The sequence below is a fragment of the Sminthopsis crassicaudata genome, chromosome 4, assembly GCF_048593235.1.
Source record: "Sminthopsis crassicaudata isolate SCR6 chromosome 4, ASM4859323v1, whole genome shotgun sequence".
Taxonomy (NCBI): domain Eukaryota; kingdom Metazoa; phylum Chordata; class Mammalia; order Dasyuromorphia; family Dasyuridae; genus Sminthopsis; species Sminthopsis crassicaudata.
In genome coordinates, this window is record NC_133620.1 from 433,080,412 (window position 1) to 433,368,769 (window position 288,358).

Sequence of the window (288,358 nt, forward strand, 5' to 3'; positions counted from 1 at the left end):
GCCAGAAGAACTTTTTAATTAATTTAACATTTATTCTAATCAATGCATTTTCTATTTTAGAAAGAAAAATATCTAAACTGGCAGAATAATCTGCCCTTGGCAATCTCTTCATAATATAAAACATTTGGAAGTAATATTTATAAGATTCTTGAGCACAAGAAAATATTAAAATGATAAAGCATCATTATACCACTCAAGGTTGGGTAAAAGTTAATCTTTTGTTTCATCAATCCAGAAAATTTGTCACAATTTTTGGGTCTGCTCTTTTAAGAATCAATTTCTTAAAAACCACTCAAGGCTTATTTGACCTTTCCCCTCAGGCACTCTTCCCACTCCCATTTACTCAAGTTGTAAAAGAAAACATCAGAGATCTTCTGTCTTTAATCAATACCCTAATCCCTTTAGGAAATGGAGAAGGGAGCTGCTAGTTACTCTAATCCTTTAAAGGGACTAGGGAAGCAATGATCTTAAATAGACTTAAATCTGGTTATCACCCTTAATCCATTTGGACTTTAGTTTTCATTCTTAACCTTTTTCTGTACTTTTCTAAAACTAAGTAGCTAGTCCAAAATGAAAAGAGGAAAAGATGTTTTGATTATTGTTATTATTATTATTATAGCTTTTTATTGACAAAACATATGCATGGGTAATTTTTCAACATTGACCATTGCAAAAATTTCTGTTCCAACTTTTCCCCTCCTTCACTCCATCCCCTCCCCTAGATGGCAGGTAATCTAATACCTAATAAATATGTTTAAATATACATTAAATACAATATGTGTATACATATTTATATAGTTATCTTGCTACACAAGAAAAATCGGATTTAGAAAGAAGATAAAAATAACCTGGAAAGAAAAACAAAAATGCAAGCAAACAATAACAGAAAGAGTAGAAATGCTATGTTGTGATCCACACTCATTGAGGAAAAATAGGAGGTAGTGACCAAACCTTCTACACCTCCAAGAGGAAACAATCCAGCTCCTTTGGGCTGAGGAGGAAATGTTCTTAGTCAAACAAATTCCAAAACTTTCTTCTATAACTCTTCCATGCAGTGGATTCTTTCTGCAGGCTAAATCCTGGGCAGGTAGAAGTGTGTGTGAAGCAGGTGGAAAAAGAAGTAGGAACTTTAGACAGATCCCTCTCAGTCTTCTGTTTACCTTTCTTGTACCCAGCTCCATCTCATCCCATCCCCAAAGTAGAAACCTCAATTCAAAAAGCCTTACCCACTAAAATAATATCAGTTCACTCATGTCTAACTCTTCATGACTCCTGTAATACCTCTTTGCAGAGGTATTACAGTGCTTTGTTATTCCTTCTCCAGTTCATTTTGCAGATGAGGAAACTGAGGTAAACAGGGTCAAACAACTAGTAAGTTCTAAGAAGGTGCTTAAGCTCAGGAAGATGAGTTTTCCTGACTTCAGACCCAGCACTCTAACCAATGTACCTACCACTTAGCTGCCCTAGACCAACATATAGCATATGTAAAGTTCTATAAGGTTAGCACAAAGTGCTTTACAAGTATGGTCTCATTTTATTCTCACAGCAACCCTGAGATAGATGTTATTATTATCTCCATTTCACAAATGAGGAAACTGAGGCATACAGGAATTAAGTGACTTGTCCAGGTTCACAGAACTCATTTGAGGCTAAATTTGAATCCAAGACTTCCTGACTCTAGATCTAGTGTTCTATCCACTACACCACTTAGCTGCCTACAAAATGAAGCTAGTTGTAATTATTATTATATATTATAATTTAACATTATAATTATAATGACCATTATTGGCCCTGTTAAAGTGATTTAACTTTTCTATTTTGGTTTCCTCAGCTTTTAGATGAAGAATAATTTAGATGAGAATAACAGTACCAATCTCACATGATAAAATGAGTAAAATAAAAATTTTATAACCTTAAAAACTAGGTAAACATTATAATTATTATTTATAACTTAAATTCTATCTTTCTCCATTTCTTCATCTATAAAATGTGAAAATAATATTATTTTCCTCTCAGGATTGTATGAGGATCAAATGAGCTATAACATATATAACATATATAACACTTTGAAAACCTTAAAGTACTATATAAATGCTAGCTATTATTATTGTTAATAATAATTATTATGATATAGTCAGATGTTGCTGCTGGGTCAAGTGATTGGTACATAATAATGGCGATTTTATTCAAACACAGGTTGAACTAGATGTCCACTGAGGTCCCTTTCAACTCTAAAATTCTGAGATTCTATGAATTTATCTGTCAATCTACAAGCATTTATTAAGCATGCCAGGCACTGTGCTAAGCTCTGGGGATACATAATAAATAAGTGAATGAATGAATAAATGAATGAATAATTAATTAATTATAATAAATTTTTAAAAACTGTCCCCTCCCTGGAGAAGCTTACATATGAATGGAGCAGACAACATATAAAGAAATTTGTGCATACAAGATATAGAATACATAGAAAGCAGCCTTAAAAGGAAAGGAATATCAAAGCTACAAATGAACTGAGACTGGCAAGAAAGACTGCTGCTGCTCTGTCATATCTTTGGGACTCCATTTGTGTTTTTCTTGACAAAGATACTAGAGGGATTTGACATTTCTTTCTGTCATATCTGACTCTCTGGGACTCCATTTGGTTTTTCTTGTCAAAAATACTAGAGGGATTTGACATTCCCTTCTCCAGCTCATTTTATAGATGAGAAAACTGAGGAAAACAGGGTTAAGTGACTTGTCTAGGGTCACATAGCTAATAAGAAGCTGAGGCCAAATTTGAACTCAGAAAGATGAGTCTTCTTGACTTCAAGCTCAGCAGACAAGCAATATGGAAATGTTTTGTATGATTACACACGTCTAACCTATATGAAATTGTTTGCTATTTTAGGGAAGGGGGAGGTAAAGTCCCCTAGCTGCCTGGCAAGAAAGGTTGAGGATAACAAAAAGGGGTAGAAGGTTTGGGGTTATTTGCTTTTTTGTTTTTTTTTTCCTTAACTATATACCATTAAATTCTACTGAGTACATTCAACTGAACAAAAAAGATGTAGAGGAAAATAACTGAAAATTCCTGTGCCCTAGAACATGAATTAGATTACTTCTGTTTAGCTCCAGAGGGCAGAACCCAGACCAATGTTTGGAAGCTGCATAAAGAAAACATTTTTGTTGATTCAAGGAAGCACTTACCGATGGTAAACAGATTGCTTCAGAAGATGAAGTTTACCATGCTCATTTGTGGTCCTTAATCAAAGGAAGGATGGCTACTGCATAAGAATTTTGTGGAGGAATTTCTGATCAGGTATGGGCAAGGTTACCATAGTCTCTCACACCCTTTCCATCTCTGAGATTCTATGATTCATGATCCAAGCCATATTTATACTTAATCCATTTGATTTTTCTTGTGTGGATAGTTAGGCTTCTTTCTTCTGGATGGCCATGGATCTCAAAGAGGAAGTTTTTTAGTGTTTTGATGTCTGATCTAAGCAATACAGTATTTTTCACAAACACATCTAGAGAATAGGATATCCCTCACTCTTTTGATCTTTGCCCCCATGATAGCTGAGGTTTTCAAAGCCCCATGTGCTTAAATACCCTGAAAAGAAGGCTACATAAGTATAATTATCCCCATTTTACAGGTGAGGAAACTGAAGCTGAGTGATTAGCTAACTTGCCCAAGTTTACAAAGCTAAAAATTTGTGACCTGATGCTAAGTGCAATGTTTTTTGCCTTATGATAAGTTTTCTCTCTTAAATTTTTTTTCAAGATTTACATATGCAACATACATGTAAAAAAAAAAAAAACAACTTAAGTGGATGCCCATCAGTTGGAGAATGGCTGAATAAGTTAAGGTTTATGACTGTTATGGAATATTATTGTTCTGTAAGAAAGGACCAACAGGATGATTTCAGGGAGGCCTGGAGAGACTTACATGAACTGATGCTAAGTGAAATGAGCAGAACCAGGAGATCATTATACATGGCAACAGCAAGACTGTATGATGGTCAATTCTGATGGACGCGACTCTTTATAACAATGAGATGACTGATGCCCAGAGAGAGTACTGTGGGAACTGAGTGGGGATCACAACATAGCACTTTCACACTTTTTGTTGTTGTTGGCTTGCATTTTGTTTTCTTACTCCTTTTCTTTCCTTTTTGATCTGATTTTTCTTGAACAGCATGATAAATGTGGAAACATGTATAGAGAAAAATCATACATATTTAATATATATTAGATTGCCTAGGGGAAAGGGGGAGAAGAAAGGAGGGAGAAAATTTTGGAACATGAGCTTTTGTAAAGGTGAATATTGAAAATTATCATATATTTTGAAAATAAAAAGCTATTATTTAAAAATATTTTTCCTGATTACATGTAAAAATAAGTTTTAACATTCATATTTTAAAATTTTTAAATTCCAAAATTTCTCCTCCCTCCTTTATCTCCCCCTTCCCTAAAACAGCAAACAATTTCATATAGATGTGATCATAGAAAATATTTCCATATTGGTTAGTTGGGTGCTTGATTGTCGTCCTTCATTCTTAAAGAGGACCAAAATGACATCACTATGTTGGGGTCAGCATACACTGTGTCCAACGGTGGCTGACCAGACCAAGTCCAGCTCAGAAAGCTCTACCACAGATCAGGCACAAATAGTCTATATGAACATTTGAAGTAAAGATGTCTCTAAATTTGCACATCTCACATTCCTTTTGATTTACAACAATTATGCTTTGCTTATAGAGCACGATTCTTTCTTTGATGTCAACATGCCATGCTAAGCAGTTCTTTGCCAGCATCTCCTGTGTCGCACAATCAATTCCAAAGTTCTTCAGAGAGACCTTCAAAGCATCCTTGTACCACTTCTTGCCTTGTTGTATAAGTTCTCTGAAAAACTCTTTTAGACAAATGTATGATTGGCATTTGAACAATCCATCAGAGCTGGGCTCTCTGCAGTAGAGTTTGAATGGTTGAGCAGTCAGCTCAAGAAAGAATCTCAGTGTTCAGTACCTTATCTTGCCAGGTGACATTCAGAATCTTCCTAAGACAATTCAAGTAAAAGCAGTTTTGTTTCCTGGCATGTTGTTGGTATACAGTTGATATAACAATGAGATCGGCACAATGGCTTTATATACCTTCAGTTTGGGAGACAGTCTAATACCTCTTCCCTCCCACACTTTCTTTCAGAGCTCACAAATGCTGAGCTGGTTCCAGCAATGTATATGTCTACCTTGTCATGTATGTGTACCTTCCTGGAAAATAGACTGCCAAGAAAGTGAACTCATACACAGAATTCAATATTTCTCCATTTGCTATAACCAATGATTCCACATATAGATGGTGTAATACTGCTGGTGAAGGACCTGTGTTTTCTTGATGTTAATTGTTGAACCAAATATTTCCAAAGACACAGACCAAAAGAAAAAAATAAATTTTAAAAAAAGTTTAAAAAATAGTAGGCTTTGCAATAAACTGGGAAAATATTTTTCATGTTCAAAGGTTCTGATAAAGGCCTCATTTCTAAAATACATAGAGAATTGACTCAAATTTATAAGAATTCAAGCCCTTCTCCAATTGATAAATGGTTAAAGGATATGAACAGATAATTTTCAGATGACGAAATTGAAACTATTTCCAGTCATATTAAAAGGTGTTCTAAATCACTATTGGTCAGAGAAATGCAAAATTAAGACAACTCTGAGATACCACTACACACCTGTCAGATTGGCTAAAATGACAAGAAAAGAAAACTGGGACACTGATACATTATTAGTGGAACTGTAAACAGACCCAGGCATTCTGGAGAGCAATTTGGAACTATGCTCAGAAAGTTATCAAACTGTATATACCCTTTGACCCAGCATTGTTTCTATTGGGCAAGCTTTAATTAAAAAAAAAAAAAATTGTAGGCTGTGATCTGCATATCAGGTCTTTCTCTGGATATGGACAGCATTTTTCATCAGGAATCCTTTAGAATTGCCTTGGATTTTTATATTGCTGAGCACAGCTAAGCCATTCACAGTTGACCAGCATACAATATTGCTGTTATTTTGTACAATATTCTCCTGATTCTGCTCACTTCACTTTGCATTTAGTTTAAGTTTTCTCTCTTACCTATCCTTTTTGAGCCAACTCAGATTCCTCTACAATGATCCCTATAACTAATTGATCTTTCTGTTTTATATTTTCCTATAACACTTCTTGTCTATACCACAGATTTTAAATCCTCTCAGATAAATCCTCACCCACCCAGAAGTGTTTAGGTGATGTTAGCTGTCTCCTAATATACTAATGCATGTAACAATGATAGTCATAGTAACAACTAAATTCAATAAAGGTGAACTGAGGCATATAATTGTTAGGATTACTAAGTGAGAACTGAGGTTGTCTGGACAGTGACAAGGTGAGAATTCAGGTTTTCTGGACAATTACAAGGTGAGAACTCAGGTTGACTTGATAGAAGGAGCAAGCCCATTGGCTGAAGTGGTTCTTCCCAGAAGCCCTTGCATTATCCCACGCCCATTCTCTGGGAGGATAAAGAGGACAGCACTCCAGGAAGAGAAGAAGACTCTCTGCATTACATCAGGCCTGACGGGGCTCTCTGCAGGAAGGGAAGTCACTTCTAAGGACAAGAGTTAACAGCAACTGCCTGGAGACAACGGTTCACTACAGGAAGAAGAATCTGTCTTAAAGATTTGAGTAGACACAGCAGATCTCTTCCCAGAGAGCGATCCAGCAGCTTCTAGAGACGACAGCTCGCTACATATAATCCAAACAAAATCAGTTTATTAACAGTGACATGTGTAATTGTAAACAAGTAAGTCAGATCTGTCACCTCAGTAAAGTCCAATGACCCCAATGAGAAGAAGGGAATAATCTTCTTTATTCACACATAGAAAAGAAAGGGCTCTAGGAACATCACAATTGGCTATACTAAGAAAAGTGAGTTGGCGTTTGGATTGACTAAAATGTCTTTCTCTGAAAATTTAAGGAATTTTAATTGCTTTATAGAACTCATATGCCTCTTGTAATCTTAGTCAAGAGATTAGTACTCCCGGGGTTACTGTCCCCTTTGGGGAATATAAAATTTCCCCTAATTGCACGAGGACAAGCAAGGAGAGACAATATGTCTTTTGGGGATAGCACCAGGTTAATCTGTTTGGGGTTTATAGGCAACAAGCAGAAGTCCCAGAGGTTAATGGTATGAAGGATAACAACTTTCCTTTAATTATATCTTTAAAATAACTCTGAGGGACAATTGCAATTCTGAATAAGTTGAGTTTAGACTGATATTAACTCAATTATAAAATCAATATAGCATATAATCAGTTACATTTTATAATTATATACATATACATATATCACTATAATATAATGAATGATTATAAAATCAATATAGTAGAAATCAGAGGTAATATTAAAGTTCTATTAACATTGGAAAAGTCCCAAATAATCTAAAAGGGGATCAACATAATGAATCTACCTTCCTAGGTCCCTGGATTAAAAGGTTATTTCTACTATATCTGGGGGATATTGATTCATTTTAGGTTACAAATATCTCATATTTATTGAATTAAGCATATACTTAAATTCAAATGAAAATCACTACTTTTGTATTTTCTTATACCTATTGCTGAAATAGTCTCTCTCTCTCTCTCTCTCTCTCTCTCTCTCTCTCTCTCTCTCTCTCTCTCTCTCTCTCTCTCTCTCTTTCTCTCTCTCTCTCTCCCAAATTCACTCTCACTCTTGCATACACATTCTCTTTCTCTTTTCCCACCTCCATTCAAATCATTCTCCTCACCCTCTAGCCATACCTGTATTCATCACAGAAACTACATTATAAGTAGCCAAAATTTTTCAATTATATAAAGAAGAATAAATGCTAGAAATGAAAGAACAGAAAACAAAGGGAGTAGGGATACTTCCTTATTTGTAATGTGCTGTATCTCAGTCACATTTGGTAAATAAGAGCAGTCAGTTCCACTGCAAAGCAGTGGGTTCCTTGCCCTTTATGAGATGGAAAAAGAATTCAGAATGAGAGAAGTTGCACAGATTATGGATAATTAGAGGGAGATAGAGTTTCAAGAAATGCCTTATCTCATTAACTCTTGTCTCACAAACAATTCCTTACAATCAAAAGACTAAAGCTGGGAAGAAAATCATTTGGAGAATCCAGCATCTACTTATGTGGTTCATCGAATACAGAATGGACTCTCCAACTAAGAATTCAGGTACTCTTTTCTGGCCCCTCTTTTTTTCTTTCAATTCTCTGAGAAACATTCACAAAAACTATACTTAAAGTTTCCTCCCCATTTCAAATATCACTAATTTATAGCCTTTTAGATTAATATTTGCTTAAAAATTTCATATCTTGTGGCTACAGAAAGTCAACCCAACATTTCTCTCTAAATGAATGGTTATATATAGTCACCATACCAATAAAAAGTGAATGCAGAGACCAATAGATAACTTATTTTTCAAAGTAGGCTTTATTAAAGGATGTAGAATAGTCAGTCAAGGGACAACGTGGTGGGAAAGGATGTTAAAATGTAACTTCACATGTTACATACATATCTACAGCAAGTAGTGAATCCTTGTCAACAATTTTGTTTAGAATCATGGTACCTGTGTCAGAGTAAGTTATTAGTGATACAATCTGAAGCTGAGTCATCTTATTTACAAAGAGAGATTTATGAGCATTCTTGCTCTTATTTTTAAAGTTTCAGAAGTGCTAATTCCCAGGTTATGATTATGGTTGAAACTATGGGCCAATTTTTTTTTCTGATCTCATGATTGGCTTTCTGTACAAATAAGTTTGGTACTCATAGAACATTCTCAAAAGTTTAGTTACAGTTGTCTATTATCTGGATGGAAAGTTTGTACTGAAGAGTTTCTCATAAGTAGCATAGGGATGATATGCATTCGATAACCTTCAAAGGCAGCTGTTATCTCAAGGCAAGCAGCTTAACCAATGCACTTGCTAATAATTTTCCTGTAGTAAGCTGTAGTAAAATATTTATAGCAGCTCTTTTTGTGGTGGCAAAAAAAAATTGTAAATTGAGAGAATGTCCATCAGCTAGGGAATGGCTCAACGAATTATAGTACATGTTGTGATGAAAGGCTATTGTCCTGCAAGAAATGATGAGTGGGAGGGCTTGAGAAAAACTCAGAAAAATCTATATGAATTGATACAATGTGAAATGAGCAGATCCAGGAGAATATTTTACAAAGTAATAGCAAGATTATAATTATGGTCAACTGTGAAAATTTTAGCTTCTCTGATCAAGACAATGATCCAAGATAATTTCAAAGGACTTATGATGAAAAAATGCTAATTCCAGAGAAAAAAACTATTGAACTCTGAGTGAGTGTAGATTGAGACATACTTTTTTAAACTTTTTTTTTGTTTATGTGTGTGTGTTTTTCTTTTGCAACATGGCTAACATGGAAATAGGCTTTACATGCCTTCATATATATAATTGATATCATTGCATTCCTTCTCAAGGAATGAGGGAGGGTCAAGCAGGAGGGAGAGAATTTGCAATTAAAAACTTTTAGAAATTAATGTTAAACATTTTTACATATAAGTGAGAAAGAGTTAACAAAATAAAACACTTTTTTAAAAAAAGAAGCTTATGGTAAGATTTCTTGCAAAAATTACAAAGAGGGGACTATTGGACCTTTAGCATGTAATCCATGTAATTCCATGCAGTTATATCTCATTATAATAAACCAATTTAATAATTTAATGATAGTAATAAGCTACATTTAAAAGAAATATTTCTTCCCTTAATAAAGGAAATCTTAAAAAAAACATGAGTGTTTGCTGACTGTTTCTGAATACAGTAAATAAGAAATGAATCCAATTCTACATAAGAACCAGTTTGTCACTTATCCTTACTTTTACAGATGGAAATTCATATATCAATAGCACTTTAAATTGTGAAGCAAGTTATAAATCCATATAAGGCACTAGACAATAAAAAGGTCATCCAGAACATTGTACTTCTATAATGATTCCATGGGGGGTGGGGAATATGTATTGTGTTGTATTCAATGTTGGGGATTTTCCTTGTTATCTCTTGATAAAATGGAGATATCAATGGAGCACAGATTGTCTGTTTTTATGCTTTACTCTCATCACAAGAACAATCTAACTTCTTTTTTGATAATGCAGTTCTCCAATGATATCCTTTACACTGCTCTTGCATACTTCCTTATTTGTAATGTGCTGTATCTCAGTCAGATGGATCATGTACCTCTTCATTGCTTTTTTAGTGCTCAACATTAATCTTTGAGTTTGTAGTCTTCTTTGGTTCACAATTATGCAACACCATCAGAAAAATATTGGTATTAGTCTAAAATAAAATGAAATTCAGAAGATACAAATAAGGTAATTTTATTATTATTTTATTAATTTCCACATATACTATTTAAAAACAAATTATATGTGACAGAAATTTAATAAAAAACAAAATTAAAAACACTTTGTTTCGAAAAAAGTTTAGAGTCATCAAAGGAACCTTGCCAGTTCCCAAAGGCAGCACAGCCTTTCTTCCTCTTGTTTTACTTTATTTCAGTGCCTATTAAATGTATACAGTAGTGAATGAATCATACAGATTGTGCATACAGTTGTAATTTATAATCTTGACCATCTTTACTGAAACTTTTTGGTCCTAGGAACCTTTTATACTCCTATAATTGATTGTGGATCCCCTCCCAAAGAACTTTTGCTTATGTAGGTTATTTATATTTATTTATTAACACTTTAATCACAGTAGAAATTAAAAGGTCTTGTATTATTATAAAATTATTGTTTTGACCTCAGAGATCCTGTCCTCAATCTGAAAGGGCCTCAACGACCACCAATGATCCCTGACTATACGTTGAGAATTTCTGGTCTAGACAATAGACACGTGGAGGACTTCACTATCTTTAGGGAATTCTTTCCAATCTGGTCTTTGATGAACATAAATCTTCTTTCTTTTATACCTTGTTTTATATTAATGATTACAATGTTTTAAAAAATTGAAAGATTATCTATGTTGTTAGACAACTAGGTGGCACAGTGGCTAGAACACCAGACCTAGAGTCAGGAAAACCTTAGTTCAAATCCTGTCTCAGATAACTACTGAGTGACCCACTCTAGTAAGTTACTTAATTTTTGTCTGTCTTAGCTTCCTCATTTGTCAAGTGAGAATAAAAACAGCACCTACCTCCTTCTAAGATTGTTGTGGATCAAATGAAATCATTTGTAATGTGTTTGGTAAACCTTAAGCTATATGTGTGTGTGTGCTTGTTTAACATATATAATATAAATAATACTTATTTAATATACAATATATTATGTCACACATATTATATGTAATATAAATAATATCCATATAATATACAATGTTATATGTCACATACAATATAGTCTATATAACAAATATATAAAGTTGTAAATAGCTATTATTGTCATCATTATTATATTTTTGAGATATTTTGAATAACTTTGACATATCCTTTGGATAGTGAAAGTGAAAAGCTATTTAAGGTAGCATTTTGTTCTACTGAATAGAGCTTTCAATATGCAATATATGTAATAAATAATTAGGACAGTGACACCTTGTGTGAATATTCTATGTCTTTCAGCCAATTGTGTGATAGGAAAGATATAAACTAAAGCAGTTAAGTGACTCAGTGGATAAAGTGCTTGGACTGTATATAGATGAAAAAGTAGGCAATATAGTTGATAGCTATTGACATTAACTCAGTTGTTTTAGGTAGAAATATGATCTAAGATATTTTTCCAAGCCTTTCATGTTTTCCCATCCTTTAGTCAGTCCCTCAATGATCCCAAAATTGTGTCATTTCTAACATGAACACTCTCTGTGCATACTTGATCCAATCTATCTTTTTTTCCTTTCTTTGTTTACTTTGGTGCCATTTTACATTTATATGAGCAAATGCAGAACTTGATGTTAGTGTTCAAATGTGGTGGCTCCAATATCACTGATATTGAAATTAATTTGTAATAAAAATTCTTTTGAATCTTTTCCATTCTTTGTCTAATTGTTGTTCTCCAACCAGTTTCTTTTTTTTTTTCTTTCTTTCTTTCTTTTTTTCTTCTGAGGCAATTGGGATTAAGTGACTACTTACCCAGGGTCACACAGATAGGAAATATTAAGTATTCTGGTCCTCTTGACTTCAGGGCTGGTGCTCTATCCACTGTGCCACCTAGCTGCCTCTCCATCTAATTTCATCTTTAAATGACTGGGAGAAGGCTTTGCTTAGTTGGGTCTCTTTCCAAGCTTTCTTCAAACTGGTTTTATCTTTCACTACTCTTCATTTTATGAAATGATATTGTTTATAATCTTCTCCATTCACCTCAATAAGATTTTTCAACTGAGTAGCAAACTGTAATTTGGTGCTGTCCTATGTCTCCCCTTGCCAAGTAAGCCAAGCGTTTGCTGCATTTATTTGTAGGATCTTTTGATTAGGACAATAATGACCAAATTATAGCAACATAGATTTAGAGGTTCAAGGGACCTCAGAAGACATCTAGTCTGATCACTTCATGCAATAATTAAAGAAAGTTAGGACTAGGAAGATTATGACTTGCCCAAGGTCATAAAGATAAATAAACATCAGAAGTAGGATTTGAACCCTCTGACTTCAGACAGTATGAAATTCTTAACAAATGGTAAATTCATTAAAGTTGATGACCTTTCATTTACCCAATTAATATATTTTTGCATCATAAACTTGTTTGAATAGTCATACTACAGCTATTTTATTTGCACACCACATAATTTTCTTATTTTTAGTCTTTTTTTCTAGCTTTGCATTAATTTAGTTATTTATTCTAGCAAGCTAGCAGTCTGACTATACATAAACAGATTAAAGAATGACACTCATATCAGTAACAAGTCATCTTCTATCCCATAAAATATAATTAATTTGATTTTCTTAGTAATTTTATTCAGTGTTGCTTATCACATCCAATCTCATGTGATTCTTCTCTCAAAGAAAGCCTTGAAGATATACACGTGAGAGGCTTCTATGGAATCAATACTTTTCTCCATCTTTTCTTCTCTTTATGTTATTTTCAGTTTATGGAATAAAACAAGTATTTCCATGACATAGTATAATAAAAAAGGTGATTGCACATGTAATGGCAAATCTACCATGCATTAATATCATTTTTCTTTCTGGACCATTTTTTCCAAGGGACAGGATTTGGCAAAAGTCTTAGTACAATTTTAATCTACTAATGTTTGAAACTGTACTAAGACCTATGTTTTTTCATTATTTATACTTATGAAAGATATAATGAATAAAAAACTGTTCTTGAAACCAAAAAAAAACACCTGAGTTCAAGTTTCAGCTCTGACATCTACTGGTTGTGTGATCCTGAGTAAGTCACTTAACCTCTAAATTCTTTTTATTTTTTATTTTATTTTATTTTTTATTTTTTTTATTCATTTTTCCAAATTATCCCCTCCCTCCCTCCACTCCCTCCCCCCGATGGCAGGTAATCCCATACATTTTACATGTGTTACAATATAACCTAGATATAATATATGTGTGTAAATACCTTTTTCTTGTTGCACATTAATTATTAGCTTCCGAATAACCTCTAAATTCTTTAGAAAACTCTTTAAGATTCTAATTTGTATGAAAATTGCCCACCTGCAATGATCAAGAGAGTTACCTCACCTGTGAGTTCCCTATAATATATAACAATGAAATTCTCACTTATAGTTAAAGTCATCTGGTACCAAACCACATCTTGATTTCATTTGCAGGATTTTATAAAATTGTTAGGCTCTCTCAACCTCTCCGTCTTCTATAACATATTGCAACATACACAGCAATTATTTCCATTATTTGTCTCTTTCCAAATACCTTTGAGAAGCAAAATATGGCAGAATGGGAAGAGAGATGGCTTTGGTGCTAGGAAGACTTGAATTAAGTCCCACCTTTTAATACTTACTGGTTATACAAACCTAGGCAAATTAATCAACTTCTCAGTGCTCTAGGGCTCAACTCCATTGAGTTGTGTCAGTCACATCCAACTCTCCATGTTCCCATTTCATATTTTCTTGGCAAAGATAATGGAGTGGTTGGCCATTTTCTTTTCATTTTACAGATAAGGAAACTGAGGCAAACAAGGTAAGCATCTAATCCAGGGTTACACAGTAAGTAAGCTGTAAGCTGGATTCTCCTTTGCTCCACCTCATTGCCCAGATGAGGTGTTATCTTGCCTTAATAAAGGGAGTCTCCTCATCTGGGAGCTCCTTTCCCAGCACCTATTTATCATAAGCATTATGATACAAGATAACCAAATTTCCTGTGAAACGATATTTCTGGCTACTTTGAATAAACAATAAAAAAAAAAAAACTCTGCTTGTTTCTTTATTTGCCTCTCCAAGAAGAACCTGTAAATCATCCTTCCATGTAACTATGTAATTAGTACATTCTTCTGTCTCCTGGTTCCATCGATAGGGAGAATGTCATGATTAATAGGATTTAGTTTATATTCATTTGGGAAGTGTTTAACTAAAATACCATCTATAGTTGGTCTAAAGATAGAACCCATTCTCTTTTCTCAAAAACTTACCCTTCTTCCAAAATTATTTTTCTCTCTCAAGGATATCACCAGGGTCTTCTTGCAGGAGTGAATGTTGAAGGCTGTCTTTGCATGTATTTGGAAAAATAAAATACTACTGAGAACAAAGACAAAAAAATTACTTTTGAAGAAACCTTGTTCTGTTGTTCAGTCTCCAAAATTTATATACGAGAAAAGGGAGACTAGAAAATGGAACTCATTGATGGCCATATTCCCAATAAGTGGCAGACACAGGGAGAGAATCCAGGTCTTGTTATATCATGTTTTTGGGGGGATTTTCTGTATGCTGTTGTTTCGTTGATCCCTGTAGGACAAACTCCTGGGATCTGGGAGACACTATTTGCCTGCAATGAAATAGAACCAGATACACAATAATGCCATTTTCACTTAGACAGAACCTTTCCAAATTGTGTCACCACCTCTCAGCATCCACCAGAGGGAGCCCGTGTCTACCATAAAACAACGGTCTTCCATGGGTTATTTCCATATGCGTTTAGTTGGCAACTTTCCCATCACCACCCACTCTGGCCCTGAGTTATTTGTCCCATCAAAGATTTAGTATAAATTGTAACCCAGTGATTTTTTTTTTGGAACTGAAAATAATCTGCACAGCTCTTGTCCCTGCATATTTTTTAGTTCCCTCTAGTAGTTATATATCCCAGTCCACTACATATTCCCAAGAGAAACTAAAAAAAAAAAATCTCTAAGAAAATTTAAATTACAATTTAGAGATTTTAAAGAGGAGAAACTGATGTTCAGAAATGGGTGACTTGCCCCACGTCACAGAAACAGTAAGTGACAGAGCTGGAATTTAAAGCCAAGATTCTTTCCATTGAATCACATTTCTTTCTTTGAAGAAGCAGTGTGGTTCATTGGAAAGAGCAGTCACTGGTCAAGATAGGTGAAATCTGCATCTCATCTCTCTGACTCTGGACAAATTGTGTAATAGTCCGGGCCTCTGCTTCCTCACTTACACAGAACATCTCTAAAATCTTAGAGTGGTTTTAAGCTATTCTAGCTTATTTCTTTATATATTTAAATATATATTTTTTCTATATAAATTTGTTCAAATATTTATATATTTAAATCTGTATTAATTGATTTAAGCCTTAATTTAAACATATTTATTTTTATATTTAAATATTTCCATGCATTTAAACACATTTTGTTTATAAATACACTTAGTATATGTTTAAATATGAGCATATATTTAAATATATTTACATATTTTAAATATCCTTCTATTTAGATATATTGTAATTTTGTATTATTATCTCTTAGTGTATGTATATATATTTAAATATTTATATGCATTTCAATGTTCATATATTTAAATATATTTGTGAACATGCTTATTTATATTTAAATATATTTATAAGCTTATTTGTATATTTTAATATTTAAATATGCACTTAACGTATTTCATATATTTTTAAATATGCTTATTTATATTTTTAAATATATTTGTTTATAATAACAGCTAAGTGGCACAGTGCATAGAGCACAAGGCTGGCATAAAACAATCTTCCTGAGTTCAACTATGATCTTGGACACCAACCATATGACCCCTGGGCAAGTCACTTAGCCCTCCTTGCCTCAGTTCCCTGATCTGTAAAATGAACTAAAATAGAAAATGGCAAACCATTCTGCCAAGAAAACCTCAAATGGAGGTTCCAAAGGGTCAGACATGACAGAAATGATTGACCAACAACAATAATAAACAATCAGAGCCTAAGACTGCACTAAGATTTTGAGGATATTCTGTATATAATATGCGCTTTAGGCTCACTCTCCCAACTTGCACTAATTCTAATAGTTTGGATCCCTAGAGGGTGATAATAAATGCTGACTGATTGACAAGCTGCTACTGCTTCCCTTGGGGTTGTAGGAATAAATATGAGGGTTGGGAATCCTTCATAAACCTTCATCCAACATATTCTTCTGAATATAATTTAACCAATTAACCTAATTGGATTTTACTAAGGGATATTTATTGAGAGGGTGGAGCAAGCATCAAACTATAACATCCCCTGAATCTGGGCTCTATTCTCCCCTGTACACACCCATTCGGTCCCCACATAAAACAAACTTAAGGCTACAAAGCGGTTCATTCATCTACCAATCTGGGCATGGGGCCTTAGGAGTCCTTTTCCTCCTTCTCAGCTTCCTCACCAAATTCACTTATGGGTGTGGCACAGTTAACAAACAAGTGGCTCCTTGTTCACGGGATCCACTGAAGTCAATTCACTGTTGGCCAATAGGTTGTTACTCAGGACTGGCTCCTGACCAGACTTGGCTGCTACTTCTCTTCTAGCTCTAGTGGCTAAGAAAACCTTTGGTGGTTGTTCCACTCTTCTGAAACCCATAAAGTCACAATCTAGTGCACTCCTCCATCTCTGACCTTAATTCGCTTAAAATGGCTTAAAGAATAAACATGAAGAGACAAAAGAAATAGAAGCCCTGGGGCTACAAAGACAAATGTGGGAAGGAGGAGAGGAGGGAGGAAATCCCTAGTCTCAAGGAGCTTACATTCTATTTTAATAAATAACATGCTCATGGATAAGTAATTATAAAAATAGAGAAAGTAAATACAAAGTCTTTTCTGGGTTGGGGAGGTAGCAGCAGGAAATAGTAGCAAGTAGGAAGTTCAACCTACACTTCTTATGTTCTTAATAAAGGGAAGACTGAGTAGAAGATAGAGGTCAATGACCTTCTTCTATCTGGAGGCTTAAGGTATTTCTTCTTCCTCATTCAAAAATTTCCCAATGAGGAAAAAGCAGGAAATCATCCTCACAAACCTTTTGTGTACATGCTTCATTCCATCTCAGCAGCCAATTAAAAAGTTTTTCATCACCACTCAGCTGATAGGAAATAGAGGATGTACATGTACATGTACCTGTACATGCTGAGAAGTAAAAAAGGAAAGGGCCTCTCTATTACATTTCCAGAATACTCACCCAAAATTCCATGTGTGTTCATATCAGTCCTATATATCATTCATGCTCTGAAAACCTGGTCCTTATTGCACATAAAATGGGACTGATAATATTTGTGCTTCCTAGCTCACAGGTTGGTTAGGAGGGAATCCCAAAGCCTTATATAAATAGGAGCTTCCCAGTACCTGTTAAGTGACTCTCCTCAATGCTATCCTGGGCTCCAGATTACTTTCCCATCTGGTTCTCAGTTGTCAGCTAATTCCAGATAGAGTCATAGGATTACAAGTATTTAGAACTTGATGGGAATGTTGAGATTATGTTGTCCCATGATGAAAAAAACAGAGGCCCAAAATGAAATGACTTTTCCAAAACCACCCAGTATCCTTAACTCATAATTAATGTTCTACTAGACCATATCAGGGAGATAAGACACAAGGATTCAATCTGATTCTGAGAGTAGGGGCTGTTGGGCCATCTATCAGATGTGACAAACCAAAGTATTCCCTCTAGCTCAGAACAAATCCCTAAAGAAAGATGAAGAGGTCAACAAACCTGGATGTGGAGGCATGGGATTTACATAGATTCAAATATTTTTAATATTTAATATTTGTTAATAATAATTAAATTAATATTTAATTAACCAATTGCTTGAGTATATTATATAGGACAAAATTCTTCCCATCTGTAGGTCTTAGCTTCTTTATACAATAAATGAGGAGTTTCAGTTAGGTGATCTCAAAGGAGCTTTCCAACATTCTAGGATCAATGACTCTCTAAGATTGTGGTAGCTCCATTTCCCTGTTCTATCACTATATTCCCCCAGACATCACACATAAGCAGGACATAGACTAGAGGTCTGATTTGGGAACTGTAGTACTATGGACAATTCCCTTGGCCTATCCCTATCTTGATTTCTTCATCTGTAAAATAAGAAAAATAAAAGTTAAATAGGCAACCATTCTAGGGACAGGCAAGATGACAGTGCTGAAGCAGCTGTTCACAAGCCTTCCTCAGGCCCTTGTTGATTTCCATGTATATCAGTCTCATCATTTAGTCCAAAACCCTAAGCACATCATTACCATAATTTTATTACAAAGTAGAAAATGATCCTGTCACCCTCCCCAGTTAACTTCCCATGCAGATCCTGTTCCAGGATATAAGGAAGTGATACTGGTAACCCAAGATTGCCAAGAAAAGGGGGAAGGCCTAAGGGAGGGAATACAGATATATTAGTGTCTCCTATGTGCCAGGCACTGTGCTAAGATAATATCTACAGAGTTGGAGTCTAGCTCCAGTGAATACTGGGAGTGTGAATGAATATCCAAGGCCACGTGGAAGATATATTTTGCAATCTCCATTTATTAATCTGAGTGCCAGTGTTTATATACCTTTTAGGCTAGTGTTACAATATTACTAGCTACCTTCAGGTGACATCATATACCTTCCACAGTTATTACACAATCCATACTTAAACATTTCAGTATCCACCTTAACTATCAATACCAAGGTACTTATCAACACAGAATTGTAAATAGCATAGTTGTGATGCTCATCAATACCAACAGAATTGTAAATAGTTGTGATGTCTATCAATACCAAAATACTTGTGGAAGCACAATAATAAATAGCAGAAATTATCATACTAATGTATTTTCCTCAAGTATGTCCTTAATTCATTGTGAAGGGGTAAATAGTATAGTTAAAATGTCCTGTTCCTATGGCATGCATTCTCCATCAAGATTATCCTCAGTTTATCAAGCATGTCTTTATAATTCATTGTTAGGAAGATGGTGAGCCAATAGTTTGAATGGCTCACCCTAACAGAGAGCAGGTCTCAAGTAATACCTGGACCAGACTCTGGCTGTTCATGGACTTATTCAATACTGGCCCTCTACATCTCCCCCTTTTTTATTCAGAAGATGAAGTCTTTCAACTTCCATTCCCATAGTTGACAATGATTGCAAGACGATGAATATAAGAATAACACATGCAAGAGGAATAAAATGCAAAAGCATAGAAGTCAGATTATTTACAATATTTATCTTTTTTAATCACTCAAATATTTGATTTGCTATGCTATCAGGATTAATTCCAAGGACACTACTTTTTGCCATGTTTTCTGTTCATGTCAAGCTAAGTGAGATTTATCCCAAGTGAAGTTGGAATTTTGTATAGCTCCATTTATTCTGTTCCTTATAAGCTATGTCATATCTATAGAGTTACTTATATATCAGTGATTTTATAATCACAAATTAGTTGTGATTGAGTTTCTAAATTGTTACATGAGCCCTTAACCGTATTAATGATTGTTCCATTAACTCTGGTCCTTTTTTTAACTCATTATTTATATTAATTTGTTCTTTAAGAGCTTGTGACATGTTTTTTGCTAACTGATTTGCCAGTTGGGCAGTCTGAATAGATTCTGTTGAGGAGCTATTCCTGAAATAGCAAGTGATATAATAACTACTATAGTTGCTAGAACTCCAGCAATGAATAATCCAACAATTCTCCTTTTCCTACTTTTGTTTTCTAATTTCCTATGATGTTATCTCAAACCTATTCACCTGCTGACCTATATCAATGTTCAATCTTAGTAGGCATCATCACAAAGGACGAGTGTTTAATAATAAGAAGAAGAACCATAAGTAATGAATTAGAAGACATTGGGATAGAAGACATTGGGATAAAACACATTCATGATTTGGATTCCAGTGCCATTCCTTAAAACAGTATCTGTAGTTAGAAACCTCTGTGGATATTTTTAAATATGCTGTACAGTATATTAGTGAGGGCCCTAAAACATTGTGGAATCCCATATCTGAGATGTGAAAATTTGTGCCATCCTAAATCCCAAATACATTGTAACAAGAGACCCATCCAGACAATGGATAATTCGGGATCTGATTCCAGTTCCTCCCCAAACCAATGGGGCCCAAAGTCCTCTGGGAGCAGAAGCAATGATCTGATCTTCTGAAACTACTTCCTGCTGAAAATAGGTGTAGATCTGACTCACCTGCAGAGTCCTATCTTTTATGGACAGGATGGTAAGCCGGAACTGATTGAAGCATCCAGTGGTTGATTTAGCTTCTTGAAGAAGATCAAGGAAGCTGTAATTGACCTAAATCTAGAATAAAAAACAAATCTAATAAATGGAGATTAGGATAATCTAAGTCCACAAGGACTGCTATAAGATGTAGAGAGGCCAATGTAGATTGGCCAGCAACTTTTCATGTAAAGAAATTTTGTGTCACAAGACACACAGTATATACAAATGTTAAAGATGTTTCAGCTTTAGTTTCAATAAACAATAAAATAACAGGTCTTACGGACAATCATGTTAATTGTTCTTATGCTATTTTTGGAAACCTTTAAGGGCTTTATTTCATACAGACACAAACATCTATCTGTAACTATAACAAATAGACAACTATCTCTATACTCATTCATCAAATTATTTAGTATATAATGACTACATATTTCCAGATTGAAAACAACAAGATATATAATTGAATTTGTGTTGACCATTTCCTCTGATTATAGAAATTTGTTATAGGAGAAAAATACAAGGGTATGATTATAATACTATCAGAACTGGTTTTTCAAGCCTCAGCTTGGGAGTATACCCATGACAAAATAAAGCATCCTTAGTTCAGTTTGATAATATTCAGTTTTGTCCAATTTTAATAGTTCTATCTTATTGCCAAACTCAGGAATAATAAGGTGGGTTTTTATTCAAAAAGACACAACTGGAGAACTGAATCTTACCTTGAGTGAAAGCTCCTTACTCTTGTCCAGATACAGACTCCCACCTGTTCAGGGTCCTCACATTTCTCTGAATAGCTTATGATAATTCTCTCAAGTGGTGGGTTACTGACTTAATGATCAGGCAATCAAATCCAGAACTCAAAAGAATATCAGTTACAGTCCCAAGAGATTTTATCTCTAATAGCAAATTCTACTAATTGCAAGTTAGGGCTGGATAAATTATTTTTTTAAAGTTTACCAAAAGTTTGAATCATAGGAGATTGTTTAGCTTGTTATATATGTTTAAACTCATCCTGGTGCAAAGAGATTATTCATTAAATGAGCTTATAGATTTTTAGGAAACACTTTCTTTGTTATATATATATATATATATATATATATATACCTCCTAAAAGGCTCATTTCTCAGGACCGATGACCTTGGTTATCTTGAAGGTTTCAAGAAAACTGACAAGCTTACAAATTAAGGCAAGTTGGCAGAGGCCCAGGAAAGGGGCTGAGCTTGTTTTTGCCCACCCCAACCATTCTTAGTGTTTTTATGGTCTATGTTGTTTGATACCACCTTAGGTAAGGCCAATTGATAAGGTTTTTACTTCCTCCCTCTTGTTCCATAACATAGTAATGACAATATTTAGGTTTAACATAATGACAATAACTCCAAATAACTTAGTTAACAATTTTAGATTTTTCCTAAGTAATAATCAAATAGTCTTAGTTGTAATTTCCTTTTAAGTTTCTATCAACAGTGAAAATACCTAATTCCTTAAACTTTACTTACAAAATATTTTAAAACAGTATTAGCAAGGCTAAATAAACTTTCCACCTTCTTTTAGTTGATAAATCTATTCTGTCCCCAAGCTGTTAAGTTGGGAAGTTCTCAGGTAGGATTTCCATTCCCTTAAATACTTTTCCTTTTTGTTTTCGGGAGAAAACAAGACAATTTTTAAAAATTGAGACAGAATAGATTTTAAAATTTACTTAACTTTAGTTCATGAGATTTCCTAGATTTCAATTAAATGTTCCAGATACACTGAATTGCCATTTGGATATTTTCCAATTCACACAAATCATTTCTCTTTTGTGAGCCAGGAAAGAGTCAAGATGTCAATATTTTTGTGAATGGGCCCTGAGAAGTCTGACTCGAGATAACTCAAAAGCAGACTGGGTTTTTGGTTTTAGTTTTGGGTTTTGGGCAATTTTTTAAACTTTTCTATTTTCCTAAATTTAATGCAAATAGATTACAATTTATATAAACTTTTAGTAGGCTTTGATTAGGGCCTCTTTAAAACTACTTTTATTATCGTATCTCAAATAGCAAATTTCACTGAATTATGTATATTTTATTTTTCTCCCTCTTACCCTTTCTTCCAGTTAGGGAAGAAGGGGAGTAAGAAAGAGAAAGAGATTCTATACACTATCTCCCTAGGCCTAGTGAGCCCTTTATTTAGTTGAATTTGTTTAATTTAATTTACATATACCCCAAAATTATTTATCTCAACATTGGCACTGCATGTTGGCCACATTCAAAAACCCAAAGTTATCAAATATGAAGCAATTTTATCCAATAAAGCAGTTAACATTCATATACCATTTGTTTTATGCTAAGCAGTTTTGCAATAATGTGATCTTCACAACAACAATCATTATTAGTTATCTTTACAAATCAGAAAACTGGGCAGAGATAAAATAATTTGCCATAAATTACATAGCTAATACATTTCTGTAACTAAAACAGAGAATGGGGGTTTACTGAAAATAGGCTGAGCGGGCTTTCTCATCTCACACTGCCATGCTGGGTCCTCCCCTGGGCACCCAGCTCCTTCCCAAGCAGTTTCTGGACAGAACCTGATGAAGGATGGAGTAAAAATCATAGGATTTCCCTGTGATGGTAATTTTAGGTGCCAGGGCCCAGGTTCCCTGGGTTGGGAAAGTGGTCAAGGATGTGGAATCTTGCCACTATTGTTGCTTTTCTTACAATGTTTTAACATTCTCTTTTCTGAATATGATTTGAGATAAGAAAAGTTAGCAAACATAGAGATTTGGGCTATATCAGTTTTTTAACAATCCTTATGCATTCAGGACTCCAGGGAGCATAGCAGAGAAGGATACTCCAGACAGGAGAGAAGTCAAAGAAGGGTTAGCAAAAAGTTGCTATTTTCCTAATTGTTGTTTTGACTACTTGGCAAATTCCTTAACCAACTTGTCTCAAAACCTTGAGAATCTGCTGTTATTTTCACAGTTCTATAATTTTGATTAGCTAACTTATTTTCTGCAGCCCCCAGTTTGGCAAGTTTGGGGTCTACAGGAAAAAGTTAACTGTTAGGTTCTTACTAAGTGCCAATGAGATAATGAGATATTAGGTTCTAATATCTTAGCACTAAGTGCTAAGTCAGTACATAACAATTCTCTTGTTCCGGCCTTTACTGGGAGTTTTACTTCTGTGAACTCCTGGGGAGGAGCTTGCATGCTTAGGAGGAGCAAGTTCATTGGTTGAAGTAATTTTTCCTAGAAGCCCTTGCGTTATCCCATGCCCATTCTCTGGGAGGATAAAAGAGGGGGGCACTGGAGAGATAGAGAGTCTCTTGTCTGGGCCCGACTTGAGGCGGCTCTCTGGAGGAAGAAGTCTCTCCTTTGGACCAGAGAGCAATCGGCAATTTCTGGAGACAACAGCACATTACAAATTGGCGTCCACAACGTGGGGAAAGGACTTTTGCTTATCCTGACAAGGACTTATTCTGAACCTTTCAGAGGAGCTAGACCGGACCATCGCAATTTCTCCCTCTTTCTTTTGATTTAGAACATAGGGTGGTCATGACCTTGAAACATAAATCCATCAATATGGGAGGCATTACACATAAATACATAGATTACATAAACACATAGTAACATAGTAACATAATACATGCTAGAAGTATATAACAAATAACATGATCAAATAATCATAAATTGAAAATTTATAAATATCCATAAGTCCATTGTCCATTAGTCTCATCCTGTGTTAGGAAATCCAATGATTCCTGCTGGTTTTAAAGTTCTTTAACAGTCTTCTTATTAGCCATGCTCTTTCAGTGTCAGATGTTTCTTAGATTTTCTCCTTTGTTTTAAGGTTTTTCTCTTTTTCTGTCTCTGATGGACAAGGCGAATACCACTCATTGGCACCCATCTAATCCCTTCTCCATCTGAACAAATACAAGCAAACCCTCTCTCCCAGGCAGTTAACCTATCTAATTATCTTCTATTTACCACTTTCTAAATCTCTTCCATCATCTGGCAATTACATTGGAGTTGTTTGCACTGGACACAGCCCTGTTGGTTTAAAAGGCCTATATTCTCCCCAAGTGTAATCCATTTTTGCAATCTGATTGCCTTTTGGCTGACTGATCAGGTAATCCCTTTCTTCCATGTGATTGCTTTTCAGTTGATAGATCACATCAGAGTCCTGACCTTCTAAAGGCTCTTTAGGTGTAACCTCAGCTGCCACAATGCCCCAAGTCTTTTTTGCCTGGGGCCCTGGACCTGGGCCCCTCATCCCGTTTCCCTGAATTAATCTACACTCTGATGCCCAATGGAGTCCTCTGTTGCATTTTGGACATGGGGTTTTAGGTCTTCTTTCACCCTGTCTTCTCACTCTATCTCCATATTTACACTGAGCTCTTAGATGTCCAATTTTTCCACATTGAAAACATCGCCGAGTTTCTCTAGAAGTCCCTTGCCAGGAGGGACCCTGTCTTTCCATGTTTATCATAGTCCGGGTGTAAAAAGCATTTGTTCCCACTGTAGTACAGTGTCTTATGATCTCCTCTAAAGGAGCATCTTTGTCTTATCCCCATGTAATTCTTTTGCGAATATCATTGGCATTTTCCTTAGCCAGATGTCTGGTCATTATTTCCATAGCTGCATTTTCTCCAATAGTTCTTTTGACAGCAGTTTGCAAACGTCCCACAAAATCTGCAAAAGGTTCATTGGGACCTTGCTCTATTTTAGTGAAAGCCTCTCCCTGATCTTTCTGTCCAGGGAGGACAGCCTTAGCAATTTGCTCATATATTGTCATGGTATAATTAATCTGTTCTGAATTCTCTCCATACCGACCTTCACCAGCTAAGTGCTCAAAAGTGAATTTTGTTTTAACTCCTATTTCCAAATTGCATCTAACTTGGATTTTACATAATTCATGAAACTCCACAAGCCATAACAAATTTTGTCCAGGTTCTAGACATGTCCTTGCTATAGATTTCCAATCATTCGGGGTTAGGAATTTATAAGACAAACCATCTAGTAACATTTTAACATAAGCTGATGTAGCCCCATAAAGGGTACAACCTTTTTTTCAAATCTTTAATTTTATTCAAATCTAAAGGTGTATATCTTCTCCTTTTTTAACCTTCAGAGTCAATATCTTCAATCACAGGATATGCATGTATAAAATCACTTATATCCTGTCCTTCTCTCTTAGCTTTAACCAATGCTTTTTCTACTCTTGTCATAGGCAGCTTCACAGGTGATTCTATTTGTGTTTCTGCCTCTTCCCCTCCTCCTTCTTGCTCCACCCCTGAAGGGTTAATTGAGGGAGGAGATGGGAAATGCTCCTGTTGCTCAGAATTGTACTTAACTTCATTGTTATCTGATTCATCCTTTTCACCTAGTTTACTTGACACCTCCCCATTTTGCTCCTTCTTCTCTTCCTTTAGAATAACAATTTTTAAAGCCATTTGGATTAAATTATAGGTATGAAGTGTATCTTTGGAAATTGAGTTTGGTTTGGAATTGTAGTGTTTACCTAATTGCTTTCTTACTAATTCCCATTCATCTAGATGCAATTCTTCTTCCAGAGAAAAACAAGGACATATGACCTGCACAGTTTTAAAAAGTTCAGTAATTTCCTCCAAAATTATAATCAATCCTTGGCTTTTCATAACCTTGATAATGCTCTCCAAACATTTTCCTTGAACAGAAGGCATTTGCCCCATTTCACTATAAGAGATTGCTGATTTAGTCCTTAACAAGTTCCTTATTTGTCTATTAGAATGCTCACTAATTCTTTAACAAAGTTTCCTTGTTACGGTTATTTCTGCGTCAGAAAGTCTTTTCCACTGGAATCTGAATCGGAGGTTTTTCTACTGGAATCAGGATCGTGTCTGTCCCTGTTCGGGCGCCAAATTGCCATGGTCCGGTCTAGCTCCTCTGAAGGGTTCAGAATAAGTCCTTGTCAGGATAAGCAAAAGTCCTTTCCCCACGTTGTGGACGCCAATTTGTAATGTGCTGTTGTCTCCAGAAATTGCCGATTGCTCTCTGGTCCAAAGGAGAGACTTCTTCCTCCAGAGAGCCGCCTCAAGTCGGGCCCAGACAAGAGACTCTCTATCTCTCCAGTGCCCCCCTCTTTTATCCTCCCAGAGAATGGGCATGGGATAACGCAAGGGCTTCTAGGAAAAATTACTTCAACCAATGAACTTGCTCCTCCTAAGCATGCAAGCTCCTCTCCAGGAGTTCACAGAAGTAAAACTCCCAGTAAAGGCCGGAACAAGAGAATTGTTAAGTACTGACTTAGCACTTAGTAAGAACCTAATATCTCATTATCTCATTAGCACTTAGTAAGAACCTAACAGTTAAGCTATTTCCCTTTTTAAAATGGGAATTAAGGATATTAAGAAATCTTTCCAGGTAATAAAATCTAGTTCACAGAACAAATATGACACAGACAATCTGTGCAGAAACACAGACACAGACACAGACAAAAATGACATGGAAGAAGAGTTTTCAACTTTGCCAAAAGCCATAAACTTGAAAAATAAAAACAACTGGTCAGTTATTAACATCATGAAACCATAAACCATTCTTTTAAACAATAGAAATAATTAATATTAAAGGAAGCTCATTTAACCAGCAGAATGTTCAGAGCTGGGGCTGTTTCTATGTTATGTTATGTGTTAATCACATAAATAGCATATTTGCTTTCTGAGAAAATATTAAGAGGTTCTTGAAAATATACAGTGCAGTAATAATTGCATATAACTCATTTTGCTTTGCATATTCAAACAGGGTGTTAAAGGTTCTTGAAAATATATAGTGCAGTAATAATTGCATATAACTCATTTTGCTTTGCATATTCAAACAGGATGTTAAAATATATTTAGTAGTCAGTGGCTAATTGTTTATTAGTAGCATCTGTAAATATCTACTGCTTGCCACTGATCCTGACTTCTTTTTGAATTAGGGTTAGAATCTCCTCTTAAAGTTTTGAATTTTGTCAATTTATATGTTCCAAAATTCAAATACAGTTTTATCCCACTAATATCCCTCAACAATTTTTAATAATCATTTAAAGTAACTAATCCTTGTTAATTTCTATTTTTAAAGTGGCCTAGAATAACCAATAGATTCCATCCAAAATGCCTCTTTTCCTGTACCTCCAAAATCTTCACCTTATTTTAATTTTTATTCTTTTCCTATTTTTAAGGTATTTTTAATAATTGTGCTATCTTCTCTCCTTTTTAAAAAAATATCATGGTGAGAAGTAGAATAGCAAAGAATACATATTTTCCCAAAAAATCAAAATCTGCTACTCCAGGAATAACCTTAAACCTACAATTGCATCCTAAAATGAGACCTAGCATACTAGAAGGAAGCGGACTTAAGACTCCAGTGGGGAGAGAACAAATTCCATATTATCAGTAATTCAATGTGGAGGGGGACAGATCAACACCAGGATTTCCCAGGGTAACATGCATTAAATCTTATACTGTCAATAAGTAATTTAAAGGTATTGTTTGCAGGCAGGGTTTGAGCAGGGAATAAGGGAAAATGCAGCTCCCATAAAATGGTTTCCCAATATTAAATTACCTTGTCTATTATTCTGAGAGTGATATTCAGAAACCCAATGAATGAAGTGAACTGGGAAAGCTGATTCACAAGATGGAGACAGTGTTCTAAAATTTGATTGAGGGTTAGCAGCTCCCCAGGTTTCTTTCTCCAGAAATCATGAGGTTTTCAAGGAGTGGGACCTTTTCTTTATGAAACTAAGTTGAGGCTGCTGAGTGAAACGAGCAGAACTAGGAGATCATTATACACTTCAACAATGATACTGTATGAGGATGTATTCTGATGGAAGAGGATATCTTCAACATAGAGAAAAGCTAATCCAATTCCAATTAATCTATGATGGACAGAATCAGTTATACCCAGAAAAGGAACACTGGGAAATGAGTGTAAACTGTTAGCATTTCTTTGTTTTTCTCCCCAGGTTATTTTTACCTTCCAAATCCAATTCTTCCTTTGCAACAACAACAACAACAACAAAATTCAGTTCTGCACATATATATTGTACCTACGATATACTATAACATATTTAATATGTATGGGAATGCCTGCCATCTAGGGGAAGGGGTGAAGGGAAGGAGGGGAAAATTCGGAACAGAAGGGAGTACAAGGGGTAATGTAAAAAAAAAAAAAAAAAAAAAAAAAAAGTTATAATTATAAAATTAATTAAAAAAAAAAAAGAAAAGAAAAGAAACTAAGTTGAGGCTACCTTGGCATTGAAATTCCCATATAAGGTAATTTAGTAATCCTAAAGATGTAGTTAGATTGAAATTTTTCCTCCTTTATGGCTTAGAATATGAGGTCATTTGTCCTGACTAATCAGGGCAAAGCTCCAGCCTATAGGGAGTGTTAGCCCAGGTTCCTATATAATTCTTGTTTGTTAACTGGGCCTCTCCTCTCCTTGACTAACTGCTTGTGGGGAGGGAGATGCCCTTTCTCCTGAGATCTTACTAAAAGTCCTTTCTGCTTTTACCTTGAGAAATCTTAATTTATTTGATTTTTTTGAGCCAGTAGTTTTGTCCCACAAACCAAAATCTGCCCTTCCTGCGTTTTAGGATTTATTTGCTGAATTGTGATGAAGTACAACTTTTTGAGGAATACTGTTTTTCCTCTCTTGACCCAATTGTCCAAAATTATAGCATCTATGAGAATTTGAAAAATTCTGAGATTGAGATTTGTTCTGATTAGCACAGCAATCATTACTGCAGCCTGAAAAGTAGAAGTCCCAATATTCTGACACCTTTGAATCATTTCTACTAAATACTTTTTGGTTTTCTCCTAGCTAATGCTTTCTTACAATCAGCATTAACATTTTCAAAAGCACATCAGCAAAAGTATCATTATGTCTTTGCTGGATTTTAGTGAAAGATGTTACTCTTATCAATTTTTCCTGGTACTATTACCCATGCCTCTCTAGGATCCTCAAAAAAAATGCTGCCTTCTATATCAAATAGTCACCTCTTTCTAAGGTAGATTGATTTTGTCCTATTCCAATTAAATATGTGTACTATATTGATATCAGTTGGACAAGGATCAATCTTATAAATTTTATCTTATATTTTATATTTTTATATCTTGTATCTTTTATCTTATAATTTATATCATTTGATATCTTGTATATGATATATTCTATACCTCATATTTTTACCTGATATCTTGTATCTTATAACTTATATTTTACCTTATATTTTATATGTGATATATTTTCTCTTATTCCTCATGTTAGCCTAATGATAAATTACTTCTAGTGATAAATTACTTTTGATGATCACCTCTTGCCTACTTTATCTTACTTCTTCTGTAAATTGTTTTTCCCTCTTCCCTTAATCATTGAGCTCCCTGAGAGGGCATTCTCCTGCCAGGACAGCTAAAAGTCCCTATCTGTTTGGGTGCCATCAGTTGGAGTCCAGAATGTGAGTAAATATCTGAGGCAGGCAGAGTGTTTATATACCTTTTAGACTAGTGTTACATTGGCGCCTGAACATGGGGTATAAGAAGCATAAAAATTACAAGAAGAATTGTTGTGCCCCAGTTCTCTTTTAATGTCCTGACCCAGTTTCCCTCATTGTCCTATTCAGCTACTCTGCCTCAAGTTATAATTATTCCCTCTTAATGTTAGGATAAAGGTTTTATATCTTAGGACTTAGACTATACTTATTCCCTCTTAATGTTTGATGGGATAAAGGTCCATTTTAGACATCATTAGAATATCAGGAGCCTCTCCAGTACCTTCCATTATGTCATCCCAGGTACCTCCCACATTATGTCATTGTTCTTGTTACCCTATAAAAAATCCTGTATCCAATATTCAGTGCTGGATTCTTTGAGAAGATAGTCTCCTTCAGCCTTGGGACCAACCATGGATCCACTGATCCCAGTAAATCTTTCCATTTAATAAATTCTGTATTGAATACTCTCTAATCTCTATCTTGCTCAGTTTCTCTGGAATTACAGAACCAACAGTGTCCCAGAGATGTTTGTAAGAAGGATCCTTCCAGAGTTCCTTCAGTAACCTTAGGGGAAGGAAAGGAAGAAGAGCCGCATCAGACTTTTTTAGTTGGGGTAATTAAATGGGCTAATACAGCAAAGGACTGAGCCAGAAGACTGATGAGAGACTTAAATGCCTGTTCTGACCATAGTCCTCTTCTCCATTTGAAAGTTTGCCTCTATGATATCTCACAAGATCAACACCTGCTACAGCCATCCAGAAGTGATAGTGCTGCTTGCATTCCTCAGTGTGCAGACCATGTTGTGGGGAAGAAATAACAGCAAAAAACAAACTACAGGGAATTGTTAAGGGGCAGCTCAATTCTCTGAGAGCCTCCACAGCTGTGGATCATAGCATCTGAAGGAATTGCAGAGCAGCCTTTGCTAACACAGGTGTTGCGGACTGGGAATGAGATAAATTGGAGGCACAGGGAAGAGGAGAGAGGTCAGACAATGCAATGGTCTCTTAGTCAGAGAGGTCAGAGAATGGCAACTGCCTCTCAGTCTCCGAGTATCACCCTCTCACAAGAGGCGATCCATTCTGCAGGTCTGGGTTGGATCTCCAGCAGCCACTGTCAGGTGGCTCAGTTGTATTCCAACATTACATTATCACTAGCTACCTTCAGGTGACATCATATACTTTCCAGGGTTAATGCACAATCCATACTTTGACATTTCAGTATCCACTTTAACTATCAATACCAAAGTGCTTATCAACACAGAATTGTAAATAGCATAGCAGTGATGTTTATAAATACCAAAGTACTGGTGGAAACTGAATAGTAAATAGCAGAAATTACTAATGTATTTACCTCAAGTATGCCCTTAATTCATTGTGAAGGGGTAAATAGTATAGTTGAAATGTCTTGTTCCTATGGCATGCATTCTCCATCAAGATTACCCTCAATTTATCAAGTATGTCTTTATAATTAATTGTTAGGGAGATGATGAGCCAATAATTTGAATGGCTCATTCTAATAGAGAGCAGTAATACCTGGACTGGACTCTGGCTCTTCATGGACTTCTTTGATACTGGTCCTCTACATAGTATCTCATTGGAAAGGGCAAGTTGTCCTTTGGACAGTCTGAGAAGAACATGAACCTTGAGTTCAGAATGAATGAACTCTTAACTGTCCCCAAGAAGCAGACCAAGGCCAGAGGTGAGACCTCTGAGGAACAGACTGAGCCTTTATCTTCTTTCATACAGCTGATAAAGAAAGCAAAAAGCACAAACGGGAGTCCAATCCTATCAGTCAGTCAACAGACTTTTCTTAATTAGTTACTATGTGCCAAGCACTGTCATAAACATGCAAAAAAAGAAAAAAAGGCAATTCAAAGAAGAAAAAAAAGGTACAAAGAAAGACAAAAAATAGGTCCCTGCACTGAGAGCTCATACTTTGTGGAACAAACAGCCAGTCCAGCACTTACCACATTCCAGATTCTGTGTCACTGGATAGCCAAGAAATAACCAAAGACTCTGCCCCTGCCCTCAAGAGGCTTACATCCTAATGGGGAAAGAATACACAAATAATCGTGTATATACAAGATTTAGATAGTGCAAGTGAAGTTAAGTTTAGAGGGAAAGCACTAGCAATGGGGAAATCCAAGAATTAATCTAATCCCAACCCTAAATCTCTTCCTCCAGCTTTTTAAAAAGTCATACTCTCCTTTCTCTTTCCATTGTCTGAAGGGAAAGGAATACTCGTTTACATAGTCATTACTTTATTCCAGACACTGTGTTAAATAGGCTACAAATATCATCTCCTTTGGTCTTCACAATAAATCTGAGAGGAAGGTATTATTATTTATCTGTCCTCCCCCACCCCCTTTCCCCAATCTTTTTTTGTGAGGCAATTGAGGTTAAATGACTTACCTAGGATCACACAACTAGTGTCAAGTATCTGAGATTAGGTTTGAATTCAGGTCCTCCAGGCTCCAGGTCCAGAGTTCTTTCTCTTGGGCTACATGACTGCTGTCTTTTGGTATTGATGTTTTCCCTTTTTGGCACAGGCCTAAAACAGGGTCTAAGTCAACAGTTAGGGGAAAGATTAATAAAGGTATGCAGGAGAACTTTTTTCATGGCCAAGCATCTCTCCTCAAACTTTTCCTGGAAGAGAAGGAAATAAATTCCCTATCTTGGAAGGAGGAAGTGTTCTGAATGTTTTAGGGTTTTTTTTTTCCCCACACACACTGATCTTGGATTAGGAAGAACAGAAAGCTGGCTATCCCGAAATCACAATTTTTACCATTCTGTGGTTGTCCAATGAACAAATATGTAGCCCCTCGACACAAACAAGTTTTAGGTCAGAGGGACCAGAGGTAACCAGCTCTTTCAAAGTTCTTCTCAAAATTGAACAGAAGTGATCTGATTAAAGTACAACTGCAGCATCACCTTCCCAGTGCAAGATAGAAACTGGTTAACAGAATCATTTATGAATTTATCCAAGTCATTAAACTGCTAAATAGCACAATCCCAAGCACAGATTCCTTGGGATGATTAACTAGAGACTTCCAAATAGAAATAGAACCATTTTTGACCATTCTTTGAGTCTAATCATTCAATTAGCTACTGAATTTACTTAACATTACTACTATTGAGCCCCCATCCTGCCCATAAAAAGAACATAACAAACTTTGGCAATTTCTTTGCTGAAACAACATGTTTTTCATTTTTCATCTGGTAACTCCTTTCCTCCCTGCCCCCCTACCCCACTCCAAAAAAAAAAAAAAAAAAAAGGTGAATGAAGTTGGACTGGCATGGCTGGTTCTTGGTGAAGTTATACTGGTTCTTTGTGATCACTAATTCCTTTTCTTGTTAAAAAAAAATTAATTAATTTAATGTTTTTTATTATACATATATAGTCTTTTTTTTTAATTGTATTTTCTTATGAATCATGTTGGGAGACAAAAATCAGAACAAAATGGAAAAATCACAAGAGAAAAAGAAACCAGAAGAAAAAGCAAGTGAACATAGCATGTGTTGATTTATATTCAATCTCCATATGTAGATGGTATTTCCCATCCAAAGTTTATTAGAATTGAATTGGATCACTGAACCACTGAGAAGAACCAAGTGTGTCATAGTTAATCATTCCACAATTTTGCTATTACTGTGTACAGTGTATTCTTGGTTCTGCTTGTTTTGCTCAGCATCAGTTTGTGTAAATCTTTCCAGATCTTTCCAAAATCAATTTGTTCATCATTTTTTATAGGACAATAATATTATATATCATAACTTAATCAGGCATTCCCCAATTGATGGGTATCTACTCATTTTTCAATTCCTTGCCATCACAAAGAGCTGCTACAAATATTTTTGAACATGTGGGTCTTTTCCCGTCCTTTATGATTTCTTTGGAAGTTCCTTTGGAACTTTTGAAAGTTTTCTTTTGGAAGTTCCTTTGCTAAATGTTCATTGATCACCCCTTTAATATTATGTTCAAGAATCAAACTCAAGGTCATTTATCATTCAAATTTTGTCCCCTTTACTGAAAATCAGGTCAATATTTTCTCTCTTCCAATCCTGCAGTACCTTTCTTACCCTCCATGATTTTTTACAATTCATTTGCAGTGTTTTGACAATTATATTCATCAATTTTTTTTAGTTCCCAAGGATATAGTTCATCTGGACCAAGTGAACTCATCAAAGGCTGAAAACTTTTCTCATTATCTCCTTATCTTGAGTATCAACTCCTTATGAAGCATTTTGTTTTGTCCTTTCCAATCCAAAGATCATTCATCTTGGCAAAGAATCACAGGATCCTAGATTGAGAGAACAAATAGCAGAGTTCAAAGCCCTGAATTAACAGAGCCTTTAGAGATCCCATTTGTGATTAACTGCAACTATACAGAATGTGGGCCCCCTATCCTGCTTGCTACACTGCAGATTAGTTTTTGCCCTTTGTACTCTATCATCTCTCACAATGGGCACATTGAAATTATATTTTTTCTTCTAAGGAACCAAAAATCACTTTAGGTTCTGGAGATCATGAAAGTAGCAGATTAACATTGCCTAAAGTGAGTGGGACAGTGAAGCAAAGTTATCTCAACACAGGGCCCCTCTAAGCTTTCTCTGGAAAAAGTCCCCTTTCTTATTCATTCAACAACAATTATTTATTAAAGCACCTCTACTGTGTACTAAAACCTTGAGATAACGAAAAATAAACAACACAGCATCTCTATCCTTCAAATAACTTGCATTACTGGGGGTCTGCTATGTCTAAAGCACCCAGCTAGAGAATTTTCAAAGTGAAAATGAAAAGGCCTACAGGAGAGATTACTGCTTTATCAACTAGCAATTGAACCAACTGACAAGGACTCTGGGATGATAACTAGGGACTGAAGAGTGAGGAGGGGGGCAGAAGGAAGAGTAGTAGGAGATTCCTAGGAGAATAATGAAAAGATAAAGGAAACCTATTGGCCTGCAAAGATAGATTGTTTAGTTTAACTCTGGGGCAAGTGCCATTTAATATCTTTCCTTGTTTATTATACATTCCTTAATATTGCTCTAAGTATTTTGCCCTATTTTTATTTAGTCTCTTTCGCTAAGGCTTCTTATACTATATCTTGGTGCCAAAAATCAAAGTTTTGTTCCCTAGAAGATCAAGGAAAGGGACCAGCAGCTCTCATGTACCTTTGGGCCACAGAAAAATTGGAGGATTGAGCCTGGAAAAATGGATTGTTCCCTCCAGTCAAGTACCTAGTGGTGTTTATTCTGAATCCCAGGAAAAACACTGACTTCACTGTACAAAGGACATAGACCTTAGTGGATAGATTATTAAACTTGGAATCAGGAAGACATGTTCAAATCCTTATCTGTAAAATGTAATACTCATTTATTTATCTGTAAAATCTAATACTTGTCTCCTAGGCCTGATTGGGGCATAAATAAAATAATTTAAACAAAGTGTTTTGCAGATTGTAAAGTGCCATATAATTGACAATTTTGATAATGATAATAATCATGATTTGTGAAGGGACATTTATTTTTTTGATGACCAAGATACATCAAAACAAGGGGAAGCAGAGTTTTGATGCTCAAAGAAATGCATAACAAAGGCAAGAATAGGATATAGGGAATGAAGGATAATGAGCTTATCTCCACTTTACTTTTTTTCTGGATCAAATTAATTTGCAAACCAAGACATGTAAGATTTTTGGAATTTCTAACTCAAGGTCAAATAAATATTTGTTTATTTAGTCACTGACAACAGGAGTTAAAGGGAAAAAACATAATTGTACTTATGAGTGCACAATGTTTGAATTGTTTTTTTTGTAATGCCCTTATGTATTGACTCATAGCCATCCCTATGGAATTTAAGAACTATTAGCTGACTTTAGCAGAGAGAAGCTTTCTAGTCACTGCATCTTAGCAGAGAGGAAACAAAATAGCCAGAAGGAGATCCCAAAGAACTAATGTTTAATCTTTGGATTCTGAAACATGAGAGATAAAAGAGTCTATTTCTTCTATAAGGAAGAGGTAAGTACTATAACTTAATTATAACTGGGAGCAGCAGGAAAGAGACAACAAGCAAAAAACAGCAGTGACGTGATGGTCCAGGTCCAGGCCCAGCAGGAAACATCATTCAATCATGACCTGGCTCAAAAAAGAGCAATGCAATAATATCACCAAAAGACATCAGTGGACATACAGGCTTAGAGACAGGTATCTTCCCTTCATGAGTGTTTCCTGGCTCCCTGAATTCTTTGTATATGACTTCTTTGTGACAACTCTTCCACTGAGGATGTAGGTATTTGAAGGAATATATATTCTAGGTTTATGATGAAAATGTCCTCTTGCAACTTTTCTTACTAGGCTGCTATTAAATGCCTTTACTGTAGGGACTTATGAATTACTTACTGTCTTGAATGGTATCAGACCCACAGGATATCTTGAACTTATGTGAACACATGTGGAAGTACCAACCACACAGTACTAAGTCTGTTATCTTGAATGAATTTAATCTCTTAGTGGCTCATCTACAAATGCTAATAATTCCTGCCTCAGCTATTTCATAGAATTTTTATGAAAATGGAGATTTCATGTGTGAATACTATTTGAGATTTTAAAATATTATACAAGTTCAAGAACTTATTACACTGATAACTATTATTAGCCATACAACCCGAACTTAGGGTGAGATAGCTTGAAGTAACATTTTATAGTGAAATAGATTAATCCAAAAATCTGAGTTTGAATCCCACTTCCTCCATTTACTGGATATGTAACTAGGTAAGCCCTTTAGCTTCTCAAACTGTTTTGTCACTTTTAAAATGAGGCTAATTGAACTTGCAAGACTTACCTCATGTTTCAGGCCAATTCCAATAGATTTGTAATGGAGAAAACCATCTGCATCCACAAAGAGGACTGTGGGGACTGAATGTGGATCATAATACAATATTTTCACCTTTTTGTTGTTATTTGCTTGCTTGCTTTTTTTCTTTCTCATTTTTTTTTCTTTTTTGATGTGATTTTTCTTGCGCATCATGATAATTATGGAAATATGTAGAGAAGAACTGCACATGTTTAATATATATTGGATTACTTGCTGTCTGGGAGGAAGAAAAATTTGGAACTCAAGGGTAAATGTTGAAAACTATCTTTACATGTAGTTTGTTTTTGTTTTTTATAGCTTTTTATTTACAAGATATATACATGGGTAATTTTATAGCACTGACAATTGCCAAGCCTTTTGTTCCAATTTTTCCCCTCTTCCCCTCCCAGCCCCGAGATGGCAGGTTGACCAATACATGTTACATATGTTAAAGTATAAATTAAATGCAATATATGTATACATGTCCAAATAGTTATTTTGCTGTACAAAAAGAATTGGATTTTGAAATAGTGTACCATTAGCCTGTGAAGGAAATAAAAAATTTTGCATGTATTTTGAAAATAAAAAGCTATTATTTAAAAAAGAAAAACTTACCTAATAGACAAGAAGTCTATTTGTCTTATAAATCTTCAAGTTCTACATATATTAAACTTTTGTTAGTAACATTCTGTGATCTTCTAAATATGATCCCCAATCAAATCTATGACTTAATATGTAGAGCCTTTACTAACAGAAGAAGGAGAATCTTCAAGTGAGTTATAACTTAATAGGAAGATTGGACATACACAAGGCTTTAAGTACACTTTCTTGATGTAGCATAAATTTTAAAACTGAATCTTAGGCTTCACATGAATTGTTTCTATCCTGAGGGCTTCTCAGTAATCATACTCTTTGTTTTATGCCTCTCAGATCATCAAGATTCCCCATCCCCACTCCCCATCTCTTAGCAAGGCAATACTCTAGGACAATAAGTAGCAAAAAAGGTGTCAACCTGAATAGGTAGAGGAAGTTTCTGGGTCTTAGCTCCCCTATGCCAGTGAAATCAAAAGTCCAATTCCTTTAAAAAAGTTCTAAAAGGCAAGATCATTGGGCCTTAACTGGAGACACCCAAAGAGTGAGAAATAGGGCCAATAAGGAAAGAGTTTTTACACTTAAGGGGATTAGGACTAATCCTTCCAAAGTGGGTTTGGGAAGAGACAAGAGAGACATGCAGAGGATGTCACCAGAGAGGCTCAGTAGTTATGATCTTCAGGAAAAGACAAAAGGAAGTTTGTAGTATCATGCAGATGGATCAGAGCCCTGGCTCTACTTAAAACTGTATATCTAGATCAGGAATGTGGAGCAATAAAATCTGTTGTTTCTTATTATCTCCTGTAAAAACCCCATGCTGACTACATATTTGTAAAAGCTACATTCAGACTTCTTATCTGTCTGTTTCTCTAGATAACAATACCTTGCTAAAAGACATCCTGGCTCCTTCCTTATCTCTCTTATATTTTACAACCTTGTAAGCTGTAAAACCCAGATTTTCAGTATATAAAGTTCTCCCAAACTTCCTCTGATATATAGACTTTCTTAGCAACTAGTCCATCAGCCATACTATTGATAAAGTTTTTGTGACTCTAAGAGAATCTCTTTGAATTCTTTCAAACTGTGAACCATGACTCCATCACTCAGCTTGCGTGTCATGCCTAATGATCAGAAAATTCCCTGAAGAATTTAATCCCTCCCCAGGAGGATTTTGTTAGTTTTCCCAGGGGACTGCCTATCAAGAAGGAAACTTGAACTTTCCAGTCTGAAATGTTAAAAGCATAAAAAGATGGAAGTTTTGGGGAAGCCTTCTGCTTAAAGCAGAAAAAAAAGGGATAACAAATTTGGAGAAAGGATGCCTGCCATCTAGGGGAGGGGGTGGAGGGAAGGAGGGGAAAAATTTGGAACAGAAGGGAGTACAACGGATAATGTTGTTAAAAAAAAAAAAAATACCTATGAATATGTACTGTCAAAGAAAATGTTATAATTATAAAAATTAATAAAAACTTTTTTTTTTAAATTTGGAGAAAGGAATATGGCTGTCTATTGGAGAGAAGAAAATAGCCTTTCAAAGCCAGAGGTCTTTTTTTAGAGTACAGCAGAGGAATTTCTTCTATTCGGAGGAGTCAAAGAAGGCTTCTTGAAGGAAGTGGTACCTGAGCTGGCTCTTGAAGAATGGGAAGAAATCAGGTAGGAAGGCATTCTGAGTAAGGGGAAAATATGAAAAAACAAGAAATGTGGGGAAAGGAAGAGTTGAGATTAGTTCTGAATAGTCCAGTTTCATTAGAGGAGAGGGTTTCTGAAAAAGCTTAATGAGAACAGGCAGTTTGAAGAGAATTCTCCCTTGCTTCCTCAGTTGAGAGGTTTCAAACCAATTCATATTTGGCATCTTTCCTTCCCTGTGGTTTTTCTCATCATATTCTATTTCTGTTCATTAAGCAGGGCACACAGTTTTCCAAAGGCCAAGAAGAACATTTGGTTCCTAACTCAGAAGCAGAAACTCCCCTGGAGGGGGAGTGATAGTGGGAGGGATGATCTAAACTCTTTTTGTAATAAGAATAATTCATAGTTCCTGTAGCACCTTAAGGTTTGCAAGACCCAAACCTAGTGTTGTTACCCCATTTTAGAGAAAGGAAATGTCAGGGTCTAAGAACTGATGAAATTTGACCATCAGCCCAGTAACTAATAAATGTCTGATTTGTTCCCTTGTTTTGATCCCTGATCCCCTAACTCCAAATCCAGATCTCTACACTATATTATCTCCTAGAAGGAGCAGGATCCTAAATCTATACTCTACCTAGAAACTATCTTCAGACCAGCTTTAGACCATTCCATAGATAAGGAAACTGAGGGTCAGAGAGGTTAAATGATTGCTCCACGTCACACAAACAGTATCAGCATCAGAATTTCAGTAAGCAAATATAATAAAAATGGCAATTCTACCTAAACTAATCCATTTATTTAGCCCTATACCAATCAGACTCCCAAAAAAACTATTTTAATGACCTAGAAAAAATAACAACAAAGTTTATATGGAAAAACAAAAGGTCAAGAATTTCAAGGGAATTAACAAAAACCAAACCAAACAAAAAAAAAAAATCAAATGAAGGTGGCCTAGCTGTACCTGAACTAAAATTATATTATAAAGAAGAGGTTACCAAAACCATTTGGTATTAGCTAAGAAATAGACTAGTTGATCAGTGGAATAGGTTAGGTTCAAAGGACAAAATAACCAATAACTTTAATAATCTAGTGTTTGACAAACCCAAAGACCCCAGCTTTTGGGATAAGAACTCAATGTTTGACAAAAATTGTTGGGAAAATTGGAAATTAGTATGGCAGAAACTAGGCATTGACCCACATTTAACACAGTACACCAAGATAAGGTCAAAATGGGTTCATAATCTAGGCATAAAGAATTAGATTATAAATAAATTAGAGGAACATAGGATAGTTTACCTCTCAGACCTGTGGAAGAGGAAGAAATTTATGACCAATGAAGAACTAGAGATCATTACTGATCACAAAGTAGAAAACTTTGATTATATTAAATTGAAAAGTTTTTGTACAAACAAAACTAATGCAGATAAGATTAGAAGGGAAGCAATAAACTGGGAAAACATTTTTACAAAGGTTCTGATAAAGGCCTCATTTCCAAAATATATAGCAAATTGACTCAAATTTAAAAGAAATTAAGCCGTTCTCCAATAGATAAATGGTCAAAGGAAATGAACAGACAATTCTCAGATGAAAAAATTGAAACTATTTCTAGCCATATGAAAAGATGCTCCAACTCATTATTAATCAGAGAAATGCAAATTAAGACAACTCTGAGATACCACTATATACCTCTCAGATTGGCTACGATGACAGGAATGTGGGAAAACAGGGACACTGATACATTGTTGGTGGAATTGTGAATACTTCCAGCCATTCTGGAGAATGATTTGGAACTATGCTCAAAAAGTTATCAAACTGTGCATACCCTTTGATCCATCAGTGTTTCTACTGGGCTTATATCCCAAAGAGATCTTAAAGAGGAGAAAGAGACCTGTATGTGCAAGAATGTTTGTGGCAGCCCTCTTTGTAGTGGCCAGAAACAGGAAACTGAGTGGATGCCCATCAATTGGAGATTGGCTGAATAAATTTTGGTATATGAATATTATGGAATATTATTGTTCTTTAAGAAATGACCAGCAGGATGATTTCAGAAAGGCCTGGAGAGACTTACATGAACTGATGCTGAGTGAAATGAGCATGACCAGAAGATCATTATATACTTCAACAACAATATTGTATGATGATCATTTCTGATGGACATGGCCAACTAGAGCAGTAATGAACTGAACCAGCTATACCCAGCGAAAGAACTCTGGGAGATGACTATGAACCACTATATAGAATTCCTAATCCCCCTATTTTTGTCTGCCTGCATTTTTTATTTCCTTCACAGGCTAATTGTACACTATTTCAAAGTCCGATTCTTTTTGCACAGCAAAATAACTGTTTGGACATGTATACATCATATATTGTATTTAATTTATACTTTAACATATGTCACATGTATTGGTCAACCTGCCATCTGGGGTAAGGGGATAGGGGAAAAGGGGGGAAAATTGGAATAAAAGGCTTGGAGATTGCCAGTGTTGTAAAAATACCCATGCATATATCTTGTAAATAAAAAGTTAAAAAAAAAAAAAAAAAAAAAAAAAAGAATTTCAGTCCAGAAACTTGGGCTCCAGTCATTGCCTAGCTCCAGAAAATTTCATTTATTGAATGAATGACCAAGCATCCTAAAAATTAGCACAGGCTATTTGGTGAAAGATTTTTCTATCATATTAACCCATTTTTTAGTCTTGGGATCTCCTTGCCAGAAACCTCATTCAGCACTAGTTTGTAAGAGGGTGTGTGGTACAAGAGATTACTTGAACAAAATCAACTCTAAGTTTCAGTATACGGTAGAAAGACAATTGCCCAAGAAAGGAGAGACAAAAATTTTGGAAGAAAATTGTGTTTGTTTTTGAGAGACAGCCAGAGCTGGTTGATGCCCAGTAAAAGAGCTGGAGAGAAAAACAAACAAACAAACAAACAAACAAAAAAACCTAATAACAATAGAAGATATAATTAAGAGCAAGAGAAAAAAAAGAATCCACTGAGCTATACAATGTTAGAGATGGAAGAAAACATCGGACCCATTCACTTTTGCAAATGAGGATACTGAGGATGTAAAAGGATAAAGATTAGACACAAGAAGAGTCCCAGATCTGTCATTTTACTGGCTGTGTGACATTAGCATCCTTGGTAACAGAAGATCCTCTCCTAGAGTAGGGAACATTAGGAAGGTACCTTAGAGATCAGCAAGCTCAACCCTCTTATTTTAATAGGTAAGCAAACTGAGGCTCAGAAAGATTAAGCCATTTGCCAAAAAGTCAAACAGAAAGTATTTGACCCAACTTCTTCATAGTGACTAGAATGGATGCTCTCCAAGGGCCCTTCCCACTCCAACATTCTTCATGTCTATAATTCCATGCTTCTGACAAACAGGCCTTTTAAAGAAAAGCTACGAAGTTACCAAGGATGGAAACTAGCTGTCACTATAAAGTATGAAAGGTCTCTATGGAAATTCAAGACATTGTGACTATTATACTTGTCAGAAAGATACAAAGAACAACATTTTTAAAAAGCCACTTGATTTTAAACTCTTTGAACATACCCACCTGCCTGGAGAATTATGCAAATAGCTTCTGATTTTAGAGTACTGGATTTTTTTCCTTTTAATTGTCATTCCATTGTGTGTGAGAACATCAATAGAGTTCTGGATTTTCCTTTTGTGAAAAGGCTGCACAATGTATTCTCTGATTATTATGAAGAAAACATTTGTTTTTCTTCCCTTTCATTTCCACTATTCTGAAAAAAAAAAAAAAAGGATCTCACAATAGGTTTTAAATGACGTTTGAGATAAAAGCATCTGATTATCTTCTCAATTTTCAGATGAGGAAACTGAGTCTTCAAAGAGTTCTAGTATGACAGAAATATGATTGGAAACTATCATCTCTAATTCCAAGCCCAGGAACCTTTCCACTGTAATTCATGTGATAAAATGTCTAAGTGGAGTTTTAATATTTAAACAAATTATCACCAGGGGATTGTTTTTTAATCTAATAAAGTAAATTGTAAATCCCTGAAAGAAGAAGATGGAAAGAAATGGAGTCTCTGGATTGATAATGGGAGAGTAAATCTGGAGATCTGAATTGTTTTTTAATAGTACAAAGAACTCTGAAAGATAATTATGCTCGTTTTGAGATACAGATGCAAAAGTTAGCTGAGTCTAAGTGGAAGTTATACAAAAAGACTAATGGAATGTTTTAGCTAAGAACAAGAGTAAAAGACCCACACAATGTTAGAGGCAGACGGGAGCTTGTGCGTCATCTAATATGAATTCATTTTTACAAATGAAAATGCTAAGACCTCAAGATAGAAATAATGAATAAAAGGAAGAGTAGAGATGGGGAAACTATCTTACTCCACAATAAATACCAAATGATATAGCCTAAATTGAAAAATTAAAAGATAAAAAATTAGAGAATAGATGGAACCATATGAGGGAACTCTTAATTGGGATAACATAATATATTATATAGTGTTTTAAGCTTTGAAAAGTACTTTTTAGCTAAGTAAAAGACAAAGGTGAGCATAAAATTATGAAAGAAAATTTTGATTATATAAAATTAAAAAGATTTAGCATGAACAAAATAAGCTAGAATTTTTAAAAGGTCATTAATCAGGAAAATTCTTCATAGCAAATAGTACTGATAAAGGTATTAGTCAATATATATGAAATTGATGCTAATATATATGAATAAGAGTACTTCTCTGATAAGTAAGCATTCAAAGGAAATGACCGAGCAATTTTTTAAAAAGGAACTGCAAGGGGCAGCTAGTTGGTGTAGTGGATAGAGCACCAGCCCTGAAGTCAGGAGGACCTGAGTTCAAATTTGACCTCAGATACTTAATAATTGCTGGCTGTGTGTCCCTGGACAAGTTTATTAAGCTAGCAAAAAAAAAAAAAAAAAAAAAAGGCACTGCAACTTTCCATAATCATATAAAAAATGTTTCAGATCATTAATATAATAGAAAAACAAATTAAAATAACCCTGAAATTTCATCTCATACCAATCAGACTGGGAAAAGTGACAAGAGACAACAATAGTAAATGTTGACTGGCTTGTAGGCAGGCAGACAGACACACTGTCACAGTTCCACTTGTGATACTATGGTAGTAATCTCACACTATCACAAGTGGAACTGTGTATTACTCCATATGTTCAGGAAAACAATTGTTTTGTATTAAACAAGCAATGCCTTGTCCTGGTGAAGAGACTTGTATAATTCAAAGAAACTATGAGCTATGCTCGGCAGGGTTATCTAAGACAGACAGATCAAAGTGGACAGTTCTGACAAAAGCTGATCCTTTAGAGAAGGAAATTGCAAACTACTCCAGTATTTTTGCCAAGAAAATCCCATAGACAATATTTGTAGAGGGCCGGAACTCTGGAGAAGTATATGTGAAACAAGATGTTAATTCGGTGGAATTGATAAGATAATGGTTCTCTAGGTCACATATATACTTAGTACGGTGATGTAATGGTTCTCTAAGTTCACACATAATCAGTATGCTGTAATGATGTAATAAGGTATGGGCTAAGAAAGACTGGAAGAGAGACATTCTATCTTTGACCATCCTTGTGGTAGCTGTCCTGCCTCCTGCACTAAAATCAGATTAGCAGACCTGCAGAGGAGACTGGGTCAGATTATGACAGTCACAGAATGAAGGAGATAATAAAGACTTTGGACTTTATTCCTGACTATTCCCATTTGGTGATTATTCTGCTGTGACCAAGACTGGTCCCAAGGCCCTCCAGAAAGCTAGCCCAGACATTATAAGTATTTAAAGGATAAAAGATAAGACACTGGAAGATAAGACTCTAAACCTGGAAAGTGTCCAACATGTTACTGGGAAAGAAGGGAGGACAACTACAAATAACTCCAGAAAGAGGGAAGCAATTGGGCCAAAGCTGAACAGAAGCTTAGCTGTGGATGTATCTGGTTATGAAAAGAAAGTTTAATATCATAAAGATTAATATTGCTTAGGAATCTGGAATGTAACTCAGTACTAAGGTAAGCTGGATGTGGTCAAATAGGAGATGGAAAGGTTAAACATTGATATCTTGGGTGTCAGTGAGCTTAAATGGACAGGAATGGCTAAATTTAATTGAAGTGATCTTTATATATAGGACTGCAGGCAAGAGTCTCCTAGAAGAAATGGAGTAGTCCTCATTGTCAATAAAAGGGTGAGAAAAGGAGCACTAGAGTATAATCTCAAAAATGACAGAATAATATCTACTGGAATCCAAACCAAGTGTTCAACATTACAAGTAATACAGTAATACTCTGCTCTAATCATCAATGCCAGAGAGGCCAAAGTTGCTCAATTCTCAATTTAGAAATAGCACCCCAAATGTCACATTCACCACAGAGGATAGGAATACTAAACCAAGAAATTAAAAGATAATTGGAATAATAAGCAAGTGTGGCCTACAAAATGAAGCAGGATAAAGATTAAGAGAGTTTTGTCAAGATAACTCAGTAGTCACAGCAAACATTCTTTCAATAACCAAAAAGGCAACTCTACATATGGATATCACCAGATGGTCAATATAGAAATTAGAATGATTTTATCCTTTGTAACAAAGATAGAGATGCTCCATATAGTCAGTTAAAAAAAGACTTGGAGCTGACTGTAGCTCAGATCGTGAACTTATTATAAAAGTTAGAATTAAATTGAAGAAAGTAGGGAGAAAACCATCAGACCATATAGATATGGCCTAAAGAACATTCCTTATGATTATGAAGTAGTACTCAAAGAACAATGGATAGAGACTTGCAATATTGTATAACCCAAAGAGAAACAATAGCAAAAAAAAAAAAAAAAAAAAAATGGCTTTCTGATTATCTTTTTTAATAGCTGAGGAAAGAAGGAAAGGAAAAGGAGAAAGGAAAAGTCATACCCAACTGAATGCAGAACTCTAGAGAACAGCAAGGAGAGATAAGGTTTTCTTAGATGGACAAGGTGAAGGAATTGAAGGAAACAATGGAATGAGTAAGATAAGAAATAAATTCAAAAAACTTAGAGATGTCATGGGAATGTTTCATGCATGATAAACAGTTAAAAATAGCAACTTAACAGAAGTAGAAATTATTAAGAGGTGACAAGACTATTCAGAATTGTACAAGAAAGATCCTAACATCACTGATAACTATTATAATGTCCAGGCTAGCTTTCTGGAGGCCCTTCAAATGGGCCTTGGTTTCAGCAAGAATAATCACCACAAATCTTTTTTATCTCCTTCACAGTCTGTCTCCTTCCCCCGGGGCCAGGCTAGCTTTCTGGGGGACCTTCAGATGGGCCTTGGTCTTCTTAGTGAAGGAATGCAGGGACGCAGGAGAGCCACCAGGATGATGGCAGATGGAATCTCTCTCCTCCAGTCTTTGTTGGCTCTTATATACTTTATTGTAATTACATTAATTATATAGCTTATTGTAATTATAGCACACTATGCATGTGTGAACTTAGAGAACCAATACATGACCATGCTAAGTATTAAGTATATATGTAAACTAGATAACCATTATCTTATCAATTCTTCTGAGTTAACACCTTGTTTCAAGTATACTTCTCCAGAGTTCTACCTCTCTGCAACTATAATGGTATGGTTACAAATCTAGAGTGATATGCTTGGAGAATGAAATCAAGTGGGCTTTAGGAAGCATTGCTAACAATAAGGCTAGTAAAGGTTACAGAATCCCAGCTGAGCTATTTTATTTTTATTTTATTTTTTTTAATTTTATAATTATAAATTTTTTGACAGCATATATGCATGAGTAATTTTTTTATAACATTATCCCTTGTATTCATTTTTCCAAATTTTCCCCTCCCTCCCTCTACTCCCTCCCCTAGATGACAGGCAATCCCATACATTTTACATGTGTTACAGTATAACCTAGATACAATATATGTGTGTAAATTCAATTTTCTTGTTGCACATTAAGTATTAGATTCCGAAGGTATAAGTAGCCTGGGTAGATAGACAGTAGTGCTAATATTTTACATTCACTTCCCAGTGTTCCTTCTCTGGGTGTAGTTATTTCTGTCCATCATTGATTAACTGGAAGTGAGTTGGATCTTCTTTATGTTGAAGATATCTTCAATATCCACTTCTATCAGAATATATCTTCATACAGCATTGAAGTGTACAGCGATCTTCTGGTTCTGCTCATTTCACTCAGCATCAGTTGAGGTAAGTCTCTCCAAGCCTCTCTGTATTCCTCCTGCTGGTCATTTCTTACAGAACAATAATATTCCATAACCTTCATATACCATAATTTACCCAACCATTCTCCAATTGGTGGACTTCCATTCATCTTCCAGTTTCTGGCCACTATGAAAAGAGCTGCCACAAACATTCTGGCATATACAGGTCCCTTTCCGCTCTTTAGTATTTCCTTGGGATATAAGCCCAATAACAGCAATGCTGGGTCAAAGGGTATGCACAGTTTGATAACTTTTTGGGCATAATTCCAAATTGCTCTCCAGAATGGTTGGATTCTTTCACAACTCCACCAGCAATATATTAGTGTCCCAGTTTTCCCACATCCCCATCCAACATTCATCATTATTTGTTCTGTCATCTTAGCCAATCTGACAGGTGTGTAGTGGTATCTCAGAGTTGTCTTAATTTGCATTTCTCTGATCAGTAGTGATTTGGAACACTCTTTCATATGAGTGGATATAATTTCAATTTCATCATCTGAGAATTGTCTGTTCATATCCTTTGACCATTTATCAATTGGAGAACGGTTTGATTTCTTATAAATTAGGGTCAGTTCTCTATATATTTTGGAAATGAGACCTTTATCAGAACCTTTAACTGTAAAAATATTTTCCCAATTTGTTACTTCCCTTCTAATCTTGTTTGCATTAGTATTGTTTGTACAGAAACTTTTTAGTTTGATGTAATCAAAATCTTCTATTTTGTGATCAATAATGATCTCTAGTTCTCCTCTGGTCATAAATTCCTTCCTCCTCCACAGGTCTGAGAGATAGACTATCCTCTGTTCCTCTAATCTATTTATGATCTCATTCTTTATGCCTAAATCATGGACCCATTTTGATCTTATCTTGGTATATGGTGTTAAGTGTGGATCCATATCTAATTTCTGCCATCCAGCTGAGCTATTTTAAACCCTAAAAGATGTTACTGCTACAATACTGCACTCAATATGCTAGCAAATTTGGAAAACTCAACAGTGGCCACTAGATTGGAAAAAGATCAGTTTTGTTCTAATCCTAAACAGGGGCAATGCTGAAGATGGTTCAAATTACTGAAAATGCTAGGTATTTAGCAATATGTGAATCGAGTATTACCAGAAATGCAGGGTAGTTTTCAAAGAAGCAAGGGAATTAGAAACCAAACTGCCAACATTTGCTGGATTAAGGAAAAAGCAAGGGAGTTTCAGAAAAGCATCTACTTCTGCTTCATTGACTTCACAAAAGTCTTTGGGTGGATCACAACAAAATGTGGTGAGTTCTTCAGGAGCTCTGCGACTCAGATCATCTCACTTGTCTCCTAAAGAATTTGTATGTTGGTCAAGAAACAGCAATGAGAATTGAACATGGAACAACTCATTGGCTTAAGATTGGGAAAACAGCAGACAAGGTTGTGTATTGTCACTTTATTTATTTAATTTATATGCACAGTACATCATGTAAAATGCCAGGTTGGCTAAATCAAAAGCTGGAATTAAGGTTGCCAGGAGAAATAGCAACCATTGCAGATATGTAGACAATAGCACTCTGGTGGCAGAAAGTGAAGAAGAATAAAGCCTTGATGAGGGTAAAAGAGGAAAATGTCAAAGCTGGCTTGAAGCTTAATATTAAAAAAAAAACCTAAGATTATGAATAGAGCCAAGAGAATGATCTATAAAATCATTACAATAATGCAAAGAAGGGAAACATTGAATGATAATAAAATGTAAGATAGCAAGTTGTTGCACATGAATGTAATGACATATAATTATGTTGAATACAGGGCAGCATGGCAAGATGTTCACCAATTGGTACAAAGGGATCTAAGTGGAGATAGGCGAGTAATAAATGTGGTGGCTTCAACAATATAAATAGAAAGAATAATTGCAAAATAATCAGAACTTAATGTAAAATTATAAGCAAGCTTGTTACCAAAAATAAAAAATAAAAAAATCTGGACCCACCCTCCTTGTAGATCTACCCCAAGTTAGCCATCTGAGGCCTCTGGAGCTCGGGTCTCATTAGAGACAATAAGGACCTATAGGATTTGAATGGTTTTGGGTTGGTTGGTGATTGTCCTTCATTCTTAAAGAGACTGAAAATAATAGAATCAGGTTATAGTGCGTTTAACTGTGACTGATCAGAACAATACAAGCTCAGGAGGCCCTATCACAGGTCAGGTACAAATAGTCCATGTGAACATTCTCTAAAGTTGTGCATCTCATGTTTCTTTTGAGCTCCTCCAATTCTACTTTGCTTATAGAACACAGCCCCTTCTTGGATATGGGTACAGTTCTTTGCCAGCTTCTCCCATGGATGCAATCTATTCCAAAATTCTTCAGAAAGACCTTGGGAATATCCTTGTATTGTTTCTTCGACCTCCATATGAACACTTGCCTCCCATGAGTTCTCTATAAAATAATCTGTTAGGCAAGCATATATTTCTCATTCGAATAACATGGCCAGCCCATCAGAGTTGTGTTCTCTATGGTAGAGTTTAATGCTCAGCAGTTCAGCTCAAGAAAGGATCTCAATGTCTGGTACCTCATCCTGCCACGTGATCTTCAGAATCTTCCTGAGAAATTTCAAATGGAAGTGATTCAGTTTTCTGGAATAGCAGTGGTATATTATCCAGGCCATTGGATGATGATTTCATTATCCAATGAAGTCAGCACAATGGTTCTGTGGACCTTCAGTTTGGTGGGTAATTTAATACTTCTCCCCCACACCTACCTTCAGTCTCCCTAACACTGAGCTGGCTCTGATAATATGTGCATCAACCTCATTATCAATGTGTACAGGACTGGAATGTGTGGGGATTAAAGTTATCCCACCTACAATAAGAGAGACTGAGGCAGAGGCCTGAGCCAATGGCACTTTGTTAAAGAGTCCATGGTCCCTTCTAATGAAGGAGCAGAGAAAGGCTGAATTTGAAATGTGTTGACCCAACACAATGTTCTGAGTCTTAGATTGTGTTGCACCATATAGGAGAAAGGTATTAAGAGCAGTCTTTACCAACAGATAGACTGGCTAAAGGAGGAACCCCAAAAGAAGAAATTGCTAATCTAGAGAGCACAGGAACAAGGAACATTGACCTCTGAAAGAGGAAATGAGTCCAGAAAGAACCACTCAAGTGCCAAGTCAGCAAGCAGAAGAAATTGGAAATAAATACTAGCTAAAATTGCATAGTATTTTAAGGTTTGCAAAGAACTTTACATGTATTATCTAATTTGATTCTCACAACAATCTTGTGATGAGTGCTATTTTTATCCCCATTTAAAAGTGAATAAACTGAGGCCCAGAGAGGTTACCAATTTGCCAGATTCATACAGCTAGTTAAGTGTCTGAGGCAGGATTCAAACTTAGATGTTTCTAACTCCAAATGCAACACTTTATTCACTGGGGCACCTAGCTATCTAAAGAAAAGTAGTGATATATAGATATACTCAAGCCAGTATCCCGGGAGCAGAGGCTAATCCAGAATTGAGCTTGCACAGAGCCATGCAAGTTGTGATAATAAAGGTTAGAATAGTGGTTATGAGTTTCATTTGGGAATGGAGGAGGGAGAAGCAATGCTTAAAAACTTCTTGGGAAGATCAGATGTAGAGGGCTGAAACTCTGAGTCAGACAATAGATCACAAAGACTGATGGCTTTTGCTTCTTTGTTAACTATTCTAATTCCTTTAATTTCTTTTTTTCCTTTTATTGCTATAGCTAGTATCTTTAATACAATATTGAATAATAGGGGTAATGATGGGAATCCTTGTTTCACCCCTGATCTTATAGGGAAGACTTCCAGTTCAGATAAAATCTGAAGCCTCTGTTACTTTGTGACATGAGTCTACAGTGAGGACAGAGGAATCATAGAACTAATATCAGTCTTTGAATTCATAATAGAAAAAAAGAAAGGGAGGCCCAGAATTCAGAGGAGGGATAAATAATCATTCATGAGCTAAAATTGTGAGGCAAGAAATGAACTGAGATTTTCTTGGATCAACACCCAGGACTCTATCCACCACACCATTTAGTTGAATACTTACTAGCAATGTGGCCTTGGATATATCATACAATCTCTCTGACCTTTAGCGTTCTCATCTATAAAAATATTAGTCTAAAATATTCCACTATGCTCTGTACTTTTCCCTGAAATTACGCTTAAAGACAACCATATGACCTATAATTTTAATGTACCCAATTCTCAGTATTTACCCATGCATTTTTCTCATTTTAATTATATCTCAATTTAAGAAATGGCCTACATTTGATAATACTTATCCTACCCACTTCAGAGGTATGGTTCAAATGAGATAATCCTCTTACAGCATATGAGGCTTCTTAAACTTTAAACTTGTAATCCGGTATGAATATATTTAAGTATTCTTGGTGATGTAGCTGCGACTATATTCTTCAGGCCCCACCTGATTAACAGCATTGAGACACTTTGCTTCTCTTCTCTAGCTTTCATTAAAACTAAACAGTCCATCCCTACTCCATTTATGCTGACAAAAGCAAGGGACAGTACACAGTATCTACTGATATTCCTCCCCACTTTCCCAGATGAATTGCTGGTCTATATTTCCAACACTAACATTTTACTGGAATGACAGTAGGACTAAGTACCTCAAAAACTCCAAAGGTAGGAATCACTCAAAGGGCAAAACACATAGAGGGTATAAGTAGATTACAACATGTAGCCAATGAAGAATTCTGAAGAATAGGATGAAAGGACTTCATCAAAGAATGGTATGAGATGCCCATCAATTAGGTAATGACTATATGAAGGTTATAGAATATTATTGTTCGGGGCAGCTAGGTGGCGCAGTGGATAGAGCACCAGCCCTGAATTCAGGAGGACTGGAGTTCAAATCTGGTCTCAGACACTTAACACTTCCTAGCTGTGTGACCCTGGGCAAGTCACTTAACCCCAGCCTCAAAAAAAAAAAAAAAAAAAAAAAAGAATATTATTGTTCTATTAAAAATGATGAGCAAACTGATTTTAGAGAGGCCTGGAAAGATTTACCCAAAATGATGCTGAAAATAACAAGTAGAACCAGGAATATATTGTACACAATAACAGCAAGTATATGCTATAAACTATGAAAGATTTGGTTCTTCTTAGTGGTTCAGTGATCCAAACCAATCCTCTTAGATTTTGGACAGAAAATTTGCATTCAGAAAAAGAACTAAGGAGACTTAATGTAAATCAAACCATGCTATATTCATTTCTTTTTTCTGTTTTTTTTTTTTTTAATCTCTACCATAGTTTTTCCCTTTTCCTTTGTTCTCTCCCAACATGATTCATAAGTATTAAAAATAAATAAATTTATTAGAGAGAAAAAAAAATAAAAGAACAGTGTTAAGGACTATGTCTAAGTATGAAGGGGCAGTTTGATTCTCTGAAATCCCCCACACTGTGAAACATAACACTCTTGAAGGAATTGCAAATCAGCCTTTACTAACTCAGATGTTGCTTTTGGATTGGGAATGAAATAAATTGGAGACAAGAGGGAAGAGGAGAGAGGGAAGAGAATGCAACTGCCTCCCGGTCTCCTTGTATCGTCATCATCCTTTCACATGAAGGGGTCTGTTCTGCCAGACAGAATTAGATCTCCAACAGCCACTAGCAGCCTGCTGCCACAACAGGAAAAGAGGATAGACTGATCTTGTTGGATTGAGTCCTCCATGGGTACTCTCAGACTGTCAGGAGAAAATAAGGAAGGTGGACTCCCTGGAGATTAATTTTTAGATCATTTGAGATTTTTTGAGCAATTTTCTTCTCAGCATCTTTTCAAGCATTTCTGGATCCTGATTCTATCACCCAACATGTGACAGAACTTCTATGAGATCATAGAATCTAGAAGGGACCTCAGAAGACATCAGATACTTAAGCCTCTCATTTTGCAGCTGATGAAACTTAAACCCAGAGGTTAAGTAACTTAACCAAGATAACACAAGTAGTGTCTGAGAAGTGATTTGAACCCCTGACTTCAAAATCAGTGCTTTTCCCTGTGTGATGGTGTGTTCTCCTTTATATGAGTTGCAAAAGTGAAAAGCATGTGATTTATATAGTAATTGATAGAAGATTGAGAGATGTGGGCTACACAACATAATACAATTAGATTGATTTGGTGCTGATTGAATGTTCAGATCAGAAACATAATTGATGGTTTAATGTTAACTGGAAGGAGGTTCCAAGCTGGAAAGCTAGAAAGTTCTCAGTACTGTTCAAATTGTTTGCAGAGGAACTTTTTTCAGATTAAAAAAAAAAAAATGGCTTAAATTTCCATATCTTTGGATCCAGAAATCTCACTATTAGGCATAAAGCCCAAGAAAATCATACAGACACACCAAATTAAACACCAAAATCACTGTAGTGGCAGAACTGAAAATAAGGTCGATGCTTATTGGCTATAGAATGGCTAAACAAATTGTGTTACTATATTCCATAAGAAATAATATATGTGAGGAATACAAAGAAATAAGTGAAAGCACATAAACTGAAACAAAATAAAATAAGCGTAACCAGGAAGACAATATTGATGACAAAATGTACAAGGAAAGAAAAATGGCAAAATAAAACAAATTGAATGCTGTAAAATTATAATGGCCAAGTTTGGTCTCGAGACATATGAGAATATGCCTCCTTTCCTTATTTAAATAAGAAGAATCATGAGTGAGAAATACTGAATATAATATAGGAACTAGTTGATGGATGGTTAGTTTTGTTGAATTAAGACAGGGAGGGATTCACTTTTTTTTTTTTTTTCTTCAGTTGACATGTAACCAAAACCAATGGACTACTTCGTAGGATGTAGCATTTCCTTTATTTATAACTGGAGGAAATATTAAAATTCAATTAGAGAATAATGAAAATAGATATAATTATCTTCTCCCAATCAAGTTCATGGCCTCCCCAAAATCTATCCTATACAAAATCTAGACTTGTGCACTTCAGATTAAGAACCTCTCTTCTAAGGGAGGAACATGAGAGGGTAGATGTAATAGAAAATGTAGATAATGTAAACACAAAAGATGATATCATTAAATCTTTAAAAAAAATTTCAGGATTAAATCTGTTAAGTATACATATGATGATGATAAGTATGAAATCTGTCTCTATATAATATTAATGTTCATCAATTCTAGTTTGGTGTGAGATGTACTGCCTACTCTTTTTGCCAACAAAATGAAAAATTTAAGAGAACTGTTAGAAGATTTTATATCATCCCTGTGTGTAGTGTATGGAGGGGTGCATGTATGCATGTGTTTTTGTTGAGGGAGGTAGGAAGCAAAATTCAGGGAAAAACTTCAGCATAGCATTACTTATAAATAATAGTAGTATTTTCTGTACATTTACAGATCAGGATAAATTCACTGATGTGAAGTTTTCTCCATATGAAGAGCCAATGGAAATCTTAGTAATGCTTTTTAATCTTTTTAACATTTATTTGCAATTTGTGGTTTTAGTAATTTGAACTATTTCCCAGGTTCCATTAAATTTGGTTTACATCATATTATGAAATAATAGCAAGAAATTCATATGTCCCACAAAAAGCCAGGTCTGACAAGTCAATCTGGTAGATTAGAATTAGGACCTTTTTTCTTGACTATAAAATAGGAGAGTTGGCATTGGTAGTCTTTAAAATCCTTTCACAAGCTAAATCTATAATCCAATTATAACTACTAGCAGGGGAAGACTATACAAAGCTGGGAAAATCTATTCAGTAAGAATTTAGCTAAGTGTAGTTTCTCTGAAGTTAGCTAAACTGGTTTGCTGGTCAGGAAAAACCTGACTAGATTACCTTAATACTTAAGATGCCAGAAAAATTACTTCAACAGCTTGAACCTTTAGTGTTCTGAGCCAATTCAGTCTTAAAATACAGGCCAATATTTATTAAAGAAAAATCTGTGTGGAGTGGAGCCTTAGGATTGAAATTACTCCTGACATAGTCCCTTATAAAAGTGAAGTTTTATTTCAATATCTATTGAATATAATATAATGTAATATAATAGGGAAGGTGAGTGGGTAGGTGGAGTAAGTTTACCTTTGGAGCAGGAAGAAAACAATTGATAAAATTGTCCTTAGTTTAGTAAATTTGTAGTATTACCAATGAGACCTAACTGGTTCCATCTTTGGAATGTAACCTTATTAGCCTCCAGCTGTTATGCCACAGTTGTCTTTTAATGCCCTGACCCAGTTTCCCTAATTGTCTTATTCAGTTACTCTGCCTCAGGTTATAACCATTCCCTCTTAATGTTAGGATAATGGTCTTATGTTTTAGACCTTAGGCTACAGTCATTCCTCTTAATGTTTGATGGGATAAAGGTCTTTATCCATTTTAGACATCATTAGAATGTCTGGAGCCTCTCCAGTTCCTCCCCCCATTAGGTCAATCCCAACCAGGTACTTCCCCCATTATGTCATTGTTCTTGTAACCCTATAAAAGAATCTTGTGTCGGACATTCACTGCTGGATTCTTTGAGACAATAGTCTTTTTCAGCCCTGGGACCAACCATGGATATCCATTTGGTCCCAGTAAATCGCTCCTATTTAATAAATTCTGTATTGAATACTCTCTTAATCTCTAACTTGCTCAGTTTTTCTGGCATTACATTTTAGAGGTCCCAGCGAGATGTTAGAAAATGAGCAGGATCAGACATAAGACTTTTTGGGCCTCAGAATGGCTGCAGATCTGAATTCTTGGTCTGGAGAGGCCGGCCCCCTGGATTTTTTTTTTCCGGAGCCCCCTGGAAAGAGAGCAGTTTCCAATCACAACAGCCTGATAGTAGACACCCCTATTTTGGTCACAGGAGATAAGTCTGAGTACCATTTGGGGTACCATCTGGTTAAGTCTTAAGACCTGTTCTGTTCTGTCTGTATGCTAGCATCTGAATTCCCAGAATTATGAAATGCTGACGGGCATAAATTCTGGGAATAGGGTCTTCTGGATGCAGGGGACTCTACCTGGGTGTTTAGGACACATCTGTATGCCAGTTGGCACAACTCTGGGCATTCCAAAGTATAAATCTGGGTGTCTTTAAGACACCATCTGGCTTTAAATTAAAAAAAAAAAAAGTCTCCATTTGGATTATGGGAGTGAAGACTGGAATCTACAACTTCCCTCAGGGCTATTCTTTCCAGATAGCCCCTGGTCTGTGTTAAATGTTTTGACTGTGCAGTCTATGTGTGTTCTGTGTGATTTGTTGTTTCCCTAATTGTCCTATTCAGTTACTCTGCCTCCATTTCCTCTTAATTTTAGGATAAAGGTCTTATACCTTAGACCTTAGGCTATACTTATTCCCTCTTAATGTTTGATGGGATAAAGTCTTTATCCATTTTAGACATTATTAGAATATCAGGAGCCTCTCCAGTACCTCCCATTATGTCATTCTAGGTGCCTCCCCCTATTAGGTCATCCCCATCTAGGTACCTCCCTCATTATGTCATTGGTCTTGTAACCCTATAAAAGAATCTTGTATCCAACATTCAGGGCTGGATTCTTTGAGAAGATAGTCTCTGATAGTCCTGTTCAGCCCTGGGACCAAACCATGGATCCACTTGGTCCCAGTAAGTCTCTCCATTTAATAAATTCTGTATTGAATACTCTCTAATTTGTAACTTGCTCAGTTTCTCTGACATTACACAACTAGCTAAGAGATTCAAGATGAAAAGTTAAATTAATGCCGATATATAATTACTCGCTCTTTTTGCACAAGCATTAAAAGAAAACTCCTTGGGAAATTTCAGAAATAAGGAAAGAAGACTGGTATACCAAGTTGTTTGTTCCTCCTACACAAAATGAAAGACTTGGGACAATCATTTTGTGATGCATTTGAACTGATTCAAAATCTCATAGCTATGGGGCCACAGTCAAAATCCTCAGCTTTTCTCAGTTTCATCTGCAAATTGGGGATAATACAAGTATCTAGAACTCTTAAGGTTGTTTTGAGGATCAAATGAGATAATGTGCAGAGTACTTTGCAGTCTTTGAAGTGTTCTATATTATTATTTTATTATTGGTTTTGCTGATCTGTTTTCCCTCTTTTCTTTTTCATACTACTTACGAGGGATGGTTTACTGGGTGGGGGATATGAGAGATTATCTTTGGAAATGAAGATGACATAAAAAACAAGAAATATTTAAACATGTTGAATGAGTTTCTTTTGACAATTTCATCTTAGCCTAGGTAATCTATTTTCACTGCTTCACTGCCCCTGACAATGGGATAATCATTCAGAGGTCTCCCATATGGGATGGTTGAGCTTGTGTTCTCAATTGCTGAATGGGCACATCATCCTAGTCATCAGACAATACAGTACGTGACCTTTTCTTTGCCCTGAGTATGTGAAGTGAATTAGAATCAGGAGCTACATGTGGTAAAATGAGTTAGTTACTCCTAAGGTCCCTTCTAGTTTCTAGGCCCAGGTGTTGAACAATAGTGCAACAGATCCAGATAAGACTAGATGGAGGAGCTGGGCTGGGTAAAAGAGTGGGTGGGAAACCATGAGAAGGAAGATTGTTAGTGAGACATGAGGGGTCAATATAGATGAGAACGAGTAGAAATTGATGGAACCAGCAGGACCAGGGTTTAGAAAAATCTCAGCATCTGAAACAGGCCATGCAAAATATTGTCAGGAAAGACAAGAATGAAGAACCTTTGGTCCTGAGGATGACTTCCTCCTTTTTCCTTAAGTATTACCATGTTTCTAGGAGTTGCCTCTTGCAATCTTATTTACCCAAAGTTAATTAATATGATTTCAGATCATAATGTAACAGAACACTGCATTTAGAGTCTGACCAAGCAAGTCCTGGTTCTCTCATTTAAAGGCTGAGGTACCTTAGATGAGCCCCCCCAAATTTCTGGGGCCTGTACCCACAGTCATAAGGGAGTTGAACTAAATGGTCCAATACAGTTCTAATAGTTTATGAGATCTTAAGTGGAAGCGTTACTATGCAGCATCCAACTTAAATTCATAAATCTTGGGACTATGTGTTCTAAATGCCCATTTCTGTTAGCATGAAAGACATTATGGTGCAGGTTCAAAATTGTGATGGAATTCAGAATGGGAGATCAGGTCTTAATCAAGCTATCTGGCCTCTAAAAACTAATTCTTCATCTTTAAAAGAAGTGGGAGAACCTCAGAGGCCACCTAATCTAATTGCTCCTTTTACAGTAAGGAAATAAGTTGTCTCTTTGCCAAGAGAAGGGCATCTTGATCCTCTAACTACAGTCAATGAGTGCTTTTTATGCTGTACCACATTTCTTTGTCACTGCACTGTTTCAAGGATTTACCTATTTATTTATTGGCTGAGTCAACTGGGGTTAAATGACTACCTGCTCCTCAAATGATTTATTTCTAAAAGAGATGAGATGGACCCAAAACTGTAAGAAAGAAGAATCTTTCCCAATTCTTCCTTAAAACAAAGCCTTACTTTCAAATACCAGCATTCTATTGGTTGCATGAATTCAAGCCATGGAAGGCAAATAACAGGTAGGTGGTGGGTGGGTGTGAACACCTGTTACAAAGAAGAATCTGAATAAAGGATGTCATCAAAGAGATTTATGAGTAGAAAAAAGAGGGGTTGATCCAGATCAGTCCAATCCAAATCTGAGGTTCCATAATAGAAACTAGGATATTGATTTGGAGGTGGGATGGAAAAGGGGTGCAGTATTTTCTTCTGACACAGGTTTAATTGGAACCAATCAATAAGTAAATAAATAATGCAACACATACAATTTCAAAATTAGCATCAATTCTTTTGAGTAGACACGATCTATATATAATAAGCACATGCTGACAATAATAACCCAAAAATACTTTTAGACTTGGAATTATTTTAGAGTTTTAGTAGAGTTTGAAGACATTTTCAAATGGTGCTTTTTTTTTTTTTTTTTGCTGAGGCAATGGGGGTTACGTGACTTGCCCAGGGTCACATAGCTAGGAGGTATTAAGTGTCTGAGGCCAGATTTGAACTTAGGTCCTCGTGGCTTCAAGGCTGTTGCTCTATCCACTGCACCACTTAGCTGCTCTGGTGATTGCTTTTTAAAAGGTTAAAAAGAAAAATAACTTGATTATGTCATAGGATTTTAAATCCAAAAATATTCCAAAGATGTAAAATCTCAGGTTTCAGACCTACCATTTATTTATCTACCCAAGTAGTGATTTTACTTGCCAAATAAGGGCTCAGCTTGGGCATTATCTCTAATAGGATAAATCACATTTTAAATTTTATTGCCAGAAAATATTTCAGCCAACCTGATAAAGCAGATTTATGCTTAGGAAACCTAATCTCTTTATTTTCCAGATTTTCCTTCTTTAGATGCATAGCAGTTAGTAAAAATTGCTTCTTAAATTCACCTAAACCAACTTATCCATTTCTAATTATGAAGCTGGCTATCTTTTTTCCCTCACCCATTACCTTTCTCCATATTTTTTTAAACTTAATACGATTTCACTGATATGTGGAGATCCAGTACAAACCTTCCTCTATTGTTGTAGACTGGCACTTTCTTTGCTGGGAGTCCTGAGAGGTTGAATACATTGCCTAGAGTTACAAGGATAGGAGGTGCTAAAAAAGAAACCTGAACCCAGGTTTTCCTAACTCACAAGAACAGTTCTTTAACTACTAGGCCAAGAGCACTTATTATCTAACATGCTGTACTGCAGTTATTTGCATGTCATTCTCTACTGAATCACAGCATTTTTGAAAACAAGAATTCTCTTGCAAATATCTGTATTTCTCCCCACAGAATGGTATCTTTTGAAAATAGAAGGCACTCAAATGTTGAACTATAAGGGAGAGCTCTAATCCCTTATTTCTCCCTGTGAAGAGATGCCAAATTCATGGGTTAAAAAGAGCAGGAAGCCTGCCACATACTTCCTTCCAAAAACAATGTTATTTCTAGAACAAAATGGGAGAGTAAATAGGGAATTTGGGCTATACACTCAAGTATCCATTCTTAACGGGAAAATTAAATTCCTTGTTATGGCTAAAACATGAAGGCTCTTGGTTTAAATTCAAATCAGCCTGAAATTTGAATCCTGGATCTATCAATTTACTTTGTGGGATCTTGAGAAATTCACTTTTCTTTCTCTGTGCCTAAATTTCCTTGTGTGTAAAATTAAGTGATTGTAGCGTGTGAAGTCCGAGTTAGCTCCCTGTTGATCCCAGTATCAGACAGAGTCAGTATCAGCAAAAGTCCTTGATCTTTAGGGGAGAAGCAAAGGAGATGGATGAATCTCCTACAAGCTCTCCACCTACCAACCTCCCTTCTCCTCTTTCTCCTCAAAAGTGACTCTAGCTTGTATTACTCCATCCCCTAATCCCTCCTACAATTATCTGTATACACCAAAAGATCTAGCCAGCATGGAATAGCGGGAAGGGCCATTTTTTTCAAGTATATGCTAATAGAGTATTGTCCAATAGGTAATTAGCCTTAGGTGCTAGGTTGTCTGATTTCAGTGCACCTATTATTCAGAATTTCAGCCCTTTACAGGAGTGAACTCTAAAAAGCATCTTCTAGCTCCTACAAGCATATCACTCATCAGGAGAAAATAGATACCCACAACTCTCTACTCATAACAACTGTTTCTTATAATATTTGGATTAGTTCAGAATTGAATTAATTTCCAGGGTTTCCAGGTTTTGGAATATGGAGGAATTTGTATATTAAAGAAATCTGATATATTAAGAATTTACAAATCATGGCTGAGGTTCTTTTTTATATAATGGAGGTAATAATAGTGGTACTATTTATTCACAAGGCTGTTGAGAAGATCATAAAAACATTATATAGCAGAAGCTATCATTAATTAGATTTATTGATTGCATTTTCTCCACACAAGAGAAGAGCTGGGTAATAAGGAGCTTGTACAAAAGAATAAAGTCAGTACCATGAATTACTTGAAAATCTATGATTTAGCTGTGGACTTCTGGAAAAGCACAACAAATACACAAGAAAAACAGGCTTTGCCTCCCAAGCAGTTTTAAGGAATGGGGTGGCTTTTGGGACAAAGGCTCTTAACTATCCAAGAACTGAAGAAATTGTTAAAAACTGCAAATAACAGCTGCTAAAATATACCCAACAGTTGTCACATGACATGGTTGCAATTATGGCTATATATGGATATGGCCAAAAGAACCAAATATTGTCAGCAACATCTCTGATAATGAAATATGGTGATACCTCATGGATAGTGAAATACTTGGAAAAACCCAGCTAGTGTCAAAACGATTAAGATTTGTATCTTTCCTCAAAAAATAAAATATGGTCACTTATCCTTGGAAAAAAACCTATTATAATTTAAAATAGGTGCTTATTTTGCTACTCCAAGGACCAGGGAATGAATGTAAGAGAGGCCAGATATCCTCTTACAAGCTTATAGGATTTAAGAGAATTGGCATATCCACTACCACTTTGGGAAGTCAATTAAACCCTCCTTCTCTGAAAATGGGGAGCATAATCATCTCTGGCTCTTCTTTCTCACAGAGTTCATATTTAGATATATTATTTATTTTTAAAAATTTTATTTGAATTCCAAATATTATTACCCCTGCAGCCAAATTGTTGTAAAATCTCATAATTCAAATAATTATGGCACCTCAGGAAAGAAAGCATCACATATCTAATTCATAGAGGATTAAAAAAGAAAAAAGGAAGTCGATTTGAAAACTTTTTCATTTTTCTAATTTAATAGAAATAACCAAAACAAAGTGGTTCTTAAACAATGCTTTTAACTGATCTAATACAATTCTACAACACATTCCAGAGCATTTTAAACAAGAAATATTTACAGGCTGCTAATGTATTAAATAACCATGAAAAGAAAAAACTTGCCTTTATTACACACCAGCAAAAAACACAGGAACGGAACAATTAGGAACTGTAACCTCATTAAAAAATTAAATATGATTATTTAGAGAATACAATACCACAGAAACAGTACTTTTTTTTGAAGAATCATATTGAAGGATGAGTCAAGTTAACTATGTGCAAAAAAAAAAAAAAAAAAAAGTACCAGTAAATACTGGAAGCAAAAAACCATCATTAAGAATGCTGTGAATTTAACCCTTTCATGTGTAGTTATTTCATCTACCTAAAAAAATTAACAGGCTTTTCAATTGCACAAATCTTTTTATAGGCTTATATACATATGTCATTGTGTTTTCAACATAATAAATGCCTACATTTTTCAGACCAGTAGCAGACATGCATTTCTTTTCATGTTTGAAATTTAGGTCACACTCAAAAGGGAATGCTGCAATGGCACTTAGAAAATACTTTTAGTGCCTTATCATGTAGAAATTCAGCTACTTCAAAAGAATAGTCTTCAATTGTAAAGATCACTTGCTAGAAAAAAGGGTAAAACTGAATTTTTGAACATTTTGTAGTTCAACCATTATGTTAAAGATATCCAAATTAATTGTACTTTTTGAAAACTATTGATTCTCAGATACAATAAAAAGCATTATTATAAAGGAACAAGTTGGCAATCACAAGGAACTAAAGTGGAAGAATTTCTGTACATGCATTTTTAACAGAGTAAAAGAAACTGCCATATCCAAGTGTGTATGTGAAGTCTGAAATACGTTTATGTAAACTGTGGCATATAAATTTATTTCTTAAAAAAAGTACCTCCATTATTTACTCAAACACCTACTTTTAAAAAAATAAGTAACTTTCCCCAATTTTTAAAATAAAATGCCACAATATATTGTCCGCAACTCCTGCACATTTATATTTTTATTTTTAAAAGCTAGTCTTGGCAATATGCATACAAACTTTCCTATAAAATCACTGTCCAAAGGAAAGAATTCATGTCATGCTAATAGGCAACAGACTTAAAGCAGTTTTATTGCTTTCCAAAAAAGAGACAATTAAGAGGGGAAAAATGGACTTGTGTCCAGAATGTTGTTATAATGTACTGCGATTTGGAAACATTGCTGCTGTTACCTAAGCTTCAGTAGATTAGTTAATAAAGAATGTTCGATGACAAGCATAGATAGGGTTTTCTAATTATAAGGGGATAAAAATTTTATAAAATATTTCATTGATCCAATGTTAATGATGTTGATAGCCACTGGTGCTGAATGCCAGCGTTGACAAGAAATCAAATATCTAAACTTATAGAGCATGTCTGCTTGTTAAAAGTGTGTATGGGATGGGGGAATTTAAAAAAAAAAAAAAAAAAAAAAAAAGAAAGGGAACAAGGGGCCAGGGAGAAAAAAAGAATGAGGCAGGTGGTCACGCACCCCTTTTTTTGGATAGGAACACAGCCTTCATAATATGTGGTAGGCCACAGTCCCAGGGCACAGTCAGGAGACCTGAATCTATTTAGCTGGTTAACACAAATCACTAGTAATTACAAGGCAGGATACCTGCTGAGGTAATTAATCAGTCCACAATTAGCACACTATACACTTTTCACATCTATTTCAGAACAAACTGCCTTTACTTCTTTGGATTAACTTAAAAACAAACAAACAAAAAAATTTAGGGCCAGCTACAACTAAAAGTGAGATGTCATTTTATTTAAAAAAGTATTCCTTTAAGCAAGTATTAGAATTAGACATCTTACATTATTTGACTATCCAGACATTTCACATCATAAAGTAGAACACCCAGAGGAACCATCTCAGTTTCAGGCCCTTCATTCTGTGATAGGAGCTTGAATGTTTATTCTCAGCACAACAAATTCTAAAGCCCTTTAGGCTCAGAAACTCCCTCCACATGTATTCATTGTATAAAGTCATCCCTTCACAGCCAGGAATACACTGAGCCAAGTGCTGTGAACTACCAACATTTAAGCCATCACAGATCAAGAAGTGGCTTTTTACTTTAAGGTCTTTAGTTTTATTTTGGGTGGGGAGCTGGGGGGTAGGTGTTGTGGGAAAGAACCTAAAGCCTTTGAACAAATGAGATTTTTCCAGCAATTTCTCTTACAAAGAAATATCCCAATATGAAAATTCTGAAACTTTTGAGAAACACATGGATATAAGGTTTTCAAAATAACCCCCCCAACACCCTCAACTGTTATTCCATGTTTAAAGTTGGTCTTCAGTTGCAATTTAATTAGAAAACATACAAAGTTTCTGGCTATCAAGAGAATTTATACTAACAAGGTCCAATGCTACTAATACAATACAATATGGGATACTCAAAAGAAATAACCTTTTATCAGAGTTTACATTCTGGATAGTATGTAAGGAAAAAAATTCAACTAAGTCCAAAGTGAATACTTTTGACCTTCAGTTTATTTGTGCAGCATTGAATGGCTACTGAAAAAGCAATATGGTTTTTTGCATATCAAAATTCAAATGATTTGAAGAATTTTTTTTTTTAACATGGTCTTTAAGATACCAAACTTTGCCTCATCTCTATCTTCCCCAAAGATACAAATACTGGAAAACAAATAGAATATAAAACTGATAACTCCATCTTATTTTCCAAATTGACAGATTGTGATGATGGGACAATAATGAAGAATCATGAAAGGGAAAGAAAAGTCACAGCCCTGTGTCAGGACTCAAAGCAATGCTGCCCTCCTTAAAAGGGAACTGGTCATCTTCTTGACCTAAAAAAGACTTTCGAACAAATGTGTTTTCCCACTCGTTCCATGATAAAGAAGGGAGAAGGGAGAAAGGAAAGGGGGGAGAGAGGACTCAGAGGAAGAGAAAAATTCTTTCAAGTAAAAAAGGTAGCTACTTTTGGAAGAAAACTGTTCTCTACAAACTTGAGTGAAATTCTAAAATATTTTAATGCCTCTTTTGTAATTTAATTTAGAGGAAGGCTTGGAATTCAAGATCACACAGCGAAGTGAGTCAAACCAGCACTTTAGGACTCCAACTCTGTTTTAGTATTTTAGAAAGGCCTCAAGGTTATTTGTTTTTCTTCCTCTGGTAAATAAAAGAAACAATCCAAAGGAATTTTGTATAAGCATTTCTTTAGAGTGTTTTGTTGGTTCAAGATGAGCTAAAAATATTTACTTCTACAGTACAGTTAAGTCAAATAATTTCATTTTGTGAATGGTCTATACTGTATGAACTACTCATGCTGAAAGTATATTTAAAAAAAAAAAGGCAAAAGTTTGCCACAAAGCTGCTGCGTCTGAGAAAATATCTAATAGCACATTCTTTTTTATTTTGGCCACTGCATTATGGTCTAAATTGCCCAAACAAAAGTAGGACTTTAAAATGTTCTTCCTAACAAAAGAGAAGCCTGTACAAGGGCTAAATTACACATGTCTTGGATCTAAGCATTACTAATGAAGAGAAGAAAAATGAACCATTCCAGAGTAGTTGATTTATCCGCCTAGTAATGCTGTGATGTGATCAGGGTAACAGAGGTGGGAGTACTCCAAAGACCATTCAAGTGGGGACTGGCTGATTTTCAGGCTCTGACTCCTAACCCTTTTCAAGGCCTTTAAATCCCCAGTCCATGCAAACATCCCACTTGGTTGATGAACGAGTAATCTTACCCCACTGGGTTTGTTAGAATCTTTTAGACATTTCATTTACAAGCTGTTTCTGAAGAAAGCTTTGAGAAGTCTGTTCTCTATTAAAATAAGATAGAACCTCAAAATATGAATGTGATGTTAGAAATAGACAGCATATATTACAAATTCATTCTCGATAGGAACATTAGTAAGAATACACATTAGCTTAAAAAACAGGCTCAGCAAATGTTGCCGATCTGCCAGAAGTTTCAGTTTACTATTTACAAATAAGACAAAGTGAAATACAGGAAATTTTACACATTTGGTAGTTAACAGATTATTGTTTGCCAATAGTGGTCTATCAGAAAACTGATATGAAGGAAGACTGGATGACTGCCAGTAGTTACCTTCTCAGACTCAAATTTAAATGCACACAAAACTAAATTAATTTTGGAATAAACATCTTGCCTGTTTCATGGGGCAACAATATAATTGATGAGTTAATCTGGGAAGTGCAAGTGTGTGGGAGTGTGTTTCTGGATAGGACTCTAGTATAATATACATAATTTACTAGTGAAGAATTATCACTTTTTTTTAGGTTCACCCTACTGGTCCCAGTCCACTCAGACCCCTGGTTCAGTAGACTGGGAAGGCTGACCAACAAGTGAATGGTTGGATTTCCTGCACCTAGCTATGAAAGCCAGGTTAGTTAACACAGAAAATTAAGTCCAAAAACATTCACATGAGAAAACTAATTGACTGAAAATCATGATTCAATGATGAGTCCATATTAGAGGGAAATTTGAGCAATGTTACTTTCACTTTAACTAGACAAGAACCCAGTATTGGAAATGATATTTTTTTTAGTAACTGTGCTGATCCAGTCCTAAGAAAAAAATTATCAAGCCACATGACTCAAATTATTTTTACCTGTACAGCCAATATCCTACACCAATCTAAACCACACATGATCACCAATATTCACCCATCTCTAAATGTGAGAATACGGAGACCCATCCTCTTCGGGAAGAACAGGGAACTTCAAATCAATTGTTTTTCTTTTATGCAATAAAGCTGTCCCCTCTTTTTGACAAGAATGTATTTTCCATTCAAACATTTTTCAATCTAATACTGTCTAAAAGCAAGCTACCAGCTTCTTCAAGGAGGTGGCCACTGTAGGCGGGACGTTCCAGCAACACTTAAATAAGTTTTTACAATGTTATTTAGGTCCATGGTGTCATTCTACTTTATATGCACGGGTCTCTCATCTGATTTTAGGCGTTTTCGGCGTGGTTGGATAAAGTCTTCGTCAGAGTCCTCAGTTATCTCACCATCATCTTCTTCTTGCTCAAATTCTGGCAAAGGTGGGAAGGTCCTGTCTGAGTAGATCTCTGTGAGTTTATCTTCAAAGTACAAAGCAACTGATTTCCCTGCCTGTGCTACTTCTGAATCAGCCTGCAAACAAAAGATAGGAACATTTACCTATTGGAAATGCACGTCCCTTCACCAAGTGTGCATGGTCTGAAAAGCTTACCTTCAAATTAATCTCTTGTGTTTCTGCATAAACTTGAACAACTTTCATCATCTAAAAAGGATACCAGAGTCAAAAAAAGGGAAATTATAAACCTTTCTAAAGTTATGAGACTGCATAGGATCGGTGACTAAAGTCAGCCATAAAGGAAAACAAATTGCTGTGACTGATCAATTGCTTTAAAAAATTCAACAGAACATACTTTCTTTATAAGGTTCTGTTTCTAAATCCACAGCAAAACCTTATTTATTTAAACCCCACTAATACAGAATTTGTAATAATTAGGGCAAAGGCTGAGCTGAAGTACCTGTTCACTATGTAGGAAAAAAAGGATCAAAAAGCAAAGGATATAACTAAGGTTTGAGAAGAAATGGTTAACCTGCTTAAGAAATTTATTTTCCAGTCTTTTTAAAAAAATTACTTGAGCAATATTCATTTGCAAACAGAACATGCTAATCAGGAACTATTTTATTTACTAAATAAGTATAATAGATCCTTTGGGACATCATTCTGTCAGCCATTAGTCTGTGTTACTATGCATATTGAAAACTTTAGAACTTTACTCTTAAAAAACCCCCAAAATTTCAAATCATACTTTTTACCAATTCTATTTCAAATGAGAGAAATTTTGCTGCAACTATCTTAGTACCATCCTTCACCTTGAACCCAATCACACTATCACACAAAAAACAAAGAATACAAACATTATAATCTAGTTTTATTAAAGAGATCTATTTCTCACATTTCCTCATTTTTGTTTGGGGTATCAGTATTATAGGGATGATGAATAAATCCACAGGCAGAAGTACATATCTTCATGGACATTAAACTGGACTTATAGAATCACAGAGAACCCAGAACCACTGTTAGAAAAAGTCTTAGAATCTTAAGGACAAGAATACTTCCAAAATAGAGCCTCTCCCTCTGCCTCTGCTCCCCTATTCCCACCATCTAGATAATGCCTTTCTGGAAGAGAACAGGAGTCTCAATTTCTTCCCAGAGCCAATACAAAAATCTGTTTCAGTGAAAAAGATTTCTACCGAATTTTCTTCTCCAGGACTAGGAAGATAACCTTGTCCTTTCATAAAAAGTGTAATAAAGGAAGCTCTCAGCAAAGCTGCAATGCTGGCCCCCAAAATTTATCAATCTCCTATTCTCAACTTATAGCCAAAGAAGACAAAGTTCAGAATCACAAAAATGAAAAATTGACTGCTCTCTATGATGAAGTCTGAAAGTGACTGAATCGTAAATGTATAAGCCTATATAATCTCAGCTGTATCAGGTAGCTCTCTGAATGTCTACTATTTATAAAGGCTTATTTTCTCAATGTTTTCCATGGATTTGAAAAAGTCTCATCAGACTACCTCTGGACTCTGGTAATTAAAAAAAAAAAAAAAGAAATTTTAACTAATCAGGTAATGTTTTTCAAAAATCTTTTTCATTTGTCAGGCCTAACATTACCTCCCCTAAGCATAATCAACTTTCTTATTTAGAAATGGTAGAAATCCCCCCTCCCCCACTTATTAGTGCTAATGAGGTAGATTTTAAAACTTTAGAAACTGATTATTTTTGAGTTTGAAAGAACTTTTTTTTTTTTTAAACCTAAGGCTCTACATCTTGGAAGCTAACATACTTCATTAAACCTTTCACAGTTCTTGAAGATCAACCGGACGTCTGCCACAAAGTCATCTGGGATTTGGTAATGTTGGGAATGTTTCTTCTGAAGCTTCTTTTTCACTGTGGATAAATCCATTGGTTTCTTTATAATTTTATAGTAGTTTGGTATCTGAAAAAAAGAGAGATTGAATAGCACAATATAACTAGGGAATTATTTAGTCTAAGACTAAATAAAGAGGCACTAATCAATTAGGAAATTTATGTATTTGTTTAGAAATACTTCAGTCGTGAAGACAAATATGCCTTCAAGTAAATAAATGTTTTAAAACTCTTCTCCTTTAATCCAATCAATAATAACATTCTCTTAATGAGTATGTGGAAAATCCCTATGGGGTTTTTGTGGTTTAAAGGTTACTAAATATCTAGGTATCTTTATAATACTAGGGTATTTGCAGTAGACAACCTGTTGATCAAGGATCACAGAAGGCTCATGTCAGCAAATATGAAGATAATGCCATTAAAAACCATACTAACAGCAATATGGTCAGGTCCTATGAAGGTACTCCAACCAGCAAAAGAGGAAAATGTTTTCATAGAAATAATAGAGAAATCTGTTTGGCAAACCTCTAAATTTTCTATGGTTCTTTGTCAATAACACTTATGAATTCTGGTCTTGACCCTCAATCAAATTTGCTAGTATTTAATTTTTTAAATGGTATTTAATAATTTAACAGAAATAAAATGGTCACCAAAAAAGCAACAAAATCATTATCTTCTATAGTATCCATGTATGCACAGAAACACTTTCATATCAATTGGAAGTCATGGAACTATTACTATTTACAGGGAACAAAAGTTCTTTTGGTCTTACTTTACTGGTCTTTCATTTTTATAACTTCTACTCCCCCCCCTTTTCATATTAAATTTAAGAAAAACTATAGTATCACACAATTGTAAATATCCAGCACAAAACATTTAGCCAATACATAATTTTAAACGATTTTAAAATTATTTTAATCTGAATTTTACAGATTAGGAAATTGAATCTTAATGCAAATAAGTAGATCAGTCCAGTATCTCACTGTTAGCTGTAAACTGGAATTTAGGTTACTCAACTGCTAATTCTGGTCTGGTAGTCTTTTTACTATCCCATAATTCTGCTCATTAACTGATGGATAATGGCTTTATTAAAATATGCAAGCATCCACAGCAAAATAATTCTAGTTGCAGTACAGTGAATATTCTTGGCTTTAGTCCGATAATATTATTGGATAACAAAAATTATAGAATTTTTATCTCATATAGAGGAACACCCCTCCCTTTTTTAAAAAGACAAAACAAAAATCAATCTTCAAAATCTCCCACAGTTATTTCTTTTATTTTTAAAATCAATGCCCTCATTATGGCATTTCTAAAAGTAGTCCAATAAGCAAGAGTGGCAATTCAATTTTATTTTTATTAGAATTCTTACAATACAGCCTAGTTTCTTTTTAAGTTCAATAAATAGAAACAGAATTTGAAAGCTGAAAAAGATCTAAGGATCACTAGTCTAACCTTATTTGTCCTGCAGCACAGAGAGGGTTATGGTTTTTTTTTTTTTTTTTTTTTTTTTTTTTTGCTGTTAAGACAAAGCTATGGTCAGGACTCAAGTTACATGACTTTCAATCTAGTAAGCTTCCTCATGTAGAAGTCTTCCTAGAATTTTCATAACTTCTAAATCTTAAAATCAATAAAAAATTTTTTTATATGAATAGCAGTCTGAATGCCACACATGAAATCTTAATAAAAGAATTTCATTGTCATTCTGCAAATTCTAAACTCTGAATAAAATTTTTGTCCTTTCAAGGACTGCTCACCAGAGCTGAGCATTAAAGACAGACAACTCACCGAAACAGGGACTGGTTCCTGGAATTCAATACTCAATTCATGGCAATAGAGGTAAAGCAGTAGACGTTCACATTTCTGGCTCCCCATAAAAAAGGTACAGAAAAAAACCTTGTGAATTATCTTTTTCCTCTAATACAATATTCTTTAGCATATGAACAATCTTAATTTGCTATTTATAAATGGTTCTGAAGTATAGTTTGTGCATTCAAGGAAACCTGCCTTATTTCTCATCAGTATTAGTATGACTAAGGATCTAACGATAGTCTTTAATCTCTAGGTCATCTAAAATAGTTAAACTGAGAACCCAAATCTGAGTGGACTTAAGTCATTTAATTCAACATCAATTAATTTTAAGCATGAAGAAACCATGTAGTAATTTGTCTAAATTTACACAAGTACTAAAAAAAAAAAGCTTAAATTTGAACCCATGTTCTCTGATTCCAAGTCCAGTATTCTTTCTGCAAAACTACAATGTCTTCTTCAAAAGGTAGATCTGGTAGAAAGCAAAACTCTCTTCAAGGCAACTGCTAAATTATATGTCAATGGCATCTCAAGCCATATTTTCAAGTCAATTTATGGTTAACTAATAAATAAATGGGAGGAAGTTAAGAACAATTCAACAATGGACTTTGCAGAACATTTTTATTTTGGATGGCAGGAAGTGACCAATTATTTTTTTTTTTAACCTTCTGGAATACATTAATGGCCAAATTATTAAAATGAACACAAAGCATCTATTAGCAAAAGGAAGCCCAGTGACCAAAAATCAACATTAGGGAGAAATAATTTGCTATGAACTATCTTTCTATACTCAAGATTACTGAGATAATAGCTATACTGTCATGTGAGAATTAATATAAAAGCCTTCTTGCATATGCATATTTTAACAAATTCAGGGGCCAGAAACTTTCTTTTAAGTATCCAGGTAAAATGTAAATTCTTTGGGAATTATCCCTATAATCCATTATGTCCTCAAATGAAATCCACTTTATTATGAATCAAATATTATTATGATCAAATATTTCTTCAAAATGTAGGTTACCATCCAAAACTAAATGTTATCTCCTATTTTCTTTTTTTTTTCTTTTTTTTTTTTTTTGCTGGGGTCAAATGACTTGCCCAGGGTCACACAGCTAGGAAATGTTAAGTGTCTGAGACTAGATTTGAACTCGGGTCCTCCTGAATTCAAGGCTGGTGCTCTATCCACTGCGCCACCTAGCTGCCCCCTCCTATTTTCAAATATAGCTACAAATACACTGATTGAACAGTCACAAGAGGCTTTATATACATTAAACCATTCTAACCAACACCTCTATGCTTCAAATTCAAGACTAGTCCTTCAGTAAAAATTGTGTGAGCTGAGTATTTCTTACAAAGAAGTGTTGTGTAGGCAGCTCTTGCTAAAACTATAATGACAAATAAACTTTTTGGCACTTACCCTTTGGTCCATGGGGCTTAAGCCCTGTGCAGTTTTCCCTTTCTTGCTGTGTTGCAAATTGTCACAATCATATTCAACTTCAGGTTTCCCAAGATCTCTGCAAAATGTGCAAATCCATTCTCCACTATAGAGAGAGACACATAATCCAAGTTTTCAAGATGACTTTATTAGCTCTTTCCCCATAGATTTATATGTCCCAGTAAAACAAATACAAGAGGATTAATTAATGATAACATGAAAGAATCAACTGCTTTTTAAAATGGTTCAATGCAGTTTCTTTAAATACAATGTACCCCACAAGAAAACAGAATTTGACTCATAGAATTATAATTCATATACATTTTCAGGAAAGCACAGTGACATAAAGTGAAAAATACCTATTTATATTCTTTGATAACTGAAGTAATGCCATCTTACTTTATTATAACTTTGTTTTTGTTAGGATGTTATATTAAACTTATGAGGTCTGAGAAGTTAAAAGTGTATTCTAATTAGTCATCTCTGAACAGAATTTGGGTTGGCATCAATATTTACTAATATGGGATAATACTGCTAACATTGGTTATGTGGCAATGTAGTATTTCAGGTCATAAAGGAACATGGAATTATGATCCTTTAGGTTTTGCTCTTCCAATAAATAAATAAAGCAGGTGGAGGTGGGGAGGAGGGGTAGACCTATAAAAATGTAGATATTCCCATGATCTAGGTGAAAACATTCAAACAAATTTGGCATAATTTAACCATAGAAAAGATTAAATATTTCCAATGAAAGAAACCGGAAATCAGAAATATCTGCTTTAATCAATCAGGAACAAAGTGTCAAACAGCTTTTAAAACTTGCTTCAATTTAACCTTTTATCTCTCTACATGTACTTATGTTTAGATTCAGAAATGAATAAATATGAAAGATTTTAAAAGGGGAATGACATCAGATTTGTACACCGAGACACAAAGAGTCATGTCTCAATATTCTGCACTTGAGGAAAGGATAAAAGAACTCAGCACAGTCCAGATGAGATCATAAATATCTGAACAAGGACCTACTCTAGAGCAACTTAGAGGTTATTTACCCCAATTTGCTCGTTTTACAGATGAGGCACCCAGGTGCCGATTCTGGGTCCCATTTCTACTGTATAAAGGAGAGGGAAATAAGAGGAGTTACAATGTAGAGGTAGACTCAGTGATTTCTCAGGAATTTCAGAGCTGATTAGATAGGGAAGGAATGAGAAGAAAAGAATAATTAATTCCTTAAGGATTGAAATTTGGGGGATTAAATTAAAAAAAAAAAAAAAAAAAAAAGACTGTCACCATTAGAAAAAGATATTAAGAAGAAGAATGAAGAGTTTTTTTTGCAGGAGAAATAGAGTCAGGCAAAAAAAAAAAAAAAAAATTTCTATAATGATCCTAACCCCCAACATGATTTTCTCCTTTTATAATATGAATCCTTTGTTATTTTATTGGGGATGGGCAGATGTTTCACCATGAAGCCTCTGAAATTGTGGTCAGAGGCTTTACAATACCCCTGTCCTTATGCCAACTGCTCTTGCATTTGCTCACTCAGATCAGCTCCAGTTCACAAATATCCTCCCAGACGGTTCTATAATCGCCTCTCAAACCATTTCTTAAAGCACAATCTCATTTGCATACCATAATCTCAGAACCATCAAGTGGCTCAGGGCACATAGTAAGTAAGGACTGTGGGCCAAGAGGACCAAAGATGGGAGCAATGTAACTACAGAAGGCAGACTGACTGCACCCACTTCTGCTTGTTTCCCAAGAGTGCTGGCTTCACAGTCAGAGGATCCAGGTTCAAATTCCCACTCTAGACACTTACCACTACCCATGTTACATACACTATAAGGCAGTTTAACTTTCTGGGCCTAGGTTTCATCATCTAAAAAATAAAAAGTTTTGATCGGATAGCCTCTGAGTCCCTTTTAATTCTGGCACTGTGATCCAATGACCTCTGAACTGGAAAAGAAAATAGCAAATATGGAGCTGACAGTTCAGAAAAGTGAGGTAAATGACTTTAGATACTCTTGAAGAATTCAAGGCACCTGACCTACTCTCATACAGCACTGAGTGCTGAACTCACTGACCCCAATGTTGGTGACATCTCTAAGAATAGGAAGAAGAGGTCCTAAAAGATAAGGGGAATTAGAAATGTTGCTTCGATTTAGAAAAAAAGGGAAGAGAAGGGAATTTGCAAGCTACTCTAAGATCAGTGACCTTAACTTGGATTCCTGGAAAAATTCTTAACTATATTATTCATTCAGTCTCTAGCATACTACTGACCCCTTCAGACAGGGAAAAAAAAATGAGCAAGTTGGTTCACAGGCTTGTCACAGACTTGATGTACTAATGACAAGGGATTTCAGTCAGTTAACAAGTCTTTATTATCTATGATGTGCCAGGCACTGAGCTAAGCAATGAAGATTTTTTTAAAAGGCAAAAAATTGTCCCTGCTCTCAAGGAGCACACAGGCAAACACCTATGTATAAATAAGCTACAGACAAAGCAGACTGAAGATCACCTGCAAGGAAAAGCTCTCAAATGAAGGGGATCTGGGAACAGCTTCTTGAGGAAGGCAAGCCTCTAGCTGAGATCTGAAGGAAGCCAGGAAGTAGAGCTGAGTATTCCTATGAGAAGTAGGAATCCCTTTCCATAATAACCCAAAGTGTTCCAAAATATATGAATGAAAATGTCCATCAACAAAGAACTCTCTATCTTCCATAACAAACCATTCCAAAATTATATAGTCTAAATCTGTATCCTTCCATCTTTATTTACTGAAATAGTAAATAACTAGTCATGTCATAACAAATTTAATCCCTCTTCTATTAGACAAACTCCTCAAATATTTGAAATCAATGATCACCACCCACAAGCCTACAAATAACTTCTGCTCCAGGTTTACAAGTTTTAGTTTCTTTCATCAATTCTCATACTAAGTATTATGCAGCAAATCTCCTTACCCCTACCTCCACCAAAAGGGATTTATTATGTGCAAAAATACACATGAATACAAAATTTATTTTAAAATAGTTTTATGCATAAAATTCTTTTCATTGTGATGTTCTAATTAAAATAAACAACCTTGAGAAAGAAAATCTTAAGTACCAGAGGGGTCAAGTCAATCACTATATAAGAAATTAAAAAATGATGCATTCCTGCCTAAGAACATACCACTTAATGCTGGGACTTGGTATGATTCAGCTTTTCTACATGTAAAAGGGGGAAGTTGTTTTAGCTGTCATGGTTTACATAGCAAATTTCTTGGCAGAAATAAGGGGGCTCTAAATTTGTAGAAAAACAAAAGTTTGGGGCACCAGATTCCTCCGAAAGAGAACTATATTAAAATTCCTAACAATTTCAGAAGCAATAAATTTTGTCTTCTTATACCTTGGAAAGCTGAGAAGAGTTGGAACGTGACAGGTGAGGTGAAAAACCTTTGGACACTTTTCACAGCATAAAAGATCCCCTCCATTTTGGCACACAGCGCACCAGTCTTCATTTGGGTCTTCCTCTTTATTGCTGCCTTCTCCAGTCCTTGCTGAACGGTGCATTAGGTTTCGCATGGGAGATTTTCCATTGACAAGACTGCTGAGCCCAGGCTGCTTACAGCTCTCACTGATATCCATGGGTTCTGTTTTGACATGGTTTTCTAAGCTTCCTAATGCATCCAACTCACTCTCCAGATGCAAGTTGGTTGAGAGGGGGGGTGTCAAGCTGCTCTCAGGACTGCTCAACTAAAATGAAATCACAGCATCAAATTATGTCAGAACCACCTCATTTTTCTTACAAGAAAAAAAAAAGATTTACACCCATATCTGTTTGTTTCCTCTACCAAGGAGGGTGACATGGCACAGTGCCAAGAGTGCTGGCTTCACAGTCAAAGGATCTGAGTTCAAATTTCACTCTAGATGCTTACTACCCATGTTACACTATGAGTGCAGCTTAACTTTCCTGACCTGCTATGAAAATTAAGTCCAGAGTTTACAAAAATGTTTGTAAATAAATTTATGGCTTTTCTTTATCATAAGAGTGATTCAGATTCACTATATATTCTCTTTTCTAGGATCTATATGTACAAAAATATTTATAGCAGCTCTCTTTTAGGACAAAAAAATTGCAAACTGAGGGGATGGCCATCAATCGGGGAATGGCTGAATAAATTGTGATATGTGATTACGATGGAATATTACTGTTCTATGGGAAAAGATAAGCAGGATGCTCTCAGAAAAATCAGGAAAGTCCTCCAAGAACTCAAGCAAAATGAAATGTACTGTATACATAGTAATAGCAATGCTGTGGAATGACTTTACTATTATCAGCAATACAATGATCCATAAATACTCTGAAGAAATTATGACAAATGCTATCCATATCAAGAGAAAAGAACTGTTTGTGTCTGAATACAGACAGAAGCATACTTAAAAAAAAAACTTTTAACTTTTTTTACTTTTAGGGGGTGAAGGAAAATCCATGTTTTCTTTCACAATATAACTTTTATGGAAATATTTTGCATAACTTCACATATGTCTTCTTAATGGGGGTAGGAGGTGGGAGTCGAGAGAAAGAGAATGAATCCAGAGCTCAAAGTTTTAAAAACAAATGTAAAAAACAATACAAACAAAAAACCACTACCAGTTTTACATGTAACTGGGGGAAAACAAAAATATTAAATTAAAAAAAACCTTCACATTTTTGAGGATACTAAGATAAATGTAAAACATCACTTAGCTAACTTTTATTATCATTGAAAAATTATCTAGCTAACTTATGAAAATGAAATAAGGGAAAGTCAAACGTCATCCATTTTAAAGTTACTTAGACATCACAGAATATGAAATTCCAGGAGTAGTAATTACCCTAATTGTGATTTTCCATTAGCATATAAGTTGGATAACAAAGGGAATTATTTCTAAATTTTACAAATGAATAGGGGTCACTATTTTCTACTTGCTGATATGTACTTATTCGGAAGTCTCCCAAACCATGTCTTGGCCATATATCTTTCCAAAGTAGTAGAGAGTTTATAAAATGAAAAGGGAAAATTAACCAAGTCTGATCATAAATTATTCTGGAAATCTTCAAACTTTAGGTAGATGTATAAACTTAATTGAATAAAATCTATTTTGCCTGCCAGAAAAAAAAAGAAAATGGAAAAGAAAAAAAAAAGTTACCTCTAGATCTAGTAAGACCTTTATCCTAGAACATCTACAATTCCAATGCACAGACTTATGGCAATTGCAATCATCTGTGAATAACACCTGAATTTAAAAGATGATACTACAACTTCCATTTTCCCAACTGAAGTTCCATTCCCCCAACTCCCCAACAAAATCTGCATTCATAAAATCTAAAGAACAAATTGAGAGTTCATTATGGACTTATTCAACTTTGTGATTAAGCTACCCTTGCTATAAGCCAATCGAAAAGGAAGTCGCAGAATATGGATGGTGGGACTCAGGAAAGAATGAAAACTGATAAAAATTTGCTACAACAGGAATTTGGAGTTTTATTTATTCCTTTCCTCAAGCATGAAACATTTCTTTTGACATGTTCAAACTTAATTACAGTGAGGATAACTTATTTGTAAAAACAAAAATGAAACAAAAAATAGAAATCAAGTGACAATTCCAATGATATTACTATGCTATTCCCCTTTCATAATTCACATTATCTTAAATCATTAGGATGGAAAAGTGGGTGCAGAATAATAAGCTAGGATTTTCCTTGACAAGAGCCTTTGAATTGATGACTGTTAATTGGATTAACTCACATAACTATAGAACCTGGCAACTGGGAAGTGACACTTGTATCACTGTTTTGATTCCCACTCTCTGAATTTTAGATTATAATAGTTTTACAAAGAAAATCCAAGAGATCTTCAGTCTTTCCCTATTTACCTATAAACCATCCCTCATCCTTAAAAAAAAAAAAACTCTTTACTTGATTTATCCATCCACACTAGTGGGTGTTCTATTTCTTTCATCACTAAAAGACTTTAAGAATCAGTGCCTTCCTTTTCTTCTCATAGGCTTCCAACCCCTATGATTCAATTGAAGGCACTCCCTCCAGTGTTAGTAATGATATCCTAATTGTCAAATTGTCCAAGCCTGTGGTCCTTTCTTAATTCTGATCCTTCTTGATATTTCTGGACTATCAGTCACTCTTTGAATACTCTCTCCTTTATAGGTGATTCTGGTGCTTGTCTCATTGTTCCTCTCCTAGTTGTATATATGTCTGTTCCTTTTCAGTCTCCTTTGCTGGATCTTCATATATGTCACAGCTTCTAATTGTCCCCAAGGTTCTGTCTTTTGGCTTTTTCCCTCTCTATATTATTTTACTTAGTGGATCTCATCAGCTCTCAATGATCATCTCTTTGCAGATGATTCTCAGATCTCTATAAATAGACCTAACTTTTCTTCTGACCTCTAGTCTTACATCTCTAACTAGATGTCCTGAGACAGACTCAAACTCAGTATGCTCCAAATTGAACGTCTTTTTGCCAGTAAACCTTCCCTTCTTCCAATCTTTTCTATTATTGTCAAAATGGTCCATTTGTCTTGTCATTCAAACCCAAAACTTTATTTATTTTCTTTCTCAAATTCTCACTGGTGTTCATCTCACATAGCAATCTGTTGACAAGTCCTGTCAATTCTACTTTCACAATCTCTACATATCTCTCTCTAGAACTCATACAGTACCATAATATCTGGTTTGCTGAAAGGGGACTTCTGATTAGATTTCCTGCCTCAAGTTTCTTTCTACTTTAATCCAACCTCCATTCAATTGACCAAATGATCCTTCCAAAGCATATGTCACCCCAACTTCCCCATCTGAGAAACTCCACTGGCTATTATTGCTAGGACCCAATATAAAATCCTCTGTTTGAATTCACAACCTGTCCCCTCCTCATTCTTCTAGTATTCTTATACTCCCTTCCCCCTCTTCCATGCCCCCTCCAATACAGCAACACTGATTTTGTTTTCACTATCTGTCCCTGTTGCTTGGGATGCTCTCTACCTCCCATTTTCCCAGGATCCCTTCCAAATTCAGCTTAAATCTCACTTTCTGCAAAAGCCTTTCATGAATATGTTACCTCTTTTCACTCTTTTCTGAATTTACCTTCTACTTATAAGGCCTTAATAAAGGCCTATTGACTGACAAATTGAAAAAGCAATTTGATTTTTTTCCAAGCATATAGCGTAAATGATTCCCAGAACCACAAACACCCTCAATCAAATGGACTAAAAAGGAAGAAGAAACACAAGGATCAAGCAAGCTTATATTCTTCCAACATTCTTCACTGGAATTCCAGAGGAACCTTACCATGCACGCACTCCTCCTGCCATCCTCTGTCTTCTCTTGTTTAACAGTTCCTGAGTAGCTGCATATTTCTTCCTCAGTGCCAGGCTCTTGCTTGACCTTTACTTGGTCAGATTTGAAACTAAGACTTGCCTTCTCTGTAGTTCTGCCTGATGACCCACAGCTGATAATCATGCACATGAGAAAATATAACATGTAAAAATAATTACTAACCTATGAATAGCAAACAATTGGATGAAAAAACATGTTATTAACAAGTGAACCCCACAAGGAAATTATATCTCTGCTCCCTTTACATGAAAAAGACACTAATCTATACTTAGTGCAGATTTAAAAAAAAAATTTGTGCTTTGTAAGTTTTAAAAAATAAATTTCAAACTTTCAGAGGACACTAGGACTATAGGATTTTAAAATACTTCTATATGTCCATGCAACTAGTTTAAAACACTGATAATTTCATTTCTGAGAGAAGATGGGACAACACTGTTATTGCTAACAAGCAAGATTCATTCATTTTAATTAAGCATGAAAACTGGCTTAGTACTAATGTTTGAAGTTGGGATAAGTTCTATCTAGTTCCTAAATAAAAAGCAATGGCCAAAAAAATGTGGAGTGTGACCTTAAACAGCATTAAGGATAAACATCTAATTTTATTTACAATCCTCTCCAATACCCATAATAACACCAATTATTCCTTTGACTCGAAATATAAAGGGAAAAATCCCCACTCAAATAGGTCTTTTCTTCAATATGATACAAAGTATGATTAATGATCTTTAATCATTAATCAGGTAATTTATCCAAATTTACCTAAATCAAATAATCTGAATTGGACTAAAATTTATTGCCACAGTGAGTATCTAAACCTCTATCCAAATACTTCAAGTAGTAGTAACACTTACCTGCCTCGACTGCCTGTGCTGGAGGTACTTGGTGGTCTTACAGGTGTGTGGGAATTGGATAAGCCTAAAAAAAAATCCAGGGCAAAAAATTATGTTAAAAGCAAATCCAAAGATATTTCTAATTCAAAGTACTCAAGTTATGCTTATTAAATTAGTCCAGATTAATAATAATTTTAGAAAGTGAGCCCTAATCTTCAGGTCACATAGAGAAACATAAAGTAATTCACATATAAACTGTCCATTTGAATGTCTAGAAAATATTCTTTGAAGCCTAATAACTCAGTTGTAGAAAGTATATATTCCTTTTTCTATAGCTGACTCCAAATGCACAACTAAATTTTAGTAGTTGTACTCTCAGTCAAACAATATTTTAATAAAAATATTATTATTATTATTATTTTGCTGAGATAATTGGGGTTAAGTGACTTGCCCAGGGTCACAGAGCTAGGAGGTACCTGAGGTCAGACTGAACTCAGGCCCTCCTGACTTCAGGGCTGGTGCTCTAACCACTACACCACGTAGCTGCCCCTGCACAAATATTCTTAAGAATTCCTAGAATACAAGATCTGAAGGTCATATAATCCAATTCAAACCTGGTATTCCTCTATATCTTCAATAAGTCTACTTAAAAAAAATTTCTTATATAAATCAAGCCTTTCTCCAATTGATAAATGGTCAAAGGATATGAACAGACAATTTTCAGATGATGAAATTGAAACTATTTCCACTCATATGAAAGAGTGTTCCAAATCACTATTGATCAGAGAAATGCATATTAAGACAACTCTGAGATACCACTACACACCTGTCAGATTGGCTAAGATGATAGGAACAAATAATGATGAATGTTGGAGGATATGTGGGAAAACTGGGACACTGATGCATTGTTGGTGGAGTTGTGAAAGAATCCAACCATTCTGGAAAGCAATCTGGAATTATGCCCAAAACTCTGCATACCCTTTGATCCAGCAGTTACTACTACTGGGCTTATATCCCAAGGAAATACTAAAGAAGGGAAAGGGACCTGTATGTGCCAAAATGTTTGTGGCAGCTCTTTTTGTAGTGGCTAGAAACTGGAAAATGAATGGATGCCCATCAATTGGAGAATGGTTGGGTAAATTATGGTATATGAATGTTATGGAATATTATTGTTCTGTAAGAAATGACCAACAGGATGAATACAGAGAGGCTTGGAGAGACTTACATCAACTGATGCTGAGTGAAATGAGCAGAACTAGGAGATCATTATACACTTCAACAACAAAACTATATGAGGATATATTCTGATGGAAGTAGATATCTTCAACATAAAGAAGAGCTAATCCAATTCCAACTGATCAATGATGGACAGAATCAGCTATACCCAGAGAAGAAACACTGGGAAATGAGTAAACTGTGAGCATTTTTTGTTTTTCTCCTCCAGTTATTTTTACCTTCTGAATCCAATTCTTCCTTTGCAACAACAACAACAACAACAACAAAATTCGATTCTGCACATATATATTGTACCTAGGATACACTATAACATATTTAATATGTATGGGAATGCCTGCCATCTAGGGGAGGGGATGGAGGGAAGGAGGGGAAAAATTCGGAACAGAAGGGAGTACAAGGGATAATGTAAACTCAGTGGTCAGGTAGTTAAGACTAATCCCCTTTTTCACTAAACAGTTCTTCATCTGAAGACAATTTCTCCACTAAATCTTTCCCTCTTTAGGTAAAACATTCTCCAGTTCCTTTATATGATTCTCATGACATACTCTTATTCTCTCACATGTTAGTTGTTCTATAGTCCAAAATGTGGTACTCAAGAACTGAACAAAACAGTCCAAAAATGCCTCAAACAGGAAAGTAAAACCATAATTTCCTTAAGCATTATGCCTCTCATGCTGTAGATAAAAACTGAATGAACTTTTACTCCTGTTACGTCACACTAATTTCAACAAACCACACATAAACCTATGTGCAAGGTACTAAGGTTAGAAACTCTCTCTCCTCTTAAAAAAATACAAAACTAAAACCTGCTGTCAAAGACTTTACATTTGGGGGGCAGGGGAAATACAAGATGTAAATAGTAAGCAGACAAAAATAAAGCTATTTTAGAAGGAAGAAAGCAGTAATAATTATGGAAGATCAAGAAAAGCCTTGAAGGAGATGGATGTTTGAGCACAACTTTAAAAGATAAAGTGTTACATTTTGGCGCCCAACGTGGGGCAAAGACTTTTGCTTATCCTGACTCTGGCTGATTCTGAGCTCTTCAGGGAGCTAGTCCGGACTTGACATTTTGGCGCCCAAACAGGGACAGACATGATCCTGATTCCACTGGAAAAGCCTCTGATTCAGATCTCGGTGGAAAAGTCTCTCTGACTCAGAAATAAGCGTGAGTAACAAGGAAACTTTGTTAAAGTGCTAAAGTAGAATTTCAGTGAAAGGAGGCAAATGTTTAGAGAGCATTGTCAAGGTTATGAAAAGCCAAGGATTGATTATAATTTTGGAGGAGATCACTGAACTTTTAAAAACTGTGCAGGTCATATGTCCTTATTTTTCTATGAAAAAAGAATTGGATTTAGATGAATGGGAATTAGTAGGAGAACAACTAGGTGAACACTTCAAATCCAATCCAAGATACACTTCATACATACAATTTAATTCAAGTGGCTTTAAAAAGTTTTAGACTAAAGAAAAGGAAGAAAGAACAGGAGGGGGAGGATCCGACTAAACTAGGCGAGAAGGAGGAATCAGATAACAATGGAGTTAAGTACAATTCTGAGCAACAGGAGTATTTCCCATCTCCTCCCTCAATTAACCCTTCAGGGATAGAGGAAGAGGCAGTCACACAAACAGAATAGCCTGTGAAGTAGCCTATGACAAGATTAGAAAAAGCATTGGTTAAAGCTAAGAAAGAAGGACAGGATGTAAGTGATTTTATAGATACATATCCTGTAATTGAAGAGATTGACTTTTTAGGTTAAAAAAAAAAAAAAAAGAGAGAAGATATACTCCTTTTGATTTGAATAAAATTAAAGATTTGAAAAAAGGTTGTACCCTTTATGGGACTACATCAGCTTATGTTAAAATGTTACTAGATGGTTTGTCTTATGAAATTCTAACCCCAAATGATTGGAAATCCATAGCTAGGACATGTTTAGAACCTGGACAAAACTTGTAGCTTTTGGAGTTTCCTGAATTATGTAGGATTCAAGTCAGACGCAATATGGAAACAGGAGTTAACATACAATTCACTTTTGACCAACTAGCAGGTGAAGGTCAGTATAGAGAGAATTCAGAACAGCTTGATTATCCCATAACAGTGTATGAGCAAATTTCTAAAGCTGCAATAAAAGCTTGGGGTTCCCTCCCCAGACAGAAAGATTGAGGGGAGGCTTTCACTAAAATAGAGGAAGGTCCCAATGAACCTTTTGCGGATTTTGTGGGACCTCTGCAAACTGCTGTCAAAAGAACTATTGGAGAAAATGCATCTACAGAAATAATGACTAGACATTTGGCTATGGAAAATGCCTATGAGATTTTCAAAAGAATTATATAGGAACTAGACAAAGATGCTCCTTTAGAGGAGATCATAAGACACTGAACAAATACTTTTTACACCCAGACTGTGATGAACAGGGAAAGACAGGGTCCCTCCTGGCAAGGGACTTCTAGAGAAACTTGTAGATGTTTTCAATGTGGAAAAGTTAGACATCTAAGAGCTCGATGTAGATATGGAGATAGAGTGAGAAGACAGGCTGAGAGAAGACCTAAAATGTCCAAAATGTCACAAGGGCTTCCACCACTGGGCCTCAGAATGCAGATTGACCCCGGGAAATGAGAAGTGGAGTCCAGCTCCAAGATATCAATCAAAAGATAGGTGGAGCATGATGGCAACTGAGGTTACACCCAAAGAGTCTTTAGGGATTACCTGGATCAATCAGCCAAAAGGCAATCAGATTGCAGAAATGGATTACACTTGGGGAGAATACAGGCCTTTTAAATCAATAGGCCTGTGTCTAGTGCAAACATCTCCAATGTAATTGCCAGATGACAAGAAGAGATTTAGAAAGTGGTAAATAGGAGGAAATTAGGTTAACTGCCTGGGAGAGTGGATTTGCTTGTATTTTAACAGACAGAAGGAAACAGATGGGTGGCAAAAAGCACTTGGAGACAGAAAAAGAGAAAAACCTAAAAACAAAGGACAAGTCTAAGAAACATTTGACACTGAAAGAGCATGGCTGATAAGGAGACTGTTAAAGAACTTTAAAACCAGCAGGAATCATTGGATTTCCTAACACAAGATGAGACTATTGTAGGACTTTAAAACTTCCAGCAATTATTGGATTTCTGGCACATGAACTAATGGACAATGGATGAATTCTCAATTTATGATTATTTGATCATGTTATTTATTACATCACGTCTAGCATGTGTTATGTTACTATGTATTTATGTAATTATGTGTAATATCTCCCATATTGATGTATTTATGTATACCTGTTTTAAGGTCATGACCACCCTATGTTCTAAATCAAAAGAAAGGGGGAGATGTTAAGATTACTAGGTGCAAACTTAGTTGTCTAATTTAATATGGTACTTAACAATTTTCTAGCTCAGAGTTCACGCCTTTAGTTCAAACCTTTAAAGGGAGTTTATACCTTTAAAAGGAGCTTGCTCATTGGTCTGTAAGAAGTTTCCACAAGCCCATTCTCTGGGAGGATAAAAGGAGCCAACATTGAGTCTAGAGGTCAGTCTGGAAGAAGGCAGTCTGGATTGGGTCAAGGACAAGACTTCCCAGAACTTCAGGGAAGCTGGAGGAAATTCAGAGCCAGAATTCAGGAAGAAGGGGATTCAAGATTCTACATGCTGACTGGAGGCTTTGGATTCAGAGGGAGCTAGAGACTGAAGCTGGCTGGAAACATTCTGACAGGAAAAGATTAAAGACTTTGAAAGACACAATACAGAACTAAAGCCAAGGCTGCCTCCCCAGAAGCTCCCCAAGAAATCTCCTCCCAGAGAAGGATTATAATTGAGAGGCAACGGGATGTTACATTTTGGCGCCCAATGTGGGGCAAAGAATTTTGCTTATCCTGACGCTGGCTGATTCTGAGCTCTTCAGGGAGCTAGCCCGGACTTGACAACAAAGATTCCAAATGCTAGAAGAAGATGATTCCTTCTAGACATGGGGGAAAGAAGGATTTCTGTCAGTATCTTTTAAAAGACACTGACTTTAAGGAACTGTTAAGTAAGCCAGTTTGGCCACAATACAGTATGTATGAAGGAAGAATTATGAAATAAGTACAAAAAGACAAAATGGAGCCAAACTGTGAAGGACTTAATACCAAACTAAAGAATCAGCATTTTCAATCTAAAAACAAAAAGGAGCCCCATAACAAACATATAAGCCCCCAGCTACTTTACACAAAATCTGTTTATACTTCCCTATTCTGTACGAGAACATTTTTTTTTAAAAAGTCTATAGTTAGAAATTTACATTTATTCAAATTAAATTTCATCTAAATTTTTTTTAGCCTATCCAGAGAAAGTGATGAGGATAGCAAACTTGGGATATTCTGTCTGAAAAAGACAAGAACACTTCTTGGGTAAACAAGCGAGACATTCTTATTTGGTAAGAGGTTGAACCAGCTGATCAGTGAGATTTAGGATCCTGACATTTTTAGCTATCTCTCACGAGTTTCATGTCATCTGCCATTTACCAGTGTGCTTTCCATGTTTTTTTTTTTCCTTTTCTATTCCAGTCACTGATTAAAAAAAAAAAAAAAAAAAAAGCTTAAGAGTACAGAGGCACTTCTCCAACTTGACATCAACCCTCTAGCGATCATTTTGGTGAAGGGGTGGGGAAGGAAGAGAATCATTTTAGCAGTTCCAAAGCCATCAAACTCTATACTGTCATCTAAGTCTACATCTCTAAAATCTCTCTACAAAAATGGCAGGCCAGACTTCGTCAACTATCTTGGTAAAATCTAAGCACTGTTTGCTATTGTATCCAGAATGCCCTTCTCTCAACATACACCAAGTTATCAAGACTCTTCTTAAACATTAGTGCCTATAACTGAACATCATGTTCCAAAGAAAGCCTCTCAAAGACAGTAGACAGTGAAATTATCAGCTCCCTACCTATTCTTGTCCTCTTAATGAAGCCCAAGATCTCAATCTTTTTTTCACAGATATATCATTCTGCTAATGATGAGCTTGCAATCCACTGAAACCCCCAGATCTTTTCAGAACTGGTGTGAACTCACTTTTTCCTCCCATTTTATGCATAAGATTGGTAGGGAGGTACAAACAAATGCAAGACTATATTTTTCCTACTAAAATTCATCTTATTAGAGACAACTCTATGCTCAAGATTCTTTTGCTATTATTAGTCTGTCATTCATTGGATTAATGCTCTCAGTTTTGTTTCATCTGAAAATCTGATGAGCAAACCAGACAAAAGTCAGACAAGTCAGACAAAAAAAATGTTAAATAGATAGGGACAAGCAGATGCCTGAAGTGCTCCACTAGAGACCTCCTACCAAGTTGACATGGAATCATTAATAATTCCCATCCAACCTGCTCTGAATCCATCTGACTGTATCTATTATCTTCTTCATAAGAATGGTTGTTCAGTAGTGTGTGACTCTCTTGGGTTTTTTTTTTGACTCTCTAGGGTAGTTTGACATCTGCTTTTTTAGCTTATTTTACAGATGAGGAAACTGAAGCAAAAAGCAGGAATGGACTTGCCTGAAATCACACAGCTAGTAAGTATCTGAGGTCAGATTTAACTTTGGGAAGATAAGTCTTCCTGACTCTAGGCCTGGCACTCTCTCCACTATGCCATCTAAATATCTCTCTCCAAAAGAATAGACTTGCTAAAATACAATAAAATAAGATCTGTAGCCCTCAACTTATTGGTTATATAATCTTATCAAAAAAAGGAAATGAGATTAGTTTGCTTTCTAATGAAGCTATGTTGGCTCATTATAATCAGCCCTTCCTTTCCAGATATTCATTCACCAGCTACCTCATTAAATGTCCTTTTTAGAATTTTCCCACAAATGGAAGTTGAGCTCACCGGCCTATATAATGGGTACACTTATCCCTGATAATCCTTTTTCTAAAAATCAGGAAATTTGCTCTTATCCAATCCTCTGATACCTTTGCTATCTTCCATGATTTTTCAAATTGCACTGAGAGTGGGTCTGTAATCACCTTGGGCAATACCTAAAGGATCTGATGGTTCAACTTGGGCAGTTAGAGGGGGCTCTCTTTCAATCTCTTTATGCATCCTGGCTATCAACTCCTTGTTAGACTTTTCTATAACTTAGCCATTTTGGTCATTACTCTCCTTTTCAGAAAAAAAAAAAATAATAATAATAATTTGAGCGGTTCTGCCTTCTCTGTTGCACTTATATTCCTACCCATTCCAAATAAAGGTCCTATCTTTTTTCAATACACTTTTAAAAAACCCTTGATCATCTTCCATTTCCTTCACCAGCATCAGCTCACCTAGAACTGAAGCACCTGTTATACCACCTTTATAGGACTGTGCTCCATTCTTAAATTAATTTTCTGTCACATGGTCTTGATTCCACCTTCTGCCCATTTTTAATTTAAGCCAAACTATATAATAATAGCAGCTTGCATTAAATGCCAAAGAAGCTGTTGTTAAATACAGTACAAATTCAAGCTTTATGACTTAGGTGAACCACCTAATATTGTGTCACTACAGAAAACATTCATATAAATAGCAAAACAAAAGTCTTTTTCTTAAAAACATCAAATTTTAAAATAAATGTAATTCCCTAATTTTTATTCTTCCTTTTAACTACTATTTATTAAAGCACTTTTTAAGAAATGATATAAAATTGTCTTGAAGATTCATTTTTCTCCATGTTATGAAAACAGAAGTCAAAGACAATCTTTTAACTGCAATTGAAGATAATAAAGCCCAGGGAAAATAACAGTACTTCTTAAATTCTGAACATTAACCAGTACAATCCTAGCATAATGAGAATTGATAATATTATTACCAAATGTGTGAAAAGTATTCAAAGTAAAAGGAAAGGAGAGAGTAAAGAAAGGAAGGAGGAAGGGAGGGCAAAAATAATGTACAATATTTAAAGATATAGGCTTGTTTCAAGATCAAAGTTAAATATTATTATAAGCAATCCCTGTTCATTTTACCTGATGATCCTGGCGAGAGGGCAGAGGGTCCTGGAGAGGGATTCATAGTACTTGTAGGCTGTGGGGGTAGGTGACTGCCTGAGATATATCTACTTAGAAGATTATCTAAACTACTTGAACCAGCATCTTCCAACTAAAAAGAAAAAAAGACAAAATTTTATCTGGGCAGAGAAAAACCCCTAAATTTAGCAATTTAGCAGTTTAGAAATATTTTACTCTACAAAAAATTGAAGAACAAGCAAGATGACAAGAATTAGACCTAACTTAAAGAGTCATGTTTCCTCACTTTTTTTTTTTTTTCATTTTGTGAATTTTTCTACCATTAATCTGTAATTAAATGCTGGAGTGAATAAAATTTTTTAAGTTAATCATAATAAAAATCATTTCATGTTTCAGTCATTGATCAGAGAAAGAAATGTTCTTATTCTCTGGGAGGTTAAGGGATAATTTTTGTACTCCAAACATCATTAAACATTATTTTTGATGAAGTGACAGGGTTTATGTATGTGTGTGTACACAAGTTACATGTTGCTGCTTCTGTAGCTCACCAAAATTAGTCTCAGAGTCATGAGCTGGTTTGAGTCTAAGTCCCTTAACCTCTCAGGTTAACTTAACTTCCCAGAAGGTGCTGATTTACATCCCCGAAGGAAGTTTCTCAGCTGGAATTCCCTACAAAGATGATATCATAAGTCCACAGGGAAAAGAAAATCATTTGAAAGTCCCAATGTAACTAATAAGATACTATTTTCATTAGTGAGGCAATATGAAAGATGCTCTTCATTATTTTACTCAATAGCTACAATTAAAATGAAATACATTAAAAATTTCCATATTCAACTTAAATATTAAAATACACTCCATTTAGTTCACCCATTATTTTTATATTTATCCCAGTATTTTTTTAAAAAATGAATATCACCATTTAAGAGCAAATTTGATCATGTTTAAAAACTGCAGGATAACAATGATTTCTCATTTAACTCACTGTATGCTCCTCATTTTAAAAATTACCATTTTTTCACCTGCTCAAGTGAGCTAACTCACTCCTTAGGTCTTTAGATCACACCAGTTCTTACGCCTGAAATGGCTTCCTTATTTCCATTTGTTATATTCCCTCCTGCAGGCTGTAGGAAAACAGGTACATTAATGTACTGTTGGAGCCAGAAACTAGTCCAGTCATTCTAGAGAACAACTTGGAAGTGTGTCTCAAAAAACATTCATTTGTGCATACTCTTTGACCCAGAGATTCTGCTATGAGTTCTGTTCTCCAAAAAAGATTTTTTAATAAAAGTAAAATGACCCTTATTTATAAAATATCTATGGCAATTCTTTTTGGGGTGACAACTGAAAATTGAGAAGCGCATATCAAATGAAGAATAGGTGAACAAGTTATGATATGAGTGTTATGGAATATCTTTGTGCTGTAAGAAAGGAAGAAAGGGATGGTTTCAGAAAAAACTGGGAAGGCTTATATGAACTGATGCCAAGTGAAGTGAGCAGAACCAGGAGAACAATTTATACAATGACAACCATATTGTAAAGACAACAACTTTGAAAGACTTAAGTATTCTAATCAACACAATGACCAACTATAATTCCAGAGGACTCATGATGAAACATGCTACCCACCTCCAGTTAGAGAGGTGATGGACTCAAGAGTGCAGACTGAGGCATATATTTAGTTTTGTTTTTGACATGGCCAATGCGGGAATTTGTTTTGCTTGGCTATACGTGTTTGTAACGGGTTTTGTTTTTCTTGCTTTCTCAATGGGGATGGGGGGAAAAGTGGGAGGTGAGAGGGAGAGAATTCAGACCTGAAAATAAAATAAAATTCAATTGGAAAAAGAAAAAAAAAAATTTTAGGGACACATGCATGTCCCAAACCATTTTAGCTTTTCATAGTAACTCATGGTTCTGTTCCTTGTGATTCATCAAAATTATTTTTAGAAGGCTATTTATATTTTAATAATTTCAACTCACTGCCGGAATGATATGGAGCCAACCTAATCATTCCTGACTTTTCTCTTTAATTCCAAGACTTCTTATCTCCACTGTCTCTATATGGGAGATTGGTTCAAAAATGAAATAAGTTATAAAAAAAAATTTAAGGCAATAAAAGTAACCTATCTAATCAAAAATATTCATAAATGCTCCATATTTAATGGGAAAAACAAACTGGAAGATACCTATGTATCTAAACTGGAGAATGGTTGAATAAACTGTGGCCTATTAATGGAATGGAATAAAATGGTAACCAAAAAATGACAAATGTGAAATCTATAAGGAAATGTAGGAAGACCTATATAAGGTGATGCAGAGTGTTAAATAGTACTATATGTATACAATGTCAATAACTGTTTAAAAAAGTAAAGAAAGCAAAAAAAAGGGGGGGGGGACTAAAGACACTTCATACATACAGGGGAGGTGTGCAACTAGGAACAAAATCATTCCCTGTTTAAAAAAAAATTTTTTTTTTTTTTTGGGGGGGGAAGTGTTTCTATGTTAGCTTTTTGGCTAACTGGATAAGCTTGGTTTTGATTTAATAAACATTTAATAACAAATAAAATTTTGGTGGCAAAAAGAAAAAAAAAACTCCTTTTAGTTTCAAGCACAAAAATTTTTCAAAACACCTTTCCTGATTAGATGAAGGAGTCTTAGACCTATTTTGTCTGTTCCATGTATTTAGGCATATATTTTCTTAATATAGAAAAAACTATCTCTATAGAGTTAGGGAATTTAGCTACAATTTACAGTCTTCCCTCTGGCACTGAGAAGACAAAATGGTGGATTCATGGGACACAGAAATAACATTGTGAGAGGAAGAATTTAAACAGGTCTTCTTAACTCCAAGGCAGACTTTACATTCATCATACTAACCCATCTCTCTGTTTATGCATTTTTCATTTAGACTCTGTGATATCATCAGTATACTGAGAGTTTTGTCTTAAACTGTTATACCCAAGAATCTTTAGAGAGCTAAATTCCATGTTTTTTTTTTAGTTGAGGCACTCAACTATTTGAAGTAATAAAGAGGAAGCAATAATGAAGCTTTTTTATTTTATAGTCCACTTATCGTTGAGTATGAATAGGCAGCATTATGTAAAAGGTATCTCAAAGTGATGGGCAAGTTGCCTTAGAATTAAAATTTAATGAAAAAAGAAAAAAAAAAAAAAAAAAAAAAAAAAGAAAAGAAAAGAAAAAGCAAAGCAGATGATTCACAAGTAGATATTTCTTTTTGTATCTTCCCTTCCCATTCAGTAATCACAGATATACATACAACAAACCTCTTTAAAACTGATTTTTTACCAACTACCAAGTGTTTTATCAATAAAAATAAACTTTAGCTGGGATTACTGAAACTATTATTAACTCATTATCTCATTCCTTATAATTGTTCCAACTCTTTATTCTTTTTGCTTACAGACCTAGGTCACATCATAAGATGCCTCAGTTTTCCCCAACCACTTCTTTAAACTGCTCAGTATGATGAACTATTTTTGATTTCTCTCCAGTCAGCAAAGAAATATGTCTATTGCTCCCTGACATTAATCACTTTCAAGGCCCCATTAGCCCTCTTAGTTCTTGCCTCTTCTAGGACCAGCACTGTCAATCCCTCACTGCTATCTATAAATATTCAGACCTGAGAAATAAGGTCTATAAAAGCTTCACCAGATTTTTCCCTTGCTTTGTTTCAGGAGTGAGGGGGCGATGTCTGGAAAACTATAAAGATAAAATAAACTCTTTTCTGATATGCTGGAAAGTTTTGCTAAATTATTTGGAAAATGAACATAGAGATAAAAATTTACTTTAAAAAAAAAAAAAAATTCCTTAACTTAATTAGGTCCTTCTACCTTATTCTGCCACAGTCATATCTGTTTCTTCTACTTTAAATGTATTTTCTTAAATGGTGGTCTATATTTGCTGCCTCAATTTTCTTAAAACCTATTATTTGGCTTTCTCCCCTCAATACTGAAACTGTGTCATCAAAAGTTGCCAAACACAATCAACAAATACATTTATTTCCCCTCCATGAGCTTTTGGCAACTTTTGATGGGAACGACTATTCCTCTCTTAAATTTTTTTTCTTTTTTTGATTAAAGGGGCTCTATATTTAACTTAGCTAACTCTTCTATTTCTTTGATGGTTTAACCTTTTTTGAGATACTTTAATGTGGCTATGCTCTAAGGATCTTCTCTCTTTCAACAGTAGACCTCCTGGCAATTCAGATGTCTGTTAATGGACTAAAGATCTATATATTTCTGCCTTTCTGGCCATTTCCACTTGGAAACCTTCATCAACACTTAAAACTCAACATGTATAGAACCAAGCTACCATCTTTTCCCCAAACCTGGCTGCTGCTATTGATTTCACTTTAGTGACACCATTTTCCATGTTCATGGTTCTGCTGCTATCTTATGCCTAAGATATTATAACTAGGGGGGGAAACTTGACTTGGGTCAGAAGAGGCCTGAGTTTGAAAACTAACTCAGACATTTACCTGTTACAAGACTTGGACAAATCACTTGTATTGCCTGGGCCTTACTTTCCACAAATATAAACAAATGAGGATAATCCTGCCTCAGTGTATACCTTACAGGGTTCTCATGGGGATCAAATGAGATGATGGGTGTAAAGTATTTTGTGAATCTTAAAGTGCTACATAAATGTCAACAGTTATTACCATCATCATTGCCTCTTTCCGCAGCAAACACATTCAATCATTAATCAAGCTCTATTAATTCTATTTCAAAGTTTTTACCTGTTTCCAACCTGGGCCAGGGATGCTCTCTTTTAAAGCTGCCTCACAGCCCCTCCCCAACTTCAATAACAGTGCATAGAATACAGCAGATGCTTACAAAGTGAGTGAAAGAAAATGGAATTGGCACCAATTCCACCAGGGTGGACATCCAGGCAGTTTTAGTCCCACTGTGATACAGAACCTCCAAAATCAAAACCACACCAGCCTGGGGTCTCCAACAGCAGAGTAGAAGAATGTCCCTGAGCTAAGAGGCTGGCCCGTGCCCTGTTCTACCACTTTTGCTTCACCCTAGCTCCCAAGCCACATGTCAAAAACAAGTTTGTGGAAGGCTTTACACAACCATGTCACTAAAGAGCACGCCAGTTCTGCCGCAGGCGGCCTCTCGGGCATGTCGTGGTGATGTTGCTCTTTGGCCACAAGCACCAGCAGCTCAGCATTGCCACCTGAGAGCTCAAGGACCAGACCCAGCCTCCAGTGACTCTAAAGTTACTCCTCTCTGCTTCAGTCAAGAAGACGGCTAACTTCTTTGCTTCCAACAGAGTGTTGGCTTTTCAGATTTTTTCATGCCTTTGTTCATTCAGCTGTCTATGAAAGCAAGGTTCTTTGATTCCTGAATTCTGATACGTCCTTACAAGTCCACAAAGGATATTTCTCTATGAAGCCTTTCCTAATCTCCCTAATAAAGCTGTTAAAAGTCTTTCTGTTCTCTCTAAGAGGCCACATGCAACTTTAAAACTCTCCGATGAGAATTATTGTCATCTGTGCACATATTTTGTCTACTTAGGAGATAAACTAACATCTACTTAGTTAACTGAATCCACATCATAAATAGCTGGACAATGAATGCTAGACAGGATGACCTTACAGTGTAAGATACCTATCATCAGAGGCTTCTGGGAAGCATCCTGCCCTACTTACTTACTCTCTCTTTCCCTCAGAGGGCTTTAAATTTTGTATTACCAATCCCCAATTTTAAAGTCTCTTCTTATTTCCATTCCAGACTTAGTCCTTGTCTAACTTCTTTTTTTCTTGTGGAAAGCAAGCTTTGCTTTGAACAAAATAAGTACTTACTTTTTGTTAATAATGATACTGGCTTTGAGTATGTTTTGCTTTTCTTACAATAAAATGGGTCTCTTGGAAAACGGAATAAGATTTGAAGATCTGGACCGTTGTTATAGCTTACTTTTCTTTCAAGCTACTAATTAATTTCTGCAAAAGCATGATTTGTTCCATGGGCATCTGCTTGTGAGTTTAAAACAATGACCAAAGGGACCAATGAAGTGACATTAGTAACATTCTGATTTACAAAGACCCAGGAATTTCACTTAACTGGAATAAGGGAAATCTAAAGACCTGCACTCTATTGACGTTAAATTCTTCATTCAACTACTAAAACTTCATTAATCTTACAGTACAAACCTGTATTGGTGGGATGTCTGGAAGGGATGGTAAATTCTCTGGATTGGTTACAGAGGGAATAAGCTCTATTGCTGTAACAGAAGGGCTGGTAGGACCACGATTAGCATTTGCCATGGTGGCTGTAGTGGGACTGGTTGGGTTGATCGTGGTATTATGTACAGATACAACAGGAAAAGGCCCGGCATGTCCTGGGTTAGAATGCTGTTAGGAAGAAAGACATTACCATTACTATTAATTGAATATTTAACAATCCATTTTAATTCTAAGCATGTACACAAAAATTCCAACACACAGTAGTGATAGTTAGGACAATTAGACTTTTTTCTTTTTTTCTCTTTGTGGAAAGAGGGTGTCTAAATTTGTGTTTTTATTAGTTTAGGAATTTTTGGGGTGGGAAACTTTCCTCCATTGTTTTAGAAAGTGGACTTTAAATGGAAGTTCTAAAATTTAGGTGGGCCTATTTGGAGAAGGCAACTCAGAAAAGGAAATACAAATACAAGGATATAATGAGCACATAAGAAACATTTTTTTCATTTACAAATAGAACATTTACTTGAAGAATTGGTTACTATGTCCCTAATGAAAAGGAAGAGAATTACTTAAAATACAGATTAATGGCAAAGTTCATTGATTTATTTAAAAACTGTTTTATAAAAATAAACGTTTTTAGCACTAAAGCAAAAGTCATAACTATAATACTAGACATACTTGTCTTTGGAGATGAGGCTGCATCATGGAATACTGAGGTCCACTATGCCGAGGTATCCCTGGTATTCGAGCAGCATTCTGAGCCATCCTCATCTGGTGGGCTTGGAAAGCTCCACAATTCATGTTTCCTCTCTGCATTGTCTGCACACTGATTAATCGTGGTGGCTGTCAGAAAAACAGTGTTTATAAGTCCCTATATTTTAATGTATACTTCTGATTCGGAAGAGGAAAATGGGTTTTTAACAAAATCAGGAAGAATGTCTTGGCACAGATTAAAGGTTAAAAAAACAAAACAAAACAAAACAAAACCACAAAAAACCACCACCTTAGTTTTATGGTCCTTTTAAAACACTGAAATATTCATTTTGATAACAAATGGATCTGCTTTATCAATCACTCAATAAACATTTATTCAAGTCTAAAATGTTCTATGAATCACATTAGGTACTGGGAATACACACACAAAGAGAAAGTCTTTGCCCTCAAGGAGCTTAAATCCCATCAGGGAAGGTATACACATGACTATATTAATGAGATATAAGTGATGGGGTAGGAGAAAAGGGACACCTAACTAGTATGAAAAAAGCTTCTTGGAGAATATAGTATATCTGAACTGAAAAGGCTTCTGAACTTTTAGGTAATGAGGATTTTAATGAGTTAATTTAGTTTCTAAACACATTGGTTTCTTATTGTACTTTAAAAAGTCAACATCTCAAGGGCAGCAGATCAGTATAAAAGATTTTAGTCACCTGTTCTTAATCCCACCAGCCCTGACTCTACAGTCTTGGGAAGAGACAGATCTATGGATTTTAGGCCTAATGCTGCACTGGAGCTTACACTGAGCATTGTAGACTCTTAAGGCCTGAAGAAGGACTAAAGCTGGACACCTGAGAAAGCACAGATCTCTGAACTATTTCTGGGCATCTGAATCTCATGCAGGATGCTAAAAGGTGTCAACTGGCAGCTTTGTTACTCACTGTCCAGTTCATAGTCACACATACTAGGTAGAATGATCTACTCCTAAAAGTAGTGTTTTAAGGGCAAGAACGATGAAGGGCTGTTTACAGAGCAAGAAACAAATTCAAAAAACACAAAACAAAACAAGCAAAACCCCCAGTAATTATGTGGCTTTGATTCCAGGAGCAGAGTCTCAATTTTATTGTTTAGCTTAACAATGAAGCTTTCAGAGGAATAACGGGAACAGAAATGCCAGACCAAAGAGATATCTACAATTCGGTCACTGAACCAGAAAAGCTGACCAAATGGTTGATAATGACTGATTTAACAGCAGTCTATTGAAATTTTAACCACAGCAAGCCCACAACTGTTTTGCTTAGCCCTAAATCCAGGTCACAAACTTACAGAGATTAGACTAGGAAGGAAGTATCAAATAAATTTTGGGAATACTGAAAGTTCCACTGACTAAGAGATCTAGAAATCTTGGAAAACATACATTCAAAATTCCTGGGAAAGGATGCAAGATCAACTCAAACATTCCCTCCAGAAGTATGCAAACCCTGGCCCTAAAGTCCAAAGTCAGGAAGTAGATTGGAAGAAAAACACCATTTTCCACACCCCTAGAGGAAGAGAATCTAAAATCTAGGGGAAAAAATAATAAAAGAATAAGCACACAAACACAAAAAAAAACCAAAAACCATACCTTGGGCCAAATAATTGAATAGAATTCATGGAAGAGATGTTCAAGTCAGGGGAAGGGAGAGTAGCAAAGAGGAGAGAGGGGAAAGAAGCTTACAACTGACTTTAAATGAAATGAAAGTGCCAGAGGAAAAAATTAGAAAAGAAATATGAAGGAGAAATAGTTAGAGAATTAGTTGTTTGCTACAAGTGGTATAAAATCTTGTCCAAGCAACAAACTCAGTGAAAATAAGAGTGGACCAAAGAGAAGAAGATTCCATTGTACAACATGAGATTCAGAGTCAAGATTCATTCTCACTTCCACTTTTGTGCTGGCTGGAGACATTCGGACAAGAGCTCTCAGGAACCAAGGAGAGAGGAAGACCTCCAGAAAACTAGCTGAGCCCCAAGTAAAGGAGATAAAGATTTTGGAAGAGACAATAAAGGAGTTGGACTTTATCTCCTGGCTGGATTTGGGACTACTGAACTGAACTGAAACTAAGGCTGCCTCCAGAAGTTCCCCAAGAGATCTGTTCACAGAGAATGATTACAATTTAGGGAAAAAGAACAAAAATTTCAAGAGATTGAAAAAAAAATAGAGGAAAATATAAGGCATTTCATAGGGAAAAAAAATGGCCTGGAGAAATAACTGAAAGATAATTAAAGAATGTGTCAATGTGAAAATCATAACAAAGAAAGTCTAGACATACTTCAAGAAATTCTTAGAGAGAACTGTCCAGATATTTTTAAAACCTTAGGAGAAATACAAAAAAAATTTAAAAAAATAAAGAATTCATCAGCTATCTCCTGTAAGAAATCTCAAAATGAAAACTTCCTGGTACATTAGCTAAAACCCAGAGGTTCCAGTCAAGGGGGAAAAAAATATGAAAGCAATTAGAAAGAACTCAAATACCAAGAAACAGCAGCCAGAAAAACAAAGGACTTAGAAGCAGTAGAAAGTTTAGAATACAGTAGCCTAAAAGGCAATAACTTAACCTTGCAAAAGTGAATGTAATTCTACAGGGGAGAAAAAAAATCTTTAATGAAACAAAGGACTTTCAAGAATTCCTTATTAAAAACAAACAAACAAATTAAAAGCCAATAATAAAAAAGCCCCAAACTCCAAAAAAATCAAAAACCTAGAACTGTGCAGAAATTTTGAAATTTTGAAAGATAAGAGTCAAAAGAAACATAAAAATACAAATGTATTAAATATACAACTGTAAAAGACTAAACAAGCTTAAATTGTTCAGTTCTGATACTGGAAGATGACACATTTCCACTGAGTCCTGTTATCATTAGGGGTCTTAGAAGAAGTCTAATTAGACAGAAGGGTTGGGGAATGGAGCTTCTTGATGATCTTAGAAGAATGAAAAATTATCTAACATAACTGGAGAGTAAAGGAAGCAGCCTATACAAACAAGGGGAAAGGGTATGGGGAAAGAGCAGGTATCTCATACATTTTAACTACTCAAAGGATTGATTTAAAGGAAGAATTAATGCTAAGCAAAACATTCTCTAAAAATTTACAAAATATTTATATCAACACTTTCTGTAGGGGCAAAGAATTGGAAATCAAGGGGGTACCTATCACCTGGGAAATGGTCAAAAAATTATGGTATATAATTGTGATGGAATATTATTGTGCTGTAAGAAATGACAAAAGGAATGGTTTCAAAGAAACCCGGGAAGACCTGAATGAACTAATGCAAAATCACATAAACAGAACTAAGATAACAATTTATACAATTTTATTTATGCAATTTGAAATAATTTTAAATAATAAAATCAGGAGACTTCTAAGGACTTAGGCATGCTGATCAGCATAATCATCACACATGACTCCACAGGACTAATATGAAACATATCACCGACACCTTCTGATTGAAAATTAAGATTCAAATGCAAAATGAGAAAAATATTTTGTACGCGGCCAACGTAGATTGTATTTGCTTCCTCCCCCCCCCCCCCCAAGGCTGGGGTTAAGTGACTTGCCCAGGGTCACACAGCTAGGAAGTGTTAAGTATCAGAGACCAAATCTGAACTCGGGTCCTCCTGAATTCAAGGCTGGTGCTCTATCCACTGCGCCACCTAGCTACCCCCTGTATTTGCTTTTTTATATTCCATTATACTGCCAGAGAATTCTCAATTAACAAAAAGATCTTGCTTTTACTCTTTCTCAACAGAAGAAGGTATAGGATGGAAGGAAGCAAATAAGTTTTTCATGTTTTGTTTTGTTTTTTTAAATTTACACTTATTCTCATCTTTTCTCTCTCAAAACTCATCTTTGATCTAAAACTCAGCCTAATATTCTCTGCATCAAAGTTTCTTAAACTGTGGGTTACATAACTAAGTAGAGGGGGATCATGAAAAAATTTGGCAACAGTAAAGAGTAACAAATATTTCAGCAAGATTTAACGTTTTATGTAAAAATAAACAAGTACATCCACCTCAATGGTATGCAAATTTACTTTTATCTTTAATAAATGATAAAATTATATGTATACCAAAGAACTGTTTTAAAATAAATTTTTTTTAATGATTTATCATCAGCAAATGTTGATTTATAAACCTAAACCTATTTTATATACTTATATCCTCAGGGTCACATGAAAATTTCTTGGGCAAAAAGTTGTTCTAAGTAGAAAAAGTTTAGGAGCCCCTGCTTGACATGACAAATTCTTCCATCTTAAATATACCATGATTTGGGCATTTGGGCACAAATTTATAATCCCTATTCCTGAAAAGGCTGAAGATCGTAGCTTACTTGGGAATTCTGAGTTACAATTGCCTAAAACCATTAGGTGACATGAATAAGTCTAACACTACCAAGACTGTGAGGGAGGAGCTAGAAGGGGACACACACACACACACACACACACACACACACACACATATACTCTCTCTTTCACTCATTCATGTGCACATGGGTCTTCACTTTAAAATGTGCATTTAGGGCACATCTGGAATCTACTTCATCATTTCACCATTTCAGAGTGAAAAATACTTTTAATACTTGCCTGCTGCTGCAACATTTGAGGGGCTGCTTGTCTAGGATGTTGCTGGGGTGGTGTTGCTGTAGTAGCTGCTCCTGCTGGTGGCTGTTGCATCCTCATCTGTTGTAACTGCTGGTGTTTCTGGGCATAAACCTGCTGCTGCATGTGCTGGAGGCGGAGCTGAGCTAGGTTAATCTGTCCAGGTGTTTTACTTATGTGGTTTGTGCCTGGAGGAACTTGTCCCACTACAACATTAGGTGTATAACCGGGGGTTGGTTTACTTTCAATAACTAAGTTACCTGTGGAATTAAAAGAAATTGTTTACATATACTCAAAGAAATTATGACACGTCCCTCCTGTTCCATTACCCATCCCAGCCCTGAGTTGTTAACTTTAGAGGGGTTAGATATAGATGAGAAGAAGAAAAGGAAGGGAAATCATGGCTAACTCTAAGAGGTGACAAGTAAAGAAATGTCATGACTTCAAAGGAACTTTTCTCTGAGGATATAAAGAAAGAGATTTATTGTATTAGACTATTTGCCAGCTAGGGGAAGGAGGGGAAAATTTGGAACAAAAGGTTTTGCAAGAGTCAATGTTGAAAAACTATCCATGTATACGTTTTGTAAATAAAAAGCTTTAGTTAAAAAAAAAAAAAAAAAAAAAAAAAGATGCTATAGCCAATGTTTCTATATCTTTCACTTAAGTTTTAACTTAGTTGGTAACTGTCTTATTCAGTTATTTAGAATCTTGGTTACCTTGTCTAATCACCCAAACAATTAAGGAATTTCTATTAGAATAACCTAGTAGAAAGTCATGAAACTTGGCTGGATGATTGTGGGAAAAAGCACAACTTCTGTCTACCCTGTCCCCAAATAATAATAGCACTTACATCCCAGGGACACTGTGTTGATCAAGTGAAAGAATATAAAACATTTAATACCATGTTTAGAATACAATAGGTTCTACAAATACTTATTTATTATTCTCAATCCAATATATATATATATATATATATATATATATATATATATATTTTTTTTTTTTTTTTTTTTGGCTTTACTGTTTTACTTTTAAAGAAAAGATTATTTCTCATGTGTCTCTATAATGAACACTTTCCTCTGGAAACTGGATAGCAAATTGGCATAGCTATATATCCAGCTAAACATTTAAGGGATTCTATCAGAAGGAGGATTAAAAGATATTTGTAAAACTGTATAAAAGATTCCTATGAAATAGTTAATATCCACTTTAAAAGTGTAGAGAATGAAAAATATAGTAAAACTCATATTTGTATGCAAAAAGCATTAAAAAATCTAATCAGAGATGGCAAAAGTGAGGTTGAGCAGCGCAATTAAAATGAATGAAAAAAACAAAACAAAACATAGTATTACATATTTTACTGTAGTTTATATAGTTTACTATCTACCAAGCTAAATATGTAGGGGACACAAATGCAAAAATGAGATAAATTTTAAAAAGCAAATCTTTTAAAGTATTTTATGTGTTCAAAGTGCCTTTGGAATTATGTTTTTATAACTTCCACAAAAGCTTTCTTTATAGATAAGAATATCCTGAGGAATTCCCCATTCTAGACTTGGTAAGGATGAACCATATGTCTTCCAAGATTGCTTTGAGTTCCAAAACTATGATTTTAGTTCAGGGTTCACAGATACAGCAAACACCCTAACTGATGAAATCCTCACCCAAGTTGACCACATTCTTTGCCCAGAAGGTCGGATCACAATGGAAACGTATGGCTCCATTAGCAGCTGGAACGGGATCACAGCGGGCTTTCAAAATATGGCGTAACTGAAAGGTAATCTTGAAGGAGAGAGAGCAAAGTCATTAGTCCGGATCCTGAGACATGACAGACACTACACAGACCCAGACATGACCCAGATCCAAACACCTACATATAACCCAGACACAGAATCGGCCACTTTGCTACAACTAACCCAGTATATGGGTTGCAGGGCCTAGGCCTACAGAGCCTAGCAGTGAATCACCCAGGGTGCCAGAACCTCACCAGTCTTTTGCTGTACAGCAATGCTGTGCTGCTGCCACTTGCAATTGCCCAGTTGGTGAAGTTCATGACATGCTTCACTTGCCGTGAAAGTCCTGTGATGTCATTCTGCTGCTGTATCAATTTCATCTGCCTTTCCTTGGTAACATTCTGCAACAGAATAGGAACTCACCTCAACGATTTTCTCTGAAAAGTCAGTTCTGTTCCAGAAACCATTTATAATACCACATATTTCATTGGCATAGGTATGAGCTGAAAAACATCACCCAAGATTATGCAACCTGACAATAGCCAGCAAAATGTGTGGCTGAAATGGAATCAGGAACCTGATGTGGCAATCTAAAGAATTTTTGGCCCTCCTTTTCTACACCTCTATAGCCTACCCATCTTCCTCACAAATAGAAGGCTGGACTCAAAATCCAGGAAGACTTGGTTTCAAATCCCACCTTAGACATTTATAGCTAAGTGAGGCTGGAGAAGTCCCAGCTGCTCAGAGGTTTTATACCTATGAAAACGAGGTATAAAAATAGCTGAGGCACTTATCTCATTAAGTTCTTGTGAAGAACAAAAAAGAATATATGTAAAAGTGCTTTGAATATTATTAAGGCATAATTTCTATTATTATCACCATCACTATTATCATTATTAAAATTTGAACATAACCAATTAAGGAAGGTAGATTCCTATTGAGATTGGAAGACCAGGGTAACGTTGCAGAGATAAGATTCTAGCAAATTATCTACCAAAAAATCTACCATGCTATGCCAATGGAGCAGCATATAAAATGAAGGGTATGCAGTAGGTGCTAGTACATTTATGTAGCTTTGGAACTAGCTATTCAAACTTCTCAAGATGGAACTCATCATTAAGTTTCATCATTAATGGGTCAATGTCAACTTACAGCAAGAAGGAGCATCCTAGTAGAGAGCTTCCAGGGATATGTACTTTGCAATGTATGACTGATCATTTTTTAATAATTTACTTTAATGAAAGCATAGATGACATGTTATCTAAATGGCCAATGACATGATGTCTGAAGGGACAGATTATGTAACAGATGACATATTCCATATCCAAAAGGATCTCAATAAACTAAAATAGCCCTACACTTTCAAAAAGCCAACTTTACAAGTACAAGCTGATGATACCATTGCTTTTAAAAAGCTTTAGAGGACTATAAATTCAATAGGTCAATAGCAGGTGATAGTAGTGGGAAAAAGTTAACACTATTTGTAGGCTATTTTGACTACCATGAGGTCCAGAATCAGAGGGACAAAGAAGTCCACTATACTATTTCTTAACCTGCCCACAACTGGAGCAGTATTCTGCTCTGTGTACATTTTAGAGAGTCATCATAGTACACCGAACAGAGTACTGCATCTGGCTTCACATCATAGGCATCACATATTATCTGTGTGCCTGGAAACAAGCCTCTTAACTGTTCTGGACCTCTTAACTACTTTCTTATCTATTATATGAGCAGCAGGTCATATTAAATAATCTCAGTCCTTTCCAATCCTAACCATATAATCCTTTGAATTTCAAAGAATTTTCAAGCTGAAAAACAGTATATAATAATAGTAATTTCAATTAATGAATTTGAATGATCATTATTCTAGCATATAAGGCTTTACCTGTAGCTAGGCAAAAGCTAAGTTACAAGAGTTAAAAGTATAGTTAATGGGATTTCCAGATTAGGTAGATAGTCCCAAGGAATAGAGAAAATAATGCAAAGGAAGAGTGGATTCTGTGTTTGGGAATAATGCCTCCAGCTGGCAGAACTAGAAGTGTTTGATTCATAGAATTTAGAATTTGGAAAATCCTGCTATCTTACCTACTGATCTCTAACCATTTCATTGACATGGAAACTGAGGACAACACTGGTTATGTATGGTGACACAGGGTAAAGTAGCAGAGCTGGAATTATCAGCTTTTGTTGGGGACAAGGAACAGTGTTCTTTCCATTATAGCCAGCCCCATTTATGTATTAATTATTACTTATAAAGCATTTAAAGACATTCTTGTTCTCTGTATTCCCTTCCCCAAAAGGGGGGGGGGGAGAATTATCTAGTAGAGTATGTTACAATTTAATCTTAACAAACATAAATTCTTATCAAAAAGTTTCAACTTGGTCTACTGGGGAAATTTTCCCTGGTGTAATAAATCTCTAATTTATTGATGAACATTAAAGAGAAAACAACAATATATTTTACACCCAAATTTGATGGAACATATGAGTAAAATAATCATAATATAAAAATAACAAAAGAAGAATATGTGGTGGATTTATTATCTACTACAAATAATAAAGCAGAGATCAATAAAAAGAACAATGGAATATAACTCAAGGTATGGGATTCTAGTTTTGGTCTTGCCATTGACTAGTAATGAAATGTTGGTTAAGTCACTTGAAAGTCGTTAAGCCTATAGTTTTTTAACAGGAAAAATAAGAGGTTAGCTTGATGAATCTTAAGGTTTCTTCCAAAGCTTATGCCATGACTACTTTTGGACCTTGAAATCCATTACAAACATCATGTGATTAAAATGTATATACAGTAAGAGGGGAAAAAAAGGAATCAAAACAGAGATTAGCTTTAAGATTATGTTTAAGAGAAAAAAAAAAAAAAAGTCCTACAGAAACTAAAACACTAACATCATGGTAGCCCAGTATGCTAAATATCAGATTTCAACAATAAATATCACTCCCCCTTATTCTTTCATATCTATCTCATTTGTGTTAAATATTTGCACTTTGTCCTAAAGAGACAAAGAAGAAGGAAATCCTGTCACAGAAGACTTTGGAATAAGTATTAAAAGAATTTGAGAATCAGTATTTGAATCTAAGTACTGGCAATTTTCATTTAAGAAAATACTAATAAATACAAAACATATGCCCTCTATTACTTGTATATTCATACTTGTGTATTACATTAAGAGACAAACTATGAAGAATATTAATCTGCTCTTGGGATAATAGCAAAGAATGATTATGCACATGTGATCAGAAAAATGTTTGAGAGGTGGGACATTACTATTTGGAAATATGTACTTTATGATACCAAAGGTATAAACATAATGGTAAACATACATTTAAGTTGGAAAAAATTACATCTTATTTTGAACTACTGAGAATTTAAAAGATGTCAAAAGAAATACCACTAATGACTCAAGCAAAATTATGAAACCCAATATACTTCCATATGAAAGAGAATCAGTTGAAGCCCCTTATTGGCACAGAAGCAAGGAATATTAAAGACTTGCCTTTTTTTTTTTTTCTCCAGGAGTAATTTATCTAACATTTTACCTAATTTCTATCCAAGTTAAGTACTTTTATTCAGTCCCAGAGTATATCTGTCTCTCTATACTTTATGCTTTAAAATCAATAAATTTAAAGTACTAGGAATTTATTTCTCTATATATATTACAATTACATCCTTTATCCTTACACTCCCAATACATTTAATAAACATCTGAAACAGCTGAAGAATGAGCAAGAGAAACCTTTTTTTAGCTTTAAACCATACCTCTAGCTGTTGTAAGAGAGACTTGCCCTTCTTATTTATTTCATTGATGAGAGTGAAAATGGCCACTTTAATTTCCTGTTCTACTCGTTTGTTAGTTTCATTTACTTCTTTAATCCTGAATAAGAGAAATACATCATTAGGTTATAAATTTCTCCTATATCCCTGAATCAGTCAATGATCCAGAAATTTACTCAGTCAGGTATTTAGTTAAGTCCTGTGTTATGTGGAACTAGCTCAAAGGTTTTAGCACAGTTGCCCAGTCAATTCAGTGTAAATGGTTATACCAACTATGTATACAGACAAGCAGATGAATTGACTATGTATGCATATGAAACAACTTCATGAATTTACATATCAAAAGGATAGCTAACAGTGAAACTTTTAAAAAACTCTTAAAAGGGCCACTTTCCCCTATACAGCAATCAGCTTAAGTTACTATGATTCACACTAAAAAGCTTCATAGTAGAAAAGACTTGTACTTGGAGCCAAGAAAATAGGTTTTCAACTCTCTCTTCAAAGACTACCTTTCACTTAACTTCTATGAGTTTCTTCATCTGTAAAATAGGGGCCTAAAATCAAGGCAACATCATACAGTTGTATCAAATGAGATAACACATGTAAAGAATTGTGTAAAACTAAAAAGCACTATGTCAATATAAGCTACGAATACTAATATAAATAATAGCCTGGTATTAGATTTTAAAATTAAACCTCACAAATACAGGACAGGACAGACCCTAGCTAGAAAACAAGTAGATAACCTGACAAGACTTTGGGGTTTTAGGAGAATTCAAGTTCAATGATCAACAACATATTATGGAGGCAAAAAAGAACTAAGAACTTTGTGGCGCATAAAAGAGTAGCACTCGGTGTGAGGGAGGTGATACTGCATAACTAAAATAATTTGTTCCATTCTGGGAAACATATTTGAAGAATATGTTCAGGCAAGTAAGCAGTATTAAGTAGCTCAAAACCATGCCATCTGAAGTTTAATTCAATAATTTTGGTATGTTTAGTTTAAAGAAAAAACTTAAGGGGAGACATGATAGTCTTCAAATCCTTCAAATATCCATGAAGGATTATCATATGGAAGAGGGTTTAAACTTGTTCTGCTTGGCCTGGTATGCAGAACTAGGACCAATGAGAGAAAATTACAAGGAGTAATCATTTACTTTAATGTCGAGAAGAACTTATTAACAACTAGCAGATTTCCAAAAATGGAATGGCCGGCCTAAGAAAATTGTAGATTTGCTAAGCAAAAGTTAGATAAGCATTATTAGTTATAAGATCTGTTTAATTTCTAATTTAAGCATAAGATAAAGATAAGGAATAATTTCCAAAATAGATGGAATTTGCAAAGGCCTATATTGTTTCAACTTATATCATCAATTGTAGGCAAATAATTTTATTTATTTACTAAATACTATGAAAAATATTCCCTTCATTTTTCTTAAATTTATAAATATTAAAATTTAAGGGTATGTTCCTTGTCCTACAGTTTCAGGATGCAATGAAAAAAGCCACTGAGAAATTCAAATTCTACTTTGTAATTGATTCTATATTATATTGGTTTCATATTGTAGTTGATTCTATGTTTGCTTAAGACCCCTTTCTATTCTTTGAATTGAGTTTAAGAATTCAGTTTTCCAGAGTTAAAGTTATAATTAAAGGTAAAAACTATTATCTCCCATACCTTCAACTCTTGGGAAAATTCCAAGCTGATGTGGTATATTTCTATAAGGTGTATTTTCCATCATTGCATGTCCTTATATAATTAGAAAAGGTCTTATCTCCCTAACAAACCCTCATAGGAGGTAGGAAGTCTGCTATTTCTAGTCTTGTAACAATGCCATCAGATTTCAGATTGGTCAGTCTAATCAAGCATTCCTTAATGACAGAGAGGAGTGGCTACTAGACCCACTTGGATGTCAGCCTGCTTTCCTTGATGTAACTATCATGCTGTCCCCAACCCCATGATGTTGTCTACTCTATAACCAACAATATTTTCTTCCCTAGTTAACTAACGTTAATTTTATTTCCCTAAGCTGTGGAAAACAGCAAGACCTACACCTTGTGTTTTTTAGTTGTTTAGAGAGGTCATGGATCTAATTTATTGGTTACTGCTAGCTTAATAAATTGATCATGCTTGAAATCTTTTCTTTCAGAAATTTGAAATTTACCTGAATTTTCAAACCTAACACCATATTTACCTTATTCATAATTGTATAATTTTATACCTTTTGATCTAATTGGGCCTGCATTCTCTAAAAATAAACACTTTTAATCTTTTTAACCTACTTATATGCTAGCCTTTTCTCATACTACTTACTGTTTTAGGAGAGTAACAAGAAGTGATTTTCCAAATGGTCTTAAATGTGACTAACAACTATATCAACTATTTTCTCTCCAGATAAGAGGTTAGAAATAACAGTGCATTTTAATGTTACAGATTCCTGCTTTTCTTTGTAATTTTCTAAAATAAAACTCTTCAAAGTTGTAAAAAGATTTTTGTTATATAATTAAATGTTTTATTTAGTAAATATCATTATCTCCTCAAATTCTGATAATGGATCTCACCTCAAAATATAATGTAATATTCAAACACATGCTTATTTAAAAAAAAAAAAAAGAAAGAAAAAGCTTTTTAAAAAAGCAATAAAATCAGAAATTTTTATTTTATAGTTTGATTAAGAGTAAAATATAATCCTACATAATAAACTTACCTATTCTGCACCTGAGTCGCAGCAAAATGTACGTAATTTTTCTTTTCAAGAAGTTTAGCTAATAAATTCTCAATTGCACCCTTCTGGTTTTGAAATGCTTCTTCCAAAAATTGGTACCTTTAAAATTATGAAACAGATAGATTTAGAAGTGAATTTCATGAAACAATAAAATAATTATTTCCAAGATTATAAAAGTCAAAAGAAGAGACTGTAAAAATGTACTTTATAATATAAATATGATCTGAATACCTAGACTAAGAAGTGAAACACAGAAGAAAAAACAAACAAAACAAATGACAGACCAACATTCTTAATGAATGTTAATATAAAAATAAATAAAATATTATTAGTCAAAAAGCTATAACAACATAATACTAAGATTTTACATTATGACAAGGTTGAAGTTATAAGAGGAATTCAATTTAATGTTATACAACCTGTAAATATAAGTGACCAAATTAATAATAAAAATAACAAAAATCTAACTAATACAGACGCAGAAAAGGATTTTAAAAAATAAAACATCTATTTCTGTTAAAACAAACCAAACAAAAAAATCCCTAAAATTCCAGAAGTAGAGCTAAATCAGTGGAATAAAGTAGTTAGCTGAGCTCTCCCAATAACTATAAAATAACACCTCAAATGGAGTTCTGGAGTGGTAGAGCCAACAAAAAGTCAGGGTGAAACATTCTTCCAACTTAGGACATTAACAGTAGGTAGGATAAGAGAGATCTGTGACATAGGGGGAGATTATGTGGAATCTATACTAGTGGTGAATATAGGTGAAGGTATAGAAACAGCAGCAACTTTGGGAATTCTCAACCTAAAGATGTTGCCTCGAGTGACCAGGCAAATGGCCACAAAAAGATTGTGTTTTTATCCCTATTGGACCCAGGACTAGATGCTGTTTGATAACCCCATTCATTGCCTATGCCACTTCTGAATCCTCACTTCAAGAGATGAGAGGAGCACTTTTGGTCATGCAGGATTAAAAGCCTCGAGGAGGAATATGACTTCTGATTTTAAGGAACTGGGGGGTTCCTCTTAGATAAGGTTCAGAGTGCAGAGGAGAAGGGTAATGACCATACTAACTTGGAAGTAGCAAAAACTTCTAAGTCCCCAGAACTATCTCTAAAAACATTAGTGAAGAAAAAGGCTGAATTTTGATATATCTCACTATCTCACCACCCTCATGCCAGCAACAGAACCCAACATTGAGATAAAGTTTAAAATTAAAAAGTAAAGTAGAAAAATAAGCAAACAACAAAAGAACCTGACCACAAAAAGCGCCTAAGCTAACAGTGAAGACAGAAATTCAGAAGACAAGGAAGTCAAAACAACCAAAAGTAAAGCCTCAAAGAAAAAGAAAAAAAAAAAAAAAAAAAGAATCCAACACAAGCCCAAAGGAATTCCTAGGAGAGCTAAAATTTTATTTTTAAAATCAAATAAGAAAAGGTAGGGGAAAATCAAATGAAGAAATTAAAGCAAAGGAAGAAAATTATAAAAAGAAAATTAATAACTTTGGCAAAATAAAAAATATATAATGAAAATAGCACTTTAAAAAACCAGAAATGGCCTAGTGGAAGAAGAAGTACAAAAGTTCACTGAAGAATTAGAACTGGGTAACAAGACATTGACTTCATAAGATATCAAGAAACAGTAAAACAAAAAATCAAAAGGATGGGGGAAAAAAGGAAGCAAGTGTGAAACATCTCGTTAGAAAAATAAAATGAACTGGAAAATTAATAAAGGAGATAAGATTACTTCATTACCACAAGTCATGATTAAAGAAAGAGACTGGACCATCATATTTCAAGAAATTATCAAGGAAAACCGTTCTGATATTTTAGATCCAGAGGTTATAACAGAAATTGAAAGAATTCACTGGTGATCTGATAAGGTATCCCAAAATGAAAATTCCCAGGAATATTATAGCCAAATTTAAGAGCTTCCAGGTCAAAGAGAAAATACTCCATGCAGCCCCCCCCCCAAAAAAAAACCACATTCAAATATTGTGGAGCTAGTTATAACCACACAAGATTTAGCAACTAACATATTAAAAGAACAAAGAGGGCTTGGAATGATATTATGGGGGGCAAATGAGTTAGGATTACAATAAAGAATAGCCTATTAAGCAAAACTCAGTATAATTCTAAGAGATAGAGGGGTGGAGAGAAGAATGGGCATTTAGTGAAATAGAATGCTTTAAAGCATTCCTGATGAAAAGATCAGAGGTAAAAAAATCTAATATTCAAACACAAGACTAAAGAGAAGCATAAAAAAGCCCAAAAGAGAAAACATAAAAGATCAAAAAGGTTAAACTGTTTACATTCTTTTGTGAGAAGATGACACAGTTAACTCCTAAGAACTTTTATCATTATTAGGGAAGTTAATTCTACACAGAAATAGGTGAGTCAATTATGTTGGGATGACATAAAAAAATGGTAAGGTGATAAAGACAGATGCCCTTGGAGAAGGGAGGATTTTATCTCCCATAAAAGAGGTATACAAAAGTAAGAACTTTTTACAGGAGAGGGGAAAATATGGGGGAAGAAGTGCAACCAACAATGTTTGAAACTCACTGCCATCTAAATTAGTTTGAAGAAAAAAAAATTTATATATATATATATATATATATATGTGTAAACACACACTCAAATGGTGAGGAAAGCAGTAGAGTAAGGAGATCAGATAAACGGAAAGGCAGATAAAAGGCGGCAGTAGACAAAAGCAAAACAGATTTTAAAGGAGGAACAGGTTAAAATGAGACAGGGAAGGACAAACAGAAGAAAAAAAAGAAATAATGTTAGTAATAAAAACTGTGAATATAAATGGGCTGAACTCATCCATATAATGGAAACAGATAGCAGAACAGATTAGAAACCAGAATCTAATAATATGTTTTCTACAAGAAATACACTTTAAACAAAGAGATACACACAGAGTTAAGATAAGAATCTGCAGCAGAATCTATTACACTAAAGTAAATAAAGGCAGGAGTAATCATGATCTATTTCAGACAAATCAAAAGCAAAAATAGACCTAATTAAAGGGGTTAGAAGGAAAACTACATCTTCTCAGCACCAAATGGCATAGCATCCAAATTTCTAAAGGAAAAAGCTTTCATGGATTACAGGAAGAAATCAACAGTAAAACTATACTAGTGGAGTACCTCAATCTTCCTCTATCAGAGTTAGATAAAATTTAACCATAAAATAAGAAAGAGGTTAAGAAGATAGAGAATCTTATAAAATTAGAAATGTTGCCTCTGGAAAAAACTGAATTAAATAGAAAGGAATATTATCTTTCCCCCACCAACCAAATACTCATGGCACCTTCACAAAAACTGACCATGCATTAAAGTATAAAAACTTCACCAAAAAGGCAGAGAAGCAGAAATATTAAATGCACCTTTTCTAGATCAGTTTCAGATTGGTGTTTCTAGTGTTCTAGAATCAACAGAACTTTTCTTACAAAGATAGGTATTTATCTTTCTAAAACCAAGAGTAAGCCTTATCTGTAATAGATAAATGTAAAACCTTTCCAATAAGATCAGGAGTGAAGCAAGAATGCCTATTTTATCATCACTCTTCTTCAATATTGTATTAAAAATTTTACTCATAAAAATAGTCAACAAGGAAACAAAACTATCACTCTTTGCAGATATGATAGTATATTTAGAGAACCCTAGAGAATGAATTTAAAAAACAGCTGAAATAATTTAGCAACTTCAGCAAAGTTTCCGAATATAAAATAAGTTCACACGAATCACTTCTATATTCTACTTACAAAATCCAGCAGAGACAGAAAGAGAAATTCCATTAAAACTATCAGCAGATAAAATACAAACATAATTACAAAATATTTTTTTTCACAAAATAAGGACATAAACAATAGGAGAAATAATCGTACAAATGTACAATTGTACAAACATCAACAAAATGACAATTCTACCTAAATTATTGAGTGACATACCGATCCACTTACCAAGGAATTGTTTTATAGAGCTACAAAAAAAAAAAAAAAAAAAAAAAAAGTAACAAAATTCATCTGGAAGAACAAAAGGTCAAAACTATGAAGGGAAGCAATGAATTTAACAGTTCCAGGAACAAGCACCTGAAGAGCAGAGAGATCAGATATATGCCAAACTGCATGTGGGATAAAATGGGAATACTTGGCCATAATGAGTGAAAATATTGTAGTTGTCATGGAGAAAAGACCCACAACTGTGGGTAGGTGAGATGCAGTCTTATTTTCCCGTCCTTTAACTGGATGATCATATACCATTTGAGGCTACACATAGTTCTTACTATGAAGATCAGAGTGGTCTAGATGTATCTGGCTTCTAACAGATGCTTAATATTGAATCAACATAGGTTGCCGTGTAGTACAGAGGATTAGCAGTGGATAGAGCACTGAACCTAGGGGCAGAAAAACTTGAATTCAAATCCAGTATCTTACACTTATTAGCTATGTGACCTTGGATATGTTATTTAACTTGTTTGCTCCAGTTTCTTCAACTGTAAAATGGGAATCACAATAGTACTTTTTTTCCGGACTGTTATATAAGGATAAAATAATATTTGAAAAGCACTATGAAAAACCTAATGTACTATAAAATGCATCATTATTATTATTAATAGCTCTTTATAATATCAAATGAAGTTAGTAATATAGTTACACTATACTCCCAAATGCAGCTTCTAATCATGCAATTGTTAACTCAAGCTTAGAACCAGAAATCACTATCATAGATTATATCAGAATAAATAACAAGGCCTTTAATGGGTATGATTAAATTCAATAACTAAAAAAAGATTTTTCTGAATCACCAAATATGCAAGAATAACAGACCTTGGAAATGCCAGATTATTCTTATCAACAATACAATATTATCTTTACTTAGCAAATACAGTAACATTCTCATATTGATTAGTATCACAGACAGAAAAACCTTTTACACAAAAGATAAAAGCTTTAGAAATCACTTAGACTATTAAATCTAAAGTGTTAAAAGGACAGAAAATTATTTATATGGACTAGGCTATGGAAATAAAAAAGAGAAGTGGATGGGCTTTGCTTTCTCTACTAATTATTAAATATCTACTGTTTCTAAGGTGCTAAGGATATAAAGAATCGCTCCTTAACTATCCTCCCCACAAACAATCCTTACTCAAGGAATTTACAATCTATGTAAGGGATATGTAGGAGATAGTACCTGAAATGAGCCTTGTCGAAAAGAATTTTGGAAAGTAGCATTGAACCAGTTTATGAAGAGTAATTTTTCTTCTGTCTTAGAATAGGGAGTTACTCTAACTAAATTGCTAGGAAACTAAAGACATGGTCAAACCTTCTTGTGTCCTAAGAATATTTGAGAAGTATACAGAATTCTAATGAGGAATCTCAGCCAGTCTTGAGCATGCCTTTGTGTAAATTTGTTTGCTTAGAACACTTAAACATGCTTGCAGTTATCTGATAGAATCTCAGGAAGAACACAAGAAGGATTACGTCCCTGCTTAATTAACTGAGTATTGAGCCTTAATTGATGAGTATACTTTATTGCATGCTTGTGTTTACCCAGGAAACCTGGCCAGTTCAATCCTAAAGGCTTCTTGTGATGGAGCATGCTGTACCTGAAAGGGCTGCTCCCTTTCAAGAATCACATATCAAATGAAAATACTTAGGGTAGTGCCTTTCCTTAATGGAACTTTAAAGATTTAGGTAGGAAATACTGAACAGCTTGCCTAGCAATGGCTCCCACTTAAGACTCTGAATAGCTGTGACCATGGATCTTTCCAGTCAAAGAATTCAGATGTTGTTGCTTCCTGGAAGTGGTGATAATGTATGATGTTTGTTTGTTTGTTATAGTGTCTTTATGATTATAGCAGCCACTGTGTTTCTTAATCGTGTATTACTTTTATGTTCTTCCCTTATTTAACTTGTACTCACCCCCTTTTAGACTATACCTGCTGAATGCCAATTCCATACCTAGATTACTCTTACAGGAAGCCCTATGGAATTGAAAAGGGAAAGAATGAAAGCAAGAAGCCAAACTATAAGACTATTATAATAGTCAAGGTAAGAGATGAAAAGGATTTGAAATAAAGTGATAACTAGTCAATAGAGAAAAGATTACTTCATAGCATCTAAAACAGTTAAGTGCACAAGAACACTGAACTTGGAATCAAGAAAATCTGAGTTCAAATTCAGCCTCAAAGTACTAAATGTTTGACCAAATTAATCTTTGTGTGCTTTAATCTCCTCAACTATAAAATGAGGATGACAATATTACTTACTTCTAGAGAGGCTGTGAGGATCAAATGAGAAAATATTTAAAAATACTTAAAAAACTGCTGGTTTTCTCCCCTCTTCATAGATTCTTTTGGCATTATCATTTAGATAAGCATTAATCCCTAGAATTGAGAAGTATTTTGAATGCCTGTCCAATTAGGATATCAGACTGGCATAATTGAATGCATAGAATTTTTTAAATGGAAAGAATAATTCATTTTGCCTTACCTATAATATTAAATACATAAAACCAAAGCAAGAATAGAAAATTGAAAAGTGAATTCTGAGGCTGAAAGAACTCAAGGAATGGCAGAAACTTCCATTTGAGTTGGAGGAGCAAGTGATATAACAGAAGATAAAAGAGTAGATTATCATATCTAATCCTGTATTATTCTGTTTTAAAAGCACAGACTTTGTGATTCCTTGGCACACTCCATATGCACGCCCACGCATATACATATGTATGTGGGTGTGGGTGGGTGTGTATCTCCACATATTTCAATCACCTCACTTTCATTACAGTGGAAGCAAAAGTCAGAAAGGAAGAAAGACAATTAACTATTTTTAGCTGATTATTTAGGCAAAAGAAATTCTAAACCTATTGATCAATTTTCTTTGATAATCCTCTCCACTTAGCTAGCCTGACTGATACTTTTACTGCACTGGGTCTATTCAGTTCATTCAGTCATTCATTACTTATTTCTGTTTATTATGAATATTTATTCATTGGTTTGGTTTTTAGATGCTATCCCCCTCATGATAAGGGATCAGAGTTTTGCAGAGACTGAAGAATATCACACAAAAACAAAACCAATAAGCTATCTTCATTTAATATTTTCTACTCTCAATTTGATTAAAAAAAAATACTAGAAAAACTGGAATTGAGTCTTGGCAGAAATTAGACTCAACACTTTACACCACTCACAATACTTTGTAAACAGGTACATGACCTTAATAGTAAAGATCATGGTAAAAAAAAAAATTTAGGAAATAGACCATAAACTTCTCATAGCAATGGGTAGGAGTTGTATTCTTAACTGAACAAGAGACAGAAGCAATTAGAAAAGATAAAAACCGAATACTTTAATTATTTGAAACCAAAAGCTTCTCCGCAAACATTATTATATCTAGGACAGGAAGGGAAATTATCAAATGTCTCTACACACATACATACTTACGTAAATATATATGTATGGATATATGTGTATGTATAAATAAAAAGCTATTACTCCAACAGATAAATTGGTCAAAGGATATAAACAAACAGCTTCAAAAGAACTGCAAAGCATTTACCATTTTAAAAAAAGGTACCAAATCACTAATAAGAGAAATGCAAGTCAAAACAACCCTAAGATTTTACTTCACATCTTGTAGCAAAACTGACCAAAGAATGGCAAGTCAATGTTGGACAGATTATGAGAAGACAGCCACACTAACAAATGGTGTGATCAATCTGTGAAGTGGCAGTCATTTTAGAAAGCAATTTGGAATTATGTAAATAAAGTGACTAAAATGTCCACATCCTTTGAACCAGAGACTCTATTACTGGCCTTGTATCAAAAAGAAGTCATCCAAAAAAAAAGTTGTGTTATACTCCAAAATAATTGTAGGCATTTTTTTGGACAGCTAAGAATTTGAAAACAAAGGAGATGCCCATTATTTTGGAAATGGCTAAGCAAGTTGTGCTACATGAATGTAATAGAATACTAATGATGAATATAATGAATATTGAGAAAGGCAGAAATATCTATGTGAACTGATACACAGTGAACTATAGCAAAAATATATATAGTTATCCCTTCCATAGCACAACTTTCCCCATCATGGTTTTGATATATTGCAGGACAGTACAAGAAATTTGGTGGATAGTTTTGTGGTAACACATGAAGACCAGTAGATAACACAGGAAAAGTTTAGAAATTCAGAAATGCATAAAAATAAATGTATAATACACGCAACAAAATTGCTGGGAAAACTGGAAAATGATGTGTCAGAAACTCAACACAGACTTACATCTCACCTCAAAAGATTATCAAAAAAAGGTTAAAATGAGTACATGATTTGGGCATAAAAGGTGGGTGATACAATAAGCAAATTAGGAGAGTAAAGGATAATTTACCTTTCAGATCTTTGGAGAAGGGAGGAATTTATGACCAAAGAAGAAAGGGGAAATGGACAAATTTGATTGTGTTAAATTAAAAAGGTTTTGCACTAACAAAATTAACAGAAACGAGATTAAAAAGGAAGTACAAAGCTGGGAAAAAATTTTTATATTAAAGATCTCATTTCTAAAACATATAAAGAACTGGGTCAAATTTATAAGAACACAAGTCATTAACCAATTAATAAATGGTCAAAGGATATGAACATATAACTTTCAGATGATGAAATTAAAGCAGTTATATAAAAAAAATGCTCTAAATTACTGATTAGAGAAATGCAAATTAAAGCAACTCTGAGGTACTACTTCACAGCTCTCAGATTGACTAAGATGACAGGAAAAGATAATGATAAAAGTTGGAGGGGTTATGGAAAACCAGGACACTAATGCATTGTTAGAGGAGTTGTGAAATGATCCAACTATTCTAGAGAGCAATTTGGAACTATGCCCTAAGGGCTATAAAACTGTATATGCTTTGAATCACCAGTGCTACTCCTGGATCTCTATCCCAAGGAAATCATAAAAGAGGGAAAAGGATTCACACATGCAAAACCATTTGTAACAGCTCTTTTTATGGTAGCAAAGAATTGGAAAAATGAGTAGATGCTCATCAACTGGGGAATGGCTGAATAAATTGTGGTATATGAAAGTAATGGAATATTACTGTTTTATATAAAATGATGAACAAGCTTATTTTAGAAAGACCTGGAAAGATTTATAGGAACTGATGCTGAACAAAACAAGCAGAACCAGGAATACATTGTACATAACAGCAAGAATGTGTGATGATCAATTATGAAAGACCTGGTTTTTCTCAGTGATTCATTGATCGATGACAATCCAAATAAACTTTGGATAGAAAATGTCAAGGGGAAAAAAACTACTTATTGAGACTGAATGTAAATCAACACATTCTATGTTAATATTTTTCCATTTTTTCCCTCTCATCCAGATTTTCCCCTTTTGTTCTGATTTTTCTCTCTCAACATGATTCATAAAGAAATATGCATAAAAATAAGACATAAGTATAGTACTGTAAAATATATTTATCTTTTAATACCATAATAATTAAGATTTCTCCACCAGGAAGGGAGGGCCAAAAAATCTTATTCAGATTATTTAGACTGTGGGAACACTGTGCCTCTAATCTCCACAATGTAGAAGAGATAACGGTACAATAATTACAAATTATTACAATAATTTCAAAAGTGTAAATGAACAGAAAGACCAGCAAGAAAAAAAGTAAATTCAACAAAGTATAAAGATCAAGTGAGACTTGAATGATGAGAAATGAGAAGATATCAACAACTTATTGTTTTGTGAGGTAGTCCCTAGGTATTACACACTGCTCATGTTTTCAGACTTTTTTTCAACATATAAAGTATATTTATTCTTTTGGTTATACGGGATGGCTCTCAGAGATGGGAAGGGATACATGGAACATTATGGTATTATAAGAAACAAATATCAAATAAAAATGTAAAAATAAATAATTTTTGAAAACATTTAAGTACTTTTGTGTGCCAGCACAGTGCTAAGTGGATTAAAAGTAAGAAGCAAAACCAGTCTCAAACTTTGAAGGAACTTAACATTCTAAGAGGGGAGAGAACATGAAGATAACTAATAGGTAACTAAAGAGGTCACGTCTTTAAAATTGCTTCAAGTCATCCACATGCATAGCCTGGGCCAATTATCTCAATAGGTGGCAGGTATATGAAAGATAACATTTGCCTGTTGCTATTGACATTTCTTCTTCCCACTGCTTGTAAGAACTTTCTGGAAAGCAGGGACATTTTCAGTCTTTCTTTTTAATTCTTAGAACTTAGATCAATGCCTGGCACATAGAAAGTATTTAATAAATGCCTGTTAAATGGTTAACTATTATTATTATTTCTCTACCTTGAAAACAAGTATATGATATAGTCCCAATTCCCTCTTCTGAAATAACATGCTATATGCTCCCTCTCCATATACCCAACACACCAGCAATCTGAGGGGCAAAGTTAAGGTTTCCGAGCAAGTCAATTTATTAGCAAGATTACCAATTACCAATAAATGCTCAGTAGATGCAAGAATACCATTTGGGAGTTCACACAGAACTTATAGTCATAAAAGTGGAACAAAAATTACAAAATCTGAAGTAACATGGGTCTTATTGATTTCTATTGGCTTTGGTAAAAAATAGGGAACTGATACTCAGAAATTAAGGAACTGATCTGTTTACACAATCTTAAGCAATAAGCTTCTGACAGCAATAGGGAACTCTAAAAGGGGAACTACATCTCATTTCCCAGAAATGTCTCAGCATAACATTTCCCAGAATTGCCTCAGCACAGCATTTCCCCATAATTAAACATAATCATTTGATATACAGCAAAGCAAGACTCACAAAATGAAGGATTATCACAATATAAAAAGGAGTTAATTGATTTTGAATTTTGGAAAGGGACTGAAATGTTAGCAGGCTGCTTTCTGAAACTTGATTACATCTATACAAGAACAAGTTACAAATACAGCTAAAGTGGGTGTAATCTTCATATGGTCTATAATATATATGTGACACATTCAAACCAAGGAAAAATTTTTCACAGAAATGTTGCAAAGGCAGAATATATTTGTCATGAGACTGATAAAATGCAATTAATTTAAGTCATTGCAAATCTGTCACTACAATTAAAAAAATAAACTCAAAAGGGTATGTTCTATGTTCTACAGTTAACTTAGTAGCCAGTGATACCAAAAAATTCTGATCTCTGGTGTAATCAAAAACCTTGGGAAGACCCGATAGCCAATGCTGAGGGGACAGCAGCAGCCATCTTCCTCAATCCCAAAATGGAATGAGAATACTAGACATGGTTGAGTAGGGCTGGCAAAACAAAACAACCCAGAAAGAAAGAAAAGAAAAAGTCCTGGTCTCTTTAACTTAGATGCATCTTTAACTTCGAGAATGGTTGAATAGAACACACAAAAAGTTATTTATCTGGAAAATTAAGAAGGAATACCCAATGTATTTATTTCTTTTATTCTCTTTTATTTTATTACTGATTAATCAAAAGAATCAAATATATTCATAAAAGCAAAATTTAAAATAGGATTAAAATCAAATGATCAGCAGAAAATTTATTAACATTTTCCTCAAAAACAGTGAATATTATTAAAAAAAAATCTAAGATTACAAAAAAAAAATGCTTACCAAAACCACTAAAAAATGAGAAAAAAAAACCCAAAATCATCATGGCTAAAGTAAAAAGAGATAAAGTTTACAGATATCTGTAATAAAGGAGAGACATAAAAGATACAGAGACAACTAAAAGACTAAGAAGGATTCCTCAATGTTATCAAAGATTATAAGCAAACAGGTCTCACTATTCACAGTAATATAAGACTGCTTCAAATCAATGATAAGATGAATAAAAATTAAAATTAAGATTCTCTTTGCACATAGCAAATATTGGATCTAACATATATTGGATCTAACACTTATTTCAACATATTTAACATTATTGGACTACCTGTCAGCTAGGGGAGGTGTGCCTGTACAATGAAATTCAGGTGCAACGAAATTATTGACTTGAACAAAGTTACAGAATTAATGATAAAATCAAGATTTGAAGCCAGATTCAATAATAATTCCAAAATCAATGATACAATGTGAAACAAGTAGAACCAGGAAAACAATATATGCAAAAATATTATGAAAGAAAATGTCAAAAAGTTCTAAAGTGAATGTCTCATAATTAAAATAACCAAATATGACTAGGATGAGAAACTGAGAAAAGGAATCAATTTTTGTTCTTTGTGGAAGTAGGGAAGGAGTATTGTCTATATAGTCAGATATATTTCAAATGCTGGCTTGTTTTGTCAAATTGCTTTTTTTTTTTCTTTTTTTGTTGCATGGAATGGCAGGTAGTGGGGCAAGATAAGAGAAGTGAAATAAACTGAATATGATTTATTTTTTAAATCTTGGGGTTTTTTGGTATTTGATTTATTTAATATTTTTTCAATTAAACAAAATTTTGAAAGAAAACAGATCTCCCACTTTATAAAAATAAAAACCAGAGAGAGAGAGAGAGAGAGAGAGAGAGAGAGAGAGAGAGAGAGAGAGAGAGAAAGAAAATGCTTCAATTTGTACTGAGACACAATCAGTTCCTTTTCTGTGTATAGATAGGATTTTTCATCCTAAACATGGTTCAGAGTAGTCTTGGATAGTTGTACTATTGTGAATAGGAAAGCCATTTACAGCTAGTAATCCCAGGATACTGCTATTACTTTATATGCACTACATTTCACTTTGTTAGAGTTCATGGAGGCCTTTCCAGGTTTAAAAAATCTTTTTAAAAAGGAAATATCATAGATTAAAAAGTAGCCCAAAATATTAAATGAAAAATATTCTGAAACATCAAAAGAAGAAACAGATATAAAATTTGGAAATGTATTAAAATATAACAGATAATTAATCAAAGAATTAAAAAATATATATAATTGGGGAGAAAATACAAGAAAAAAAAGAACTGAGAACAATTGAGGAATTTCAGGATAGAATGATAAAATTCAACAATTTAACTAAAATATGTATATATTAACGAAAATAATAGTTTCACTGAAGCATCAAATTATGGAAGAAAAATGGAAACAAAAATCCACAAAACAAATCAAGCACAAAGAGATTTGGAAGCAAATGAAGTTTTAATGTTTTATATAAGAAACAGGAACAGAATTCAGAAGATTAAGAGAGTTCTGAGGAGAAATTCAAGGAGAAAAAAACAGAAGATGATTTGTAAGAGTCACGAATGACCCCCTTCCCAAAGAGTAATCAATCATAAACTTGTGAAGCTATTAAAGATACAATTAACTGCTAAGTTGAAATATGGAGAATTTTACAATGAATTATATGGAGTGTGCAATATTTGCATGTCTGCCATAATCAATAATTCTTATTTATGTTCCCAGTATATGTTGGTCTCTCTCCTAGAAAAGAAATAAAGGACTTTGATAAATAACTAGGTTATTGGATATTTTTTAAAAAGTGATACTAAGAAAATGAAAGCAAGGTTTTAGTGAAGAGAGAAAAAAATCTGAACAGCCTGAAAGAAAATTCCAACCTTCTCTTAAAGATTGGTGAATGGATAAATTTCATTCAGACAATAAATAAAAAGAAACATAACTATACATACCCCTTGGATCTAAAGATTACATTTAATAGTCTATGTTATAGCCTTCTTGTTTTTCAATTTATCACTTTCTCTTCTAATTTTCTCTTTTCCGTGGTTTTCTAATATAAATTTAATTTTTTTCTCCCCTTTTAATGTATTTCTCGGGATGTAATTATTCCTGAGGATTACTTTAGTTGCACCCCTAAAATATATGTAGTCTATGATATGCCCTACTCATTCTGGATATAATTAAGATTCTTTTTATGTCTACATAAATGAAATACTGTTTTTAATGGCATCATGGTCTAGATGAATGACTTAAAATTCCTGTTTCCCTGAATTTATTTATAATTTATCCTACTATGTTCTGCTAGCACAGGGTCAATTTTTATAAAGGTACCTTGAGATGTTATTAAATATAAATTCTTTAATGCTCCCATTAAGGAACTATGAGACCCAATACTTTAAATTCTGCAATAGCTTGTTCAGTTCTATATTTCACTTTTTATTTATCATTTGATTAGATATACCCATTTCGAATGCCTGCCATCTAGGGGAGGGAGTGGGGGGAAAAAGGGGAAAAATTCGGAACAGAAGGGAGTACAAGGGATAATGTTATAAAAAATTACCTATGCATATGTACTGTCAAAAGATGTTATAATTATAAAATTAATTTTTAAAAATGAGGGGGAAAAAAAGATATACCCATTTCTAAGAAAGGAATATAAAGTACATTATTTGGGCAGAGAAAGGACTTGTAGAGAGAACTCCCTTAGATGAGGAAATTCTCTACACCAATGGAAGATGACTCAGGTTGTATCAGAGACAGATCTGAAATGCAGCGTATCAATTGCACTACTGTGTCTCTCACATTATTGTTGTGGCCTATATATTTTTGTAATTCATTTAATTTTTCCTTTATTAATGTAAATGTCACACCATCTGCCACATTGAAATTGTTTTTCTGCTAATAGTTATTTTATGCATAATATCAGTTCCATTTTGATGTTAGTGATAATGAGATTTTAGTTTCTGTTCAAATGGCAACTTTGGGAGGAAAAAAAAAATGAATCCATAATAAGAATTGCCCTAAAGAAGTAAAAGAGGGATGAACAGATTTGGAATGCAAAAATACTGAAGTGGAAGAAAATCTAGCAAAAGAGAAACAAAAGACAACACTGAAAAAATATGTAAATTCTATTCAAAACAAAATGATTCTTCTTTATAGCAGAATGCATAGAGATATTTTAAAGATCACAGATCTTCCAGAAGGACCTCAAGAACATAATTCAGAAAATCATATCATAAAACTGCTCATAACTTTTGAATCCAGAAAACAAATCCATAAAAGAACGCAGAAAAATCCTGAACTTCTAAACTTCAAAACATATAAACAAATAACAGATTTTGCAAATGACAAAAAGGCCTTCAAATACAAAGGACAAGAAATTCAAATAACAAAATATGATTCCATAGCTACAAAAATTACAAAGATATACAATCGTATGTTCCAAAAAGCAGAGTAATTCAAACTGAAATCCAAAATGACCTGCTATAAAGTTCATTCTAATACTAATGAAAAAAGATCATTCAATAACAGATATTTGTAGCATCTTTGAAAAAAACAAAAACACCAGACATGAGGAGAATGTGATTTACAAATATCCCCAAATGATCAGAAACAGAAGAAAGTTCTTCTTTCTCTTAAACTCTTAAAACCTCAAAACTCTGATCAAGGTAGCAACACCAATAGTGACTTAAAAAGACTGATGATGAAAACTTTTTCTTACACCTCTTGAAATGAGAGGTATGACTTAAGATGCAAAATGAAGACGCATCCTCATACATGGTAAATAGGTCGCTTTATTTTTGCTGGACTATGTATTTATTACAAGGGAAGGCTTTTGTTTGGGGATAGGGAGACAGAGGTGGTAGATTAGTGGGTAGTAGCAGATGTGATTTTTTAAAAAAGTATGTAAATAGAATTTTATTTTTTAAATGGCAAGAAAAAAAACCCAAAGCACAGAAAGGGACACAAATAAAACAGTTCTGTTAGTATTGTGTGTAGCCCATGTTTCTAATGCCTATAGGTAATATAGATTGATAAATATTATAGCTAGTTACTGTAGCTTTTAGAAGTAAAAAAATACCACTGAGAAAAATAAGTTTGTGGTAGCCATTTGATGTGTTAACTAAAAACTGTCAATTATGGAATGCCTCTACCCATTTAGTCAATGTGACAGTATATTACTCTGTCCTACGAGGATCTATGAAGACATGATATTTTTTTCCCCCAGAATCAGGGGGACTTTTAGTTTTCTAAAGAGGGTTGAGTTGGCACATATTGGAAAGATAAAGGATCAAGGCTTCCATGTAAATTAAGCAATATAAACAGGACCATGAATTGGAGTTAGGGCCAGAGCAAAAAACGATGAATAAACAACAAAAGTACGTAACAGAACTGATAATCTCTTATATAAGTGTCATTTTTATTCTTTTGTTTTTAATAGCGAAATGTTTATGTTTGTAGTAATTTTTAAAGTTCACAATGCAAGAAAAAAAAAGTTTTTAAATAAAAACACTTCAACCCCAGGAGTCTCACAACCACTGGCAATGTTATGAAACAAAAACTGAAACATTATTACATAAAGAAAAACCATGTCAGTATGGTTAAGAAAAACATAATAGGTAAAGAAGATAACACTGCTAGAAACCATACAGAAGGTATAATGGAGACTATTCTGCCTCTCCTTTAAAGGTTTCCACCATGTTAAAAATAAGCAGATAAGGGCAGCTAGATGACCCAGTTCTAGAGTCAGGAGGACCTGAGTTCAAATCCGACCTCAGACAGTTGACACAAGTCATTTAATGTTGATGACCTCACCTGGCGCCATCCCTCCCCACCCAAAAAAGTAAGCAGAAAATAAATTCTTGAGGATTCTTTTCTCTGAATCAATATCATCTTCAAAAAGTATATGTCAGTTATTGCAGATTCCTGGAAATTGGTGTTCAAAGAACAATGACTAACTTTTCCACATTGTTATATTAATTGGTAATCAATTGAAAATTATCTGCACAACTTATTTAAAGACTATATTGTATGTATGAAGCTGCCTTGTTTGCAAAATCAAGGTATAAGTTGTCACTTTCAATTCAATTTAATAAATACTTATATCTACTTCAAGCAGTTTATCTGCAGTTAAATAAATATTACTAATGGTTTTGGCAGGTAATAAATATTTCATCACATTTAGGTAGAGCTAACAGGAAATCTATAGATGGGGCTAGAAAGCCTTTATGTGAACTCTCATTTTCTTCATTATTGATACAATCTTATTCCTTCCATGTTTACATAAAGATTAACAACTAATTCAAGCATCTGGAAAAGAAGCCAGGATACAACTAATATAAACCTTCCTTTTAAACAAATGTTCTGTTTCATTTGTTAAAAGCCCACTTTCCAAAGCACAACTATATGCCAAGAAGGCTCATAGTTTACGTGTGCTTAAGTCTGTAGAATGCCTCTTGCTTGACCATACTTATTCATAAATGGCACTAAGAGATACACATTATTTACTTTCAGATGTAATCTTTGTATTTAAAAAATAAAAAGAACTGCAGATGTTTGCTTGATGAAATGTCTCTATAAACCTTGTTTTGTTTTCTAAAGGAAATGGAGGTAGAGACTTAGATTCACATCCAGAAACCAGTTTAAAATAGGTCCTGAAAAACAATATTTAATTTATCCTGATATCCACGTTTTCTAGTATTAAAAAAATACAATTCACCATATCATGTCTATATAAAGAACATTTTGTGATTTCAGCTAAAACTTACATTACCTGGAAAGATTTTCTGTAAATAAAAGCTGATGACTATAGTCATTCCTGAACAAAAAGGACCACTTTACAAACTTATTTTTAAGTTGATTTCTTGCCTATTATATTTTTCCATTAAAAAATGTTAGTGATTTTCAAGACAGCTCATACGTAAATTTGACTCAAAATATTTTCTACATAAAATTTAGAACCTAATAGCCATTTCAAATCCTGCTTTTATGGAAAAATGAACATATGGTTCTAATTTTAGTGTACCAGGTACAATTGTACCCCAATCCCAGACAAGTCAAAACAGCAAGCCCGAGCCTCTTAAAAATGTAAGAGATATATTTAATAAAAAATTAGATATATTGATATATAATATAGATATTAGATAATATTTATATGGTTTTCCAAGTCAATAGTACCTAAAGAGATACTTATTTTTATTTGAGTTTGATACCACTGCTATATATCTTGGGCAGAAACTTCATAAAATCATATTCAATTAGATTTGGAAGATCTATAGATAATTTCAGCCAATTCTATGTTACAGAAAAAGGGGCAAGGGACGTAGAGCCAAGATGGTGGAGAAAAGACAGTGATTGCCTTAGTTCTCCTCAGTTTTCCTCAGATATAATGCTAAATCAATCCCTAAATGGATTCTGAAGTAGCAAACAGGATTGTGTTTGAAACAGTTTTCCTGCTTAAGGATATCTTGAGGACTTCAGAAAAGGTCTATCTCACTTGGCCTCAAAAGGAGATATGAATTGATTTCAAATAGAAAAGGGGGGAGCGGGAAAGAAGGCTAGAGAAAATAAATGGTTCACAAATCAACCAAGTAGTATAGCTAGAAACAGAAATTCTAAATTGTTGATTCTTCCACACCTTGCCTTTTACCATTTAAAAATTAGTGGTAGTGGATGTCTAGGACCAAAATTCTAACAAAATCTTGCTGAAATGGGAGAACAACTGGGCACAGGACCTCTGGCTTAAGACCTTTTATTAAGGGCAAAAGGAGATAAAATAAAGGAAAGTGAATGGACACAAGAAATGATTACAGAGAATTAGAATAAAATTTTACATACATAGTATGGATATATATATCTCCATACTATCACCCCTTCCTTTTCAGCACTCTTAAAATAGTTTCTTTTTCTTCTGTTTATCACCTGTTGCTTCTGCTCAGGATTTTTATGTCTGACATCATTTACAACTTGTTCAGTTAAAAAAGCATTAACAGTATTTAAATTCAAAATCCTTTTTCATGGAAATAATAATAATATAAGTGGTTATAAATTACAGATAAACCTTATTTTGCATATTGATTAAGTCCATGAAAAGTTTTAAATCATAATTTATTTTAGATAGGGGTGTAGTGGTAAAGTAGGACTGACTGACAGGGGAGTGGAATAGGAGCAATGTGTATGCAATGTTAAATACATGTGTGCATAATAAATGGAAGTAATCACTGTTATAATTCTGTTCATCTCATTATATCAACTAAATCCTTTATTATTTGTATCACAATATGAAATATAATATCATAATATATTCAGTTATTTATCAGCTACTACACAGTTCTTTTCATTTTTTCCCAAAGAAATAGAGCAAATGTAACTATTTCTGTACAAATGGGTCCTTTCCTTATTTTTAAGATATAATCATATCAATAGGATTGTTGGATAGTTATATTCAGATAATCCTTATTTATCACCAGATAAAATGAAAAATACATTTGCTATTTTGCGCTGTGCTAAAAGAGAGAACCGTTGTCTCCAGACAGTTGCCGTTAACTGTCGTCCAGAGAAGTGACTTCCCTTCCTGCAGAGAGCCGCATCAAGTCTGGTCTAAAGCAGAGACTGACTATTTCTGGAGTGCTGCCCTCTTTATCCTCCCAGAGAATGGGCGTGGGATAATGCAAGGGCTTCTGGGAAGAACCACTTCAACCAATGAGCTTGCTCCTCCCAAGCACTCAAGCTCTTCCCCAGGAATTCACAAGTCAAACTACCAGGAAAGGCCGGAACTAGAAAATTGTCAAGTACCGACTTAGCATTAGTAAGAACCTAACAAAATGGATCAAGTAAATCTAAGTTAAAATTATGACCTTTGTTATTTGTGTGACCTTAAGCAGTTATTTTACCCTTGTTTCCCCCAGTTTTCTAATCTGTAGGCTAACAATTGGCACTTACCTACCAGAGCTGTGCTTATATATAACTTATACAGAATCTGGTTTGCCCAGAGCATGAACAATACCCTATTCAGATCTTCTAAGAATTCAATTGAACACAACTACTTCTTTGGTAATGCTATGCCACTTAAAGAATGCTTCTCTTAAACTGACATGGACTCCATTCAGATTTGGGGCAGCTAAGTGACATAATGGACAGAGTGCTGGGCCTCAAGTCAGGAAGACCCATTTTCCTGAGGCCATTCCTGATACCAGACACTTTTTAGCTGTGTGACCCTGGAAAATAACTTTACCCAGTTTGCCTCATCTGAAAAATGAGCTGGAGAAGGAAGTGGCAACCACATTCTAACCTCTCTGGCCAGAAAACTCCTAACAGGGTCAGAGGGATTTTTACATGATTTTAAAAGACTGAACAGCAAGTCAGATTTAAACTTTATGAGGGAAAATTTCAGTCTTACTATTTATAATTGCTCTGTGACAGAAGTTTGCAAATTGTTACACTGATACAGTTAAAAAATAAAATTATTGAGGGGAGGGGCGAAGAAAAGCCTACACATTGTAAAGAATTACAGAAAGCAGGAATCTGAAACTCTTTAAATTAAACTTAAAAAAACAAATGAACAAAAAAACAGAAAAGATCTGGCACGCAGTAAGCACCATATAAATGTCAATTATTGTCTATATTAGAATTGATGCGATTGCTGTGGAATTCCAGGATTGCTAAAATGAACCATTAGGATAGGGCGTTCATTTAGTCACTTTTGGCATCTGATACTAAATACATCAACATATTATTGTGAAAGTTGGTATGCCACTATATCATAAATGCTGTCATAATGCAAATTCCCTATTAAAATGGATGTTGTTATATTCTTTTTAACAGTTCAATTCACAATCTGGATGTTATTAGATTATGGGTTGAACTATTAAATGAACATGATACAAAATACTCGAAAACGTAAGATATTTAATAAGGTATATTTTGTTGTATATTGGATAACACTAACTTACTATTCAAAGAGTAACAAATTACTCTTCGAGGTGTCCTTAACTGTGAGTTTCTTCTTGGGCTGGGCCACAAAAATACGATCAGCTCTGCTGATCACATGTAAAATTCTAAAGTTTGAAGAACTAGATCCTCAACAACAGTGGGGAAATTTACAAATTTGCTAATCGTTTAAAAAAAAGTGAATTTCACTGAGGATTATTTGACTTTACTTACAAATTTATAAAAAGGTACCTGTTAATTATTATTATGTGGTGAAGTTATATTTTTGAACCAATTTAATGAGTCCATCACCACCCTTAAAATTGACACAGATTCTTTAGCTCAAAGTCAAGCAAAACTGTATGGTCTCAGACACACGAAGGGGCCTGTGTAAGAATTCTATTGTACCTGTATTAATCAATCAAGTAAGACTATAACAAGTCTTATAGGTTGTAGCAGAAACCAAATTCCCTAATGAAGATGGTCATCCTTTGCTTCAAAGAAGAACAGTAACATTTTATTATGTCTTGACTCATATGTGAACTGAATTTAAGTGAAGCAGAGTTGCACAAAGTCTTCAGCTCCACTTTCTCTTCCAGAGTCATCAAAGTCTAATGTCAAGACAAAAAGTCAATATGACTGGCAATGGCTTGGAATGCAGTGAGTGGCGTTTTCAATGTGTGAGTTCTAAGCACTTCACAATGCCTATTTCAGCAAAGCAAACTTCTTTGCCACTGGAACAAACCGTTCTCATCTGCTCATTCCACTAGGGAAATCTTCATATGCTTGGGGTCTCTAAATTCACTAAAAGATTTGAGAACTGTCAGTTACCCTCAACCTAGTTTAACCTATCTGCCAAAAAGGTTTTATAGGGTATGGCCACTATGCATGCTATAGCTTCTTGGAGTCACAGCTGGGAGATACATCAAAGGTGGATAAGCAGTCCTAAAAAAGGCTTCACAAGCCCTCATACAAGAAGTGCTAGTCCCTCCTGAATACCTGTTTCAAGATATCTCATGGTAGGACTCTTCTACCTGGTTATCCTCCTACAGGGAGCAGAAGACTACTATAATCAAGTGGCCTCTTATATCCTAGTCTAATAATGGTCTTTAGGCTTTGTTTTAAATGTTGAGGAAATGGATGAATAAATTATAATATATGAAAGTAATCAAATATTATTGTTCCATAAAAAATGATGAGCACACTGATTTTAGAAAAGCTTGGAAAGATTTACATGAACCGATGCTGAGCAAAACAAGCAGAACCAGAAATGTATTGTATATAGTAACAGCAAGATTGTGTAATGATCAACTATGACAGATTTAGTTCTTTCTCAGTTATTCAGTGATCCAAGGCAATCCCAATAAACTTTGGATGGGAAACACCATTCACATCCAGAGAGAAAACGATGGAGACTGAATGTATATTAACATATGCTATATTCACTTGTTTTTTTCCTTTAATAGTTTTTCCAATTTGTTCCGATTTTTCTCTCAACATGATTCATAAGGAAATATGTAAAAAACAAAAAAGTAAATGTACATGTATAACCAAAAAGGAAAAAAAAAAAAAAAAAGTTGTGGTTTTGGTTTTGTTTTGTTACAAATGTTCCTAGTAGTCCAATGATGGTTCAAAATATTGATTCTACTCAACAATGAACCTCATGCACTTGGGATTGGATAAGTGATTCATGAAGAATAAATGATCCAAAGACCAAAGGGGTGAACTAAAGGAATCAAACTCCATTTTGTGATGCTCCTCCATTTTGTGAACTAGTCCTTGCTTTGCTGTAAATCATACAATTTGGGAGTACTGAGATATTGATTTAATTCTAGAAATTGGGGTAGTGGGTATTGAGCACAAAATATTCTGTACATTTTATGTTTAAGTAATAATGGCAAGATATTCTTGAAATAACCACAAGATTTCAATCAGAGAGAACTATCATGTTACTCAAGTTTAAGTTGAATTATTTCTCATTATTGATTATAAGAAAGTTTTATTAATTGCTAAATTGTGTCCTTGTGTCCACTTTGTTATGCAACTTCTTGACTTACTAATAAATCAATATTAGTGGATTTAATTGCTTGAGTCCTAAAAGTCTTTAATAATTTCAATCACTACATCTCTTATCTAGCTCAAGGCCATAAAGATATTAGAAATGTTAGTTTGTGAGATTCTTGAGGGCAAAAATTGTCTTTTAGTATCCTCAGCACCTAGCACTATGTGGAACATAAAGAAGGTACTTAATAAATGTTTACTAACTAATAATAAACAAACAAACAAATAAAATAGAAAAACAAAAGGAAAAAAAAAAAAAGAAGAAGAAAATAAGCTGGAACTGCCAGAGCCACAAATCTGCATCACCAGCTACCTACAAGAAATGTGCCTTCCCCCCACCCTCTTTCTTGGGGTTTTTCTCTTTTGTTCGGACTTTTCTTTCACAACATGACTAAAATGGAAATAGCTTTAAAATGAGTATGCATGTTTAACTTAAATTGCTTGCTGTCTTAGGAAAGAGAAAGAAAAAAAATTTGGAACTCAAAAATCTTACAAAACTGAATGGTGAAAACTATGTTTGCATGTAATTGGAAAAAAACAAAATACTACTAAGAAGAGGGGAAAAAAGACAAACAACTTTGGACCATTTAAGAACTATGAATAATGAAATGATCTCTCAAATTCAAGAAGACCCATGATGAAGTATGCTATCCAACTCCTGACAGAAAGTTGATAAACATAAGGAGCACACAGGCATCTTTTTCATATGGCCCAAAAGGGAATTTGTTTTACTTGATTGTACATAGTTATTATAAGAATTTTGTTTTTTCTTCCCCCCTGATCTCCCACCTGTGTCAAAGGGAAAAGGGGAAAAAAGAGAAAAGCTATGTTGCTAGAAAAGGATTTTTTAATTTACAAAAAAATTTTAGAGAGCAAAGCTAAAAGTCTAGGTGAATCCATCAAGCTACATTAAGCCCAACTTATATGACACAGACAGTTAGGAATGCCTTTTATTTTCTCACTTCAAACATCACTGGGGCTGTAGAGATAATGATGCTACATTACAAGAACTACAAATTTTTCAATGCTAAAGCTTTGTTAAGGTCAAGGCAAGTAATCACCACCAGAAGTAAAAGCCACTACTTAATACAACTCACTAGTCTATTTAGATAGCTACATAAAACTCAAAAAGGGTATGGACATAACTAACTAGAGATGGAAAATTTTCAGTTATTATTGACCTTTCCTATACTTAAAACTCTATACCTATCAGATTCAGTTGTATATGGACTTCTTTATGACTGTTCAAAAATGACTCATCTTATCCACTGCTTTAAAAAAAAAAATGAAGAACAATAAAATTATTGACTAACAACTTATTGTCATATCTTAAGTATACTACTGAATCTCTGATAATTTCTGTTGGGTTTCTTGAAATCTTCTTCATCTAACTAAAAAAACATAAGATAAAGCATTTCAACACAAATACCTATGTTCCTTGTGCTCCAATAGTTGGCAATCTCTACATGTCAGTCTATCACATGTTTCACAAAAAAGTTTCAACTGTTCTTGTTTGTGGACGGGACAGAAAACAGGGCGCTGACCAGATGCTCCAACAGCCTCTGTAGCAAAATAAAGTCATTTTCATATCACAAGATGACATTTAAAAGGCTTTATGATTTTATATATATGTTGTTTTTTCAAAGCTCATCAGTTAAGGTGAATTTAAAAGATTAATTAATTACATTACACACTCATTAAAATGCCAAGTCCCAAATATTTTAAAATTAATCCCCCCAAATCAACAATAAGTCAAACTACAAATCTGGTGATTTGTTTTTTCAAAATACCAAAAAAAAAAAAAAGAAAGAAAGAAAGAAAAAGTAGTTATGGAACTTACCTGCTCTCAAGTCATACCTGCTAATGTTGAACAGTCCCTTATGGCTCTTTATTCTTGCAAGATTACACACATATGTAATGAAGGTAAAAAGGGGCAACAGTAGATGTTTTTGCTCCTATATTACCTGAGACATCTTCCTTCTTCCTAATTAGATGATCCTTTGTGAATTTTACTCGTTGATGTGCTTCTATACATGTCTTGCAGAGCCATTCCCCACATTCTACACAAAATCCAACTGCACTAGCATTATCTTCACAGCTTGTGCACACCTAAAAGAACAAATAAAATCTACTATTAATTTACTTTGATGCAAATTATAAAGTAAAGATCAGGAAAAATATATATATTAATCTGTTCATTCTTTTAAAAAATATTTCATTAACGATCTTTTCATTTTTATATCTTTATCATCTCACAATGACACATTTTCTACCTCACTCCCCTAAACCCTGTTTTTTAGAAAATGCTCTAAAAAAAAAAAAAACAACAACATTATTCGCATTTTTTTTAAAAATCCATGCTCATTCCCAATTTATATTCTTATCAGATGACCTCTCTGACAAAAGAGGTAAGTATGTATCATTCTCTGACATGACATGAAATTGAATTTAATTAAAAAAAATTTTTTTTCCAAGTGCCTATGGGCCAGGATCATTGAGGATATAAAGACAAAAATTAAATTGTCCCTATTTTCAAGGTTCATATATCTTATCGGAGTTGATGTGATATTTCAGTGTTAATTTTCTTTATTGCTACTGCTTTTTATAAAATATTCTTCAAGTTCTATTCCTTCCTAATGCATTATTTTACAAGAAAATTCAAATTTTAAAAAAATTTGTAATCTCATTTGGTATAGCATTTCATTTTATTCATGCCATAATTTGACTAGTCTAATTCTTCAATTAGACATTTTATCTTTCTCACAGATCTAAGTTATAAAAAGTGTTTCAACATAATTGCTGATTTACAATAAGCTTTTTCTTACAGGTCAGTTTTTTACTTAAGTACTTAGAAACAGTGCTGTTATATCCTGTATAACTACTCACAGATATTATGATATCCACTTTATAGATGAAAAGGCTGAGCTTCAGAAATATTAGGTGTCTTTTATCTGTAGTCACAAAGCTATTTAATTTTTGAGTAAAGATTATAAAGCCCAATGTTAGCACCCGGTACCCATGTGTAATTAGTAATGATTTTGTGTTGATATTTATGGTGTCTTTAAACCTAAAATAGTTTTAGAGACTAATTTTTTAAAATCATAAAAATAAGTAGGAAGTCAGACTGAGACAAGATGACAGAAGGATGTAACCACCCAAGTAAATTCTTCAAATATTTCTCAGAAACAAGTTTAAAATAACAGTTCAAATAAAGCTAATAGCCATCAAAAACGGAGATATTTTTCCCCAGCTTAAGACAACTTAGAAGGCTAGCAGATGACACCAGGGTAGACACATGTCAGCCCTGGAGTAAGTACATGTGCCATGGGCCAAGTAGCAAGCTCTGAAGCCAGCTCAAAAAACAGCAGCAGCATTATGTGCAATTTTAGGAGCTCTTACTCTAAATTCCATAACTGGTTAGACAGAAATTAGAGGAGACCCTTTGCTAGCACTCAGTGCAAGTGGCACTGATTGGCAGCTATACTGGCTATATCTATCTCTGGATCACACTTCCAGGGCAGAGAAAAGTACTGGAGGTCTGGCAACAGGTACTAAAAACCCTGGTTGCAGTTCCAAAGTAAAGAGAAGCTACAGAACAGGGAATCTGATCACAGGTTTCAGGACCAAGAGCACTATTGGTAGAGACTGCCAGGGATAAAGGGCCTTTCCTTGTTAAAAACAAGAATACAGACAGAAGAGCAGTGATCATATCTCTCCCCAGATTATAACACTTCAGAACCATGAAAATTTACAGACCTCCCCCCAAAAAAACTAGTTCCAAAAAGAAGTACAAAAATAATAATAATAATAATTAATAATAATAATAAAATACTGAGGCTTGAGACATTGACTCTCCACCCTCCAATGAGCAAAGTCCTATGTTAATATGTCAAAATAAAAATAGAGGCTGAAAAAATTTCATAAAACAAACAAAAAAAATTTCTAAACATGGAAAGCTTTTGTTCTGACAAAGACACAAACATTAATATAAAAATAGCTTCATATAAAGCCTCAAAGAAAAATGCTAATCGAATTGAAGCCCAACAAGAAAATTCCTGGAAGAATTAAATTGATAACAGAGGTAGAGGAAAATTGTAGAAAGAAAGAAGAGTGATGAAAGAAAATCATGAAGAGAGCTAACAAACTGTTTGTTAAAAAATAAATAAATAAAAATAAAAATAGATATTAAAGAAAATAACACCTTGAAAAACAGAATTGACCCAAAGGAAAAAGAGATGCAAAAGCTCACTGAAGAAAATAATTCCTTACAAATTAGAACTGGGTAAATAAAAGATGATAACTCCAGGAAACATCAAGAAACAAAGCCAAAATAATAATAATAATAAAAACCCGCCCAGAAAATTATGAACTATTTCATGGGAAAAAACAACCTAGAAAACAAATCAAGGAGAGATAATTTAAAAATTATTAGACCACCAGAAAGTCGTGATCAAATAAAAAACTTAAATGTCATATTTCAAGAAATTATCAAGGAAAACGGGCCTAATATTGCATATCTAGAGAATAAAAAAGAAAATGAAAGAATCCATTGATCATCACCAGGAAGAGATTCCGAAATGAAAACTCCTAAAAATACTACCACCAATTAAGAACTCCCAAGTCAAAGAAAAAATACTTCAATTAAAATACTGTGGAGCTACAGTCTGGATCACACAAGATTTAGCAACTTCCACATTAAAGGAGTAGAGAGCTTAGAACACATTCTGAAAGGCAAAGGAGCTAAGATTACAAGCAAGAATCACTTATTCAACAAAACTAAGCATATTCCTTTAAGGGGAAAAAAAATGGGACATATGACAAAACAGAGAACTTTCAAGGATTCCTGATGAAAAAAGTAGAGTTGAATAGAAAATCTAACATCCAAACACAAAGCTTAAAAGAAGCATAAACAGATAAATACAACATAAGAGTCTCAATAAAGTTAAAATGTTTACATTCCTATATGGAAAGATAATAATGTAATTTCTAGAAACTTTTATCATTTTTAGGGCAGTTAGATGCAGTCTGCACAGAAAGAGAACAAAAGTGGGATTCATAAATTATGTTGAGGTGATCTCTCCCCTCCCCTCAAAAAAAAAAAAAAAAAAAAAAAAGGAGAAAGAGATGCACTGCAAAAAAAAAAAGGAAAGGAGAGGCAGAATGGGGGGGGACATTAATTCATGTAAAAGAGGCGTGCAACAAATTCTTTACAATGAAAAGGAAAATGAAAACTGGAATTGATTCAAAGAGGAGACATGTGTGAATACATATACACATGAACATATAGAGTTTTATACAGAAATCTAACTTACCAAATAGGAAAATAGGAGGGGAACTGGAGAAGAGAAAGGGGAGAAGAATGCTAAAAGGAAGGACAGATTAAAGGAGGCAGTGGTTAGAAGCAAAATAGAAATTTAAGGAGAGACAATAAAAAAAGAGGATAAACAAAAGAAAATGTTATGAGGCAAAATACATAGCAATCATAAACTGTTCAAGTGGAAATTAGCTTACTCATAAAGTGGAAGTGGATAGCCAAATGTATAAAAAAACAAGACTCCAACAATAGATCTTTTACAAGGAGGAGAGGGAAAGAGTGAAAGGGAGAAAAGAGAAGAGAGGAGAGAAGGAGAGGGAAAGAGGGAAAGGAAGGCAGGGAGAGCAATCATGATTTCAGGGCAAAGCAAAAGCCAAAACAGACGTAAGTAAAAGGTATTTCCCGATACTACATATTTTGATAAAAAGAGACCAAAGACAATGAATATAAAAAAAAAACAATAACAAGTTTCTCTGATAAAGACCTCATTTCTCAAATATATACTGAAATAGAATTCAGCCAAATTTATAAAAATAATAATTTTTTTCCTAATTGATAAATGGTCAAAGGATTATAAACAGGCAGTTTTTAGAGTAAGAAATCAAAGCTACGACTAGTCATATGAAAAAATGCTCTAAATCAATATTGATTAGAGAAAGGAAAATAAAAACAATTCTGAAGTACTCTCAAAAATGACAAATACTAGAAGGGAAGAATAAAAAACAGACACACTAATGTTATTTTTGATGGAATGGTAAGCTGTCCTACTATTCTGAAGAACAATTTAGAACTATGCCCCAATGGTTTGACCCAGGAATACTACTAGTAGGTTATATCCCAAACAGGTCAAAGAAAAAGGAAAAGGACCTATATGTACAAAAACAATTAAAAACAATTTTAGTGGTAACAAAGAATTGGAAATTAAGAAGATGTTCATCAACTGAGGAATGGATGAGTGAGTTGTGGCATATGATTTTGATAGAATATTACTGTGTTATAATAAATGACTAGGGGGGTGGGTAGAGGACGGTTTAGAAAAACCTATATGAACTGATGCAAAGTGATATGGAAAGTACCAGGAGATCATTGTGCACAGTTAATAGAAATATTGTAAAGATGATTAACAATGAAAGACTTGACTAATCAATAGAATGATGCAAGATAATCCCAAGGGACTCATAGTGAAAAACTGCTTTTCATCTTTAGAGGGAGAACTGATGAACTGAGTACAAACTGAAACATAATTTTCTCACTTTATCTCACTTGCTTTAAAAAAATATGGCTAATATGAAAATGCATTGTATGATTTTTCATGTATAATTGATATATTGCTTAGGCTTCTCAATGAGTGGAAAAGGAGGGAGGAAGGGAAAGAATTTGGAACACAAAATTTCAAGAGAGAGGAATGCTTGAAATAACACATTTGAAGATATTTTAAAAAAAGAATGCACTGTGCCTTATAGTATTACAAGAAAAAAAGCTGGGCTGAATTAAAGGCATGGCTAAAATACAAGTGTGTGTATGTGTATATATTTATATATATAAAAATATGTAAGACATTAGCATATACTGATGTTATATGTCATATTGCATAATACCTGACATAATAAATACTATAAAATTATAGGAATTAAAAAAAAAAAGAAAAGAAAAAAAAGAAAAAAAATTGTCCAGAACTTTTAGATATATAGGACAAAATAAAAATTGAAGGAATCTAGCTTCTACTCTTCCTGATTTTCAGGAATATCATAGTCTAAATATATAGCCTTCACATCAATTTTAAAAATTACTGAAAATAGCCAGAAAGAATTCAAGTACAAGCAAGCCATGGTCAAAATCACTTTAATTTTGCAGACAATGGGGCAGCTAGGTAGCACAATGGATAGAGCACCAACCCTGAAGTCAGGAGGACCTTAGTTTAAATCTGGTCTCAGACACTTAACACTTCCTAGCTATGTGACCCTGGGAAAGTCACTTAACCAATTGCCTCAGCAAAAAAAAAAAAGAAAAGAAAAAAAAAAAAATTGCTGACACTACTATAAAGGATCAGAGAACTTAGAAATGTGATGTTCCAGAAGGCAAAAGATATGGGTTTATATCCAAAAATAATGAGCCCAGAAAAAAATGGGGGTGGGGGGAGAGACAGATCTTAAATTAACACTTACTGGGCAACACTAACTGACCCTGGGCAACTGCCTGAGGAAAAAAAGAAGAAAAGAAAAGAGAAGACAAATACACTAGGGACAGAAGGGAAAGGAAGGTTAGAGAAAATTATCTCATATAATTAGGGTGCACAAATAGGCTTCTAAACAAACAAGGAAGAGGGAATAGGAGTACAATTGAAACAAAGAAATAAATTAAAATGATGGAAGGGGGGGGAAACTTCTCTGGAAAAAAGATGCAAAAATATAAAACAGATAAATAGGTAGTCAATAAATATTTTAATGCCTATTTTGTGCTAAGGATTAGGAATAAAAAGAAAGGCAAAACCAGTCCCATTTCTCAAGGAGTTCACAATCTAATGGGAGACAAATTATGTTAAAAAAAATTCTATTTACAAAGGCAGACAGGATAAATTAAGAGTCTAAAGAGGGAAAAGTACTAGAATTAAAGGAGATCAGGAAAGACTTCTTATGGAAGGTGCTCTACTTTGGCTTAAAATTTGAAGTCAGAAGGAGGGATAGGAGGAAAAGAAGACTTGATACAGGGGATAAGCTCATGAAAATGCCTTATCTCAGGAGATGGAATGTTTTGTTTAAGGAATAGTAAGGAGGCCAATGTCAGAAGATGATGCCCCAGGGATATTAAGTATAAGAAAACTGGAAAAGGATTGGGGCAAAAAGAGAAACAGTGACATTTTATGAAGGGCTTTGAATGCCAAATACTTTTTATTTAATATCAGAAGTGATAGGGAATCACTTAAGTTTATTGAATAGAAGGATAATTTGGTGAGACTTTTAGTAATTTTGGTCAGCTGAGTGAAGGATAAATTGGAATGGGCAGAGATTTAAGGTGAAGAGTCAATTAGATTACAGGTGATAAAGAGGGAAAGCTATTTTACTAAAATTTATCAGTATCAACACTAAAATGATATGCATACTTTAAACTTTAGACGGTGATGTGAAAGGTTGTTGAGTAATCTATCTCTTCTTATATATACTTCAGCAAAGATCTAAAAAGGGTACCAGAATTAATGATCAAGAAATAGAGACAATAAGCTCTTTCAAAAAGCCCATAACTAAACAAAACTAAATTCAACAGCTGCATTTTGTCCAGCAATAGAAGAGAAGCCCAGAAGACCACAATTCCCCAAATAAACACTATAAGACCAAAGAGTCCATGCTGGAAATTTATTAGAAGATCTAGAAAACAGCAGCACTTTAAACAAGTTGCACCAAAGAGACAGAACACTGTAGTACCCTGATCACCAGAGAGATAAAAGGAGTGAGGATGTCCAGAAAACTACATTATACTTACTCTAAAAATGTGCCAAGAAGGCTAGAAGGTAACAGGCTTTGGATTAGAGATACTGAAATCTTCTAGAGTTCTCAATATAAATACAATCGACAAGGTAGAAGACAGTAGCAAGAGGTAAGAAAATCAGCAACAAGGCCAAAAAGAGCTTGATAACTCCTGTCAGGAATTTTTTTAAAAGGGCAAAATATGGGTAGAGAGACATAAGTAAACAGAAGATACAACATAAAGAAATACTATGATTCCAGAAATACCAAGAAGTTAAGGAGAGAAGAGAGTAGCTCCACAACAGGTACAAATAAGGTCTCAGGAGAGGGTTTAAAAAAAAAAAAAAATTAGATGATAAGGATTCCAAGAAGTCATAAAACAGGATTTAAAAAAAAAAAAAATATATATATATATATATGCATATATATAATACATGAAATACAAGCCTCTAAAACTTAGAAAGAAAATATAGATGAAAACAAAAGCTTAAAAATTTACACAGTAGACTTCCTAAAAATTAGAAGTTTCAATAAAATGCAATGATTTCATAAGACAACAAGAAATATTAAAACAAAATCAAGACAAAAAAAAAATCAATGAGAATATATAACGATTATCAATTAACTAATCTGGGGGAGGAAAAAAAAAAGAGTTAAGATAACTAAGAATCATTGAGCTCCAGATGAAAACCATGAACAAAACTAGCCTGCATACTATCATTTAAGAAATCATAAATGCAAATTTTCCAGATCTATTAGAATTCAGAAAATAAAAGGAGGAAATCAACAATGACCCAAAAGAATCCACAAAAAGAAAACAAGGAAAGTCATAACACCATAATCCAGAACTTCCACATCAAAGAAAAAGTTGTCAGAAAAAAGTTCAAGTACCAGGGAATCACTGCATTACAGGACTATGGTGCAACTAAAAGAAAGAGGGCCAAAAAATAAAATATTCCAAATAGATTTACAATAAGGACTAATATACGCAACCAAACTGAGCAAAAGTCTATAGTGGGGGAAAATGAAATGTTAAAACTTTTAGATATTTCTGATATTTAAAAAAACAGAGGTTAGTAAAACTCTAAATATAAAATAAGATAAAAATATAGGAATGAAAAGGAAACCTAAACATACAAATACACTGACATATTAGAGCGAAAGGAAGATGAATTACCAACATTTTTATATTGGTGAAGATGAACTATCCATTCAGAATAATAATGTTTTCAAGGGTCAATGAAGAATTAAATTAAGATAAATACAGGGCCAAATGTGACTTTGTTGTATTATGCTGGTTTTAAAAGAAGAATAGAAAGAAAAGTATTATTCTAGAGAAAAAAAACAAAATGAGGGAATAAGTTACTAACTCAAATGCAGTGGGTAAAAAGAAGACATGCAATCATAAAGAAGGAAAAGATGTGGAAGAATCATATTTAAAGAACATTACTATAAAAAAAAAGCATAAAGTAGAGAAATAAATGGATATTTCCTTAGTTGGTACAGAATATTTATCTAAAGCCAAGAGATAGCATCATTATCAAAACCATCATCATTAGGACTTACCTTCTTGCCTGGTCCATAAATAAAGTGGTTCTCATGTGGTGATCCCACCATGGAGGGCATGATAGGGAATATGAACTAGAACCTGTTCTTTTTCCAATCTGGACCACATTGACCACTTTCATCAAACTAATGCTGAACTTAATGCAGACACCCAATCAGCACATCTCACAAAAGCTTAGATCTTAACAGACACAGCCTCATCTTCTCTGTCAACAGAGACTACAAGTATATGCCATTATGGCCAGCAATGACAGTATTAATGTAAGAGAAAAATACTAGAAACACTGACCATAAGATCAAGGGTAAAACAAATGTTGAAGCAGGTGGCAAAAGCAGCTAAGAGTGTCAGGCCTGGAGTCCCAAAGAGTCATCTTCCTGAGTTTTAAATCTGGCTTCAGTTTCCTCAACTAAACCAGAGAACATAATGGCAAACTACTCCAGTATCTTTGCCAAGAAAACCTAATTTGGGGTAACAAAGATTTGGACACGACTGAAACAAGACTGGACAAAAACAACAAAGCTAATGTGGCCAGCATTTTCAATATTATTTGCTGGCTATAGCAATAAAACAAAATAAAGGCAAAGAGAAAGGAAAATTAACATTTTCCATAGATGACAATGCTCTACTTATAGAGTTCTAGTCAACTAAAGATTAATTGAAACAATAACTTCTGCAAAGTTCCTGAGGGTAAAATAAATCAACATAAATCATCAGGATTTTCATGAAATATTCAAATCCAGTAAGAAGAGATATAAAAGTTCATTCAAAATTAACTACAGAATATTTAAAACACTTGGGAGTCTACTACAAAGACACAAAACAACCATCACATCAATATAATTATAAAATAACCTTTAGAAAAACAAATAGAAACCTAAATAATTGGAAAAATAGCAACTGTTCATGATTAGGAGGTATCTTGAAAATAATGGTATCTAAATTAATTTACTTATTCAATGCTATAAGTTACTTGATAGACAAAAAATAAAAAGATAAGACTCTCAAGGGAGATAATATTTATATAGTATTACTATGTGTCAGTCATTAAGCTAATAATAATAATAACAATGGAAAAAGTGGGAAGAATGTAGGTTTAGAATAATTAGATCTCGAACTAGAGTGCAGAGAAATAATCAAAAATATTCAGTACTGGTTAAAAAATGAAAAAAATCAATCACTGGAACAGATTTTCATAAAATGCTCCTCCACCCCCCCCCAAAATCATAATATTAAACCAATAATAAACATTTATTAAGCATATGTATGTGTCAAATACTATGCTAAGAACTATGGACACAAAGTCAGGGACATACAAAATATGAAAACTATGTAACCAATCAATCAATAAACATTTATAAAGTATCTATATGACAGGAACTATGCTAAGTAAACTCTGAGAATACAAAAAGAGATAAAAGATAATTCCTGATGTCAAGCAGCTTGCAATTTATTGGAAGAAGACAACATGCAAACAAAAAAAATAGAAAATAACCTGGGACAGCTAGGTGGTGCAGTGGATAGAGCACAAGCCTTGAAGTCAGGAGGACCTGAGTTCAAATTTGACCTCTTAACATTTCCTAGCTGTGTGACCCTGGGGAGGAGGGGAGGAAAATAAGATTCCAGGCAAGGGGGTTAATCAGAGAAAATGCCAGAAACAAAACGATGGAGCTAAGATTCTTATCTGTGGAACAGCCAGAAGGCCAAGTCTCACTTGATGAATGAATACATGTTGGGGGGTAAGGTGTAAGAAGACTAGAAAAGTAAGAAACAGGAGTAGGGTAGATTATGAAGTACTTTGAATGCCAAACAGATGTGATATCTGATGTAGGAGGCAAGAGGAAGTTGAAAGTAAAGTGGGTGATATAATCAGATCTGACTTTTAGAAAAATCACTTTGGTGGCTGAATTGGGGATGTGTTGTTGGAGGATGGATTGGAATGAGGAGAGACTTGATGCATTAGCAGGTTACTGAAGTGATACAGGCCTACACTAGGATGATAGCAGGTGTCAGAAGAAAAAAAGAAGGTGCATCAGTGATGTTGCAAGGGTGTAATTAATAGATTAGATATGTAAGATGAGAAATAATGAGGAATCCTAGATGAATGATGTTACAAGCCTGAGGGACAGCAGGATACTGCTGCCCACCACAGTAAATGAAATGAGCTGAACTAGAAGATCATTGTACACAGCAACAAGATTATCCGATGATCAACTCTGATGGACGTGGCTCTTTTCAACAATGAGATGATTCAGACCAGTTCCAATGATCTTGTGATGAATAGAGCCGTCTACACCCAGAGAGAGGACTGTAAGAATGGAGCATTTTCACTCTTTTTTATTGTTTGCTTGCATTTTATTTCCTTTTTGATGTTTTTCTTATGCAGCAAGATAAATGTATAAATATGTATGCATATATGGGATTTAACATATATATTTTTACTATGTTTAACATATATTGGCTTACTTATCTAAGGGGAGGAGTTGGAACACAAGGTTTTGCAAGGGTTAATGATGAAAAATTATCCATGCATATCTTTTGAAAATTAAAAAGCTTTAATAAAAAAATGAAAATTTGAATCCCTGAAAAAAAAAAAAAAAAACAGAAACTTTATAAGTTGCTAATTATTTCAATTAGTTTTTTAGTCGATCTCAAGGATTCTCTAGGATTCATCATATCTTTTTCAAAGTGATAGTTTTGCTTCTCTTATTGAGTATCAGTGGGGATAATGAACATCTTTATTTTACCCCTAATCTTAACTTAGGAAGCTTGTAGCTTATCTTCATTACAGACAATCCTTGTTGATGATAAAACCATCATCTGTAGTTAAGATACTAATTATTTTGAGGAAAGTTTCATTTATATCTATGCTTTTTTTTTTTTTTTTACTGTTTTTAATAAGTGGTGTACTTTGTCAAAACCTTTTTCTCCATCTATTAAGATAATTTTAAGATTTTTGTTAATTTTGTGATTGATACAGTCAATTACAATAATTTTCCTAATACTGAAACCATTTCTCCATTACTGATATAAATCCCACTTTGACATGGTGCATGATCCTTGTGATAGATTGCTGTAATCTACTTGCTAATATTTTAGTTAAAATTGTTACCATCAATTTTCCTTTTCTTAATTTAGGTATCACCATTGCATGTATCATAAAATTGGCAGGACTTCTTATTTTTCCAAAATACTTTACAGAGTAATAGAATTATTTATTCTTTAAATGTCCAATATAATTCATTTATGAATCCATCTGGTCCTGGGGATTTTTTTCTCAGGGAGCCCACTTAATTTCTTTTTCTAATATAGGGCTATTTAATTATTCAATTTCCTCTTGAAATTTAACTAATGGCTCGTCTATTTTATTGGGGTTTTTTTTTTTCCATAAAACCAGACCATAGTTTTATTTATTAATTTAATGGTTTTCTTACTTTCAATTTTATTAATCTTTCCTTTGACTTTTAGGATTTCCATCTCGGTGTTTAATTGAAGATTAAAATTTCCTCAGTTGTATGCCCAATTCAATGATTTGCTCTTTCTCTATTTTAATGACATAAGCATTTAGAAATATACAATTTCCCTTAAGTACTGCTTTGGCTGCATCTCAGCATTCTAAGCTTCTACTATTAATTGTTAGAAAATTATTTTCTTAAGGAATCTGATCTTGGAGCTCTCGACCTATAGCATTTTCTTCTAGTATAAAGAATTTTTTTCCTTCACTCATGTATATATAGTCAGCCGGTAAATGCAATCCTCCTCCTTGTAGTTTCTTTAAAGTTATACAATTGCTGAAGTGATTGTCATCTTGGTCTGTTGGACCCAGAAATGCCAGAAGCAGGCCCACCAAGTTATCCAGTAAAACTCTATATTGGATCCATAGTATGCTCATTTGTACACTCCTGGTTGGACAGCTAAGTCCAGGCTCTCTCTCTATTTCCGCAACCCCATACTAGAAATTAAATATAACCCCTATAACCCATCAATATTCATGAGTGGGATATTTGTATAGTGGTTCTGTATTGGGACAGTATGCCAGAAAGAAGCTCTTTCCTTGCTATTATTTCTTTTTTGTTGTTATTTTCCCTTTATTTATTTTGTATTGAAAGTTAATGAAAATGTTTTTTTTTTTAATTGCTAATGGGTGTGGGTTTTTTTCCTCCAAAAAAGTTAAATGAAAAGTAGAATAAAGAAAAAATCATTAAATAGTTCATTTTTATTACCAAGTAGAAAATAGTATATGCATATATAAAGATTAAATTATAAAATTTAATTTGAACTAATTATTTATTTATAGGAATGAAGGTTTGATATATTAATATGCTGGACTTTGAGTCAAGAAAATTTGGATTCACATTCTGCCCCTTATTCATATTGCTGTGTGAACATGATCAACTACCTTAGTCTCTCTGGATTGCAAATTGTTATATATGTATAGTTTACAACATTCACTCTTGCAAAAACCTTGTGTTCCAAATTTTTTCTCCTTCCCTTCCCCCTACCTTGTCCCTTAGACAGCAAGTAATCCAACTTATATTAAACATGTTCTTGTCATTATTTCTAAAGGGACTGGAGGTGTTGGAGATTAAGGTTTTCTACATGGTGATCTTTTAAGAAAAAATACTGATTTCTTCATCATACTTCCATATACATTTAGGGGCCAAAAGCAGGAAGATGAGGCAGAAAACTAACAGTTTAAAGGGAATCCATTTTAATGATTTCGATACCTTGGATTTTAGCATACACCTTTATCATATATTGGGATTTCTTCATTGGTAATAACTGGAAAAGGAATTTGAATTATGTAGTCAAATAATTACCAAATCAGGACCAAGATTTTTCCCTTTTTCTATTTATCCAGAAATCAACCAGGATGGGAAATCTTTCTCAAAGACAGTAAATTTAGGTTAATAGATGGATTCCTCCTCATTATGATTTACTGTGATAGGTCTGGAAATATAAGGATTCTTTTCTACATCAGATAGGTGATATGGAAATTGATGTCTTTCTAACCAAGAATTGGATGATCCAAAACACATCTCAACTGAAGGACCTCATTAGAATATAGCCTAGTCCCTTAATATTCATCCTCTCATTAACTGTTAACCAATCAGAGTTGATTACCAACCTCAAGAACACCCATCCTTCCAAGGGTATAAATACTGTAATCCCATCACCATGAGGGGTCTTTGACATTCAAGAGTGCCCTTGCCCTTTTTTTTTTAATCAATAAGCATAATATCCTAATTAACAAAATGATTAAATTACCCAGAAATTATTTCTCTTGAACTTTTTAAACATCACAGCATGTTAAAATGTAAGGGGTAAAGGAAATAAAGTAATGAGCCTACCTGTTCAGATTTTTCATCAGAGCTGCTAGGTGCTTCAGATGTATCTTTCACAAAATAATTATCAACAAGATCTATTTGTCTACATTCCTGGCGGCATATTGGGCATCGTATTACTCCAACTGCAAAAAATAATGAAAGGATTACATTGAATATGCTATAATAGCAACATCTTTCACTATAATCATAGAGGTCGTTAACTATGTTAAAAGAAACCTAAAATAATTCCAGCACACGCACTCTTATGTCTAAAGAGTTAAAGAAAAAGGCATTATTCAAACAATGTGGTAAACAATATTAGTATTTGTCCCAGAATGTAATTTGGTGAAAAGTTCAACATGAAGAATCAAAATGAATATTCTTTCCCAAAACTGAACTGAAAAGTGACTAGGAAAACTATTACCAATTTACTCTTGTTCTGCCACTCTTATTATCAATACATAAGAGGATTGCATTCTGGGAAGATAGCAACAGATAAGAAATCTTCAAGCTCTCCAGTTTTCCTCCACAAAAAAGATAGAAAAATTGCTAGGAAATGAACATGGAGCAGCAAAAATGAAGGGGGTAAAGCAGTTGTCTACCCAACTTCAGAGGACCTCAGGAAAGAATCTAATCAAATGTAACCACCTCCAAGCTTACTCCATTGAATCAACAAAGAGCAGGTCTTGGGAAGCAAGAAACTTCAACTCAACTTTTATCTCACTCACAGCAATAGGAATTTTTACCTCACAAACTTTCATCTAATAAACAGCAGACTGCTGAATAGGAAAGACTGAAGGACCCCTCTACCCTTCATCCCTTAACCTCTAGCTTCTGATTAACAAGCTTAGCAGCTCTCAGGATGCAGCTGTGGGCAAGGAGTTAGCTCATACCCAGTGAATGCAATACTACAGGAAATAACATTTTCAACATGGCTACGTATACTAATGCAGCTTGGGGAGAAGGAGTGCCTGAAGTTGGGCAGAATTCAGAAAATAACAAGGAGAACTTGAGACCTGAAACAACATTACACAGAGCTCCAGATTAAAATCTGATTATAATATTAAGTTTCTAGAAGTAAAATAAAGTGAGTAAGCAAAGGAAAAAGAAAAAGAACAATCATAGATAGGTAATATGGTGTAAAAAAAACAAAACAAAACAAAAAACTGAGGGAAAGACAGAAATACTTGAAGTACTTTAGATTTAGCAATCACCAGAAGATTTTTCATTCCTAAATATTCCTTTTTGTCCTAGCACTAAAGTAGGCTTTTAAAAGTTTTTTTGTCACTCTTTGCAGATGACATGATGGTATACTTAGAGAACCCCAAAGACTCTGCTAAAAAGCTTTAGAAATAATTCAGAATTTTAGCAAAGTTGCAGGATACAAAATAAATCCACATAAATCCTCAGCATTTTTATATATCACCAACAAAATGCAACAGCAAGAGATACAAAGAGAAATTCCATTCCAAACAAATGGTGAGAGTATAAAATATTTGGGAATCCATCTACCAAAGAATAATCAGGAATTATATGAGCAAAATTACGAAACACTTGCCACAAAAATAAAGTCAGATTTAAATCATTGGAAAGACATTCAGTGCTCTTGGATAGGCCGAGCGAATATAATAAAGATGACAATATCCCCAAAGTAACCTATTTATTTAGTGCTATACCAATCAGACTCCCAAGAAACTATTTTAATGACCTAGAAAAAATAACAACAAAATTCATATGGAAGAATAAAAAAGATCGAGAATTGCAAGGGAACTAATGAAAAAAAAGTCAGATGATGGTGGTCTAGGTGTACCTGTTCTAAAGCTATATTATATAGCAGCAGTCACCAAAATCATTTGGTATTGGCTAAGAAATAGACCAGTCGATCAGTGGAACAGATTAGGTACAAAGGACAAAACAGGCAATATCTATAGCAATCTAGTCTTTGACAAACCCAAAGATACCAACATTAGGGATAAAAATTCATTATTTGAAAAAAAACTGTTGGGAAAACTGGAAATTAGTACGGCAGAAATTAGATATGGATCCACACTTAACACCATATACCAAGATAAGATCAAAATGGGTCCATGATTTAGGCATAAATAGACCTGTGGAGGAGGAAGGAATTTAGGACCAGAGGAGAACTAGAGATCATTATTGATCACAAAAAATAGAAGATTTTGATTACATCAAACTAAAAAGTTTCTGTACAAACAATAATAATGCAAGGAAAGTAACAAATTGGGAAAATATTTTTACAATTAAAGGTTCTGATAAAAGTCTCATTTCCAAAATATATAGAGAACTGACCCTAATTTATAAGAAATCAAACCATTCTCCAATTGATAAATGGTCAAAGGATATGAACAGACAATTCTCAGATGATGAAATTGAAACTATTTCCACTCATATGAAAGAGTGTTCCAAATCACTACTGATCAGAGAAATGCAAATTAAGACAACTCTGAGATACCACTACACACCTGTCAGATTGGCTAAGATGACAGAACAAATAATGATGAATGTTGGAGGGGATGTGGGAAAACTGGGACAATGATACATTGCTGGTGGAGTTGTGAAAGAATCCAACCATTCTGGAGAGCAATCTGGAACTATGCCCAAAAAGTTATCAAACTGTGCATACCCTTTGATCCAGCATTGCTGCTATTAGGCTTATATCCCAAAGAAATACTGAGGAGGGGAAAGGGACTTGTATGTGCCAAAATGTTTGTGGCAGCTCTTTTCATAGAGGCTAGAAACTGGAAGATGAATGGAGGTCCATCAATTGGAGAATGGTTGGGTAAATTATGGTATAAGAAGGTTATGGAATATTATTGCTTTGTAAGAAATGACCAGCAGGAGGAATACAGAGAGGCTTAGAGAGACTTACATCAACTGATGCTGAGGGAAATGAATAGAACCAGAAGATCACTGTACACCTTCAATGTTGTATGAAGATGTATTCTGATGGAAGTGGATATTTTCAACATAAAGAAGATCCAACTCACTTCCAGTTGATCAATGATGGACAGAAATAACTACACCCAGAAAAGGAACATTGGGAATTGAATGTAAACTGTTAGCACTACTGTCTATCTACCCAGGTTATTTACACCTTCGGAATCTAATACTTAACATGCAACAAGAAAATGGGATTTACACACATATATTGTATCTAGGTTATATTGTAACACATGTAAAATGTATGGGATTGCCTGTCATCTAAAGGAGGGAGTAGAGGGAGGGAGGGGATAATTTGGAAAAATGAATACAAGGGATAATGTTATTAAAAAAATAATAATTACTCATGCATATATACTGACAAAAAAAATTATAATTATAAAATTAAAAAAAAAAAAAACTTTTTGTGAACAACTTTCAAGTTACTTGCCCCAGGCCTAAAATTAGCAGTTATAGAATAGCTAGGACTTGAATTTTACAAAAAAAAAAAAAAAAAAAAAAATGTACAAATTTAAATTACAATCCTATTTGTTTATGTTTTACTATCTTTATATTTTAGTCTAATTTATTCTAATTATCCATTTTTTAAAAGACAAGTATTACTTGGCTTAAATTTAGTTCCATGTTTACATAGCAAACACAATAGATATTTCATTAGAGTTAAGAGTATAATTAAGTGCTCTAAATCTTTTAGGAAATCTGACATCAAGATTTCTTCATTATTTTCAAATATTAAAAAGCAATGTTTTAATTTTCCTCCAATAGTGTTATTAATCTGGTATAGGCCCCTACTATCTCACAAATGGCATTATTTCAGGTAGCCTTGCTGGTCCTTCTTTCTGCTTCAAGTCACTAAACATCTCCCACTCCTCTACAAACACTCAATAAACATAAAATCTTTTAATCCTCTCTTTGACTTTTTAAAAATTACCTGATCCCTTTCTACCTCTCCAAATATTTTCTGATTAAATGACACTGGGCTTTCTTTGATGTTTTCTATACAAAATAGTCCATTTCTTGACTGTGCATGTATGGAATGCTCTCTTTTTTTTCATCTCTTGTCTCCTGATTTCCCTGACTCATTTCAAGTTTCAGTTAAAATCTCAATTTCTACAAGAAGCTTAGCACAGCACTTGGCACATAGTAGGTGCTTAACATATGCTTATTAATTGTGCCTTCCCTATGAGACTATCCGTATTTTATCCTGTATATTTATCTTATCTACTAGCAATTGATTTCAATTCTTTCCTATTAACTGCCTCTCCCTGTCTTCACAATCCAATTTCAAGGATGAAGGCATGTGTTGGTGGGGTAGAAGAGGAGACACAGAGATGAGAGATTTTTAAGGGGAAAACAAATTTAAGTGAAAATAAAACATAATTTGAAGAAATATGAAACATATGGGTGGTTTTTATTATTTAAAATATAAACTAATTTAGTAAGTGTCCTTTTACTCATTAAATATCAAACTTTAAATTTCTAGCTTTAGGCTATTTCTTACTATTTTTCTTCTCTAAAATATGATTAGAAAAATGAAAATTAAAACACCTCTCAAGTTCTACTATGTCACACTCATCAGACTGTCAAAGTTAACAAAAAAGGAAAATAACAAATGCCAGAAGGGTTGTGGGAGACAGGTATGTAAGTACACTGTCAGTAGACTAATTCACAGTTCCATCCAATCTGGAGAGCAAATTGGAACTATACTTTTAAAAAAGTATTAAATTATATAACTTTTATTTGACTCAGCAATAGCTAGTAGGTCTATAATCCAAAGAGATCAAAAAAGAGGAAAATGAACCACATGTGTGCATATACATGCAACACATACAAATACATGTACTAATATACAGAAAAAGAGAGAAGACAAAAAGCAGCTCTTTTTATGGTGGCAAAAAAATTGGAAACAGGGGGAAGATGGGTTATCAATGAGTAGACCATTATGGAATACTCCTGTGCTGTAAGAAAAATGAAAGGGACTGTTCTAAGGAAACCAGAGATGATTTGTGTGAACTTCAACAGACTAAAATAACAGAACTAGAACATCAATTTACAATATTATAATGACAAAGTTTGAAAGTTGTAGAAAAGTTTTGCATAACTTTCTATGTGGTTTCTTAATGAGGGCTGGGGACAGGAATAAGGAAGAGAATTTGGATCATAAAAAGTTTTCACTGTTAACTGGAGGGAAACTGTTAAATAAATAAACAAGAAAGTTGCAGAAACTCTTGAGAAACAATGAACTATAATTCCAGAAGACTCATGGAATAATAATAATAAAAATAAAAATAAAAGCTAACTACCTTCTGATAAAAAGGTGATGGACTCAAGAGTGCATAATGAGATTTCTGGGGGCAGGCAGGCGGGGGGGGGGGGGGGAAAGAGGGGGAAGAGAAGGATATGGCCAACTACAGAATTTGTTTTGTTTGACTATATGTATTTGTATCAGCAGGTTTTGTTTTTCTTGCTTGTCCAATGAAGATGGTGAGAGGGGCAAGGGAGTTAAAAAGGTAGATCTTCATTAATAGGAATGGGATAAGGAGGAAAGGGAAAGGCAAAGGTAGTAGGAAGTAAAGTAGAGGAATCAGCAGGGATAAGACTCATTGGGGGGAAAAAAAGCACATATAATAATCAGTGTTCTCAGACAAAGTTAAAGCTATAATAAATTTAATCAAAAGAGAAAAATACTAAAACCAAACTATAGGTCAGCCATATTAATATTGCTATGTACTATTTAAAATAGATAGTGTAAGGTTAAAATATTGCTGTGGTATAGGAAATGAATTGGTGAATTAAAAAAACGTAAAAGACAGACTTATGAAGGATATTATCCATCTACAGAGAAACAAAGGATAAACAAGCATAGAATGGCGTTACCCAGATGTATATAAATATATAAGTATTTGTGTGTAAATTATAGAGGTCTATGTGAGGCAGGGAGAGAAAAAGCACTTATAGCCTTCTTAGGGGACAAGGAAAGGGGAAAAAAAAGAAGTAAAAAGTGCAGAGAAAACTTAAGAAAATCTACAAGAAAGCAAAATAAAAATATGGCAGCAAAAACAGCTTTCTTGAAATAAAAACTTATTGGCTCATATTTGGAATACTCTCACGTTCCTCATGTAAACATGGCATTTTTTTTCTTTTTTTATTTCATATCTAAGTTTGTTTTTTTTAAATCTCATTTATATAAGACCACAGGCAAAATTTGCATTCTTGTATTAAAATGTAGCTGCAAGCTCATTCTTATAGTTATATTTATTACAATCCATCCTGTTTGAATTTTGCACATGTATGTATTCCTATCAGTTTACCAAGGAAGTTTATTCAACATTCATTTTCTTCTGATATCACAAAAGCATGAGTGCAGCACTCTGGTTGTCTGTCCTTACTAATCAGACTACCTTCTCTTTCTATCATACATTTCACTGATGACATCTTTGACTAGTATTTCTCAATGATTACATGATACCATTTACCCATGTAAGCACCTCTATAAGCACCATCTCACTCTTCAAAGTAATAGATTTAAGAATTAACCCTAATATTAAAAATCAGTTAAAAAATTTAAAAATCAGTGTCATACATTTAATATGATTACTATATTATGTTATATTGTAAGTTATAAATTGTTTTAGACAACTAAGCTATTAGTACAAAGTGGGGGGAAGAGACAGACTGAGACTCCTGCTTTCAAAGAGCTTATAATCTAATAGTGAGATGATCATGCAAAAAACTATGAAGAAACAAGCTATATACAGAAGAAACTTGAAATTAAAAGGGATCAAGAAAGTTTTCCTGTACAAGATTTTTAGCTGAGACTTGAAAGAAAACAAGGAAACCAGGAGAAAAATGAGGATAAAGAACATCTCAGGTCAATGGTGTTTCTTATTAGGAGAAAAGCAAGGCATGTCCAAAACTAATGACTGTATCACAAGTTGGGAAAGAAGTGGAGGGAGTGCAACATGTAAGAAGACTGAAGATGAAGGGAAAGGAGAGCAGGTTATGAAGGTCTTTGAATGACAAACAAGTTGATATTTAATTCTATGTGCAATAGGGAAATAATGGTGTTTATTGAATAGAGAGGTAACAGACTTATGCTTTAGGAAAAAAATTAATTTAAAATATTATTTATATTCAACAAAAATTGCAAAATGAAAAAATGTCTCGTAGATAATATTTTAAGCACTTAATGAATAAAGCTAAAATTATAATGCAAAAAGTATATTAAATCAACTAGATTCCCTTAGAACTTTAGTATGCTTCAATTGGCATTATAATTATAATAAATCTGTGCCCCTTAGACTTGGAAGGGAAAAAGAAGTATGTCAAATAATCTTGAGGATTCAAATGATGTTAAAAAGATTTCTGGAATAAAAAACATTTAGAACCACTTGAGAAGACAAAAGTCTAATGTTGGTTCCAACTCTAATATTTCTATGAGATTCTAAGAATGAATTTGCTCATCTAATCAGTTAAAATTACTTATTACTTCAAAGCTTCAAAGGTATGAATGTGTTAGGTATGGATATTGATTCTACTGATACAGATGACAGAACTTCTACACTTTAGTCAATGGTGTTTCAGAGTTGTTATACCGAGAAAAAAATATATAAAGTTCATATTTTTGGTCCAGAAAGAATTTAAGAAAACTCATGAGGTAGTAGAAATATGCATAATGCATATAAGCAGGTTGCATGTCAAAAATGGTGAAATACAAAGAAATGCTTAAGACATCACTGAGGACATGGGTATGAAAAGAAGGCCATTAAGTCAAAAAGAAGGAAATAGAGGCCAGCACTACTTTTGTCTTAAGAAGTTAAGGCAATAAATGGCTTTTAGCATATTGAATAGATTCTTTAAGTGATATAGATATTGCTAAGCTGTGATGTACACTATCACACAAATAGATCAATGACATGTCATAGTAAAAAGTGAGAAAATAAAATTTATTTTATTCTGTAACTGATTTCATTTTGTATTACTATCCACATTCTGTGTTTTATTGGTCTTTGAGTTAAGTTTGGAAGTTCAGTTTTCCTGCTAATCACAGTTCTATGTTTTGTGTCAAGGAAATCTGTTATCCTTGAAAGATGCAGGTAGATGCTAGTCTGTTATCTTTGCAACAATGACTGTCAATCAAAAAAAGTATGATCTATTATCTCTGTTACACTACTAATTATACAGGTGGATATCACCAATGAGCTTTCCCCCACATCTATGATGCTTTTGACTTGGCAGACAATCATCCTCTTTTCCCCCATCTATAATAGCTTTTGGATGCTCCTTTTATCCATAAAAGATGACCTCATTTGAGTAGACTGAGACACTGAATCATTGACAAACTCCTGTTCTGCTAATAAAATGATCAAGCTCAGAGTTCTGTGCTTCAGTTTAATTTCAATCACAATAAATTTCATATACAGAAAAATGTTTTGTTTTTTTATTATAGCTTTTTATTTACAAGATATATGCATGGGTGATTTTTCAGCATTGACAATTGCAAAACCTTTTGTTCTAATTTTTCCCCTCCTTCCCCCCCCCCACTCCCAGATGGCAGGTTGACCAATGCACGTCAATATGTTACAGTATAAATTAAATACAATATATGCATACATGTCCATACAGTTATTTTGTTGTATAAAAAGAATCGGACTTTGAAATAGTGTACAATTAACCTGTGAAAGAAATTAAAAAAATGCAGGCAGACAAAAATAGAGGGACTGGGAATTCTATGTAGTGGTTCATAGTTGTTTCCCAGACTTCTTTCGCTGGGCGTAGCTGGTTCAGTTCATTACTGTTCTACTGGAACTTGTTTGGTTCATCACATTGTTGAAGAAGCCCATGTCCATCAGAATTGATCATCATATAGTATTGTGGTTGAAGTATATGATGATCTCCTGGTCCTGCTCATTTCACTCAGTGTCAGTTCATGTAAGTCTCTCCAGGCCTTTCTGAAATCATCCTGCTGGTCATTTCTTACAGAACAATAATATTCCATAATATTCATATACCACAATTTATTCAGCCATTCTCCAATTGATGGGCATCCACTCAGTTTCCAGTTTCTGGCCACCACAAAGAGGGCTGCCACAAACATTATAGCACATACAGGTCCCTTTCCCTTCTTTAAGATCTCTTTGGGATATAAGCCCAGTAGTAGCACTGCTGGATCAAAGGATATGCAGTTTGATAACTTTTTGAGCGTAGTTCCAAATCGTTCTCCAGAATGGTTGGATGTATTCACAATTCCACCAACATTGCATTAGTGTCCCAGTTTTCCCACATCTCCTCCAGCATTCCGCATTATCTTTCTCTGTCATTCTAGCCAATCTGACAGGTGTGTAATGGTATCTCAGAGTTGTCTTAATTTCTCTGATTAATAATGATTTGGAGCAGCTTCAGAAAAATGTTCTCAAAAGTAAAGCATTATATAAATAACAATCATGATCACTGTTTTATAAGTGAAAACAAGTGGGCTTGTCCTTTTATATGCTCTCTAAAGGTATGAAGTCCTTTAAAGGTGTGAACTAAGTACTTAAGTACCCTGTAAGAATCCTAATAATATGTGATTTTCAACAAAACAAATATTATTGGAGTACAGTCAATTTTCAGATGAAGCAATCAAAGTTATCTGTAGCCATATGAAAAAATGCTCTAAATCACTCTTGATTAGAGAAATGCAAACAAAAACAATTCTAAGATACTGCCTCACACCTATCAGATTGGCTAATAGGAAAGAAAAGAAAAATGACAAATGTTAGAGGAGATACGGAAAACTTAAGCACTAAATGCACTCCTGGTGGAGTTTTGATTCAACCATTCTGAAAAGTAATTTTGGACCTAAGTCTAAAGAGCTAGAAAACCAGAGACCCTTTGACCTAGCAATACTACTACTAGTATTGCATCCCAAGAGGCAATACCAACAACACAAATCTTATGTGTACAAATATATGCACAAAAACATGTATAGCAGCTCTTTTCTGGTGGCAAAGAATTGAAAATTAAGGGGATTCCCATCAACTGGGAAATAGCAGAACAAATTGTGGCATATGATTGTGATGGAATACTATTTATGCTGTAAGAAAGAATGAACAGGATACTCTCAGAAAAATCCAGAATGATTTACATGAAATGATACAAAGTGAAATGAATAGAACCAAAAGAACATTGTACAGCAATATTGTAAGATGATCACCTGTGAATGACTTGTTTATTCTCAGCAATACAAAGATCCAAGACAACTCTGAAGGACTTATGAAAATCATATATTATTAGGATTCTTACAAGGTACTTAAGTACTTAGTTCACACCTTTAAAGGACTTCATACCTTTAGAGAGCATATAAAAGGACAAGCCCACTCTCTAAGAGAAGATTCGGAGCCAGGATTCGGTAAGGAACATTCACATGTCTAAAGGAAAAGCCTGCTCATGGACTTCCAGGAGATTCAGGGCCAAAGAGGACATTGAGAGATTCACAACTAGGATTGACTTCCGGGAAATTCACAAGGCAGAAACCCACAATTCCATACTCTCTGGGAGGAGATTCAGAGTCAAGATTCATTCCCACTTCAAATTGCGTGCTGGCTGGAGACATTGGGACAAGAGCTCTTGGGAACCAAAGAGAGACAGGCCTCTAAGAAAGCTAACCCAGCCAAGGAAAAGATTCAGGATTTTTTTTTAAATTTATTTTAAATAAGATTCAGGATTTTGAAAGACACAATAAAGGATCTGGCTGCATTTTGGGATTATAGAACTGAACTGAAACTAAACTAAGGCTGCTCCCAGAAACTCCCCAAGAAACCTGCTCATAGAGAACGATTACAATATAAAGAACAGAACATTACATTTAAGAAATCTGCTCACAGAGAGTGATTACATTTTAGAGAAACAGAACGTTACAACATAAATCTAATGATAAACTGTGAACTATTTCAAGGTAGTAGCTTGACTAATGTTTGACATAGCCCTTTATCCAGCATTCCTTAAAAATTTTAAATATCCTGTATTATATCTGTAAGTTATCTGTGACACAAAGCTGGAAAGCATATCTTTGGATTCAACCAGGAAACAGGTTTGGAAACAAAGAAAGAAGTGGCACTGAATTACAAGGAAGAGTAGAAAAAAAAGGAGGGATAATCAAAAAAGAAAACAAAAATACCTTCAGCTCTGAAGGGCAAATACTGAAGGAAGAATAAGGAAAGACCCATGTAAAAACCTGTGATTGGGATCTGGTACAAAGGAAGAGAGAAGGAACAGTATAGCAGAAGTGGATTACTTATTAATGCTGAGCATTTTTACCTCACTATGTTTTTCTATAAGGAGTAGATTGGAGCTTAAAGAAAGGGACAAGTAAATTAGAATATGATGAAGAGAAATACTATTAACAAATCATAATTATAAATACAAAATAGAATAAAATTACCTATAAAGCACAAGAGGATATCAGGATGTTTAAAAAAGAGAATCCAAGAATATATTTCTTATAAAAACAAAGATCCATATAGAGTTAAATAAGGGTCTGGAGCAGAATTTATTGTGCTTCAGGATAACAAGGCAATGATGATTTAAAGAAATCAGCAGAAAAACTGTTGTCCTTTATAAAAATATTGAAAGACAAAGAATAAACTGGGCTATGTAAAATTGCACAATAAAAACCACAAGGCTTACAGAAAAACAAGTTATGGTCACAATATTCAAAAAAGTTCACCTGTGACACATCTAAAAAGAAGTCTAATAAAAACAGTAACACATTTATATATGTAAAATGGTAGAGAAATACTTATACACTACAAAATATGATTCACAGCAAAATGATAAAAGGAAATTACTAAAAATTATCTTGCCTAATTTTACTCCACTCAAAAAGATGAATTGGATGAATTATGTGCAAAAAGATGTGTCCTAGGAAGGGGTGTACCTTCACTGCTGACTTACAAGGCCAGTATTTTAGTTAAATTACTTGGACTCTTCATTTAAGTTTTAGTATATAGTTCTCAAATAGGCCTGCTAGAGGCATGAGGATAAGGATAAGTAGGAAATAGAGTGTGGAGGCTAGTTGGCCGATAATGATGAATGGTTGTTCTACTGGTTGGCCACCGATTCAGGTGAGTGTAATAAGGTTGGCGGTAAGGATTCAGAATAATGTTTGGGAGACGGGTCGGAATATTATGCTTCATTGGCTGGCTGTATGGAGAAATGGGATGATTAGAAGGATTAGAATAGAAGCTAGTAGAGCAAAAAATAAGAATAAAGTAACCCAATTTCAAAAAGAATAAATAAAGATAAAAAAAGCATAGTATCTTGATAAAAAAAAAAAAAAAAAAGCAACAATAGTAAACTGTGTGAAATTGAAGTAGACTTTACTAACCACCTTGATTTGCTTGAACTCCCTTACTATCCAGAAAAGACCAGATTGGCCTGAGCAACAGAATCAGCCAATCAGAAGGCAGACTGAGCATCCCTTGAACCTACCAACAATACTCTTCGATGGTCTCTGAGTGAACTCAAAATTCTGCTATTCTGTCAGAAACCACAAGCCTGGATTAAGCTTACACAGACATCCTGAATCAGGAAACTTCCTTGTTTTAAGGAAACTGTAATCTTGGCTGACAATAAGGCCAGAGCTGAGTCAGAAGCACTTCTTTGCTAGATGACTTTATAATCCCTCTCACCTAATTCTCTTCTGAGGTAAATTCAGCTCCATAAGAATGCTGCCAGCTTGAGAGAAATAAAACTCATACCGCTTAATACTGTTTTTTTTCTTTTTAATACCAAAATACCAAAGAAAAGGTTGACAAATCAATTTTTTTCCCTTCAGAGGGTAAAAACATTTTAATGGAAAATTAAAGGTTGATATATGCATGTGACAAATTCTAGAGGTCTGTTCATTATTATCATCACTATTGTTATATACCTTACTAGAAATAGATAAAAGAAAAAGAAAAGTAATAACCTAGAAAAAATAACAACAAAATTCATATGGAAGAATAAAAGGTCGAGAATTGCAAGGGAACTAATGAAAAAAAAGTCAGAGGAAGGTGGTCTAAGTGTACCTGATCTAAAGCTGTATTATATAGCAGCAGTCACCAAAACCATTTGGTACTGGCTAAGAAATAGAACGGTAGATACAAACAGATTAGATACAAAGGACAAAAAAGGGTACATCTATAGCAATCTAATCTTTGACAAACCCAAAGATACCAACATTAGGGACAAAAATTCATTATTCGGAAGAAACTGTTGGGAAAACTGGAAATTAGTATGGCAGAAATTAGATATGGATCCACACTTAACACCATATACCAAGATAAGATCAAAATGGGTCCATGATTTAGGCATAAAGAATGAGATCATAAATAGATTAGAGGAACAGAGGATAGTCTACCTCTCAGACCTGTGGAGGAGGAAGGAATTTATGACCAGAGGAGAATAAGAGATCATTATGATCACAAAATAGAAGATTTTGATTACATCAAACTAAAAAGTTTCTGTACAAACAATACTAATGCAAACAAGATTAGAAGGGAAGTAACAAATTGGGAAAATATTTTTAAAAGGAAAGGTTCTGACAAAGGTCTCATTTCCAAAATATATAGAGAACTGACCCTGATTTATAGGAAACTAAACCATTCTCCAATTGATAAATGCTCAAGGGATATGAACAGACAATTCTCAGATGATGAAATTGAAACTATTTCCACTCATATGAAAGAGTGTTCCAAATCACTACTGATCAGAGAAATGCAAATTAAGACAACTCTGAGATACCACTACACACCTGTCAGATTGGCTAAGATGACAGGAACAAGTAATGATGAATGTTGGATGGGGATGTGGGAAAACTGGGACAATGATACATTGCTGGTGGAGTTGTGAAAGAATCCAGCCATTCTGGAGAGCAATTTGGAACTATGCCCAAAAAGTTGTCAAACTGTGCATACCCTTTGACCCAGCATTGCTGTTATTGGGATTGTATCCCAAAGAAATACTAAAGAATGGAAAGGGACCTGTATGTGCCAAAATGTTTGTGGCAGCTCTTTTTGTTGTAGCTAGAAACTGGAAGTTGAATGGATGTCCATCAATTGGAGAATGGTTGGGTAAATTGTGGTATATGAAGGTTATGGAATATTATTGCTCTGTAAGAAATGACCAGCAGGAGGAATACAGAGAAGCTTGGAGAGACTTAAATCAACTGTTGCTGAGTGAAATGAGCAGAACCAGAAGATCACTATACACTTCAACAACAATACTGTATGAGGATGTATTCTGATGGAAGTGGAAATCTTCAACATAAAGAAGATCCAACTCACTTCCAGTTGATCAATGATGGACAGAAATAACTACACCCAGAGAAGGAACACTGGGAAGCGAATGTAAATTGTTAGCACTACTGTCTATCTACCCAGGTTACTTATACCTTCGGAAGCTAATACTTAATGTGCAACAAGAAAATGGTATTTACACACATATATTGTGTCTAGGTTATATTGTAACACATGTAAAATGTATGGGATTACCTGCCATGGGGGGGGGGGGGGGGAGTGGAGGGAGGGAGGGGATAATTTGGAAAAATGAATTAAAAAAAAAAAAAGAAAAAGAAAAGAAAAGTAATAAGCAAAGTAAAGAACAAAACCATCTTGTTCATTTTACAAGTGATATGATGTATGCAAAGAATCAGCACAGCATTTTAAAAGTTAAAATAAACAGTAACCACAGGAAAATAGTAGGATATAAAATGAACACCCTGTTGAATCACTAGCTTCTCTGTACACCATCAGGAGCGATCAGGAGACAGAAAAATTACATTAAATTTTAAGATTAGGGGAAAAGCCCAATAGGTTGAAAAGATGCAGTAGTGGGATAGATTAACCAAATTCAAAACTGCAAGTCTAGCCAGTGTTACCAAGAGATATCTCAGGTTTTTACTTTCCAATGTAGGCTGCATTCAAAAAATTCTGGAGGTCCCTGGGCCTCTGACTCAAATTAGTCAGCTGCTCAGTGATCTGGAAATGTCTGGATACAATAAAGCTAGGCAGATTAAATATATATTAATTAGTAAGTCAAAATAATTACAAAAGATGGAATGTTAAAATGGTTATCAACAAAGGCAGATAGTCCTTATTTAAATTAAATATGCTAACAAGGGCCTAAAAAATACAGCAGACTAAATAATGATCCAAATGCAAGAAGAAAGCATAATAAGTGGCATCCATCCCAAAATCTCACAAAAAAAGACATCCAGAAGTATGTGGACTATAGGAAAAGGGGATATGACAAAAAAGCCAATGTTTTTCATTACCTTAAGACTAAAGTGATGAGAGGAATCCAAGAAACATGTAGCTAACAAAGTTCTTAACATAAAGGCAGCAGTAGCAGAGGACTCTCCAAGAAGAGATGAAAATTGAAGCCACCCAAAATAATGATTCATTTGTGGTTGTAGAAGGTCAGAATTCTGGAGAAGTATACTTGAAACAAGGTGTTAAACTCAATGGAATTGATGAGGTGATGGTTTGTTCACACACATATATAAACAGTATGGTGATGTAATGGTTCTCTAGTTTACATATAATCAGTATGCTGCAAAGATGTAATTGTTCTAAGGTATATAAGGGCTGAGAAGACTGGAGGAAGAGCAGACTGAGAGAGACTCGAATGAGAGTGTGCTGTTGTTCAGATTCCAGAGACCCTCAAGAAAGCTAGCCCGGACATAACACATGGTAGCACTCAAAGATGTGGAGGGGACTAACTCCAGAAGGCAGACATTAGCGTGGGAAAACAGGTCTGTGCTTAGACCAAGTAGAACTAATCACTACAACCAAACAGGTTAGAAAGAAGGGTCCTGGGCAGCTAAGTGGCAAAGTGGAGAGACCACCAGCCTTGAAGGCAGGAGGACTTGAGATCAAATCTGGCCCCAGACACTTAATACTTTCTAGCTGTATGATCCTGGGCAAGTCACTTAACCCCAGTTGCCTCAGTAAAAAAAAAAAAAAAAAAAAAAAAAAGAGCAGCACCAGATAAAACAGTAATCATCAAAGCAATTTGGTGATAACTAAAAAAATTTAGGTCAATCAATGGAAGAGATTATATAAAACATACAGAAGCAAGTGAACATAATACCATAAGATCCCACTAGAAAATAAAGAACACTCACAAGTATAGCACAAACCTTGAAACTGATGGGATGATTAACTGGGGGCAAAGGGAAATGGAAAGGGAGAAGAGAATTAGAATGTAAAAGAATATTTTAGATTGCTTAAGTCAACTAAGAAATATTTGCTTGAACAAACTGTTGCATAGGAATAAAATGGAATATTACTGTGCTGTAAGAAATGATAAAAAAAGATAGTTCTAAAGAATCTTGGGCACTGTTGGTGGAGTTGTGAAAGAATCCAGCCATTCTGGAGAACAATTTGGAACTATGCCCAAAAAGTTATCAAACTGTGCATACCCTTTGACCCAGCATTGCTGTTATTGGGATTATATCCCAAAGAAATACTAAAGAATGGAAAGGGACTTGTATGTGCCAAAATGTTTGTGGCAGCTCTTTTTGTTGTAGCTAGAAACTGGAAGATGAATGGATGTCCATCAATTGGAGAATGGTTGGGTAAATTATGGTATATGAAGGTTATGGAATATTACTGCTCTGTAAGAAATGACCAGCAGGAGGAATACAGAGAGGCTTGGAGAGACTTACATCAACTGATGCTGAGTGAAAAGAACAGAACCAGAAGATCTCTGTACACTTCAATGCTGTATTAAGAGGTATTCTGATGGAAGTGGATATCTTCAACATAAAGAAGATCCAACTCACTTCCAGTTGATCAGATGGACAGAAATAACTACACCCAGAGAAGGAACACTGGGAAGTGAATGTAAATTGTTAGCACTACTGTCTATCTACCCAGGTTACTTATACCTTCGGAAGCTAATACTTAATGTGCAACAAGAAAATGGTATTTACACACATATATTGTGTCTAGGTTATATTGTAACACATGTAAAATGTATGGGATTACCTGCCATGGGGGGAGGGGGGAAGGAGTGGAGGGAGGGAGGGGATAATTTGGAAAAATGAATTTAAAAAAAAAAAAAAAAAAAAAAAAGAATCTTGGGCATTATGATCTGACAGTCAAATCAGTGGAATCTGAGCAACATATACAAGAGAAAGTAATATTGTAAGGAAAAACAACTTTGAAGATTTAACTATGATCAAAGTAATGACCAACTATGTCTATCTGTCCAGGACCCAAGATGGGTTCCCGTGCCTCCTGATGAGGTAAGGGAGGCAAAGTGCAGATATTTTTTTTGACATATCCACTGATATTTCTTTTGCTTAACTGCTTGCTACAAGAATATTTTTGTTGTCATTGTTGTTTTCCTTCTCTTTATCTCACTCTTTTTGGGGGATGAGAGTGGACCCTGCAATAGTGATGCCAAAAAAGGAGGGCCATAACTTTTAAAAATACACAGAAGGAAAATCAGAAGAAAACAGACATATAAGTGTGAGTGTATTTAACTTAATTATGAATATGTCACTTTTTTAAAACCTTTTTCCAATGGTGTAAACTAAGTGGGTAAGGGGAACTAGAATTATCATTGTCAAAAAATAAAGAAATGAAAGAATTGCTGAAACACCAAATTTAAAATTTTCAACTCTATCAGGAAAATTTACAAAATAAACCATAATCATCTGAAAACTTTCAAAACAAATATTAAATTAAATGTTTAACATATAAAAGTGATCCAATTTCTAAAAATAATGGAAAAACTGAAGACAAATGAATAATTATATAAAAGAATGTGGATAAAAAAAATACTGCCAAAATAAAAGTTACAAGAGAAAATTCTGCATGTAAAGAGCTGAACATTCAGTATCTTATAAGGACACAAAACAATTTATAATACAAATGTATCTATTCTCAACAGATTGATAAACGGAGTGAGGATATGAAAATGAATTATTTAAATTATTCTATCATTATAGCTAACGTTTATATAGCACCAATTATGTGCCAGGCGTTGTGCTGCATGCTTTTACAATTATTATCTCATTTAAGCCTCACAGCAACCTTAGGAGATATTATTATCTTCATTTTAGAGATGAGAAAACTGAGGTAAACAGATTCATTGACTTACCTGGGGTTACATAAATAGTTAAGAGTCTGAGTCTAAATTGGAACTCAGGTCCTCCTGACTTCAGGTCCAGCACTCTATGCACTGTGCCACCTAGCTACTTATTTTCAGAACATAAACTATAAACAATTTAAAATGTGTTCACTGCAATGGATCAACAGTCAAAGAATATGGGAGGGGAGAGGGAAGAACCAATTCCCAAAAGAAATATTTTAAATTAGCAACAACTATTAACAAGAGAAATATCAAAATAACTCAGTAAATTGCCCCCCCAAAAAAAGCCCCAAAATGGGAATGAACAAAATTGGAAGGTATAAAAACGTAAACACAAAATTTCAGTGAAGTGAGTGGTTCAAAAAGTAATTTGCAATTATGTGTTATGTAATTATGCTAAGAAAGTTAACAACATGTCTACAATCTTGGACCCAAGGATACCATTACTAACCATCCATCCTTCAGGATTTCACATGAAAATATTTATAAAAAGATTTTTTGGAGTATCAGAGAACTAGAAATAAATGTAGATGGCAAATAATTGTGTATGAGTAAAACAGACTTTGGGTTTAAGATTTTAATAGAATATTATTATATCATAAGAAATGACCATGAAGAACATAAAGAAGCAAATAAAATGTCTTATAGAAACCAAAGCAAATTAAGAAAACAAAACCTGGAAATCAATGCACGCAATGGCTGTACTATAAACTGAAACTAAATGACATGCAGCCATAATGGCCAAATTTGGACCCAAAGAAGACACAGGGATGAGAATAAAAAGCATGCATCCTATCTTGAGTCTCATTAAAGAGTTTTTTCAGTTTTTCTGTTTTTCCTCCTCTCTACAGGTCTCCCCACCCTGTTTACTTTATATTTTCTGTTTTGAGGGATAGCTTTAATAGCGACTGAAAGGGAAGGTATATATTGGTAAATGAAGTATTGTCAAAAAAAAGTCAACAAGCATTTGTTATTATTATTAAGAGCTTATTTAAATTAAATTTAAATTGGTCAAGCACAATAAAAATTCAAGTCAAAAAACAAAACAAAAAAAGAAGAATAGAACACAAATGTCTGTTGTCAAAGAGGAAAGACGATAAAAGGAACTGAATACTAACAGGAGATATCACTTTAAAAATTGAATTTTTTGTTTCATCAAAAGCTAATAGAAATATTTTTAAACTACTACTTTATTCAAAAAGTGCCAACCAAAAAAAAATTATAAAATTTAATGATAGACTAGGCACTCTTGCATTTTGATGGTATACAATAAAGGCTTAAAAATGAATCCTAGTTTTTGTCAGTATTAATTATAAAGTACATTTCCTAAAGTTGAAAATTTTTAAAATGTCTCTTTACAAAAATATTTGTTGCTATTTTATAAGTAATGTTTTAGGTAACAATAAAAAAAAAGCCCTCTGAAAAATCAACAGTTGAAAAATTTAGGCAAATCGATTCAAGAGGAATATCATTAAACCATTAAAATGAAAAATGAAAAGTACAAAGAAATAAGATGCATAATAATGCAACAGAGAATTAGAAATGAAATAAACATTTACCACATTATGAATATAGGAGGGAATATATTAAATTATTCATTAAATTAATTTCTTTAAAAATAAATATTGATCATATTTTTTATCCTTTTTTCAATTTGTTAATATAATAAAATTTAAAATAGAATTTTTATTTTAAAAATTAAGGGGAAAAATCTGATTTTGACTAATCACTGACTTAAATAAAAACTTATACAATTTAATGATAGAATGGGTTCTCTTCCATTTTTATGACATACAATAAAAGTTTAAAAATTAATCATAGCTTTTGCCATATTATCAATTATAAACTACCTTTCCCAAGATGATAATTTTAAAAATGTATCTTAACAAAATTATTTGTTGTTGTTTTATTTGTAATGTTTAGGTAGTAAATAAAGTGTTCACTGTGCCTCTTTTTCCCAACCAAAGAGGGATGTTTTAACAAAATAATAAATGCAAACAGGAAATAGAATTTTCTTCACCTGATAAAATTTTTTTTTTACTCCAAAGATAACAAGGAGTCTCTTTCATTTTACAAAATACTGCTTCTCCTTTCAGCATTTCAACCAGTAAGATGAAAAACTTACCCTTAAGATCTCTATAGAGAAGAACAAATTTTGAAGAGAGTTGGAATTATCATGTTTTTTTGAAGACATAGTTAAGATTTTACAGTACAAATTTTGGTCACCCAGGACTACTTCTCTCATTTAAAATATATTCCTATAAGGTAATTATCAATCATTTATTCAGTATCCACTTCTTATGCCAAGATAAATGTCAACCAATCCTCTAGAAACAATTAACTCCAGACAGAATTATGCCAATCTAGAGTGATTGTATCATTATATCAAAGTAGATATATGTGAACTAGAGAACCATTAATTCCATTAAATTAACACCTTGTTTCAAGTATACTTCTCCAGAGTTTGGGCCCTCTACACCTAACAAGCATCAGCACCAAATTATACTACAAAGCAGTAATTATCCAAACTATTTGAAACAGCTTTTTAAAAATTAGCAAAATAGAACAAAACAGACTGGGTAATTGAGATCCAGAACCAGTTTTATTTTCAAAAATCCCCAGGAGACAAACTACTGAGGGAGCTAAGGACTCACCAACAAAATGGCTAGGAAAATTGGAAAGCAATGTGGGAGAAATCAGACTTAACCAACTCTCATATCTTCTATGACAGGCAGGAAATTTCATCGCTAAATTTCATATATACATATACATACACACATCTATATACACATATACACATTTATGTGTGTGCATATATGTATATAAAATGCAATCTTGATACAAGAATTGATATTAATACAAGCAAATAAAAGCAAGTGATTCTCTAACAAATTGCTAAAAGAAACAAGTAATTCTCAAATGAAATGCAAACTATTAATCATAATATTTAAAATGCTTCAAATTACTAATAGTAAGAGAAATACAATTAAAACAACTGAGGTTCTATTTCACACTCCTAATTTTGAGGTAAAAGGCTACAAGACAGTTTGAAATATTCAAAAGTAGTTAGAGATATCAGACTAGCACTAAGAGACAAGATGGAGATATATAAGACAAGAAACATTTAAAGGGAAATAATGCATAATTACACCCAAGGGAGCTAACGAGGTCAATGAAAGAGTATAAAAGAGAAGACTATCAAAGACAGAGCAATGGACCATACCCACAGTTAGTGAGCAGGGCAGAGACTATGGTCCAACAATGGAAACTAACAATAGAAAGATAGGAAAACAAAGTTAAAGAAGTATAGTAAAAACTAAAAGTATCCATTACTGTATGCCAACAGTTTTGGCAATTAAAAAAAGATAACTGGTAATTTTGCTCGTTTTCATCATGTACTTTCAGTATTAGTACACTCCTAATGAGTAAATGTACCTATGTTTCCACAACATTTCTAACTTTGATTTTTCCCATTTTTGCCAATAAATGCTTATTCTCTTCCCAAGTGCCAGTGCAAGACTGAGTGAGGGATAACTTGAATTCGGGTCTGATTCTGTCTAGTGTTCTCTACTTATCCCCAGCACTCTGTTGCTGTTTTAATCTTTACTAGTCTAGCTTAAATTACAGTATTTTCTGATTCATATCATTCTTTTCTATACAGAGTTTCTTCACAGTAGGGATCATGTTTTATTCATCTTTATAATTAGGATAATTATATCCCAGGATAGACCTGGTCTATCCTTGATTCAAAAGATCTCTTATTTTGGACTTTAATATGTTCCTATTTGTAAAAGTGTCTGAGTGTGTAACCTCTTGTGCATATGAATATATCTATCAATATATGTGTGTGCTAGGCTTGGAAGCATAAAACTTATTTTAAAAATTCATATGCTGGAATTTCTAGGTCCAAATAAATAAATGTTTTTCAAAGTAGACACCTTAGTAATCAATACATTTCATCAATGCTGCTATCACCTAAAACATTTTAGAATTCCTGTTCTGGAACTGCTTTAAATAATTTAACATGACAATTTTGCACCTGAATAATGCCTTTTAGTTTGCAAACATCTTAAAATACTTAAGTCTTCACAACACTATGCTTAGAGGGAAACAGACTGCTATAATTATATTCAGGTGTATTTTAAAGATAAAGAAATGAGGAACATACCAAGTCTTCCAATTACTTCTTAAAATATACTTCATCATCTTTAAAATGCTATAAAAGATATGCCTTTATTATTGTGAATTATTCCAATGCTGCTTCAAGTACAACACATTTTTTCCTAAGTGTTTAAATTATACTACCTATTTCAACCATGTTACTTGAATCAAATATCAAAATTAGCATTAATAGAGCTTTTAGATTTAGTAATAAAATATATGATCTCATAGTCCTTACAGAAAATGTACATAATAGATGAATAACCTCAGATATTTGTAAAAGTAATAATACTAATAAAACTATTCTTATACATCAATGTGAATATTTCTTCATGAGTTCAAGTCCCAATTTCTAAAAAAACCAAAACATTTCCACTTGAACTACCATCTGTCCCTGGGCTTTAGTCATATAGGCTTTTGGGTATGAATATCATGAACACTACAAAAAATCCTTCCAGGAAATCTTCTTCCTACCAATCACCATACTTCAAACATTTGGTTCCCAAGGACAGGTAAAAGCTGCCACCACCTGGCCTATGCTAGCCTATACCTAACATTAATTTTTTCAATTATATTTTCTTATCACTCTAGAGAAAAGTTGAGTTGTTCTTTCTTACAAAGAAAACTAGCTATAGGGAAATTAAAATGTCTAAATTTAAATTTTTTGATACAACATTTATTATAGTTTTTCTGCGACATGAATAGTAATAACTAAGAATTTAAAAAAATTTTTTTTAAAGAAATGTAGTTCATACCATTGTGCTAATTTTGAAAAATTTATATTTTTGGTCAAAAGCTACAAACTTGGAAATAGTTCAATTACTCGCATTCTGAGTAAAGTACAGAAACAAAGCTAATCCAAAATGACAAATAATCAAAAGATCTCTTTAAACTGGAGAAGATTAATATTTTTACATGAATAGGATGAAAGAGTGCTAGCTGGCAAAAATGAAACAAATAAGCCCAGGGGAAGATCTTCCACATAATTAGTAAATCCTAATACAAAAGGCCTGTGAAAGAACATAGACATTTTTGCAAGATGAGAAGGGTTGATGGTGTATAGTTGAGAATACTAGGGGAAGGAATACACATTGGGTTATTAATATAAAAAAGATTTGAAGTATATGTTAACCTAAGTATTTTTATTCGTTGGAATAACATGAGATAAAATAATGACATCAAACAAAATATATAAAAAAGCTTTGTTAAACAACCAAATAGCAACATGTCAACACAACTACATCTAAGACTTTCCATAACCTAATTTAACTTTACTGTTCTGCTTTACCTCATTCAAGTAGCTTCTCCAATTTGTTCCAAATGGCACTATTCACTATTCCTCACTTCCCTAATTCTGTATCTTGACTTACAGCTTTCCTTACATCTGAATTCTCCAATTAAAATCTATCTATCCTTTAAAACCCAGTGCAAATAATTCCTCAATTAAACTTTTTTTAATACCTCAAAACAGAAATCTGTGCTGCCTCAAATCTTACACAACACTCTTCCTTTTGTTTATCTATTTTGTATTATTAATAATGTATTATTAATAGTGTAAAATTCATGAGGGAAGAAATGGTTTTATTCATCTATCATCTATAGTACCTAACAATGCTCTCTATATAGCAAACAATATATGTTTGTTGGGTTGAATTATATATTATTCTGATGTGCTTAAGAGAACCATGACATCAGGAAGGTGATAATCCTACAATATTCAAGTGAATTGGATTTAGCCAAGAGAAAGCTATGCAAAGTTACTAGACTTACTTTCTCCTTCAAAACCACATATCCAGTGGCAAAATGTAAATCAAGATGACTTTCTAGAAATGGCTCTGGATACAATGGAGATTTTTTTAAACTAAGATCTTTAACAGGTCTCAGTTTGAGTGAGACACGTTGTATAAATTTATAGATGATTTGAGAAACACAAAGCTGAACAGTATTGAAACCCCTATCAAGACAGACAAGGCAAGATCTTGAAAAAGTACCTAATGTCAACATTTTTGCTCACTTTTTTCTCATTAAGATGGAATGACACATATGTAGCTTCATGACCTTGTGCACTGTAACAAGATCACAGTACTACAAAATTAATGAATGGAAAGTTCAAAAGCAGATCTCCTCCCCAATAGTTTTCTTTCATTCCAAGAATGAATTTCACTGTTTCTATGAATAGTTTTGATGTCAATATTCAGGCCAATAAGTATTAAATATCTATTATGTACTAGGCACCAGAATTACACAAAAATAAAAATGAAAACAAACCCCACCCTTGTGAGGAACACAATATGTAAACAAGCAAAAATACCATTATTTGGGAAACAAAGACCTAATGACTATGGGGATGAGGAAAGACAGACCTTTCATAACTATAATTTCTAGCCCAAAGGACCTCAATTGCAACTTATATCTATTTTACTTTCATTTATACTCATTTCATTTCTTTGGAGTTAAAAGATATATGTTATGGGCCAGAACTTGAAACAAGGTGCTAAGTCACTGATAGAGACAATGCTTATGTACTTAGTTCACTCCTTTAAGAGAGTTCATATATTAGAGTTCACACCTTTAGAGAGCATATATAAGAAGAAGCCCATAAGCCCACTCTCGGGGAGGCAGAGTCAGATTCATTCCAACTTCCACCTTTGTGCTGGCTGGGTACTTCAGATTCAGAACCAGGATTCAGTCGAGGAGATTCACAAGTAGGGTAGAAAGAAGGAAGACAGAGAAGTGGTGGCAAAACACTGAAACCAAGATCCGGAAGGCCTCCAGAAAAACTAGCTGAGCCCCAAGTGAAGGAGATAAGATTTGGAAAGAGATAGTAAAGGATTTGGACTTTAACTCCTGGCTGCATTTGAGGTAATTATTGAATTGAACTGAAACTAAGTCTGCCTCCAGAAGCTACCCAAGAAATCTGCTCCTAGAGAACGATTACATTTTAGAGAAGAGAACATTACAGATATCCCTGACCATTTCTGGGCTTTCATTGGACTAAAAGTTTTAATGAAGACTGCAAAAGCCTGCAAAGACTTCCTCACTGAAATCTGACCAAAGTAACATAAGACCAACCCCCAAAGCTCAGCAAACACTCTTTAATGTTTTATTATGAATAGCATGACAGACCTAAACAAAATACAAAATGAAAGTTACCAAAAATTAAAATTGTGCATAGGATTAATGACTTTTGCAACAATACTAGTTTACAAGCTGAATTCAAAGAAGAAAGGTAAATATGATGCCAAGTCTCATTAATTCCAAACATTCAACTATGTGACCACAGAAAGTTACTTAATCTCTCTGGGTTTTGGTTTATCCATACAACAGGATAATATCTGTAATGCCTACTTTGAAAGCTTATTTCAAAGACCTAATGAAATAATGTATGTAAAATTCCTTGAAAACATCTTAAAAGTTCTATGTGTCAAATATTATTTCCATTTAATAATGCTCTCACAGCCAAGTAGAAGTTAACCCATTTGGTCAAAAATTACTCTTCATCTTTTCATGCTTGAACCATAGATCATGAGTTTCAAATATTTTCATGTAAAAATATGATAAAGTTCTCAATGTTACCTTGATTATCAGTTTCTGCTATTTCTAAATGTCATGTCTAATATTTGATATCTTATTTCTTCTATTTTCTTTTTTCTACCCATTTCCTATATCTCTTTGTATTTGAGTAGAAATGTAGGCCTTTATATGTAAGATGTATCAGTCTTCTCAGCAATGTTCATTATTTTCAAAAGAATTACCTAAATCTTTTGTTTTTATGTTAGTCATTTCTGGAGTTAACTTGCGTCCATCACAATAAATTTTGTGTAATAGCAAACAAAAAACTTTTTAAACAAAACAAGTGACAAAGAGGGATTATGGTGCAGTGCACAAAATACTAGATTTGCAGTTAGGACTTTGCACTTCTCTGTGAGACTTTGAGTCACATTAGAAATTTAATTTTCCACATGTGAAAATGAGACAGTCAAAGGTGCTTTTCAACTTTAGATGATATATTGTGACCATATTAAACAGCAATTGCTCTTTATAATATATACAATATTTTGTACCAAGTTTCCATTTCTCCAAGGCCTAGAGGGAAGTTACTTTTCTTTCTCTTCTTTATAAGCCAGATTGTCATTATCATAGAAGTTACAATCTGAATAGGTTGATGTAATCCCTGAGAAGCTTTCACTATAATATTGAGTGTAAAGTGAGGAGAGAAAAATCAAAGAAATTTTTATTGTTGTTGTTGTTTTTTAGTGAAACAACTGGGGTTAAGTGACTTGTCCAGGGTCACACAGCAAGTGTTAACTATCTGAAGTCATATTTGAACTCAGGTCTTCCTGACTTCAGCACTGGCGCTCTATCCATCTAGCTGTTCCTAAAAAAAAAAAAGCTTCTTTATCAACTCAACTACTAATTGTCTCAATTAACAAGGAATTTTGATCAATTATTAAGAAGCCCTCTTAAAAATAACAACCAAAAAATGGGCTAAATACTTATAGTTCTGAAGCAGTATGAGGAAAAGGAGATGAAAGCAGACCCAAGGCCAGATCCACTGCTACAGCTGCTCCAGCCCCCTCCACCATTACAACCAGCCTCCTGTTTTTCTCAAATCTTCATCACCAAAGAGAAAAACGGAAAGAGATGCTATTGAAGACAAGACCAAGGTTAAACTCAAACTACAGAGGTATTCAGCATGATTATCTGTTAAACCTGCCCCTCCTGAGCCAGAGCCTAAAACCAAAAAGATTCTGGCAAAGAAGGGAAAGAAGTTACCCAATGAGAAAAAATGGTTGTGTCCAATAAATATGGGAACCCTACAGGGAATGGAGATCCAAAACAGACCAGGCACAGAAAGCTGAAGTTGCTGGAGAAGCCAAATGAATCTTTAATAACAGTATACTTTCTGGCAATTGTATAGTTTGAAATACTATTTTTTAAATTAAGTTTTATAAAATGCTGAATTTTGTTTTACTTTATTTCCCTTAAGCTATATTGTTAGCACACAGAATGCTCTGCTCTTATTTTGGGTGGATGGGGTAGATGTTATAGGTAGGATGTCTCCAAACCTGGATTGAATTGGGTAGGGATTTCTTCCCCTCCTAGTTTGAGTGGATTTCTCTTAAATAGCAAGAGGAGATATGCACACAAACACGCACACATGTGTGCATGATACATAGATGGGTACCCTCAGTCTATATGGTGAAGAGAGGAAAACTACAAAAATGTGTTCTTTTCTTCTCTATCTGCCATAAGCATCAACCTAACTCCTCCAAACTCTGGGATTTTTCAGGATTTATCCTTATTCCCCCTCCCTCCCCCAATAGTGTTAGATACCAGTCTTTCAGATAATCTGGACTTGAATTATGATCCTAAGGAGGCCTCCCCAAAAAGGTGCAGTTCCTTTCATTTTGGGGATTTTTTCTAATTAAGAATTCTGCAGTTTTCATTTCATTTCCTCAAAATCAGGGTAGATTTGTGAAAAATTGTTAAACATATGCTCAAAGTGAAAGTTTCACCCTCACTCGATTTTCCCTGCTTAAAATGTAAGATAAAGTTTTATAAGAAATGAACAGCAGGATTTGAGAAAGGCCTGGAGAGACTTACATGAACTGATGCTAAGTGAAGTGAGCAGAACAAGAAAAACGTTTTACACAGTTGCAACAAGATTGTGTGACAATCAACTGTGATGGACTTGGTTCTTTTCAACAATGAGGTGATTCAGGCCAATTCCAATAGATTTGTCATGGAGAGAGCCATCTGCATCCAGAAAGAGGGTATAGAGATTGAATGTGGATCACAACACAGTATTTTCATCTTTTTAGTTGCTGTTTGCTTGCTTTTTGCTTTCTCTCGTTCAACTTTTTGGCCTAATTTTTCTTGTGCAGGATAATAAATGTGGAAATACATATAGAAGAATTGCACATTTAACATATATTGGATTACTTGCTGCCTAGGAGAAGGGGTAGGGGGGAAGGGAGGGAGGAAATTATGGAACACAAGGTTTTGCAAGGGTGAATGATGAAAACTATCTTTACATGTATTTTGAAAATAAAGAGCTATTCTTTTAAAAAATAAAATGGGTTTTATAGTGACTTTTGTAGTCCACAGAGGATGGGAGGAGTTTGAAAGTTGTACACTGTTGCTAACAGCCCTGCCTGAATTACCAAAAGTGTTTATGAAAAGTATCTTTTCTAAAGCTGGATACAGTTTGGCTTAGAAAATGAAACAAGATTATATAGTCCCAAAAGAAAACCTCCATTTTGAGATCTAATAATTTAACATATAGGAATGGTAATTAAAATTAACATGGTTTATTAATAAACACTGTAAGGTGCAAAAGTCTACATTCTCTTTTCAACATGAATACAGAAAAATTACAAAATATTAGAAATCAAAGCTAAAAATTTTAAAATGTTAAAGCAGATTGACTTCTTCTGAAAAAGAAAAAAGATTAAGGATTTCCAATCATATTTATCTACACAAAATTTATAGAGAGAATCTTCAATTAAACTGGTCTTTTCAACTGAAATATCAGTGTAACACTGTAGTACAGCTAGATCAAGAAAAACTAGAATTTCACTGATAAATAACAAAGCCAAGTTCAAATTTGCAAGCATCAAGAGATAAATACACCATATACAGACATACACAAACCAAAATATTTTTAGTAGCACTTTTGGAGTAGCAAAGAAATAGAAACAAAATAGTTTTGTATCTATTCGTATTTGTATCTATTTTGATACTCGCTGCCTAGAGAAATGGCTATTACATAACTATACTGGAATATTATATTGATGCAAATTGTGAATGTTAAAATCTTCATCAAAGATGCATGTGTAAATTATTCTCTTTAAAATTTTGCAGATATAGAAATTGGTAGCTAGACAGCAAAGAAGATAGTGTGTGTTAGACCTGGAATAAAGAGGATGCCAATTCAAACCTCATCTCAGAGACTTATTGGCTGGGTGACTTAGGACAAGTCTTAATTTAATCCTGTTTCCTCAGGGCAGTATCTTTGCCAAGGAAATCCCAAATGGAATTATCTAGCCCACTCCATCTAAACAATCTAGACCACCAGTCAGCTTCCAAATCAACTAAAATCCCTGTTAACTGGAAAATAAAAACCATTCCATTCCATTCCTGCTCTATTAGTCAAGTCAACATAGTACCATTGTTTCTAGCAAGGTTGTATCATTTGATGCTCTCCAGACCAAAATACAATGATGACCATTCCCTTTTATCTTCTGGTTCACCTTTTTAGGACAGGGGTTCATTAGGGGAACTATCTTACTTTCTGTATTTGCATTTCCAAGGCTTAGCACAGTAGCTGGTACACAATAAGCAGAGTAACCATAAATCACTTTTTAATTCATTTAATAATTCAAAAAAATACATAACATAAAAATCCACTAGAAACAACAAAAAGCCAAAACATCAAAATTCTGGGGAATAATGAAAAAAGGTAGGAATTAATCAATTATAGCATAAATTAGTAACCATCACAACTCTTCCAATTTCCTTGAAAAAGAAAATCAAAACCATATTCAAAAACATATGAAAAGAATTTTCAAGTACACATGAAACGGTCACAAAATCATGTTTACACAAAATTACCTATTAAATTTTGAAAAGAAAAAAATTTACACTTATAGGATATAAATAAAGCTTAAAAACAAACTTATTACAAAGAATTTTTTAAAGATTACACAATGAATGAAATGAATTATTACAAATAGGACAAGGGATGAACTCAGCAACAAATTTATGATAGTCAATCAGTAAAAAGAAAACTAATTAAAATAACTGTGTACTGCATGAAAATAGCCCCCAAAAAAGTCACAAAAAAAATTAGTTTTATAAGGGTGGACATTAATATAATAAATTAGAACTGAAATGATAAGCAGAAAAGCTTCTTTTTAAAGAAATAAAACAGACCAAGCATAGCAAATTTAGTCAAAACCAGGAGACTTCAAAAATTGCACTAAAATTTTAATGAACCTATATATCTGACCATTAAATTAAGGCCCTTTTATCTAAATCGAAATGTTTGGCTGTAAGTCTCGGATATAAGTGGCTTAGCCAAATTCAAGTTATATGAAACAAAGTGATGCGGGCGTAGCCCCCTTTAAGATTCCTTGTCTCAACTACCTTTGGGACTAATCTTTGATTTACAAGATCTGATCAAAACCCCAAGGGGAGAGATCAGTATCTGAGCCAGTTTGGGCTTGTACCCAACCCCCAACTATCTGCTCAGGTTTCCCCAAAACAGTTTCTTCCTTATCTGAAAAGCCCACCAAAAAAATCTGGCCTTCCAGGAATCAACCTGAGCTCCACCCATATGCTTCTTCAAGCAGATAAAGGCAGCAAAGGTGGAGTTGTCATTTGTCAGAGTTGAAAGATGCCAGCCAAGATGCTTTGCATCAGAGACTCTCTGTCCTGCCGCTTTTGGCGTCTATCTTCCTCTATCTAATACCTTTTACTAACCAGAACCTTGCAATAAACCTTGTTTTTACCCATCTAGGTTTTCCGGCCTGTAAATTCATTTGCAGGGGACTCTCGCAGCCACTAGACCTGATTTAACTTTGTATCCTTGCGCCGAATCCTAAGGGGTTGCAGAGGAGCTCCGTGTGACTCCCCGTACCCCAATCCTGCCACTAGACCTTAATTAATCCTATTGAGGTATATACCTCATCATTAGTTATTTACTTCAATTAGTTGGTTCCCTGTTACCTCATCAAAAGGACAATGGAAAAGCACTCAATGGGCATGAATACCAAATATTACCATTTTAAAATTGTATAAAACAGTGATATTAAAAGGCATAATCAGAAAGATCCATGAGTAAAAAAAGGAGATAAGATAATCACATATCAAGAGTGATTGAAAGGAGTCAAAATGATCGAGAAGTTGAGAAGTTGCCTGAATTCTCCCCAGTTTCACGGTAAAGAACATTAAATCAAGCCTATTAAAAGTTTTCTGGAGCAACAGAAAAGATGGAATGAAAAAAAAAAATATCTAGCTTAAGGTAACATAGAAGTGTACAGGACCAGTACTGACTAAGTCTATTCATTAATAGGTAGAATCCAGTCCAGGTATTACTTGAGATCTACTCTCAATTAGGGCAAGAAGTTCAAAGCACTGGCTCACCATCTCCCTAACAATAAATTTAGGATAAACTTGATTGAGAATTCATGTGTCAGAGCAGCTAGGTGGCGAAGTGAATAGAGCACCAGCCTTGAATTCAGGAGGACGCGAGTTCAAATCTGGTCTCAGACACTTAACACTTCCTAGCTGTGTGACCCTGGACAAGTCACTCAACCCCAGCCTCAAAAAAAATAAAATAAAAAGAGAGAGAATTCATGTGTCAGGAATAAAGCATTTCAACTATACTATTTACTCCTTAACAATGAATTAAAGACATACTTGAGGTAAATACATTAGTATGATAATTTCTGCTATTTACTACTCAATTTCCACAAGTACTTTGGTATTGATAGTTAAGGTAGATACTGAAATGTCAAAGCATGATTTATGCATTAACCCTAGAATGTCACCTGAAGGTAGCTAGAAATAATGTATACTAACAAAGTATATAAACCTTGGTTCTCAGATTAATAAATGGGAATTGTAAAGCTTATCTTCAGCCTTGCCTCATATGTTCATTTCAGATTCACACTCTGATGTTTTCATTGGAGCTGGACTTCGGTATAAAAGAGCTTCTGGAAATATCTATCTCATCTAGGTAAAAGGAATTTTTACAGACCCACTACAGAGATGGTACAAGAATGAGGTCTTACAAATGTTGGAGGGGATGTGGGGAAATTGGGACACTAATACATTGCTGGTGGAGTTGTGAAAGAATCCAGCCATTCTGGAGAGCAATCTGGAATTATGCCCAAAAAGTTATCAAACTGTGCATACCCTTTGACCCAGCAGCGCTACTACTGGGATTATATCCCAAAGAAATACTAAAGAGCGGAAAGAGACATATATGTGCCAAAATGTTTGTGGCAGCTCTTTTTGTTGTAGCTAGAAACTGGAAGTTGAATGGATGTCCATCAGTTGGAGAATGGTTGGGTAAATTGTGGTATATGAAGGTTATGGAATATTATTGCTCGGTAAGAAATGACCAGCAGGAGGAATATAGAGAGGCTTGGAGAGACTTACATCAACTGATGCTGAGTGAAATGAGCAGAACCAGAAGATCACTGTACACTTCAACAACAATACTGTATGAGGATGTATTCTGATGGAAGTGGAAATCTTCAACATAAAGAAGATCCAACTCACTTCCAGTTGATCAATGATGGACAGGGGTAGCTGCACCCAGAGAAGAAACACTGGGAGGGGAATGAAAATTGTTAGCACTAATATCTGTCTGCCCAGGTTGCATGTACCTTCGGATTCTAATGTTTATTGTGCAACAAGAAAATGATATTCGCACACATGTATTGTACCTAGACTATATTGTAACACATGTAAAATGTATGGTATTGCCTGTCGTCGGGGGGAGGGAATAGAGGGAGGGGGGGTAATTTGGAAAAATGAATACAAGGGATAATATTATAAAATATATATATATATATATATATATATATATATATATATATATATATATATAAAATAAAAAAAAAAAAAGGAAAAAAAAAAAAAAAAGAATGAGGTCTTAGCCACAGCACAGATTAACAATAGATACTCCTTTGTCTTGGCTCAACAGAGAATGGCACTACAGGCCAGTGGTACAGCCTCCAGCCCCAGCACAAAAGGAAAATTGTCAGCTCTGGAAACCAGATAACAAGAAGCATGAGTAGGCTGCACTAGTCCGGCACAATGAGCAAGTCACCAGCACCTGAGATGCCCAGCAATCAAAGCCAGTAACCCTGATAATGTCTTCCAATAAAAAAGCTTAGGATCTTTATAACTTAAGAGCACAGCTCAACTTTTAAAACCATGAAATAGGCAAAACAAAAACACACCCTGACCAAAGAAAGCTACTGTGATAATAGGAAAGATCAAAGCACCCACTCAGAAGAGGACAAAATTCCTACATTGGAAACTTCAAAGGGGGATCTGAATTGGTCTCAAGTCCAAAAAGCCTTCTTGGAAGACCTCAAAAAGGATTCTTAAAATACAAGTAGAAGAAAAACTGGGGAAACAAATCGGAGGTATGCAAGAGAGTGTCAACAGTTTGGAAAAGGACAAAAATTCACTGAAGAAAACAATTTCTTTACAAAATACAATTGGCCAAATTGGGGGAGGGGAGAGATAAATCCATTGAAAAAACAGCTCCTTAAAAAGAATTAGCCAAATGGAAAAGGAAATACTAAGGTATTTCATGAAAAGTCCCAAGCATAATTCTATCTCATTTCCCATACTCTTCCCTTCCTATCCATCTCACTTTCAGTTCAGTTACCAGGATCAAATCAACCCTGGCATGGTGCTTGAATAGGATGTGTCAATCTTCTCCCCATTCCCTACTGTTGTTCAATAGTACTCTTCCTAACTTCAGGAACCAATTGCCCATGGGCTTTCACAAAAAATTTCAGTAATATTGGTTTCTTCATTACTGTTTCCCAAAATGCCTCACCCATCCTTAAAAATCTTCATTTGATTCAACTATTTTTATTCTACTATCCTATATGTCTCCTCACTTATTTGGCTAAACTCCTTGAGAAAGCCATCTGCTACTGAGGTGCCTCCACTTTTTTTCCTCACTCAATTTTAAGCCATTGCAATCTAGTTTCCAACCTCATTCAACTCAAAGTGTCCTTTCCGAAATTACCATTAATATTTTGCTAAATTTTATTTTCTCCAACTCTTTTTCCTCTGGGATTTTATTTTATTTTTCTCAATAAGTTTTTTAGTTTTCTCAAATAAATGTTGATAGTTTTCAATAGGATTTTGTGTTCCAGATTTTTTTCTCCCTTCCTTTCTTCCCCCAAATAGCAAGTAATCCAGTATAGGTTAAACATGTATGATCCTAAATATATTCCCATATTTGTCATGTTACGCAAAAGAAAAAAAAAACTGATTAAAAGGGAAAAAACCATGAGAAAGAACAAGCAAACAAATAGTATGCTTCCGTCCACATTCAGTCTCCATAATTTTCTCTCTAGTCATAGATGGCATTTTCCATAGGCTTTTAATCTTTTATTATAACTGTGTCGAACAGGATGGGTGCAAGATCCCCTTCCCAATTAACTAATCAGAGACATCAACAGGTATTAAAAGAAAGCATTTATTTAATTCCTATAGGGAGAGACACACCTGGGAGCCATCCCAACTCCCACCATATGCACTTGGAACCTGACCAGATTAGTTTTCTCATTGGACAGACTAAAAGGATGCAACCACCCTTGACCAATGGTCACCACTGCCTCCCACAGGTCATGTCACTTCCTGCAACTTCCTGTATCTCAAAGTTCATCCCTTCAGAGATCAATGTCCCAGAGTTCTGGGAACAGGGATCATGTGACAATACTGAGAAATACTTGGTCCAATCAGTACCATTCATAACCATGACAAACATTAATACCTAAATATTTTCACTTTCAATAAAAGAAATAAAAGAGCATTATTTATGAAACAATTTGTTTCATCCAGCTTATTTTTAAATTATGTATTTATATTTACAAACACACACAAAGTTTACACAGTAATTCTGAAGCTCTCCAATTTGTCTGTTTCCTTCTCAACATTTTTTTTTTGCATAAAAGATGATATATTGACCTTTCCTTTTGGAAGGCATGCTTTATCACCATTTACCCCCTTCTTAAAAATCCCAACACAACAAAGACCCCTCACTCATTAAATAAGTACAACCAAGCAAAACATGAATATGTTGATTATGTCTGAAAAAAAGAAAAGTAGGATTTATTAATTGAATATGAAGAACAATTTGCTGGAAGGATAGGAATTGATGGATTGATTGATATGCAGAAGCTATTGATATGCAAGGCTATGACTTCAAGTGAAGGTGGAAGAAATAAGAAAAGTAAGCTGTTCAGTTTTAGAAAAAATGAGAAGAGGAATGAAAATGGCCTCAATTTTTTTCAATAAAGTATGAGTAGAACTCCTCTGCTGAAAGGGTTGAGTGAAGAGTACCATAGATCGATGCAGGGAGGGCCTGAGATTGTTATATGAAACTGACCCAATCAGTATGGTTTTATAAAATTTCTCTAATCCCATTCAGTAGTACACAAAGTAGAGCAAAGGAAATGGAAGGTAGAAATCATACAAACAAGGAGGATGGGGAGATACATGTTTCAACAGCTTCAGGGAAACATTCTGCTCTCCCTCCCTTCACTCTGACTACTGAATTCCCTGTGTTCCTTTAAGTCTCCACTAAAGTACCACCCCCACTAAAATACCACCCCTACAGGAAGCCTTCCCAAGCCCCTTTAACACCAACACCTTCCTTCTATTAATATTTCTCATTTATCCTGGATATAGTTTACCTTGAACACATGGGCTCCTTGCCTCTTTTTATATCCCCAGTCCCTAGTACAGTGTCTGGCATATAGTAAGTATTTAACAAATGTTACTGAATTGAATTATTGACCTGGTTTTAGCATGAAGAAAGGACAAGAGAATAAATAATTCAAGTATAGAGGAAAAGGCACATTTGGACTGAATCACTCAAGGATCAACATAGGGAAGCAAATAAGGGCAAAGGTAATGGCCCAGGAAGAACCTGAAGTCAAATCAGAGATAAAGAGCAGGGCTACATGTAGTAAGATATAAAGAATGATGCAATGAGGGTAAGATACATGGTAGTAAGACATTATGATGCAATGATAAAAATATTAATCAAGATACAGGCATTTCAGAATTCATGAAGATGCAAGTGGAATACTTTTATGGGATGCTAAGATCAAGGTAAAACCATCCCGGTGTATAGCTGACATGAAGCAGGGTCATGGAGAATACTAAGACACTGGAAAATTAGGTTAGCTGAGGAAAAATCAATTTATATATTATTAGCTATCCCTTCTATAATTCTGTGTTAAGATTCTAAATTTAATGAGCATGCCATCATAAAGGATCACATTTATTGAAGCCAAACAACACATATCTCTGTGAACAAAAAAACCAAGCACAGATCCCTAGAGTACTGTAATCATGTCATGGAAGATGTCTGATGGAAAGCTCAAAACAAAGGAAAGATATCCAACTAATACAGAAATTAACAAAATGTATTCCAGATAATTTTTAACTATACTGATTCCTGAACATTAATAAAATCTGCAACAATATGAAGAGATTGATCCGAGTGGCCACATTTTTAAAAAATTTTAAACCTTTTTTTTTTTTAATATTTGAAAAACATATGTTAACTAGATTCTAATATGCAATTTAATAGGAAGACCATGAAAGATCATCAATCTCCTTTAAAAATCACAGTGCTGATGATATATCCTCTCCATGGAAGTACACTCCAAAATCCAACCTTAATCTTTCTCCTTACCTTCAGTGCCATTATTACCTGTTGGACATTTCTATCTATATGTTTCAGCAACATATCAAACTCGGTATATTCAAAACTGAACTCACTTCTCCCAAAATTATAAAATTAAAAGGATACACAATCTTCAAACTAACATCCTAAAATAAAAGCATTCCAAAACTTATGTTGTACTTTCCCATTTAACCTACTTTTAAACCCAAATTAATAAAGTAGTATAAAAATTGTGAATATTCTACTTTACAAAATTCAGCTTACTTGCACTGTAAATAGTTTAAGGCATAAACACCTTTTATTTTTTTGATTATAGAATGATAGATGTACATTTGGGAAGAACCCCAGAATCACCTAATCTAAGCACTATCAAAATCGTAAACCACATAAAAACCACAATAAGAAAGAATCAGATATACTACAACATAATTAACATGTAAAAGACGCTTGCCATCTAGAGGAGAGGGTGGAGGGAGGGAAGGGAAAAGTAGGAACAGAAGTGAGTGCAAGAGATTATGTTGTAAAAAATTACACAGGCATATGTTCTGTCAATAAAAAATTAAAAAAAAAAAAAAAAAGAATCAGAGCTTCTACATGGCTCCAGAGGAGAGAGTAAAGCTGGTAACCACATAGTCCTTCCTCACTTAAATCCAATTCACTTACAAGTCTGAGTACCACTTCCCCATGTCAGTTGTGTTTTTTCAGAATGAAAAGACAGATAACAAGAAAGACCTTCAAGGATGGAAAATTCATTGCAACCAAGAAAGTATATTATACTCTTCTACAGCTATGTTGGGAAAAAATCCCCACTATTGAGCCAAAATCATCTTCCTGTAACTTTCATTTAATAATTCTAACATTAACCTCCAAAACCAAGCAGAAAAGCCCTGATCTCTCTTTCACATGACAAAACACCAAAAATTTAGATCACTATGATGGTCCCACTTTTACTCTATCTTTCCATGACTGAGGCTAAAATTAGGTTTGAGGTTGGCACTGAGGTGGAGGGAGTTTTTCTTTGTATCCCTAGCATTTAACACAATTCCCTGGAATATATTAAGTCCTTGAGGAAAGATTGATAACTGAATAGAGGTGAAACGAAATCAATCAGTGTCTACAGCACAAATACCTTAAGATGTGATTGGTCCACAAATCTACTCCTTCATGAAAATTTGGAGGTGAGAAAGCTTGACCAGGAGTTAGTCATAAGGAAGGATTATTGTCAAATAACAAGTCTTATCTATGTACCCCTTAAGTAGATTTTTTATTCCAACTGGAACTTCCTTTGGCTATGTCAAATGGTCATCCCTAAAGTCTTTTTCTTCTGCTTGCCTTACTAACCCAGTTCTGAGATTAGGAATCCAAATCTTCCAATTACTACACAAATGTAGGTAAATCTGCTCATGCTCCATGCAGGCTTTGAGTACACAAATATTGCCTATGATAGTAATATACTATGGAGACTTACCTAATCAGCCCTAAATTTATTAAAGATCAGTTATATTTTATACCTTGAAGAAATAAAAACAAATTCTAATTGAATAGACAATTTCCAGATGAAGAAAGTCATTTCCGGTCATATGAAAAAGGGTTCTAAATCACTATTGATTAGAGAAATATAACTCAGATTAGCTAAGATAAGAGGAAAATATAATGATAAATATTGGAGGAGATATGGGAAAACTGGGACCCTAAATGCACTGTTGGTGGAGGTGTGAAATGATGCAACTATTCTAGAGAGCAATTTGTAACTATGTGCAAAGGGCTGCAAAACAGTGCATACCCTTTGATCCAGCAGTGTCATTACTAGACCTATATCCCAAAGAGATCATAAAAAAGGGAAAAGGACCCACATGTGCATAAATGTTTGCAGCAGCTCTTTTTGTAGTGGCAAGGAATTGGAAATTGAGTGGATGCCCATCAGCTGGGGAATGGCTGAATAAGTTATGGTATATAAATGTTATGGAATATTATTGTTCTATAAGAAATGATAAGAAGGCTGATTACAAATAAGCATGGAAAGACTTACCTGAACTGATGCTGAGTGAAGCAAACAGAACCAAAAGAATATGGTACACAGTAGCAATAAGATTACATGAAGATCAACTGTAACAGACTTGGCTCTTTTAAACAATGAGGTGATTTCAAGACAATTCCAATACACTTAAGATGGAAGATGCCTCCGGCATGTGGATTGAAGCAAGGTGTTTCTGGTTTGTTTGCTTTTTCTTTCTCATGGTTTATTCCCTTTTGGTCTGATACTTCTTATATGACATGACAAATATGGAAATATGTTTTAAAAAATTAAACATATTTAACCTACATCAAATTGTTTGCTGTCTTAGGAAAGGGAACGAAAGAAAAAGGAGAAAAAATTGGAACACAAAGTATCACAAAAATTAATGTTGAAAACTAATTTTTACATATAATGGTAAAAATTAAATACTACCGAAAATTGGAAGAAAAAAAAAAAAAAAAAAAAAAAAAAGGAGGGGGAAGGAAGAAACAGAATTGAAAACACTTTAAGTACACATTACTTTTTTTCAATCCCAACTGCCACTCTTGCTCTTAATGATCACAGAATCTTACCCATTTTTAAATATCATCCAATCGATCTCCCCATTTCCTGGTTCTGATCATATTATTGACTTGCTCAAAAATTTCCAATGATTTCCCAAATTCTTTTGTCAGGGATCCTCCTCCACAATCTGAATCGTAAAGCTCACCAATTTCCAACCTTAGTTCACTTCTCTCCAATATTCTCAAGTTCAATTCCTTCATTTCCCCCAACACATTCTATTTTCTAATTTGATCCTTTGTTCATTCTGTTTCCTGCATCTGGAACACACTTTCTTCCTAGTCCTATCTATTAAATCCTCATCTTATTCTTCAAGTACTAACTCAGATGTCACCTCCTTGGCTATCTTCTCATCTTTCCCCAGATACCTGAAAATATTTTTTTCTGCTCTGAACTCTCGGGGCTTTTTGTTAGTAATCTCTAAAAATACACACAGGACAGACTTCTTGAACTTGCACCCCATCTTCTTTATTTTTGTGTTCTCTGTTTCTAGCATAGAGTCTTCCACAAAGTTAGATATACAACACATTTGCTGAATGAATAACAACAACAAAAAAATCAATAACAGATGGGCTTTAAATTGTATTCTGGTTAATTTGTGCTCTCTAACTCAAACATATTATGTTAAATTATGCTCAAGAAGGCTGACCTAAGGTAAGAAGAATAGAATGTAGTTCTGAAAGAAGTTAAATGATCTACTAATGCAGTAGGATTGCAGGTTCAATCAATCTAAGAATTACCAAGAAAAAGAACTCAGTTCTCAAAGGAAGGGACTTTATTGTTGTAAAAGCAGACTAGAACCACACAGCATCAAGGAACTGGTTGGTCAGAGGAGGTAGCTTTCGAAGGATACTTATAGAATAAGGCAATGGTTATCTTCTCCTAGGAGAGATTGCTCTTCAACAATTAGTTGGGATTATCAAACTTTGAAACTAACAAGGTTCTGCTGGACCCAGATTTTGAAACATTTACCATAGCCCAAACTTCCTTCACCTGGCTGAGTAGGCAACTGCATCCTGTTTATCATATCCAAGCCCCCTGAACCTGGATGATTGGGCAACTTGCATCCTGTTTTTCTGTTCCTGAGGGTCAACTGCCCATGCCGGAACTAGCAAAGTACTAAGGCCTAGTCCACCAAGATATTGAACCTCAAACCTGGCCTCATTCTCAACATGATGCTCTAAGGAAAATAAGCTAATCAAGGAAATACTACAAGCAGTCATAAAGAAAATTCAAATATCAAGAACACAATCAGCATGACCCAGAACCTAGCAGCTTCCACTGTAAAGGATCGAAGGGCTTGGAATATGACATTACAGAAATAAGATAATCAGTCAAATATACCTTTTTTCCTTTTTCACAAGACACGAATCACAAATCATTTCTCAAAGTTCAAATTCTCACCTGGAAAGTGTATGTGCTCTAAATATATATAATTTTTATCACTTGTCCAATTGACTCAGAACAATATACAGGAACTTAACTGAACATACAAGCACAAATTCTCTTCAACAAAACATCCAACCCAATTAACATTTATCAACTACCTGCTGGGAGATGCACAATTTACAAGTTCCTCATGGAATTTATAATTTAACAAGTATATAACATACACAAATAACAAATGCAAAAAAAAAAAAAAAAAAAAAAGCAAAACATAAGTACATTGAAGATATGCAAAACAAAATACTATGAGATTGTGTCATAGTAGAGTAGACTTGGAGTTAAGTAAAATCTGGGTTCAAATCCCACCCCGGACTCTCACATAGTTAGCTAGACAAGTCATTTAACCCTTCTGAGATATTCTTTAATTATCTGTAAATAGGACTAATAGTACCCATCTTAAAGGGTTGTTACCAGTATTAAATGAGAGAAAAACAAAACTGCATATACACACCAGCTAGTAGTATTATTAAAGAAAAGAGTATCTTGGATCTTCCAAATACTCTTGATTCTTGGGGAATTAACGTTTCCTCTGTGGAATAGCAAAACAAGAAAGTAAACTGTAATTTGATTGGAAAGTAAATCGGGTATCGGCCTTGAAAGAGAAACACAGCTTAAGTTTTTCTACAGCAAGTTGCTTTAAAACTTTGCGACATTCAGATTCTGCCCATTGGATTTGTTCAAACGCTGTAAATGTATAATGTGTAAAGAAGTGTGTACAGGTTATTAAAAAAAAGATTTACACTTAAAATATAACAAGATTATAAGACATTATGAAATATCAACTATCTTAAAGATAATGGTTCTGAAGCAAAGTCAACTATTTTAAAGTAAACTGTTTTTGACAAATCTGTGCTATTTCTCCTATTTTGTGACCCAAATATAGAAAAATGAATTTTTAAGAGAATTATATTATTCCTCTTCTTCAGCCAAAAAAGTTCCTAAGAGTGAATTTCCTCATTCTTAGTACCCCAATACCATGTCAAACAACCAGATCTTGCATGATTTTCACAACCTCCCCACCAAATAAGGTTTCCCCTAAGAACTTTTCAAACATCCCAAACCGTTTACTTTCTCCTCCCCAACTACCCCGGTTATACATGGATTGGTGTCCGTCCCTACCCAATCTCCCAGTCTGCTGTTTTCTCTAACGCCTAAAAAGTTCCTCTCTTCTCTTTTAGAAACAACCTTCTGGTAACACATACCGCATTTACTCATCTAAACCTAGACCGCACTTCTATTTTTCATATTGCCCAGCCCCAATATTTTCAGACCAGTGTTCCAGTGCCCTGCTCCCACACATCTTTTACAAACAGCACTTGGATCTGAGGTCTCCTCGCTGAATCAGAAGGCTGTCCCCAAACCTCCCATCTTTCCCCATAAAACCCTCTGGGTCCCCGGGTCCCCTCCCTTCAGCCCTCTCCAAGGCCCTCCCCTCTTAGACCCCGCCCCATCCTCCTCGCAAGGCCCTCCTCCCCCACAGTTCCCCCCCAACCCTCTTAAGGCCCTCTTTTCCTTCCTCCCATCACTCGGCTCTTGCCCCCCCCCCAAACAACTCAATCCCTCCCGGCCCTCGCTCATCCCTCTTCCCAAAAATTTCTCACACTCACACACACACACACACACGCTCACGCCCTCCTTCGGGAGGGAAAAAAGAAGCAGCTCTCGCGGCCTCCTCTCACCTCCGAAAGGAGAAGAGACCCCTTAAGGGTTCGATCTTCCCGAGCTCCCCTCACCCCGGCAGGCCCCTCAGGCCGTGGCCCCTCCCCACCTCCCGCGGGCCTCGGGCGGCTTCGAGCCCGAGCCCGGCTCACGGTTACCGGAGCCGCAGGCCTCGGCGCCCGCCCGCTCACCTTGCTGGATGTCGCCGTTGCTGCCGCCCGGGATGGGCACGCTGAGCTGGCGCTCAGGCTCGGGCAGGCAGCGGAGGCAGAAGGAGTGCAGGCACGGCAGCAGCTTGGGCTCCGCCTCACGGCGGCTCTGCAGGCTCTGCTGACACACCGCGCAGGTGTCCAGCAGCGAGGCCGGGGGCCCGAGAGGCGGCCCCGCCGGCGTGGGGGCAGGAGCCGCCAGGGCTGCCGGGGCCGCGGGGGCCGCAGGAGCCGGGGTCGCGATCGCCGTCCCCGGACCCGCGGGGCCCGCAGAGGCCGCGGCGGCGGCCGCAGGGGCCGAGCCCGAGGAGGCCGCGGAAACCCCCCCGTCCTCGGGCCCGGCCGCCGCGCCGCCCTCCGGCCCGGCCCTGCCGCCCTCCTCCTCCTCCTCCTCTTCCACTAGCACCGCGGCGAGAGGCGGCTCCGCCTCCAGCCCCGCGGGTCCTGCAGCCCCGGGCCCGGCCGCCGACCCCGTCGTCGCCGCTACACCGCCGCCGACCCCGCCGCCGCCGCTCTCGGGCTCGCCACCGCCGCCGCCGCCTTTGTTTTCCGCCATGTTTTCCTCTTTGAACCCGCCGGACCGCCCCGCGCCGCCAGCCGCCCGCGCCGCCGCCACCCCCAGCCCCAGCCGCAGCAGCAACGAGAACGGCCGGCGAGAACGAGCAAGAGCGAGGGCGCGCGCGCACCGCGGCCCTTCCCCTCGTTCCCTCGTCGAGCGCTGGGGAGGGAGCGCGCACGCACCACGCACACACGTCTTTCCTTCAGATAGAGGCTCGGGACTGAGATCACGTAGCGCGGGCACAGATGAGGCTCCGGCAGGTCGGAAAACGACTGCTTTGCGCCTGCGCGGCAGCCTGTCGCTCTGGGGCTGAATTAGACTCCCAGGTAGGATTCACGCTCCACCGCGGAAGACTCCAACGTCTAGGTGAGAGCCGTAGGCGTGGGTGAAGCGCGAGCTGCCACTGGGGGCTCCTCGGAGAGAGGGGCGGGATGCTGGAGAGCTGGGAGGAGGGACGGGGGCCTGGGGAGGCGGGGCTCCAGGTGAGGATCCCGGAGGATGGAGGTGCACAGAGGACTGCTTGCCGGGCTCCTCCTTTGTAGTCTCCTCCGGGGGATGAGAGTCTGGGGCGGGGCCTCGCTCTGAGACTGCCCTGAGCTCGCGTAGTGCCGCTCGCGGGACGAGGACACCCAGTCCCCCGGGCCTCCCTGACACAGTCCATCCCCACCCCCTCCCCGAGATTGAGCCGAAATCTGCTCCCCTTACCGCTCACCCCTCCCCTATCTCCCTTCCCCAGAGAGTGTAAACTCCTACCGGGCTGGGCCGGGACCGGGACAGAGAGGAGCGCCGAGCCTTGTTGGGTATCTCCAGAGCTATGCACGCGGTGCCTTATTCTAGTTTTCTTCATATATTCAAATGTGCGGGTTTGCGCTTAAACCCATAATAAAGGAGGGGAGAAAGACCCATTATGTTTTAAAGGAAAACTGGAATTATGAAGTCACATGATACAATAGAACGTGCATTGGTTCTGAAGCGAGCAGACCTGCGTTCAAGTCTCACGATCTGTCGATTCTATTTGCATTTGTTTTTATACCACTTTGGTCCAGTCTTTGGACGTTAATTTCCTATTTATAAAGAAGAGGGTGGTCTGGGTGATCTCTAAACTCCTAGGAGCGCCAAATCTAACTTGGGATTGTAATTGATCTTGCTAGTCATGTAATAGGCGCTTAATAAATGCGGGGGGGGGGGGGGGAGTTCAAAATAAGCCGGAACATATTTGAGCCAAAGAAAATTAGTTGGCTTTATGACATCTTGTATTCTTACTAATAGCAACCCCGGACTAAAAGTTAGAGTATCTACCATTTATCCTAACTATATCTTGTTTATAAAACACAAATTAGTATCCCTAGTCTGTGAGTTTCTTTAAAGTTGGTACACACTTGTGCCTTTTTTTTTTTTTTTTTTTGTTCCCAGTTCCTGTTACATAGTAGAAGCTTAATAAATATTTACTGACCATTTAGAAAGTAAACCCGGAAAGGGAGGTTGTCTCCAGATCATAGGCATTAGGGTAAATGGGGGTCTTCTAGTCCTTTTACATTTTACAGATTTTACAGATGAAACTGAAACCCAGAGGAGAGACTTGTCCTAGAGCAAACTGCAAGTAAATGCAAGTATTAAATAGTTTGTCCTTGTCATACGGAGATGACCCTCACTCACTACAGGAAGGTAAAGTCTTGACTTGCAAGTGAGGGAGGGCTGGGCAGTGACCAGTCTCTCTCTCCTCCAGAGCTGTCTGGGTCCATTGGCAAAATGTAGGTCAGGATGACGGGGTTTAGCCCTGGATGAAGTGGGAAATCTTGAACTTTTCCGGCTAAGGCCTTTAACAGGTCTTAAAGTTATGACTTTAGGGGCAATGACTGGGACAATGATAATTCAATGATTAAAGCTAAGTGAGAAAGAATTTAGTCGGGGCAGCTAGGTGGCGCAGTAGATAGAGCACCAGTCCTGAATTCAGGAGGACCCGAGTTCAAATCTGGTCTCAGACACTTAATACTTCCCAGCTGTGTGACCCTGGGCTTAACCCCAGCCTAAAAAAAAAATAGTCAAAGAAAGAATGAATAAACAGAAGAAATTCTCATCCTCTTGAATCTATTTCCTCCAATGATTCTACTCAATCCTTCACCATCAGGTCCAAGACTTAGAGGTTAGTAGTTTGATAAACAGGCAATTTGGATTTGATTCTCTGCTCAATGGGAAGCTTTTGAAAGGTTTTAAGCATGAGTTAGCATGTGTTTTAGGGAGAATAGAGTGTCCGAAATATATAAGATGAATTAAAGTGAGTAGAGAATGGAGGCAGGGGTCAGAAAATTTTTATAATAAGCCAAGTGAGAAGTTTATAGTTTGTGATAAGAGACTATCCAGACTCTTTCTTGCTCTCATTCTCTCTCTGCATGTTTTCCTTTTTCCCTTTCCCTCTCTCTTTCTGTCTCTTTCTGTGTGTGTGTGTGTGTGTGTGTGTGTGTGTGTGTGTGTGTGTGTGTGCATGTATGGATGCTAAAATAGCAAGAGGGTCTTATAAGTCTTGATAAATTTCTCAACAAATTTTATCTTTAAGAAGATAGAAAAGGGGCAGCGCACATTTAGGGATATCAGTGGATTCTGCACCAGCCCTGAAGTCAGGACAACCTGAGTTCAGATCAGGTCCCAGACCATTAACACTTCTAGCTGTGTGACTATGAGCAAGTCAGTCACTTAATCCCAATTGCCTCAGCAAAAAAAAAAAAAAAAAAGAAAGAAAGAAAGAAAGAAAAAGAAAAAAGAAGATAGAAAAAAATGGAAAAAATGCTCTTTTGCTTCTAATTCTAGTCAATAAGAACTTCAGTCTGATCATTGAAGAAGTCATGACAAGAGCCTTGGGAAGACATGGCCATTATATATCAGAGTTCTCAATAACTTAAGAAGGAATAATAAGTTATAGTCAGATATTTACCACAACTTTAGGAAAATATATTTCCAAAAGTTCAGGGAGAAAAAGGATATTTTGGTCTAACATTCCACTGTCAGCAAACACAAATGATCCTGATGAGCAAGAAAAGGAAATTGTGTCTAAAATGATCGCAGTTACTCTACAAGTAGTTGACCAACTATATCAAGTATATGTAAAATAACACTGAAGCCATAGATAAATGTGAATAAATGTAAAAGAGTAACAAGGTTTCTGTAACTCTATTATCAGTCTTGCAAAGAACAAATGCCAAGGCAACAAAAAAGGTTGTGGATTCAGGGAAGTATAAGGATGAGATAAAAATCATTGCTTGACATGAATTTAAAAAAAAAAAAAAGACAAAAAAACTATGTGGTTTTTTTTTTTTTTAACTCTTGTTTTCTTTACCAAGGAAAATGGAGAAGAATGGATGGGAAATGGTTAAGAAGAATGTGAAAAGAAAATCAGTGAAACACTGATAGTAGATGGCTTTCTCAAGAAGTTTCTCCACAAAAGGAAAGAGATAAAGAATGATAGCTAGTGGAGTAGACAAATCAAATAAGGGTTTTTTGAGGATGAGGAAGACATGGTCATGATTATAAAGAGTTATATAACTAGTTGGTGAATGATCCATTTCTGACAGTTGGCCATTGCTGTTTTGCATTGTTACTAGATGTGTAACTGGCTTATCAAGTCAAGAAAGGTGAACTGTAGTTTGGATGGGTTCGAAGAAATAGTAGTACTCCATCAAAGTAAAGGTCTTCATTACTGGCTTTTGAATGTATCTGTAATGTGGGAGAGAAGGCTAATTGAGAGAAAAATTTAGAAATCATCTCACTACAGATAATTGTTGAAATTCAGGGAATGAATGAAACTATCAAGTAGTAAGAAACAGAAGAAAATTTGGAATATACCCTTGAAGATCAACTATATTTAGTTGACTGAAGAAGAAAGTAGAGCAAACAAAAGAGGCAGACAAGGAACACTTCAAGTAGATAAAATCACACAGAATTCAAGATTCTGGAAGTGAACTTGGCAGTCATCCAATCTCTACCTCAGAGGAATCCCAACTATCACAGACCTGATAAGGAATCATTCAGCCTCTGCTTCTAAAAATTCCAAGAGGAACCTACCACTTCTCCTAACTGAGCATTCTACTTTTAGACAGCTCTAATTGTTAGGAAGTTTTTCCTGACATCAAGCCAAAGAAAATTTTTCTAATTTCTCTTTCTTGACTATTCTTTATATACTTGAAAACGGCAATCATTTCTTTTTTGTCTTCTTTAAGCTAAACATTCCAGTGCCTTCAACTAATCCTCAGGCTGGAACCTATCTGAAAGCTATTTGTCTCTTCATGTAGTCCAAAATTGCATTGGATTTTTTTGGCTCCTAGTTCAAACTGCTAGATTATTGGGTTGGCAGTCCACTGATACCCCCTGATTTCTTTCAAAACAAACATGTCTTACCATGTCTCCCCCATCATATACTTGTGAAGTTGGTTTTTTGAGCCCAAATGTAAGATTTTACATTTCTTCCCATTTGATTCCATCTTTTTAGATTCAGTTCAAAACTCTAATCCAACTATTCTTAAAGAGTGGTGGTCTAGGGACCACTGAGGTCTGAGGGTCTGAGAATTTTAAACTTTTCATAGCATTTAAATGTTTTCATTTCTAACATGGCAAATATTGGTGAATATAACCCACATAAACAAAAGCTCTTTGGAGATCTTAGCAATTTTTAAGAGCATGAAATAGTTCTGAAACCAAAACGTTTGAGAACTGCTACTCTAATTGATCTAGTTATTTTTGGATTCCTACTCTGTCACTCGATGTATTAACTGTCTTTTCCAACATTGTGTCAACCGTAAATTTAATGAAAATGTCATTGTTGCCTTTATTCAGGTCATTGACAAAAATATAAACACTAAAAGACCAATCACAAGTCTTACAAATATATTCTATTGAAGACTTTCTACCAAGGTGACACTGACCCATTAATGATTAGTCTTTGAGTTTGAAAATCTAACCAATACTGAATTTAACTAATCTCATACTAAAAAGATGAAGAGATGTTAACTAGATGTTTTCTCATACTAAAAAGATGAAGAGAGGTTAACTAGTTAACCTCTCTTCATCTTTTTAGTATGAGATACTTTTTCAAAAATTTCACCAAAATCTTGGTAATCTGTAGCATTCTTGGTTGACGAATTTAGTAATCCGACTAAAACAGGAAACAAGAATATTCTGGTGTAATTTGTCCAACAAATCCTTCCTCTTAGTAATCACTACTTTCTTTATGTTCACCAACTCTTCAATGATCCATTCCAGAATTCTCAAATTCTAGCACAGCCAAGCTTACTGGCCTATAATTTGCAAACTCTGTCCTTTCCCTGTTTTGAAAACCAGAAAAATCATTTGGCCTTCTTTAGTCTTATAGTACCTCTACTATTTTCTATGATCTTTCAGATATTACTGAAAGTAGATTAGCAATCACATCTGCTAGTTCTTCCAGTAACTTAAGGATATAGTTTAACTGGGCTAAGTTAAATTCTTCAAGGGAAAGTAAATGCTCTTTTACTTTGCACTTACTTGTATCTAGAGTATCTATTCCTGTTAACTATTTTGTTATCATTTTTGATATAAAGATAATCTTCTTGTCAGAGAAGATACATTAAATATAAACTGAGCTACTATGCCTTCCATCAGTCAGTTATCAGTCAACTTATCCAAATCAAGCATTGTCCCTTACGCCTCCTTAATCCTCATCTTGTACTAACAGTTAATTAAAATCTTCCCTGTTGTTCCTTGCCAACCTCAATGTATTCTGAGCTTTAGCCTTCCAGACATTATTTCTTAACACCATAATGCTGTACTTTTAAATTAATACTATTACATACCCTTTCATCTTCTGTACATATTTTTGGAAAATTTGATTTGGTTAGTAAGTTCCCTGTGTAGCTACATTATTTTCTTTAGACAACTCCCATTTTTCCCTTCTCAGAATTACTTCTGTGTCTTTAGAATTTATTTTAGGGGACAAACAATTTTATTTTTGACAACTTTTTTATCCCTCCTGTGCTGGATACCTACCTAAAATTTTGAGTAATAGGATTCTGCCTATCTTTCCTATGAACTTTCCTATGAAAATCTGCTTTTTATTTTAGATGGTACAGAGCAAGTCACACAGGATGAACAGGCATGGATAGTTTGCATTTTGCATTTCAGATCTTACTACCTTGTCTTTTCTCCTAAAATCAAATCTCTTCCAAACTTCCTATTCCAGCCTCAGTGCATTCTATTTAAGTTTCCAGTGACCAACTTTTCAGTCATCCAGGTTTGCAACATTTGTATCATCCTTCTGATTCCTTACTTTCATTCAACCAAATATTTGTGAATTTTGAAGCTTAGTTCTTATGATGTTACAACTCTTCCACCTTCAATCCAACTCTTTTCTAAAGCCTAGTGGTTCCCTGTTAACTCTAGATTCAAATATTGTCTCTTCTAGCATTTAAAACCTGTTACAATGTGGACTCAATCCAGTTTTCAGGATTATATATTACTTCCTGTGTTCTACAGTCCAGTTGTAAGCTCCTTCTTACAGTTCTCTATACTCTTAAAAAACCCTAACTAAAATAGCCAAATATGGATGGTTTTTTTTGTACTTTTAATAATTCAATAATTCAAAGTATTTCTAAATATTGTTTTAAGACACTAAAATCTTCTTTCACTAACTGCTTATGCTATTCCTTGATAAAAACCTATAAGCTTTATCCAAAGGCAGTGTTCACCATATCTCATCTATATCCTTCATTTTATTACTTCCACGTATTTTTTATTCCATTTCTTATACCTCAAATATAACTACCACCACTCCCCCCATCTTCAGCTGTTGAATTCTACTTATTCTTCAAGCTGCCTTGACTCAGATACCAATTCTTTAGTGGAGATTTTCTTAATCCTCTCCAGTCAGTTATAATATTGCCATCTTTGGACTTAGAATATTTTTCTTGATATTTCTCATGTACTTATGCATTAATTTGCATTCTATTTCTTCATGTATCATAACTAACCTCTCTGACAATTGTGAACTCTGGGAGCTTTACTTGTGCCTTTAATCCCATCCCTTTCTGTTTTCTCCTGGATACCTCTACAGTGATCATTCCTTTTCTGTTTTATCTTTACTCCTTGTCTGCAGCCTAGAAATATGGTCAGGTCTCACCAATGGAGTACTAGTAAATGCTAACTCTCCCAGAAGACATATTATTCATCTGCATTACAAATATTTTCTCCATCGCTTTAGGTCTAGACAATCAACAAAATAGTAAATCAAGTTAAGACACATACATATACACACACACTGAAAACTGAATAATCAAACTCTATATTCAGGCTGGTTCCAACATACCTCTGAATCTAGCCCATCTTCAGAAAATCTTCATTTTATGTTTGTGGCAGCTCTTTTTGAAGTGGCTAGAAACTGGAAAATGAATGGATGTCCATCAATTGGAGAATGGTTGGGTAAATTATGGTATAAGAAGGTTATGGAATATTATTGCTTTGTAAGAAATGACCAGCAGGAGGAATACAGAGAGGCTTAGAGAGACTTACATCAACTGATGCTGAGTGAAATGAGCAGAACCAGAAGATCACTATACACTTCAACAACAATACTGTATGAAGATGTATTCTGATGGAAGTGGAAATCTTCAACATAAAGAAGATCCAACTCACTTCCAGTTGATCAATGATGGACAGAAATAACTACACACAGAGAAGGAACACTGGGAAGTGAATGTAAATTGTTAGCACTACTGTCTATCTACCCAGGTTACTTATACCTTCGGAATCTAATACTTAATGTGCAACAAGAAAATGGTATTTACACACATATATTGTATTTAGGTTATATTGTAACATATGTAAAATGTATGGGATTGCCTGTCATCAAGGGGAGGGAGTGGGGGGGGGTAATTTGAAAAAATGAATACAAGGGATAATGTTATTAAAAAAAATTACTCATGCATAAATACTGTGGAAAAAAATTCTAAATAAAATTTAAAAATAAAAAAAGAAAAAAAAAAGAAAATCTTCATTTTATCTTGACATTCCCTTATTTACATTACTTCTCTTTTTAATTATCCCCTACTCTGTTTGGTTGAATCCTTTCCACAACCTCCATTTTGAGAAAGGGCCTAGATAGATCTTCCTTACTTCTTTCAACTATGCTTTATTAGCCTTTTCCATTTCTCCCTCTATTCTCCTATTGCTGAGTTCCTTTTCAATTATGAAGAATGGCCCAGATCAATTATCATTAACTTTTTAAGCCTGACTACTATGTTCTTTATAGGGATATATGTCTTTCTCTCTCTCTTTTTTCATTTTTGAAACAAAGTATGATGTCTTTCTCTATTAGAATATAAATTTTCCTGAAAGCAGAGGCTGCCTTTATTTCCTTTATACTTATTCCCAGTGCTTAGCATAATGATTAAGATATAGTAAGTGCTTAATAAATGCTTGTTGCCTTGCACCTGTGGATTTTTTCCATTACTCAAAATATTTGTCCACCAACACAGCTAATCAACTCCTTTCAATTTGTCTTTTTTTCCCACTATTCTACTGAAACTGCTAGTTCAGATATTACCAAAACATTCTTAACCTCAGCATTTAATTAGATTTTTTATTCTTAAAATTTCTATATCTTTTAATATTTTTGAGCAATCCTGAATAATCCTCCGTTGGCTTCCGTGACACTATCCTCTTCTGTTTTTCTCTTCATGACTTAACCTCTTCTAATTTTTTTTTGTTGGATCAATATCAATATCCTCTTATTCTTTACTATTGATGTCCTACCTCCATTCTGAAGCCCTCTCATCTCTCTACACACTCCTCTAATGAACTCAAACTCAAGAATCAAAATATCCCTATGTATGTGTGTGTGTGTGTGTATATCTGGCCCTAATATCTCCTGAATTCCCATCCATCATCAACTTCTCATCTTCTGGATGTCTGATTGGAATCTCAAACAGCATCCCCACAGCACCATGCAATATCTTTCTTTTTACACCTGCCCTTTTTCTCAAGCTACTAACTTTAGAGTCATTCTCCACAGGACTGCTAAAATAATCTTCTTGAGGTCTAATTCCAGTTCTGAAGAAGACATATCCCTTCTTTTTTGTTGCCTTGGATAAAACACAAACTCATGTGACTTCTTCCCAAAGAACAACAGTTATGCAATAGGAAGACCTAGGTTCCTGTCACTACTTCTGTGACTTGATCAAATCACTTCTCTTGCTTGGGCTTCAGGTTCTTCATCTCTAAAATCAGAGATCCCTCTGAGAATCATCTCTAGATTAGGATCATAGCTTTCCAGCTTTCTCTTCTGCTACTTTCCTTCACTTGTTCTTCATTGTAGCCAAACTGGTCTGCTTATTATCCCCCCATATTTTACCTTCCTTCTTCTATCTCTGTGTATTCATATAGGCCAATGTTCATTTCTACAAAGCATTCCTTATCTCAGTTCTCAGCAGGCACAGTTCAGGTGCTACCAGAAGACTTATTCTGTTCCATTCCCCACCCTCCCATCCCCTCTTCCCTTCCCAACACACATTCTTTGAAGCCCTTTTCAGTTCATATTTTGCTATTCTCTTAATCCTGTTTTCATTTATAGCAAGGATTCCAAGATTGTTTCCTTTAGTAATATGTCAACTCAGGGACAGCTAGATGATACAGTAGATAGAATACTGGTTCTAGAATCAGGAAGATCTGTGTTCAAATCCAACCTCAGACACTTAACAGTTCCTAGCTGTGTGACCCTGGAAAAGTCACTTAATTCCAATAATCTCAAATCCCTCCCCCAAAAAGTAGTATGCCAACTCAAGTATTATAAAATAATATCACATTTATTGTATCACCAATTAAGTTAACATTTGTAGATGATCTAAAAACTGATTCTTAGTGTCCTCTGCTTTTTTTGCATCACTTTGTCATCCTTATTTCAAAAGGAGGGGGATACTGCCTGGATTGAAAGCCATTTTATTTGTTATTTTACAGCCAAAGAATTTGTTACCAAGTATCCCGACTGCTAGTGATTTCTTTCTTTCCCCAGCTAACCAAATCCTTGCAAAGGAGGCAATGTGTCTTGTAGTAAAGTAAGACAAGATAAGACATGAAGAAAAAAAAACAAGAGAAAATAGTGTCATGGAAGTCAAGGGAGAAGGGTTAATCAGGTCTGCTCAAGAGTATTAAAAGGTATAGAAATTTTAAGGATAAAAAGAAAAAAAAATCTAATTAAATGCTGCCATTAAGAAATTTGTGGTAATATTTGAATTGTAGGATAGTGGGAGAAAAACTCAAAGCCTTTCCATCATGGTAGGAAGTTATGTCTTGTGCCTTGCTGGCATTCCTTTTACCAATGCAAGGTCCCTTCCACACTACCATGATGAGGTGTTAGTGTAAGATTTTATACTGTTACTAACCTTAAAACATAATACAGGGTAATCTAACCCAAATGGGATTGCGTTTTCTTTCAGTGGTATAAAAGCTAAATCTACTGTATTTCAGTTGACTTGTTCTGTTTGCTAGCCATACATCATGGAGGAAAATCAATAAGTAATGAAAGATCTATTTTATATCTGTCATTTCTCTATTGTGAAATGTTCCAAGCGCTCCAAGACTCTTAATCTCAAGTTACATCGGTACATAAAATTTCTGTGCAAGCAGCTGACATCTACTCATCTGAATACTTTGTAATTAATATGGCTCTAGAAAGTGGAACATGCAACAACAGCTCATGAAAAAAAATGGGAAAAATAAAGGTAACATAAACATTATTGTCCTTTGAAAGTAGGCAGAAAGTTATTTTGCATTTGTTTGCAAGGTTCGTTTTATACATCAATATCAAAATTATACACCAATATCAAAACTAATTCAAACATCCAAATTAATTGTATTTTTAAAAATACACATTTTTAATATATAAAATACATAAAAAATAAATATTGAAGCAGGTTTTGAAATTCTATTTTGGGAATTGTAATCTGAAGGGACAACATTCTCTACTCTTCCAAAAAAGTTCATCAGATTCTGATATAATATGATTTTTGAGGAAGTGAACAGTAACATGGTAGATGTTTTGCATATGAAGTGACAGTGGATAGTGATAAGTTCAGAGCTTCCTTTGTTTTTTACATTTTGAAGGAACGCTACAGAAAAATGGCTTTTTCACACTTTCTCTTCCCAGATGTTATGTATTTAAGCTTTTCTCTATCCACTATTTCTGTCTCAATCTCCAAATAGGCAGGGCTCCTAGATTCTTCAGTAAGTCTGTTTATAATTGATTTAATTCATGCTTGTCCTGAATGTCTATATCTGTTGCATGATAGCAATGGAGAATAAAGCCAATAAATAGCTCTGATACACAGAATTTTAAAATGGGTCAGTAAAACTAAACTTGGTCCTAATTTGAGTCAAGAGCTCCAGAGTTTTAAGTGAAGATACTGTTGTGATATTTTTATTAGTAACCTGTATTTTCAAACTTGTAAAATAGTTGATAAGAGAGGCCCTGTGAATTCAACCCAGTTTATCTTAGGCTAGAAAGTCAGCTTTTTGTTATCTATACACCAGGGCAAGTTACTTTGAAATTACAGTCCTCAAATAAATCTTGAGCCTTTGATGAAGGAGTCAAGATAAAGAAGATGGTGATCCCAGGGGAATTGAGGCCCTAGGAAGCTAAGCGGTTTGCTCAAGGTCGTCCAGATAGTAAGGGGCCAAGTCTGGATTTGAACTCAAGTCCTCTGATCCCTAATCTAAGAAGTTCCCCCCTCTTTACTGTACCATGATACTTCCCCTTTCTCTCCTGTTACACAATATAAGCTACTTTCATTTCTACCACTGACCTGAATATCTGCTATATTGTGTGAAAGTGAATACTTGTTCATTGAGAACTTCTGTGAAAAATGGAAAGCATGAACATGAGAAAATTGAGATTTTTAAAAAAGCATTTAAGTATTTACTATGTACCAATCACTCTTCAAAGTCCTGGGAAACAAATAATGCCCCCCAGTTTGTATTCTAATAGGTGGAGTCCACAGTCATAGGGGAGTAATGACCAGGATAGGATATTTTGATTCAGAATGTTATGAGGATGATGAATGAAGCTGTAAAGGCTAAATATAGGGAGGTGGGGGAAGGAAAGGGAAGTGACCAAAGCTACTATCAATGGGGACCTGGTATTTAAAGGATTACTTCCTCTGTGGAATGGTTTCTGGTTTACACAGCAAGATGAGTGGCAAAAAGATAGAAGAGTGGAATGAATTGAAGAATGACTAAAGGAAAGCCTAGATATAATGAGAACCCAAGGACAGGAGTTTACAGTGATAAAAGGATTAAGACCATGCAATTTGCTTTTAATTTTAGTTTATAATAATTATTTGTCTATTGTGAATTCCTTTCCTTTATTTTTTATTTTATTTAGACTTTTAGAAAAAATTTAGCTTAATAGTTTAGCCATTCTTTAAATCATTTTAAAACAATTTGTTTTATTAATTTGTTTTCAGTTATTTTAATTTTATTTCACTTAATTTCAAAAGGTTTTGTATTCTTATCTTAGGATTGTTGGATTTTGTTTTTCTTGGTTTTTTATTGTATTTTCAGTCTTCTGTAATTTCAGTAACTTTTTTTCTGATTTAACTGAATAAATTTTTTCTGGATCTTTTTGTTGAATTTGTATTAATTCCTACATTTTGATTATAGTTTTTTATAAATAGCAAATAGTTGAGGATAGGAAAGGGTTGCTAATTCATTCTTCAATTTAATTCGTTTTTCTTTGTGAAATCAACCAGTGAATTATTATTCTTAACTTTAATTTTCTATCCATTTGAACTTTGGAATTTTTGTAGTAATTATTTTACTAATTTCCTTTCTATCTATACAGTCTACTATGTTGCCCTTTTTATTGCCCTTTTTGTTTTTAAGAACAGTCTTACTGAACTTTTTTTTTAATTAATTTTATAATTCTAACATTTTTTGACAGTACATATGTATAGGTAATTTTTTACAACATTATCCCTTGTACTCCTTCTGTTCCGAATTTTCCCCCTCCTTCCCTCTACTCCCTCCCCTAGATGGCAGGCATTCCCATACATATCAAATATGTTATAGTATATCCTAGGTACAATATATATGTGCAGAACCGAATTTTGTTGTTGTTGTTGCAAAGGAAGAATTGGATTCTGAAGGTAAAAATAACCTGGGGAGAAAAATTTTTTAAATGCTAACAGTTTACACTCATTTCCCAGTGTTCCTTCTCTGGGTGTAGCTGATTCTGTCAATCATTGATCAATTGGAATTGGATTAGCTCTTCTCTATGTTGAAGATATCCACTTCCATCAGAATATATCCTCATGTAGTATTGTTGTTGAAGTGTAATCTCCTGGTTCTGCTCATTTCAGTCAGCATCAGTTGATGTAAGTCTCTCCAAGCCTCTCTGTATTCATCCTGTTGGTCATTACTAAACTAACTTTCAGCATCTTCTGCTCCTGCCTATAACAAACACAGATAAACCTCATCTTATTTTGTAAGAATTCTACTTTTACTAATAAAATGTTTTTCAAAAAAAATGATTTACCATACTAAGACCTTAGTTTGTAAATGATCATTTTTCTATTATACCTGTGTTTATTACTATATCTTTGTATATAGTATAGTATATGTACTGTTTCTTTATTTATTAACCTTTATTTGTGGTATCTGATTTTATATTTTACTTTTCCCATCTTTCTGAAGTCCTCCAATTTACCTGCTTCTGTCTGTTCACTTTTCATGAGATTCTTCCTTGAAATTCTTACTCTTCGTTTTTTCAAGCACCCTTATCTTCAATTTTAACTTTTAAAAGTACAGGGGATTTATCACATTTGTACTGAATATTAATAATGAATTATCTTCTTTCTTTACTTACTTCATAAATAAATTACTTTAAGTTTCAGCTACCTGGTCAGTGTTTAAGACTTTGCTCAGTTCTTTCTTCATAATAGGTGATGCTGTTTTTTATGAGATTAGTAATTTGGGGATATGGATAGATTTTATTTTATTTTCACCATGTAAACCACCTACAATAACAACCATCTCCCCTAAATTAATAAAGAGAAGATAGGAACCTAAGTCCAAGAGCCAAGGAATCTCCTTTTCTTTCCCCATTTCTCCTACTTCTAACACATATCACATAGCCATGCTCAGAAAAGTACTACCCATACCAACTGCAGCCTAGCTACAGCATGTAGTCAAGTAACAAGAGCAATATTAGGAAGATCCATATTCCCAGAACCACCAGCCTGGCCAGTATAGCTCTTGTCCAGAGGAGTTTAATCTTCTGTCAACTATCTCTGCAAGTGTTGGACCACACCATAAGCATTACTAGAGTTGAGCCCAGATTGTAAAGGAGACCAAAAGCCAAACAGGAGAATTCCTATGTGATTCTAAAAACAACACGGAATCTATGAAGTTTCAGTAAAGGAGTGACAAGGTCAGGCCTATACTTCAGGAAAGTGACTTTGGCAGCCAAGTAGAGGAGAGAGACTTATGGCAAGGAGCTGGATTAGGAAGCTTTGGCAGTTTTCAATAAGGGTCTATGTAGAGGGTCGCAAATAGTGGGGGAACTCTGAGTGAGGCATAAGACCCTTCAGCGCAAAGGAAACCTGCTAAAAATATCTGGTTTGGCTCCCCATTTTCCCTGGAATTTCTCACCTCCCCCCCTAAGAAGTCAAGGAGGGTGTGACCACCTGTGTTCTCTTTGAAGCAAGGATACTTACAGTAGAGTGCTTATAGTTAAGCACTTACTCAGTGTGGTTGATGAGATAATGATTCTTTAGTTCATATGTACTTAGTGTGATATAATGATGTAATCACTCTAGTTGGCATATACTTAATGTGATGTAATGATGTAATCAAAGTGAGGTATTGCTAAGGCCTGAGAGGACTAGAGACAAGAGCTCGAGCTCAAACTCAAACACAGAAAGGAGAGACCCAAGCACACAGGAGACACAGAAGACAGAGACAGAAACAGAGATCCTCGTGGTGATTCTCCTGCCTTCATCACTCCTCTACCTAAGACCAAGGCTTGTCCAGAGATCCTCCAAAGAGCTAGTCGGACATTTCATTTTGGCGCCCAAATGTGGGGCACTAAACGTGGGACCCTAGTTATGAGGCTCTGAACTTAAGGATCTATAGTCAGTAGTTCTACTGACTTGATCACAACCTCAGTGGAGAAGTACCTGTGACCCAGAAATAGGGTGAATACAAAAATAGACAAGCGGGGAAACTTTGGTAAGGGCTAAATTAGTTACTTTCATTTTTCAGCTGAAATGGGGAAAATACTAAGAGCTTCCCCCACTCTGAGGGGAGTGTGTAGCATGCATAGTTAGGTTAATAAAGAAACAAGGTTTGTTGGTAACTTGGAAGCAGATCACTGGACTCTTAAACACATTACTCTTCCACCTAAGACTAAGGCTCATCCAGAGTTCCTCCAGAGAGCTAGTCTGAACATTACAGGTCTGAACCATGTAAATAGAGAAAGGGACAGAGGAGAAAGGTATAGTAAGACTAGCAGCTAAGAGACTGGATATATGCAGTGAGGAAATATAAGTCATGGGTAAAGTTGAAGTTATGATTCCAAGTGACCAGTCAAGTCTATTTAAGTCCTTCCTATGTATCATCTACTACTAAGCAAAGGGGACACAAAGTTTGAGGGGGAAAAATTCTGTTAATGGTACCTTTGACAGAAATAGTGATGTTTAGAAAAAAAGGATGAGTTGGGGCTGGAAAGTAAGACAAAGATAATTGAGATTTGTTTTGGACTTGTTATATCTGAGACATCCACTGAGTATGTAATGTAAATTGTCCAATGGCAAGCTGGAGGTGCTCTACTTGGAGCTTCTGAGAATAAAACATTCTATGTACCACATATGTAGCATGGGAGTCCTTCACATGAAGTTGGTAATTAAACTCATGGGAACTGATGAGGTTACCATTTGAAAAAAAAAAGGGCTCAGGCCAGAGCTTGAGGGTATACTGGTGGTCATGAGATGAAGGATGATTCTATGAACGAGAGTGTGAAGGAACAATTGCAGAGGTCATATAATGAACAAAACATAGTCACAAAAGCTGAGAACAGAGAGGATATCTCATAGTAAAGGAGGGATTACCAATACCGAGTGCATTTGAGAAGTCGATTACAGATGGAGTTAAGAAAGGACCATTAGGCTTGACAATGAAAGAGATGTTTCAGGTGACTGATAAAATAAGTGACAAGCATGGGGGCACAGTCTGCAAAATCACAGACAAGTGATTGAAGGCTAAATTTGAGGAACACCTTGGAGGTAAGGAATGGAAAGTGGAACCTGGAGATCTCCAGACTGGTGACTGCAGCTGCAGCTCTTTATGTGTATGTAAGAAATTCCCTCTTCAAGCTATAAGAAATAGAGGATTCTCCAGGCTTCTCCCTAGCACCAGGGAAATCTCACTGATTTTCCACACAATGCTGGTATGGTTAAACTATGTATCAAAACATTATAGATCATTGCTGAGCCCCACAACTTGGACAGCTGTTCAAGGTATGCTCAGCATGTAGATGAATTTATGACCACTTTTAGAAAGCACCACCACTTTTTGAGATTTTATTGAGGTTTGATAAGTGGTCAAAGGATATGAGCAGACAATTTTCAGATGACAAAGGCATCTATAGACATGAAAAAATTCTCTAAATCACTCATGACTAGAGAAATGCAAATTAAAACAACTCTGAGGTAACACCTTACAACTCTGATTGACTAAGATAACATAGGAAAAGATAATGATAAATGTTGGAGAGGATATGGGAAAACTGGGACACTAATACATTATTGGTGTAGTTGTGAATTGATCCAACCATTCTGGAGAACAATTTGGAACTACGTCCCAAAGGCTATAAAACTGTGCATACGTTTTGACCCAGAAATACCAATACTGGGTCTGTATCCCAAACAAATCATAAAAGAGGAGAAACTACCCACATGTGCAAAAATATTTGTAGCAGCTCTTTTTGTGGTAGCAAAAAATTGGAAAATGAGTATATGCCCATCAATTAGGGAATGACTGAATAAGTTGTGAAAGTAATGGAATATTATTGTTCTATAAAAAATTACGTACAAACTGATTTTGAAAAGACCTGAAAAGATTTACATGAACTGAATTAAACAAGCTTAGCCAGAAATCAATTATGAAGTAGTCCCAATAAACTTTGGATAGAAAATGCTATCTGTATTCAGAAAGAACAAAAAATGGAGATTGAATGTAAATCAACACTTTATTTTCATTTCTTTTTTCTGTTAGTTTTTTTTTTAAATTTCTCTCCTGTGGGTTTTTTTTCCCCTTTTGTTTTGATTTTTCTCTCTCAACATGATTCATAAAGAAATGTGCATTTTAAAAGTTAATATACATGTATTGTGTATTTAAAAAGTTAATATTTGTGTTTAACTAGAAAAAATAAATGTTTTTAAAAAAGATTTTATTGGGATTTTAAATCTTGAGGGTGTTCCGAATATTGATAAATACCAACAAACATGAGTACTTCCACATAAAAAGAACAGAAATTGTTGATATCCATTATGTATGAATAGTTTCTAAAAAAAAAAAAAAAAAAAAAAAAAAGAGCTATGTTGCTGTATTGTCTCTCTGAACTTTTTTCTGTTTTCTTCTATTATTTATTTTACATTTTTCCCCTTTTTTGGAGGGTGCAGAAAAGGATTACTATCAGTTCATAACTATTACTCAATTCTTCCTCCCCTGGCACTTACATTCTAATGAAGCAGACAACAAATGTGCATGTATATAGACAGTTTTAATACATAGTGAAAAAATAAAAATAGATACCAAATTTTAAGTACACTGTAGTCTGGGAGGGAAGGCACCAGTGGGGGAGGGGAGAAAGACATATCATCAAGACAGGTCACATGAAGTACTTGGTACCATTCCCTGAAAAATTAACTTTATATCTCTTTTGCAAGTCCCAGTTGCAGTTCCACATCATTTTGCAATATACCACTCAAAGCTTGAGGGTTAATATGCAGCTTATTTCAACTTATTTTTAAAAAATCAGTAACTTGTAGGTAAAAGCAGAAGAAAAAAAGAGATAAAAATTGATATTTAAGGAAGTTCCCTGGGGTCCTGCAAGCTCCTCACCAAATTCTAGAGCTATCTTCATATATTCTCTACTCTAGAGGCCTACATCTGGATCCTAAGTCAATCCACTATTCAACCTCAGGATAAAGTTAACTCAGCTGTCTCAATCCTGCTTCACAGCTTCTTGGCTAACAACACTAATGACTGGTGGTGTGAAAGTTAATTCCAACCCTCCCAATCTTACTAATATCCTGCTCTGCAATACCTATATTCATATATGTCTCCCCAAAAGAATTTAGGCTCCTGAGGACAGAAACTGTTCACTTTTGCCTTCATATGCCCAACACTTAGCACAATGCCTGGCACATAGTAGGAACTAACTGATTTATAGATTACAGAAGCTGAAGGAAGTGGTAAGTGGGAACAAAACTGACCAATCAACATAGTGGGAGAGAAAAGGAAGCTTCCAAAGCAACTCTTGTGTTCCTTCACCCAATCTTCTGTACTCAATAAAGGAGCCCCTGAACAGCCAGAGTTGTGGGACATACAAATCACGGATTATTAAGATATCTATTATTAAAATATCTTTTTAAAAATTCATACATCTCTATTCTGATGGAAGTGGAAATCTTCAACATAGAGAAGATCCAGCTCACTTCCAGTTGATCAATGATGGACAGAGGTAGATACACCCAGAGAGGAAACACTGGGAGGGGAGTGTAAATTGTTAGCACTGATATCTGTCTGCCCAGGTTGCATGTACCTTCGGATTCTAGTGTTTGTTGTGCAACAAGAAAATGATATTCACACACATGTATTGTACTTGGACTATATTGTAACACATGTAAAATGTATGGTATTGCCTGTCGTCGGGGGGAGGGAATAGAGGGAGGGGGGGTGATTTGGAGGAATGAATACAAGGGATAATATTATAAAATATATATATATATAATAAAAAAAAAATTCATACATCTCAGAGTAAAAGTCTTTAATTATAATTTAAAAAAAGAAGTAAAGAAGGTATCAGCAAAGCCAAGTACCACAATAAACCAAGTGCCACATTATTTGAATTATTCTACACAATCTTGTTCAGCAGTGAAAAGATTTATCCTTACATTGCTGGACTTTGAGATTGTGTGATCATTAGAGTTACTCAGCATTCTCCTTCAGTACTTTTTCTTTGTGTTATTTTAGTTGGTTTAGTTTAGTTATTTTAGTCATCATGTAATTGTGTTTTCCTTGTTTCCAAACTGCACCATTTTATAACATTGCACTGCAATAATATATTGTTACATCCTTTTACTACAGTTTCTTTGGCCATTCTGTCTTGATGCTTAACAATTTGAGTTGCATTTAACATATTTAAGTTACAAAATCAGAATCACAGAAACTGAAAAGGACCTGAAAGCCTAACTTGCTTCAAGAAAACCTAATATACCAAATCCATACTGAAAGCAATTAAAAGTCAAGAGTTTGAGTCTTGCCTTTCTATCCTGGGCTAGAGCAGCACCCGTCGCCTCCGCCGAGATGTTGATGCCCAAGAAGAACCGAATTGCCATCTATGAACTCCTTTTTAAGGAGGGTGTAATGGTAGCCAAAAAGGATGTCCACATGCCCAAGCATCCTGAACTGGCAGACAAGAATGTGCCCAATCTCCATGTTATGAAGGCCATGCAGTCTCTAAAGTCTTGGGCTATAGTAAGGATTAATTTTCCTGGAGGCATTTTTACTGGTACCTCACCAATGAGGGCATTCAGTACCTTCGGATTACCTTCATCTGCCCCCTGAAATTGTGCCTGCCACACTCCACAGAAGTCGTCCTGAAACAGGAAGACCAAGGCCTAAAGGTCTGGAGGGGAGCGACCTGCCAAACTTACTCGGGGTGAAGCTGACAGAGACACATACAGACGGAGTGCTGCTCCCCCTGGTGCTGACAAGAAGGCTGAAGCTGGGGCTGGGTCTGCAACAGAGTTCCAATTTAGAGGTGGATTTGGTCGTGGACGTGGTCAGCCTCCTCAATAAAAACTAAATATGTTTCTTGAATAAAATTTGGGGGGAAAAAAAAAAGTTTGAGTCTTGATAATCTTTGGTATCTCTTCCAGGGCTGGAATTAACAACAACAAAACAAAACACACATACCAAAACAAACAAAAAATTTTGGCTACAAGTATCAAGGAGATCATAGGAAATGAAAGCACCCAGAAATGAAAAGGGGAAAAAAAATGCAAATACTATAAGACCAAAGTCATACAAGATTTAGCAGTTACCATTATAAAGGAACAGTGTAGTGGTCTTGGAATATGATGATCCAAAAGTCAAAGGAGTTAAGAACATCCTACCCAAAAAACCTCAAGATAATTCTATGGGGGAAAAGGAAGGAGGGAAGAACATTTAATGAAAGAGGGTTTCTAATAAAAAGACCAGAGCTGAATAGATGTTCAAATAGAAGACTCAAGTGTAAAAAGATAAACAAAAGTGAGAAATCATTTGGAACTTAACAAGGAAAACTGTTTCTTTATGGGAAGATGATACATGTAACCTCTAAATACATTATTATTAGGGCAGTTAGACTATATAGAGACCAATGGTATGAATCTATGTGTTGGAATGATCTCAAAAGGAAAGAGTAAGAGAAAGATATGCTGGAGGAAGGAAGGAAACGGGAGAAAATTATAAAAAAGTAGACAAGGAATAGTTTATAATGAAAGGGAAACAGGTGAGGAACAGGCAATGCTTGAACCTCATTCTCATTTGAACTTGTTCAAAAGAAGAATAAGACTTTTTTTTTTTTTCCAGAGTTGGGTACAGAAATTCATGTTAATTGCACATGTTTAACATATAGGATTGCTTGCCATCTAGGGGAGGAAATCGGGGGAAGGAAGGGAGAAAAAAAAATTGGAACACAAGGTTTTGCAAGGATGAATGCTGAAAACTATGCATGTGTTTTGAAAAAAAAAGTTTTATTAAAAAATTCATTTTATCCAATAGAGAAATAAAGAGGGAAAGGACTAAGCAAAAGGAAATAGGGTGATAAGAGAGGTTGTGTAGTGTGTAGTGTAGTCAGAAGCACAATAATTTTGAGAGTACAGAATTTAAAATTTTTTTAAAAGACCAATAGAAGACATGAAAGGAAATGTACAGTTAGCAAACATAACTGTGAATGGGATGAATTCACCCATAAAATGGAAGCAGAATAAATGGTCAAAGAACAAATCACAGAAGCAATAATTTCATTAAAAAACAATGCCATTGGGGCAGCTAGATGATGCAGTGGATAGGGCACCAGCCCTGAAGTCAGGAGGACTTGAGTTCAAATTTGACCTCAAGACACTTTAACAATTCCTAATAATGTGACCCTGGGCAAGTCACTTAACCCCAAATGCCTGGGGGGGGGGGAACAATGCCACTAATTAGACAACAAGAATTTCAAGAAGGAAATAAGCTTTAATTAAGCATATATACTATGTTCCTGGAACAGTGCTAAACACTGGAAGTATAACTACAAGCAAAAAGATAGTCCCTACACTCAAGGAGCTTGCATTCAAATGAGAAATGACAGTCTACCTACAAAAAGCAATTGACGATAAAGGGGGCAACAAATGAAGGTACCTAATACTAGGGTCATGATTTTGAAATCTAGAAAAGCAGGAACAAGATTGGAAGGAAAATAAAAGAGCCTTCACAAAATGAAGATGCCAGAAACTAAGCAGTAGAAGTTGGGATCAGGGCAAACTCTGCTGGTAGAAATCCCACAATGACCAGGCTGTAAGATTAAGATGATCCAGGGTAATGAAACCCTAGGCACTAAGGAAAATTGATATGAACAGCAGTAGAGCCAGGATTTTGAAGCCTGTTAGATCAGGAAGAGGCCCAGGATTTTGAAAAATAAATAGGGGAGAAAAGGAATGAAAGGAACTAGCAAATTCATAATCATCAAAATTATTTAAAATTGGCCAATCTAAGACATTAGGTAAATAAAGTCTAGAAGCAACAGAACATAGGAGCATAGTTTTTGATAAATTTGCCAAAGACACCAACTGCTAAAGTAAAAACTCAAAAAGTCGTAGCAAAACTGAAAGGCAGTATGGCAATATAAACCAACATCTTAGAAAATACAACATAAGTTCCAAGTAGATATTTGATCCTACTAAAAAAGGTCATGTCAAACAAATTAGAGAAAGGAAGAAGATAGATTCTCAACTATGGACAAAGGAAAAGTGATTGATATAACAAGAGAAAAGATCATAGGAGATAAAACAGACAGTTCTGTTTACATAAAATTGGTAGGCTATTGCACAAAATATTCACTTGTGTCTGAATCTTCATTCCATTTGGGATACTCTGGGCAAAGATGCTGGAGAGGTTTAAGAAAATTAAGAAAATTTTCACTTGGAAAAATATTTATAGAAAATTTCTCTAAAGATCTGATATCTAAAATATATAAAGAACTAACAAATGTATAAGAATTTTTTCCTAACAGATTTTCAAAGCATATGAATAGTTTTCAAAAAAAGAAATAAAAGATATCAACAAATATGAAAAATGCCCCAAATCACTAAAAATTAGGAGGAAGCAAATTAAGACAGCCTTGAGATTTTAGCTCATACCTATCAGCTTGGTACTTATTGCTACAAGACAAAAAGATTTTTTGTCTTGGTACAGGAAAAAAAAAAAAAAAAAGAAAATGGCTATTAATGGAGGGGTTGCATGAAGTCAAATGCGGTAATGCATTGTTAATGGAACTATGAATTGATCCAACCATTATGGAAAGCAATTTGAAACAATAAAAGCCACTAAACTACATCCTTTTTGATCCACAGCAATACCAGTACCCTATACTTCTGTGGTCAAATACAGTGAAAAGACCTAAGAGTCTATCTATATATAAAGACAGAGTGAAAAGAATATGTGTTTGTGTGTGTGTGTGTATATGTATACATGTATATATATAAGCATACATTCACAGATGTATGTGGATATGTTATATATACGTAGGTGTGTATAGGATATGTACATATACGTATATATGTAATAATCATAGCAAAGAACTAGAAACAAAATTGAAGGAGATGAGGTGAGGTCTTTCAAGACAGTTGTAAAAACAAATAAGGCTTCATCTACTTCAGAGTTGGAATAGGCCTGAGGGTCTTTGAGCATTGATTCAAGGGCATAGTTAAGTCGTTCCTGGCTATATTCCCATGACATCATTTTCTCCCTATTTCAGTCAAATATGTGCAACTATGTACTTATTGGTCAAGTTCAATTTCTTGGGTAGTTCCCACATTTAGAATGTAAGACCCTCAACCAATGAGGATGAGGGTCAGTGGTGGGAGGGGTATTTGCATTAGGGATTAAAGGTGCCTCCTTCCTTGGATTGCCTGAGCCAGATCTCTTGAGAAGGTACAATAAACTGCTTCTAGAGATCTCTCCAGCTTTTTTTAATAAATGGTGACCCCTCACCATTTCTGAGCCACACAAAGTGGATTATCCATTATTTAGAAAAATGGGCTAAACAGATTATAATACATGAAATATACTGGAATATTACTGCTTCATAAAAAAAAAATTTTAAAGGAATAGATTAAGAAAAACTTCAGAATATTTGTAAAGAAAAAAGGAGGACCAGAAAGAATCATAAACAAATATAACTTTGAACATTATATATTGATTTATTAAATATTTTAAAAGAACAAATTATATAAAAGATTTGCAGTTCTACTTATGGGGTTTTTCCTATTCAATTATGTATATATAATTGCTTGTTTTATATGGTGTTAGGATCAAAAAAATTTTAATGATTTCTTTTTTCCTGAGGTAATGGGATTAAATGGCTCACCCAGGATCACACAGCTAGAAAATGTTAAATGTCTGAGGTCAAATTTGAACTCAGGTCCTCCTGACTTCAAAGCTAGTGCTCTATCCAATGCCACCTAGCTGACCCTAAATGAAATTCTTTAAAAAAAAAATAAGATAAACATTTTCATAAATGGCCAGTGTATGGATTTGTTTTACCTGACTATACTTCTGTATTATAAGGAAAGTCTTCTAGGTGGTGAGAAAAGAAGGGACAAAATGGGGTAGAGAAATTTAGTAGGAATATTAATGCAAAAAGATCAGCTAGGTGACACAATGCCTGACCTGGAATCAGGAAGACTTGAGTTCAAATGTGACCTCAAACCCTTACTAGCTGTATGACCCTAGGCAAGTGACTTAGTCCTGTTTGCCTCAGTTTCCTCATCTGTAAAACGAGGGAGAGAAGGAAATGGCAAACCTCTTTGGCATTTTTGCCCAGAGTACCCCAAATGGGGTGATGAAGATTCAGACACAAGTGAACAACAACAAAGTGATGCTTTCCTGCCAAAAAAAGTAGAGAACATCAATTTAAAAAAAAGGTTTCAAGTACTTAGAAATCCAGAAGAGGACACAAACAAACAGAGCAATTTTGTTAATATTGTGTCAAGCTTAATATTCATTTGTTTTAAAAAGTATACAGTTTAGAATTTTCCATTAAAAATATTATGAAAAGGGGCAGCTAGGTGGCACAGTGGATAGTGCACCAGCCTTGAATTCAGGAGGACCCGAGTTCAAATCTGGTCTCAGATACTTAACACTTCCTAGCTGTGTGACCCTGGGCAAGTCACTTAACCCCAGCCTCAGGGGAAAAAAATATTATGAAAGAATTCATAAAATTATTAAGAAAAATGCAAATCAAAGCATCCCTGAAGTTTAACCTCATATCTAGCAAATTCACAAAGATGACCAAAAAAAAAAAAAAAAAAGCATTAGTTAATATTGGAAAAAATTTGGGAAAGATAGGCATAGTAATATATTGTTGATGGAGCTATAAATTTGTACAATAATTCTAAAAAGCAATTTGGAATTAGGCAAATAAAATGACTAAAATGTTTATGACATTTAATTCAAATTCCACTGCTATGCTATGTTCCAAGGAGGTCCATGACAAAAAGAAAGACTCCAAAATCTTTGCAGCACCTCATTTTGGTAGCAAGGAAACAAGGTAGATGCCCATTTATTGGGAGAATAGCTAAACAAATTGTGGCACATTGAAAATAATGAAATATTATAATGAATATGGGAAAAGATGAAAAGATTTGTATAAACTGATACAAAGTATAAGTAAACAGCCAGAAAATACAATATATACAATGACTAAAACAGGGTAAATGGAAAGAATAAAAAATACCAAACATTTGAAATTAAATGTAAATTATAAAGAATAAATTTGGCTCCAAAGAAAAAGAGATATGAAAAGATATCTCCTCCTTTGCAAAGATGAGGAGCTATAGGTATAGAACATGCATATAATGTCAATTTTTTTCAATGTATTCATCATGTTTTTTCTTCTTCTTTTAAAAAAAGTTTTTTGTTACAAGTAGTGGCTCTCTGAGGAAGGGAAAAGGGAAGAGATACAGCAGGAAATTAAAACAGAATAAACATATCAATTAAGATCTCTTCAAAATTCTCCTTTTATATTCTTATGAAATATTTACATTATGTGATATTTGACATGTTCATAATAAATAATAAATTGTTTTAACTTTTTTTTCCCCCTGAGGCTGGGGTTAAGTGACTTGCCCAGGGTCATACAGCTAGGAAGTATTAAGTGTCTGAGACCAGATTTGAACTCGGGTCCTCCTGAATTCAAGGTTGGTGCTCTATCCACTTTGCCACCTAGCTGCCCCCTAAATAATAAAATTAAAAAGATAAATATAAAAAAATAAATAAAACTTAAAAATAAAATAAAATAATAGATACATGTATTATATAATTAATAAGATAAATACTAAAAGTAAATAATAAAAAAATTTAGTTGAATCAAGGAAAATGAATATAAGGAGCTTATGATTATAGAATTTTAAAATGAATTTGGCTATGAAATGAAAAAAAATGTGGAATGATTATTTTAGGCTATAGTAAGGTCAAATGAAAGATTTTTAAGGTTCAAAAAGGAGCACCATATACTTAAATAACATGATGTGGTTACCAGAAATACTATTAGGATACAGACTACATGTACAGAAGCATGGAGAGGGAACCATGAACCATACTATTATGCCAAATATACAAATGCTTTTTAAAAATCTCTTTCATATACTTTTTTGAAATTCCTAATGTTCTTCAGAGCAAACCCCCAAATTTGAAATAGCTTTAGGAAAAAATTTATTAGGTCACTTGATAGAGAGGAGCAAACCAAAAAGACAGTGTAACTTCTTCTCCAAGCTCCAGAAAGTTTACATTATATGGGATTTAAACAAAGATATCCACATATGAACTCTCAGTTAATTTTGCTGAGAAGGTAGCTTGGAAAAAAAAGGTAAACTGAGATTGATATGAGTAAATGTAAACATTCAATAAAATTTGGCTGAAGCCAGAACTCAAAGAAACTTTTAAGTACAGGCGTGGGTGAACCCCAAACAAAAAAATTTTGAATAGATCCAGAACTTTTGGGGGGAAGGGGAATTCAAAATTCCTGGTAGATATTTCTAATTTCCTGGAGAGTTCCTGAGGTCAGCATGACATTCAGATTCAAACAATTTCCAATTAGATTTAGACACTATAATAATAAATTTCCAAACAATAAAGCATTTTGCATATTCCCATTAGCAAAAACCTTCATTTAATTACATTTTCTTTTAATATATACCTATTAATGCAATTGGTGGTTATTAGTCAGATAAAAAGCATCCCATACTATAAAATTTACAATGACCACTAGATTACTGGTACCCCAGTTAGAGAATTTCTTCTTGACTCAGCACATCATTGTACAAATAAACTATCAGGCTTAAACTTAGACTTTGCTGCTGCTCAGCAATTCTTTTATTAATCTCTGGATAATTGCTGAGCAAACCATGCAAAATGACTATTCAGACATTCTTTTTAAGAATTCCAGCCCATTCTTTTGCCACTCACTATATGATTTTAACTTTATAATTGCTATTTAAATAATAATTTACAATTCACAAAGCACTTTCCTGAGAATTTGTATGTAAGATGGGTGATGTGAGTATTATTGCATCTTTTTTCAAAGGAGAAAACTGAGGCTGAATAATAATAATAAGTGAATTCAATTAAACAAATATTTATTAAATATACCTCTTATAAGATTTAACCCAAATGGTGACCTCTCACATATCCTCATTTCCACTTCAGCATATCAGTGTCTTTATATGCATCCTATTATTATATTTCATCATTTCTATATAATTCCTCATATTATTGTTCTGTAAGAAGTGACCACAGGATGATTTCAGAAAGGCCTGGAGAGACTTACATGAACTGATGCTGAGTGAAATGAGCAGGACCAAGAGATCATTATATACTTCAACAACAATACTGTATGATGATCAATTCTGATGGACATGGCCATTTTCAACAATGAGATGAACCAAATCAATTCCAAGAGAGCAGTAATGAACTGAACCAACTACACCCAGTGAAAGAACTCTGGGAGATGACTATGAACCACTACATAGAACTCCCAATCCCTCTATTTTTGTCCGCCTGCAATTTTTATTTCCTTCACAGGCTAATTGTACACTATTTCAAAGTCTGATTCTTTTTATACAGCAAAACAACTATATGGACATGTATATATATATTGTATTTAATTTATACTTTAACATATTTATCATGTATTGGTCAACCTGCCATCTGGGGGAGGGGGGGAGGGGAAGGAGGGGAAAAATTAGAACAAAAGGTTTGGCAATTGCCAATGCTATAAAATTACCCATGCATATAAAAACTATTTAAAAAATTAAAATTAAAAAAATAATAATTTAAAAAAAAAAAGTAAATTCCTTGATTGGAGATTATCTTTCTTTTTCCTTCCTTATATTTGTGTCCCCAGCATTTAGTATAGTACCTGGCACAGAGTTAACAATTTAATAAATGTTTGTTGTCTTCCTGCCAGTCATGGATTCCAAAGGCAAGAACAAGAGAGAAAACAGCATTCTAGGCATAGAAACCAACCAACTATAGAGGAAGGGGAATGAAAGATGGAATGTTATGTGTGAGAAACAACTGGGAGACCAATATGTTTAGGTCATAAAGTTCAGGAGGGGGGAAAGTAATCAGGAATCAAGAAACTAGAAGACCTTGAAACCCTAGTCTCAACAAGACTGGTAAGGGAATGGGACTAGACACTGCTTTAAGCACCCAAAAGAGAAATTTATTTTTTTAGGATCTTCTGGCATTATTCTAAAAGCAGAACATATAAAGACAAAAGAGAAAATACTTCCCCTCAAGTGGTTTACATTCTACTAAAGAGGACAGAACAAGAATTTATAAAAAGCATATACACAATACTTAACAAAGTGCTTACAGGGTAACTTTAAAAGGACCAGCTGGGGATAAAGGGCACTGGGGGAATCAGAAAAGTCTGATGCCAAAGGTGACACTTGAAAACTAGAGATGCTTAATGTCAGAGATAGGAGAAGAATACAATTAGTGCAAAGAAATTGAGTTGGGAGATAAAATGAAGTATATCTGAGAAACAGAAGTCAGTCAGTATTGCTAGCTTATAGTGTTCAGAGGAGAATGTTAATGTGTAAGAAAACTGGAATGATTAGAAAGGAGCTATATTGTTTGATTATACTAAAAACTGAACCAGCAGTAAATATTTACCAGGTGGCTAACATATTCCAGGCACTGTGTTGTGTCAGGAATTCAAAGAAAGGCAAAAAACTGTTCTTTTCTGTTGAGCTCACAAGATAATGATGGAAGAAAACACCTAAAAAGAAATGAAGGCGGAAAAGGAGAATAGGAAGATATACTTAGGGGAGGGAAGGCAGTGGAGCAGAGAGTTGATGAAGTCCTGTAGCTAGCTGAGACATGATGAGGTGTCTATCCTGGGTCCCTTCCTTAAATAGAGGTTCTGGGAGGGACTCCCCAACATTTTCTTCCACAGTAGACATTTGGTTTACCCAGGGCATATACATACTTATATACTGCTAACTCATCCTGAAAGCATAGTCTACTAAAAAGTACTTTATTCTTCTTGGTTTTATGAATTGATTGATTAAAAGGCATGTGGTGCTTAGGAGAGAAACACACACAAAAGTAAGACAGTATCTTTGTTCAAGGACCTCATATTCTGGTTGGTTGGTTGTTGTCCCTCCTTCTCAGAGAGGACCAAAATGACATCACTATGTTAGAGATGAGTTACAGTGTGTCCAATTGAGATTGACCAGACCAATACAAGCTCAGAATGCTCTGCCACAGATTGGACACAAATAATCCCTATGAAAATTTGGAGTGAATTCTAACTTTGCTTATCTCATATTTCTTCTGAGTTAATTCTGCTTAACTCAGAACAGAGCACTTTCTCTGATGAGGGCACATCATGCTGGGCAATCCTGTGCCAGTGTCTCCATCTCACATAATCAATTCTAAAGTTCTTGAGAGAGACTTTAAGAGTGTCCTTGTGTCACTTTTTTTTAACCATCTTGTGAGTTCTTACCTTGTGTAAATTCTCCATAAAATAGTCTTTTTGGCAAGCATACATTTGGCATTTGTACAATGTGGTCAGCCCAAGAAAGTTGTACTGTCTTCAGTAAAGTTTGAATGCTTGGTATTTAGTTCAAGAAAGGAATTTAATGTCTGGTATTTTATCCTGCCAGGTAATCTTCAGAATCCTCCTAAGAAAATGATACACTGTCCAGGTTTCACAGGCATACAACAAACAATGAGGTCAGCACAATGGCTCTGTAGACTTTCAGTTTAGTAGACAGTCTCCCTTTTCTCACACTTTCCCTAGAAGCTTCCCAAACACTTAGTTCTGGCAATAAGTGTGTCACCTTCACTATTAATCTGTACATACCTGGAAAATATACTGCCAAGATAAGGGACCTTATCCATAGCATTCAAAACTTCTACATATGCTGTAACCAATGTTTTCACACATGGATGATGTGGTACTGGCTGAGGGGAGTGTTTTCTTGGTGTTTATTGTTAGGCCAAAATTAGCACAAGCAGCAGAGAATTTATCCATACTTTGTTGCTTCTCAACTTTGCAACAAAAAATCATGCATCAATGTAGTGTTCTAGTTGGTTTTCTGGAGGTCTTTGGACCAGCCTTCGTTTCAGCTGAGTAATCATCACGAGAATAGCCAGGGATAAAGTCCAAATTCTTTATTATCTCCTTCAAAGTCTAGTTTCCTTGCCTGGGACCCAGGCCAGCTTTCTTGAGGTCCTCTGGAATGTGTCTTGGTTTCTGTGGGGAAGGTAGGAGGACCACCACGATGATCTCTGTATTGAAGTCTGTCTCAATCCCAGGGCTTGTGCTCCAGCCTCCAGCCCTCTGTCTTCTTCCAGTCCGTCTTTGAGCCCCCTCTGAGTCAGACCCTGGCCCTTCTGAGTCTGAACCAGTTTCTCAGGAAAGCCACCAGGAGCCTGACCAAAGATGGAATGACTCTCTGTCCTTATTGGCTTCTTATATTCTCTATTATAATTACATCATTGTAGGTGTGAATCTTGTAGAATAGGTATTACTCTTGTAGAACTATATTAAGTACTAAGTTCATATACTGAACTAGAGAACTATTAATCACCATGCTGAACTAGATAACCATTGTATTATCAATTCCACTGACTTAACACCTTGTAAGAATCCATGTTTCAAGTAGAGAGTTCTGTCCCATAACACATCAAAACTTCCTCCACTTTAGTTTTTTTCATGTAGCCTTTCAAGTTGAAGAATTTACCACCGGTTTCACAGCTGACTTTGATGCCATATTTGTCCTCATTGAAGGCACTTGCTTTGACAAAAATGATGAGAAAGTTCAAAAGCTGTCAAATGAAAAACGATAACTCCCGAGAGTGTACCAGCAGGATCATTCATTCATCTTTAAGAAAGTAACATTCAAATCCATCAAAAGTAAAGTATAATAGACATTTAGAAAAATATAGAATTCTTGGCTAAGCAAGAAGACAAATGAAATTCAGTTTTATGCTGATAGTAACAATCCAAAATGCTTTTATCCATGCAATGAAAGCTATTTATGAGCCAAAACCCTATAGTACATCTCAACTACTCAGTGCTGATGGTACCACAATAATTAGTGATAATCATGACCCTAGAAAGATGGACTGAACACTTGCATGATGTTCTCAACAGACAATGGTCAATCAATGTTGAAGCCACTGATCATTTACCTCTAGTTAAAATCAATCACTCCCTAACTGAAGCTCCAACTAAAGAAGATATTTTAAAGCCAATAGGCTACTTTTGTGTGGCAAAGTACCTCATGCCATTTCTATTCCAGCTGAAATTTACAAGGTAGTGTGTCCATCATTCATACAAAAGCTGAGTGAAATTTTCTAGATTATATGGCAAAAGGAGGTTATGCCCCAGGAGTTCAAGGATACCTCCATTGTCCATCTCAACCAAGCTAAGAGAATATATTGTCCTGTGACCATCATGGGGGAGGGGGGAGGAAGGAGTCTCTCTCTTAGTCATTGCCATCAAGATTCTTAATAGGTTTATCTGGAAGAAGGTCATCTCCCTGAGAGCCAGTGTGGCTTCAGAACTGGCCAAAGAACAATCAATATAGTGTTTGCTCCTTGACAACTCCAGGAGAAATGCAAGGAGCAGGACAAATGTCTGTATACATTTAGATATGACCAAGGCCTTTGATACTCTCAGTCACAAGGACTTATGGAAAATTGTATCAAAATTTGGGTGCCCAAAAAAGTTCATTAATATAGTACATCAATTTCATGGTGATGTGTTTGCCTGGATTCTGGATAATGGACCTAGTCACCAATGGAATAAAACAAGGCTGTGTGCTTGCTCACATGTTTCTTAGCATGATGTTTTCAGCCATGATGTCAAATACCTTCAATAAGGTTCTCACATTCTAATAGCTGAAATAATATAGAGAGAAGGGACTGGTGGTTAAAGAGGATAAATTGGTTTGGGAAGTAATAGAAATGGTTTAAAAGGTAGGCTCAGAGAAGATGACTAACACACCCAATCCAGTACCTATGACAGTATTTAGTTGATCATGATTCTGATGGGGTGAATAGACACAGCAGAGTCAGAATAGACCTAGTAGTTAGAGATACAATTGATACAAGAGTGTTGAAGAAACATTTTGCATTGCTGCTTTAAGAGAGAACTTTGAATCTTTGGGATTTGACTCCAAACAAATCTCTAATTGAAATCAATCACTCCCTAATTGATAGAGATAGAGAACAAGACGAACATACAACTTTTGGAAGGCAGACATAGAGGGGAAGCCAGCACTTTAACGTTATCTTGATTTATAACTTGCCTTCCTATATATTTCAAGGAATTTCCCCTTGAATGAGATCAGGACCTTTCTCTTTTTTGACTCAGATCTCATCTCACTTTCATCTTAAAAAGATCATTCACTCTTGTATATTTTCTGGTGTCAAGTCAGCTTACCTTTATTAAGCACTTACTCTATGTCAGTTAATCAACAAGTATTTATTAAGTGCTTACTATATGACAAACTCAATGCTAAATGGTAGGAATGCAGGATAGTCTCTGCCTTAAAAACTTATATTGTAATGGGCAAAGATAAATTGTCAAAGGAAGCTGAAAATATGGAGGAGGACCAGGGATGAAGATACTCAGCATGGGGCATAGTATGTTCTAATGTACAAAATTTCTCAGATTTTCTTTTGCTATCTGCTTGAATAAAAATATTTACTTGCTATTCATTATTTATGATTTTATTTTTGTTTTTTGGCATAACTAGCAGTTGGTAGGAAGGAATAAAAGTTGTGTTTGTAAGACTGGATACCTTTCCCTGTAAGTGAGAGCAATCAGGGAAGCTAGCTGCTTTTAAATCTAAAAATCATTCCCCTAGACCAGCAGTATTTTGAGTTGATGTAGAGAGATATAATTCTAGTCCAGTACTTCTCTCAGAGGTCTGGCCAGCCTTACTCCCCTCAAAGCAGGAGTCACAATCTCTCTGGAAGAAGTATGTGCAAAATTCCAGAGATTCCTTTCCATACTTCCCCTCAAGCTACCTGTCTATACATATAAATGTCTCGTGTGGATATATACATCTTGCAGGAGCAGTATGCACCTGATCTAAAAGAGAAGGCTGTATGGAAGATGATTCAAGAGAAGGACCTGAGCTCAAGAAAAAAAAAGGAATTTTCCATATGATTAAGAATATTGTAGATTGGGAATTGTGGATGTAAGGAACGGTTGAAAAATGATAATCAGCTGACCTCTGACCAGTTGATTACTTTTAAGTCTGGTTTATGTAATAAGGAAAGTAAGAGGCTAGTAACAGAATCAAGATATTAATATCATAAATTAAGTACAAATAATGTTAGCGCCTTGAGATCAAGGACACTGTTGGTTTTTCTCCTTAGTGTGTGGGTATGTGGATGTGTGTGGGTGTGCCCATGGGAGAGCAAATACTTAATAACTGATTGTTTACTGACTGGCTACTATGTGATGAGCATCAGCGACTTAATTTGGAAGAGAAGAATATGAGAAAATATGAGTTAAGGGAAAAGAGCTTGAGCTTTAAAAGGGGGAAGTGACTAAATATAGAAGAGGAAAAGGAATCAAATTAAAGAGAAGGATTCAAGGAAAAATACAAAAATGTGAAGAGAATAACTTGAGAAGGAAAGAAGAAAGGAAAAATGAGGAAGAACAAATGAAGATGAAAAAGAGAAGTGGAAGTTTATGGTAAAAGATGGGTAGAGAGAGAAGTGGGTAGTTGATAAAATGGCATATGAGGTCATTGAGAGAAGGGAATGTTGAGAGAGATTTGGTTATATCTGTCAGGCTGGCTTAAATGCTAAAGAAGCTAATATAGTGTTGACAGAGTGCTAAAAACAAGGATGGCAACTCGAGTTGAAAATCATCCACATAGGTATATGAAGGTTATGGAATATTATTGCTTTGTAAGAAATGACCAGCAGGAGGAATACAGAGAGGCTTGGAGAGACTTAAATCAACTGTTGCTGAGTGAAATGAGCAGAACCAGAAGATCACTATACACTTCAACAACAATGCTGTATGAGGATGTATTCTGATGGAAGTGGAAATCTTCAACATAAAGAAGATCCAACTCACTTCCAGTTGATCAATGATGAACAGAAATAACTATACCCAGAGAAGGAACACTGGGGAGTGAATGTAAATTGTAAGCACTACTGTCTATCTACCCAGGTTACTTACACCTTCAGAAGCTAATACTTAATGTGCAACAAGAAAATGGTATTTACACACATATATTGTATCTAGGTTATATTGTAACACATGTAAAATGTATGGGATTACCTGTCATCGGGGGGAGGGAATGGAGGAGGGAGGGGATAATTTGGAAAAATGAATAAAAAAAAAAAAAAAAAAGAAAATCATCCACATATAGCTCACCAAAGTTCTTCAGGGAAGCTACCAAGAAGATGCAAGGATTGAGGAACTTGTTTTCAAAAGTATGGAAAAGGTGGACAATTAATCAATGACCTGTTTGTAGTTCTCTGTTTGCCAAGTAACTACTATTACATATATCAAAAGCTGTTCTACTTCCTAGAAGAATAAGTAAAAATTATTTGAAGAACACTTCTTCCCAAGTTATCAGGGACAATAAAATGTTCCTCCCCACTCCTCTCCCACCCAAAACAAGAAAGGGTTTAAGTATGAAAGTGAAAAAGAAAAAGTGTTCTAAAAAGGTGAAGGAAAATTTTGACCTGTGACAGTTAAGCTATTGAAGGATGAAAGAATGTCATACAGAAGAAAAAAAAGAAGAATGCCTTAGATCTAAGAAAAAATTGAAGACTTTTCCAAAGGGTAAGAAGCCAGATATTTCTAAGGAAAAAAGCATCTAATTATTTTCTAAAGATGCTAGGATAAAAGATTTAGATGCAGAAGGAATCTTAATGATGATCTAGTCCAACAATATAATGTAGATATTGTTAGATGGGAGATCATACATTAGAGGTCAGATTAAAAATAGCAGAGTGATTCCCCATTGAGAGTAACTGAAGCAGCTACTTGTTGATCTGATAATAATAGAGAAAAATGCAATAACTCCAGAGCACATATAAAATATGAGAAAGGGGACCTAGCAAGATTTATGAAGATGGATAATGGCTATCTCTTACGGTGATTCACATGGGCACCAGTGGTACTACCCAGAAGTAACAAAGATGATTGCCAAGTACTAGAGACCTTAAGGTACAGGTAGTAATTTCATCAGTTTTTCCCATCAAAGGAAAGGGATCCTTAAAAGAAAAAGAGATTTGAGAATGAAATGTTTATCAAGAAGATGGTATGTAGGATTGGTTGCATTTTGGAACCAAGGATAAAGTCCAGGTATAGAAGTAACAGGCCACAGATGGAATGTTTCTATTAAAGACTGATAAGAATTTATTTGCTCAGAATCTTAACTATTCAAAAAAGATTTAAACAAGTCTTATAAATCCAAAATAGAATTATATAGCAATATAAGGAATAGAAAGAAAGCTGCTAATGTATGTCTACCAAGACAAGTATGGTAGAAAGAAACTACACTTAGGAAAAAGAATAGCAATGGATGGATATCCAAAAGTCCACAAGAGACAAAATCTCAGAAAAACACCAGCAAAATAAACTAGGATCCATAAGGCAGTGGAACAAATTTGAACTCATTGATATCATTGAGATGTGGTAGAATAAGTTTTATGACTGGAACATGGCTCTCAGAGAATAAACATAGTATATTAAAAAATAAATTCAAGCAAGCAAGCAAGCAAGGCAGAGAATTATTGCATATATTTCAAGATATGAGAATCTAGGAATCAGGAGAGAGAATCATGGTGAGGATCAAGCAAGAGAAATGATGTTATCAGAGGGCATAATAGGATACCTGAACAAAAACATAAACAAAAACCACACTAAGTTCAGGAAATATATCCCAAAAGCTGAACAGATGTATGTCAAGGGTAGTGGAGATTTTAATTTCCTAAAGATAATTGAGCCCTTTCTCTAACAGAAGCAGAATGGCTAATAATTGACTTAATGATAAGTTTATCTTTCAAAAGCCAAAAGAACTAGTAGGGAGAAATCCTAGTTTGGAACTGATTTTTGTCTACTGGAAGGAAGGAATAGCTTGGTTGGAAATGTTAGTAACCTTAGAGTTTGTCATAGGTAAAAATAGGAAAGCCCAGAATTAATCTGACATGCAATCTAGTTTTTGGAGGACACATTTCAAAGGTTCAGAAGGATAGATAGGACCACATGGATTAGCTTTAGAAAAATGAGAAACTCTCAGAATTGAATTCTGAAGGCTGAGATAAGTAGTATACAACTGAGTCTCTGCTGCTGAAGAGAACTAAGGCTGAGGTACCTCTTCAGTCTGGCACAATAGTGTTAGCCCCTGGAAGCAGAGGGCCATTAAAGTATAAACTGGCCCAGACAGGAAAAATTAAATAGTTAGTTACAGCTTCCTTGCTGATCAGTATTGGGATCAAGCCCATGAGTGCACACTACACTTCCTGTCTGAGTGAGAGAGACCCCTAATCTCAAAAAAAGTGGAAGTGGGGGGAAACGAGAGAATAGATTTGTGAATGTAAAAGGAAAGTTTTAATAAGGAGGAAAATAGAGAATTGCCCAAAACAAATTAATGCAGATGCACTGGGAATTCATCAATCAACTTAGATTTTTAAAAGACATATAAGATGTCCTTTAGACATTTTAAAATTAGCATGCCCCAAACTGAACTCATATCTTTTCCAAAAAAAAAAAAAAAAGTTGTCTTTCTCTTTCATTACTGTTGAGGATACTTATCATGTTCAAATTCACCCATGATCCCATCTTAGGTGTCATCCTCAGCTCCTCACTCTTATTCTTCAGCTCCAATGTGTTACTAAGTCCAATCAATTTACCTTCATAACATCTCTCCCATATGCCCCCTTCTCTCATGTAATATTGCCATTGTGTAGACTCGCATCACCTCAGACCTAGAGTATTATAGCAATCTATTGGTTGATATTATAGCAACCAATAGTTTCAAATCTCTCCAATCCATCCTCTGCTGACCATATCATCACCCTGCTTAATAGGGGCTTCCTATCACCCTCCACAGAATCAAATATAAAATCCTTGATTTAACATTCAGAATACTTTACAACCTCCTACTCCCCCATATCTCTTAACTTCCTTTCAGTCTTCTTATACCTTATCATTACCCCACACATCCATTCTGTGGTCTAGTGATACTGGCCTCCTTGTTGTTCTTTGAATAAGACCTCCCTCCCAATTCTAGGCATTTTTATTGCCTTCCTCCCCATTCCTGGAATGTTCTCTTATCTCTACTTCCTGCTTTCCTAGCTTTTTTCAAGTCCCAGCTAAAATCTAACCTCCTACAGGAAGCATTTCCTGATTCCCCTTAATTCTAGTATCTTTCTTCTGTTAACCCTTTTCAGTGTTTACTGAATGTGTACTTCATTGTAGACCATCTTTATGAAATGCTATCATCAATTTGGTTCATCCCCTGATGGCCACATTACTGGCAATAAGCATCTTGTAAGCAGATGTTTCCTTTACTGACTGTTGTAGAAACAATATCTACTCCATGTAGGATAGGCTATTTTTTCTTTAAAAGTATTGAAACAATCTTTTCGACTTAATAGGTTTACAGAAGTAAGATTAAAACTGTTAACATAGTGCCCTGATCACCTAGGTATAAGAGCCAGTGCATGAGGAATCCTGACCTTTCTCAGGCTTGACCCATGCTTCTCATGGTAAATGAGAAGGCAGAAAAGCTGTGTCCAAATAAATCAGTTTTGTATACTTGCTAGAAATATCCTTTCCATGCTATTGCTAAGTAAACTTCCTTTAGTAACTGTTAAGTAGCTTTTATGCTACAGGACTCTAATGAAACTGAAATGGCTAAAATTAATCCTCACATTCCTACAACATCAGTTGGGGATATTGTAAAGAAAAATTCTCTGGAGTAGACCTGGGGCAATAAATTCTGTCCAAAGTAGATAGATTTGGGATCATTTGCGAACCCTTTGTGGCAGAATATATAAAGACAGATCTAGGACTCTAGAGGAGAGTATTTGAGACTCCAGGAAACTTCCTTGAAGACCATTTTTGTAGTCTGTGGACAATTAGGTGGTCCAATGGATAGAGAATTGGGCCTTTTTCAAGGCTTCAGACATTAATATAATGCCAGAGAAACTGAGTAAGAAAGAGATTAGAGAACAATTTAATAATTATTAAATGGGGAGAGATTTACTGGGACCAAATGGATCCATGGTTTGTCCCAGGGCTGAATGAGACTATTGTCTCCAAGAATCCAGCCGTGAATGTCTGATACAAGATTCTTTTATAGGGTAACAAGAAGGATAACCTAATGGGGGAGGTACCTAGGATGACATAATGAGAGGTACTGAGAGGCTCCTGATATTCCAATGATGTCTAAAATGGATAAAGACCTTTATCCCATCAAACATTAAGAGGGAATTATTATAGCCTAAGGTCATAAGACATAAGACATAAGACCTTTATCCTAACATTAATAAGGAGTGGTTATAACCTGAGGCAGAGGAACTGAATAGGACAATTAGGGAAAATGGGTCAGGATATTAAAAGGGAACTGAGGCACAACAGTAACTGTGTCACTCTGAACAAGGCATTACCTCTATTTGCCTCAGTTTCTTCATAAAATGAAATTGAACAAGATATGGTGAGATCTTTCAAGACAGTTGTGAAAATCGAGGAAGGCTTCATTTACTTCAGAGTTGGAGTAGGCCTGAAGGTCTTTGAGCATTGATTCAAGAGCATACTTAAGTCCCCTTCCTGCTATATTCCCATGACATCATTTTCTCCCCATTTCAATCAAATATGGGCAACTGTGTGTGTATTGGTCAAATTCAATTTCTTGGGTAGTTCCAGTGTTTAGAATATAAGACCCTCAGCCAATGAGGATGAGAGTCAGTGGTGGGAGGGGTATTTGGTTAGGGACTATTTAAGTGTCAAACCTATCCTAAAAGGTACCTCCTTTCAATTGCTTGCTTGATGGGTGGGACTCCCAATTCTCCTGAGAACATACGATAAACATTTGCTTTGCTCCTAGAGATCTCTTCAGCTTTTTTTAATAATGGTGACCCCTCACCATTTCTGAGCCACACAAGATAGAGAAGGAAATGGTAAACCATTCCAATAGCTTTGACAAAAAAAAAAAAAAAAAAAATGAGGTCTCATAGTAGTGGGCTTAATTGACATGACTGAAAAACAATATGGGTTGCTAATGTAGGCAGTTTATCTAACACTAGTATTTTCTAGTTTAGGTTCAAAGTTGGGGGTGAAAGGAAGCACTCAAAAGTCATTGACCCCTTAGTCCAAGTTTACTTTTCTCTAAAACAGAAAGGATATACAAAAATGATATAGTGAGACTCAGAGAACCCTCTATCATATCACATCTCTAGATAAAGATATTTCTGATCTATGAGGGCAGGATATGTGGTAAAGGACATGGTGATTTGTATGGTTTTTAGAAATCCACAAATTTTGAAGGGGCTCAAAATATAAATAGATGGAACTTTTTATGCCTGCAGTTGACCAAGTAGCCACATCTAGGAAACATGGGCTCTATGAAGTCGTAGGACTACTTTGTCTCTTTTAAGGGACATTAATCCTCAAAAGGGAAGGGAGGAAGGCTAGTTCTAATCTATCTTGTAGGAACCACTGATAGACATTAGTTCTATCATAACTACTTTTGCTTTGGGGGTTTTTTGTATATTATTTTTATCACTTTGTAGAATGCTTTTACTGCAGGGTTTTGGAATTCTTTTATTAAAGAAACTGTCAGTTGTAAGTAGTCCATTGCAAGGAACTACAACCAGGATGATGGTTCCAAAATAGTTTGTTTTTTTTTCCCCCCAAAAAAATTCATTATTTATTTAATCTTAACATTCTTTTCTTTTTAAATGTTGAGCTCCAAATTCTGTCTCTCCCTTCAACTTTCTTTCAATTCACTGAGAAGTCAAGCAATGTATCAGTTATACATGTGAAATCATGCAAAATATAATTCCATATTGGTCATTAAAAAAAAAAAAAAAGTGAGATATTTCAATTTGTACTCAGAGTTCACCAGTTCTTTTGGAGGTAGAGAGTGTTTTTTTTTCCCTCATGAGTCCTTTGGAATTGTCTTGAATCATTGTATTGATCAGAGTAGTAAGTCTTTCATAGTTGAACATCTTTACAACATTGCTGTTACTCTGCATAATGATCTCCCACTTCTTATTTCACTCTACATTAATTCATAAAGGATCTTGCCATATTTTTTTCTGAAATCATTCCCCCTACTGTCATAAATGGAATTTGTAAAAAAGGAAACTGAGGCAAAAGCTCTAAGCATAATCAGTTTATTAGCAATGGCTAACAGTTTGCCAGTAGAATGGATTTAAAATCACTCCAGTTGGTGTAAAGATCCTGAACTAAGGTCACAAACATTTTTATAGGGATAACTGAGGCACACTGATTCCAACTTGAAGGTGATATTGTTTTTCATTAGAGTTTATACTTTCTAACTGGTTGCAGTATTTGGGGACTTTCCATTGTTACCATGGAAAGCTATCCTGTTTCAAGAACAGGAAACTTGCACAGGAATAGGGAATCTTCTCAGGTGGGCAATACTTGAGACATGGAGGTTTTCCAACTCTAAATGACTGATAATCACTATGACCTATTAAGTTATATAATATAAGCTACAGATTTGCTTTTAGTAGAAATGAAATACTAAGCTTGTTAGAGGGGCTTTTAATAGAACTCAGCTGTGTAAAAAAAGGGGCAAGCTACCTGACAGATGGGTTTGTTGGAGCTGACGCCCTGTCAGCTAGCATTAAATCTTTTGTTGTTGTTGTTTTCAATTATTTGTTTAATACTTTCTCCCCCCACCCCACCCTGCCCAATTACATGTGTTTAAAATTTTTTAAATCGTTTTATAATTTTTTGCATTCTAAATTTTCTTCTTCCTTCCCTTCTCTCCCTACCTCATCAAGAAGATAAGCAATTTCCTTTAAGTTATACATGTGGAGTCATGCAAAACAAATTTTCATGTTAGTCATATTGTGAAAGAAAGCACAGACAAAAAGCACCAAGAAAAATACAGAGAGTTTTAAAAAAAAAGTATACTTCAATTTACATTCAGACTCCATCAGTGTGGATAACATTTTTCATCATAAATCCTTCAGAATTGTCTTGGATTATTATATTTTGAAAATAGCTGTCATTCAGTTTATCATCCCTACGCTATTACTGTTACTATACACAATGTTCTCTTGGTTCTACTTATTTCACTTTGTATCAGTTCATATAAGTCTTTACAGATTTTTCTTTTTTTTTTTCTTTTTTTAAAATTAATTTATTTTTAATACACATTGTTTTATGAGTCATGTTGGGAGAGAAAAATCAGAGCAAAAGGGAAAGATTATAGGAGAGGGGGAAAAAAAACAGAAAAAATCAGATCATATGACACGTGATGAATACATTTCCATAATTCTTTTTCTGAATACAAATGGTATTTTCTGTCCAAAGTCTATTGGGATTACTTTGGACCAGGTTTTTCTGAAAGCATCCTGCTTCTTATTCTTATAAGACAATAGTATTTCACTATAATCATATATTACATGGAGAACTCACACAGGGCAGGTATTTACAAGGCGGTCAGAAAAAGCAATACAAGAACATTCTCAAGTTTCTCTTAAGAACTTTAGAATTGATTGTATGACATGGGAGACACTGACACAGGACCATCCAGCATGGCATGCCCTCATCAGAGAAGGTTCTACGCTCTATGAGCAAAGCAGAATTGAATTAGCTTAGAAGAAACACAACATACACAAAGTTAGAGAAGCCACCCCCCCAAAAAATGTTCATAGGGATTATTTGTGCCAAACCTGTAGCAGAGCATTGGTCTGATCAGCCATAGTTAGACATACTGTAACTCAACTCTAATATAGTGATGTCATTTTGGTCCTCTTCAAGAACAAAGGATAATCACCAACCACTACAACTAGTTCAACTAATTCCCCAATTGAAGGACATCCTTTCAATTTCCAATTCTTTGCCGTAACAAAAAGAATTGTTATAAATATTTTTGTACAGATAAGTCCTTCTTTTTAAAAAATCTCTTTGGGATACAGACCTAGTAGCAGTATTGCAGGGTCAAAGGATATGCATAGTTTTATCACCCTTTGGCATAGTACCAAATTGCTTTGCATATAGTTGAATCAATATACAACTACACCAATACCACATTAGTATCTTAATTTTTCCTACATCTCCTCCAATATTTATTATTTTCCTTTTCTGTCCTTTCTTTTTTATCACTTTGTCTTCCTACTTTACTGTAGGGTAAGATAGATTTCTATACCCACTGAATGTGTATGCTATTCCTCTGAGCCAATTCCTATAAGAGTAAGGTTCACATATGGCCCCCCTTGCAATCTTCATTCACTCCCCTCATCATAAAATCTCTTCCTTACATAATTCTTTTATGTAAGATAATTTATGTCATTCTACCTCTCCCTTTACCTTTCTCCCAATGCATTCCTTTTTCTTACCCCTTGATTTTATTTTTTAAAATAATCATCCCATAAAAATTCACTATTTGATAAAAACTGCTGGGAAAATTGGAAATTAGTATGGCAGAAACTAGGCATTAACCCACTCTTAACACCAAGATAAGGTCAAAATGGGTTCATGATCTAGGCATAAAAAATGAGATTATAAATAAGTTAGAAGAACATAGTATAGTTTACCTCTCAGACCTATGGAAGAGAAAGGAATTTGTGACCAAAGAAAAACTAGAGATCATTATTGATCACAAAATAGAAAATTTTGATTATATCAAGTTGAAAAGCTTTTGTACAAACAAAACTGATTTTGTTTTGGACTTTTGGACAGACAAGATTAGAAGGGAAACAATAACCTGGGAAAACATTTTTACAGTCAAAGATTCTGATAAAGTCCCTATTTCCAAAATATACAGAGAATTGACTCTAATTTATAAGAAATCAAGCCATTCTCCAATTGACAAATGGTCAAAGGATATGAATAGCAATTTTCTGATGAAGATTTTGATGAAGAAATTGAAACTATTTCTAGTCATATGAAAAGGTGCTCTATATCACTATTGGTCAGAGAAATGCAAAATTAAGACAACTCTGAGATACCTCTCAGATCAGCTAAGATGACAGGAAAAAATAATGTGAATGTTGGAGAGGATGTGGGAAAAGTGGAACACTGATACATTGTTGGTGGAATTGTGAATACATCTAACCATTCTGGAAAGTGATTTGGAACTATGCTCAAAAAGTTATCAAACTGTACATACCCTTTGTTCCAGCAGTGTTGCTACTGGGCTTATATCCCAAAGAGATCTTAAAGAAGGGAAAGGGCAAAAATGTTTGTGGCTAGAAATTGGAAACTGAGTGGATGCCCATCAATTGGACAATGGCTGAATAAATTGTGGTATATGAATGTTATGGAACTCATTTTTCTGTAAAAAATGACCAGCAGGATGATTTCAGAAAAACCTGGAGAGACTTACATGAACTGATGCTGAGTAAAATGAGCAAGACCAAGAGATCATTATATACTTCAACAACCATACTATATGATGATCAATTCTGATGGACGTGGCCCTCTTCAACAATGAGATGAACCAAATCAGCTCCATTTGTTCAATAATGAATAGAACCAGCTACACCCAGCAAAAGAACTCTGGGAAATGAGGGTGAACCAATTCATAGTATTTCCAATCCCTCTGTTTTTGTCTGCTTGTATATTTTATTTCCTTCACAGGTTAATTATTTCAAAGTCCGATTCTTCTTGTGCAGCAAAATAACTGCATGGATATATATACATATATTGTATTTAACATATACTTTAACATATTTAACATGTATTGGTCTACCTGCCATCTTAGGTGGAGGAGGGAAGGAGGAAAAAAGTTGGAACAAAAAGTTTTGCAATTGTCAATGCTGAAAAATTACCCATGCATATATCTTGTAAATAAAAAGATATAACAACAATAAAATAAAATAAAATAACCATCCCATCATAGTCAACTTACATCTGTGTATTTTGCCAACATATACTCTTACCTGCTCAATAATGAAAAAGTTCTTAGATGTTATAAGAATCATCTTATAAAGGAATGTGAATAGTTTAATCTTGTATCTCTTGTAAGTTCTCTTTTTTGTTTACCTTGTTATATTCTTCTTGAGTCTTGTATTTGAAAGTCACATTTTTTATTCAACTCTGGCCTTTTTATCAGAAATACTTGAAAGTCCTATATTTCATTAAATAGCCATCCCCCCTCTAAAGAACTATACTAGGATCTATGTAGATTATCTTCAATTGTAATCATAGTTCCTTTGCCTTTTGAAATATCATATCCCAAACCCTTCATTCCTTCAATATGAAAGCTACTAAATCCTGTGTGATCTTGATTGTGGCTCCACAATATTTGAATTGTTTCTTTCTAGCTGCTTGCAATACTTTCTCCTTTGCCTGAGAGCTCTGGAATTTTGTTATAATATCTCTGGGAGTTTTCATTTTGGTATTACTTTCAGGAAGTAACAAGTGGATTCTTTCAATTTCTATTTTATCCTCTGGATCTATGATGTCATGGCAGTTTTCCTTGATAATTTCTTGAAATATGATGTTTACATTTTTTTTTGATCATGACTTTCAGTTGATCCAATAATTGTTAAATGATCTCTCCTTGATCTCTTTTTTTTTTTCATGGTAAGTTGTTTTTTCCAATGAGATATTCACATTTTCTTCTGTTTTTCTTCTTTTGACTTTGTTTTATTGTTCATGATGTCCCATAAATTGATTATTTTCCAGTTGCCCAATTCTAATTTTTAAGGAATTATTTTTTCATTGAATTTTTGTATATCTTTTTCCATTTGTCCAAATTTCTTTATTCTAAGATGATGCTCTTTTCATTGAATTTTTGTGCCTTTTTTTACCATTTGACCTATTTTAAAGTGCTATTTTCTTTAGTATTTTTGTACCTTTCCCCCCCAAGCTGTTAACTCCTGTTTTGTTTTGTTTTTTGTTTTTTTTATCTTCTTGCATCACTCTCATTTCTTTTGCAATTTTCCCCCAACATCATTAGATTTTAAAAATTCTTTTGAATTCTTTCAGAAATTCTTTTTGGGCCTCAGACCAATTATCAAACTCTGCATACCCTTTGATCCAGCAGTGTTACTACTGGGTTTATATCCCAAAGAGATTTTAAAGAAGGGAAAGGGATCTGTATGTGCAAGAATGTTTGTGGCAGCCCTCTTTGTAGTGTCCAGAAACTGGAAAATGAGTGGATGACCATCAATTGGAGAATGGCTGAATAAATTGTGGCATATAAATATTTTGGAATATTATTGTTCTGTAAGAAATGATCACTTCTGATAGACATGGCCTTCTTCAACAATGTGATGAACCAAATAAGTTCCAATAGAACAGTAATGAATTGAATCAGCTACACCCAGCAAAAGACCTCTGGGAGATGACTATGAACCATTACATAGTATTCCCAATTCCTATATTTTTGTCTGCCTGCATTTTTGATTTCCTTCACAGGTTAATTGTACACTATTTCAAAGTCCTATTCTTTTTGTACAACAAAATAACTGTATGGACATGTATACATATATTGTATTTAACTTATACTTTAACATATTTAATATGTATTGGTCAACCTGCCATATGGGGAAGGGGGCAGGGGGAAGGAGGGGAAAATCTGGAACAAAAGGTTTTGCAATTATCAATGCTGAAAATTTACCTATGCATATACCTTGTAAATGAAAAGCTATAATAAAAAAAAAAAAAGAAGAAGAAGAAGAAAAGAAAGACTGGGGCTCATCTTCAAAGGAGAATACCTTCACCTACACTTACCAGCCCTGAAGAGTAATCTTAAATGGTCACCTGCCCCAAAGAAATATAGAGAAGATTTATTAAAGTCTCAAAAAAGACTTTAAAAATCAAATGAAAGAGATTGTGGAAAAATTAAAAATAAGAAAACCAAGAAGATTATGAAAAGAAAGTAAACCAACTAGAAAAAGAGACCCAGAGTCTTAAAGAAAAAGGTCACTCTTTGAAAATTAGAATTGGGCAAAGGGAAGCTAATATAAGAAGCCAAGAAATAATAAAATAAAATATAAAAAATGAAAAATTGAAGAATGTGAGACATCTCATAAGAAAAATAATTGATATAGAGAACAGATTAAGAAAACATTAAAATAATTTGTCTATCTGAAAAACATGACTAAAAAAAACCTTGACACAGTAATACAATAAATAATTAAAGACAATTGTCCTGAAGTGATATAACAAAAGGGGAAAGTAGAAATTAAAAAAAAAAAAATCTACTGATCACCAGCTCAAAGAGATCCAGAGGAAAACATACAGAAGCATCATTGCTAAATTTTGAAACCTCCAGATCAAACAAAAAAATCTTCCAAACAACAACAACAAAATTCAAATATGCTGGAGCTACAATTAGAATTGCTTGGGACCTATCAGCAGCTACAATAAAAAACCACAAGTTACTTGAGTCTTGTATTTGAAATTCATATTTTCTATTCAATTTGATCTTTTCATCAGAATACTTGAAAGTCCTGTATTTCATTAAATAGCCATATTATGTACAAGAAAATTAAATATAATATTTAATGAAAAAAATTGGACATTCAGTGAACTGTCAAATATTCAGAATTTCTGAATTCACAAAATTCAGAAATAACTTGAACTTAATAAAAAATTTTAACATATAAAAGCCAACATCCACTAATTTCAAAAAACTCAAAAAGGACAAACTTTTTATATTTTATATTTAGAAATGTAAACCACATGTCTAAGATTGTCATTAGTAATTGGGTGATCCAAAAGAAGGATTGAGGAAGAGATGAGCATGATGTGACTAAAAACCAAAATTATGTAGGTAAAAGCAAAAACAGTAATTATGCTTTATGAATGAGATGTAAGAGCAAAAATCCTACTCACATTGAAATGGGTTAAAGAAGGAATAATACATATACATCCAGAAGGGTATAATACCCTTCAGATTCTACAAATAAATAAAAAGGGAAATAATAGGATAAGGCAGAGTCTAAAAGGGAGTGGGATAAGAAATGTAGATTAAAGGAAATGGGATAAATAGGGAGGGAAAAGGTGGTGGGAAAAAATAAGGGAGAGATCTATGGCATGGGAATGAGAGGTTAAGTTAAATAGAAAGACAAGTTAATGAGTAAAAGTAAAGTAGAAGGGTTAGTAAAGATGGGAAACAAGCGATAAACACAAACAAAATAAGAATGAATAGGAGTAGAATGAATTGGGAGAAAAAACAGAGGTAGTAATCATTGATCTCAGACAAAGTCAGGCTTAAGAAAAATTCAATTAAGGAGAAATCTACATTATGTGGCAGTCATATTAAGTTTTTTTAGATGCATGTGTATGTCTGTGCATATGCATCGATATATATGTGTGTGTCTGTGTCTGTGTGTCTGTATACATATGTATACATAAATATATCTATGCCTAACTATTGCTTGGAGAACATGGGGGAAAGAAAAGGAGAAGAAAAGGTATAAAGTAAAAAGTACGCATCAGAGAACAAAAGAAAATCTACAAAGAAGCAAAGAAAAGATGAACTATGAATAGAATTGTTACATATTTTGAATCTTCCCTTATGTTCTGCTGGGCACAGGTCAATTTTTTTTTTATTTTTCTGTTTCTTTTTCTTTTCTATTTTTTTCATTTTGCATTGAAGTTTTCCTTAAATAAATACATTTTAAAAAACAAAAACAAATTAAAAATCATATGTTGAGGTTCCTTAATATTAATGCCACCTGTCAAAGGTAATGTAGTAATAATAGGGCATGGATGTGCAACCATGGTTTTTATTCATTTGAAATGTAATGACAAGCCTAATACTCATGAGGACCTAAGTCATCTTAAGACAGGGAATGTCTAAGAAAAAGCTCATGTTGCAATTATTCATGAACAATCCAAAAATCCTGGTGCTGGTTGGAGTGGTCAGTTTTAAAGTGGGCCTTAATTCTTTTTGGTCTGCAATCCAGATATGAAAATGCTAGTCAATTTCCTTAAAATACTCATCAACAAAGGCAGCTATAGCCAATTCTCTACCAATAAAGCTACCCTTAAAGGGAAACTATCATGATGGCCTCAAAACCATCAAGCTTTAATCTTATCACAAGATATTTTTATTCTTGACTAGTATGGTGACAGGGGGCAGCCCTTTTTGGTACACAGACAAGACTGCATCAGAGAAAGAGAAGTTAAAAAAGTCCTTTTGAATCCCACTCCTAATATCCATACTATAAATATCTTGACATTTCATATGTTCCATATTGTTTTTTTCTGATCTTTCTTTGGACATTTTTGGAGCAAGCCATATTTTCACAACAATTTTTTTTTTTTTTTTTTTTTTTTTTTCTGAAGCAATTGGGTCACAGAGCTAGGAAGTGTTAAGTGTTTGAGATAAGATTTGAACTCGGGTCCTCCTTTAGGGCTAGTGCTCTAACCATTGTTTCACTTAGCTATTCCAGGACAGTTCTGAAGGGGTTCACTCCTTTTTTTTTTTTTTTTAATTTTTTTTATTAATTTTTATAATTATACCTTTTTTTGGACAGTACATATGCATGGGTAATTTTTTTTTTTTTTACAACGTTATCCCTTGTACTCCCTTCTGTTCCGAATTTTTCCCCTCCTTCCCTCCATTCCCTCCCCTAGATGGCAGGCATTCCCATACATATTAAATATCTTATAGTATATCCTAGGTACAATATATATGTGCAGAACCTAATTTTGTTGTTGTTGTTGTTGCAAAGGAAAGGGGTTCACTCTTAAAGATTTTCTTCTCAGATTGGAATGTTGAAAGCATCCAGGATGACAATACAAACTCAATATAATTTAGTACAACCTTCTAGCTCAAGGTTTATGATTCTGGTGTTCTTATAACTGTATCAATAAAGTCAAAGTAAAAACATATAATTCACCTGAAACTTCAGAGAATTTCAAATGTTAGATTATAAAGCCTGAATTGGAAAATGTCTTTCTTTTAAAATGAGAGATGCTTCAAATAGGAAAATAATTTCATTTTCTTCACAACTATCAATGCAATTTTGCATGTAGAATCCTTAATTCAATTTTGAAAACTATGTATCTTATCTCCCTCTAATTCTCCTTTTATGAAGATATTATTCTTATATCATATATACAAATAAACTCCAAGCTAGAGGAAAATCAAGGAAGATAATTCATATTTACATCCTATTAAGGCAACAGATGTTTCAGTAACTAATAACTGATTTTGTTCCCTAAATCTTTGGAATGTGATTCCATTTTATAAGCTCAAGTGCTTTAATTTGCACACATACTTCAATTTCTAGGCCCAGATTATGTTATGAAAGGAAAATGAGCAACATAGTTGTGATAATATAGAGAAGCCAAAACAAAGGGAAAAACTTCCTTAGATCTGTATTGATTCCAGGAAAAAAGGGATAATAACATCCAACTAAAACTACAGTGTTCATTGAGTATCAAAATCCAGGCTCAAAATTATCTGGGAAGGAAAATTTCCTGTTGAGAAAGGAAGTAACTTGATGGGAAATCAAGTCAAGAGGATCTTACCCTCACTTATACAAAGTGACACTTTCAGTTTTCTCCCAAGCACAAACATCAACCTGTAGCAATCTTCAGACTGTAGGATGTGGCAGCCTCTAAAAGAAAAGTGGGTTATTGGCTTTGTAATCTTATAAGTACACCTGACACCAAAAACTCAGAAATATAGCAAATTAAAGTCACACAACATTCTAGTTTATATAATGAAACTCTATTAATCATATGTTAGATTGTGTTGTGATCATGTGATAATGATCATTAGCGGTATTGGTCAAATTCACAGTGTTCATTAACAAATAAAGTTTTTATGTATCAATCAAAATGGTTGTTGGGGCAAAATTCATCACATGCACACAGGTTTTAAAGTATATCTAAATAAATATGTGAAAGATTTAAATATTTAGATATGTAATTCCTTCTCCCCTCCAATTTGTTTTACCTATATATAGAATAAAAGAAGGGAAAACAACATCTGGCCACTTTAGGTGGGCTTCTGAGTACAGTTTGCCAATAGAAGTTTTAATTTCTAGAAAAAGTTTAACCGATCAAGGAAGTTGAAGGGAGACTTTAAAGTGACCAAACTTAAACATATATATGAAGTCAACATGCAGATGCTCACATAGGATATAAAGTGAAGGACAACTACCACAGAAAATGGTAGATGGCAAATAGGGTAAATGTTTGATAATTTGGACAAGCAGCCTGAATAACTACATTTTGGAATTTTACTCTACTGTATAGTAAGCACTAGTTCATACATAGTTCAAAAATCTAACTTTACTACATACTAAGAATTAAAAGATATAACTTCATGATTTTCTAAGTTATCTCAGATGAAACCCACTTGTTATATCAAATTTAACTTATAAATTTTCCCATTTTGTTTAGGAGAGGTTTCAGGTCCTGGAATGCAGCATTTTAGAGTGCTATAACATGCGAGGGCTGGGAAGAGCTTATGACTTAAAGTCAAATAGGAAGTCCTAAGGAATATCACAAAGATTTCTTAAGAGGACATATTATGCTTTTTTCCAACAGCAATTCATCATCATCATTATTATTTTCTAATTTGAAATGAAATATACCTTACCAAACATTAAGCAGTCTTTAAATACAAAGAAATATTATATAACAAATATATTTATAATCTAACAGTTTTCAGATTAAAAGAGTACTTGTTTTAACTTTTCTCACTTTTCATAACACAAGAGAAAAACAGTTCAAAATAGTTCAAGCATTTAAAAATCATGTCACATGTATAATTGACATCAGATAATTTGCCATATTGGGGAGGAGAAGTAGAGAGAAAAATTTGGAACTGAAAATTTTGAAATACCATTTACATTTTAAAAAGAAAGGAAATAGAAATAATGTTATAAGGAAAATAATTCATCCTATCTCCTGTGTATTTTATTAATCACATCCAATGACATTTAAAATCCAATATAAACTTATCCAATATAAAATAATTAAAGTAAATTAAAGAATTAATAAGTTCATTTATATAGTACTTAGGGTTTTTTCTCCTAAATTACTTTAAGGAATTTCAGGGGCATAGTTTAAGTAATACTGTAGAACATTTGTTTTTTGATTTCTCACTTGCTAGTTTACATTATGGTGCAGTTATAAAGAGTAAGACTGAATTCTTTCCCTTTAGGAGGCTAGTTTAGAAGTAAATGCAACCCATCTAGTAGCTAGTAGTTTTTAAACAATCTTGCTATCTTTTAGTAATCCAACTTATAAAATACAAAACTTATTTTAAACAAACGACAAATTATTAATCAGAGAAATGCAAATTAAGATAACTCTGAGATACCACTACACACCTGTCAGATTGGCTAAAATGACAGGGAAAGATAATGCAGAATGTTGGAGGGGATGTGGAAAAACACTGATACATTGTTGGTGGAATTGTGAATACATCCAGCCATTCTAGAGAATAATTTAGAACTATGCTCAAAAAGTTATCAAACTGTGCATACCCTTTGATCCAGCAGTGTTACTACTGGGCTTATATCCCAAAGAAATACTAAATATGGGAAAGGGTACATGTATACATGTATTATATCTAATTTATACTTTAACATATGTAATATTCATTAGTCAACCTGCCATCGGGGGAACAAAAGATTTTGCAATTGTCAATGATGTAAAATTACCCATTCATATATCTTATAAATAAAAAGCTATAATAAAAAATAAACAAATGACAATAATTTAGCCTATTTCAAAGGCTGTTTTAGGCTTTTACAATATAAGTTCATCCACATGGCTGACAAGATAGTGTGACTTTACCTAACCACAGTTATAAAATTTAGAACACAAGTCTGGTTGGAAGGGTGCCCAAACTTCTTATTAAATCATAAGAATTTTATATTTTATGGCAAAAGATACTTTATTATTACAGTATTTCAAAATCTATTATCACATACATTTTAATAATTCAGTAGGGAAATGGCCTTGCTAACAGTATTTCACAATAATTGGTTCATTGGTTAGATGAACAACAAGAGTTGTTCAATAATCAGTCTCCATAGTTCTCTCTCTGGATGTGGATGCCACTTTCTATTACAAGTCTACTGGAAATGACCTGATTCATCCCATTGTTGAAAACAGCCAAGTCCATCACATACTCTTGTTGCCGTGTACAATGATCTCTTGGTTTCACTCATTTCACTTAGTATCAGTTCATGCAAGTCTTTTCAGGATTTTCTGAAATCAGCCTGCTTACTGTTTCTTTTCTTTTCTTTTCTTTTTTTTTTTTTTTTTTACTTTTAAAGTTAACTGTTTAATGTACCAAATTAATACAGCAATTAAAAACATCCTGTCTTTCCCCAAGTGTCTTTTTGAGACTTATTCAATTTCAATTTACAAGTACAGAAATAATAACAAACAGCTAACATTTCTTTTTTTTTTTTTTTATTCATTTTTCCAAATTATCCCCTCCCTCCCTCCAATCCCTCCCCCCGATGGCAGGTAATCCCATACATTTTACATATGTTACAATATAACCTAGATACAATATATGTGTGTAAATACCATTTTCTTGTTGCACATTAATTATTAGCTTCCGAAGGTATAAGTAACCTGGGTAGATAGACAGTAGTGCTAACAATTTACATTCACTTCCCAGTGTTCCTTCTCTGGGTATAGTTATTTCTGTCCATCATTGATCACCTGCTTACTGTTTCTTATAGAACAATAATATTTCATTACATTCATATATCATAACTTATCCAGCCATTCAGTGGATGGGCATCCACTCAGTTTCCAGTTCCTTGCCAGTACAAAGAGGGCTGCCACAAACATTTTAGCACATGTGGGTCCTTTTCCCTTTTTGATGACCTGTTTGGGATACAGGTCCAGTAGAGACACTGCTAGATCAAAGGGTATGCACAATTTGATAGACCTTTGGGCATAGTTTCAAATTGTTCTCCAGAATGGTTAGATTAATTCACAACTCTACCAACAATACATTAGTAATCCAGTTTTCCCACATCTCCAACACTTATCAATATCTTTTCCCATTATCTTAGCCAATGAAATAAATGGTACTTCAGAGTTGTCTTAATATGCATTTCTCTAATCAGTAGTGATTTAAACTGTTTTTTTCATGACTAGAATTGGCTTTAATGTCTTTGAAAACTGTTCATATCCTGTCATGTCCATATCACTTATAAATTGGGGAACAACTTGTATTCTTAGAAATTTGAGTCAATTATATATATATATATTTTAAAATTAGGTCTTTATCAGAAATACTGGATGTAAATATTTTCCCCCCAGATTTCTGCTTCGCTTCTAATCTTGGCTGCATTGTTTGTACAAAAAGTTTTTAAAGTTAATGTAATCAGTATTATCCATTTTGCATTTCATTATGTTCTCTTGTGCTTCTTTGGCCATAAATTCCTTTCCAGAAGTTGAATTTCAAAGTGGGAAAAATGGCTTGCAAGCAAGGAGGCAGATTAAACACTTGTGATAGAGTCCCAATCCTAGACAGGGAACCCACTTTAGTACAGGCAAATCTCAATATTTATCCCAATAGCTATGCAGTAAGCTGTAGTTGTGACAGTGAGGACTAACAACAACAGTAGGACAAATTTGATTCATAGCAGGGTTTCGTGATTGGAACATGAGTATTGTCTGAGCTCAGAGTACACTTGGTGCTGCTCAAAGCAATACAATAATTATGCAATTTTGTCAGAGGGTGAGATCATCCAGAGGGTAAGCACAAAAGATTGTTGTTATGCCAAACTTAGGGTACCGCTTGCTGGGCCTTAGCTCTGAATAATTGGGTATCTCCTAATATCCTGACATTTTCCCATTTTGGCTAAAAGAAGGGAGTTAGGAAATTTTTCTTCCTTTCTAGCCAATAAAGGAAAGACAAGTATAACATCTTGACAGATGTTACAAGAGGCAAGATAGATCAAGACGAGATGTTGCTCAGAGGATGAGTTATTTGAGGTAGGGTAAAGAGAGTAAGCATTTTTGTCCAACCATTGTTTGTTAGCAAACAGCAAGTGGGAGCAAGAACCTAGAGTGAAAAAATGCCAACACCTACTTGAATCAGGGCATTGGTGGTTGGGTACATAACACAAGTGAAGAGGAAAAAACCTGGGACAGTATACTCAGCCCTCATCCAGAATCTTGGGACAGCTTTTGAGTCTGTACTAGATGAACATAAAAGTTCCCAGAAGGTTCTTATAATCCACTTTAGGAGCAAGGTCTTTCTTCAGATGATCCAGGAGTATATATCCACATATTTAGAAGCTATATCAGTTGAAAATTTTACAAAAACTCCTTGTACCAATCTTTGGAACTGAGTTTCTGATAAGTATAATATAGATTCTTGGTTATAGATCCCTAATAGAGATAGTCCATTTTTCCAGCTATGCAGAACTAGGTTCAAACAGTGCAATAAAGTTTTCTCAGAATTCTCATAATTGCATAGTTATATTTAATCAAGTACAGATGAGTATATTTAGAAAGTTCACAATGAACCAATTTTAAGAAGGGAGATGTACATGTCACCAAGGTAACCAATAAAACTTAACATAAACTATGTAAAACAATACAATCATTATCAACAAAGTTAAGTAAACATCAAGTTTCATTGTATCCTGGTCACCCATTCTCAATATCCATTTAATCAGCACATTTTGAGTCCCAAATGTTTCTCATAGTTATCTGGTCCCTCGATAATCTTTTCTTGGACAATAGGCTTTATTATCAAGGTAGCTCTAAAGGTAGTTATACTTCTCTGGTTCCAAATCTAGAAATTCCTAGATAATGCTGACTTTAGTCAATTTGGTTTTCTAATTTTGAAACTTCAGAGGATTTCAGTTAATGTACCAATTACTACCTAAATCCTCTATCCAATATAAGAATCTTTTAAAAACCATGAGGGTCCAACTATAAAATGGCCTCTTCTTATTAATTTATCAATTTATGTGTAAAATCCTTAGTCCAATTTTGAGAATTTATTACTAAAACATACTCAAAGTTTGAATCTCTATAATAGATAAATATGGAAACCAATAATATAATCCTATTTTTCTCCAAATTTACTATTTCACTTATTTAGAAAACTTTTACATTATATCTTTATCTTATTACTTTGTCCAATCATTTCCCCCTTTGGAGGATATCATTCCTATAATTTGACTTCAAATACAGGTTAAAATTGAAAGATTTTCTTGCATCTTATTATAGTAACTCAAGAGATATTCCATTATCAATCTATTATTATTTCCCTATATTTTTCCAGCATTCTTTTCAACACTTATTTGGGAACCTGACCTGAGATGATCAAAAAAGGGTTAACAACTGGTAGTTTTAAGGTATAAATCTTTCCCCCATTTTTCCCCCTTACTTCATTCTGAAATTATTTCCAAACTAACTGTCTTCCTAGAATAATGAAGCTTTCCATTTGCAAGGGAAACTATCATCTACTTTAACTTTTATCAAATTTAATTCTTTTTTCCCCTTAAAACAAATTCTTACAGACTGATACTCCAAAACTTACTAAGATTTCAGAAAGGAGTGAATACCTAGAATTACCCCACACCCCAGGCGTTTTCTCCTGCGATCTTAAAATTATAAACCTCCAAACGTCCAGAATTTGCTACGGTGTTTTTAGCAGCTCTACAAACTTTGACTATCTGACTTTTTTTCTTATTACCTAATCTTCTAAGGAAAAACCTAAAGTAGGAATTAGTCCTGTTTACAGAGACAATTCAAGTAAGAAAATTCATTCATCTTTTCCAATGTTCTAAACTCTTTGGCTATAATCCTTAAAACTTTTTTTCTGGCTGATTGCATTTTTAAAAATTTGTCAAAGTAACATAATCTAGCTCACAACACAAACACAACACAGATATTTTACATTTTACAAAAACACAAACACAGACAAAATGACAAGATATAATGTGCAACAAGAAAATGGTATTTACACACATATATTGTATCTAGGTTATATTGTAACATATGTAAAATGTATGGGATTGCCTGTCATGGGGCGGGGAGGGAGTAGAGGGAGGGAGGGGATAATTTGGAAAAATGAATACAAGGGATAATATTATAAAAAAAATTACTCATGCATATATACTGTGAAAAAAATTATAAATAAATAAAAATATTTTTAAAATGACAAGGCAGATACAAATAAACACAGTTTTAACAAAGTGCAGTTACTGACGTTATTTTAAAATAATATTTTATTTTTTCAAATACACACAAAGATAGTTTTCAACATTCACCTTTAAAAACCTTATGTTCCAAATTTTCTTCCTCTCTCTCCCTTTCCTCTCCCAAGACAGCAAGAAATCCTATATAAGTTAAACATGTGCAGTTCTTATGTTTCCATATTTGTCATGCTGCATAAGAAAAATCAGATTAAAAGTGGAAAAAACACGAGAAAGAAAAAAAAAAGCAAGCAAACAAACAACAATAATAAGGTAAAAATAATATTTTTTGATCCACATTCAGACTCAGTAGTGCTCTCTCTGGATGCAGATGGCGCTCTCCATCACAAATCTATTGGAAACAGCATGAATTATCTTTGTTGAAAAGAGTCACAACCATCAGAATTGTTCATCCTATAATCTTGCTGTTGAGGTGCACAATGATCTCCTGGTTCTACTCACTTCACTGAGCATCATTTCATGTAAGTCTCTTCAGGCCTCTCTCAAATCCTCCTGCTGATCATTTCTTATAGGACAATAATATTTCATAACATTTATACACCATAACTTATTCATTCTCCAACTGATGAGCATCCACTCAGTTTCTAGTTTCTTGACCCTACAAGAAGGGCTACCTCGGACATTTTTGCACATGTGGATCCCTTTCTCTCCTTTAAGATCTCTTTGGGATATAAGCTCAGTAGAAACACTCCTAAATCAAAGGATATGCACAATTTGATAGCCCTTTAAATGTAGTTTCAAATTGTTCTCCAGAATGGTTGGATCAGTTCTCAACTCCACCAACAATGTATTGGTGTCACAAAATACACAGTTACAATCCATACAGAAGCACACAGTTACAGATGTTTGCAATTTAAGGAACACAAGAGGCATCCAGTTAAAATTTTACAGAGCTGTGCAATTTAAAAAACCAACAGAGGCATGCAGAGGGATTGATTAATAGGTGTATAGTTAGGATATTCTTACCAGAGTGTTCCAAGATGAACTGGGTCACTGGAGGGGCCCTGGAGTTTTCCTCAAAAAGATCAAGGTAAGAGCTTGGGCATTAGAGCAGGGAGAAGGGCAGAGGAATCATCAGATGAAGGTTAGATTCTGAAGAAATAAATCTCATTGGGACCTAGTCCATGCCTGCTGGTCCTGGAGGGTCCAATGGCCCACTTTTGACACTAATTTAGGGTCAACCAAACTGGACTGACCTCTAACTTGTGGATGGCCAGAGCCAAAGAGAGCAGGTTAGAGACAGGAGAAATGAGAATCAAACAGAAGTTTAATTTCACTGGCTTGCATGCAAGGAGGCAGATTAGACTTATGCCCAGGACCCTGCCCCTAGTGAGGGGGAAGGGAACTGCAGCAGTGTGGAAAGGTCTCAGTATTTATGCCAGTGGCTGTGCAGTGAGCTGTAACTGGCAGTGAGGCAGAACAGCAACAATGGGACAAATTTGATTCATAGCAGGGACTCATGACTGGAACATGGGTACTTGTCCAAGCTTGTCTGATGCTTGTACAACCTCAGAGAATACCTGGTACTGGCCAAAGCAATATAATAATTATGTGATTTTTCCAGAGGACGAGCATGAAGGTTTGTTATTATGCCAAGCTCAGGGCACAGCTTGCTTCCTAGTCCTTAACACTGGAAAACAGGATGTTTCCTAATGTCTTAACACAAGTCATAAAAATTTGTTTTAAATTGTAAGCTTCCTGATTTTATTCTATAAAATGTTTGTTTTGGTACCCAAGATAATGAGGTAAAGAACATGATGAAAAGATTTGTAATTTTTTTCTCTCTCAAAACTTTCATTTTTTTAATAAGCCATACACTCTTTTTAATTTGATATTTTGCAACATGAATACCCTTTATGTTAAATGAGCACACATTTAATTGACTTCTTCATTCTCCTACAATGTTATGCTGTTGTTTAATTCTATCATAAGTAATTTTTACCCTAACTTATTATAGCCTTACTTCTGTTGAAATATACTTTTGAACTAATTTCACTTTCACTGACTTCAGCATAAGTTTTCAATATTTCTAATTTGCCTAAATAATTTAAAATACAAGGGTAGCATTACATTTCATCTACATTTCAGATGCTTCCTTATTTTAAATCAAGCTTTCTTCTTGCCATGATCATATTCCAAACTGAGAATTCACTAGTTCACAGTTTACTTTTCTCTAATCAGTAAAATCATCTTTCCTTTTCTATACTAAAATAAACTGGTTACTTTCTGGAGAAAGAGTGATAAGAGTAAATTTTACAGAAGCAGTCAAATCACAATTTGAAGATTTATACTAGAGGAAACAAGCTTTTGCCTATAATTAGTTTATAATGTCACTTACTTTTCTGCAGTTGGTAACAAAGATTCCTGCCTTCTTATCTGTGTCTCTTGTCGCCTCTCCACCCCCACCACCCCTTGACTAGATCAAGAAAAGCAGAAAGAAAACCTTTTTTTTTTTTTTTTTTTAGGGATTTTTCAAGTTCTTCAGAAAATTTTTACTCTTTGTACTGTTTTTCCTTTGGTCTATCAGACAACAGGAAAAGGTTGGTTTAACTATTAAGACAAAAAATAGAAAAATAGACACATAGGTGCACTTTTTAAAAAAAGAATTTTAAAGTTTTATTTTATAGTGATTGAAAAATCCCTTCTTTGGATCAGAATAGGGACCCATATAAAGTTTCATGTAATTTGTCAAGTGAATTTTTTGAGCCTAATACCAATTTTCAAAGTCCCCTCTTAAATATCTAGTAGCAAAGTCATCCTCCCTAATTCTCATTAAAGATATAGAAGCTAAGTCTCTGCTAGTTGGGGGAGTAACTAGCAATTCATCCCTCTAGACACTTTCCTAATTGCTGCAGCAGTAAGAGAAATCATCCTAGAGAGCTCTTTTACCTGGAGTGCCCTTTTCAAAGATTCCAAATCAAAATAGATAGAAGAAAAAGAATTCTCTATTTAAGACAGACAAAGGAAAGATCCCCTAGGTCTTCCCAGTCAAACAAGATAAAGAAAAGAAAAAAAAACTCAAATCAGATAAAAAGATCAAAGAGTTCTCCAATCTACACAGAAAAAGGATGAAAGGAATCCTCTGGTCAAATCATATAAATTGATCAAAGACTTCCCCAAACTAGAAAAATAAAGGGGTTTCCTAAGTTTTCCCAAAGAAACTGAAGATAAGGGGACATTCTTTTTTTTTTTTAATCTTTTTATTTTCAAAACATATGCACAAAAAATTTGACAACACTGACCCTTACATAGCCTTGTGTTTCAGATTTTCTCCTTTCCTCCCCTCCCTCCCTTAAGTGGCAAGCAATTCAATATATGTTAAACATGTTAAAATATATGTTAAATCCAATATGTGTAAACATATTTGTACAATTCTCTTGCTGCACAAGAGAAATCACATAAAAAAAAGAAAGTAAATGAGTAAGAAAACAAATGCAAGTGAATAACAAAAAGAGTGAGAATGCTATGTTGTGATCCACATTCAGTTCCTACAGTCCTATCTCTGAGTGTAGATGTCTTCATCACAAGATCATTGGAACTGGCCTCAGTCCTCTCATTGTTAGAATCACTTTCATCAGAATTGATGGTTGTATAATAATATTGTTGTGTATAATGATCTCCTGGTTCTGCTCATTTCACTCAGCATCAGTTCATGTAAGTCTCTCCAAGACTCTCTCAAATCATCCTCCTGATCATTTCTTATAGAGTAATAATATTCATAACAGTCATATGCCATAACTTATTTAGCCATTCTCCAATTGATGGCATCAGTTTCCAGTTTCTTGCCACATAAAAAGGGCTGCTACAAACATTTTTGCACATGTGGGTCCCTTTCCTTCCTTTAAGATCTCTTTGAGATATAAGCCCAATAGAAACACTGCTGGGTCAAAAGGTATGCACAATTTGATAACTTTTTGAACATAGTTCCAAATTGCTCTCTACAATGGCTGGATCCATTCACAACCAAAAATGTATTAGTGTCCCAGTTTTCCCACATCCCCTCCAACATTCATTTTTGTCTTTTCCTGTCATAGTAGCCAATCTGAGAGGTGTGGTGTATAGTGATATCTCAGAGTTGTCTTAATTTGCATTTCTCTGATTAATAGTGATTTAGAGCACCTTCTCACATGATTAGAAATAGTTTTAATTTCTTCATCTGAAAATTGTCTATTCATATCCTTTGACCATTTATCAATTGGAGAATGCCTTGGATTCTTATAAATTTGAGTCAATTCTCTATACATTTTAGAAATGAGGCCTTTATCAGAACCCTTAAATATAAAAATGATTTCCCAATTTATTGCTTCCCTTCTGATCTTATCTGCATTAGTTTTGTTTGTACAAAAACTTTTTAACTTAATATAATCAAAATTATCTATCTGATGTTCAATTATGTGTTCCAGTTCTTCTTTGGACACAAATTGTTGTATAATAATATTGTTGTGTATAATGATCTCCTGGTTTTGTTCATTTCACTAAGCATCAGTTCATGTAAATCTCTCCAAGCCTCTCTCAAATCATCCTCCTGATCATTTGACTACTCTATCTCTTCACCAGTACCAAATGGTTTTGATGAGCATTGCTTTATAATATAGTTTTAGATCTGGCACAGCCATGACACCTTCATTAGCATTTTTTCCCATTAATTCCCTTGAAATTCTTGACCTTTTCTTCTACCAGATGAACTTTGTTACTATTTTTCCTAGATCTGTATAATGTTCTGTTTCTCTAAATTGTAATTGTTCTCTTGGGGACAGGTGTCTTGGGGAGCTCCTGGAGGCAGCCTTAATTTCAGTTCAGTTCAATAATCCCAAATGCATCCAGGGGTTAGAGTCCAGATCCTTTATTGTGTCCTTCAAAATCCTGAATCTTTTCCTGGGCTGGTTAGCTTTCTTAGAGACCCATCTCTCTCTTTGGTTCCCGAGAGCTCTTGTCCGAATGTTTCCAGCCAGCACGAAGGTTGAAGTGGGAATTAATTTTCACTCTGAATCTCCGGAGTTTTCCCAAAGTCCTCCTTGGCTCTGAGAGCTTCTTGCTTATATGGTGCACACTGAGTATACACCAACCATTACATCACTAGGAAGCCATTATTTGTTGTAGGATTAAACCAATACTAAATTAGATTTAATCATTGTCTCCTCAATTCCACTCAGTACCTTATTTCAAGTTCTGGCCCATGACATCTCCTTGTAGGGTCAGATCTATCATATTGATTTAGATAATTATTGTCTCTATTCATTACAGTGACTTAGCACCTTGTAAGAATCCTAACAGATCTGTAAAATAATTTCTTGGGAGTTTGATTGGTATGGCACTAAATAAGTAGATTAATTTAAGTAGTATTGTCATTTTTATTATATTCACTCGGTCTACCCATGAGCACTTGATATTTTTCCAACTGATTAAGTTTGACTTTATTTGTATGAAAAGTGTTTTGTAGTTGTATTCGTGACTTTCTCTTGGCAGATAGATTCCCAAATATTTTATACTATCGACAGTTATTTTAAATAGAATTTCTCTTTGTATCTTTTGCTGCTGGACTTTGTTGGTAATATATAACAATGCTGATGATTCATATGGATTTATTTTGTAACCTGCAACTTTGCTAAAGTTTTGAATTGTTGCTAGTAGTATTTTAGTTGATTCTCTAAGGTTCTCTAAGTATACCATCATACATATCATCTGCAAAGAGTGATAATTTGGTTTCCTCATGACCTACTCTAATTCCTTTAATCTCTTTTTCTTCTCTTATTGCCAAAGCTAACATTTCTAATACAATATTGAATAGCAGTGATAGTGGTCAGCATTGTTTCACTCCTGATCTTATTGAGAATGGTACTAATTTGTCCTAAGGGAATATTCCTAAGGTTTACCTGGGCATGGAGAAAATTTGGATCTCACTGGAGAGGAACCCAAGCTCTAGAGGTTGTCTCTCAAAGAAATCAACCTTTGTACACATGGGGAAATCTTCTGAGGGAATCTTCCCAGAAATCATACTCCCACACTCAAATCTCATCTGGGATGCCAGCTGTTGCAAATGAAATTTGTGAATAAGGGAAATTGAGGCAAAAATCTCCAAGCATTTTATTAGCAATGACTAGTAGTTTGCCAATAAAGTGAATCCAAGATCACCTCAATTAGTATAAGGACCCTGAACTAAATTAGAGTATTCTCATAGGTTTAAATGAGGAACAGTAAATGAGGAGCATTGATATTAAATTGAGGAACATTATATTGTTTCTAATGAGAATTTATACTTTCTAATTGGCTGGGCATTTTGGGATTTTTCCATTGTTGTCATGAAAGGCTTGTGTCAAGAAGAGGGAAGTTTCATGAGAATGGGACACTTTGACAGGTGGGTAACATTCAGGGCATAGAATTTTTCTAATCCTAGGTGATCTGTACTCACCATGACCTATGAGTTACAACTTTGCTTTTAGTAGAAATGAGGAACCAAGCTTGTCAGAAGCATTGAATGAAAATGGAGAAGGCAGCCCATCATTTGAGCTCCACAGGAGCTCAGCTGTGCAATAATAATAATTATAATAACATAATTAGAAGGAGGAGAAGAAGAAAGCTAGCTGAAAGAGAGGTTGGCTGAAGCTAATGCCTCATCAGTCTGCAAAGAATCTTATACATACTTCTTAATCTACTATGCTTTATAAGAACCAAACTAGATGTGTAATTAAAGAATGTGGTTAAAAATAAATGATTAATTAATAATTGATTAATATTTCATATTCCATCATAATCATATGCCTTAACTTGTTTTGCCATTTTCTAGCATCTCCTCAATTTCCAATTCTTTGCCAGCACAAAAAGAAATACTATAACTATCTATATAGGTTTTTTTCCCCTTTTTTGTTTGGTCTATTTGGGAGACAGATCTACTAGTGGTGTTGTTGGATCAAAGGTTATGCATAGTTATATATCCCTTTGCACATAGTTCCAAATTGTTCTCCAGAGAGGTTAAACCAATTGACTACTCAAACAACAATTCATTAGTGTACTTATTTTTTTCCTCATCCCCTCCAGCAGTTGTCATTTCTGATAGCATTAAGTGGTACCTCATATTATTTTAAATTGTATTTAGCTAATCAATAATGATTTAGTTTTTTTTTAATAACTGCCTATTTATATTCTTTTACCATTTATCAATTGGAGATTGGCTCATATTTTTTTTATTATAGCTTTTTATTTACAAGATATATGCATGGGTAATTTTTCAGCATTGACAATTGCAAAATCTTTTGTTCCATTTTTTTCCTCTCCTTCCCCCCACCCCCTCCCCGAGATGGCAGGTTGACCAATATATGTTAAATATGTTAAAGTATAAGTTAAATACAATATATGTATACATGTCCATACAGTTATTTTGCTGTACAAAAAGTTAGCTCATATTTTTATAAATTTGATTTTGCTCTATAATTAGCATGTATTTGAGAAATAAGGCTTTTGTCAGAGAAATTTGCTGTGATTTTATATATTATATATATATATATATATATATACACACACACACACATATATTACTTCATTGTTTATGATATCTCAGCAAAATGTAGTTTCCATGATTATCTCTTTTAATTAAGTCTATTTTTGCTTTTGCTTTGTCTGGGATCAAAATTGCTATCTTGCATTTTTTACTTCAGCTAAAATTGAAACTTCTGTTCCAGCCTTTTGTTTTAACTCTGTATGATTTTCTATTTCAAGTGTGTTTCTTGTTGTAAACAACAAATTGTTGAATTCTGGCTTCTAATCCATTCTGCTATCTACTTTCATTTTATGGGTGATCTCATACCATTCACATTCACAGTTATGCTTACTGTGTATTTCCTTCCATCCCATTTTCTTCTGTTTCTTCTTCTCCCTCTGTTTTTATCATGTCCCTCCTCAAAAGTCTGTTTTGCTACTATCCACTGCCGCCCTTAATCTGTCCTCCCTTTTGTCACTTCTCCCCTTCTTTTCTTATACTCTTTCCCTCCTAATGTAGCATCTTCTTCCCATATAAGAATATAAACAATTTAACCAACCATATTAAGATCCTTCCCATTTACCTTATTATGCTTCTCTTGTGTCTTGTATTTGAAAGTCAGATTTTTTTGGTTGTTATTCAATGTATTTATATATCCATTCCAGAAATTTTACATCAATTCATTTTTGAATTGAAAATCCATTTTATAAAATTGGCTTCTGATTTTTGTAGATATAGAAATAGGTGATTAAAATGGTAAGTAAAATTGTGAATTCCCTGGTTTAAAAGATTCCAAATTTGAAAAGAATAAGGTTTGAGCTAACTTTCAGTATCTTATCTGTTTATTGGCAAAGGAAATTGGAAATTTGTTTAAGACCAATTTTGTATGAAATTTCTACAAGTGACCTGAACTGGAGAAGAACAGACCACCCCTCAGCCACAAGACCTTATCAGATGTTTCCAGAGGAAGAGAAATATCTACTTTTTTTCTTTGCAGTCTTTTATTTATAAGGTCTATTTATCAAAGGGGACTGCCCTCTTTGATTTTGTCAGTGTTATCAAAGGAGATCATCAAGTGTGATAGTGGGCAGTCTTGTATTCTTAGCCTCCATCTCACCTTTTTTTCTTTCACATTGACTCCCCTCATAAATCCCATAATTAGAAAACTACCTGAAAGAGAGGTTGGCTGGAGCTAATGCCTCATCAGTCTGCAAAGAATCTTATACATATTCTTAATCTACTATGCTTTATAAGAATCAAACTATATGTGTAATTAAAGAATGTGATTAAAAATAAATGATTAATTAATAATTGATTAATATTTATGAAGTGTCCAATGGACATGTTTGTCTTTGGTCTAAAAAAGATGGTCAAATTAATATTCTTTTAAATTTAATTACCTTACATTGTTCCCTCTTTACTGCCCCCACCAAAAAAAAGTCAAAATTTTTATTGAGCTCTGGTCTTTTTATCAGGAATACTTAAATATTCTCTTTCATTAAATATCCATTTTTCCCTCTGAAAATTTATACAAGTTTTGCTGAGTAGATTACCCACAATTACAATCCTAGCTCCTTTGCCTTCTGGAATATCATCTTCTAAGACCTCCATTCCTTGTAGAAGCTACTAAATGTTATGCAGTCTTGACTATGGCTTCATAATATTTGAATTGTTTCTTTCTGGCAATTTGAATTGCTTCTTTCTCCTTTATCTAAGAGCTCTGGAATTTGACTATAATATTCCTGGAAGTTTTCATTGTAGGTGATTTCTGTTTTACCCTCTGGATCTAAGACATCATGGCAGTTTTCTTTAATAATTTCTTCAAATATGATGTCTAGACTCTTTTCTTGATCATGGCTTTCAAGTAGTCCAATAATTCTTAAATAATCTTTCCTTGATTTCTTTTCCAGGTCAGCTGGCTTTCCAATGAGATATTTCATATTTTCTTCTATTTTTTTCATTCTTTTAACTTTGTTGTATTGCTTTTTGATGTCTTGTAGATTCATTATCTTCCAGTTATCCAATTCTATTATTTAAGGAATTATTTTCTTCAGTGAGCTTTTGAACCTCTCTTTACATTTGGCCATCCTACTTTTTTAAGGAGTTCTTTTTTTCCAGTGAATTTTGTACCCCATTTTTCATTTAGCCTATTTTGCCTTTTAAGGTGTTTTTTCGTCAGTGAATTTTTGTGTGTCAATTCTTTTTTAAAGTGTTATTTTATTATTTTTCTATGCCTCTTTTACCAAGCTGTTAATTCTCTTTTTATAATTTTCTTGCATTATTCTTATTTCTTTTCCTCTACTACTCTCATTTCTTTCTTTAATTTTTCTAGGAATTCTTTTTGAAACTTGGGTCCAGTTAGCATTTTTCTTTGAGGTTTTGTTTGTAATTGTTTTCACATTGTTGTCTTCTTCTGAATTTATGGGTCCTCCCTGCTATTACAATAGGTTTTTAATGGTCAAATTCTTTCTTCTTTTTGTTTGTTCATTTTCCCTAGTCTATTTCCTGACTTTGGAGTTCCTGTTAAAATTGAGCCATTCGTCAATTAAAAATGGTCAAAGGATTTGTTTTTTTTTTCCAATAATGAGATGATTCAGGCTAATTTCAATAGACTTGTGATCTTCAGGATCACCAGCTATGGTAGGTAGACTATTAATTTTGAGATTATCAAAAACTATGCTGAATGAACTTTTTAATATGGTAATTGGAAGACCATTGAGAATTGTTTACACATGGTTCAGGGCACTAAGCAAAATACTTGGAGGAACAGGGCTTGAGTCTGTTTAGGAACTTAAAGATCTTTCCAGAACTAGGGATGTGGGCAAATGTGCCAAAAGCATCCTAGTCAATTTGATGAAGACAAGGGAAACTCTGCCCATTTAAAAGAAAAGTTTTGCTCTTTTTGCAGAACTGTGAACTCTAATGCTTTTTTTTTTTTTTTTTTTTTTTTTTAGGACTTACAGTAGAGGATAAATGGAGAGTTCCAGGAAAGTGGGTTCTAGCTCAGGTCTTAGGTTTCCTCCCTGGCTTTGCAGAAAAAATGCAAATTGGCTGCAAAAGTTCACGAACCTGTCAATAGGATCATGATCCTGGGCCACCTACTATCTCTTCTGCTTTGTATGTCTCTTTCTCTGATCATAAATGAGCAAACAAGAATCCTGAGGTGGGACATTCCCAGGCTCGGCAGCAGTCTCAGGAGTTCCAAGAAGCTGACTTAAAGCTGACTGACACCAAGAGAAGTCGCCTACATCAGATAGAATAAGCTCTCATAGAAGGAGGAACCTATGCTTTGGCCTAGATAGTAGAACTCCTTGGAAATAAGTCAATGGATAGTTTGAAAGTCAGATGGGGCAAGCATTTATTACGCTTATTTAAGTGCCAGGCACTGTATTAAGTTGTAGGGATACAAATCTAAGAAAGTTTGTCCTTGCCCTTAAGGACCTTAAATTCTAATGGAGGAAGACAGAACATTAAGGAGAGCTGGAAAGGAAAAGATGACCAGGAAGTGGTATGGAGGCCTGGCTCTAGAAAAAGTAAGGCAAAAAGTCACCTATCAAATCAAATATCTCAGGGGGCTAAGTCTAGGCTCTGGGAGGAGGGGTGGGTAAAGAGAGTAAAAATAGAATGATAGAGCTGGAATGCAAAAGGAGACAAAAATCTTTTTCTGATATCGCCAATTTGGACATTTGTTTTGGTTGACTACTTCTATTTTAGTGGGCTTTGTTTTTCTTCTGTTCTCAATTTGGGGTGAGGGGTAATCAACCAAAACAAATTTCCACATTGGCTATGTCAAAAGAAAATTTTCTCCTTTTCCATACTGAGCCCTTTTCTTCCTGGTATGTAGCATGTTTTCATCATTTGTCCTCTAGATTCATGGTTGGTCATTATGCTGTTAAAAGGTTCCTACTTCTTTCAGAGTCATTTTATATAAACGGTCTCCTGGTTCTGCTCACCTTACTGTACATCACTTCATAAAAAGTCTTTCCAGGTTTCTCTGAAATTCTTAAATCATTTTATACAACACAATAATATTCCTTAACTTATATAACTATTCCCCAGTTTATGGCCACTCCCCCAGATTCCCATTCTTTGTTATCTCAAAAAGTTATAAATATTTTTGTATGTCTTTATGTAGGAGTAATTTTCCCTTAGTCTACTTCTCTTTAATACCTTTCCTTGCCTTCTCCCTTTCTCTCATATTTTTCTATTAAGAAATATATTTCTGTACCCTTCTTTGGACCAGTTCAGATGCGATTGAGATTAAAATGTCAATTTTTCCCTACCTTTTCTCTCTTGTTTGTATAGATATCTCTTCGCACATCCTGATTATATTAAATAATTTTCCCTTACTTTCCTTTTCTCCCCTATCCCCACCCCAGTATATTCCTCTTCTCTCTTTCCATTTTTCTCTTAAGATATTCAGACATAACAGGACTACTCCTAAGCTTTATAGATTAGAATCTCTCTATAGTTTCTGATGAGGATAAAGGTTCTGAGGGGACATAGGTACTATTTCTCTATATTTAAATATAAACTGTTAGTCCTTGTTTTGTCCTTTATTGTTGTTCATTTATGTTTACCTTTTTATATTTTTCTTCACTTCTGTGTTGGAACTTCAGAGTTTCTCTGCAGCTCTGATCTTTTCATCAAGAATGCTTAGAAGTCTTCTATTTCAATAAAGGTCCATTCTGTGCCTTACCCCCATCACAGAACATTGCAATAATTTTTTTTTTGGCTAAATTAATCTTAGCTATAAGTTTATATTTTTAGTTTTCTGGAATACTATATTTCAAGTTCTCTGCTTCTTTATGGTGATGGCTCTTGCAATCCTGATTGTGTTTTTTCAGCATTTGAATTCTTTCTTTCTGGCTGTTTGCAGTGTTTTGTTTTTTTCTTTGACCTGATAATTCTGGATTTTGGCTATGATATTTCTGGGAGTTTTCATTTTGGAGTTTCTTTTAGGAGATGACTAATGGGTTCTCTTCCCCTCCCCTCCTCCATTTCCATTTTGACTCTGGTTCTAAGAGATCTGGGCAGTTTTCTTTTAAAATTTTTTGAAATAAGAGGTCTACTGTATGTGCCAAAATGTTTGTGGCAGCTCTTTTTGTTGTAGCTAGAAACTGGAAGTTGAATGGATGTCAATTGGAGAATGGTTGGGTAAATTGTGGTATATGAAGGTTATGGAATATTATTGCTCTGTAAGAAATGACCAGCAGGAGGAATACAGAGAGACTTGGAGAGACTTACATCAACTGATGCTAAGTGAAATGAGCAGAACCAGAAGATCACTGTACACCTCAATGCTGTATGAAGATGTATTCTGATGGAAGTGGATATCTTCAACATAAAGAAGATCCAACTCACTTCCAGTTGATCAATGATGGACAGAAATAACTATACCCAGAGAAGGAACACTGGGAAGCGAATGTAAATTGTTTTTTTGTTTTTTTTTTTTTTAATTTTTTATTTTATTTTATAATTATAACATTTTTTGACAGTACATATGCATGGGTAATTTTTTACAACATTATCCCTTGCACTTACTTCTATTCAGATTTTTTCCCTTCCTCCCCCAACCCCCTCCCCCAGATGGCAAGCAGTCTTATATATGTTAAATATATTACAGTATAATTTAGATACAGTATATGTGTGTAGAACCGAATTTTTTGTTGCACAGGAAGAATTGGATTCAGAAGGTAAAAATAACAGTTTACATTCATTTCCCAGTGTTCCTTTTCTGGATGTAGCTGGTTCTGTCCATCATTAATCAATTGGAATTGGATTAGCTCTTCTCTATGTTGAAGAAATACACTTCCATCAGCATACATCCTCGTACAGTATCATTGTTGAAGTGTATAATGATCTTCTGGTTCTGCTCGTTTCACTCAGCATCAGTTGATGTAAGTCTCTCCAAGCCTCTCTATATTTCTCCTGTTGGTCATTTCTTATAGAACAGTAATATTCCATAACATTCATATACCATAATTTACCCAACCATTCTCCAATTGATGGACATCCATTCATCTTCCAGCTTCTAGCCACTATGAAAAGGGCTGCCACAAACATTTTGGCACATACAGGACCTTTTCCCTTCTCTAGTAGTTCCTTGGGGTATAAGCCCAGTAGTAGCACTGCTGGGTCAAAGGGTATGCACATTTTGATAACTTTTTGGGCATAATTCCAGATTGCTCTCCAGAATGGTTGGATTCTTTCACAACTCCACCAACAATGCATCAGTGTCCCAGTTTTCCCACAGCCCCTCCAACATTCATCGTTATTTGTTCCTGTCATTTTAGCCAATCTGACAGGTGTGTAATGATACCTCAGAGTTGTCTTAATTTGCATTGCTCTGATCAATAGTGATTTGGAACACTCTTTCATATGAGTGGAAATAGTTTTAATTTCATCATCTGAAAATTGTCTGTTCATATCCTTTGACCATTTATCAATTGGAGAATGGCTTGATTTCTTATAAATTAAAGTCAATTCTCTGTATATTTTGGAGATGAGGCCTTTATCAGAACCTTTAACTGTAAAAATGTTTTCCCAATTTGTTACTTCCCTTCTAATCTTGTTTGCATTAGTTTTGTTTGTGCAGAAACTTTTTAATTTGGTGTAATCAAAATGTTCTATTTTGTGATCAATAATGGTCTCTAGTTCTCCCTTGGACACAAACTCCTTCCTCCTCCACAAGTCTGAGAGGTAAACCATCCATGGTCCTCCAATTTATTTATGATTTCGTTCTTTATGCATAAATCTTGGACCCATTTTGATCTAATCTTAGTATGTGGTGTTAAATGTGGGTCCATGCCTAGTTTCTGCCATACTAATTTCCAGTTTTCCCAGCAGTTTTTGTCAAATAATGAATTCTTATCCCAAAAGTTGGGATCTTTGGGTTTGTCAAAGATTAGATTGCTATTTTTGCGAATGTAAATTGTTAGCACTACTGTCTATCTACCCAGGTTACTTATACCTTCGGAAGCTAATAATTAATGTGCAACAAGAAAATGGTATTTACACACATATATTGTGTCTAGGTTATATTGTAACACATGTAAAATGTATGGGATTACCTGCCATCGGGGGGAGGGGATAATTTGGAAAAATGAATAAAAAAATTTAAAAAAAAAATAAGAGGTCTAGACTCTTTTCTTTTCTTTTCTTTTCTTTTTTTTTTTTTTTTTTTTTTTTTTTTTTTTGATGTTGGCATTTGGATAGTCCAATGATCCTTAAATTTTTCTTTTCAATCGGTATTGCAGGTCTGTTTTCTTGCAATGAGACACTTTATATTTTCTTTTACATTTTCAGTCTTTTGACATTACTATTTCAAGATGTTTCAATAGAAGCTTTGACTTCTGTTTAGTCCATTCTATTTTTCAGGGAGTTTATTTTGGGGGCAAGGTTTTGAATCTCTTATGTTAATTCTCTCATTCTTTCTTTCATATTTCTCATTTCATTTTCAGTTCCTTCCTCAAGCACTTATTTCATTTATTAAAAAGAAAATTTGAGGACAGAGCATCAGCCCTGAAGTCAGGAAGACCTGAGTTCAAATCTGGTCTCAGACACTTAACACTTCCTAGCTGTGTGACCCTGAGCAAGTCACTTAACCCCAGCCTCAGGAAAAAGAAAAAAGAAAAGATAATTTGAACTCTTTTAAAACTCTTACAACATTTCTTCCAAGAATTCTAATTGGATTTTTGTGCAAGTTGTATTTTTCTCTTATGCTTTGGTTGTGGATGTTTTGGAATTATTCTCTTCATATGGATTTTCAACTTGAGGTTCTCTACTATCATAATAATTTTTTATGATAATTTTTTTGTTTGTTTGTTTGCTCATTTCTCCAACCTACTTCCTGACTTAAGATTTATTGTTAGAACTGGGCTTTGCAGCCCAATCTTCTGGAAGAAGGTCCACACTAGTAATGTTGCTCCTTTCTTGGAATATTGAATACTATGTTATTTCAGGATCTTAAAGACAAATTAAAGACTTGCAAGCTTTCCGTGCTGTTAAAGTGGTCTAATCCAGAGCAGAGTCTGATTGCTGCTCCCCTGATCTGGGCACTTCCAGTTCCTGACCAGTTCCTATTTGGGTCTGAGCAACAAATATGTGCTAGACTCTGCCCCTATTAGAGAGGGGAAAAGCTCTGTTGCTTCAGAGTGACAGAATTGTAGATTTCCTTTAGGTCTCGGATTCTTGCCTTGGTTAGTCCTCTGCTAGTGAGGCTAGATGCTGGAACTAAGATCCTGCTCTGTTCCAGGTGTCTGAGCCCAACGTTGCTGATGGCTTCTAAACTTTCCCCTTTCTTTTCTTTTTCTTTTGTTTTTGTTTTTGTTTTGTTTTGTTTTGCTGAGGCAATTGGGGTTAAGTGACTTGCCTAGGGTCACACAGTGAGGAAGTGTTAAGTGTCAGAGACAGATTTGAACTCAGGTCCTCCTGACTCTATCTACTGAGCCACCTAGCTGTCCCCCCTTTTCTCCTTTCTTAATGCATAGACACACAGCACAGGGCTTCCCTGCTGGGTACACCATCTCCAAAAACAGGTTCTTTTCTCAGTCCACCAGCTGTCCGTTACAACTACTCACTGTACATGAATATGGGAATGGGGGGTGCCCCAGTATGGGGGTGGGATTTCCTCTTGCTTTAGGTCAGTTTCTCCCTGGGAGGTATAGTGTTCCTGCTTTGACTAATCCCTACTATCTGCAGATGCCTTTGGCTTTCACTCTACATCAAGTTGGGCTGCATAAATGACTCACTATAACTTTTTCTGGATTTCCCCATTGGGATTTGCTCTAGTGAATTTTTAAGATCTGTTTTGATTAGTTTTGTTAGAGGAGAGCTCAACTGTGCTATTTCCCACTACTCTGCCATCTTGACTCTACTTTTAGAGAACTAATGAATGTTGTATCCTAAGAGAAACAGGATAAACTAGTTTATTTTCTTAAAAGATATTGGAACAAGTCTTAAATGATACAGATGACTAAGGCTGAACCATTAACATAGTTTTCTGGTTTCCTAGATACAAAGAAGGAATTAGGAACAGTAGTCTTGGATTTGATGCATGATGCTTTTTTTTAAGGGCAGATAAGTCGTCTTCAATACAAATTTGACACAAGCTCCTGACTGGCATCAACAGCGATTCTGGATCAAAGTTGTTGAATCAATGTTGACTCTTTGTTGACTTTTCTTTCTATATTACTCCTAAGTATCTTTTTGTTAACTGTTAGGTTTTCTACATACATTTTATTTTATCTCAGTACCAAATCTGAACCATCAGACCAACTTCACTCAGGGTCTTCCATCTTCTATTTCATAATTTAAAAACTTTCATAAGTCTCTGTCATTGATCCCATTCTCTTCTCTTTTGGCAATCTCAATTTACTCCCTTGAATTTATTATTCCCTATATGCAAATAACTCTTTCATCTATATCTCTAATCTCAACCTCTCCTATGACCCTAGTACCTCACTTCTAACTGCCTTCCCTCCTACATTTTGCTGAGAGCTCAAACTCAGCATGTTTTAAAACTGAATTATGATCTCCTCTCCAAAACCTCTTCCTCTTAAATTTCCTGTTTCTGCTGATGGTTCCACTGTTCCCTCACTGTTTTAACCCTGGAGTCATTTGTGATGCTTCATTCACACATTCTCCATATCCAATTAGTTCCCAAACTCTCTTGATTCTATCTCCAGAAATATTTAATAAATCCATTTTGTTCCTACTACTGCCATTAATTCAGAATCTTATAACTATAGATTGTGAAAAGAGATCTCTATTTTCCTTTGGTTCCCCTCTTTAAACTACTGAATTATTGAACCTGAGGGTTGGAAGGAACCTCAGATATTAATAAAATCCTATATCTCAGTAGGCATCCCCTTTACACTATCTCCTGCATTTAGTCATCTAACCATCACTTCAAAACTTCTAATGATAGGTATCTTAGTATTTTCTGACATAACCCATTCTACTATAGAATGGCAATAACTGTTAGATGTCTTTTTCTTTGGTTTGGAAATCTGCCTTTTTCTATTTTCTGCCCATTATTCCTAATTCTGACTTCCAAATTTCCAAGCAACACAAGTATAATAATCCCTTTTCTGCCTTATAGACCTTCAGATTCATGAAGACCGTTCTGATGTTCTCACTAAATTATGTTTTCTGCAGCCTAAACCTTCCTATAGTTTCTTCTTCAACTTTTCCTTTGCTTCCTAAAATGTGAATGAATATTCCAGGTATAGAGTCTGACTAGTTGTGACATAAAATTATAAGTAGCCTAGATAAATCAATTAAGCTAATTTCTTAAGCCACAAATCTCTGGCTATCACCAGCATATACCCTGCAGCTATTCCTGAAATGTGATTATTTGTATATGTATCTATTCCCAGAATGTTTCAACCTATTCCTGGAATGGTCTTCACCTATCTACAATTTTTCAAGAGAAATCATTCCCCTGAGCCAGCCTCAACCCTTTGGCAATAAAGGGGTGTAATAAACTCTGATGGTCTAATTTGCTGAGGGGATTGTTCCCCTCTCCAGGTGAATATGACCCTGTAAATCTAGCTATTGCAATCTCTGTTGTTTATTTTCTTGAGCTTGTCAGTTGTGCCCAGACTCCAGCCCCAGGTCCTTAGCTCCTCCCCTGACTTCACCCTATCAATAAATCACTTGCTAAAGCATCAGTTCAGCTTGTTCTCATTTCACTGCAATCCCAAATTCCAGAATACCAGGGCAGGATATCATCAGGCCTGTCATTTATTAAGGGACATTAAGGTCATATTGGCTTTCCCCTCATGTTGCACACACACACACACACACACACACACACACACACACACACACACACACACCTTTTAGTGCATTAAAAACCCATTTTCTTTTTCACATGAATCGTTAATTGATCTCTTTGTGTCACTGTAAATATTTGTCACATGATTATTAAAACTGTAATCCGTCTTTTGCAGTACTGTCTTCTCAATATTGCCTGTCTGATTATTTCACTCTCCTGCTCTAAAACCTTTAGTAGCTACCATCTCCACAGCTAGAATGGACTTCCCCCTCCTTGCCCTATGACATGTTCTCCTTCTTTCAAAGCCAGGCTGAGTGTTATCTTTTCCTTGAAGCCTTACTTGATATTCTCTCCTACCCTCCAATTAGAAGTGATTCCTCCTTCTTTCAATCTTTCAAACTTCTCTAGCTTATCCTATATACTAAATAATTTTCTGACTTGTTTAGCTCCATTGGAAGAGGCTCTCAATAGTCTTTATAAGAAAAGGCAGAGTTTGTGGGCCTTTGTGTAGCAGCAGCAGCAGCCCATGTCATAGCATGTTGGGGTTCCCTTAGGTGAAAAAGGTCTCAACTCCCACATAGCTGTTACCTGCTCAACTCCTTATAAGTCTCTCTTCTCTCCCCTTCATCTTTTTCCTTTCCTTCTCCCTCTCCCCTGCCCCCACACTTCTAAAGGAAAAGTCTAAGGTAGGATCTAAATATATCTATATGCACTCTGGAAATTATTAAAATAGCAGCCACTCTCATTGTCTTCATCACGCTCACCCCAGCTGGTGCTCAGGAGAAAAGTCTCTCCCTTATTGGGGTTGGTTCCCCTTTTAATTTCACTCTGAAGTTTTATAAACAGGCAGAATCATGGTAAGTAGCCAAACAGTTTGGTATTTGAAACAGAAATGTGAATAAGCACTTTAATGGGCCATCCAATGCCAGCGGTATCACAGAAGGGGATTCCTCCTTCCAAGGCCCATCTAACTGACTAAAGGAGAAATAGGAAGCGAGTATTTAGGTAAACAGTGGCTTCCCCATTCCAGGAAGGGGGAAGGAGGAAAGATGCTGCGGGCATCTCACCTAACTCCTCGGCCCCTCTGCTCTCATCCCTCTCCCTCTGCCCCTTGACACTCTCTGGTCCGTGGTCCCAGTCTCGGGCACTTCACTGTCCTCCATCCTGTCCTGCTGGTCATTACTCCACTTCCCTCCAGTATGGTGCAAAATGGAGGGGAAAGCACAATGTCCTATTTATAGTATGTCAAACCTGTCTCCTCTTCCAAGGCAGTGGGAGTTGGGAGGACCTGCAGCTTCTGGAGGGATGATCCATGCCCTTTAGCCTGATCCTCTTGCAATTCTAACTTCTTTGGGAGGAGGAATTCCATGCAGGTAATAATTACTTATGTCTGTGGCTCATCCCCTACATGATTATAAGATTTCTTGTAGTTATAGGTTATATAAGATCCGCAGAATCTTGCACAAAGTAGAATTGTTGGGATCGTAAGATTCCTCAGAGGTCATCTAGTTGCTAGCATAAAAACTACACTAGCTCAAAACATTGACGAATGAATAGCTGAATAAATTACAATATATAGGAATTATTGCACAATGAGAAATCATTTTAATTTTTAAAATATCTGTGATTGGGAACTCAATATAAATAAACATTAGTATGGAAGTCAAGAAATCTAATAATAATAATACATATTATTTATATAGGTCGTTGCCCTGATTTTTTAGTGGTCAGAAATTGCCCCACCTGGATGCTATGCTCTTTCCTTCAGGTTTGGTGAAATGTAGCCTAGCTCCGCACAGGCCAAGTATCCTTTCCTGGTTACCTTTCCCTCTCTTTTTGTTCCTCAGTTCTCTGGCCTAGCACCAGCAGTTCAGAGCCTGTTTCCCCAGCACTGGCAGTTCAGAACTTTGTAGTATTGGTGCTTCTGGATTGCAGCCCCTGGCAGACTTGTGCTCCTTAAGAATTGTGAACAATCTAGCCATTTAACTTCAAACAAACTTCAGAAGCCTGAAGCTGGGATTTCCACTGGAACTAAGATGGGTTTTTAAAAAATTATTGTTTTTTTAATGACATGTAAAGATGATCTTCAACATTCATTTTTATAAGGTTTGAGTTCCAAGGGTTTTTTTTCCCCCCCTCTCTTATCTTCTCCCTCCCCACATTAGCAAGCAATCTGATATAGGTTATACTTGTACATTCTTTTGTATTTTTTTTTAATTTTTTTTTTTTTTTTTACAAATTTCCATATGAGTCATGTTGGGAAAGAAAAGTCAGAACAAAAGGGAAAAACCATGAGAAAGAAAAAAAAGAAAAGGAAAGGAAAAAGGTGAAAATATATGCTTTGATTCACATTCAGTTTCCATAGTTTCTCTATGACATTTTTCATCCAAGTTTACTGGAATTTCCTTGGATCACTAAATTGCTGAGAAGAACGAATTCTAGCATATTTGAACATCACCTCAGTCTTGTCATTTCTGTGTACAGTGTACTTGCATCACTCAGCATCAGTTCATATAAGTCTTTCCAGGCTTTTCTGAAATCATCCTGCTATCATTTCTTATAGAACAATAATATTTCGTTGTATTCATATACCATAACTTATTGGTCATTCCCCAATTGATGGAAATTAACTTATTTTCCAATTTCTTGTCACCACAAAAAGAGCTGCTACAAACTTTTTTTGCACATGTGGGTCCTTCCCTCTCTTTAATGATCTCTTTGGGATACAGGCTCAGTTGTGAATCAAAAGGTAGACATAGTTTTACAATCCTTTGGTTATAGGGTGACTTTTAATGTAAGCCTCTGTTATGGCCTTGGGTCTTCTAGGGCTCCTTTGCTATTTGTAGAGCAGAAGATGAAGAAGGGATGCCAAATGAGCTTAGAGTCAGTTGACATCAGTTCCTGGGTTTTTGAATTTTTTATTTTTACCTTCTTTTGAATTCTAGTCCTAGACCATAGAAACAGCTAAAGTTGTTTTCTGTTTGGTGCATAATTTCTGTTTTGAAGAGGTTAGACAGGTCACAGGGATTGGAAAAAATATCTAGTCTTTCATCTTGTGGCTCTCATCCCTTAGAAGTCTTTGTCTCTTTCATTGTGTATGTGTGTGTGTGTGTGTGTGTGTGTGTGTGTGTGTATGTGTTTGCAATACCAGCTTGTATAGCTTATTTTTTTCTATTGTTTTCCTTACCTTCCTTTAAGATTAAAAGCACTTTTCCAACAGAAAAGCACTTTGTAAACAAATGTAAGGAGAATTTTTATTCCCCGTAGGACTTTAAGGCAGTCCTACATCCTTCAATACTTTTTTAAAGTTATTTATCCACATTGTTTAAAAATTGTTTTAGAACACTAAAGCATTTTAGTGCTCACATAGCATTTTTATGAAACACATCAATTCCAAAAAGGGAAGCCTGTATCAAAAATTCTAGGCTGTAATTGCTACACTGCCAAAGAATAAATTACATTCCCTGCTATAATTATGTATTTGGCTATGATGAATATAAGAAGAAAACAGCAAAGTAATAATAATTGTAACAATTACATTTGATTAGCTGGTTTAAAAAGATATGATCATTTTATTATAACCCTCATATGTCTATAAGAAAGCTGATATTAAGATAGCTGCTCTGTTAGAGATTATATTCATACATTTTGCAAATTTTAAAATAAAAAGCATTAGCAGTTAAACAATACTTATCAAGCTGTTAGCTGAAGGAGTCTGTGGAAAGCAGAATTTACAATTGCATTAAAGAAAATTTCATTTGGCTATACCCCTTGTTCAATTCCAGTTCTAGAAAATAGTATAGGTAGCATGGCATTTCTGGAATTAGAAAGGTGGCAAAATGGACAGTGTTGGACCTAGAATCAGTAAGTCCTGGGTTCAAATTCTATCTTAGCATTTAATTAGTTGATTTGAACTCTGTTTTAGTTTCCTTATCTATAAAATGGGAACAATAATTATTGTGTTCTACTTTCTAGAGACCCCAAGCTGGGGTGACAAAATATATCATTGCTTTTTAGAGCCCCCACAATAGGGTGATTACAATATACCTTCCTAGTGAAGAAGTGATGAGACAGGACTCCTGAGGAGTCCATTTATTACAAGGTCTTTTCCCCTTTTATACCCTCATACCCTTAAGTAACAAAAACACGGGCATGCGCCAGTATATACTCTGCACATGGGGCCACATGAACAACTTACTATTGAATGTACTTTGCCACTTGCTATCACTCTTTGCCACTCGGTATCACCTCCAATCTCAACACAGGTTGTCACCACCCCCTGACTTCTCAGGAAGGCCTAGCCCCTAAGGAAATTGGGGAGCCAAATCAGACATTGTCAGCAGTTCCCTCTGGGTTGAAGGGTTTTATACCTCACCCAGAGCTCCCCCACTATCTGTGGCCCTCTACAAACAATAGTATCTATTTTCCAGGATAAAATGAAATAATATGTACTTGTAAAGTACTGTACAAATCTTAAAGCACTATATAAATGTGAGCTGTAATTATATAAAACAGAAATTATGTTTCTAGCCGGCTTTCTGAACTAAACATTTTAACAACATTTTAACAAGAAATGGTAGATCTCTATTCTTTTTCCTTTTTTAAAATTATGGACTTAACATTCTACACAATTTTTTAAAAAAGTAATTAAAACTTTTTTTCAGTTAACAAGCATTTTTTCCCTTTTACCTGCCACCCATAAAATTAATTTTTTTTTTCAAGTAACAAGCATTTTTCTCCTTTTCTTACTCTCCTGCCCCTAATTGGGAAAAAAAAGAAAAATAAACTCTAGTAACAAATATGAATATTCAAACAAAATTAATTCTCTCATTGTCCATGTTTTAAAATGTCTATCTATTTTGCATCTGGATTGACTTATACCCTTTAAGATATCTTTTACTATAGTACAGAGATTTTTGTATGCTTCTTTGCAAATAGGCATTGTTTCATTAGTGATTATTGTATATTCAGGGCTTAGCACAAGTGCCTTTTCATAGTAGTTAATAGTTATTAATTGACTTTTTTTCCCCGGAATTGGGGTTAAGTGACTTGCCCAGGGTCACACAGCTAGGAAGTGTTAGTATCTGAGATCACATTTGAACTCAGGTTCTCCTGACTTCAGGGCTGGTGCTCTATCCACTGCGCCATCTAGCTGCCCCTTATTAACTGATTTTTAAATAAGCTTTTTTCCTATTGATATTTTCCTATTCCTACCATGATACTCAATGATTAAATTGAATACCACAAAGATAAGCTTTATCTGGGATAAAAAGAAGTCCAGAATTACAAGAACATATAATCTATAAGACACCAGAACAAACTATATAATGCTTTTTTTTTTTTTTTTTTTAATATATGAGACAGCAGTGCTGGGAAGTTATTGAATTATATTTTATGGTACCCTCTAGTGGTTACTATAAAGTCAATCCAGAATAACAATATAGGAAGATAAAACTAAAAAGTCGCATGTTTTCTACTTTCCCAAGTAAAGTAAAACCCCACCAATTTGAGCTATTATTCAAGCAGTTTGCACTGGTGAAAAATACAAACAAATCACAGGATATTTTTAGATAATAAGGTTTTAATACTTCTAAGTACATGTAACTTATGCCTATTCAAGTACTCCTAAGTAGAGCTCTTTAAGAGACTGCTGCAATGAATAAAGTTCAATTGTAAAGGCCTAAAATAATATTTTTTACAAAGAATTTGTGTGCCAAAACTAATTTCTATGTGTAGTCCACTAATATTCGTCATAGTTGGAAGAACTTAACTATAAAATGTTGAATCGTAGATAGAGATTGACTAAGCACTTAACAACTTCATTTTTATGAATAACAATAAGAATAAAAGAATTTTGGGGAATAGAGATTATAAAAGATAAAATAGTTTCAATTTCACAAAATTAGAAAGCTTTTCACATGAACAAAATATCATGCAAAATAGGGTAAGAAGGGAAGCAATTAAATGGAGGGAATTTTTGTGTCAAATGGTTACGATGAAAGAATGATATTCAATACATATACATTAAGTAACTAATATAAGACCATACGCTATTCTCTAAAGAAATGTGAAAGAACATATATGAAAGCATATGAACAGTTCTAAAAAAGCAATGTAAACTGTTAATAACCATCTGAAGGAATGCTTCAAAGCACTAATAAAAAAATTCAAATCAAAACAACTCTTAGGGTTTTACCACATACCACATATCTAGAAACTGATAAAGTTGACAAGGGGTGGAAAAAAATCAGTGTTGAAGGAGTTGTAGAAAGATGGAGTTCCATCAGTAGATCTGCCAAACAGATTACACATTCTGGAAAGTTAAAAAATTAACTAAAATGTCAATATTTGGATTCAGAGAATACAATACCAAGCATTTTCTCCAGAAAGTCAGAGACAAAAAAGACTATAGGCAAAATTATTAATAAAAGCATATTTTCTACTAGCAAAGACTTAGAAACAAAGTAGATGTCCACCAATGATGTCCTTTTGTAAAAAGATTTTACCATTAACAGAATTCATATGAATGGTGTTAATATACTTTTTGTTGTATTCTTAACTTGGTTAAACATGCTCTATTTAATTATGGTTTTTGAAGGCCATGAAAAGAAAATTAGTTGTATATCAATCTGAATTATCAGTAATTCTAAATAGAATATGAAACAAGATTTTGCTGTCCAGAAAGGATCCCATGGTGAGGAGCTTTGGAATATTTGAATTGTTCTATTGTCTTCAAACTTCATTAAAATGGAAACTACTATTACCATGCCCTTTAAATTTTTATTCAAATAAACCATCTCAATGTATTACACAAAGCAGATAGTTATATAAGTTTGTTAAATAAAAGCAAATATACATTATATTTGTAGCAACAACAACAACAACAAAAAGGTGGGAGATTTAAAGAGTATTTTATTTGCTTCAAAACAATGGTCCCAACAGGCTATTGCTGTTCTAATGTGAATGCATTGTAAGATATTTCCTCAGCTTTTAATCAATCAATCAACATTTATTATTACCTACTATATACTCATCACTGAAGATACAAATATAAAGAATGAAACGATCCCTACTCTCAAGGAATTGACATTCTAAGAGGAAAGACAACCTGTATGTATATAAACATAACATAAATACAAGATAGGAAAGGCAAAATCAGTTTGGGATGGGGGAGGGCTCAGGAAAAGCATGTTGCTAAAGGTCTGGAATGTCTGGAATAAAGGGAATTTATGAGGCAGAAGGAAAGAAGGAGTGCATTCCAAGAATGAAGAAGAATCAGTGGAAATACAGAGATGGGAGATGGAGTGTAGTATATGAGAAACAGAGAAAAGGCCACTTTGTCTAGATAAGAGAATATAAGAGAAGGAAATTATGAAATTGGACAAATAGAATGGGGCTAGGTTGTAAAAGGCTTTCTCTTTTTAGATTTACATTTTCTTAAAAAAATTTTAAAATTAATTTTTAGCTTAAATACAAAAAGACAAAAAAAACCTTCTGTGTACACAATACAACATAAAAAGAAGATTCAAAACAAAATCATGAATTTCCATTTCACACTGTTTAATTTTAAAAAATTATGTAATACATGCTACACATTGTTTTCAAAATTACCCTGCTTTTCTCTACTTTCTTCTAAATTTCCTTTTGTTCTCTGCTATATATTTTTTTCTTCACTACCTCCATACTCTGCACTAAAGAAGGCTATCATTAGACACAAATATGTATGTGTGTGTATTAAGTTATTTTAAATAATTTGCATTGTTAATTTGTTTAATGTGTTTATATCAATATATTAATCTTATATTTAAATTATGTATTGTTAAATGATTTTTAAAAGTGTAAAGCCATACTATACATATTTCTATATATCAGTTCTTCCTTTTGGAGGTGGATAGTATCTTCCTTCATAGAAGGAATAGAAAGGTTTGGAAGAAAGGGAGGTTCTTAGGGAATGATAACTCAGGACATATTGAGTTTCAGCTATTCCCAGGATTTCCAATTTGAAATATTCAATAAGCAAATGGTGGTGTGGGACTAAAGCTCAAGGGAGACTGAGATTAGATAGATCCATGAGTCATCTATGCAAAGATTATAATTAAACCCATGGAAGCTGATGAGGTTATCAAGAGAGAGTATAGAAAGAGGAGGGCCTAGAACAGCATCTAGAATCATATGAATGAGTTAGAAATGGTTAGACAGGAAAAACCATAAGAGTGCCATTGCAAAAACTTAGAAAAGAGAGTATACATAATGTAGACATCAGTGTCAACTGCAAAAGACATGGATGAAGGTTGAGAAGAGACCTTCAGGGCAGCTAGGTGGTGCAGTGAATAGAGCATCACCCCCAAAGTCAGGAGGACCTGAGTTCAAATCTAATCTCAGACACTTAACACTTCAATAACTATATGACCCTGGGCAAGTCACTTAACCCCAACTGCCTCAGCAACCAAAAAAGAGAGAGAGAGAAAGAAGTCATTTGTAACTTTGGATTTTAAAAAATCCTTATTCTGAACTTAAATACGAAAAAAGGGAATATTTACATTTATATACACACAACAGAACATGAAAGTTGTATATGAAACTAATTAGACTCCAGTTTATATCACTTTTTTTTTTCAAAAAAATTACATAATTTTACACATTACTTTTAAAATTGTTCTATGCTTCCTTCTAAACTTATTTCTAATCTAGGGAAAGGGAGAAAATTTCACAAAAAATTTTCAGAATTTTACTAAAAATAAATGTTAAAAATTGCCTTTCTATGTATTGGGAAAAAGATGAAATACTATTTCTAACAAGGTTTTACATGATTACACATATATAACCCATATCAAATTATATACTGTCTTAGGAAGGCAGGAGACTAAGCTAGAAATATTTGGAACTCAAAATTTATTAAATTTTTACATGTAATTGAGAAAAATATAGAACTTATTTTTCTGTATATTTTTAAAAATGGTATATTGGCCCTTTTTTCCATTATAATCACAAATTCCTCCTTATTGTCTCTCTTTTTTCCAAAATAAATAAAAGTCTTGCCACAAATAAACATAGTCAAACAAAATAAATCCACATATGTCCAAAAACATGTCTCTGAATCTTGTGCTCATCATCTATTTAACAAGAAGTGAGTAACTCCAGAGATTCTCTGGAGGTATGATTGGTCATTACATCTATCAGAATTCTTAAAATGGTACCTTGGGCAAGAGTTCAGGATTTGGAATTAGGAAAACCTAAAATCTAACCCTGCCTCAGACTCTTATTGGATTTGTGACCTTAGGCAGGTCACTTTATCAGACTCAGTTTTCTCACCATGATAATAACACCCACTTCCCAAGATTGTGGTGAGGATAAAATGATTTGCCATAGGCTCAGAGCTTTACAAACCTTAAAATGATAAATACTAGCGATTATTACAGAATCAGTGTTCTGATTCTGCTTACTTCTGTGTTCATATACCCAGGATTCTTTGAAGTCATATTCTATCACTTCTTACAGGGCAATAATATTCCATCTTACAGGGCAATAATATTCCATCGAAGTCACATGCCACAGTTTGCTCAGCCATTTCTCAATTGTCTAAGATAGTTAGGACTTTGAAGAGAGCAATTTCAGTTGAGTGAAGAGATAGAAAGCAAGATTGCCAGGGCTAGAGCAGAGGAAGTAAAAGGAAATAGAAGCTTGGCTGGGAAAGGAAGGAGACCTTATAGGACAATAGTTTGAGAGGATTAATAGGGCCTAGTGAAGGTTTTGTAAGGCTGTAAGAAGGCAATAGGAAAGGTATGAGATGATATGGAGAGACTGAAGATTGAAGAAAAAAGGGATGGCCAAGGGGGCAATGTTAGAGAAGATGGGATGCTGTCAAAAGCACATGTAGAAAGAAACTGGAAACTAAGTGGGTGCCCATCAGTTGAAGAATGGCTGAATAAGTTATGGTCTATGAATCTTATGGAATATTATTGTTTTGTAAGAAACTATCAGCAGGATGATTTCAGAGAGGCCTGGAGACATGAATGATGCTAAGGGAAATACACAGCACCAGGAGATCATTATGGCAACAAGACTGTATGATGATCAATTCTGATGGACCTGGCTGTCTTCAACAATGAGGTGATTCAGGCCAGTTCCAAAGGCCTTGTGATGGAGAGAGCCATCTGCATCCAGAGAGAGAATTATGGGGACTAAGTATGGATCACAACATAGCATTTTCATCTCTTTTGTTGTTTGCTCGCTTGGTTTTTTCTCATTTTTTTTCCCTTTTGAATCTGATTTTTCTTGTGCAACATGATAAATGTGGAAATATGTTTAGAAGAATTGCACACGATTAGCTTACATTGAACTACTTGTTATCTAAAGGAGGGAAACGGTAGCAAGAGAGAAAAATATGGATCATAAGATTTTGCAAGGGTGAATGTTGAAAACTATCTTTGTATATATTTTGAAAAATAAAAAGCTAAAAATAAAATTTTTAAAAGGGAGGTGGATAATAAAAAAGTGGAATTGATGGGATTTAGAGATTAGGGTGTTAGTGAGACTATTAACATGAATAATGAAGCCCTCTGATCTGGGCAGGACAGGTGATAGAAGACACTGGGCTACTTGCTTAAAATTCTTTAGCAAGAGAATTTCCTGAGGCCTGTGGACAACAGCCTCCAATCAAGAGATAGGACCAGGCCTGTGGTTTATGGGCATGGAGAATTCCTGTGTGACAGAACTCTCTTGTGCCATGCTGCTTCTCATGATGTGTATAGGGTGAAAAAACTTTAAAATAAAGCAAACATTAATAAGGGAAGGAAGGAGAAGTTGCTGAATGATGGTGGGTAAGGGACAGGTTAGAAGTGGCAAACCAGAAGTGGGATAAGGGATGTCTATTCCCACTCCTCCTTCCAGGACCAGTGGGCTATGAGTGGTTCCAGCAGCTTCTATAGAGCAGGGCTTCTTAAACTTTTCCAAACACTTACAACCACTTTCTGCCCAAGAAATTTTTATGTGACCCTAGGCATATAGGTATATAACACTCATAATAAGCCATAACTGACCCCCACATTCACTTGTGAGACACATCATGGGGGTCATGATCCAGTTTACGAAGCTGGACCACAGGGCCAAGGAGGTAGCACCATCTGTAGGGAGCCAAGGCTCCCTGAGAACCAGGACGTGGGAAGAGAGCTTCTGGAGTGCAGGGAAGTGTGTTCGTTATGAATGGGAATTCTGGAGGGCACAGGCCTGGGCAGGGTTGGAGTGAGACATGGCTCCAGGGCTGAGGGTAGTGAGGAGAGGTGGAGAGAGGAGATACTTTACTCCATAATAGTTGGGATTGAAGAATATAAATTGTGGAAAGTAAAAGGTGGTAGGAATTTGACAACTACAGGGATAGCATTGCTTAGCAGATGAAATATGCTGAATGATTGGGAGACAAAAGGCCAACTTACCTTATTATCTGCGATATATTTGAAAGATCCTTCAAGTAATCTCTTAGGGGAATATATATATGATAATGTGGTTTAAAAAGATAGATTTTGGAATTCAGGGGTCAAAAGACCCAGGTTAGGCTCACAAGTTGTCGCTGGACCAGTCCAAACTTTTCATTTACATAACTAGAATACCTATTTCTACAGAATCACTGTAGATCAAATATAGTTTGTATGGTTATTATAAATTTCTTCTATCCTGCCATAAGCCGACAATTGGAATGCCTTTACCTTACCTTTCTGAGTGGAGAAATGCTATTCTGCCACGAACTTGTGACACCTAAATGAATCAGCTTTTCATTTGTAAAATACACATTCAATCTCTGGATGTGACCATTTTCCATCCCAGGTTTATTGGAATTGCTTTGAATCACTGCTTTGTTAAAAGTCAAGTCTATCACAGTTGCATCAATATTAGGGAAATTAGTTGGTTTTGCTCTTCCTAGGTTAGGTATTAATACATATTTGTTAAAGAAACTTGATAAGAATTTAGTTTTAGTTTTCCAAATTATTTTTTTACATACTATTAGAATTATTCTTTAAATATTTGTCAGAATTCATTTGCAAATTCAACTTGCCCTGGGGATTTTTTCTTAGAAAGCTTATTTTTGGTTAGTTCAATCTCTTTATCCAAGATAGCATTATTTAAATATTCCACCTCCTCTGCTAATTTGGGCAATTTGTATATTTGTAAATATTCATCCATTTCACCGAGATTGTCAGATTTATCAGTACATAACTGGCCAAACAAAATAGCTAATAAATTGCTTTCCACCTCTGCATTCATCCTTTTCATTTTCCATACTGGCAATTTGATTCATTCTTAAAATCAAATAAGCCAATGATTTATTTTATTAGCTTTTTTCCTCCCCATAAAATCAGTTTCTAGTTTTATTACTTATCTTCAATTTTTAGGATTTCTAATTTGGTGTTAATTGGCAACTTTTAATTTGTTTTTTCATTTCTTAAAATTGCCCGCTCAATTCATTGATCCTGTTCTTTTGTCTATTTTGTTGATTTAAGTATTTATAGATATAAATCTTCCCCCCAAGATGTTGCTTTGGATATATCCCATAAAAATCTGCTATGTTGCCTCACTTTAATGAAATTGTCGATTTGAACTATTTTTATTCCTCATCTTTATTATAGGGTAAGGGAGAAGGGTTATGTATATTTACAAGTAATGTGAGAAAGCCAAAGGCATTATTAAAATTTCCAGTTAAGTTCAAATTGTCAAAAATTTTTAAGGTAAAGATTTATTTATTAAAGAAATATACAAATAGAATTAAATATAATACAAAGAACTATTCACGCATTCTGTACAGTTTCTAAGTTTCTATCATATTCCTAAAGCATTCACAAGCTATTCAGGTCATTACCACTCTCTCAACAGATTCTTAACGTGAGTTGAGAATCATTCAACTTCCTGATGCCTTAAAAATTCCTAAGATGCTCTTTCTCTCCCTCCCCACTTCACCCCAGTTTTTCAGAAATCCTGCTGGATGTTTTCTTTGTTTGCCTCCCCATGCTGTTGCTTGATTTGGAAGATTTCATTTTCTAGCTGTACAATAGTCCGTTCGATCTCATAATTTTTACTGACGAGGGAGACCCAACTAGAAAATACAGGCAGGAGAAAAAAAACACAACAGGATTAGGTTAAATGTTCTTTGTAGATTCTATGACACACATAATATTAGAATAATAGATTAGTGATGGCCTTAAGGGATCTTAGAGAGCACAGAATCCTGCAGAGAGACTTGACCACCATCACATTACTATTAAATAATGGAGCCAGGATTCAAACTCAGGACCTCCTGACACCCAGTGCTCTATCCTCTGACATCTAATAGATAAAATATAAGAGGCAAGGAGTTCTTTTTTGGAATATTCTGAAAAGGCAGAGCAGCTTTTTCAGGGGATAATATAAAGACACAGTATTATTCTAAAGCAGATGAGCACTCAAAAAACTTTTTAAGTTCAATTATTCTATAATCTCCGAGTTTACATCAATAATACAGTCAATGAAAACAAACACATATTGACAGCATTCGGAAATTGGCAGGGTTTCTATTGGCTCCTGGTTCCCTTCTCTGTCATTGTCTCGAACCTTCGTAAAGCATCCAGAGGTAGAAAAAGGAGGTGGTGAGACAGGGGAAGCTTAGGGCCTCAACAATGGCAAAGGATTCTTGAGATCAGCTGAGATCTCATTTAACAACTGATTCAAAAAACTGAACAAAATTGTGTAAGGGAGTTTGGGACAAAGATGAAATCTTAAAATACTTACGTTGACTCCATTTCTCGTAATTTAGATCCAGCAGTGAGTTGCATGTTTTTCCTCTGCCAGTTTAAATCCTGAATATGTTTTCTGTAAATAGATAGATATATGTAAATACTTGGTTTGTTTTAGATACTAATTTTGCTATTCTATCATTCTGTACAGTAGTAGCCAGTCAATTCAAGGGCCTATGCCAATTTATCTCCAACATCCTTTTTTTTTTTTTTTTGGCTGAGGTAATTGACTTGTCCAGGATTACACAGCTAGTAAGTGTCTGAGGCTGGACTTGAACCCAGGAAAATTAGTATTTCTAACTCCAGGCCCAGCATTACATCCATCATAGTCTGAAATATTCTTTCTGTGCTATGGCTAAGAAAACATCCTTTTATTAACTTTTTTGGACAATTGAATTTTTAAAAGAGTTGTTTTGTTCATTGCATTTTTTTTTTCCATTTCACAATTTGTTTTTCAATCAATTTTTTTTTCATTTCCTTTTTCCATTTTATCAAATCTACTTTATAGGAAGTTATATGGTTTTTTTCCCCATTTCACTAAATCTATTTTCATTTTTTTTTTTTAAGATTTGCTGGAGCTTCCCTATTTCCTTTTTTCTTTTCATTAAAAAAATTTTTTTATATTATTCATGTTAAAATATGTTAATTCCAATATGTAAAAACATATTTATACAATTCTCTTAGTGCACAAGAAAAATCAGATCAAAAAGGAAAGAAAATGAGTAAGAAACAAAATGCAAAAGAGTTGAGAATGCTATGTTGTGATCCACACTCAGTTCCCAGTCCTCTCTCTGGGTGTAGATTGCTCTCTTCATCACAAGATCACTGGAAGTGGCCTGAATCATCTCATTGCTGAAGAGAGCCATGTCCATCAAAATTAATCATCATATAATCTTGTTACTATGTACAATGATGATCTCCTGGTTCTGCTTACTTCACATAGTATCAGTTCATGTAAGCCTCTCCAGGCCTTTCTGAAATCATCCTGATTTGTTTCTTATAGAACAATAATATTCCATAACATTCATATTACATAACTTACTCAGTCAATCTCCAACATGGGCATCCCTTCAGTTTCCAGCCACTACAAAAAGGGCTGCCACAAAAATTTTTTGCACATGTGGGTCCCTTTCCTTTCTTTAAGATCTCTTTGGGATATAAGCCCAGTAGAAACACTGCTGTATCAAAGGGTGTGCAGTTTGATAGCCCTTTGGGCATAGTTCCATATTGCTCTTCAGAATGACTAGATCTATTCACAACTCCACCAACAATGCATCAGTGTACCAGTTTTCCCACATCCCCTCCAACATTTGTCATTTTTTCCTGTCAAAAGATGTCATTTTCTTTCCCCATTTTTCTTCTCTTTTAAGATGCTTTTTGAATTTTTCCAAGAGAGCCTTGTGAAATGGGGACCAGCTCATATCACCTTTGGGGGTTCATCTAGAGCTGGTTTGCCTATAGGAATCTACAGGAAACGCTAAGGTTTGAGGTCTGTTCTCTTTTTCTCTCTTTCTCTGCCTATGGTCAGAGTTCTTTTTGCTTTGTTGCTCATTTTTTTTAAGGGTTGAGGTCTGCTCTTAAGCAAATGGGTGACAGCTGCTATATTTGCCCTTCTGCTGACTTCTGGTGTTGGCTAATTGCTCTTCCAGGTATATGCTTTTGAGTGTCTTGCAGCAAATCTACTAAACCACTGCTTGCAACCAGGACAGAATAGCCCAAGAGCCATACAAAAAAAATGCCTGCTGTGTGGCAGCTTCAGTGCTCTGGCCCCGGGCCTGACTCCTGACCCTGTGCTCTCTGTGGGTCTGGGCTCAGCTGACTGAACTGCTGCCCATTTGAAACAGGCTGTTCTGAAGTTCTTCCAAGTTATCTTCTTCTAGAAATGTGTTATATTCCAAATATTTGTGGGTTCTGTCATTCCAAAACCAGTTCAGAAGCTTAATCTGAGGGGAAGCTCAGAGGAGGTCACAGAGTGCCATGTCAGCTTTACACCATCTTGGCTCCACCCCTTATTAACTGTTCAATAACCCTCAAGTGTCTCATTTCATCCCAACACGGTACCTGAACTCAAAGGGTATCTCTACAATGTAGTAAAATAGAGGAGCTAATTATGTGGTAAGACCTAATGGAGCAGGTAAGACCTTTCTGGCATGGCTATCATCCTGAAACATATTTCCCAGAATACTGAAGAAATGTTTTCTTCAATAAAAATGAAGTCAATACAGGGGAAAAGTTACCTTAATTTCTGTAGTTCCTTCTGGGCTTGTTCAATCATATGAACTAGATTTCTCAAAGTGAAGAAAAACAAAACAAATAAAAAAATTAGGACACAGTAAAATCTATTACTACAGCAGTATATAAATGAAATAGGCCAAGATTCATGCTTTCACATTTTTATGCACATATCTAAAAGCAAGAGTTAATTATCACAGCAAATTTATTTTTCAGAAATTTGAAACTTTTATGAATGTATTACCATATGCTGTCACTACATATGTGGAACATGGTACACTATTTCCACACAGAGCTGGCAATATGATCAATGACAGTTTTCAAAACAGTAGCCAATAACACAGCAAAGAAATTGACTTGCATAATATAATTACTGTTAGAGCATATTAAACAGAATCTGTCCAAAATGTACGTATAAATATTATTTTTAAAAACATACCTAAATTATACAAATTCTGCAAAAATATGAGTATAACATAATGGCTCCCAAGAACAAAATGCAAATGAAGAGATTTTTTTCATCAGCAAATAGATCAATACCCACCCAAGTGGTCAAAAGACAGGTGATTGTATTTGAAACTTGGAATGGTCCCATAATAGCACATTTCTTTGAAAGATATAGTTGCAAGTACTTCTCACTTTTCTCAAAGCAATAGGATATCAATAATCTGGTTAAAAAGATATCATGCCCTATCAGAAGTTATTTTGCAATAAGATAATACCTACCTACATGTAACCCACGTAATAGCAGAACTGAAATTTAAGATCCTGAAACTTTCTAACAACTATCTTACTGTATTCCAGTTCTTAAACTGCCACGTCACCTGTTAGCATTCCTATTAAGCTCATTTAGGAATAGAGCAAAAAGAAATGCAAATTCTCGAATGATAACATTCAAAATAATACTGTTCTTTGTCAAAAAGTTTTTTTTGATTGAATCAAGCAAAAAAAAAAAAAAAAAAATCAGTAAATTGTAGAGCTGCAAGTTACCCCTTGGTCAGTGGTCTTTCCCTCAGTACATGATTATTCCTTTAAAAAAAAAATAATAATAATTAAAAAAAAAAAAAAAAAAAGTTACCCAGCTTCTGTCACAAAAACTCCACCATCTGGGGGAGAGGGTGGGGAGGACAGAGGGGAAAAGTTGGAATAGAAGGTTCTACAAGGGTCAATGCTGAAAAATTACCCATGCATATATCTTGTAAATAAAAAGCTATAATAATAATTTTAAAAAAAGAAATGCTGGTCCATGGCAATTTATCTGCATAGGTGTAATTATTAAGACATACTGTATAATTCATCTATTATTAGACATGGCATGGCAGGGACTTTCAGAGTTATTGTCCAACCTCTCATTTTATGGTCCATATTTACCAAGTGATTTCCCCCAAGTTCACACAACTATCCAATGTCAAAGCGAGACTCAAACCCAGTAAATAAAATGTTCTTCTCACAATCCTTCTATGGAGTCAAAATGTACATCCCTGGAATTTGCACAGACTGGCCGTCCTTTTGCCTTTTGGTAGCCAAACATAAGATAATTTTATGTTCCTTCTAAGTCTTCTTTTCTCTACTCTAAACAACCAGTTTCTTCAATTCACTTACTGAAGTTTTCTGACCCTCCACAATTCTTTTCCTCTTTTGTACCACATTCTTTAACTTGCCAATTCTTCTAAAACTTAGTGTACAGAATTAGAATATTTCAGATAAGGTCTGACTAGTAAAGAATATATAGTAGGATTATTATTTTCAAGCATGACACTTTGGCTCTAAACCAATGGTCCTCAAACTTTTTTAAATAGGGGGCCAGTTCACTGTCCCTCAGATTGCTGGAGGCCTGGACTATAATAAAAATAAAACTCACACTCTGTCTCTGCCCCTCAGCCCATTTGCCATAACCCAGCATCTGGCCCTCGGGCCATAGTTTGAGAACCCCAGCTCTAAACCATTCCATCAATTCTGACCTTCTCTACTAATCAGTAAGCAACATGGCTCTTCTAGAATATGACTTGACCTGCACACACAAAAAATTAATGCTGGAATAAACCTACTGAGATAGAGGTAATTACTCTGAAAAAATATGTGTCTCCATTCCTAGAATAAACTATTTTTATATTTAAAGTTGTTTAATTTATTGATTGCCTTGCATGTACAAATTTAGTTAATTTTTACTGTCTATATTAATTTTTACTGATGGCTTAACATCTGGAAAAATCTCATCTAAATTTAAGCTACCTTGACCTCTCCCACCCTGTCATAACTTCACTGAAAAGAAAAAGATCATTTGACAAGTTATGCTCTCATTTAACTATATCTTCATATCAAAACACTGATTTATAACTTATTTCCACATTAAACCTTCCTCTTCCTTTTCAACTTGAACTGGAAAGGCAATATACTATATTGAAAATAGCACTGGAGCAACTGTTGGAAGATCAGGATTTTAATCCCAATTTTTTAATGATATATCTGACACCTATGACACTTAATTTTTTTTTTCATATTCTCTTATAAAACAAAGGTTAGAGAAATGAACTCCGAGATCTCCTTCAAATAAACTTGTTCAAAGTGTATTGTGCCTTGAAATGTTGGCTAATGATGGTATGGAAACCATCATGATTTACAAGGTATAATTTCATAAGCACATGATGAAACACATCTTCCACTTAAATCTACCTATCTTTATGAGGTAACTTAATCACCTATGATAATCTTTAAAATCCAGGATACAATAAAACTGAATATAGAACCAAATTTTTGACTTGGAAGTGTTAAACCAAGATTTTCACAAATAATGATGTATATTCAATCTCATTGTTCTATCTAAAAAATAATTTTAGGAAAAAAAATTTAACTGATAATTTTTAAAAAATCAAATAAAAGTGAATATTAAAAGTGTTTATTTCAAATCGATCTTTTAAAATTTCTATTTAACAAGAAGACTCTAATTTGGAACAGCTACATAAGCATCTAGTTGAGGGCTAGAAACTATCAGCCTAGATCTATGTGTAAGCACCTTTCTACGTCCTTCAAGCATTGCCAAAATCTTCTGGTGTTACTTGAGAATTATGCTAGCTGCACTTCTGAAGTTTTGCCAACTCCTAATAAATGCTTTTTGCATGCTCTTGCTAATTCTAAATCTTATGATTCTTCCCTTGGCTTCCTTGATACTGGCTTCTCTTGGCTGTCCTCTTACCTGACTTCTCAGTCTCCTTTAATGAATCATCTTTCACCTGCTAACCCCTAATCATGCTGTTCCGTGAGGCCTTCCTGGACTGTCTTCTCCACCTATATTGTCCCTTGGTGATCTTATTTATATCCATGGGTTCAATTACTATTTGTACACAGATGACACCCAACTCAATATTTTCCATATTTCTATCCTTAACTATAGTCCCACATTACCAATTGCACGGACAACCTCAACTGGACAAATTCAACACGTCCTCAATAGAATCCATTACTTTCCCCCCTAAACTAACACATCCTTCCACTTAGTCTCCCGATCCCACTTACCCTCACTTTTTCCTCTCCAATCATACTTCATGTCCAGTTGTCAAGTCTTGTCAATTTCAATCTCCTGTCTATAAAATCCATCCCCTCCCACCTTTGGACACATAGGGATACTAACCTAATTCCAAGCCTCAGTATTCCTTGCCTTACTTGCTAACTAATTAGTATTCTTGTTTCCAGTCTCTTCCTCTCATAGGCCACAGATCATTCAGTTGCCAAAATCAAGCCCACGCACAACACAAGGTAGGAAGCTTAACAAGCACATTGAATTTAAGTGACCTGATTTTTGCTTTTTTTTTGCTTTTCAGCAATTAATTAGGCTAGTCTCCAAAAAAAGACAGACCATCAACAAACCTTTCTACCTTGAATAGGATAAGCCAAATCTTGTGCTCTCTCTGCAGCCAAAATGTTTCAAGGAATTAGGAACACCTATATGCCAAAATGAGGCATTAAGATTAAGATTAGGATTTTAGTGGAGAACTTAATTCCAAACATAGGCAGGTTATAATCCCCAAAATATATGGGTCTATTAGTTCAAATCTCCTCAGAATTCCCGAACCCATTGACTGCTGAAAGAAGCAAGGAAAAGGCAGAGTGGAACATCCAACAGATACACACCTCTCATGGCAGTATAAAGGGAAGGTTCATAAAGAAGAAAACAATGGGCTGGAAAAATGGGGTCTGATGGGTCACCTAGGGAACTGCTTCATTGTAAAATAGGTCTCCAAGGAAAGACATCAGTGATTATTGTTAGGTTCTTACTAAGGGCTAAGTTGGTACTTAACAGATTATATATAACTTTTTTTTTTTTTTTTTTAGCAAAATGCTCACCTAATACTTAATTTCATTCTGAATTCTTTTCTATAAAAGTTTGATTTTAAAAACATCCAGCCAGGCAGGAGTTGTTCTTACTTACTCATTATATACTTTCCAGGCATTGCAACCATGTTGTGACATCAACTCAAGGTTTTCAATGCGAACTGCCTGATGCTCCAGTTGGGCCATGGAATTGTTTACACATTCCTGCCATGCAGTGATATCATTCTTCTGCCCAGAGGAGGGAGCTGGAAGTTCATATCTGAAATTACAGGGGAGGAAAGAATACTTAACCTAACAGTGACAAAGAAGAGAGTATTAAAGTTGGAATGAGCAAGACCTATGTTCAAATCCTGCTTCTGATATTAGTTTTATGATTCTGGGCAGGTCACTTAAGCTCTCTGAGCCTCAGTTTTCTCATTTGTAAAAGAGGTATAGTAAAAGACAATGACTGTCAAAGGGATCAAATAAGAATGTATATAAAGTGCTTTGTAAACCTTTAAAAATACTATTGAAACATGAGACATTATGTCTTTAATAGTATTTTATTTTTTCAAATATATGCAAAAATAGTTTTCAACATTCATTTCTGTAAATCTTTGTGTTCTAAATTTTTCCTCCCTCTCACTCTCCAACACAATAAGAAATCTGATATAGGTTAAATATGTACTATCTTTTAAAACATATTTTCATATCTGTCATATTGTATAAGAAATCAAAAGGGGAGGAAAAATCATGAGAAAGATAAATAAAAAGGTGAAAAAAACTATGCTTCAAACCACATTTAGTTTCCATAGTTCTCTAGCATGAGCCATTATGTTAAAACTAGAGAAAGATTAAAAGACAGAGAACAAGATGTCATTACTAAAAATATATTCTAATTCTAGACAGTAATTTTTTGCTTATATATTATATTTAGAATTTTTTTCTATTTCTTTTCAGTGTTGATGCTTTTAAAAGGCACCAGCATATAACTATGCACAAAGTTTCATTCAATTACTTTTACCAAATACAGCTGAATCCTTGAGCTTAACCAAAGAATTTTACCAAAAACCATTTAATCAAAGGCTTTAAATTCATGTGCAATTGGGGAGAGCCTCAGAACCAAGATTGAATCACATTTCAGTTTTAAAAAAATAAAAATAAAACATCTAAACATATTAACTATTACAAACTTGCTTACTAATTATAGAAAAGGCATCATTAGGAGATGTACAGATACCAAAAATAGCATCCTCATAATTTCAGCCTTTCTTCCTCCCCAGACCGAATAGGATTTGTCTCTTTCCCAGAAAATGGGAGCCCAGAAGGAAAGGGAATAATGGACAGAAACATTCCCTACAACACTCCCATCCTGAAATTAAAGTGTCCATGTCAAGCAAGTAACTGCCACATCCAGCCCACCAACTAAAGATGAGTTAGAAATATTTAAAATATGTGCTTAAATTCATCTTAGTGAAGCTTCCCCCCCTCTCGTCAATTACACAGAAGTTAAATGTTACTTTTTCACAAATCATTTTGAATTAGATAATGCTACTGCCTAAGCTCTAAAATATGAGAATAAGAACTCAGGTGGGAGTAAAGAGGAAACTTTACAGTACATAGCACTTCTTAGGAAAGATAGCCCTGGATGGGATTCTGAGGTAAACAACATAAGAGCAGAAAGGGAGGCAGGAGTACATCAAAGACAAACTTCGTCTACTCATCAATTTTACCTGGGGTCCTAATGACTATTACCACCCTATGAATCACACTATTGCATATAGTAGGGAATATGAAGAAAAGTATGCACAAGTTAGAACAATGATTATGCTATTAAAAAACATACATACATGTAAAACAATTATAATTAAAACCCACGTTTCTGGAGACCTCTAGATATTTCTCCAGAGAAAACTTGAAAATGCATATTATTTTAACACAAATTGACCCAGAAAAAGAACTTACCGTTTCATACTAAGCAATTCAATTGGTTGTCGGGCAGCCAATCTTTCAAATTCATTTCTCATAATGTCAGTCTATAAATTGAGAAAATTATTCTTAGAGGACAATTGCACATTAGATCCAACAACTAAACCAACTCCACATAAACAACAACAAAAAACTGAATAGTTTATAACAAGTAAACCTTATCCATCCTCTTCTCTCATCCTAATCTATTCCCTCCAGAAATAGAACAGGGAATAGAGTAGTAACTCCAATTCTAAATTCAGGTGGTAAGTAAACTATTGAGGATGGAGCAATAATAAGACTTCTGTATAACACCATTACTCACTCCAAGACTTATCTTGCCGTATGTGAAAAAAGTAATAAGGAATAAATCTAGATATTAAATTATATTATTATATGCCTCCTCCAGCCTGCTGTGTCTGCCTTTCTATTACTGAATAATGCTCCCATGTTCTGCCTTTTGGGCTGAGATGTGGAGTAAAAACAATAGGTAGCTTCTCTCTACACCTATAGAAATTGTTCTGGTATAACTGTTCTAATAATCAGTCCTATTTACCCTAATAAATACACACCATGATGATGCTCCTTTAAAAAAAATTTCAGATTGTTCATTTCTTTCAAAATTGTCAAATTTGTAATAAAAAGGACATATATTTTCAAAGGAATTAAAGTTATCCAGGATTCTTAAAAAATCTAGTGTCATCAATTAGTCTCCAGATTTATACCCTTAGATGATTCTTTTTTTATCCTACAGACATCTTACATACATGTCCAAAACTGAACTCATTACCTTTCAACCAAAAACCTCCTCTCTTCCCTATACTATAATCACCCAGGCGTCCGGGCTGGCATCATGCCTCAGCCTTACACCGTTCTGTGTCCAGGCCAGCAAAGACCTGTCCTTTTTACTTTCACCATTTCTCTCCTATATATACTCCCTTCTCTCCTCTGACACTATCACCATGATACAGGTCTTTATCATCTATTGTCTACACTACTGCAATAGCCTTCTGGTTGTTTTTTATGACCCACCTCAAAAAAATCTCCATTCTTACCAAAGTGATCCCCCTAATAAAGTACAGATCTGACCGTGTCGTTTTCTCACTTAATAGGCTTCAGTAGTTCCCTATTTCCACCAAGATCAAACACAAATCTCTATTTGGCTTTTAAAGCCTTTTATAACCTTTCTTCTACTTTAATCTCTTCTGCTCAATTCATAATTCAGTGACACTAGCCTCTGTGCTGTTCTTCACATAATTTTTCTCCTGATTCTGGACATTTTCACTGGCTGCACAGGCCTGAAATAATCTTCCTCTTTATCTCCCCTTCCTGACTTCTTTCAAGTGTCAGTTAAAATCCTATCTTCTGCAAGAAATTGTGTGTATGTGTGTGTGTTCACACACAAAAACTTATTTAGCGAGATGATGCCGGATGAGTCTGGGGCCATCTTCCC

At 34.8% G+C, this 288,358-nt stretch overlaps 2 protein-coding genes and 1 pseudogene across 5 annotated transcripts in view; 1 reads left to right on the top strand and 2 right to left on the bottom strand.

Annotated features, from left to right (window-relative positions):
* Nucleotides 1–64,584: 64,584 nt before the first annotated feature.
* Nucleotides 64,585–190,812, bottom strand: TRIM33 (tripartite motif containing 33). 4 transcript variants are annotated; one of them, XM_074263129.1, is made up of 20 exons: nt 190,704–190,812; nt 146,815–146,933; nt 133,089–133,233; nt 132,554–132,686; nt 108,462–108,578; nt 105,739–105,853; nt 102,218–102,364; nt 101,895–102,012; nt 100,216–100,490; nt 95,561–95,725; nt 94,853–95,053; nt 88,675–88,807; nt 80,494–80,557; nt 79,595–79,754; nt 75,659–76,005; nt 72,257–72,380; nt 70,819–70,893; nt 68,948–69,100; nt 67,318–67,368; nt 64,585–67,238 (listed from the first exon to the last, which is right to left on the bottom strand). In XM_074263129.1, the coding sequence occupies exons 1-20, from the start codon at nt 190,795–190,797 to the stop codon at nt 67,026–67,028; spliced, it is 2,949 nt and encodes a 982-aa protein (XP_074119230.1). In that variant the 5' UTR covers nt 190,798–190,812; the 3' UTR covers nt 64,585–67,025. The 4 variants fall into 4 exon arrangements, with proteins under 4 accessions (XP_074119230.1, XP_074119227.1, XP_074119231.1 ...); XM_074263126.1 differs by lacking the exon at nt 190,704–190,812 and adding an exon at nt 189,374–189,962; XM_074263130.1 differs by lacking the exon at nt 67,318–67,368.
* An 18,508-nt stretch (nt 190,813–209,320) lies between these two features.
* On the top strand, nt 209,321–212,725 carry LOC141539823 (small ribosomal subunit protein eS10-like; annotated as a pseudogene).
* Nucleotides 212,726–277,232: 64,507 nt separating this feature from the next.
* The window catches only part of BCAS2 (BCAS2 pre-mRNA processing factor), a 14,541-nt gene continuing 3,415 nt past the window's right edge, over nt 277,233–288,358 (bottom strand). The window contains exons 3-7 of the mRNA XM_074263131.1: nt 286,903–286,973; nt 285,056–285,217; nt 280,635–280,685; nt 278,393–278,473; nt 277,233–277,721 (exon numbers count right to left, since the gene is read on the bottom strand). Coding sequence (XP_074119232.1) covers nt 277,595–277,721; nt 278,393–278,473; nt 280,635–280,685; nt 285,056–285,217; nt 286,903–286,973 — 492 coding nt within the window. The 3' untranslated portion in view covers nt 277,233–277,594. The remainder of the gene's footprint in view (nt 277,722–278,392; nt 278,474–280,634; nt 280,686–285,055; nt 285,218–286,902; nt 286,974–288,358) is intronic.

What these genes read in the sequence shown, in the direction of transcription:
- TRIM33 (XM_074263126.1), bottom strand. Translation starts at nt 189,947, where the DNA reads ATGGCGGAAAACAAAGGCGGCGGCGGCGGTGGCGAGCCCGAGAGCGGC. An exon ending in AGCACAGGCAGTCGAGGCAG is followed by an intron (nt 79,755 to 80,493) that starts GTAAGTGTTACT and finishes CATGATTATCAG; the next exon opens with CTGTGGGTCATCAGGCAGAA. An exon ending in ACTGTGAAAGGTTTAATGAA is followed by an intron (nt 67,369 to 68,947) that starts GTATGTTAGCTT and finishes TATCCTTTTTAG; the next exon opens with ATGATGAAAGTTGTTCAAGT.